Below are 288,358 nucleotides of genomic sequence, written 5' to 3'. Positions count from 1 at the left end.
GGATAAGTGGGAGGACCTAGAGCTTTGACTAAGAAAAGGGCTGTGGTTAGGCAATGTCATATCCTCCTTCATTAGTAGTGGCTCTCATTGGTGAAGGAAAGTTGAGCAGGAGATGATTTCTAGATGATGATGGTGTATAGATTGTGGTGAGGATGGTTTAGTTGTACCTTCTGCAGATGGAACCAGGAGAGCCATGCTGGGAGGATGCCTCTAATCCAGTAGTTCTTAACTTGGGGACTATTAATTTATATTTGGGAGAGTTAGGGTTTCTCCCCTTATGAGTGGCAGGGTGTAATGTCAGTGGCTCCCACAAGCTTGGAATTTTGCTTTGGAATTCTAGTTACATATAAATGAAAGCATTATAATTTATATTAAAAAAGAATGGAGAAACTGAGTCACATAGGGGCAAATGACTTCCTTAAACACAGCATACACACTACAGTATGTAACACACATATGTAACATACAGTATGTAACACAAAGATGCTACCATAACTATTCTTTAAAAATCACTTAAATAGTATATGTTTTCCTTGAATTTTTATCCTTGTGAATAGCCTGGCAAAAATGAGATTGAATTCTTATTGAAATGAGCAAATAATTTTGCTCCTCTGTTCTTTTGGTCAATGTTAAAAACTATGACCTATAAAATTTCAACCCAAATTTCCTTTTTTTGGGGGGGGAAGCAAATCTATTCAAATTATCCTCCTTTTTTGAGACATACAAGATTTTGTTATAAATTTACTTGGAGGAAATAAGGGGCAATACATTTAGTTTTAAGAGAAAAGTTTTTTGATGGTTTTATTAGAAATTGCCACTAGGTGGCGGAGATTATTCTTAGGAAAGAGAAAATTCTGGTTATCTGGAATTTTTGTTTTCTTTGTGTGATAGAATATAGACATATAGCTAAGGAAGCTTTGTGGGAATATGGCACTTGAGTGTTTTTGTGAGCTCGAGGCCCTTTATTTGACAAGTTGATGGAGAGAGAATCATTAAATAGCACTCTTGTCTGAACAAAGAGAAAAAATGAACCATGGAATAAATATTGTTGCACATTTCTCTCCCCTCTTCCCCATCCCTTTCTCTCTCTCTCTCTCTCTCTCTCTCTCTCTCTCTCTCTCTCTCTCTCTCTCTCTCTCTCTCTCTCACACACACACACACACACACACACTCACAAAACCTTTCCTCCCTTTCTTTCTCCCTCCTCTAATTATAAACTGGATGTAATGATAAATCATAGGTCATTTTATTTTTCTAAACTCGTGTGACTTGGGAAGATTTCAGGAATCCAAAAAGATGTTATTGTCTCCTCTCCCTCTGCATTTAAGAGGTAAACATGAACAATATAAATGGGAGTGAACTAATTCTCATGTAAAGAATTATGTTGTGTACTTCTTACGTGTTATATCATATCATATCATGTTATGTCTTTATATATCATCTTGTGATATATTTGCATTTACTGGTTTACTTTCTATACTCTTTTGTGGTGGGGGAATGGAATGATAATTCTTTTCTGCTCAAGGAATAATTTTAGTGAGGGCAAAGCAATTGATGAATATTTTGAACAGAGATTTTGAAAGTAATAATGTTGTTCCTTCACTCATTGGATGTTCTCAAAGCATAGTTCTTTCCTCAGTGTATAAGCTATTTCCTTCTTCTTGGCTGTCAAAATGAAAAGATGCATTATGGAGATTTTTTTTAAACCACGGTTGTATTCCTCTCTGGCCGAGCTCCAGCCCAGCTGCCTGTCGTTCAGGGAGAAGCTGTGTTCTTGGTGCCTGCCTATACCCCCATGTTTTCTTCTATGTTGAATGACACATTGATGGGTCACTGCCTGGCACAGCAGAGCAGAGCTTGTTGTGTGTCCACGCGTGAAGACAGCTTGTTTACCATTCTCTGGGAGCCATCTGGCAGCAGCAGGTTCTAATCTTCACTTTTTTTGGGGAGGGGGAGATGTCTTTATCATGATTTTTGACGGATTAATCATTGAAGCATGTGTTGAGTAAAGGGTGGGTTCCAGAACTCAATGACCTTTGAGAAGATCCCATCCTATGAATTCAGTTGTATTTTACTTGGCATCTGATATTCTACCACCTGTTGATACACCAAGCCTGACTTTACTCCATTCTTGATATCATAAATTAAGGTTAAGATTTTGTATTAATTTGAAAATCAGGGGGAAACACTCTCTGCCTATTCACCTGCCCCATAGTGCCGAGCATCTCTGTGTCCCTAGGACCTCACAGACCTAAAAGAAGGAGGTTTAGAGTCAGCTTGGTGCAGTGGAAAGGTCCCTAGATTTAGAATTAGAGGACCTAATTAATAATATTATGTGTGAGATTGGGATTTAAATTATTGGATCATGACAAAAGATATAGGAATGTTAGACTTCTGACCACCCATAGATTACACATTATAAAGCCATGTATAAATAAATGTGTGAATACTCTTGTTCTTTTGCAAGACCAATCCAAAGGATTATATGAAAATGAAAAGGAAGCATAAGAGAAACAATTTAAATATATCTACATCAAGGTAGATACTGTAGAGAGTTGCTACTGTATAGGAAGAAGAGACACCCAGAAATTCACTGGGAACAAAATACAAGAAAAACCCTACTAATAAAGCCTTCGACTAAATAAACAAAGTCATAAAGCTTAAATAAGAAACAAAATAAATCAGAGATCCTAAAGCAAAGAGGAAAATTTGACTTGATGTCATTGAGAATTAATGGGATGAGAGGCTGTGTATGAATATGACTGTGATAATTAAATACAGTTCATTCTAAAGGATGAAAATAGATAAAGGAGGTTGGGATATGTAGCATTATATAAAAAGAAGAAACATCCATGTTTTGAAATGCAGGGACTAGAGGGCAAAAATATGGTGGAAACTATTTTGCAAAGATCAGAGGAGATGGGTACAGAGCCACACTTCAACTGGATTTTACTATAGACATGTGATATCAGACTCAGAGAGAAACAGTGCCAAATGTGTGTGTGTGTGTGTGTGTGTGTGTGTGTGTGTGTGTATATATATATATATATACACAAGCCATATATTGACTTTGAAAACCACCTATTAACATTATCCCTTTTTTCTATTATATTTTTATCTATTTCATCAAATATTTCTCTGTTACATTATTTTCCTAGTTCAGGTTATATTTGGAAGTATTATGGCCCAGGGACTTCATGTTTGACACCTCTGCTATAGACTACCTTTATGCAAAGAGGATATTAATATGTTATTTGGAAAAGAGCTTACTAAAGCTTGGCACTGAAGCATGGGAAATTTCAGTTAGCCAATTAGCTACTGGAGCTTGCCATCTGACTAAAGAAGAATAGTTAATAATTTCTTACTTTAATCTTATTCTGATTTTCACTAATGAGAAGGAACTGATTGCTGGGGTGAAAATGATAAGAACCTTGAGGGAAAGTGATGATTCCATTGTAGAATTTACAGTAGATAAGAGAATAGTCAGGTATCATCTAAAATGCAACCCAGCTTTTGGGGAAACAGATTTCTAAACCTTCAGGGAAAGACTAATTAGGACTATTAAATGATCTAGATTTCCATAGTGAAGATGAGAACTGTCTAGGAAGAAATACCACAAACTTAAAGAAATAATTTTGATGATGAAGAAAACAGGAAATATCTAAAAATCCTAATGAGAATGTATAAGGAACTCATCAATCAATATATATTTTAAAATGATACATATGGAAAATAGAAACAAAGGCAAGAAAGGGAGGATGATATAAGGTGTAGCATGATCCTGTAAGAATGATATCAGTGTGCAAAAAGTTCAGAATTCATATTCACAGAAAAGAAAGCATAGAATGCAAAGGAAAAGAGAGGAGGGAGGGAGGGAGAGAGAGAGAGAGAGAGAGAGAGAGAGAGAGAGAGAGAGAGAGAGAGAGAGAGAGAGAATGAGAGAGAATATTTTAAAACTATATAGTGTTGGAAAGAAGAGGATAAATTAAGGATTATTGCTTAGGATGGATGGACTGATCAAAAGGAAGATTTGTGAGAAGGCTGAGCTCTTTAACTCTTTTCATCTGGTAGGATAGAACTGATGACTGATAGGGAGTCAAAGCAAAAGATAAATGGGGATAAAGTAGAAGGCACACAGTTGTTTTTGATAAGTTCATGTCAACAGGACCAGATGAATAACATGCCAGAATATGGATTAATGAATAATGAGAAAGAATTTTTAGGCATTTATTTTGTGCTTTGCATTGTGCTTATCAGTAGGGATGCACAACCAGCTCTCTAGGTTACATTCAAATAGGAAAAGACAATATTAAATGATATGATGGCCAAGAGGGGTGCTTTGGTTTGAAAAGTTACAAATATGATAAGTGGAACCTAAGGACAATTAATTGATTCTTATGCTTTTTATGGAAATGGTAGTGTTGATTTTATCTCTATTATTAAAGGCAGAGCTAGAAAGTGTGTGTTGTGGTTGTGGGGAGTGGAGTGGGGGGTAAGGTTTAGGGCTAGCTAGCATGGCAAAAATCTGGCCAGAATGCAGAATGGTAGGTAGAGCCATGCTAGATTTTGAGAACTCTCATCAATCAAGTGAGCATAGTCACAGGGTGGAATCTAAAGGACCTGGGCAGTATGTCTAGATATGGTTAATATTCACCAGTCAGTAGAACATGACCCAAGATAGTAACTACTCAGTTTGGAAGAGAAGAAACAGAGTGAAGTAACATGGCAGAAAGATGATCAGAGTGGAAGAATGAGGGTAAATGAGATTGCTATGCCACTGTCAATGATCTCTCAAAAATTATGGAAAATAGGAAAGGTACTTTAGTATTCAAATGGCAAATGTTATCCTGATTTTCAAAAAAGGGAAGAAGATGGAGTCATTTAAATATAAATCAGTTAATTTGCCCTATTTCTGAATTTTCAGAACATGTTAGTGGACATTTAGAAAATGGAACAAACAAAGATAACAAAAATTCATCATGGCTTCATCAAGAACATGTCATACTGTATTAGTTCTATCTTCTTTTTTGACAGGGTTACTACATTAGTGGGTAGGAGGAATATGCAAAAGTATACTAAGATTTTGGCAGAGCATTTGATAAAAATGTCTCATGCTAATATTGTGAAAAAGTTGGAGAGATGTTGAGTAGATGATACAGGTTGAATGATGACATTAAAGTAGTCATTAATGATTTGATGTCTACCTAGAAGGAGATCTGTAATGGAAAGTTTATCTGCTTGGTCCTGTGCTGTTTATGATTTTGTAATTCATTTACTTGGATAAAGACATAGATAACATGACCATCACATTTGCAGATGATATAATTCTGGAAAAGATTGTTAACACAGAGGATGATGATACAGAATAGAATATGATCAATAGAGATATATTAAATATTATGTAAAGCCAGAAGAAGAAAGGATCATTTCTGAATGGAGGCCTTATGAATAAGGTAGCATTTGTGCTTAACTTTGAAAAATGGGTAATATTTTAAAAAGTTGAAATATGAGACATAAGAGGAGGTTGTATCATGAGAAGGAAATAGATTGAGGAACCACATAGAAGTCTTAGGATATACTTATAAGAGATGACAAGCAATTGATTATGGGGGAGAATATCACATGTGGAGGAGTATTATCTGATGTAAGTCTAGAAAGATAGTAAGGTGTTAGCTTTACATTCAAATCCTTCCATAATCTAAGTAGTTTATATTATTTGGTAACTTATGTGTCAACATATATTTGTCAACACTTACATGTAAGTCATATGAAACCTATAATTGTATATGTATTTTTTGATGGCTACAAGACCTGTACTATCATTAATGTATAAAGCCTCTGGTGAGAAACTTCTTCAATCAATATCAATTAATTCTTTTCTGCCATTTAGATTTAGATTATTGCCTCAGCCACTGAATGGTAAAGAAAATCATCCAGGATCACACAGCTAACATATGTTAAAGTCAAGACTTGAACTTAGATCTGATTCCAACATCAGTTATCTACTCACTACACTATGCTGCTTCTTATGAAGCAAGATAGATGTGAAGCAACATAGATGTTGCAACAACTTTTTGCTGCCTTAAGCAACCTTTTAAGACAGCAAATTAATGGATAAGTTTTGGCTTTCAATAGTAGATGGATTTTTAACACCAGAAATTTTCCACATCAATGAAATCATAGGTTTGGACCAGAAAAAATGTACAATCTCAGCATTGTTTTTTTTTATCTGTCCTTTATATACCCTCTGTTTTTTTCTATGATTCTTTTCAAGGCTTTATCTAAACTTATGAAAGACTGAATGCCATATCATAGGTAAACTTCTTATCCAACTTAGTTAAGAACACTGTTTTAAGGGAAATGTAGGAGCAAACTGAACTTTTCCACTCAGTCCCGTAACTGAGCCTTTTCACTGCAATAATACTAAACTTAGAGGGTAAAGGTTTTGTAATCTTAAAGATTAATGTGTTTTATTGGTTCATAATCTGCAAACAGAGGCTTAACGTCTCCAAAAAGCAGAGTTAACACAAGGATATATAGGTCAGAAGTCCACTTGCTTCTCACAAAGGCTCATGAATGTAGATTACTCTAAGATGAAGAAACGTTTATACTCATTGGTGATAAGACAGGCAGACCAATAGTAGCACCATTCATAAATTTTGCCTGGTTCTGCCTCAATTCATAATTATTCTACCGATAGATATCTGAGTTACAATCATTAGCCTTGAACTTTTCAACCTTGGATCCTGAAAAATCAGTGTTGCTTTATTCAGCAGTGACTATATGAATGGGCTATAAACCAAGGACTTGCATGCAAAATAATTTTTTTTGGTCAAAGAGAAACACAGCTATTTTTTCCATTAATATGAATTTTTTCTTTTGTCTTTATATTTCCAAATTGCTTGTTGATTTGTTTCTTTGACCAATCAGAATATAAGATTTTTGAGATACCTATAGAAATTAATGTATGAACCTGTATAATATTTTCAGTTTTTTTTGTCCTTCATTTTCCAAGAAGACCGTGACATCAGGGAGGTGATGCCATGACAAGCACATGAATTGGATTTGAGTGAAGAGAGGACTGTGTGAAGTCACCAGCCTCACTTTCTCCTCCAAAGTCATCTGGGTCCAGTAGTCAGATATGAATCAGGGTGACTGGAGATGGCCCTGGATGCAAGGCAATCAGGTTTAAGTAACTTTCCCAAGGTCACAGAGCTAGTAAATGTCAGAGGCTGGATTCAAACTCCTAATTACAAAGTCAGTGCTCTATCCACCATGCCATCTAGCTGCCCTATAATGTATAATATAAAATCAAACTGAAAGACAACATGCTGTTTTAGAAAACTACTTTTGGGTTAGGAATGTTTGATTTCAAATCTTGCCCTTGACACATGCTGACCTTGGGACTCCAGGCATATCAATTAATTTCTCAGTATCCAGGCAAGTCTTTAAGATTATAGATTGCAGAAAAGTTACTGATCAACACTAAAAAGTGGAATTTCTTCACAGGGAGCTCCTGAACCTGATGAAATAACAGGTCTCTAGTGGAAAAAAATTAGCACCATATTATTGTATATTATGTAGATATTATCAGCATTATAACTTTGAGTGGGAGAAGTTTCTGGCTTCACTTTCTTTTACACTGACCAATTAGAAGGTGATACATTGGTTTTGCTTTCTGGACAACATAAGCTTGTCTTCTTATATTTGAAATGCATGAGATCAGTCCCAAGTTCATGACTTTAGAGTAAGGATTAGAGGGAGGTCAAAATTTGACATTATTGTGTTCATATCTCTTTACATTAGAATTGCTAGTAGGCATAAAATTGTTATTACATAGCATACCTGTCAGTTGCTATTGATGGAATGCCATGAAAAACTGATGGTTTTGGTGACTTCACTATTTGTATTGTCTGGAACTATATTTTGCAATACAAAAATATTAGATCTCGTGAAGTTGATAATGAGACTTCTTTCCTGAAACTTTTCTCTCTGATCACAGTCTTTTTTCCTATACCTCTCTCACTCTCTTACTTCTACTGAATCTGCTTTTTGCCCTCATTGAGGCTTGTATTCCATTTATCTTCCTCCTATCGTGGTCCTTCGGTTCCCTTTGGGTTTCGTTTGCTTCCTGAGCCAGCCTGAATTCCATCATCAGTTCATTCAAAGCTGTTGTTACCTCCTTAGGTTATCTTCCTCCCTTGACCTTTTCCCTCTAGTTGCCTTGTCATCACCTAACCCTAAGTAACTCCCACTATCTCTTCACTCTACTTTCAGACTGCAGGTGATTGCTAAAGAAAGTCACAAGACGGCTAATTGCATTAAGCCTGGGTTTATGCTGTGTGACTTGACCTTGCTGCTTCTCTCCATGTCTTTTTTTAATCTTTTATGAATCTCTATCTCATTTTTCATGGTGACTTTTCCAATCATTTTCTTTATTCTCAAATGCCTATCTTTATACCTCAATAATAGCAGTGAATGATTGTAGCATCTTTATGTACTGAGTTTGCGCTAGCCCAACTTTCTTAGGGTCAGACAGGTTACATCTACCCTTTAGAGTTCTAAGGTTGGAAGTCCCTTTTCTTTGCTGCCATTGGTTTTCTCTGCCCCTTTGTTAGAGGCTCTTAACTAGCAGCCAAATTCCCTTTAACCACTTAACATTAGTTAGCTTTTACAGAGGGATATTTATTTTACAAACATAGCAAGAATATACCAACATACCCTTCAGCATCATGGAGAGCACAATTCCCCTTTTGTCCTCTTGTCACCTTAATTTGGGGAGAAGAAGCTTAGGTTAAAAACTTAGCTCAGTTCCTACATAACATTGACCTGATTAAGGTCATAGTCAGTGTGGAATGGCTTCTCAATGAGTCTGTCTTAGCTGCCCCTGGTTAGCAACCCCCAAATCCCTCCTAGATGTTGTTCTTCCACCACAGGGCATTAATACTCTACTAGCAACCTAGGACACTATTCTATTTAAACTGTTCTCACGAAGGTCATCAATAACCATGAAGCACCAAGTCCTGTGACTTTTTTTTCACAGACTTTATTTTTTTGAATTCTATTTAGTATTTGATATCATATAATATTTGCTTCCATATATTAAGACCTTTAACATCTCATCTATACACTGCTCTATTTCTTTCTCTGACTCAACTTCCTTTTCACTTTCCTTTAATCTTAGGTATTTCTTAACTTTTGGTCCTTACTATTTTTTTCCTTTGGACATTTTTCATTTGTAATCTCATTCACCATCTTGATTTCTGCCACTTCTTTATGTGACTTGTTAACCAATTTGTATCTTTGGTCCCCTTGCTTCTTCTGAGCTGTTATACCTTAATCTCCATATGCCTTCCTCCTGTGAAATATGTTTTGAATGTCTTGTTGGGCAGTTCCAACATTGTGTAATGGAAAAAGTACTGACTTTAGAGCCAAGATACCCAGCTGTATCAAGTCCCAGGTCTACTATTTGCTAATTTAATGGATATATATGAGTCACTTACCCTTTATTAACCTCATGTGTCTTATTTTTAAAGTTGGAGTTAACAATGGCATTTACATTATCTATTTCAGTATTGTGAAAAAATTACTTTGGTAACCCTTATATGCTAAATGAATGTTAGTTATATTTTAGCATTATCTTCCTCAAACCAATCCTCTTTTTCTCCTTTTTTATTTCTGATAATGGAACCATAATTTCCCCAACTATCCCTTTCTAAAATGTTGGGGTCATCTTATTCTTCTTGCTTTCCATTCAGGAACCAATCAATTACCAAGTGTTCTCTATTATGCCTCTCCAATATCTCTTATATCAATCTTCTCCTTTCCATTTCCACCACCATTACCCTAGTTCAATTGCTTATTCTATTTAATTTAAATTATTGATCTAAGAGATGAACTGAATGACTATGTTCATGTGCACTTTAATACTTATATTATATATGTATATACACTATATATATATATATTTTTTCCTCTAGATTTTTATAGTTGTATTTTATTTTTAAGTTAACATATTTTCTTTCCTGCCTCCTATCTTTGCAAAAAAGGTGGAAGAGAAAAAGAATACACTTTAACAAATATATATAGTTAAGCAAAAATTTCATACCTTGGCCATGTTAAAAAAAAAAGCAGATCATTCTGCATAATTTGATCCACAGCTTCTTTGTCAGGAAATGGGTGGGATACTTCATGACTGATCCTCTGGAAACATGATTGATCATTTATTGTGATAAGATTTCTTACATTTTGTCTTATAGAGGTACCATGCCATACTCATTTTTATGTCTTTGAGTACCCAACATAGTGCCCCATATATAGCAAACACTTTATAAACATTTGTTTTATTGAAAAGTTCAATGACATTTTACATATTTCACTGCATATATTGCCTGAACTCACAGGCATACTGTTATGTGTGAATTTGGAAATAAACATAATACTACATGATAGTACATGACAAATGATATCTAAATAATGTAGCTCTGATAAGTAGGAGAGATAGTGTAGTATGAGTGGAAAGTGATCTAGTTTCTGAGTCAGAAAGACCTAGATCTGGGTTCAAATTATGCCTGTAACAAGTTCTCACTGCATAACCCTAAGTAAGTTACTTAATCTCTCAGTGACCCCAGACTTTAAGACTCTAAGTTGAAAAACAATTGCTAGTCTCTGGAGAGAGAGAGAGAGAGAGAGAGAGAGAGAGAGAGAGAGAGAGAGAGAGAGAGAGAGAGCGAGCACATGGAAGCATTAACATGGACCACTATCTAGAATGTAGTCACTTATCATTTCAGAATCTCTATTTCCTCATCTGTTTAATTAAAGACTTAGAATGGTGATCTCTAGGGTTCCTTATAGTTTTAAAATTAATCAATAAGAATTTATTAAGCACTTAGCTATATAAGGAGCTATGTTAGACACCATAGTTACAAAGGCAAAAACAAGAGTTACTGTCCTCCAGGGATTATCATTTTATTCACTTATATGATTTTTATCATTATTTGCTTGAATCACTCATTATTTGAGCAAAATAATGTCACTCAAAATAAACAATCTCAAAAACGTCCTGGCCTGTTTTGCTAAATATTTCTAGAAGCATCACTAAGAATTAGTTATAAACACTGGTCATTTTAAATCTTCACATTTTAAAAAATCAAGAGTACTGGTTGCATTTTCATGAATATTTGCTCTCAGCTTTAGTTGCTATAGTTGATACTTCCTCTGGAATCTTCTTTACCTTCTGCCATTTTAGTCATTAGCTAATCAATGATCAATTGCGACAATGAGAAGTTGGCAAATAATCTATAAAGTGGGTTTAAATGAAGTTTTGCTATATGAAAGATGGAAAATGGATAGATTGGGAAATTAATTAGTAAGAAGTTGTAGAAAATCCCAATAGGAGAATTCTTTGAAGTTCAAATAATGGAAAATGAATACTATAGTATGTTTAGAATTCATAGTATGATGGGCAGAAAACTTTAGTGCAATTTTTTTTTTTTGACAAGGCAATGAGAAGCGATTTGCCCAAGGTCATCACACAGTTAGGTAATTATCGAGTGTCTGAAGCTGATTTTGAATGCAGGTCCTCCAGACTCCAGGGCTGGTGCTCTATCCACTGCACTACCTAGCTGCCCCTTTTAGTGAAATTCTTAATCAGTTCTTGAGGTTGACCCCTTTTGTCCTGACATACAATCTTGCAGTGAAATGTTAACATAAGATTTCTCTTTTTCCATTGAACAGCAGTCTTCAGATAGACTAGCAGGAACTAAGGTCATTGGTACAGAAATAGATAAGTAATGTGGTGAACAACTCATAGATAGATAGATTATGGAATTATTCCACCATGGAAGGATTCCAAAGATAATTCACTGCACACCTGCGCAAACATAAAAAGAATAGATTACTGGTTTTGATAATCTTGGAGACATATCATTGCCACAGCCTAGTAATTAAGTCCTGTTAGAGAAGATGCTGTGTTGTCCAACAGGAACTGACCAATTAGGTTCCCAGTGGGGCAGTCCCAGGGAGATAGCAGGTCCTTGAAGAAAACCATGACATCACTAAGATGATGCAAGTGATTATGATTATTGCAAGTGAATTGTATTTAAGTGAGAGAGAACTGTGCACCAATCTCACTCTCTCCTTGGGAGTCATCTGAATTCAGTGGTAAGATATAGATCAGGATGACTGGCAATGGCCCCATATGCAGTGGGGTAGTAGACTCAGTAGGACCACCTGAGTACCACTACTATAGTTAACCCTCAAATCCCTTGCTCTCTTGGGTTGGGCAATTAACGTTATCCATTTTTAGGGATTGGGAAGAAAGGAATGTAGTCAAGAAAAAGGGAAAAGAGACCAAAAACTCCAACCAAAACCAGGGAGAGAGGAATAAGAAGTAGAAAATAATTCATGTTGAGCAGAAGAGTTCTGTTAATTACTTTTTTTAAAAAAAGGTTTTATAGTGCCTTCAGGTTCTTTGATTATCCCATGTGTGTTCCCTATAATATAAATTAATTTTAAAATTCTATTTAAATTGTCGGAGGCAGAATGGCATTGTGGAGTCTTCTGAATAAATTCTAAAATTATAGATTTCACAGTAATTCTAATATATATATTACATAGAAAGCTCCTGACTGGAAACTTCTGACACCAATAACATCATTGTTCTGATATAACAAATAAGACAAAAGAAAACAATGAACTCAACAACAGTAACCATTAAATCTTTTATTGTGAGCAGTGATTCACCTTAATATTTAGTAAATAGGGTCAGCAAACATTGGGATCAAGTCCATTCTTTGACATATATTGCTTGTGTAACTTCTCTGCAAGTAGCTAAAGCTCTCAGTAGTCTAGGACACCTACCTTAAGCTAATTTGCAGAACAGTTGAGGGTGTGAAGTCTGTGTTGGTTGAGGGAGTTTCCTTACTAAATGATAAAGTGGACAGAGAACCAATCCTGGAGTCAAGGGATCCCAAAATAAGAAAAAAAATTCTTCTTATATCTGACACTTATTAGCTGTGTGACCTTGGGGCAAGTCACTAAATCCTGATTGCCTCACATGCAGGGCCATCTCCAGTTATCCTAATCCATATCTGGCAATATTTGGACTTAGATGACTCAAGAGGAGAAAGTGAGGCTTGACTTAGTTTAGCACCCCCTCAAATCCAATTTACTTGCATGTCATGATATCAACTCCCTGATGTCATGTCTTCTTTGAGAATGAAGAACAAACAACAATGCACTTATAAAATCACAAGTCAGAAAAAAATGTTAGCAGGACTTTTCTTAGGATGTTATAAAAAAAGTTATTATTCTTAAATTTGTACTGATCAATAGTTTTTCCTACTTAGCAAAAAGTTTACTGTTTACATTTTATAATAATCATGAATCATAAAATGAAGAAATTCCATAGAAAAGATAAAAAAGATATATAGTTTCCATTTGTATTTTTAAAATCACTAAGAAAAGATATCTTGTCAGTATTAGCACATGCCCTTGGAGAAGATTTGCCTTCATATACTTTACAGTACCTCTGTATTGGTCAACAGTAAACCAAAGTCTTTCTTGTTTTGGTGAGTGAAAAGACTTTTTCATTCTTAGCTTCTTTACCTTCTGCCTCTGTATTGGTCAACAGTAAATCAGTCTCTCTTGATTTGGTTAGTGAAAAGACTACAAACAAGGCATTTCTTTCATTGAGACATTAAATGCCTTCTATCGATCTAACTTCTATTCTAACCCTCCTTGAAATTGATTGTCTTTTATTCAAGGAAGGATGATTAGCTTTTCAATTCAAGAGAGAAAGAAGACTGAAGTAAAGCAGAACATTTATCTTATAGGACAAAATTGTATTTTTTATAACACAAGTGGAATCTCACTGCTATATGCTCCCACAAAGTTAAGTAATATTATGTTTCTTATTGTTGAGGGAATAGCCCTAAGACTGCAGTAATACAGTGTTGTCTCATTTTCCCAGCTTTATTAGGGAATAAGGTGTTGTATATTAGGGAACTTTTCAACTAACTGAAGCCCTTATGAGTTAAGCCTTGCTTTAAATTTTAACTTTTTCAATGGAAATCTTACTAAACTGTATCGCACACCTCCTATCTCAATAAACAAAGTACCCAAAACATAATTTAAACTTTTCTGGATGACTCAGGGTTATTATGAAGAATAATAAATACTATGTTTTTCTAAAATAGTTATTCTGTAATACACTTAGTGTGCTCAGGGGTTGTTGAGATTGTCGGGGTTTGCTCCTAATCTAAATGCTTACACTCTCATGTGATTTTCTAATCAGTCTTAGATCTGTCTTCTTTCCCACTGTTAGGAGTCCCTTTGACGGTTTTTAGCAACATTCTTCCATGTCCCAATGAAGCCAGGAGAATGAACTTTAAGGGATGGGGGTTAAGGATCTATGTGGGTTCATTATGGGTAAAGAAATCACCAGATTATGTGACTCAGGAGGGTTAGAAAAGGCATAGACTTTAATTCTCAAATTGCTGCAAAAGTTCAGAAGTTACTACAAAAATTTTACGAATTATTTTTTCATTAATATTAGGGACAAAAAGGTTTACTTAAGTATTGCTGTGAGCAAAAGATTAAGAGAGACTAAAGGACAGGAAATCATTGATTCCCAAACAGCCTAAATGACCAAAAATATCCAAATCCACCATGAAAAGTTGAGCACTAAGGAAGCAAGCAGAGGAGAAGAGCATAAGGGATTGAGAGGTTATTTGGGGATGATGTTCCCTAAGAAAAGTCAGCAGGGGATAAATAGTAGTGGAGAGCAAAGGGGTAGGGGGATCATGTTCCCCTAGAGTGGGCTAACTTCAAAGGAAGAAGAACTGATCATACTATATACATATACATGCACACACACATAAACACAAATGTTCTTTTCAGTGTTCATTATATTCAGAATTAAAAATATGAAATTTAAAAAAATACTCTAGAGAACTTTAACACAATGAATATATTTACAATGAGTAACTTCTTTGGCAGTCATGTAGAGTCTAGTTCCATAGTTTTGCTCTAGGCCACATGCCCAGATTTTGCTTAAAGGTGTTGTCCTTTCGTAGTTCCTTAATGAGAGGCTCCTCCTGCAGTTTTGGACAATTTTCAACAGGTGACATTGGCATTCCTTCCTCGTTCTATACTTCAATGTAATTTCTAGCAAGTTGCATTGATATCACTCCTTTTGGTCACTTTGGAAAGTGGTTGCTCTCCAAGTGTCATTAGACGTTTGACTTAACCACCCGACCCCCAATTCTGTAATGGACACTCTATTATTACTGCAGAGAGACAGAGAGAAACAACGACAGACAGAGGGACAGAAAAAGAAGTTCAGAAGTTTTCAAGGAAGGAGACATGGTTTTCCCTTCTTCACAACTCTGTAGCTGTGCCAGAGGAAGAATCTTTGCTAGGCATTTTACTGCTGGTGCTTTGGGTCCTAGTGTCTGGTCTTTCAGAAGTTTGTCCAAGGAATAGGAACACTGACAATAGGCCTGGCTGGGTAACTCCTCACTTACAGAGACATCTCAGCCTTCATCTCCTTGTTATCAGCATCTTAAACTATTTATCATATTGGGAATAATGATGATAGATAATCATTTATGTAGTGCTTTCAGAAATATAAAATTTTTATTTCTGAAACCTGGTAAGATGTCTTGGGCTTTACAGATCTCAAATCACTCCGGCACTCATTGATTGGCCAATAGTAGGTCCCAGGTCAATTCTCACTTACTCTTCATTTGGGTCCTGATTGGCTCAGAGTGAATATAAATAGAAATTGTTTTTCTTTTGACCAGAAATGCTGAGGGTCTTCCCTTTTCAGATGGAAAATTTTTTTTTCCTTTTGGACTTGGTTAAAGAGGCCATTCTTTTCCACAGTTCTTTCTTAACTATCCTTAATCATTGAATGAGAGAAAGATCCTAGTTTAAATAGGCCAAGGTCTCTCACTGTGTCTAGGATCATCAACAGAGGATTGAGGTTGATGACTTTGCACAGTCATTCCTCATTTAAATCCAATTCACTTGTATGTCATGGCATCATATTGCTGATTTCTTGGTTCTCTTCAAAAAACAATAACTATTTAATAATGAACCCTTAAATTTATTTTCATTTTTCCTATAGTTGAGTCTCCTTGGGTATAATAGGGGGTAGTTATTTAAATTACCTAGACTCCTACTAGCCACATTTCTGGAAGAATAGCTGTAGGGAGTCAGAGGAAAGCTATGTAGACCCTCTCATAAAAAGAGGGAGAAATTTTTTTTATCATAATAAATATTCAAAGTCTATGTGAACATGATATCAGACTTCTCCTAAGGAATAAGGTTCATGGGCTGTGTGTCAACTCTTTCCCTCCCTGCTTAAAGTCCTGTTCAATTTTCCATATTCACAGCTATGGACCAGTTAGTTGAAGTTCTCAGCATTTTGTTTGAGAATCAAAATGGGCCAGCCAGTCTTTTTGACTTGCTCTTGACTCTTCTTTTGTCTCTGTCTTTCTTTACCTACCATTTTCTTATGTGTTATAACTTCTCTTAATACATTTTTGTTTTATTTCCACCATTATAAAAAGAATAATCAAGATGGTATTTTAATAATTTTTTTGTAAATTTCATCCTGACACCTTGAAAAATATTCACATGTAACTGCTTCATTCAATTTATGCTTATTTATTGGATGAAATTAAGAAAAGAGAATATGACCAATTGGAAATAATAGAAAATATCTCCTAATTATATTCTAAAATTCCCATTTTTAATAAAAATAATTCAAGAAAATATGAACCCATCTTTGTAACTTTATTATATCTTCCTGAAATTCCAACATCTAGTTTAGTTAGAATTCAAATCTGTAAAATGGAAATAAGGCATTTCTTCTCTTTTCCATTTAGCCATGATTATTCCTCAGTTCTTGCTGGCTGACTTTGTCAATGCCAAGCAGGGGGTGCTATTCACTCAGCTATGACAGAGTTTCCTTGGCTGGATGGTTGAAGTTATTTTGCTCAAAAAAGCCTAACAGATTTTGTTGGATATCAGCTGTTCCTTCTTGAGTCTATCAGACTTCATCCGATTTTCTTTGTTGCCAGTGCAAACACCAGAAGGAGATGGCATGTTATCCTGTTAGTCAAAGCAATGAATTAGAAGGGAATACCAGATTCTACATTTTCTGGTGATAAACCAATGTAGCACAGATTCTCCATCCCCATGAAAAGTTAAATAGAGGGGGAGATATAACTCTCATCCTGGAAAAGAGTAAGGCAGCATTAATAAAGAGAAATTAACCCCCCCAGTGGAAAAGACCAGATAGCATTTCATCTATGATGAAATCTATGTGTGAATAACTTAGGTTTTTACTTGCTTAGATCTTGGATTCTCAGAACATTGGTGTCTTGAAATGTAGAGCTTTCATGCCTCCCCTCCCCTCCCTCCAGGCAATAGTTCTTATATAGGACTTTGTGTCCTTCTCTTTGTGTTGGGCTAGGGCAGAAAGACCCTCTCTACAAGTGTGCTCTTACACAGGGTCCAGTGCATTTCTGAAGAGGATGGTGGTATTGCATGAATGTGCCTCAGGACACTGGATACAATGGCTGTACCCTCAGCGAATACTTTCCAAAGTAGGTCTGGGACAGAGAACAGAGTTTTCCTGGTCTTATGTCCAGTGGATTTTGTCCTTTGCTCTTGTTGGGGATAACACTGTACAAACAGACTGTGTGTGAAGTAGAAACTACCTTATGATAGTCAGAATTGTGAATAGAAATTCCCTGTTTTCTTTAACAAGCCATTTCCCTTTTTGTATGCTTTTCTTCCATTTGGTGCCCCAATCTCATCCTTTTTCAGAGGTCCTTTAAGCTGCCTTTCTGGGCAGCTCCTATTCTCTGGAGAGTTCTTGAATTTTCTTTTTGATCACCTGAGGAGGGTGATAAAGTAAATCCCTAACCAGCTCAAAGTGTCATTGTCAGTTGTTGTGAAGGAAGCTCAAAAGAAAAATCAGCCCACATTCATGTATTGGCAATTGGAATTGGTACGTGGAGCAAAGGGACTAATAATACATGGGAAGGAACTGACTGCCAGGAAGTGAGTCTTTCAGGACTCTGGAGACCTTAGTAGATAAAGAAATCACATTTAAGCAAGTATTAGTGAGTCAACCATTTAAATCACTCTGAGTCACCACATTTTAACTTCTATTGTAGACACATGTATTATTATTATGATTTTCATTTTTTGCAAGGCAATGGGATTAAGTGACCTGCCTAAGGTCACATAACTATATAAGAATTAAGTGTCTGAGATTGGATTTGAACTCAGGTCCTCCTGACTCCAGAACTGGTACATTATCCACCCAGCTTGTCCCTAGATAAATATATTATTAACAACCCTAAGTCACTGTTGTGCCCCAGAAGTCATTGATTAGAATTCATTTTCCTTTTGCCTACTTTTTTCATTAAAACTTCATTGTGTTGTGGCCTCTTCTCTTATGGACTTTTTAGGAAGCTAGAAAAGGCACGTGTTCACCTGATTCACTCATGGACCAGGCATAGTCAATATTGAACTGGAATTTGGGTAGCTAGGTTGGTGCAGTGGATGGAGCCCTGGCCCTGGAGTCAGGAGGACCTGAGTTCAAATCTGGCTTCAAACACTTAATATTTGCCTAGGTGTGTGACCTTGGGCAAGTCACTTAACCCCATTGCCTTAAAAAATTTAGAAACAATGTTGAAGTGGAATTTGAGTGAAACCAAAGAGTCACACAGAAATAAAAAAAAATGTTTTCCATCTAGGATATTGCTTCTTTCATATCTGAGCATTTTATTTTTTAGAAAGGGGAAGAAAATGACATTTATGTGTGGGACTAAGATAATATAATGGGAAAAAATGGACAAGGTTTTTTTTACTCATTTCTCACCATCATAGACCTGGCTATCATATCTAGGCATGAGACCAAAGAAAATGACTCTCTTAGCCCTTCTTTTTGTCTGGGTATTATACAAATTGAAAAGATATGCCTGGGAATGTCTATTTACAAACAGAGGAACTAAGACCATTAATTCTAATTATACCTTCTCTAGGAAATCTCAGTAGTTTTCACAAATCTCCATTCAATTCTTCTGGGTTCTATAGGTATTCTCATTCCTGTTAATAGATAAAAAAATCCTTAAGCAAATATATTTTGAAGAATATTTATGATCAAGTTTTGTAATTGCTGTTGAGTTAATTGTGTCTGACTCCTTCATGACCCCTTTTGAGTTTTTGGGTTTTTTTTTTTTGGTAAAGAGATGTTTTGCTGTTTCCTTCTTTAGCTCGTTTTACAGAAGAGAGAACTGAAGTAAATAGATTAAGTGACTTATCCAGGGTCACATAGCTAGTCAGTGAATGAGATGGGGTTTAAATTCATGAAGATGAGTCTTTCTGATTCTAAGCTTAGTGGCTTATCCATGGGACTCCTGGCCCTCAAATATTTAGCTACCAAAAACTTTACTTTTTAAAGTCCAAAGCTAAAATAACCCTCCCCTCCCCCCCCCAAATTTCCTGCTGACTGCCCCATCTCCCTGTCTGTTGTTTCTCCTACCTCCAGTTTTATCTTTTCTGGTTTCTGAAGAGAGCCACTTTAAAGTTGGGACCTGAAAGAGTACTGACAGCATTTCCATTCTTTTAATAGGCAGAAGCAACTGAGTTTAGCTCTTTCTTTCTTTCTTTCTTTCTTTCTTTCTTTCTTTCTTTCTTTCTTCCTTCTTCCTTCTTCTTTCTTCTTCTACTTTCTTCTTCTTTTCTTCTTAATTTTGTGGAAACTCAGTTTTACTGACACTGGATCTTTCTATAGGAAGAGCAAGTACTTAAAATAGCAAGCTGTCTTGGTATTCTTCCTTTCCTGGGGCACTTCAGGTGAATTCCTTGGACCATCACCATTTAGAATTGCTACATATTTTAGCAGCTTCTTGCTCAGGAGTGAGCTTGAAGTTTCCTGAAGGGTATTTTAGTCTTCCCCTGAGAGGTTTTGGGGTGTTTCCCTGAATGGGATCTTATATTTCTGTCCATCCTCCCCAACATTATTCTTAGACAAAAGAATATCATATCCAACATGTCTTTTGTGGAATATAATTCAAGTATTGAAATTATTGGTGATAGCTTGGGCGCATCCAGTCTATATTTCACAGTATTGTATCAGTCCATAATACAGGTTAGGTTGGGAAATTCTGCCCTGGATGGTTTACAATTAAAAAAAAGTCTCATGTTGTAATATTTTACAGTAAAGGTTATATGGGGAAAATTGCCTATGTTATTATTTCACTGTACCTTTGCTCTCTATAGCCAAATGGTTTGTCAGGTAAATTCTTAGATAGTTACTCTTTCTGTGAAACCTTAATGACTTTTAAATATAGTGGAATAGTCACCATTATCTATTGGTTCACTGTTTTATTCAGAATGTCTATAGCTTTCGGTACTTAGGTCTAACATACAAGTGACACAAAAACTGAAGATATTTAGAGGATACCATTTTCAGGACAGGTTATATATCACTAATATCAAATGACTGTTTCCCATGCAGTCCATCAGCTGGTGTTTATTGAGTGGTTGTTGTGTGTCCCATTTCCTCTCAAACCTTGATCATCAATCATTCTCTCTGACAGAGGTCGAAGATTCTGGGAGGAAAGGAATAGCTGTCTAGTCAAGTCTATGAGGACACAGAGCTGCCAGCTATTCCCCAGGCCTATTTTACCAGGTTAGGAAGTAGCCTCACAGGGCTAGTGTCCTGTGGTGAAAGAAGAAATTCCAGATGGAAAGTAGGCATCATGGTCAAAGAGTTTGAATGGTTGAGAGAACATTTGTGCATTTGTGTTTAGTTCTTCAGAATTCATGATCCATGATTTATGTGAAGAGGGAGGGAGGGAGGGAGGGAGGGAGAGAGAGAGAGAGAGAGAGAGAGAGAGAGAGAGAGAGAGAGAAAGAGAGAGAGAGAGAAACTAAGAAGACATGGGCTCATTAAACATCTTCGGTGAACACTTTCCATTAATTCCTTTCTATCTTCCTACAAATAATAACTTTCTTTTCTGAAGTTTTTACATTCAAATGATAGTGATGAAGATGCCATTAGTACTATGTAGCTTACCACTTGTGAAAGGATATCGAAATGAGAAATGGAATGTTGTGCATGAGGAACAGATATATCAGCTATTTTGACTGAAAATGGAAAGTATAAGAAGGGAAGTAATGTGAAATGATTGGAAAGGCAGATGGTGTCAGATCATATGAAGAATTTTTTTTATTTCATCCTAAAAGATCATCAGGTACCATGGAAGATGTTTGAGTATGTGGAAGGGTCAGATTTTTATTTAGTCTTATTAGTTTGGCAGTTGTATAGAGGATAGATTGATGAGGGTCTGGGAGATTTTGTATATAAGGAGACCAATTAGGATGCTATTGTAATAAATCAGTGAGAAGTAAAGAGGACCTGAACTAAGTTGGTTGCTGTCTAAGTGAAGAGGAGACAGATGTGAGAATTACTTCAAATGTAGGATAGATAAGATCACTCAACACAATATGGGTGTATGTATGGGGCAGGGCAGGAGTTTGTGACGAAAAATGGAATTGAGGAGGATTCCAAAGTTTTTACCTGGAACAATAATGGAAGGAAGTCTGGCAAAAATATGAAGTTATGAAGAAGGTTGGTTTTCCAATTTGATTCTGTTGAGTTTGAGTTGCCTAAGGGGCATCCAGATAGAGAAATTCAATGACTGTTGATATCTGATCACATTTTCAAAATCCTGAAATTTCTGAGTTATGATTAAATTTAAAGGCCCTAAGCTTTATACATACGCTTTTATTGGTCTTAAAATATTTCCCATTAAACTTGGAGGAAGACCATGAAAAATCAATATATACACATGCTCAAGAGACAATACAAGAATACCAACAATAACTTCCAAACAGATCATAGTGATCTATGATTCGTGTGATAATATATCACTAGAAGATCACCATTAAATGGATTTTCACAACAGTAAGCAATTTGACATCATTGAAAGTGCTGCATATTGGATATGAAGGCAGAATTAGCATGATGATGATCATATCTGTAACAGGACAGTAGAAAATTAAAGGGAACCTAATAGGAATACCACATTCAGGTATAGGCTGGTTGAAATTAACCTTTCAAATGTGATATTCTGTGAACCACTTAGAGGTTAGTTATCTACGTATCTTTGTATACCCTTATTTAAACTATAAGTTTCTTGTAAACAGAGATTACATGTTATTCATCATTATATATTCTATACCACCTAACAGTGCACGATGCATATTGTGGATATTCAAAAATATTTGTTAAACAAATGAAAGGACAACTGAATAAAATGTTAAGTAAATGAAAGAATGTTATTGCAGGAGAATACTGAAATCAAGAAGATTAGTTAAGAATTTGTACCAATAGTGACCCAAGGTAATAAAAGTCTAGACTTATTTCTTAAACCATACAACTTGGGTTGGAAAGGACTTCAGAGGTTCCTCATTTTACAAATGAGAAAGTTGAGACCCAGAGAGATTACCTGACTTGTCCATGGTCTCATACACAGGGTAGTGGCAGTGATAATGAAGAGAAAATTATAGACTGTTTACACAAGACATTTTGTAGGGAAAATTGATAAGACTTGGTGGTTGACTGGAAATGGGAAATGGAGAGGGATCAGAGATAACTAAATTTTCTAATCTGGTTGATGGAAAAAATAGTGGCACTCTAGATAGAAATATTGGGAGAAGGAACTGATTTTGGGATGAAGGACACAAATTTGACTTTGAATGTGTTTGATTTTGAGAAGACAGTGAACATCTAAGTGAAGGAATACTGAAGCAGCCCCTTGAGATTCAGGTTTATTTAGGAGGATAGGACCAGAGATATAATTTAAAATTCATTACCTCAAAGATGGTCATTTGAAACAATGTGAATATATAATTGTAGAACAGGAAATGAAGGCCTGATTTACATTCTTCTCTGGATCTAGTTCAGTTTAATTTAGTAAATATTTATAAAAATCATTTATTTTTTGGTTACTATGCTAGCAACTGTGAATATAAAGATAACATAATACCAAGTGTATGTGGAAATGAAACGATGAGGATACAGTGGGATGAGAATAGAGATCCATTATATTCTTTGGAAATTTGGAGGGAAAAAGATTAGAAAAGGATATATGAAAAAGTTATCAACTGAGTTTAGCTTAAAAGGAAAACAATCCTTTTGAAAGGTTAGTTTGAGGAGGGAGTAGGATTTCAGCCCTGGGGAATGGGCTTATCCAATGCATGGAAGCAGAAGATGGTGAGCAGAGTTTGGAGAATATCTGGGGGTAGAATTTGGATAAAACCTACAGGATAGGAAGGACAAGATTTGAAAAATACTCTTCCAGACTATATCTAGAGAATAACCTACCTATTTCAGTAAACTTCCATTTTCTATATCATTAACAGCCAAAGGGCCCATCTGTACCATCCTTTTTTTTCAGTTAGACTGATAACAGTTTAGTCACATTCTTTTGGTTGTCAAAATCACTGTTTTTGAAGATCTGCCTCATTTCTAGGATTGTCATCAGTTAAAAAATAGTAGACTCCCAAATTTAACTCATCACCATCACCCTTATAAAAGCAAAGGAGATGTGAAAATATAATTTCATGAAATATTTTATATTTCTCCATTAATATTTACAATAAATAAAGAAATGCATTTTCCTTTATAATGGTAACAGAAACTAGGTTAGAATTATAGAGAGAGATAGGTAAAATATGAATTTATTGGCTTCATTTTAACTGATTTTTTCTATCCTCATTTTACTGAATATTTATTGCTTTCTGTCAGTTCCGTTCTCTTGTATTTCAACTGTGAGATATGCCTATCATATAATTCTAGACATTTTTAGTCAAAAATATTTTAAAGACCTTGCCATTTCCTAAATCTTCTATTGCTGAAATCTCCAAGATTCCAATACTAGATTCCAGAGATTACAAAAACATACCTTCCTATAAGGTATGCATTTAAAAATGTCTTAGATAAAATTAAAAATTTTCCATGATTTAATAAAAGTTATCTATGAATCTGTCATAGATTTCTGAGTACATATACTCTTAAACTTTTAATTTATTTTGTTCCAAACTGGATGAACCTCATAAAAGATCATATGGAGTAAAACATAAATAGAAGATTACATGTAAAATTGAATTTTCTTTACATGCAACTTTTTAAAAGGCATATAATAATAAATTTTACAGTAGCTTTCTAAGCTGTCCACATTTTCTCTACTTCCTTTTGAATTTACTTCTATTTTCTTCTGCATATTAAAATGTTTCAAAGACCATCTTTTTTCTTATTTTGGCATCAGTATTGCTAGCCCATCTCTTTCCCTCTAAATCCGCTTACCCAAATTATAAATAAAAGGGAAAAAGCCTTTTTAAACTAATAAGTATAGTAAAAGCAAAAAAAAAGTCTATACAATGTTCATATTCTGAAATGTATGCCTCTTTCTGAACCTCAAGTATACCTTATCTCTCTCATGAGGTATCATGCTTCATGATAGTTCTTCTAGAGCTGCTGTTAATCATTGCTATCATCTTCATAGATCTTAAGTCTTTCAAAATGCTTTTTATTTATAATGTGATCTTCAAAATCAAGGTTAATATATTTTTTGTATCAAGGACCTCTTTGGTATTCTGCTTTCTTAGGAAAAAAATGTCTTTGAAAGCATAAAGTAAAATACATAGGATTACAGAGGAAACCAATTATCAAATTACAGAGGAAACCATTTATCAAAAGAAAAATAAATAAAAGTTTACAGACCTTAGGAAACAAATCCCTGGTCTATTTTTTTCTTCTTGTTTTCTTTACTTCACTCAATTTATGGAAAAATTTCTATTTTATCTAAAACTATTCCTTTATCTTTCTTTCTTTCTTTCTTTCTTTCTTTCTTTCTTTCTTTCTTTCTTTCTTTCTTCCTTCCTTCCTTCCTTCCTTCCTTTCTTTCTTTCTTTCTTTCTTTCTTTCTTTCTTTCTTTCTTTCTTTCTTTCTTTCTTTCTTTCTTTCTTTCTTTCTTTCTTTCTTTCTTTCTTTCTTTCTTTTTGTTTTGCAAAGCAATTTGCAAGGCAATTAATGACTTGCCCAGGGTCACACAGCTAAATAATTATTAAGTGTCTGATACTGGATTTGAGCTCAGGTTCTCCTGACTCCAGACTGGTTTTCTATCCATTGCACCATCTAACTCTCCCTTATGTTTCTTCTAGTGTAGTAAAAATCATATATCATAATTTGTTTAACTATTACTTAATAGATGAGCATGCCATTAGTTTCAAGTTTCTTTTTTTTTTAAATCCTTAAAATTCTTTCAAAATCTACCCTTTGAAGTTGAAGAGTGTTTTGTTATTGATTATACTATTCTTGGTATTTATACTTTTTCTTAACTTTACTTATCCTTTTCCTGATCTCTTTCTCTGTCGAGTTTGATGTATTTCTATGATAAACTCTGAGTCTGTGTGTGTGTGTGTGTGTGTGTGTGTGTGTGTGTGTGTCCCAATCCTTATTCCATGGGCATATAATTTTCTTCTGATACATCCCAATTATGAGCAATAGCAAATTATATCTCCTTTTTCCTCTTTTTTATATTAATATCTTTCCTCTGCCCTCCCTTTTTCCTTTCTTAAAAACTCCCATAAAATCCATCTCCAGGTCATTTGTTTTTCTTATTCAACTCCAATATCTTTTGAAAACATTAAAGATCTTGAAAGCTAGGGATAAAAAAAGAAAAGAAAAATCCCTGAAGCTAAGGACATGTCTTTCTATTGGCTGAAGAAATTATGGCATATAAATACAATTCATTATTGCACTGTAATAAATATAAAAGAGATGGTTTTAGAAAAACTAGGAAGTCTTACATAACTGATATAAAGTGAAGTGAGCAGAACAAGAAGAAAAAGGAAGCAAAAGGTTAGACTGTCAAAACAAATTATAATATAGTCCCCATTCAATTGCTCAAATAAATTCACCTTCAAGATTCTCTTGACTCTTGGGTTTGCATTTCATAGTTTCAATTCAGTTGTGGTGTTATCAGGAGTGCTTGAATGTTTCTTCTGTTTCATTAAAGGTACATTTCCCTCTTCTACCTCTCCAATGTTATTCACTAAACTTTACAGATTGTTATTCTTTATTGTAAGCTTAGAACTTTGACTTTTGAAATATTGATTTATAAGATGTATTCTTATATATAGTAAACACAATCCTGTCTTGTGTGATCCTGTGGTTTCTTTTCACTGGACTTTTTTTGAGGCATGAACTGTCATTTGCCTCTGTTGATCTTCCTAGTGCTTTAGACAGTGCAAAGGACATAGTAGACACTTAATAAATGGTTACTGAATGATTGATTGCAGTATTTTTTTATGTGTAAACTCTGGATTATAGCTATGATGTTCTTAGGACCTTTCCCCACTAGATTCTTTCTAGTATATTTTCTATTCTTTCTAGTCTATACTTTGCCCTCTGGTTCTAATAGATATTTACAGTTTTCATTTTTGACATTTTGAAATATAGTGTACATGAATTTTGTTATCATTTTTAGAAGGCCTAGTAACTATTACATTAATTCTCCTTAATTTCTTTTCTAATTCAGTTGTTTATCTTTTGATCAAGATATTCAATACTTTCTTCTATTAAAAAAATCTGATATTTCAAGTGGCATAGTGGATAGAGCACTTGTCCTGGACGCAGGAGGACCTGAGTTCACATGTGACCTCAGACACTTAATAATTACCTAGCTGTGTGACCCCATTGCCTTGTAAATACCAAAAACCAAAAACCAAAATCTGATATTTCTTGTAGTCTCATTGAGTCATTGATTTCACTTTGACTGATTCTAATTTTTAGGAGCCTGTTAGATGAGGCTTATAACTTGTTCTTCTAATTTATTTATTCTTCCACTTATTTTGTTTCTCATAACCCTTATTTCATAGTATCTCTGAATCTATAAAAATTCTTTATGGCAGTTGGTGTCTTCCTGAATTGATGTTTTTTGCCAGGTCCAGGCTCCACTCCCTGCTATCATTTGGTTGGGGTAATTTCTCACCAATCTTATTCAATCTTTGATCTCACTTGTATGAATTCTTCTACCATCAGTACAATTTTTCAATGACTTTTTAATTGGCACGATTATTTTCATGTTTTTCTGTAACCTCTTCATAGATGATCTTAGTTCCCTAGAGGAGTTCCTGGGTTTTGAGACCTCTTTTTGGTCTTTCCCTTTATTTTTCCCCTTCCTTTAATTTTTCCTCTTTAAGGTTTTCATTATCCTTCCATTCACTTTGGTTTGCAACCTAGACATGAGCCTCCCACATTCACTCTTCCTTAACCCCAGTTCCCAATCCCAATATTCAAACAGTTGTCAGATCTTGTCTATTCTAACCTCTTCAACATTTTCAATATCCACCTCAGTTCATTTCTTATCCTTTTAATTTTTAAATACACTTGATAAACTATCAAAGATTCTTTCCTGAACACTTTTCATTAGCCTGATAGAACAAAGTTTTCCCTTTAGAGATTAGATTTAGTAGGTAGCCAACAGTGGCAATGAAAAGCCCACGGTGTTGTTGATTAGGTGGAAATGATAACCTAGTTTGGCATTAGGAAAAATACTGACAGAAGCACAAATAAAAGCAAATTATAAAAAGGATTATGGCTGGAAATTCTTGAGTCATAAAGGATTAAAGCATGAGAAAAAAAGAGAGAAATTCTGTAAAATAGATAATTCTGGATATAATTTTTAGCAGAATTTTTTTGCCTGCAATTGAAGTTGCCAGTTAGCATTGTATAATGGTTCCCCAAGTGTCAAATGATTTAAGTGGTTATTTTAGAATTTCTATTTTGCCAGTGCTTATCATTCTATGCCTGCTGAAAAAACAAACAAAAAGAGTAATCAATTGAGAACATTTTAATGAGACAAACCAGTCAGTAGCTGTTGGTGACTTGCATCCAAGTATTTGTTCAAATTCAGGAAGGTTATACATAGGTTTCTGAAGGAGAGGGTGGTGGGGTGGTGGGGGGCTAATGACTGAGGAAAGCAAAAAAACATAGAGATTTTATGGTAACTTTTCAGCTATAGAAAAAGGTCACTTTTGGGGAGGGTTTAATCTAGAATGTACTTTGAACAGATGGCTTGCATAACTTGTTTTCAATCCCCAACCAAAAAGGATTTGGGAACAAAATGATAATTCAGCTATTACATTAGTTGGAACTTCTGATATGTTGTGGATGATCTGAATGTTAAGATATAGTCACAGATGCATATTAAACTGTGGTAGTCATGTTCTATCTTTACCTCAAGCATTGTGCCACTCTATAGAATATTGTATTTGCTTGCATTAGCAGGTGCAGTATAAATTTCCTCACTTTTCAAGTGAGGAAAGAAACATAGTTAAATCATCAATCTGAAATTACTTAGGTCAGAAGTATAAGGGGACCTCTTAGTGATTTCTTTTAGGATCTTTAAAAACAGGCTCAGAATTGACAAGTCATTTTCATTCCTATTTATCACCCAATTTTAAGGAATTCTTATCTAGTTAGATTTCAGATTAAAACTATGTCATAGTCATCATTTTCATCTTCTGAGTTTAAAAGTGTCAATATTCTACAAGTTACTGCTAGATAAAAATTATATATGGAAATCCTAATTAAATCTTTTCCTTTATATCATAATATGATTTCAGTGTTTTATCATTGGAAGGGATATAATCTGTCATATTGCCAGATTTAAGGAGAAAAAGTTGATTTGTCTATAACCTTGGCATTTGTCTAGAGAGACTGTGATAGTGGTCACCTAAAAAAGGAATAGATATTAAAATTAGATGGAGAGTCTTATGATACAGAAAATGAATGGTCTTTTATTTAGAAAACTCTGCTTTAATTAACTATGGGACAGTGCACTAATATTCTTGTTTTGAAACAAAGCTAAAATTTAAATTGATTCTTTGCTTCATCTCACTGTTCCTATCCAGGTTTATAGGAGTATAATAGTTGTCAAAGGGAGGGGTTGGTTAGGGATGACTTGTGAGGGAAACTGTAAAATAAGTATTCATTGCTTTATAAAATTGAAGATATTTAAGCTTTCCAGGAAAGAGAACAAAAACCCTTTAGGTTTTCAGGTCATTGGTAACTACCTTTTGGATTTTTATGCTTAGAATGCTTTTTTGGGGGGGAGGTGAAGTGGGAACAGGTAGGTGTTGGGGTAATAAAGTATTATGCAAGAACCAGTTGCTTCGAGTTACAAGATGGACTTTTAAAAATGTGGTTAATGTTCTGCCATTCAGAACACTTCAAAATAATCTCTAGAGTGGGTTTCCCTGTATGGAGCATATATTCTACCTTGTCTGCCCAGAATTTAAATCCTAGGGACAAGTGTGGGAATTTCTGTCTATAGGATGCAGTATTCAAACTGTCATTTAAGTCATTCTACACTCTTGATGTCTCACTGGTTGGCTCACTTGATGGCTCACTGGTATGTTGCCAAGTGTCTACCTATGATTTTAAGGCACTGCTTGGAGTAGTCTCAGTCAACATTGAGTTAAATTGGTCACCTTGGTGGGAGGGGAAGGAGCTAATTATGTTAGTAAGACAAATGCACAAGGAAAATGACCAGAGGGCAAGAAAATACCTATTTTTAATTTCTGAGGTTTCAGCCATATAATGATGGGGGACCACATAAGGACAGAAGAATAATAGGTCTTCTAGGAAGGGAAAGAATTCACACAGAAGGAATCTTGAGAATTCAGAGAAGGCTCTAATATATGAAACTGGTGCTTGGTATTTCTAAGTTTTGAATTTAGGTCATAAATTAAAAAAAAACTCATTTTGAATTGAGGATGAGTATTTAGCTCAACTGGATTTGAGATTTATGTGTGAGGCCCCTTTACAGTAATAAAATTAGATTAATTTCGAATTGATTTGATATATAGAAGGGTATGTCCTAAGAAGGACAATCATGGTCTTATTGTGATCTTTGGATGGAATTCTCACATTATTGACATCAACAATCTTTGGAATGTTGGCATACATAATTACAGCTGGGATCAATATCAGTCCAAATGCTAGAATGTACTCACTTTCACACAAAGCTCCTTTCAAAAAGGAGACCTTTTGCCCTCAACTGTTCATAAAATAGATAATAAGGTATAAACAGAGAGACCCCCTTCCTTTTTAATGTTCTTCAGCCCTGAGAGATCACCTTATAGAGTCTAGGTCATTATGAATAGCTCTTGAATATTTTTTTTTTGGATTGGATTTGTGATTTTATTGGTTTAGGGAGCATTTACATCATCAAACTCCTGCCAGTGAAAATCTCCAACTGCTCTGCAATTTATTCTTGCCGAGTTGCCTGGAACCCTGAGAGCTTGCTATTTGTCCAGAGTTTTTCTGCTTTCAAGGTCAACTCATTATTCACTACATCATATTGTCTAATTAGCCCACTTTTAAAGAAGAAGTCAGTATTATTATTCTCAGTTAGCTGAAGGACAGCTAGGTGATAGAATGGATATAAAGGCAGGAAGATCTGAATTTAAAACCTTCCTCAGACATTTACTAACTGTGTTACCTAGGCAAGTCACTTAGTTTGCTTCAACCTCAGTTTCCTCATCCATAAAATGAGGATAATAGAATTCAAAGGGATTTTGTGAAGATCAAAGAATATATGTCAAGTGCTTTGCAAATTTGAAAGTGTTATATAAATATTAACATAATTATTATTGTTGTTCACTTACTAATATCTATATATCTATATCTATATCTCTCTCTATATATATCTGTTGAGACTATTAAGAAGTTTCTCTTTTTTCCTCTAAAGGGAATACTTTTTGGGGGGAGGAGAAAAAAGGTTATTATCAATAGTGCCCATTTAACCAGATGGTGAAATGCTGAAATGAGTTAGTGACCTCAGTTGTCCTGTGTTGGCTGCACCTTGTATCAGTTCCAGCGTCATTTTAATGATACAGTCATGATAGACAAGTGGACTTAGCCCCTATGTTCTGCCACTGAGGTCATATAGTTTCTCTGAAGACGTGTACAAATTTTTAAAGTTTTAATGTTTTGCAATGTCCCAATGGCAAGCAGCATGCATGTAAAGAAGCTCTCCATGTGTACACACATGTTGTTTGGGCACATTGCCAGCCCTGGTGTGATTGATTAAAACAGACTTCCTTTTCAGTCATATTTCCAACCATGCTGGGAAAGGGAGGAAGGGCACCTTTGAAGGAGGTGGGGCTGGGCATAATTATATCATCCTTCTTCTGCTAAAAGAAAACTTATTTTAGAAAGATAAATGACTGCCTGCTCTGTAATGACTCTCAAAATCATCCTTAAAATACATTTGTATTTTTACTCTGAAGATTTCTGAAACTAGAAGACTGTCCATTAGTGGAACTTACTAACTTCCCCAGATATAGGAGTGGTTTCTTTTTCTTTTTCTTTTTTTTTTTTCTCTAAAATTGCTAAGGATCTTGGACCAGGGATAACCATTCTCACAACCAAGTCATCAAATAAAATAATATTTGTAAAATGGTTATCATAATTACTCATTCATCATAGATACTTATTAAATTCTTGTTCCCTTCACTCTTCTGCCCCCTTAAAGAGATCTCTTTGGACATAATTTACAAGTATTTATAATTGCTAGTAAAAACAATATTAATAATTCAGAATTCAGGTTTCACTTGAATTGTGAAAAATAATAATTTGGTAGTGTAGAAAAGGCTTTATTCATGGACTATGTGATAATATTGGGAAAAGTCTCTTATCCTTCCATTGAAATATAAAATTTATGGAATTCAGATCTATTTAAATTTACTCAAGGACACATCAGTGGCTTTTTAATCAAGGTAAAACAGATTGCTCAAATACTGATTGGCCACGACAGCAGAATTACAAACAGGACTCTAAGTTGTGAATTTGCTAAATGTTTTTTCCAGTAGTCATTATTTGGTATTCTGGTGATATATGAGAAAGTCCATACTTGGTAAAACCACTGCCTTTCCAATATTTCTGTTTTGGAGAATGATTCCAAGGGATGTTTCATGGGAAAGCAAATAAAACATGAGATATTTCCTAATTAAATCGAGGTCTTTCTAGAATCTGTCCTATAATCCCCAAGTCACAAAATAAAATTGGTATTGTTTCTTTCATAATCCTAACATGTGTATATGTATTAGGCCTATTCTGCCTAATGTTTTTAAACTAGATCCACAAAAACCAGAATGCTAGGCATTTCAGGACTATTAATTCTAAAGGAACTATGTTGTGAAATACTTGGGTGCTCAGTTCAGTTATATTACAGTGTTAATTGGTTATAATGTAATAATGACATTATATTTAAATAACTTTGGATGAGGAACTATTAAGTAATATGTGCCTATATATGTGTAGGTATTTAATTGTATTTTGTGTATATTTTATATGCACTTGTTGTTTTCCATGATAGAGCATAAACTTTATGAGAGAATATTTCATTTTGCTTTTGCATTTTTAGCATGTGGTATAGTTCTTGCCATAGGCATTTAATAAATATATATTGATTACTTTTACACAATAATATATGTCCACAATTACAAAAAATACCCATATGTTAGAGAGTTGTAATTTCTTCAGGGTGAGTACCCACTCCATGATATAATTTATAGCCCCTCTACATCTTAGTAGATGCGTCTTCACAAATTGAAAAATTCATTATCCTCAGCAAATTTAGTGATAGGATCTTTATATGTACAATACATCTACATAATGTACACATATTTATAGGATATGTACTATGGGGGAAAATCTTTATAAATATCAATCTGACCCCACACAATTAGAATGTTTTACTGCCTCTGGTTATTGTAAGTTACAGATTTGTACAAACATTATGAAGTTTTTTTTTAAATTATGTTACTATTTAGATATCAAAAGTGTACAGAGTTCCTCATGGACATGATCCCTGTGGACTGACAATTCCTACTGAGCCATGACATCTTTGAAGAAATCTTGATATGTTTTTTTTATTGCTGACAGCTTTACAATAAAGTGTTCCTATTTTCCCTGGTGTCTGATAAATACTCAAACTTTGCAACCTTGAGTGACTGCTATAGGTAACTCTTGTCATAAAATTTTTGAAAAAGAAAAGATTTATTTTTTTCTGATAGTTTTGAAACTCTCTACAAAAGAAGAGTATGGTATGTGGTCTGGAAATTTTTCAAAACTTTTTACCTGACAAATCTAATCAGAATATAAAATAATAAAGTTTATAATTTCAAGAAAAATAAAGCAATGGGAACGTTACTATTTATTTTAGGTAAAGGAGAAAAATAGTATGAGAAGATGTCATAAAATGTAAGCACATATCACAAGAACAGAGTGGGATAGAAAATTCAGTGTTCATCTCTTAAAGGAGGACATATTTATATGAATGGGAATTACTTAAACTTATGTACTTGAAATAATGATAAGCTAGGGAGGCATCAGATCTGGTTTTAGTATTTAAAGATAAGTTATGGGACTGGAATTTGTGACTGTTAATTGTCAAACAATTTTTAAAAAATGTAATGAATAAAGGAAGCAAGTACATTAATTGGGAGAATGCTTAGACTACAGTTTTTAAATTTATTTTAAACTTTTGTATGTAATTGAGGGCTTGATTCTTGCCTGTCTCAATCTTGAGCACTATGTAATAGAGACTTTGCAGCTTTTCTGTATACAGGATTATTAGCTTGCTCTAGAACTAACTTGCTATCTTTTTCATCTGCCACCTCTAAATGGTACCTGTCAAAAATTCCTTTTGAAATATTGAATGTAATACCTTACTGACACTCCTAATCTTCTCTAGTATATGTTGGGGAGTAGATATCAACCTCTATTCTATTGTAGCATTAATAATAATATTCAGAATACTGTTTCCAAGATGGAAATCATATAATAGACTCTATCTACTCTTTTCCTCTATATTTACTGATGGGAAAACTGAAACAAAGACTATATCCTAAAATGGACAATAATGTAAATGACCTGAAATGGTTCCATACAGTGCTATTGTGTGAAAGTTAGACTTTAATGCATGTAAAGATGGTAATGTGACTTAGTGCATAGAAAACCTCAGTCAGAAAAATTTGGGTTCATGACCTACCTCTGATACACTATCTGACACAAGTGACCTGGCACGAGTCACTCAACTTTTCAGTATCCCAAGAAACTCTCTCACCTTAAATTATAGAACAGTTCCTGATCTGCATTGATAAAAATTTATTTACTAGAAGTTCCTTATAACACTTAAATCACAGAACCATTTTTAAAAACATTTTCCTTTTCAAAGTGATGTATATGTGATGATCATCTACTCCTGTACCTATTGTTACTATTTGGAAGGAGGGGGGTTAAGCTATGAAAATCAGAAGGTGGCAAGTTTTGCCAGTAGACGTAGATAAGGAATTCCCTCTCTGTAACAGTGAGGATGCCTGGAGATAAAATTGGCTTTTAGGCCAATGTTCCTTACACCTTGGCTTTGGAGTTATTTGTGTGATTGTATCGGAAGGAGAAAATCAGGTGAGCCTCTTCATAATAGTAATGCAGCTCTGGGATTTTGATTTTAATGGAAGTTTGTGTCCTTCTGTATTGGTGTTCCCATTCATTGCATGTTCCCAGGAAAATCTTGTGGATTCAGCTGCATTGCAAGCTGTCTGAGGTCTCAGGACCCACAATATACCAAAAGGATGACTCATGTGGTCAATGATATTTATAAGTGTTGATTTGTATGGAAGATCATGAATAGCTGTAACCTTACCAATATTTTCTGAGCTCTAATTTTTTCTGGCATGCTTGGGTAAGAGGAACTTGATAATAAAGGGACTCTGATGATAAATTGAAGAACTATGATAATAGACATATGACTTTCATAAGATTTACATAATTTTTTTATGTAGTTTTAAAAATGTAAAGTATGACTTAACATTTCACACCTAGGTTTTAGGCATAAGCCAAATAATCTTGATTAGTTTCTCCACACAGTTCATATATATTTCATTTTTGCTAGTCATGGGCCCTAGTTAATTTTCTTATTTAGAGTCACCAGTTTTGATTGTTATGGGATCTGAAATAATGCAATTCTGTATAACGAAATATAATTTAACATTTAACAATTGAATTTAGGAAGATCTCTAAAGATTATTTCTGTTGTGACTACAGTTATATTTATTGTGACATAAAATGAGGAAAAAGAGATACTTTAGAGACCTTGTATTTCTAATACTTATACATTTCTTGAAGTATTTGACTATATAAACTGAATTCAGTCCCTGAGTCTGAAAGCCCATGATAATTGACTATTTCATTGTGTTTCATCTGATAGTATACTATGTTGGTACATTGTAAAATGAACCACTTTAACTCAGTATTATTCATCTAGAGTTGAAAAATAATCAGAATAAAAGAGATGCTAACTAGTGTGCTAAATTAAAAGATGTCAGGAAAAATGTCTTTAGGTTTTTGAGTATCTGAAGCCTTATATCAATTTACTTTTTTATATTTATCATAAATATAATGTTCAGCATTGTTTACCTGTTCAACTTTTATTCCCTTAAGTATTTACTATGTATGAGACATTCTTTGGACAGGTTTCTAATAGAGATAAACATACATGAAAAGCAGGCATAGTACCTATCTTCAACTTATAGTATAGCAAGATAAATTATAGTATAGTAAGATAATTATGCAAATTTCTACAAAAGAGAAAATGGAAAAATGTCATAAAATCAATTTAAAATTATCTCAGAAATGAAAATGTGAGCTATCTTATCTTCCTCCTCTTCCCCCTCCCTCTCCTCCTCCTCCTGCACCTAATCCCTAATTTTTCAGTAGTAGTGGATGGGTTGTACAGTGGATTGAGCATCAATCCTGGAGTCAGGAATTCAAATTTGACATCAGAAACTTTGATAATTTACTAGCTATGTGACCTTGTACAAGTCACTTGATCCTGATTGCCTCACACCTAACACTATCTACAGTCTTCTTGATTCATATCTTGTCATTGGACCCAGTTGGCTCTGGAGGAGAAATTGAGGCTGGTGACTTAGCATGGTTTCCCCTCACTCAAATCCAATTTATATGGTTGTCATAGCATCACCTCCCTATGTCAGGGTCTTCTTTGAGAATGAAGGACAAACATCATCAGTTCACCAATAGTAATAAGAGAATTTATCTAATGTGAGGGATGAGGTTAGGGGAAAAAACCCTGTCCCTTTCTGTTATTTAGCATAATGTATTTTATAAGCTAAAATTCAATGCAACAAACATTTATCAAGGATCTACTATATTCAAAGCACTATGCTAGTCATAAGAATAAGCAAAACTAAAATGAGTTTGTTGATCAATTCCCTTCATAGAATTGTAGCCTGATTTTTGTTATAGATGCCCCAAGGTATTCAAGGACATATTTTCTACTGATTTTGTGACAGTCAGCTTATATATGATTTTTACTACTACAACTCAGTAGTATGGTGAGACATAGGGAATCCCTCAAGGGAAATGCATCAACAGATGTAAACTGGAAATTGCCCAGGAACCCCTGTTCCCTTTAGCCATGCTACCCCACTGTGCTTAAGTACTTTCTATTTTTTGAGAGAGATTTCTGTGTACATAGCAGGATCAGAAGTACAGTAATTTCCAAAGACTAGCAAAAGAAAACCTGGTCACCCTGTGAAAGTCTAGTGTTCTTTTTTTCATGGCTATCGACCATAGCTGCTGTCTTACTGCCAGCTTTCCTCCTCCTCACCTGCAGCTCAGTTTCTTGTTATGCCAACAACATTCTCCCTTTAAGATTCATCTTTCTTCTTCCTAGGCCAATGGTAGTGAGAGGGTGAACAGCCTTTCTTGCTGATCCCCATGGAAATGAATAATTCCTGCTAGAATATCCTTCATCCATGTTTCTATATGTAACTGGCACGATGGATGGCATTCTTTGAGGCCCTTTCCGTAAGACTATATTCCATATAATCAAGACTGCTTTTGGTTAGCTATTTTCTTCTAGCTCAACTGTACTATGTAAATTAAGTCATATTATATGATTTAAGGCATTCTTCTATTTACCCCACCCCATTTAATAGTGTTTTATTTTCTCCGCTTATGTATAAATTTAGCATTCATTTATGAGATTTTTGAGTTCCAAATTTTTCTCCCTCTCTATCTTTCTTTCCTCCTCTCCAAGCCAACAAACAATCTGGTATAGATCACACATGTACAATCACAATGAACATGTTCACACGTTTCTCTTATTTTAAAAGAAGAATCAGAACAAAAAGGAAGAATTATGAGAAAGAAAAAATTAAAAAAAAAACAACAAAAAGTAAAAATAGTATGCTTGATGTGCAGTCAGACCCCATGGTTCTTTTTTTATCATGAGTCATTTTGGATTGTCTTGGATTCTTGTACTGCTGAGAAGAGCTAAGTCTATCAAAATTCCTTAATGCACAATGTTGCTAATATTGCGTACAATGTTCTCCTGGTCTGCTCACTTCACTTAGCATCGGGTCATGTATAGTTTTTCAAGTTTTTTCTGAAATCTTCCTGCTCATCATTTCTTACAGCACAATAGTATTATTCTATTATATTCATTTACCTCAATTCATTCATCCATTCCCCATTTGATGGGCATCCTTCAATTTCTATTTCCTTACCATTACAAAAAGAGCTGCAATGAATATTTTTGTCCTTTTCCCTTTTTTATGAGCTCTTCAGGACACAGAGCTAGTAGTGGTATTGCTGGATCACAGTGTATGCACAGTTTGATTGCCCTTTGGTATTAGTTTCAAATTGCTCTCCAGAATTGTTGGATCAGTTCACAACTCCATCAACAATGCATTAGTATTCTTACATTAGTAAGAATTCTTACATTACATTAGTTTTCTTACATCTCCAACATTTATCATTTTCTTTTTCTTTCATATAAGCCAATCTGATAGGTGTGAGGTGATACCTCAGAGTTTTTTAATTTGCATTTCTATAATCAGTAGTGACTTAGAGCATTTTTTCATATGACTATAGATAGCTTTAATTTCTTCATCCGAAAACTTCCTGTTCATACCCTTTGATAATTTATCAATTAGTGAATAATTTGTATCCTAACTCAGTTCTTGATATATTTGAAAATTTTGACCTCTATCTTTCCTTCTAATTTTGGTTACATTGGTTTTGTTTGTATAAAAACTTTATTTTTATTATAATCAAAGTTATTCATTTTTCATTTCATAATGTTTTCTATACTTCGGACACAAATTCTCCCCTTCTCTGTAGATCTAACAGGTAAACTATTACTTATTCTCCTAATTTGCTTATGGTATCACCCTTTATGTATAAATCATATAACCATTTTGACCATGTCTTGGTATACAGTGTGAATTATTGGTCTTTGCTTAGTTTGTCATAATATTTTTCTCTAGCAGTTTTTGTCAAAATAGTGAGTTCTTATTCCAGAAATTGGAATCTTTGGGTTTATCAAACTGTAGATTACTATAATCACTTAGTAAAGAGTCTTGTGTACCTAATCTATTCCATTGATGTGCCATTCTATTTCTTTTTTTCCCCTTTAGATTTTTTGTAAGACAATGGGATTAAGTGACTTGACCTAGGTCACATAGCTAAATAAGTATTAAGTGTCTGAAACTGGATTTGAACTCAGTTCATCCTGACTTCAGTGGCAGTGTTCTATCTACTGTGCCACCTAGCTGCCCATTCTATTTCTTTATGCAGTTTCAAATATTTTTGATGATATCTGCTTTATAGTAGAGTTTTAAATGACTAGGTCATCTTTCTTTGCATTTTGAAATTCTTGACCTTCTGTTTTCCCAGCTGAATTTTGTTTTTATTTTTTCTAGTTCTATAAAATTATTTTTTGGTAGTTTGTTTGGTATGGCACTGAATAAGTAAATTAATTTAGGTAGAATTGTCATTTTTATTATATTAGCTTGGCTTACACATGAGCAATTGATATTTTTCCCATTGTTTAGAATTGACTTTATTTGTGTGAAAAGTGTTTTATAATTATGTTCACATAGTTCCTTGCATTGTCTGGGCAAAGTAGATTCTCAAATTTTTTTTTATTACAGTTATTTCATTTTATTTTATTTTATTTTATTTAGATTATTTTTGCAAGGCAGATGTGGTTAAGTGGCTTGCCCAAGGCCACACAGCTAGGTAATTATTAAGTGTCTGAGACCGGATTTGAACCCAGGTACTCCCCAACTCCAGGGCCGGTGCTTTATCCACTACGCCACCTAGCCGCCCCTATTACAGTTATTTTAAATAGGATTTCTACATCTCTTATTTGGGGGTTTGTTGGTTAAATATAGAAATGATGGTGATTTATGTAGGTTTATTTTATATCAGGCAATTTTGCTAAAGTTGTTAGTTGTTTAAAGTAGTTTTTTAGTTGATTTTCTAGATTCTACAGTTCTACTAGGATATCATCATATCATTTACAAAGAGTAAGTTTTGTTTCCTCATTGCCTATTCTAATTCTTTCAATTTCTTTTTCTTTTTTTAATTGCTAAAGCTAATATCTCTTATCTTATTGGGAAGGCTTCTAGCTTATCCCATTGTATATCTAAAATGCTTACTGATGGTTTTAGACAGATACTACTTATCATTTTTAAGGAAATCTCCATTTATTCATATGTTTTCTATTATTTATAATAGGACATAGGTACCATCTTTTGCCAAAAACTTTTCATGTGATTTTTGTTAGTTTTGTTATTGATATGGTCAGTTATGCTGACAGGTTTCTTAATATTGAACCAGTCCTGCACTAATAGTATAAATCCCACCTAGTCATAGTGAAAATTGGCGTAATCTCTTTCCTAATATTTTATTTAACATTTTGCTTCAATATTCATTAGGGAACCTGGTCTACAATTTTCTTTCTCTGTGTTGGCTCTTCCTGGTATAGGTATCAACACCACATTTTTGTTAAAGAAGAATTTGATACCACTCTTTCTTTGCATATTTTTCTGAATAGTCTATAGTAGTTATGTAGTATTGTAATTATTTGTTCTTTAAATATTTTGTAGAATTCACTTGTAAATCCATCAGGCAATAAAGATATTTTTTTAGGGAGTTCATTGATGACTTGTTCAATTTCTTCTTCTAAAATGGGCTTAAGTATTTTGTTTCATCTTCTCTTAATCTGGCCAGTTTATATTTTTTAAATATTCATCCATTTCAATTAGATTTATTAGCATACAGTTGGATAAAATAGCCCTGAATTATTACATTAATTTTTTTGTTCTTGGTGGTGAATTCTCCTCTTTGTTTTCTTCTTTTTTAAAAAAAATCAAATTAATCAAAGTTTTATCTATTTTATTAGTTTTTCATAAAACCTCTTAGTTTTATTCATTTTCTTACCTTCAATTTGATTAATTTTTCCTTTGATTTTCAGAATTTCTAATTTGGTATTTCATTTTGAGTTTGAAATTTGTTTTTCCTAGGTTTTTAAAATTGCATGTCCAATTCATTGTCCTCTTCTTTCTCTTTTTTTATTCATTTAAGCATTTAGAGCTATAAAATTTCCCCTGTATACTTCTTTGGCTGCATTCTATAAATTTTGGTATGGAGACATTATTTTTATGCTCTTTGATGAAATTAATGATTGTTTATATGATTTGTTGTTTGACCCACTCATTTTTTTAGGATTAAATTATTTAGTTTTCAGTGGATTTTTTAGTCTTTTTTATTTCATGTAATTATTAGTGTGGTATTATCTTAAAAGAATGCATTTAGAGGGCAGCTAGGTAACACAGTGGCTAGAGCACTAGTCCTGGAGTCAGGAGGACCTGAGTTCAAATCTGACCTCAGACACATAATAATTACCTAGCTGTGTGACCTTGGGCAAGTCACTTAACCCCATTGCTTTGCAAAAACCAAGACCAACACAAAACAAAAAGAATGCATTTAATATTACTGCTTTTTTGCATTTGTTTTTGAAGTTTTTATGCCCTAACACATGATTGTTTTTTGTGTAGGTGCTATTACCACCGAGAAAAAAAGTATATTGCTTTCTATACCAATTCAATTTTCTCTAGAGTTTATCATATCTAACTTGTCTAGAATTCTATTCACTTTCTTTATTTCTTATTTATTTTGTGGTTAGATATATCTAGTTCTGATAGGGGGAGGTTGAAGTCCTCCCACTAGTATAGTTTTGCTGTCGTATTACCCTTTAACTTCTCTAAGAATTTGGGTGCTACGCCACTTGTTAAGTATATATTTAGCATTGATACTACATTGTGGTATCTTTCAATAATATGTATTTTCATTTCTCAATTCTTTTAATTAGGTTTATTGTTGCTTTTTCTAATTGCAGCTGGAACAAATAAATTCTGCTTCAGTTTTTTACTTGTGTGTATGTGTCCATTACATACTGTATGTATGTCTCCATTTTAAATATGTTTCTCATAAGAAACATATTGTAGTATTATGCTTTTTGATCTGTCCTTCTATCAACTTCTGTTTTATTGGAGAAATTATCATATTCACATTCATAGTATTGATAACTAACTGTATTTCCCTCCATCCCCTTACCCCCAATTTATACATTTCTTTCTTCTTTCACCCTGTCTCTCTTCACCAATATTTTGCTTCTGAATACTTTCCTCAACCTGTTCTCTTTTCTTTCTGCTCCCCCTCCTTTTACTTTCCTCTATCACTTCCTAGTTCTGCCCTTCCTTTTATTAGCCCTCTTATTCTTATTTTTAATTCTCCTTTCCCCTTCTTCTTCTTTATAAGGTAAGATGAATGTCTATATTCAACTGAATGTATTTGTTATTTCCTCTTTGAGTGAAATTTGATGAGAGTAAGGTTCAAAAAATGTTCACCTCCCCCACTTCCTTCCTTCTACTGTAATAGGTCTTTATACCTCTTCATGTGGCAATTTATCCTATGCTGCTTCTACCTTTCCAATTCTCCCAGTACAACACTTTTATTTTTTTTAGGTTTTTGGAAGCCAAATGGGGTTAAGTAGCTTTCCCAAGGCCACACAGCTAGGTAATTTATTAAGTGTCTGAGACAGGATTGGAACTCAGATACTCCTGATTCTAGGTGCTTTATCTGCTGTGCCATCTACCCCCCCACAATACTTTTTATAAAATATTCTCACATCAAAGTCAATTGATAACCACAGCTTTTGTGTATATATATATATATATATATATATATATATATATATATATATATATATATATATATATATATAAACACACATACACATGTGCTTCCTCTAATTGCTCTAATAGTGATACATTTCTCATGAATTATAAGTATCATCTTTTTGTATATAATTTAACCATAATGAAGAACTTCTGGAATGTCATATTCTAAGTCTCTGATCCTTTAATGTTTAATGTTTAACAGATTTCTATATTAGTCATATTGTCAAAAAAGAATCAGACCGAAAGAGAGAAAAGACTTCTTGGTGTCTGCATTGTTTCTTTCTTTCTGCTAGAAGTATTTTCTCCTTGATCTGAGAATTTTGAATTTGGCTACAAAATCCTCATTTTGGGATCTCTTTCAAGACATGTTTGGTGACTTCTTTTAGTGACTATTTTATCATCTGATTCTAGGATATATGGGCAGTTTTCCTTGATAATTCCTTTAAAGATGCTCTCCAGGCTCTTTTGTTTTTGAATGTGGCTTTCAGATAGTCCAATAATTCTTAAATGATCTCTTCTGGATCTATTTTTATTTTTTCAATGAGATACTTTTCAGTCTTTGGTATTTTTTTCATTCTTTTGATTTTTGTATGACAGACTCTTGATGCTTCACAGAGTTGTTTGTTTCTCCTTGTTCAATTCTATTTTTGAAAGAATTATTTGCTTCAGTTAGCTTTTGAGCCTCTTTTCCATTTGACCAAATCTACTTTTGAAGGGGTTATTTTCTTCAGTGAATTTCCCACCTCAATTGACCAATTGCATTTTTAAGGAATTGTTTTCTTCAATCAATTTTTGTCCTTCCTTTTTCAAACTGTTGACTCTGTCTTGCATAACTCTCATTTTTTTCCTTCTAATTCTCTTTGATTTTTAAAATCATTTTTGAGCTCTTCCAAAAAAGACTTTTTGGATTTGAGAACAATTCATATTCCATTTTGAGATTTCAATGTAGGTATTTTAACATTGTTATCTCTTCTGAGTTTATGATTAAATCTTCCCTCTTGCTGTAGCTTTCAATGGTTGAAACTCTTTTCTGAGTTTTTGTTCCTTTTTCAGCTTATTTTATGACTTTTGAAATTGAGCTTGACTCTCTCTGGGTCATAGGAGCCACTGTTCCAAGTTTCTTGCACTAGGGACCAGGCACTTGGTCACTAGCTTTATATGAGGCTTCCAGGGCTCATGGGTTGCCCACTGCATTCTGCTGACCTGACCTAGTTTCATCTGTTATTGGGGTCCTGGGACTGGCAGTTTGTCTTCTGCACTGGGACTGGACTCTGAAGGGCCTCTGTTACTGAGCTGTGCTGTGGTTACAATTCTCTCATTGACTTTTCCCAGATACCATCTGTATTAGGATATACTCCTTTTTTTAATCAAGAAAGACTTATTGCTCCTAAAGTTCTATCTTATCTTAAGTTGTAAAAATATTTCACTCCATCACTCCAGAATCTGTTTAGAGGCTTGATTTAACATTTTTTCTAGTGAAATGGGAGATCTCAAACATCTTCCTGGATTCTTCCCACTATCTTGTCTCGTCCTTAGCTCCAAAGCATTCTTTTTTTTGTTTGCAAGGCAGTGGGGTTAAGTGGCTTGCCCAAGGCCACACAGCTAGGCAATTATTAAGTGACTGAGGTTAGATTTGAACTCAAGTACTCCTGATTCCAGGGCTGGTACTCTGTGCCACCAAGCCGCCCCAGCTCAAAGCATTCTTAATCTTTCCTGTCTTAGAATTTTTCCTGCTGTTCCTCTTGGAATGTTGAGCAGAAACTAAAGGCCATATCGTTATCCAGAGAAAAATTATGGATTCTGAATGTAGGTCAAAATGAACTATTTTCACTTTTCAAAACTTTTTATGTTTTTTCTTTCTCATGTTTTTTCCCTCTTTTGATCTGATTCTTTCTGACAACATGACTAATATGGAAATGTGTTAAAACATGATTGTACATATATAACCTATATCAGATCAGTTACTGTCATGGGGAGGGTGGAGAGAAGGCAAGAATGCAGAAAAATGTGAACTCAAATGCCCATAAAAAGTTGAATGTTGAAAACAATCTTTGCATGTAATTGTAAAAACTAAAATGAAATAAAAAAATTCAAAAAATCCCCAAACAACTAATGACCATTCCAACATCTGTCTTCATAATTTTTGCATATATATGTAAGGTTCTGCCCTCAGTGGAGTTTATAATGGTCAAAAATTGGAGCACAGCCTAAATCAGGGATTCTTCACCTTTTTTTTGTATATGTCATTGACCTATTTGGCAATTTGATCAAACCTATACATCCCTTTTATTAATCATATATATTTTTCTTTTTTTATTAAGGATATTATTTGAGTTTTACAATTTTCTCCCAGTCTTGCTTCCCTCCCCCCACCCCCACCCCACAGATAGCACTCCGTTAGTCTTTACTTTGTTTCCATGTTGTACCTTGCTCCAAATTGGGTGTGATGAGTGAGAAATCATATGCTTAAAGAGAACAGAATTCTCAGAGCTAACCAGAACAGACAATACGATATCTGTTTTTCTCAAATTAAAGGGAATAGTCCTTGCACTTTGTTCAAACTCCACAGCTCCTTATCTGGATACAGATGGTACTCTCCTTTGCAGACAGCCCCAAATTGTTCCCGATTGTTGCACTGATGGAATGAGCAAGTCCTTCAAGGTTGAACATCACTCCCATGTTGCTGTTGGGGTGTACAGTGTTTTTCTGGTTCTCCTCATCTCACTCAGCATCAGTTCATGCAAATCCCTCCAGGTTTCCCTGAAATCCCATCCCTCCTGGTTTTGTAATAGAACAATAGTGTTCCATGACATACATATACCACAGTTTGCCAAAACATTCCCCAATTGAAGGACATTTACTGGATTTCCAATTCTTTGCCACCACAAACAGGGGGCTGCTATAAATATTTTTGTACAAGTAATGTTTTTACCCTTTTTCCTCATCTCTTCAGGGTATAGACCCAGTAGTGGTATTGCTGGGTCAAAGGGTATGCACATTCTTGTTGCCCTTTGGGCATAGTTCCAAATAGCTCTCCAGAAGGGTTGGATGAGTTCACAGCTCCACCAACAGTGTAATAGTGTCCCAGATTTCCCACATCCCTTCCCACAATGATCATTATCCTTCCTGGTCATACTGGCCAATCTGAGAGGTGTGAGGTGGTACCTCAGAGAAGCTTTAATTTGCATTTCTCTAATAATTAATGATTTAGAGCATTTTTTCCATATGGCTATGGATTGCTTTGATCTCCTCATCTGTAAATTGCCTTTGCATATCCTTTGACCATTTGTCAATTGGGCAATGGCTTTTTGTTTTAAAAATATGACTCAGTTCTCTGTATATTTTAGAAATGAGTCCTTTGTCAGAATCATTAATTGTAAAGATCGTTTCCCAATTTACTACTTTTCTTTTGATCTTGATTAGATTGGTTTTATCTGTGCAAAAGCTTTTTAATTTAATGTAGTCGAAATCATCTAATTGGTTTTTAGTGATGTTCTCCAACTCTTCCTTAGTCATAAACTGTTCCCCTTTCCATAGATCTGACAGGTAGACTAGTCCTTGATCTTCTAATTATCTTATATTATTGTTTTTTATGTCTATGTCCTGTAACCATTTGGATATTATCTTGGTAAAGGGTGTGAGGTGTTGGTCTAATCTAAGTTTCTTCCATACTAACTTCCATTTATCCCAGCAGTTTTTATCAAAGAGGGAGTTCTTATTCCAGTGGCCAGACTTTTTGGGTTTATCAGACAGCAGGTTACTATACTCCATTCCTGCTTTTACACCTAGTCTATTCCACTGGTCCACCACTCTATTTCTTAGCCAATACCAAACAGTTTTGATGACTGATGCTTTTAATATAATTTTAGATCGGGTAGTGCTAAGCCACCTTCATTTGCATTTTTTTCATTAAACTCCTGGCAATTCTTGACTTTTTATTTTTCCATATGAATTTACTTACAATTTTTTCTAACTCATTAAAGTAATTTTTTGGAATTTTGATTGGTAGGGCACTAAACAGATAGTTTAGTTTTGGTAGAATTGTCATTTTTATTATATTAGCTCTCCCTATCCATGAGCAGTTGATATTTGCCCAGTTATTTAAATCTGATTTAATTTGTGTGAGAAGTGTTTTATAATTGTTTTCAAAAAGATTCTGAGTCTGTCTTGGCAAATAGACTCCCAAATATTTTACACTGTCTGAGGTTACTTTGAATGGGATTTCTCTTTCTAGCTCTTCCTGCTGTTTCTTGCTAGACATATATAGAAAAGTTGAGGATTTATGGGGGTTTATTTTATAAGCTGCAACTTTGCTAAAATTGCTAATTGTTTCCAGTAGTTTTTTGGATGATTTCTTGGGATTCTCTAGGTAGACCATCATATCATCTGCAAAGAGTGAGAGTTTTGTCTCTTCCTTCCCAACTCTAATTCCTTCAATTTCTTTTTCTTCTCTAATTGCTGATGATAACATTTCTAATACAATATTGAATAGTAGTGGTGATAATGGGCACCCTTGTTTGACCCCTGATCTTATTGGGAATGCCTCTAGCCTTTCCCCATTGAATTTAATGCTTGTTGATGGTTTCAGATAGATTCTACTAATTATTTTAAGGAACAGTCCATTTATTCCTATACTCTCTAGTGTTTTTAATAGGAATGGATGCTGTATTTTGTCAAAAGCCTTTTCAGCATCTATTGATATGATCATATGGTTTCTGATAGGTTTGTTATTGATATAATTGAGTATACTAACAGTTTTCCTAATATTGAACCAACCCTGCATTACTGGAATAAATCCTACTTGATCATAATGTATTATCCTAGTGATGACTTGTTGTAGTCGTTTTGCTAAGATTTTATTTAGGATTTTTGCATCTATATTCATCAGGGAAATAGGTCTATAATTTTCTTTCTCTGTTTTAACTCTTCCTGGTTTAGGTAACAGTACCATAATGGTTTCATAGAAAGAGTTAGGCAGAATTCCATCTTTCCCTATTTTTCCAAAGAGTTTATATAGGATTGGAACCAAATGTTCCTTAAATGTTTGGTAGAATTCACTTTTGAATCCATCAGGCCCTGGAGATTTCTTTTTAGGAAGTTCAATAATGGCTTGTTGAATTTCTTTTTTCTGAGATAGGGTTGTTTAGGTATTTAATCTCTTCTTCATTTAACCTGGGCAACTTATATTTTTGTAAATATTCATCCATTTCACTTAGATTATCAAATGTATTGGCATAGAGTTGGGCAAAATAATTTTGAATTATTACTTTAATTTCCTCCTCATTGGTGGTGAGTTCACCTTTTTCGTTTATAATACTAGCAATTTGGTTTTCTTTCTTTTTTTTAATCAAATTGACCAGAGGTTTATCAATTTTATTGGTTTTTTCATAATACCAACTTTTGCTGTTATTTATTAATTCAATAGTTTTTTTGCTTTCAATTTTGTTAATTTCTCCTTTAATTTTTAAAATTTCTAATTTGGTATTTGACTGGGGATTTTTGATTTGTTCTTTCTCTAATTTTTTTAGTTGCATGTTTAGTTCATTGATTTCCTCTTTCTCCAATTTATTCATATAAGCATTTAGAGCTATAATATATCCCCTGAGAGTTGCTTTGAATGAATCCCATAGGTTTTGGTATGTTGTTTCATTATTATCATTATCTAGGATAAAATGGTTAATTCTTTCTATAATTTGTTTTTTGGCCCACTCATTTTTTAAAATGAGGTTATTCAGTTTCCAATTTGCTCTGGGTCTATATCTCCTTGGCCCCATATTGCATATGACTTTTATTGCATTGTGATCTGAGAAAGATGTATTCACTATTTCTGCCTTTCTGCAGTTGATCATTAGGTTTTTATGTCCTAGTACATGGTCAATTTTTCTATAAGTTCCATGTACTGCAGAGAAAAAGGTACATTCCTTTCTATCCCCATTCAGTTTCCTCTATAAGTCTACCATATCTAATTTTTCTAACAATCTATTTACCTCCCTAATTTCTTTCTTGTTTGTTTTATGATTTGATTTATCTAGATCTGCTAGCGGGAGGTTGAGGTCTCCTACTAGTAGAGTTTTGCTTTCTATGTCTTCCTGTAATTCTTTCAGCTTCTCCTCTAAGAATTTGGGTGCTGTCCCACTGGGTGCATATACATTCAATATTGAAATGACTTTATTGTCTATGATACCTTTTAGGAGGATAAAGTTTCCTTCCTTATCTCTTTTAATGCTATCTATTTTTGCTGCTGCTTTGTCTGAGATAAGGATTACTACCCCTGCTTTTTTTACTTCAGCTGAAGCAAAATATATTTTGCTCCAACCTTTATTAATCATATTTTTAAATGAATAAAGTAAAATATATAAGATTGCAAAGGGAATCAAATATTTTGAAATAAAGTATTAGTGATTTTTTTTAGTTAACAGACATCATCTAATGGAATGACAACATCCCCTATAAAACTGAGAGTACTCTCTATCTTCTCTTGAGAGTTCCATTTTTTCCTCAGGGCTCTAAATAGTCTTCCCTAAACTCTCTCCTCCCTCTCTCCCAATTCATAGTGAAACACTGTGGTTTACTTTATTTCTATGGCAATGTAAATGAATTCAGGCATGAATAGCATTCATCTGTCATTCTGTATTCACCACAAGAACCTGTAAAGGTCTGCTCTCCTACAGCACAGCCCTAAGGGCTTGGAATCACTTGATAAGGAAATAAAAATATAATCTCCTAACATTTTGTGGAGATCTATTTTCATTCTAGAGACTCACATAGACTTGGTACATTTTGGTGTTACTCTGTGATCCTTGACATCCCCCAATGGGAGAATCAGCTCCAGGTTTCTAGAAGGCAATCCCTTAAATATTATACTTTGGCTTTTGGAATAAATCACGCTAATAGTGGAGTGCAACTTCCAGATATTTTGTCTCTTTCTATCCTGCTTCATCCCTTGATCATCTACCAATGGTTGAGGGTGGATATATACATTCTCCTCCTCAATCTAAGAGACTACTGCTTCCTAGGAACTCTTCCTTCTCTTTGTCTGCATCCTCAAACTCTCTTTAGAGTTTTTAGACAACCTTAAAGCTGACATTTTCTCAAAGACTTTCCCTTCCCTCATTAGAAGCCAATATTCCAGAGGTTGAAACTCAGGAACTATCCTTTAAGACAATGTGGATAAAGCATATGTAAATGACATTGATCTTGGACAGTTAGAAAGAATAACACCTGCACAGTGCTCTCCTTTCACAAGTTTCACAGACAGGTTACTGTCTATTTTGTCCTCTGAAAAGTGAAAGAGGCCTAAAAGGGTCATTCTGTATCTGAAGTGTAATTATTTGTCAACAAGAGCCAAATAATTTATCCTTATTAAATCTACAATGGCTAAAAGTAATCAATTTCACCTTAATTTATGAGCTACAAACAAACTCTCGAACAAAGGCCTGTGAATTTATTAATTTTATTAGGAAATTCTTGTCAGACTCATACTCATTGCCTCTTTTAAAAATAATTTCAGGGAAGACTGCTTCTTCCAAGACCAAAGTGATATTGAATTGACCAAAATCCATTCCATACTCCTTTGGTTTACTCCCCTTGAGGTCTATTAATCAGAGTAGGAACAGCATTATATCTGTCTTGGGGATATCTGAAAAGCATCTAAAATTTTTCTTCACACATACAGATAGATTTCTGAATAGTGGGTTTCTTTCCTCTTTTAGCAGATGTTACAAATCTAGAGGGTCTTCCATAAATTTGCCTATAATGTAAGAGTAACTTTACCTAGACTGCAATTTTATTTGATTGGGTTTTGAATGTTAGCTACAGTGACCTGTGCATATTCCCGTAATCATCAGAATGTGAATTAGTTATTATTAAGATGGTAGATTAATTTTGAACCAAATCTTTACCACTATAGTTGCCTCAGAAGCATGCATTGGATATGCTATTGTATCTGTAGCCAAGCAGAATCCTTCATCCCTACCTCTCCTTCCCAATTGCTATTTAAAACCTGGATCAGATCTTATCAGGTTATGGATGGAAGTGGAAATAATTTTCATAATGCCAGTGTTTTGTAAGTATTCCATGTCTTCTAACTACCAGGATCCTCTCACCTATGACGCAACATACCCTAAATGAAAGGGAATGTTTCAGATTTTATTGAAAAGAAAATATTTTCCATTTATCTTTTTTAATCTTAAAAAAATATGTAAAAGTGTGCACAAAATAAATGAAGTGAATAAAATGAGAGAACAATATATACAGTAACAGCAATATTGTTTTAAGAATGACTTTTGCTGAATAAGTCATTTTGATTATTATAAATATCCAAATTAGCTGTAAAGTATTTATGAAGAAAGGCACTGTGTACATGTGGTTGTGTCTAATGGTAGCCATCTCTAAGGCAAGCAATGGGGTAGGAATAAAAAAAATTTACATGATAGCTTTATTATATATTTATAAGGAATAGCAAGTTTTTATAATAAATGTGCAGTTTCATGTGGATTCATCTTTTTTATAATACTATGGAAATGCTAGTTTTGTTCCATAAAATAAATTAGAAAAAACTCATTTCCTACTTGTCTTGTGGTATATAGGCACTATAAGTGCTAAGTGCTGGGGATGCAAAAACAAAATATATCCTTGCCCTCAAGGAGCTTGAAATTTAATGGGAGACAGCAAGTAAACAAATATGAACAAACAGGTTTTATATATATATATATATATATATATATATATATATTAATAAAGAGAAAGCATTATAATTTAGAGGCTTCCTGCAGAAGATAGCAGTTTAGATAAGTCTTGAAAGAAATTAGGGAAGCCAGTAGATGAAGATGAGGAGGGAGAACATTCCAGACATGAGGGACAGTCAGAGAAAAATGCCTGGAGTTCAGAAATGAAATGTCTTGTTCAAAGAGGCCAGTGTCACTGGATCAAAGAGTACCTGTCAGGAAATAAGGTATAAGAAGATTGAAAAGGGGAAGGAAAAGATAAGATTATGAAGGGTTTCAAAACTCAAAAAAGAGCATTTTGTATTTGCTCCCAGAGGGAACAGTTAGCCACTGGAGTTAGTGATGTGGTCAGACTTTCATTTTGGAAAAATTGCTTTGATGGCTGAATGGAGAATGAATTAAAGGATGAATAAGATTGGATTGGAGATGAATTGAAGACTTGAGTCTCCAATAAACTATTGCAGTGATTTAAGGATGAGTTAATGAAGGCAGTATCAGAGGAGAAAAGGAGATATGTTTGTCACCCACTGAATTGATTCATCAGCACGTCTATCTTGGACAGGCATCATCAATGGACAATGAACTATACCCAAAGGAAGGAAATAAGCCTTCATTAAACATTTACTGTATATATCAGGTGCCATTCTAGGAACTGGAATATAAATGCAAGAAGAAAGAAAGACAGTTCCTACCTTTAAGGGGCTTACATTTTAATGGGGTGGGAGGGGGAAAGGCAATTGCACAAAAGTGAGCAGAAAAATGGGAACGGAGAGTGATTGGGAGATGGAGGTACCTGACTAGGATATGTTTTTGAAGTTCAAAAGTTGGAAGGAAGACTGGAAAGAGAATGAGGGGTTAATTAGGGCTGTCATCAAAATGGAGTCCTTAGGAGGAACTCAACAAGGGAGAGAGGGGCAGGTCATGCAAGATGAGAAGGCTGTTTTAGATATGAAGCTGTTTTAGAGCAAGCAAGTCTCAGGTGCAAAGGGAAATTCTAGGATGATTTGATAGCATAGCAATATTTTCTGAAGTCTGGAAGTCAGAAACAGGTCTGGAAAGAGGAAAATGGATAATAAAAAGGGAAAAAACTGGATTACATTTGGTAAATTATAGGATATATTCAGGTATCCCAAACTGTGGAAAAGCCAGGATCCTCTCAGTAATTCTAAATGATGTTGAATCAAAGATTCCTACAATTGCAGAAGAATCAGAGTTTCAAGTAGTGAAAAGGACTATGTGGCAGGTATAGGTAGGTTATAGAATAATGACTTTGGTGTGTTTTATACGTGCATATATATATATATATATATATATATTGTTTTGTATTATTATATGGTAGGAATTGGTGTGCAGTTATATGACAAGTACTCAATTCAGTACACATTGATTAGGTGCCTGCTAGATGCTAGCTTGGTGTTCAGCATGGGATTATAGAAACAAAAAGGAACTTTCCTTATCCTGGGAGTGTCGGGTGGGGAACACATGTATACAGATGTCAAGAATGCATAAAATTCTATAAAGTTACAATTAAAGGAAGTAATAACTGGGAAAATTAGGAAGGTATTTATGTGGGAAATAGTACTTGAGCTGTGTCTTGAGGGAACCTAATCATTTCATAGGCAGAGCTGAGAAAATAGTACATTCCTCATGTGGTTTACTGCTAGTACAAAGATGAAATGTGATAATATGATAAGCTAGATAGCTGACATATTTGGTACTGATTTGATGGTAATTTTTTTTAGGCTAAAATGCAAGGGAGTTGTCCCAAGGTTTAACTGGCCTATAAGACTGGTTCAATACCCATTGTTCCTAGAATATAGTTTTCTCATGGGTTCTTAGCTAAAGACATTAAAAAATACACCCACAATTTGGTGGATATCTCATAGCCCAAGTTACCACCCTATTGTCTTGTAGATCAGACTTATTTTTGTATGAAGGCAAAGGGATCACATCTATGGAAGCTAGCTGTCATATTATGCTATGGGTAAGTAAGACCCCTTTTGTTAACTGGTGAATGACATACAAATGCCTCATTTTATTCTGTTATTATACTTAAGCTAACAGGGGATTGACTTTCATCAGGCCCATTTTACAATGGGAAGCTAGATGACAGTTTGAGGGTACCATGGAAAGTGGTAAGGGAGAGAGATAAATAGGGACTAGATAGTGGAGAGCCTTAGTTACCAGCTTGAGGAGTTTGTATTTTATGCTAGAGGCAAGAGAAAGCCAGACTGGGGTGACATAGATTATTGTTTTAGGAAAGTTGTAAGACATTCTGTGGGAATTTGGGACATGGGAATAAGCTATTTTACTAACTGGCATTTTGTGACCTTGAGCATCAGAAAATCTTTAGTATACTACAGGATATAGTGTGAGAGCAGAAAGCATTAAAAGGTGATTTTTTTTCTGTTTTGAAAATCTGAATCTTCTGAAGTAGAAATACATTCTTTACCCCATGACAGTTTCTCATGTGTGTTGGTAATAGGTACTGGCATAGGTACTTGCCTCGCTGAGATGTCTTAGGTCTAGTAGTTTCAACTATATTCATTTTGTATATATAGATATTTATATGCATATACATATATTTATGCATTTGAGGTAGCATTGTTTAGGAGCTGAGGAGCCAGCCTCAGAAGCATGAAGCCAGCATTCAAAGTCCCATCTTTCACACATCTCACATACTTTGTTAGTATGACCCTAAGTAAGTCACTTAAATCATCAGTGCTCCCAGAAAACTCTTAAAGACTAAAGTCCAAGAATAGTTGCTAATCTGCCTTAGAAGAGGGAATTTCCTTGCTTGAATCTCTCTCTACCAGTGAAATCTCATGTTCAGATTAATAAACAAAAAGCTATATGTATGTATATATATATGCCTATCTATGTATATGTGTGTTTACATCTTTAGTTTTCCAGAATAAATTTGTTATTTTATTTTTCTTTTCAGAAAATAAGCTGTTTTAAATGGAATATTTTAAAACAAAATGGTATTTTCTGTCTTTCAAGGTTTGCCTCAATGATTCTGAGTAAAACAGATTTATGGGAATGATCCCTCACTTCTGCTTATCGCAGCTTCAAATTTATATTGAAGGGATTAAGACAAAAATTTTTGCTTTATATCCATTTGATATAGAACTAAGTACAAGTACCCCTACCTCCCATACTAAAAAATCATTTTATCGTAAAGGAAAAATTAAATACAAGTATGGAACCTGATGAAGGGTTGGGGTTGTAGGAAGCCCTTTAACCAGTTGGAATTGTGAGCCCTCCAGCATAGCTGTAAACCTTGAATCCCCTTGGGATGATGGTGCCATCAGGGGCTTCTTCTGCTAGATTAGAAAAATCCTTACTGAGATGGACAGAGGTGAATTCCTCAGGTTAGAAGGCTGAGTAACTATTTCAGCTGAGTTATGAGATTTTAATCTCTTTCCCTTAGAGATTTTTTGCTGGCCAATCAAATTGTTCTCTTAGCACACAAGGCTGTATAATGATATGCATGCGCTGGAGCAGAATTTGCGGTCCAGTTTACAGAGCAGAGTTGTCTTCAGCCCCAGGCAGATCCCTGGCTGCTGTGCATCTCTCTCCAAGTTCAACCAATGGCCTGCCTTCTCAAGCTGTACATAGTGTACAGCAGCTGCAACTCGTTATCAACTGTGTCCAGAATAACAAACAAAGAAAACGCATTTTGCAAGGATTTTCTCCTACCCCTCTGTAGAGTCAGAGGAAATTTAGCAATCATTGAAATGCTGATTGACTGACTATATTGACTTAGAGGAGTTCAAGGCCACATAAGAAGTATTAACCCTTGAAAAACAGCAAGTTCTTAGGATTGTCCCATTTCTGTGTGAAAATGTGCAAGTATCATCATGAGGGAGTGCCATTTTAGAGAGGATGATCTTGTGGTAGGCTAGAAAATCCTGGAATTTGTTTGTATTTATCACTGCATTCAAATTGTTTTACTCATAATGGGGTTTTTATTTTATTTTTGACTACTTAAAAAAAGAGAACTTCTTGAGTTTGACAATTATTGTTTCACCACATTGATTTGACATAAAATAGATGGTATAGACAAAACCAAAATTATGAATTATATATAGTTATTGGGATCATAGTTGTAGAGGGGAAGGGAATGCAAGGGATCATCTAATCTAATCTTTTTATAGATGAGGGAACTGAGGCCTAGGGAAGTTAAACGATGTGTCCACTATCACAAAGTGAATAAGAATCAAAGGCAAAATTTTAACACAGATCTGCCTCAAGCGTCAGCATTCTTATCACTCTACCATGTACAAAAACTATTGGAGGCAAAGCACTACAGAGGATAGGGCAATACAGCTCAGACCAGTCCCACAAGGAAGGTAGGAGGGCAGTGAAAAGTAAAGGATGAGCCAGGTTATAGTCAAAAGGGGGTGAGGTGCAGCCTTGTCTGCATAATGTGGCTCAAAGGCTGGGGGAGGACTTCCAGGTTGGTGCCAGCAAATGAATACTCACTCACCATGGAGGATTGAACCTACCCACTCAGGGTAAAGATCTATTCACTGCAAGTTGGTTCTATTTCTTGAGACAGAATAATTTTAGGAAGTGTTTCCACTACCATACTAAAACTATTGAGAGAAACATACATACACACACACACACACACACACACACACACACACATATTTCAGAGGTCAAATGATATGTGACTACCTAACCTTAGTTTTTTTTTTTTTGATGTTTTTGGTGAGACTATCAACAGAGAATACTAATTTGTAAAATATTTAATTTTTCTTGAAGTTTTTTTGGCATTCCTTTCTTACTGGCTCAAAATTTTTGACAGATTAGTATTATCTCTCTGTACCATTAATCTTTACACATATGTGAATTAGGTAGTAGTAAGGGTTAGCCCAGTTTTTCAAGAATCTGGGGCACAAGGGCATTAATTGATTTAGTTAAGGACTGTGGCAGAGCCAAGAATCCAGTTCACATCTCCTGACTCCACCCTCAAATTCTCAAGTTCACAGCCAAAAGGAATTCCAAATTAAATGAAACTAAGATATTATAAGAGGGAGAGTGTATAGATTGTATTTGAAGTGCTTTTGAAATGTTTTGGCTGAGTCCTTTCCATGTTTGATGCAGTAGAGCTCACAGCCAAGATTCTGTCTTTCTGTAAACATTAATTTTTCACAATTTCCTTAGGGAAAAAGATACCTAGAAAAGTTAAGTGACTTATCCAGAGTAATACCATGAATTCATGTCAAAGCTGTGACTAGGACTTCATACTTCTGGGAGCACATAGCTACTCTCTCCATCATTATTTTTAAAAATGGCTTCATCAATTGCTTGGTAAGAAAAAAAAGTTAACAGTGAAGATGTATGTTTGAAGAAGATGAAATGCTGCCTTCAGTATACTCTTCAGAAGTAAAAATATTACATAATTAATAATTATGTATTACACAAATAAATTCTCATGTAAATAAATGTTACTTTTATTTTTGCTAGATAATAATAGACTATTAAAAATAAACTGCATGATTTAATTTATAGAGAGTTGACCCTGGAATCAGAAGACCTGGTTCCAAGTCTTATTTCTGACGCAGATTGGTTTTGTTGCTATGGATGATTTAACTCTCAGTGTCTCCAAAAAAATTCTCTAAAAATATATGTCACTCAGGGGCAGCTAATTGGACCAGTGGGCCCTGCAATTAAGAGGGTTGAATTCAAATCCAGCCTCACACCTTTGACACGTACTAGTTGTGTGACCATGAGTAAGTCACTTAACCCCAATTGCCTTATAAAACAAACAAACAAAAAGGACACATGTCCAGAGAAGGTGCCAAGCTGTATTAGTAGAAGAAATTTCTTTGCTAGCGCTTTCCTGTATTAATGAAATTGCAAGTTTCTGCCCCATTTAAAATATTTATTTGAATTTTTTCCCCTATAATAAATGAATTAGTGAAGTTAGAGACAAATCAAATGCATACAGGAATTGAAAACTTGAAAGTTAATTACTGAAAAACCAGATAAAATTTATTCACTGAATCTGGTTTAGGTTGGCAGTACTTCAATGAAAGTAAGTTACACTTTACATTTTTATCAGATTGAATTAGTTTTGTGAAGCAGTATAGTTAGGTGAAAAGAGTATAGGGTTGGGGAAAGAGAAAATTCCAGCTTTGTTCCCCAAATAATATATATATATATATATATATATATATATATATATATATATATATATATATACATATATATATACATATATATATGTATATATATATGTGTGTGTGTGTGTCTGTGTGTGTGTGTGTGTGTGTCTGTGTGTCTGTGTGTATTAGTATTAGCTGTGTGATCTTAGTAAAAAAACTCCTTTCTTCTTTGAACCTTGACTTCCTCACCTGGAAAATGATGCTCAAGGCCTAGATCATCTCTAAAGTCCCATTAATATTTTAAAATTCAACCCTGATTTTGGAATTTATTGAACTTTTTGTATGTGTTTGGTTCTGGGAAGAAATATTTTTATTTGGAAACTTGTGATTTAGCAAAATAACTTGTAAATGTAGTAATCCCCCCCTTCCCCCAATAATCTTTCTAAGTCAGCTGATATAGGGAGGTCTCTAATCTTATTGGTATTAGAATATGACCCGACACTTGGACTTTGAAACCATTTCTTTTCTTCTATTCGAGATAAGGAAAAGTGTCTTATGTTAAGTCTGGAAGAAACACGGAATCCAGTTTCAAGGTAGTGGAGTTGTTATTTTTCCAGACATAGTCAAGGGTATTCCAGACTGAAGAAAAGAGTAATCTCCTTTAAAAAGAACTTTGCTAACTTGGGACTGGACATGGCTATCCTGTTTCCAGCCAAACTGTGTATAAGCGTTAACAGTGAAAAGTCTATTTGCTTTGATTTTGATGTGCTTCATCTTTTCTTAGCTGCTCCTATGCAAGATTTGGAAAAGAAGGAACGGTGGTGAGCAGAGTAATTCATTGGCTTCTGATGATGAGTTCTTGAGAAATTTTATTATTCCTGATTGATAGTGCCTTATAACCTTAATATCATTTGGGTATGAGCCTTTATTTTTCTCTTTAGTTGGGAATTTTTGGTAGTGTTGATGAGAAAAAATAGAAAATATATATTGCCTAAAAGTTATGTATTATACTCTATATCTATTTATAAGTTTATTTTAGAGTTTATATATGAAATCTCTTGTTCTATATAACCTTTATAAATACAATTTCATATTTATCTTCACTTTAAAATCATATTTTTTATCACGAATTATTTCCTGTCTATGAATTTTCTTTAGAATTTTGTCCTATAGACAAATAGAAGAGGAGAAATCAAGGAAAACATTGGAACGGTTTATATGAAATGTTTAGATTGAGTTCCCCTTCCTGAAGTCGGGAAGACGTGAGTTCAGATCTACACTCAGACACTTACTAGTTGTGTGACCCTAGGTGAGTCACTTAACTTCTATTTACTTCAGTTTCCTCATCTGTAAAAGGAGAATAATAATATTGCCAGCCTCATAGGTTTGTTTGAGTAACAGATGGAATATTTACAACATGCTTAGCACAGTGCCTGGAAGGTGGTAAACATTATTTAAATGTTAGTTATTATTAAAATGATTTTATTGTCTGAAGGTTTATAGCAACTCTATGAGGTAGATAGAACAGGTATTTATTACCTCATTTTACAGTTTATAGACAATGGAGAAGATTAAGTGACTTGCTCAAGGTGATAGTTAAAAAGTGGCAAAGTTGATTTTCAAAATGAAATATTTTGTCTTTTTCCTGTTCACCACAGCTGCTTTTCAAAATGGGTAAGAAGCTTCTCTTATTATCCACATATTTCTGATGTGAATAATTTCATATTGGAAATAAAAATAATTCAAGAACATAGAGCAGGTCAATAGTGGGGCTAGGATTTTAGCTATCCTGTAACCTAACCTGATGCTTTCTCTAGTAGAATGGAACTCAGAGTAAATTTAATCCAAAAAATACATTGTAATATGCCTGAGTATGTTATATACTACCTCCCAGAGGAGTCACTTTGAGCTCTAGATTTATCATCCTGTGATCTTCTAAGTAAAAAGGAGGTAAAGATTTATATATATTTATTCAGATGAAATTTTAATTAATTCTTTATTTTGAAAGTTTATCACTAATCTCATACTATATATATGCAGTATATATATTGCATATAATGCATATATTCTAAAGATCTATACTTCAAAATTTTCTTACGCATATTAGTTAAGCTTTCTTGTCTTCAGTTTTCTTAGACATAAAAAATGAGGAGAGTAGATCTGGGAGATCTCTTCAGCTCTATGATTTTATAATTAATCCCTGTAGACTGTAAATAGTAAAGATCCAAATCCAATTCTTTTCCCCCTTTCCTTAGAAAAGGTGTCATAAAGACATAATATTACAAGTTGAAAGAGATTTAGATCATTTAATCCATTTCCTTTCTTTTTTTAAATGTGGTAACTGAAACCCAGAGAGGATACTGCTGGTTAGGAGCAGAGGTGAAGCTAATTCATGGATCTTTACATTTTCCATCTGTCCCATTTTACATACACCAGGCTATAGGGAAGACAGGTGAAACAATTCTACCTATACTCTTTCTTTCTGCAGTTAACCCAGGGTTATAGAATATTGGAATTGAAAGGAATCTTAGAGGTCCCTTGAAAATAGACTTTCAAACTCTGAATGCTGGTATCCCTGCTCATAATGCTTTAAAAGTACCCTTAGTGTAGCAATACAATGCAGAATGTTCCCATATGAACAGTATCTGCTTGTATGCAGGACCAGTTATGGTTTTGCCCAAATTGAAATATATCCAGGGCTCGAAGTGGGGGTCAGGGTAAAACTAAATGTCACCTCACTTCTTTCCAGGAGGGCCTGAAATGACCTTGTTACTTAAGTCATGCCAGTTTTTTATTTTACTAATTGAATTAATATTATCATTCATATTACTTCCTTTTCTCCCATTGCTTCTCTTCTATACTTCAAGATCTTGTGGGTCTGTGACATAATTACAGCAAAATCATTAGAGAATCTCTATGTATTTTCTCTTTCCTCCATTCTCTTGTTTGGCAGATTATTATTATTATTATTATTATTATTATTATTATTATTGATAGGTTAAGGCATTATGTCTGGCTAAGTAACTTGTTGAGTAACATGGAAAGCCTGTGGCATTGATCAAGAAAAATTCTCAAATAAGATCCATATAAAAATTATCATAACTTTGACAAGCAATGGAATCTATAAAAGTATTCAGTTAACTAAATACTATGTAATTATCTGGGGCAATTTTTTAAGGTTGTCATCTTTGTCCAATTGAATTAATTGCTTATTCAGTCAACTCCCCATTTTATGTGATCATGTTGTTTTTTCATTCAATGTGCCCTTTCTTTGATGTTTCTGTAGTTACCGAATTGCCTAGCTTCATAGTTTATTTGCTGGGCCATTTACCTAAGTCAGTTAAGACAGTAACTGATAAATGGAACAATCATGTTCCCACATCTCTTCCACCCAACCCATGTTACTATGAGGTTCAAAGAAGTATTTTTTTTTATTTCCTGCCATCTAAGAAGAATGGCACTGTTATGGACATTAATAAATTGATTGCTTTATTTTTCAAACCTTATTCTTTGATTTGCACATATATTTCAACCATATAGCAAATCAAAATTATTAAAGATCTGCCATACATTGCAAGTATGAGCAAAATCATGCAAGATACTTTGAACATTATCAGTCCTATATAGTAATAATTACTCTAAAATGAATGAGATTTTTTAAACCAGCAATATTAGAGGCAAATTAATTCAATTCTGGGTATTCATTGTATTTGGAAAATCATCAGGTAGGATAAAGTTATTCATGTTGTTATGTTATCCTTTGATTTTCTCTCAAGTTAAGGGAAAATTGAATTCATCACCAGAATCTGCTTATAAGGAAACCAAATGTAATGGCAGAGAAATATTCTTATTAATCTAAACCAAAGTCCTAAACTTTTCATTTTTTAAAATAAAAATATTTCTGATTTCTAATTTTTTAAAAAGTTAGTTTCTACTTTGTGAACAAACTAATTCTTACTGAGATTAATTTTTCAAAATAATTTTAATTCTGTCAAGCCTCCTTAAAAAAAATCTACTGATTGTGAAAGACAACTGTTACCATATTGGTCAAAAAGAAAGGTGGCTCTGAATGCTATATACTCTTAACCCTTAAAGTGAGATCACTCTGGATAATGGGGGTTGGGGTAAGGAAGTAAAGGTAGGAAAAAAAAAAAACCTGATGAGGAGCTACACTCAGGTTTTATTCAAGTCACATTTGGGGAAAAGTGAAGCATCTGTAGTTGACCAATATAATACTATTCTCATTTTATAAATGGAGAGATTGAAGGAGATATTATACGACTTGATTAAGGTCACTAAGTGAGGCAGTTTTTCAGCCAAGAATAGGAATATAGGAGTTTTTCTTGTGAATATGCTAAACAGATGCCTAAGATATGTTTTCCTAAAATTTTGACTTGTTTGAAGTTTAATTATATCACAGGTCATAGATTTAGAGCTGGGAACTTAGAGGTTATTAAGTCCAACCCCTTCATTTTACTGATAAGAGACTAGCCACGAGTCACGCCTTTATTTATTGTCACAGGTATTATTCAATCTCACATTTTCTGGACTCTGTGTGAAGTGTCCCATTTCTTGCACCACTGAGCTGCCTATATCACTTATAGCTTCAACTAGAATTAAGGAAAGAAGGCTAATGTGGAATATCTATCTATCTATCTATCTATCTATCTAGTTAGTTAAGAGGTTTATTTGTTTAATTATTCAATTGAAAAATGGAGTACCTACTGTGCTAAGTGTAGGGAGCTACAGTATAGAATACAAAAATCAAGGACATATAGCCTACCCTTAAAGCTTACTCTTTAGATAGGGAAAGTCTTGAAAAACATAGCAGGGGAGGGGAAAAGTCATTATTTTAAATTACATTATGTACTTTGATAACAATTATAATTTGTGCAGGAAAGAATAGAAACAATTTTAAGGTGCTGATTTGTAAAAGTAATAAATAAAGAATTGTGTGGAAAGTAAAGTAAAAGAAATTTGGGGGAAGATCACTGGACTACTGGAAACAAGGAAGGCTCCATGAGAAGAAGGGATGCTAGAATATAAATTAGGAGAGAGTATTCATATAAAAATATAAACATGATGATACATTTCTCATTAAATTTGTGAATTTATGTTAGCCAAATGTTTCACAGTTTTTGGCAACTATTTCTCATAACTGTCCATTATAAACTTTATATATATATATATATATATATTTTATATATGCATAATTTTAATATGTACACAAAGGTTGAGAGAATTGTGTAAAAGCAAAGCCAGTTAGTAACATATTAAACCATAAGCAGACTTAAGGCCACATGAGGAACATCCTTCTTCCATTCTTCTGCCTGCATTTTATCCAGTCTCTTTTTCTTTGTACTCCTTCTTTTATACTTTTATGACTTATTAGGACACCTGGGAAAAACTCTGGGGCACAGATGAGAAAAAAAGCCAAGGGAGGAAGTGGTAGGGAAGAAGCAGTCGGGTAGTTGGGTGTCCCAGGCAAATACTGAGGTTCTGAAAGCAGTGATGGTGAAAGGGAGTCACAAAGGAGCTTGTTCCCTCCCTTTGTATTGCTGGGACCTTTCGGATTTGTCAGGTTCTCCTTCTGTGTATTGGATAAGCAAGAAAGCAAGAATGACCACGTGTAAACCAAGCCTGAGCTCTTAGGCTGTTATACTGGAGCTCAACTTGTCTCTCTAGAGTGTTAACTTTTGACAGTTTGTATCAGAAACTTAATGTTTCTTTTAAGATTTTAATAGAAACACCATTAAGGAAAATAAAAATCTTTTCTTAAAGAAAAGGCAACTGATCTTCATTGAAAATGATTCTGGCCTCAGAGGAGAGTGTAGTTGGAAAGGCAATTTAAAAAAAATGAACCATTTAAGACCTTTATTTTACTTCATTAGAAATGGCTTTCCTATGTTTTAAATCAGTGTTTATGAGTTCCACTGCAATATTTCAATTTGCCTTTTAATATGATCAAGGTTAGTACTGAGAATCCTGTATACAACAGTAGACATTTTCATTTATCCTAATCTTAGAATTTAAAGGACATCATTATACAGTACTGTAGAAAGCAATTTCTTTCCTTGCAATATAATCCAAATGAACATAATACTGGGGGGCTGTTGGGGCTCTTATTTGATTTACATTTGAGAGAAATAATTGTGTTCATTTTCTCTCCTAAGATTACTTATACTGTATTATAAACTAAATTCTAAGGTGAAGATTCATATCCATGGATTTATATATGTAGCATATTTATATAAATACATACACTCAGACACACTTATATAAATAAATTTTATATATATATATATAAATTGATAGACATATATACAAAATTTTTGTGTATATGCAGTATATTTTTGGGATTCAGACTGTAATGGACTCATGGAAGAATTCCTTTTACCAGTGTAGATAAACAACTCATCTTTAGTATAAAGAATTATCTGAAGCATTGTGGCATTGAAACTCTGACCCATAGAAATATATATGTATTGGAGACAGGATTTCTAATGTCTTAATGGTTTCAACGTTGGCCTTTTGTCCATTACCTTATTCTGCCTTTTAAAGGTAAGAATCTCTGTGCTGACGATACTCATTAAATTTTGATATCTCTATATTCCTCTTAAAAGCTATTTCCTTCATGTTATAGCATGAAAACAGAAAACAAAGTCTCTGAAGGCAAGCCTTTTTTTTAAGATTTAAAAATCAAAGTTCACTTTTCACTGATTGTGGCATTTCTGCATATTTGGAAATCAATTCTGCTAGGATGACAGGATTACTTTAAACTAAAGTGTTTCTAAGAGTCACAGTGTAGATTATTGAAAACCACAAATCTTTATTTTTAATTAATGGAATCTATGATTTAGGGAACTGTTGTTGAATATGAAAAAATTGTAAGGTGATGAATAAAGAGATTATTAAGTATCTCTGAAAAACAGAGCACTTCTTTAGACATGAATTTTTCTTTGAAAGAGCCTTTAATAATTCTAGGAATATAGCTATTATCTGGGAGAGAGATCCTTTAGACCTGGAAGTTCTATCTGTTTTCCATATATTATTTTTCATTACAGTGCCTATAGGGACATAATATCTCCTCTTTGACCCTCCATAGTTTTATTTCTCTAATTGCCTTACATTTGCAGCATAACTTTTCATTTTAAGACATTTGCAATGTCTACTGAAATTGAATTTTATTTCCAGCTTGCAAACTTTTAAAAGTTAAGTTTACAAATCACAAGAGGGCTTTTCATTCTTTTATTATTTGTTCAGTTCCTAACTTTCGTGTAAATTTAAAAAAAAATTTCAAGAAAATATTCTCTGAATATTAACTGAAATAATCTGTCCCGCAATGACAAGTTTAGCCTACAAATATCATTCCATTCTCTCCCCTCCATTTCTGTCATCTCAGGATGACCATTGTTGGATCATATATACTAAGTATATGAAGCAAAGTATAATAGACAGACAGTACCTCAATTCCTTAAAATCATGTTGGTCCTTTCTACCCATTGTTCCTAATTTCAGAGTACAAGACTAAGCAAAAAATATGTTGACTTCATTTTCTTCTTCTTTCCTTCCAGTATATCAGATTTCTTTTGAAATAATTAGCCTCTGAAATGGAAAATTTCAAATGCAAATGTCTTGCATTGATCTAAACTTTACTTTTCTTGGGCTTCTGACCTTCTGCTTTTGGTTAACCCTGCTTCAGGACAGAAATTTATAAATCTGAAACAATGATGAACTACACGATCTGTTCAAAGGAGTTTATAATTTAAATGACTTTAAAAACAATAAAAAAAGTATTTTGAGGTCAAATGGATCCTTAGGGTAGGAGATGAGCTGATCTGCTTCTTTTTATGCCAGGTCCACTGTACAATAGTTGACCGTGGCAGATAATCAGATGTGTTATGACAAGGATTGTCATAAAACTGAGTGGAGGAGTCCTGGTTTACGCTAGACGTTTTTTCAACAATGTCATTCCCATGTAACTTGTTGTCCCTTATCTTCATGAAGTCGGGATCTTCAAAGGACATTTCTTACACAACCTGTGAACTTGCTGTATTTAATTTAGAGATATTCCAATATTTTCCTCTTATGTCACATGACCTGACGATTATCATCAGATAACCCCTCCTTCTGGTCAATGGCCACATACAAAACCTTGCCTAATTATTTGTGTTTGCACTTTGTAAAAATGAAGAAAACAAGTCCACCAGGGCTATTTGTTCTGTTCTTTTCATTGGACTGAAAGAAGGAATTGATGATCACTGAGCACAAAAAAAGCTGAGGTTGAATTTTAAAATCCTATTTAGAAACCATTTTTTTTTGTTTTGGGAATGAGCAATTTCCTAACATTATGGTCATTTTATTTGATAAGCTAAATTAACAAAATGTACTTAATATTAAAGTGATTAGTTTGACTTCTGTAATTATTGATTCCTTGCACTCTCTAATCAATTCATATTTCTCAAAATTATTTTGTTTTGGAATCAAGTAACTGGTTGTCTTTTATTTCTGTCATCTTTCAAAAAAGCCTTAAGTCACAAGATTATTTATCTCTATTTAAATTAATATTCAGTCTGTAACTTCTATTATTTTTTGTTTATGTGGAAATAATTTAGAAAATAAAACTAAAACCCTTCAGTTGTTTTCCAGTAGTAAAATAGGTACTTCATAATGAAAATATATTTTTCTTTCTTATACTTGTTTTCCTGTTGTTTTAATGATCACCATCTGAGGTAGAAGTAGATTTAATTAGTAAAATGGACCAATGAGCACTGATTTGGTTGATCAGAACCAAATTATTAGTCAAAAGGATAATATAGTCTATCAATAAAATTGATAGTTCTATCCAAAAATTGCTGAAAAAACACTTTGCCCTACTTATTTTCTTACATTTATTTTTTTCCCTTTAGAACACAGAATCAATATCATAAGTGCAATGGACCCCTCACCCCAATTTTGACAGTTTCATTGACTTTAACTTTGACTCATTCTCTGTTAATCCCAAATATGCCTTAAAGTTGAAAAAAATTACATTCACTGAATTTATAAAATCTTTCACCCCAAAGGTCATGGGGGGCGGGGGGGACAGTTAAAAGATTTCTTCTACCCAATTCTCTCCCACTTATGGGCAAAATCTTAATTCAATTTAATTTTAATGTAATCAATTTGATCTATTTGATCAAAAAGCAGTGCTTCAAGACTTCTTTGCATGATGGATACTCTATTAACTACACTAGAAGGAGAATTTTAGATACAGAAAACCTGCTTGTTTGCATCTGATAGTCTAAAAGAAAGATTTCTCTTATTTTTTTTCAACAAAACTGTAAATTTTAGTCTTTCTTGTTGACCTAATCCAAAGTTCTGATTTTTAACTATATAATGTCTTCCTTTCTAATGCAAATTTCTCTCCTTCCTTTTTTGTTGTCCCCAGCACAGTTTAGAGACATCTGGACACTATCCTTTGATTAAGAGCCCTTCATATACATGAAGATTTATTTTATTAAATCATCCTTCAGTGTCCTTCACAATGAATAGTTCCACTTTCCTTCATCATACGTCATTTTTCTAACATTTAATCATCTTTAATTTTTTGTCCTTAATACCTTACAATATTATACACTATATTACTGTTGCTCATCCCAATAATGCATTTACTTTTAATTATCTAGAGCTGCTGATTCTGGTCAGTTTAATTCCTAGAAATTATTTCATTTGCATGTAGTTCATCTTTTTTTCACCATGAATTTATGCAATATTTTTCTTTCCCATGTATTCAAACCCTAATTCCAACTCATTTGTCTTTATTGAGCTTATAATGCTTCGTCATCTTCTATTTACTGAGGTCATTTTAAAATTCTGATATAACTTCCTGAGACATTATTTCTTTTTCCCCTCTTCATGCCACAAATATATCCCAAACTTAGTGTCTTTTGAAAACTTAATGAATGACATTTAGGTCATTTATGAAACTAATTCCAAGACTTAGTGCTGATGAACATCATTTAATATTCCCTTCTAGATTTACATCAATCTATTTGTAAATAATCCCTGGCAATTGGGTTTGAAAGTCACATTTTCTATTTAGTTCTGGTCTTTTTGTTAGAAATATTTATGCAGTAAATATCCACTTTTTCCCTTGAAGGAATATACTCAATTTCCCCAGGTAGGTTTTTCTTGATTATAAGAACCTAGCTTTGTTGTCTTACAGAATATCATATTCCAAGCCTCCTGCTCCTTTAATGTTATAGCTGCTAAATCTTGTGTAATTCTGACTATGGTTCCATGGTATTTGAATGGTTTTTTCCCTTGCTGCTTGAAGAATTTTTGCATTGACTTGGGAGCACTGGAATTTCTGAGGAATTTTCATTTTGGGCTCATTTTTGCATGGTAATCAGTAGATTCTTTCAATTTGTATTTTATCCTTTAGTTCTAGAATATCAAATCATTAGGTAATTATTTCTTGAACTATGATATCTAAGCTCTTTATTTGATCATGTCTGTCAGGTAATCCAATAATTCTTAACTCTTCTCTTCTCAAATCTCTTTTCCAGATCTGTTTTTTTCCCAATGAAATATTATTACATAGTTTCTTCTATTTTTCTTTTTTTACTTTAATTTATTGTTTCTTAATGTCTCATGTAGTCATTAACTTCCAGTTATCCATTTCTAATTTTTCACTGAACTTTTGTAACTTTTTCTATATGACAATTTTATTTGTAAAGTATTATTTTTTTCAAATTTGGGTATGTACTTGTTATCAAACTGTTAATTGCCTTTTCATAATATTCTTTCTTTGCTTTTACTTATTTACCTAAATTTTCCTCTACTATTCTAATTTGATTTTGGAAATAACTTTTTTTTAGCTCTTTTAGGATTTATTTTTTTGGTGCTTGTGTGCAAATATCATTTTTCTCTGAGGCTTTGCTTCTGACTGTTTTGACTTCATTGTCTTCTTTTGAGCTTGTTTCTTCTTCCTTATCACCATAGTAGCTTTTATAGTTATATAGTTTTATAGTTTATAGTTGCCTTTTGCTCATTTTTCCATACTATTTTTTTAATTGGAATTTTTTATTAACATTTGGCTTTGTTCCTAGAATGGGGGGTAGGTTAGACTCTATGTCAGGCTTCAATTTTTTTTTACAGCCCTGTACTGAGAGCTACTTCTAGGGGTTTAGAATTTTTTGATGTTATCATCTCTGATTTGGGACCTTTCAAAACTACCGTTTAGTCCCACTATTGGTGTTTCAACTATGTTGGGCTCTAGAACTGTTTCCTTCTTGGTATCACAGATCTTTCTATCTAATCCCCTATACTGTCTTGGGTTGGAGGAATATTTCACTCTGACATTTTGTTGGCTCTACCATACTGGCAATATGTATACTGCTTTCATTTGATCTAGGTAGAACATTTACTTAATTCTATTGGATTAGGATCAATTATATTTGTCACTTCTTCTTAACCAATTAGGTTTCTCATTTTTTATTATAAATTTAGACTACTTAGAAATTTCAATAAATCGTAGAATATCAGAGTTAGAAAGCACCATAGAAGTCACCTTCTTCCTAACTCTGTAACTTTGAACAAGTTTTTTAACCTCCCTGTGCCCACTTCTCTCATTTGTAAAATGTGGCATTGAACTTGACAACCTCTGAGGCTTTTCCAATTCTAAATCTGGTCTAGTCCCTGTAATTTACAGATAACAAAAATGAATTTTGAAAATGGTTCAACCAGATAGAATAAATGGTGGGGGCAGAATTAAAATTCAGGGCTTTTGGCTTTTGGTTTTAGAGCTCTTCTACTCCACCCTAACATTTTATTTAGCAATACATTCTAATTTCAGCCAGTAACCCATTTCTTTCTTTTGTATTTTCAAATTGATAGCAATGATCATTTCCCTCTTTCTCAGGCACTCTCCTAGGTTTGTTTGTCTTTTGAGATTACTGGTGTCCAATCTCCTCATTTTGTATATGGAAAATACTGGAATCCAGAGTGATGAAGTGACTTTTATGCAATATAGCAAATGTCAGATAGAGGATTTCAACTTCTTTTGTATGACTGCAAAACTATTAATTTATTGGACTCTCTTTCTAGTTTGCTTTTCTGAATTCCCAGTATTTCCTTCATGTTAACTAGAAAAATCTTTATCTTAGTTGGTTCCTTGGCTTTTTTTGCATTTCAAAATTGTCACTGATCCTTTCACATCTGCTATTTGACTTAATTTATTGATTTCCCAAAGTTGTTAGGTAAAGTCTCAAGCTACCCAATAATCTAATTTGCCTTTATTGCAAAAGTATAGCTTTTCTTTCCTTTGTAGTATTGGTATTATGGTTAAAGGTCATGGAAGTCTTCTCTTGATTGTAATGCCTATGACAGCTCTATTATCCTTCTTTCTGTGAAATAAATGTTTATTCTTGATAGATGTCTAAAGCCATCCACCTCCCTTTTCTTCTGCCTATCCTTTCCAGATAAATAGTATCAATCTCAATCAACATTTTCATTGTGATAACTTTTTGATGTTATAAATCAGTCAGAAACATTTACAGTATTTCTATTTCTTGACTAGTTTGTAAGATGTTTAGGGTCAGTGACTATTTCTCATTTTTTTATATCGCCTTATCTTATTTGATCTTCACAACAGTCCTTTGAAGTAGAGATTATTATTATCCCTATTTTACTATTGAGGAAACTGTAGTAGACAGAAGTTGTGTGTCACACAGCTAGTAAGGTTTTGAAGCTGGATTTTTAGTCTGACTCCAGACCAACTGCAATGAATGACAAGTCCATCTATAGCATCACAGGTTAATAGCTAGATTTTTATAGATGTTAGAGGTCATTGATTCCTGGAAATTTAACCTAGGAAATTAAATGACTTACTCAAGGTCATACAGTTAGTGTTTGAGGTAGGATTTGGAACCCAGGTCTTCATGATTCCAAGTTCAACCTTCTACTGCTACATTTAATGCAGTGCCATGTGGAATATTTTGAGTAAAGGTTTTTCCTTGTTGTTCACTTCTGAAGTGTGTTTGTGTTGATGCTTTACCATGTGTTCTTAAATTGCACAAACTTGGTCTTTTAATACGTCTTTTTTTTTCCTGGCCTAACATTTCTCCTTTATTGACCTAACAATATAATTTGTTTTGTCTGTTATGTGAGCAGAAGCTATGGTGCCCAATGACTTTTAGTTATTTCCTCCTGATATTTTAAATTTAGAATCTGGCAAGTTAAACACCTACTAGATTTTCAATCTTCTTAAAGAGGTAGGCATTTGCTACCTTAAATTTAATCTTGGTCCTAGAAGCTATGGTTACTGATTTCCTTTTATCTATGTTGAGTTTGTCCCTTTCTTCCCATTCGCTATCACATATCTTTTTTTGCTTCCATTTCTATATATTTGAGATGAAATATGGTATAATCAGAATTCTTTGAAATAAGTTTTTGCACTGTCAGTCAGAAGGGATTTTTACCTATTTTCCTTTGAAAATATGTGTTCCTTCTTCAATATTAATAGAATTTTTAAACTCTTTGTGACTTAGAATTATCCTTTATTAACTCAAGATATTCCCATGAGGTGGATTTATGATTTAGAAAACTTCCTATTTGATAGATGAAGAAATGAAGCAGAGAAAGGATAAAGATAGAGGAATTAAGTGACTTGCTCAAGGTAACATAAAATAAACATATAAATCACAAGTGTGTCCATAGGTAGCAATCCTTAGATTTTAGAATCTTATTTTAGCAATCCTTAGAAAAATTATTGCCTGGTGGTGAACACATAAATCTAGATGACAATTTTATTAAATTGTTATCCTATATATTTAGAAAATAAAAGATTATATTTGTCATGCAAGTATCGCTTTTCATTTTTCATATTTTTCTTATTTTATAATATGTAATCAAAGGAATTTCATATTGACTTCTGCGTTTCCAACATTAAAGAGCAGGGAAGTAGGATATTTCTAACTCTAGCAGTCTTTAACTCTTAATTCAATTTCTAGTATTCCATAGAGGAAAACAGCCTACTGCAATAAAGAGTAATAACTAAGATAAATGTTCCTTAATCTAAAAGAATGGCTGAATCCATAAAAAATCATTTACAAGTAATTTTTTTGGTGAGTTTCTTGTGGGAGTGGAGACCTCTAATGACCTATTTAATATAGAGTACACTTTTCAAATTCATCGATTTCCTGAATATCTTTTTTATTTTTGATTACTATTTGTGCTTATGTTGCTACCACCAATATCCTTGGGAGGAAAAAGTGGGAATTGAGCTATGTTAATGCAGACCAATATTAGAGAGGCATTAATCATTCCTATTGATGGTGGAGGCGAATATCTCCTAAAGAGTTTGTAACATCTCTACTAAATACTCAGCTTGCCTAATATTAACATACATAGAATCTGAGCCTTAGAGGGAATCTTGTTCAATCTTGGTCAAAATCTTTTCTACAGCAAATTTGAAATAGCCAACCAACATTCAATTCACAACTTCTTGTGATGAGGAACTCATTAACTATTGAGTTAGTAATATCCTTCACTTTTGGAATCTTTCATTTATTAGAAAATTTCTTTCTTTCTTTCTTTCTTTCTTTCTTTCTTTCTTTCTTTCTTTCTTTCTTTCTTTCTTTCTTTATTAAACTGATATCTTTTTGCAGGAACTTTCATCCATTACTCCTTTTATTATCCTAAAACAGTCTAAACAAAACAAACAAAAATCCTTCTTATACATGAAAAACCTTCAAATACTTTATCTATAATATTCCCTGTCAATGTTCTTTTCTCCATTCTAAACAATTCAGTGGTCTGGCATAATTTTAAATCCTTTGACCATTCTGGTTTCCTTTTTTTTAAATGCAATCAAGTATTTCACAGTCATGCCTAAATTATGATCTTTGATTATAGTACTCCCTAACCTCCTTCATTGTTAACAAGTTGCTAGGATCAGATTAGCTTTTTGGACTACTACCTTGTTACACCATTGATTCCCAATGAAGCTTGCAGGTCACTAAAACTCCCAGAACTTTTTTTTCCTCACTGGAACTATTGGGCCCTTCACATCTTACCCATCCTTAAATTTAGGCAATTTATTTTGTCAGTTTCTGTGTAGGATCTTATACTAATTGATCTTAATTTTTAAAAATTTGATACACCTTCCACTCATGCTTTCAAATCAATGACAAAAATGTTGGAGAAAAGAGAGTCAAGGATAAATTTGTTTTATAATTCCCTAGATATTTTCCTCCAGATTGACATTGACCCACTAGTCATCTTTTATTGTTACATGCCTTCATCTACCATTTGGCATAGTTCCTCCCCATGGCTTTTTTTAATCTTCAATTTTTGGTTGTAATTCTTGTCTTATATTATTTACCTCTGAAGCTATCCATGATATTGTTTTTATGTTTTTACCTTGAAAACCATGGCACTGTTGTGAAGAAAGAACTGGCTCAAACCTTGTCACTGATACATGTTGTCTAAGTATCCCTGGATGATTCACTTAGCCTCTCAGTCATCTAGGTGACTCTCTAAGGCTAAATTAACTGTACTGAGAATCAGAATTTTATTACTGAGAAATCTCTATACCATTGATATCATGGATCTGATCAATTTTTAAAAATCTTTTTCTAAGTTTCATACCCTAATTATTGCCCATCTTCTGAAGACATTATTATTATTATTTTTAAGTTTTGCTGCCTATTATTTTCTGTCCTATAGATCATTCACTAAATTAGAACCTCATTATCATACCAAATTTTTTTTAGGTTTTTGCAAGGCAAATGGGGTTAAGTGGCTTGCCCAAGGCCACACAACTATGTAATTATTAAGTGTCTGAGGCTGCATTTGAACTCAGGTCCTCCTGACTCCAGGACTGGTGCTCTATCTACTGTGCCACCTAGCTGGCCCTTATCATACTAAATTTCCTGGTCTTAGATACAGGTTTTGGGTCATTAAAAAAAGTTCATTTACATTTTTTCACTACAATAAAGTTTTTGCTATTATTATTCCCATTTTACAGATGAAGGAATTAAGGTCCAGAGAGGTTTAATGACAACTGGTCATATTTGTGGCAAAATTTGAATCATATTCTTCCTAATTCTAAGTCTAACGTTCCATCTACTAAGCCACTTAGCTGTCTTAGGCTATAGTATTCAATCCACAACTTTTTGTGGTGAGAAATTCACTACCTATTAATTTAGTATTTTCCACATTTGTAAGGTTCACCATGGAATCATGTCTAAATTTCTGTTTGCAGTTTAAAGCCACGGAATTAGATTAAGTTCCAAGTAGATTGGACCTGATATTTCTGTCTCTGAACCAAATCTGGATCATCAGTCTGTCTGATCATCTTCTAGGAGTAGGGTTAGACACATACTTAACTAATGTTCTTATTCCAATTCAGAGTTCTGTCATCAGTTTAAGAAAAAGACAAAGAATGAAGCCAAGGCCTATGATGGGACTCACCTCTTCTCCTTCAATTGGTCTGCACTGATGCTGGCTTCTAGTCTGTGAAAGCTTGCATGTCACAGACAGCCAGGATTAGGAAGATACCCATAATGCAGCAGTGGCTCCAAATTCCAGACTTGACCTACCTAACTCAAAAAGTTTGCTAAGATATTTGAGATACATTTTAAGTCCTGAATTTAACCCAGATTGTGGTAATTATCCTCTACCAAATTTCTGTCAGCTGGATAATAGAAGTAAGTTTTTTATTGCTCTGCATCATATATTGAAATATACCCATCTCAGATTGCTATTTCACACTGATTTGGAGACTTCTCAGATATCACATCTTAGGGATTTGCTTATTTGACTGACAAGATCTCTAAAATTTACCTAGTTTCCTGATAATGAATCATTCTTACACCAAGTCAAACCAGAACTTTCCCTTCTGCATTCTCCCTCAATTCTTTCCACACCTCCAATCCACACAGAACTGAAAGAGAAAGACATTGGGTGGGATGTACAGTGCTTAGTCCTTGTACATTTTAAAAAGATTCTTGTCTTAGCTGTTCCCCTAGGTATTACCAAATCTATTATTCTAATTCACTTTGAAATCAGTGACATTAGAGAAACATATCAGAACTTTCAAATTTCTAAGACATTTTGTAGATGACATTGAATGTTTACTGAGTAGCAGAATGAGGAAAATTGTTAGGAAGTTAATGGGATAGCATATCAGAAAAGCTTGCTTAAAATTACAAATATTGCATTACTTATTGAAAAATTATTTTCCAAACTACATTGGATAAGCGTTGACTATTCATACCACAGTAGAATTTTAAATAGGATTCTTACATTTCCTTTTATATTTAAGGTTTCTATATGTAAATAACATGCTAAGGATGCTTTTAATTTGTATTGATGATGGGAGTTTCCATACCAGAAATCCCTCATGCTGATAAAATCACAAGGCCAGACCCTCTCCCTTACCCTTCTCCAACTTCATGCCTTTAAAAAAAGCAGAAATTCTAAAAATTCCCTCTGCAATATCTAATTATTTTTTTAAATCTCAGAATCGTTCCTTGCTCTTGTGCCTACCCCAATTAGGCTACTTTTTGATAGAATGTAAGCCCCTTCTGGGCAACATCTGATGTTCCTTTGTCTCTTATCTCCCCCAGCAGCTAGCACAGAGACCTTCTCTTTTATGCCATAATCATCTGTTTACCTTTTATATTCACACAAAGAGATTGTAGAGAGATAACTTTTATTCATTGTAATCCTTTTGCACATAAATGTTTAACACCTTTAATTGAATGATTAAATGAATGCTTTTGAATTTAGAATTTTGTAGTCCTATAAGCAAATAGTATTAGAGATCCTCTTTGTTAAGACTACATCCCCCAAAATGACTGAAAATAGTAGCCATCCCAATAAATGTATTTTAAGACTTGTGAAAATAATAATGACAAATCTTACACCTCCTATATTTTTTTCCAAACCTCCATTCTACATTGGAGATACTTTAATGTTTGCAAAGTGCTTTTACATACTTTATCTCATTTAAACCTCAGAACTCCCTGTTTCAAAGAAATTGAGGGCGATGCAGAGTAGTTTGTCCAGGGTTACATACATAGTGACTTAAGAATGATTTAAACTGGGGCTTTTTGACTCCAAGACTAACATTCTATTATGCCTCTAATATGACATGAACTAGGTCCAATTTGGGTGAAAACATGAATCATCAAAGATGGAGAGTTTTCTAGGTAATTATAAGTTAATAGCCAACAGAATCTTGATTATGGAACAGCAGTCAATACATCCTTTGCTTATAATTTTTACATTATTAAGGGACTTATGGTACTATCTAACTAGGAAGACGCATATACTTTGGAGGTGACTCTACACTCTTAAAGGCTATCCCAGTATATCTCAAACTCTGGAATGGTTTCAAGTAGGTATCTGGCCTAGTTAAGACTGGAGTAGCTCCTTACCAGAAGATTTTCCATCAGGCATTGACTTTTGTGGTCAGAACTTCTCTTGAGGAACATTTACTAATAGAGGATCATTACTTAATACTGAGGAAATCACACTTTGAAAGCATAAGCAGCTCAGAGGAAAGAAAGAAGAAGATAACTCTTCCATTTGTTTCGGCTCATTTTTTGGGCTTGTTTATTACTTGTATCTTTTAAGTAAATATGATTTAAGTAGATATCATGAATATAGGATTATATGAGGTGCAGCAACAAATAAAATCTGTTGCTTATTATCAATCTCACATATAAACATGTATCATACATTGATGTATCATACATATAAGTCTATATTATATATATAAATGTATGTATATGTGTGCATATACCTGTATGTACATGTTCTTTGAAAATGAAACATTGCTTTTCCTTTAATATGAAATTGTCAAATGATACTATATTTGATTCCCAATTTCTTATACTCATATCATCATTAGACTTCAGGTTTCTTCAGATATTCAAAATTTAATCAGTGGGCAACTAGACAACATTCCTCTGTACTCTTCTTAACCTTTTAACATCATCTAGACGTTCCTAACATCTAGGTTAAATGTTGTTCCTAAGACTTTCCTTTGTGTTTAGGTCATTCTTATTAGGATGCATAAGCAGTTTCTGTGGTAGGTGACTTGTTTCCTACAGTGCTTGCATATTTTCAGTAGGAGAAGTTGATATTTGAAGTGATGCAATTTGTGTTACATGTCATGGAACATCTCAGAAAGTTACCTTGAGAGGAGGGGTTGGAGAGAAGGAGGAGCTTTGGCTAAAGACATTTAATGGCAGAATGAAAGGGAATTCAACAGTCTGTATGTGCAGTCAGGCTTAACCATAAGACTGTACCTCCCTACCCCTACATTTTGTTTCACCTTAATTGAAAATTTTCATATTTATATTCCTAAACAATCCATCTGATTCTGTTCAGTTTTAGTGGCAATCTTCACTTTCAAAATGACGAGGATTTTGACAGCTTACAAAGTGGTAAAGGCGCTGAAAACTGGGTTTTGCAATGGAACTGCTCAGCGACAATGGAAAGTATCAAGAACTGGCATCAGGCTGATGAGTGTTAAGGTAATGTTTCCTTATTTGTTCTTTCCAGTGCGATACACTTTAGTGCTTGTAGCAGGGAGCAAAGACTCACTGACAAGAGATAGCAGATCTGAATTGAGCATCTAAGTACTAATTTATTATTTACTTGACTAAAGAACTTCAAAAGGCAACAAATCCTCATTAGAATTTGCAATGAGTTTGAAAATTCCAGTGTGTATTTCAGAGAAGGTTTAATAATTCCTGGTGGATACATAAGACATAGGCATAATTTTACAGTGACCATTTCTCAAGGGTTTTGTAGCTGACCAAACTTCTTTTTGAACTCATAAACCACTGCTAATGATTTAAGGGACTAGAAAAGCAATATGATGTGATGAATGGAGAACTCATATTAGAGTTAGATATTAAAAGAATAAGTCCTTCTGCTTGCACACTGATTGGATAACTCTGGGCAACTGATTAAATCTGTTATGGTCTGTCCTAGGTACCTCTTTATGGCTATAAATGGCAGTATAGGACTTTATCTGCACTGGTAGATGGATTTTCCACCTTGTGTGTTTCCTATACCAATGAAATCACAGGTCTAGTTAAAAAAAAGTTTTGGTTGTAGCCTGGGAAGATTGCTTGCTGACCAATGAAAATGCCCCAAATCTGAATATGTTCATTGTATGCCCCCCAGGCTCATTTTAAATTAGTTATCCAACTTGGAGTAATTATCTAGCACCTCTCCAAGTATATCAAATAAATAATTTTCATTTTAGAGACTAAGAAATTGAGGCGAAGAGCAGTTTAGATTGTTCTAGTAATATAGTATAATTGAGATAATAAAATATGTAATATTAAATGGATACTGGACTTGCAAAGAAACCTGTCATGTATTTCTTGCCTCAGACATATACTAGCTATGTTATTTTAGAGAATTCATTTAACCTCTCTGTTTCTCAATTTCCTTTTTTTGGTAAAATGAAGGGACTGAACTCAGTGACCTCTAAAGTATTTTCCAACTCATTCTGTGATTAGTCACAAAATGTCCATATCATCACTTGACTTTCTTTTTTGCTTTTGTATTAATGTATGAGGAGACATCACCAAATTGTTGTGAAATGAATGTGCTAATTGCCAATTAAAATTATTAACAGTGAATGCAAAATTTAAGTAGACAAAGGAACATTAAAAAAATCCTACCTAAATAATACAAATTCTCAGTGGTAAAGTAGCTGTATCACAAAAATTGCCTGTGTCTGTTATGAACTTAAAAGCAGTATATACTAATTTCTATTTATATTATTTTATCTGTAATAGGAACAATAATTATTTTTAAAAATTACCAGCTAATTCTTCAGCCTCTACAGTTTCAAGTTTATCAGGCCTGGGGAATAAGGGTGGGTCAGTGTCAGTAAATTTTCTCACCTTGAATAACATGAATACCACAGAGTTGGCTAAGTAAGCATTGAAGGTAGATGCTGCTAGATCTAAGACACATGAGCAAGGGTGAAAGGATGGAAATGAAACAAGGAGGGGAGAAAGAGAGAGGAGAAAAATGAGGCACACTTGAGCCTACCATTTGCAGCTACCATTAGCTAAGTCATTTTGTTATGCCTACTGTTTGGGAATTCCATTTAGGGGATTAACAGCCCCAGCAGCAAAAGCATGGAAGACCTCACCTGAAGAGGCTCTTGGGAATCTAAGTTCCAAGAGAAGTTGTAACAATGGCTTTAGAAACAATGGAGTAATTAATCTTTTGGAATTCTATTTCTGTGAAAAGGAGAAATTATCAGGAAATTATTTCACCAACTATAGGAGAGATATGTGTATTGGAATAAAGAATGGGGTACATTATACATAAATATGCTTCTCAGGAGCTCCCAGAAGACAAGAACTTTTTCTCTATTCCAAATGATGATGATGATAATGATGATCCCTATCCCTTAACACAATGCCTTGCACTTAATAAATACTTATTGACTGTCTGAATATCCATATCAGGGAAGGGAGTTCATTGAAAGTAATAATATCCTGTATTTTTACTCTTTTGAGCAGAATATATAATTCTAAGGATGCATTTCAGATGCAATAACTTTATTGACCTCACAATATTGCCTATTAAGAAAAAAAGAAATAGAAATTTGATAGCATCCTAACCTCCTTGAGGTCAGAGACTATTTCATTTTTGTCTTTGTATCCCTAGTGGTAACTGGTACACAGCTGGTGCCTAATCAATGCTATTGATTAATTCAATACAGAGGACCATATAAATGGAATTGAGACCAGAATTCACATATCTTGGGCCCCAATTGTAGCTATATATACTCAGATCAATAGAAAAAAATAAGCTTTAGAAGGCATTTATAACATTTCTGCAGATGAACTTTGGGAGAAAGCAGTTCTTTTTCCTCCCATTGGCAGATGCGTTAAATGGATGCCACAGTTCATGGCTAAGAATGACAAATTTGTAGGAGAAATAAGGCATCATTGCTGACTGTAAAAGTCATTACTCACACTCAATCAAGGCTGGCTTGAATTTCTGTGGGAAATCCAGGCATGAAAAATAGGAGTTCTTGAACTTCAGAAATAGTTTATTAAAATTTTTGACTGGTGCCCAAGGGGACCCCTGCTATTATGGATTCATTTTGCTGCAGAATTCTACCCACCTTCATTTCTAACCTTTCATCCTTAGAAGTCAAAACCTTGCCACTTTTCCCTGTTTTGAACCCTCCTAGAATTTTGAGAGATGCTATACCTTGGAGATTCCAGTGGTGCAAATGTTGGTTAATAAAGGGCAGTGAGAGCTGTAGTCAGAGTTGTTTGTCCTACAGCTAGCAAGGTATTGAACAGAGTGTGAAATGTATAATGGGATTTAAGTCTGTGAGGCTTGTCTTGCTAATCAGCTATCATTGGGTATTTCCTCTGTGTCTTCTGAGGTCAACTATACTCCCCCTTTTGGCATAAAGGGTCCAAGGGTGGGTTTTGACGACAGCAATCTATGCCCTTGTTCTTTCATGCTTTTTTTTATTTGTATATTCTTCACTAATGTTTATAGATTGGGGTTCTGCCAAGTAAGCCTGCCATATTTCACTTGTAGTGAGGTGAGAGGAAAGAATGTCAAGGGGCTGTATACCTAAAATGAAGGTGACATCAAAGATAAGATTGACCAAAAGTCACAAAATAGAGAGGAATGCTAGATACGTGAGATTTTCCAGTATTGCATGAGTTGTACTATCATGGGGGCAGAGTAGAAAGATCTGGGAGTATTAGTCAGAAGACTGGATTGGCTGATTTCTTAACCATGTGACTTTGAACAAATCACTTAATCTCTTTGAATCTTAACTTTTTCCCTTGTGAAATGAGAATAAAGAGAGACCTGTCCTTGTCCACTTTGCTTAACAGGGCTAAAGGAAAGGTCAAATGAGATAATGCATGTAAAAGTACTTTGAAGCAATCTCAAAGTATTTTGTACAAATACTCAAATGGGTCAATCTCACACACGTCATCCATCTAGGTATTGCCTCTAATAATGCAGATCATAACCTATCTAAGCCTGCCCAGTCTCTTCATGTCCTTCCATAAGTTTACCACTGAAGTCCACCCAATGTGCTAGAGTCTTTGGTCAGTTACTAAACCATGAGAACTCATTAATATCATCAAAAATTAAAAATTAAAATTTAAGAATAATATATTTTCTGATTTTTGGAAGAAACTGGTCAGTACTGTACTTTCTTCTTTTTATTGTAGGTTCCTTTAATAGTATAATGTTTATACATTTAGTAACAATTATCTTTCTTAATCATATAATTTCCTGGAATTTTAAAGGGATCTTCTGAAAACTCAGATTATTTACAAAGTCTTGATGCTTCTTGATTGTAATAAAGTTTTCATTCTGAAAACATAACGCCATATTGACTCAGATCCATATGTTTAGCTAAATCATCTTTCAAAGTCATGTTAGGGAACTATATCATGATGGAAAGACTTGATTATTTTCCTTGATATTAAGCTCTAAAGTTAAGATTGTACCCCTTAACAATCAACTTTTGCCTTACTAACCCTGAGGTGAAAAGCCTTTGTAATATCCCCAAAAGTTAATAATCAAAATTTCATGTTATTTTGAAAAGGACAGAACAAACTGAGAATTTTAATTCTATGGGAAATGAGTAAGTCATTCCCCCAAATCTTCTTCCCCCACATAAAAACACCCTTGACCACTATAATTCAATTCCCCTCACATTTTTATAATTGTTGACTAGTATCATTATCAAACTATGAAACTTTTGAGGCAAAAATATTTGGTATCCCCTAAACTTCTCCTTTCCCAGCTGAGTCTTGTATTATTATGCTCAGATAATTTTTTCATTTTTTAGATTTTTTTATTCTTAGAGATCCTCAGGTAAATGTATCTGTTATTTAAAACTGAGGCAAAATAATAATAATAAAAATAATGATAACTAAATTTCATATAATATGTTAAAATTTGCAAAGTCCTTTATATGCCATACAGGTAATATGTTATTTTATACACACACACACACACACACACACACACACACACACACACACACATATATATATTTATGTATATATCTGAAATATCTGAAAATTTTCATCTGATCCTCCCAACAAACATTAAGTATTTTGCCTGGGTTACACAATTAGTAAGTGTCTGAGTCAGAATTTGAACTCAAGTTAGATCCTGAGTACTATTCACACAGTTGTTATGACATTTGTTGATCACTTCACAAGTACTTTAGCTATGGAGTAGACAACTTTAATAAATATTTCCAATTGTTTTTATTCAATTAGATTGTGGTAACTTTGTAAGCAGTCCTTTGGTGCATCTTTTGTTCCATCCATGTGTGGGTAGCTCCTCTATTGATTAAGATCACTCTTATCTTTGTACCTAACAGTATGGCATTATTGAGAATGTTTTCTCATAGCTTGTATATGCAGGATCTAATTTATGTTCCAAGGTCTTCTCTTTGATTATTTTTTAAATACCCTGGATCAACATATTTGTAATCTGGAAGGAACATTTCAGGAATTCTAATGCAATATTTGTACTATCTATATTTCTCATTCTTGTTACATTCTAAGACACACAAATAAAAAACAATGAATGATACCTGTTTATAATATTGGTATTGAGGCATATGATTCAAATTCACATTGTTATCTTAGAATCTTATATAGTTGTGTTTTACAGATCATGATACCCGCATTGTATCCAGAGTCATGTAAAACGAAATATGTTACAATCCCAAATAAGGTAACAAATGATGATAATAAAAAAGGAAGTGGTAATGACATATAGCTACATCGTGTTTCATGCTTTGCAAAGCCTAACAACCATGTCAAGCAATAATAATTAAAATAATTGATGTTTGTAGAATTAGAGATAGTATGTGAATAGTGACATATAGTGAATAGAGCTGGACTCATAACAGGAAGACATGCTTCTGATAGACAAACTTTGTGACCTGGGACAAATTCTTAGATTCTCAGTTTTCTGATCAGTTCTCAAAGATTATAAATTGCAGAGAAAATGCAAACCTTCATAGATTGTAATCTCATCTGAAAGTTTTCTATATCGATGAAACCATAGATCTTAAAATAGCATTTTAAGGTCCACTAAATTCTTTGCATGTGGATAAGGCAATGAGAAACCACTCCAGTGAGTCTGACAAGAAAAGCCTAAATAGGATCACAAAGAGTCCGATGACTGAAATGACAACTGAACTGCAACAAAAATTGCTTTTGATGTATTATCTGATTTGATCCATAATGCAGTATGATTTGTGAGGTAGTTAACTGTTGTAAATCATATAAATTTAGATGGACAAGTGCAAGTTCTGTTTTGAGGAAGTTTGTGTTATTCTTCAAAATTTTCTTTCATTTTTGGGTAGGGCATGAGAGAAGTTTTCTTTCATCCTATAGACCACCTTTTAAGACGGATCTACCATAATTTTCCACTATGATGTTTAAAGACTGATGAAATTCTATGTGATAGTCTTATAAGTTGATGGCCATACAAAAGTTTGAACAAGTTAGATTGGAGTAGTTTGGAAATCCTATCTACTCTTTCCTTCTACTAAGAACTCAAGAGGACAGTCTTTTGCACCCACATATCTTTAAATCTATTTGTCAAATCTAGTAGCCTTAAAAGTTTCTAGACAAAGTGGCTTGAGAATAGTGTATTGAAGAGGCCAACAACGGGAGGATGCAACACTAAGTCTGGTATTCATGAGATTGTTTTTTTGAGTTCTCCAACTTTGCTCTGCTGTTCTCATAACTCCCCCCCCCATTCCTTTTTGCTATAACCACCAAATCTTAGCCTTTTTATCCCTATTATGAATATGCTGGCAAAGGTCTAAGATCTTTCAAATGAGTGAGCATAAAGGCTATGCCTTCCTGACGAATTTTAATGGCACCCTTTTAATTAGTTTACAAAACTGAAAACATCTGTGTCTGTTTAAAGTATAAGTAACATTTATATTTCATCTTTTCTTAAGGCAGTCTAAGGAGAATGAACAGAATACAACAGGGCTCTCCTCTGTTTATTCCTGGAAACCTTTTGGCTAAACTATCCCACTACTGATTCAAATAGAGCTTGCTCTCTTCTCAAACTCACAGTTACCTTAATTTAGTAATATGATCATATCAAATTTTTTTCCAATTTCCTAGTCTGTAAAGAACTTTTCAAACCCTTTTATATATGATTTGGCTAGGCTTTTGCATCAGTTGTGTTCTTCTTGTCCAAGCCTGATTAAAAAAAAATCCTTTGTTTTTCTCTCTCTCAGACTTTAAAAGTGAAAAGGTCTATCAAGGTGAATTGCCAGTTTAACCAACTGAAAATCTATGATGATCTTTGTTCTATAATTTATAATCTATATATATAGCATACTATTTGCAATATTCTTGTAAATGATGTAATTTATGAACCTGAAATAAAAAGCACCTATGAATCCTATTCAGTTAAACCTCTGAATACAGACACAGACTTCAAAATTTATCACATATTTGTATTCAGGTTTAAATTTAACTAATAATGAGTTAATATTAACTTAGGATGTTGTAAGGTTTAATTGATTACTGCTATTAGGTACTTTGAAATCCTTTAGTGGAAAGCATTATATCTAAAATGAAGCATCATTAAATATTCTTAAGCTATAAAAATGGGCTTAGGTTTTAGAGAATCTAAACTGTCTATGTTTTGATAGCTTAACTTAGAGAGTGAAAATAAGATTTTACTTACCAATAAAAACATGTCATAAATTGAATTTATTGCCATACTAGCTATGGAATCATTATTTAAAATGCATTCTATCTTGAAGCCACCTACATTTAAAGACTGGTTTAGACTTATTTGATTTCATAGAGGATGAATATTGAAGTGAACTTATAGGTCAGGAACATCAGGCAGGCCTGAAATCAAATGTATCTGTAGCTTTAGGCATTGATAGAAATGGAAGGGAACACTGGGGACTTATAGTTTTTCTGGTATGTAAATAATTTGCATAGATAAATGATTCAATAGTAATGTAGTCAGAGTTCCCAGAGTAAATCATTTTCATTTCCACAACTAGCTTAAGGGGCTTATTGTAAAAGTGGGTTTTTTTATCTTTGATTCTTATGTAGAATTTATTGCTATAGCTGGCTAGCAGCTTTACATTATAAAGGGAATCATCATGATTTTATTGGCTAATTTTCACACCCTTTAAGTGGTGATAGTCCCATTATTCCCATTTTACAGATGTGTAAAATGGATATAGTAACTTGCCCAAGGGCATTAGTCCTAAATACCTCCCCACTGCTTTGGTTTTTCTTTCAGAGGGGGATGTATTAATTTTTTAAGGGTATTCCTGAACACAATGGATTAGTTATTTTGACAACCCAATTAGTATGTTAAAATTGTCAGTGAAAGTAAATTGACAATTTTCACTATAGTGGAGGGGAATGTGACTATGAGAGAGTGTCTGGTGTGTGTGTGTGTGTGTGTGTGTGTGTGTGTGTGTGTGTGTGTGTGTGTGTTTGTTCTTCACATAACTATAGCAAGCCTTGTATTGAGTAGAATTCTATGTCTACAGTATCTCTTGAACCCTATTAGAGAACTAGTCATTCATGCCCTTCATTAGATCTTTAATAGATTAGGGTTTTTGTTGTTGCTGTCTTTTTTTTTAATCTTAAGAAAGTGCTTATAGACTAAGGCACCAGGAGGGGCTAACAAATTTGAATATCTTAAGTTCTGTAAATATGATCCCCATACTCCAAGTTTAGCTTTTATTTTAAAAAGACAATAAAATAAAAAAAGCTCTGTTTATCTTTTAAGGATATGAATGCCTGAATTCTGGTAGTTTGGGTCAGAAGGTCAAAATATCTACATTCATCTGAGGACTGTGTTTCCTAATCAAATCTTCATAATTTTTGTCTTCCAATTACATATAAAGATAGTTTTAAACATTTAAATATGTAAGAATTTTAGTTTCAAATTTTTCCCTCCCTCCCCTTCTCTCTCCCCTTCCCAAGACGGTAAACAATCTAATAGAGGTAATATATGTACAATATTGTCTAAAACACCTTTATATTAGGCATGTAGTGAAAGAAAAATAAGAACAAAAGGGGAAAACTACAAGAAATTTAAAAACAATTAAAAAAAGTAAAAATAGTATGCTATGATCTGCATTCCAATTTCATAGTTCATTTTTTTGAAATGTGAAGGCGTTTTATATCTCAAGTCCTTTAGAATTGTCTTTGATCACTGTTTTGCTAAGAAGAGCAAAGTCTATCATAGTGGATCATCATACAGCATTACTGTTACTTTTTTACATTGCTCTAAGTCTTTCTAGGTTTTTCTGAAATTTGCCTGCCCTTCATTTCTTTTAGCATAATAGCATCTGTTACATTCATATAGCACAACTTGTCCAACTAGTCCCCCATTCTTGGACTTCCCATCAATTTCCAAATTTTTACCACCACAAAGAGAGCTGTCATAAATATTTTTGTCCAAATGGGTCCTTTCCCCCTTTTTTATTATCTCTTTTGGATACAGGTCTAGTAGGGCATTGCTGGATCAAAGCATTATGCATAGTTTTATAGCCCTTTGGACATAGTTCCAAATTTGTAAATATGATCTTACAGAGATATTTGAAGTCTCCAAAGTTCCTTGAACTGTGAAGCAGTCACATGGCATCTACTTGTAACAAGATGTGACATGTTGCTTCAATTTTATGTAATTCTGAGCAGTCACATGTGTGCAAAAACCTAGCTTAAGTAGATACAAATTCACTATGATCGGTTTTAGCTTTCACTAACAGTTTTAATTTTGACTTTACCTCCTCCCAGACTTTTGAAGCAAACGGTTCAAAGGACAGAAAGAGAGTTCAAAGAGAACTATTAATACCCTCAATTTAAGAGCAGACTGATGATTAGATGAGTCAAGATAAATGAATGTCTAGCTAATGATTATTAAACATGGATCAGACATACTAGTAAAAGCTTACCTAACAATAGAATGCAGTCTAAACAGTTTCAAAATGCTTCATAATTGCTCGACTTCTAGAACCTGCATTCTCTCTATGAGGTTAGTCTAGAACTAGGGATGCATTTGTAAAGTTCCTGAAGAAGGACTTAACCATGAATCCCAGTCATAGTTGTTGCATTTTTCCTATGCTGTAAAATGCTTTGAAAAGATACAACTTCAACCTGATCTCAAACTAAGCATGCTTCTGTTGACAATTCTGACCTGATTACTCTGTTTCCATAGTTCTAAACAATGATTTTATTGGGGATAAAAATCAATCAATGATGTTTTTGCTTGGCATTTTAACTTTATTTTGCAAAAATAAAAGTGCATCACTTGGATGGAAGAAATGCCCTATGGAAATATAGTACTATCTTTTTCTGACATCTTAGAGGAAAAAAGATATCTTCTTAATGGCTAACATTTGAAACATTCTAAATCAATCTAAAACCAACTTACAAACTATGTTGGAATTATTTTTAGATAAAAAATTCAGGAAAGTTATTCTTGGAACAAAAATTATTCTAAATCCACAAGAGTCCCCAATTTTACTGATATTTACAAGCATGGAATGTAGGGATATGCCAATGAGTAAAATTTTCACTAGAGAATAAGTGAAAAGAAATTTCTTCCACTCTCATCTATCCAGGAGATTAAAGTGGGAGATTTCTGAGACAGAAGAAACAATAGCAACAATAATATTATCAATTATATAGAATTTAATTTTTTCAAATATATATATACACATATACATACATATGTTATTTTACTTCATCTTTATGACAAGCTTGTAAAGTAGAAACTCATCTCTATTTTATTTTTTTATCATTTTTTTTAGGTTTTTGCAAGACAAATGGGGTTAAGTGGCTTGTCCAAGGCCACACAGCTAGGTAATTATTAAGTGTCTGAGATTGGTTTTGAACCCAGGTACTCCTAACTCCAGGGCCGGTGCTCTATCCACTACGCCACCTAGGCGCCCCTCATCTCTATTTTACAAGGAAAGAAACTGAGGTTAAGAGTGGTTGTCCAGGGTCACAGACTACTAAGAAGCTGAGAGGATCTGAACTCAGGTCTTTCTGACTTTAAGTTCAATTTTCTCTGTTTACTATGTAGTTGAAAGTACAAAGTAAAACAAAAAGTAAAAGAAAGTAATCAGATATACTTAGAAGAGCAGATTTTAATACTTTGTAGTATATTTTACAGAAATTATAAGGTATATAAAATCTTCATCCTGATGAATGACTCTACCCTAAATCCCCAGATGAAAGTGAGCATCAGTTAGTATTAATAGCCCCTGCAGGCAACTCATTTCTTTCTCTAATACTTAGAATCAGTTAAATACTTGTGTATAATTAGCTAATATCATGACTACTAATTACCCAATCTATCTTGTTCATCTTATTTTTATTTATTTTTAGTTTTTTAAATTTTTTTGCAAGGCATTGGGGGTTAAGTGGTTTCACACAGCTAGGTAATTATTAAGTGTCTGAGGCTGTATTTGAATTCAGGTACTCCTGACTCCAGGGCTGGTGCTCTATCCACTGCACCACCTAGCCATCCCTATCTTGTTTATCTGCACCACCTAGCCATCCCTATCTTGTTTATCAATTCTAAAATTCCTTTCCTTCTCCTTTTTTCCTCTACTTAAGTCCCATCTCTTGGAAGAACTCTTACCTGATGCTCTCAGTTGAAGGCAATTCTCACAGCTCACATTATTGCTTTTACTCTGGATCCATACCATATAATATCATGTATTGTTATTATAATAATAATAACAATAATAATAATAATAATAAACTAGCATTCCTATAGAACTTAAAATTTGGCAAAGTACTTTACATGTATTCTCTCATTTGAGCCTCACAATAACCTTATGAGGTAAGTGTTATTGTTACCCCCTTCTTACAGATGAGGGGACTGAAACTGAGAGAGTTAAATGACTTATTCAGGATCCTACAGCTACTATCTGAGTCATACTTATCCACTGAACGACCTTGTTTTGTATAGTAGGTTCTGTATTAATATCTCATCCCTCTTCTAAATGTTTTGAAGTCAGAGACACTCTCTTAGATAAATGCTCTCTAATTAATGGTACTTGTCATATATTTGTCCAATTTATATTAGTTATATTTTACATTACTTATCTCACAGGGTTTTAATGGAAACTACTTTGTAAACTATAAAAAAAGCCCTAGGGCGGCTAGGTGGTACAGTGGATAGAGCACAGGCCTTGGAGTCAGGAGTACCTGAGTTCAAATCCAGCCTCAGACACTTAATAATTACCTAGCTGTGTGGCCTTGGGCAAGCCACTTAACCCCATTTGCCTTGCCAAAAAAACCCCTAAAAAAGCCCTATCAATAATATATAAATACAGGCTGTCATTATTATTACTATTTCCATTGTAATTATTACCCCATTACCCCCACGAAGTGGTTGTATACTCCAGAATATGTTCTTGGAGTGTGTCTGCAGGTTTTCTGGATCTTATTCTCTGTTAGAAAATTTGACCCGGATCAGTCTGAAATTCTGAAGGAAGACAATTCTAATTGTCTTCATCAGAGATTTTGCTCATATTCATATGAAACTAACACTATGGATAGCAAAATTGATATTCAAATTCCTCAGGAACTGACCCACAGGGACCCTGAGGGCCCTCTGGAATCCCATTTATCTGGGCCAAACCTGAACAAATCTCACATTATCCCCTAGAGTTTTGAAGTCTGGGTTGTGTTTAGTTTGTGTGGTTCTTAAAGCATGAGGGCCAGGTAGATCAAATCATGGAGAACCTCTACTAACCTGACCTTTCAATCTTATGTACATTGACTCTGGATTTTCAGAATCTATAACCAACTCTTGCCTCCCTGTGGATGGGTTATCTGAACTGAAGTTCTGATTTAATTCAGGGATTCTTGCATGGGGTCCATGAACTTATTAAAAAAATTTTTGAAAGCCATATTTCTATATAATTGGTTTCCTTTGTAATCCTATATATTTTATCTTACATATTAAAGCACTGTTCTATGAAGCAGTCTGTAGAACTCACCGGATTTCTGTCAAAGAAATTCATGATACTAAAAAGTGAAAAATCTTTAATCAGTAATAAGAGCTAAGTTCAAATTTGTATACATGCAACCAAACAGAATTCATAACAAAGTTATTTGTTTATATAATCCATTATGATTTAATTAATTTACTTATTCATGCAGGCTGAATTCATCTAGGACTCTTTGAAACCAAAATTTTTAGTTACATCCCTCAAAAGAAGATAAGACCCAAAATACTTAAAGGAAATAATTTACAAAGAAAGAGACTGGCTTATTTTAGATTGGTAATTTGTACCTGTTAATGATATGATATTATTATTTATCTTGGCTATTGGGTAGATCCTAGGTATAAATTCTGAATAGAAGAGCAGGATGCAAAAAACCACAAAAATCTAAAGCTTTTCTTCAATTGAATTAATCCATCAACAAGAATGCAATTGTTGAATGCTGTCTTCTAGGCACTTTGCTAGATATTAGAGATACAAATGATCACCATTAATCAATCGATCAATCAACCAAATTTTATTAATTGCTGGCAATAGATCGTAACCACTAGAGATAAAGAAGTATCACCACAATAACAAGCATTTATGGAGCTCTTTAAAGTTTTCAAAGCACTTTACAGCTATTACTTCATTTTGTCCTCACAACTACCTTGGGATTTTACAGATGAAAAAGTAGGCTTAGAGAGTTTAGGTAATTTACCCAGAGTTACAGGGCTTGTAAATAACTGAGGCTGTATTTGAACTTGGATCTTTCTGACTCCAGAGTCAGTGCTCTTTCCATGGGACCACCTAGCTGCAAAATTGAAATGGTCTTTGCCTTAGACAATTTAAAATAGTGCTAACATCCCTTTTATTTGATATATTTTTTTACATCTAGAATGACCAAAATCTCATTTTAAAACCTAAATAAAAATACATTGTATAAGCAAATATAATTTTTGAAATTTTCTTTTCTCCTGAGTCCTTTCATTAATAGTTTTTTACATTCTTTTTTCTTACTTTTAAAAGACTTTATTTATTTTGAGTTTTACAGTTTTCCCCCTAATTTTGTTTCCCTCCCCTACTCCCCCACCAAAGGCAATTTGCCAGTCTTTACATTGTTTCCATGGTATACATTGATCCAAATTGAATAAGATGTGAGAGAAATAATATCCTTAAGGAAGAAAAATAAAGTATAAGAAATAGCAAGATTACAAAATAGGATATTAGTTTTTTATGAATTAAAGGTACTAGTCCTTGATCTTTGTTCAAACTCCACAATTCTTTCTTTGGATACAGATGGTATTCTCCATTGCAGATAGCCCCAAATTGTCCCTGATTGTTGCACTGATGGAATGAGCAAGTACATCAAGGTTGAACATCACTGCCATGTTGCTGTTAGGATATACAGTGTTTTTCTGATTCTGCCCATCTTGCTCAGCATTAGTTCTTGCAAATCCCTCCAGGCTTCCCTGAATTCCTAACCCTCCTGGTTTCTAATAGAACAGTAGTGTTCCATGACATACATATAGTACAGTTTGCTAAGCCATTCCCCAAATGAAGGGCATTTATTTGATTTCTAATTCTTTGCCACCACAAACAGGGCTTCTATAAATACTTTTGCATAAGTGATGTTTTTACCCTTTTTCATCATCTCTTCAGGGTATAGACCCAGTAGTGGTATTGCTGGATCAAAGGGTATGTACATTTTTGTTGCCCTTTGGGTGTAACATTATAAAATTTCATCAATGATTAATCACATATGTACCATGTTTATTTTTTAACACATTAACACAATGCCCTGTTGTTTATGCAGGGAAATAGAAAAGGACTGATTTCTAACAAATGATATTTTTAAATATTATTTTCTATTTTAATAACTGTAAGCCTCTCCCTCATGTTATAAAATGATAAGGAGGAGGTTCTACTGCTTTGTCTTGAAATTGAGTAAAAAATAAAATAAAGCAAATTTCTTGTGACAGTTATTTTACAATGTGAAAAAATTAAAATTGATGTATCAACATAATATGGCAATTGATAGGCTGCATTAACAAAAGAGAAGAAACAAATTCTTGAAAAAGTATTGCTTGGCATGCATTTTAGATCAAGGGTAAAGAAAAAAGGGTGAGAATGTATAATGTAGAATCTGAACTCAACTATCTTCCTTCTCTCTCCCAAAAGAAAGGGTTAATATGCACTTATTAGTAGTATTAATAATGGAACTCAATTAATAGTATTAGCCTGAAAAGTTTCAAATAATATAAAGGAATGAAAAAGATAAAACATTATATAGATCTTTTAGAATCATTTTATTGAAATTTTAGGTAAAGAATATTTTCATTTTTGTTTTGAATGATAGTTCTTGGAATATCTGGTAGACAACACTTGCCAAGTAGCCCCATCTCAAGTCTATATTCATAGGGCAGCTAAACAGATCTAACCTTTGCTTGGTCTAGATGTGGGGAGGGGTTATAATAAACCAGTTGATCCATCCCCACAAAGAGATAGTTTAATAATAAAGGAGACAATAGAGTATTTTGACCCAGTGACCCAAATCACACCATTTGAGTGAAAAGCTATAAATGACATAAAGCAACATCAACTTTAGACCATCAGGGAAATAAGAGAAAGGAGGTCATTAAATGTTAGTGCTCAGAAGTAGTACTGGTTGATTTGATTTCTGATTTGTTGTCAGTAATCTTTGAAAGTTTGTGGAGAAAAGGAAGGTTCAATTCAACTGAAGTATCAAAGAAGGACAATTTTTCTAATTTTCATAAGAGAAGAGACATCAAATTATGAGTTAACGAACTTAACCTGACAAAAACCTAACATTAATTCCTAGTAGATATTATTAAAGATATATTTATTAAACTTCTAAAATTAAAGAAGTAACCACACAAATGAAATATCATTTCATCAAAAATTCATGAATTAAAAGATTCATCCTCATTTTGGGGTGATAGGGTTTTTAGACTTTTTGATCATGAGAATGTTTAAGATAGAATTTAGCTACATTTTAATAAGCAATTGACAAAAGATTTTATGTTATTCCTATGGAGAAATTGATAAATCTAGGGTAAACCAAAGAAGTATATTTATATATATTTGAGATAAGTTGAGTGTCTGAATTCAAACAGTAACCATTAATGTCTCTTTGGATGAAGGTTTCTAATAAAGTACCAAGGCATTTATGATGTGTAACATTTTAATTGATGAGGCCTATATTGGATACTTGTAAGGATAGATAGCTAATATATTTTATGACTGAGTCAAAGAATGATTAACTTAATCTATGAAATTGAAACTTAATAGAGATAAATTTCCTCATATATATGTATATATTAATTTATTACCTGTGTAGTCATGGGCAAATCACTTAACATTTTAGTGTACCTAGGCAACTTTCTAAGATTATATATGTTGCATAAGAGTAACTGATACTTACATCTAGGGCATTTCCATATCAAGAGATATGTTCTGTTAAAATAATAGTTCCAGGTCAAAGAAAACCAAACCAAACAACATTTCATAGTTCAATTTAGTTAGTCAACTTCCATGTGTAAGACTGGAGAGATTTGTGTAACAGTTCATATGAAAAAAAAGATAAGAGGAATTTAGTAACCTAAAAAGGTGGTATGAATCAACAATGTGATTCTACAACTTGAAAAAAGGTAATTTGAGCCTTGGCTGCATCAAACATGATATAGGATTTGTTATTGTTGGTTTTTTTTTATTACTAAGGAGGTCATAATTCTGCTTTGGTCAGACTGGATCGGATTATTGTGTTCAGTTTTGGACACCATAATTCTAGAAAGACATTAATAATGAAGACAATCAAGATATGAGGGATCTTAAGATAAAGTCACTTGAGGATGGTTTGAAGGAACCAGATAAGATAAAAATACTTGGTGGAGGGGAGGATTTTAGTTTTCTGCAAGTTATGTGGAGGAGGGGGTGAATTTATTCTTTATGGTCTTAGAAGACAAGGGTAGGAGCAATGGGTCAAAGTAATAAATATCTTTAGGCTTCATATAAGGGGAAAAAATTCCCAACAATTAGAACTGTCCAAAAATAGAATGAATTGGTTGAAATATGACACTTCAAGAAATGACTAGAGGACAACTTGGTGGTATTGTTGAACACTTTCTGTTCATGAATGGGTTGGATTTTGAAACCTCTTTCCAGCTCAGAGATCAATTAATTAAAGGTAGGAAATCATGATGCTAACATGTATTTCCTATCATACAAGGTCAGAGTAGAGAAGGACTTTAGTGGTCGTCCAATCCAACTCTCATTTTATGGATATGAAGACTTAGACCAGAAAACAGAGGTCAAGTGACTTGCCTACAGTCATTCTGGGAGTAGCAAATAGCAGAACTGGAATTTGAACTAAGGTCCTCTGTATACTAATCCAATACCTTTAGTTTACTTGGCTTTGGTTTGTTTGCTGATTTTGATAAAAGTTTTTTTTAAGAATTAGAAAAAGGTCACAAGATACCCTATGATGGATTTTTTTTTAAAAAATTGCTGCTTGAGATGGAGGAAAACTAAAACTTTCTAGCTGCCTCGTAATATGTAGAGGTGTTACAAGGTGGAAGGTGAGCACCAAAGTGCTCTCCATATCAAAATTTAAAACAAAAATAATTATCTCTAAAACCAAATAATAAGATTTAAATTAGATATAAAATTACTACTTGCTAGTGATAAATGGTACAATTTTCCAATAGCCAGCTTTATACATTTGAGGTCCTGATCCCTCAAATTTCAGCATATCTAGAATAAATGGTAAAAACTCATTTTTAGTACTTAAGTATGTATTAACTTTCCAGGACCTTTGGATTCCATTCAAGGTCGTAGTACTTAAATTTATTTTGTTGTCTTTCTCATGAGCTTTAACTTACCTATTTAGTGCAGTATATGCCCTTCTATCCATAGTGATTACCTTTATATTTTAGCTTTTAAGGCACCAAAGTACTTAGCACTGAACACTTGGAAAATAACTTAATGCTATGATCTAGTTTCTGTGATGAAGACTTCTTTTATTAGGAAATATTATTACCAAGGCTGCAAAAGTGTCTTATGATGATAACAAGGTGATTTGGGGTGGGGAATCACTTTGGAGGGAAATGGCATTTTGGGACTGTTAGCTAGAAGAAGGAATTCCATGTAATAGTTCATTGTGCAGAGTTCCTCCATCAATCCTTAGACAGCCCAATTGACACTCATCATTTCAAAGTCATTGGAGGCCAATGCATTTAAGAGGAATGTAAAGAGTAGTATAGGCAATAAACAGAAGGCTTATAAAAATAGAATGTGTAGTAGGGAGGAGACTTGGGAGATCTATAAAACCCCCAGAAACGAGAAAAATATAATTAGAGGATCCAAAAGACATATTGAACACAATCTCCAAGACTATTTCAGGCAACAGTAAATGTCTCCTCAAATATATCTTCAGTAGATAGAAAGTAAGAAACCAGTCCACTGGAGAGAGGAGGATATGCAGGGCCATAGAAGGGCCAACAAAAATCAGCTTCATTCAACACATAATTTTCATCTTCTTTATAAGACTCATTGGTGCTTAAAATAAGGATTTTTAATGCTGAATTTTGTATATTGGGGGTGCATAAAGGAAGAGAAAAGATGAATTATAAATTAAAATAGTACATGAGGTAGGCTGTACTCAGAATAAACTGGGTAAACTGGCATAAGTTCTCTTACATTTTCTTTTCCAGTATATTATTGGTTAAACAGCTTTTCCCCCCCCCCCCAGGTTCTACCAAAGTTAGGTTCTATAATGATTAGGAAATATTTTATTTTCTTTTGTTTTCTAAAAAAACAGACTATCTAAAGTAAGAAATATCCAGTTTTTCAGTACAAAGGAAGAATATCATAGAAGAAAGGGTGCTGGACTTGGAGGCTGTCAAAATCTGGGTTCCAATTGTCATTGACTTTTCTGACAGTTTCTCTGAGGTGGTTTTTGCATCAGTAAAAGGAATAAAATACCTGTAATATGCATCTTGTCAGTGTTTATTGAGACTTGAATGATGTAATGCTTGTAAAACAGTGCAGAAAAACCAATTCCCATATTTAGAAGGAAGTAATGTTTTAGCACCTTAATTTTCAAAACCACAAGCATTGATCACTGATGTGTGTGTATGTGTGTGTGTGTATGTGTGTGTGAATGATACTGTTCACCCTACAAATGGGATGAGCTTTGGATTCAGATTTTTCATTTCTTCATAAAATCAGTAGTCATTGTTTCGAATCAGAAAAGGGGAAGATTATGTTTAAATAAGAGTAAGCACATCATGATTTTGGAAGAAGCAATCAAAGAAAAGACAGTGTCCTTGAAGACAACTTTGAACGGGATTAAAAAGGTAGTTAATTTGTTAGTGAATCTTTCCTTTGTGTCCCAATTTATGTACAAGTAGTCAATTGATGATTTTACCCCTTTTTTGAATCAACTAAAGTCCCTTTGGAACAGGTGGCTTAAAAAGTGAAACAGTAGAAGGTAAAGGACCAAATCTGATGTTTTTGAATACTTGTCAAAAGCCAGCAGATAGATGAAATTTCACCTCAGAGATAAAAAATGCTAAAACAAACAAGATGTCAAGTTCTCACAGCTAATTCTCTGGTGCCAGAATATGCAAAGCATTCCACTAAAAGACAGGAACTTGCTGCTCCTGTGTTGAGCATCAACATGATGTAATAAATGGGAAGAGCACTGACTGAATTGGACTCCTGGCTCTGCCAATATTAATCTGACAAAATATTCAGCTTCTCTGTTCTTCACTTTGCTCATTAGGGAAATGAGGAGGGTTGGGTCAGATGATCTCTCATGTCTCTTCTAGCTGTAAGTCTATGATAATATCATCTGACAGAGAAGTGACTGTGTCAGGTGGCTATTTTTTCATCATTTTGAAGGTTATTGAACCCAGAAGGATCTCAACTTTTCTAATTAGTTTTCTAGGAGAAAAGTAAGATAGTAAATTTGAGAGAATAAAACGAAAGGTTAATAATTTGAGTTCTAACTGTGCTCTTGGCACCAGGAGCAAATTCATTTGGGGTGAGGTGGGTGTTCCTTGACCCTGGTCAGATGTGAATGTTCTAGGTAAAAGGGTTACTTCTCATGGAGAGATTCTGACCTAAATCCCTAGAGGCTTGCTAATTTTTACCTATGATGCTCCAACTTCCAGGAAGAGGGAGTTGGTTATGAGTGGGAAGTGATGGTGAGGAAAAGGGGGCCAGGAGAGGGGAAGAACTGATAGGACTGTTAGCTTGGGATAGGAGAAGGAAAACACTGATTATTGTAAGACATGGAACTGGCACAGAACCAAAACGCATAGAGATAATAGAACACTGTGAGGACACATAGTCCAATGATATTGCCTTGGATTCACAGACCCTAGATAATTTTATATAACTATTCAAATCTTTCCCATTCACTGAAGTTCATGAAATTTTGTAATCAAGGGATGGGAGAGGCTTATCTAGAACCAGGTTCTGTCTTGCTATTGGAGTAATGCTGGATGTAGAACTGGTTTTCTGTTTTATAGAAGAAGTTTATTGGTAAACATTATCTTAATACATTTGATTTCTTGATTAATTCAAAATAGAGGTTCTTACCTAATGAAGATATCCTGACTAGAGTATCTTGTTAATCACTTTAATAATGGAGGTGGATGATTGATTAACTTAATAAAACCACACTTTCGATAATGTTGAGAATTTCATTTGTGTTTCAGGATGTGGGATGTGGGATGTGAGTACAGTTCTACATCTTTCATTGCTTTTAAAAAATTTTATTTAGGGTAATGGGGTTAAGTTAAGGTTATACAAATAGATAATTATTGTCTGATTTCGGATTTGAACTCAGATCCTCCTGACTCCAGGGTTGGTATTCTACGCACTGCACCACCTAACTGCCCCGCTTTCATTAACTTTTAACAAACTAGATTGGTTAGACCCTTAATGTGCTTTTAACTCTCATTTCCAAACATTTCAATTCAGTACAATTCAGTACCATTATAGTAACTCATATATTGAAGGTACTCAATAAATACTTGAATTGAAAAACTTCTAAAAACTTGATACTCTTTGCTTTTTGGTGTGTAATTCTTTTTTTGGTGAGGCTACATAGTAGCAGAGAAGTTGTAGGGGGAAGTTCAGAATATATATATATATGTATGCATATACATATATATAATATACTTATGAGCCTATGAATAAGCAGTTCAGAATATATATATATATTTATGTATATATGTGTATATATATATATATATATTTATATGAATATACTTATGAGCCTATGAATGAGTAGGTCCTAAAACTGTCCTGGAAGAAAATGAAGAGTAGTAAAAATAATACCTGATGTCACTTAATTAAAGCATTTCAGACTTATCAGTATCCATTATGAACAGTCCTTATACAGATGATTCATCAACATTCTTTATGACTGAACACCTCTCTACATTAAAAGTCAATCATTTGAGAAGAGTAAGAAGAAGCAGAAAAAGATCCACAGAAGTGAATAGTTGAGTGACCATACATTGAGCAGTGCCATATTCTTTAATCTTTTAGTATGTTTAGGCTTCTAATTGCCTGCCATTATATAATTTTTTTTCTATATGCCAAGATTCATGTAGTTTGCTTTTCTAGGCTCAGACAGCACACATTGTGCTGGAAGATGGAACCAAGATGAAAGGTTACTCCTTTGGCCATCCGTCATCTGTGGCTGGTGAAGTTGTTTTCAACACTGGACTGGGGGGGTGAGTAATGCTTAAGCCCTTTTCTTCTTCCATTAATAGTTAAGGGTACTGGGATGATCTTAGACAGAATGAGAGGGAAGATTATCCTCTAATTTAGGATACGGATCCATTTGATTTTGTTCTGATACCAAGCCTCCTGCGTAAATCATTAAGCAAGAACCCACTAAGGCATAGTAATGGTAGTTTGCTAACTGCTCTTTCTACTTCCAGGTAGCTTGTCCAAAGGTAAACAACTCTGACAACCTAATTTGTCACAATAGAGCATGTGTCTCTGTTAGATCACCCATTTCTGATTATGTGTGAATCTGATTAGAGTAGAAAATAATGAAGTTATTAAGTACATCAGAATACCTAACTCTTTGGTTTCCAAGAGAACATTTTTGCTAGTGTAATTCAGAAGGATCATAGCATCATAGGCTTTAGAAGAGGAAGGAACCTTGAGTCATCTCATCTAGGGATTTGATTTTGCAGATGAGGAAACTGAAGTCCAAAGAAGTTAGGAAATTTTTCACAAGGTCACATAGACAATGGATAGCAGAACCAAGCTTAGAACCATGACCTATAACTTAAAATTCAGTGTTCTTTCCACTATATTTTGTAACTTCTTTATTTATGAACAGGATTTTTAAAACCACAATCAATTTTTTTGTGCTCAACACCAAACACTGAAGAAATAATTGATTTCCTGGTTCTTTTTTATAATCTTGTAATTTTATAGGGTAGGTGAAATAACACAGAGAATTTCATGTTCTTCACATTATTAGTTGTCATTGAGAGAGGAAATGTCTAATGTTGATGCCTTTTAAAAGACATAGTGCTAATTTAAATGAAAGAATCACCATATTTTTCATCCAGGTTGTTTTTTTAATATGAGTTTTAATATGAGTTTTGGATTTCAGTATTTATAAAATCTATTCAACATCTGAGATTTTATCAGTAACTTAATAGTCCAGGACAGAGGCACTAGAGAAACAACACAGCCAGTCCTTTCCTATAGTGTCTGGGAGTTAGGCATTCTGGGTCTGGAACAACTATTTCCAAAGCGTTTTTCTGTCAAAACACTTGCTAAGTTCCTTAGGGAGCTTCTAGTTGAGCCCAACTGATGTCCAAACTATTGACTGAGATTTCATTATTTTATTAATGCACACTCTCCCCTAAACTCTTAACTGCTTGTGAAATAAAGAGCACTAGATGGGTTTTTAAATAGTTCCACTGGTGAGAATGTTAAATTACAGTGTATGAAATCTGTTTGCAAAGTTTTGCTTCACAAGGCAATTATTTAAGCTTTTCGACAGCACTAATTACTAGCTGTGTTAATATACCTGCCAACAAACAACTGTTTAATATAGATCAGAATGATGGAGGGCACTAGAGTTTTCTTCCCTGTGATAGATTATAGGTAATAAATCTTGTCACATCACAAAAGTCAAACAGGACCTGATGGATTAATTTCCTTTCAACACAGCAGTTCCCTAGCACAAGCTATATTTATTCATTTACGGATCAGAGTTAAGAGTTTGTTCAGAAGGAATGGCTAGTTCTGTTAAGGAGAACTGGAGGAGAAAGGAAGGGAGTAAGATTTATTTGTTAAAGACATCTCCATTTGATGTTGAAGTCTGGAGGTGTTTTAAAAATTGTTCCAAGGACCTCATCTTCTATTGAAAGGACTATACTGAATGGCATTCAGATAGATTCTTATTATCATTGACTAAGAGTAAGAAGGGACTTTAGAGATTATTCATTCTGTTTCTCATTTTATAGATGATGTTACTGAAACTCATAAAAGTTAAGTGACTTGCCCCAAATCATTTAATGGCAGAGCTGGGACAAGAAACCAGCTTAGGGTCATATTGAATCTTTTATCTTTTAGTAATAAAAGTGTATCTTAAGCAGGACGAGTTGGCTGAGAGATCTGTGATGCCTGCGCAACCCAATGCATTTCTTGGCTTTTAGTCTTTAGGATGAAACCATGGAGAAGAAGAGAGTACAACAGAAAACAGTAAATTCTGCTCTTCCCCCATCACTGTTATCACCGTATGTAAAACAAAAATTGAGTAGGATACTAGGAAAATTCTGTAAGGAGAGAGATAGGCTCTCTTACTTGACACCATCCTTTCATCATCTAAGTCCTGGACAATCCATAAACAGAGTTATTTTTCTGACATAGCATAAGACCAAAAGTCAGAACATTTGAGTTTTGCCTCTGTGACCCTGGGCAAACTATGTGACATTTCTGGTTCTCAGTTTCTTCATCTGAAAAATAAAGTGATTGGAATAGGTGTCCTTGAAAGAATATCTTGGCATTTTAATTATATAATTCTGTTCTTAGATATGAAAATTATTATACTTGAGAATGATATAGAGCATGAGTCAAATGATTTGAGGAAGAAATCTTTAGCAGAAACTTGGGTAGTCTTCAATCTTGGGCAACTGATCTTAGGGAAAAACTACAAAAAAAATAGAAACCTGGAGCAAATTAGAGCTAAAAATGAAACATTATATTGAATAAAATACTTCCTGCAGGGATTCTTTCCAAAAGAGTTGAGGAATTTGGGAATAAATTTGATAATAAACTTTCTTTTGTGGTTTCTCAGTTATTGACTCTCACTCTAAGAACAAAATTCATTTTATATCAGTTAAAAGAGGCAGTAGAATTGAGAGAAAACCACATTGAATGAAGAAATAGAGAAACAAGATGCAAAACCAAACTGCCACTGAAATCACTATGAAATAAGACAAACATTTTACATGTTTGGACTCGAGTCTTTTCATCTCTAAGAGTTGGATCATTGTCCTCTTAGTTTATCTCTTACATAGAGACTAGACCAGAGATTTTCTTGATAGAGGGAATTGCCTCATAAGGAAACTTCCTTGAATTCAGACTGGCCCCTTCTCTGTAACTTAGAGAGTGAGTAGCACAGTTAAAAGAGGTTGGCAATTCCCCAAGATTATAGATCCAATATGTGTTAAAGGTATGTGAACCCAGGTCTTTCTGACTCCAAGGCTATCTATCAAATACTTCATCATTTTGCTGTTTGTGCATTTCAGCAATGTGTGCACTTATCCTCTGATTCTGCCATAGCATAGACTTGTTTCAGAGATTAAACCATAAAGGGTCCATAAAGTAAAATAGCAAATGGATCTTTAAATTGGTTATGGTTCCTTTGGTCACTTGTTTTTTAATAGAAAATGAAAACAGGAGAAAAGCTACATGAATGAAATAGATCATGTATGTAGAGGGATAAAATTCAATATTAATTTTGAATGTATACATATATACTTATAGGTATATGTATATATTTTATTGATATAATTAAATATAATTAAAATTATATGTATATGTATTTTTTAATTTTATATATTTATTTATTCTGGGAACTCAAATTCAAATTAAAATATGTATTTCCAAATTAGCTTCCATTAGTTATCTCTAGCATTATTTTGATAGAATAGCTCATTCTCAAGAAAAGAGAAAAAAGATAAATCAAAAGTATTTCTATAACTTAGTGATTTCTAAAGATAAAAAACTTTCCAACTTTGTGACAAATAATATTTTGATAAGAATATCAAATTTAAAACCAAAGCATCAATTTGGACTTTTTATATGTGGTAAGATGTGCAAAATATAGGTCTTTTTTATTTTTTAAGCAAAACAGATAAGTAGAGAAAGGCTTTTTTTAAAGAAGGAAATTCAAACAAAAGTTTTAATAATGTTTTAAAACAAAAATATTTTAATAATGGCTTATATTAACAAAGTAGCATTTTCAAAATACTTTCACCAACATTATCTTATTAATCATTCTATCTTTTTAAAGAACCCTATCAGGCAAGCAGGACAAAAATTCTGTGTCCCATTTTCATTTAAGAAAATGAGTTTTAGAATGGTTAACTCTTAAGAAAAATAACAGGGGAGGGACAGCTAGGTGGCACAGTGGATAGAGCCCTGACCCTAGAGTCAGGAGGAACTGAGATTAAATTCATCCTCAAATACTTAATAATTACCTAGTTGTTTGACTTTGGGCAAGCCACTTAGCCCCATTGCCTTGCAAAACCTAAAAAAAATAAAAAAAGGAGAATAACAAGGTCTAGAACTTGCCCCTTCTCTCTTGACTCATTTTTTCTATTATAGCATGAAATTTGTATGTTTGGTTCAAAAATATTTTATGCATTATCATATATTAAAACAAAAAAGCTTCAATTTGCAATACTTTTAGTAATTCAAAACTATTGGAAATAAACTTCTTTCTGTTGATAACTTCTTTATGTATTTACCTAGGTACCCTGAAGCTATTACAGACCCTGCCTACCGAGGACAGATTCTTACAATGGCCAATCCAATAGTGGGAAATGGTGGTGCTCCAGACACTGCTGCCCTGGATGAAATGGGACTAAGCAAATATTTAGAGTCTGATGGCATTAAGGTAATGATTGTCAATTTGATAGAAACTTTCTCAGGCAAAGGGAAGCATGAATTTACTAAGTTTCTCAACTCAGCTAATCTGAGTAATTTGGGGTTTCCAATTTTTTTTTCTACAAATAGAAAGCAAATTACTTTCCTACATGAGAATAATTTAGATATCAATTATTTAGAATATTGTCTACATAGCCCAAACTCATTCTTTTTTTTCATTCTGGATATGAATAACTTGTTTAGATGAAAAAAAATCACAGATTTTTCATAATGTAACCTAAAATATATATCTTGCATTCAATTTACATTCAATTCTATTCAATTAATTTGGTAAACATTTGTTAAATATCTTTTCTATTGGATAGAAAATTGTGCTAGTTCCGGGAGGAGAATACCTACAGGATCAAGCAAAGACCAGCTATCAGATAATAGCAAAGCATAAATTTTAATCAGAGTCACTCAATACCAGAAACCTAGTTAGGACATTATAATTTAAGAACAGAAATGTAGTTACTAGAAGGCAAGGGTTATGGCACACCAGAATAGAAAGTCAGTTCCTGGAATTATTCCAGAAAACTAGAGCTTTTGGCAACTTAGTGATGAACATACTTGCTATTTGATTTACTGTTAAAGTTTGCCATGTCCATTAATTCTTTATAAATAGTTGTGCTTGCAAGACACGATTGTATCTCGAAGAGTTATTCTCTTAAATGTTCTTATTTTTAGAAGGGTATATGGAATTATAGAATTCTCAAAATTAATGCAAAATAATTATTATGATTTGGGCTCGTAGATGAAGTCATTCCTATGGAAACTAATTCATATGAGGGAAACACAAAATAGATTATTGTAATAACAATTATAAATCAATTCAAACTTTTTTTTTTAAAGGTGGCAGGTCTGCTGGTACTGAATTATAGTGATGAATATAATCATTGGCTGGCTTCTAAAAGTCTAGGCCAGTGGCTACAAGAAGAAAAGGTAAGAATTTTTATATGGAACTCTCCATTGGTTTAAGGCCAATGACTGGCCAATGTGCATAGTGAAAGAAATTATACACTGATTCAGAACAGTCAGATCCTTGAGACAAATTATTCATTTCCAATTATTACAGTCTACTCATTGAGATATGAGCATGAGAATTTTTCAGATGAATTGGATCTGCTGGGACTTGTGTTTCCCTGGCATAACCTTTAAGAACCTAAAGTCATTTCCATGGAATGAAAATCAGGGTAGGACTTTAGTTGAAGATTATACATATACACACATGAATGTGTGATATATAATGTGTGAATACTTATATATGCACTAATATATTTCTACATTTTATCTTATGGCATATATATAATATAAAGTTATATGTCATATGTTATAGGTATGTATGAACATACATTTATCTTTTATATGTTTATATATCTGGAATAAATGGAATTATTAGGTGTGTGCATCTATCTATCTCTATATCTCTATCTCCACCTCCGTCTCCACCTCCACCTCCACCTCCACCTCCACCTCCACCTCCACCTCCACCTCCACCTCCACCTCCACCTCCACCTCCACCTCCACCTCCACCTCCACCTCCACCTCCACCTCCACCTCCACCTCCACCTCCATCATCTCCATCTCTATCTCTATCATCTCTCTATCTATCTCTATCTATATCTCTATAACTTTATATGCAGATGCCTAGTAATTCCATTAGCATGGTGACTTCACAGTTTTAGCAAATTCTTTTCTCTCTATTCCTTATAGAATATACATTTTATAACTACATATATACCTCAGTTCTGAGAGTTTTTATTTCTATTGAGAAAAATTTTAAACTGAAATGTCACAAGACAGTAAATAAAACAATACTTTACTCATTCCTTTCAACATTGTTTTAGTAATGTTATGAATATAATAGTGAATGCAGATCTCTGAATATTGCTCTGTGGACCTTATTAGGAGACAGTAGCATGGTTGCTAAAGTGGTCTTGGAATCAGGAAGACTTACTTGGGTTCCAGTCTTATCATTTACTAGCTGTGTGGCCCTGGGCAATTCCCTTGCCCTTTTCTCAGCTTTAATTTCTTTATCTATAAAATGGGGTAGCATGTAACATTCATGATTATTTGAGGATCAAATAATATTTCCTAAGTTCTTTACAAATCTCATAGATTATAAAAAAGTTAATTATTAGCTATTATTCCATTTGTCTCTGTTCTTCTACCACTATTCAATTCTATCTAAGATACAAAAAAGACATTTTGATACAGTGAAGTGAATTATAGAATGAATGATAAAGCATTTATTAAAAATGGATTGTTGGATAGTGTAGTAAGAGAAATACAAATGAGCAAGACAATTGCTGCCTTCAAGGACCTTCCATTCTAATTGGGGAAGATAATGCACAGAGGGGAAGGAAAAAGATGGTGGAGTCGTACATGGGGCATGATTTTTAAATGATCGTTAAGCTAGGTAGCGGCCTAATTCTGGGCAAGATGAAATGAAAGGTCATTCATCAGAGACTAGAATTCCAAGGTGAAGTGCAAGGTTCCAGTGGGAGGCAGAATAGGAGAGTGAGAAGAAGGAGTTAGTGACTGAAGTACACATGGAGTGCTTTTGAAATGTCCCATATAATAGATTCCCAGGGCTTGTGGTACAAAGGATAAACTTGTGTCTTTCATAAATTTACACGCAAAATTCTTGAGTCCCAAGATTTCAGGTATGAGTTTTAAGCAAGTTCTTGAAGGTAGAATTGAAACCAAAAATCTATTCATTCTTGCCTATTGTATAATAAGATAGAGATCTGGGTAAAAAGAATTCAGTATAATGCTAGAGGACCAACCTCCTGTGGTAACTCTTGGCCAGAATAAAGTAAAGGACTGGAGGGCAATTTAATGGAGAAGGAAAATAGATGCACTTAAGTTGGCAGAGGAATGTGATACATTCTATGTCATAGCACTTTATTTTCACTGTAATTTTCTGCTTCTTCCAGGTCCCAGCACTTTATGGAGTGGATACAAGAATGCTTACTAAAATAATTCGGGACAAGGTATAACTCTCACTCCTTTCTCCCTGCTCCATGAATCATCCTCCCCAAATCTGCTTGCTTACTTTTTCTTCTAATGCCTGAGAAAACCATAGACACTTATTTTATTATGTAAAGACATGAATCTGGTCAATCTTAGCTTTTTCTTTAGACACAATTTTTATTCTCTTATTGACTCTTGCTTAGTTCATAAGGTTGAATACTTGGAGAGCATGCTCATTACTGAATGTACTTGAGGTTAATTCATTCAACAACTTTGTATTGAATGTCCAGTCTATGCATATTGCAAAAGGAGATACGAGGCCAGTCAAACACATGATCCTTGCTCCCAAAGAGTGCATGAATAATCCTATTAGGTGATATGGCATACATAAAACCAATGGAGAATATCAGTTAAGGCAAGATAATGCTGTATAATTAGAATCTGGATATTGTTTGGAAGGAAGGGAGTATATGGCATGGGAATGCTGAAAGATGAGAAAGTTTCCCTGGAAGAAGTCAGTTGAATTTGTTGAAATTTCATTTTTTTGTAAAATGAGCAGTGATCAAGAAGCGCCAAATAAATGACTTTATTGAAAACAATCCTGGCAACCAGCATACCCTCGGATTGTTATGATTCAGGATTCCTCTTAAAGAAAAGCCTGTCTTGAAAGCTAAATGACCTACAAGGCATTCCTTAGCCTCTGCCTTTTATTGTCTAACCTCATACCCTTGCTTTCAGAATACCTATTTTCAATAATTTATTTCCTACTTGTGAAATCAGATGAATCCATGAAATTTTTTGTTGTTCGTATCCCATTCAAAGCAAAATAGGAGGCATTTATCAAAATGCACTTTACTTCAACAACCACATTTGTAGTGATGGATAAATTCACCTAATGAATTAATAGTTGATATAAATGACACATTTTGAAATGGAAATGGAAATAATTGATCAAAGAAAATGATCAAAGAAATCTTTTCAGAGTGTTGGGAGTTACAGTAGAGATAGAGACTGGGTTCCAGTCTCAATTATGATACTTAGTAACTATATAATAGAAAAATCTCAATTTTATTCTCTGGGACTCATTTTCTTTATCTATAAAATAAGGGGGCTGGATCAGATGATCTCTGAGGTCCACTTTCGTTCTTTAACTTTCTATTATTGTGGTACTGCAATATTACTGCTGATAGAAATAGAAACCAACCAAGAAAACAAATGATCTTAAATCAATTTATCTTTTACTCACTTCATTTTCAATTTGGGGTTTTAATGTGAATTAAAATTCAGGAAGAAATTCAAATATTTGTGATTTAAGGATGCTTCCAGTCTCAGTCTAATGACAGGACTAGAAAGGTAGGAGTGTTCACTGGCAAAAAAAATCTGTTTAACTATTGGATTTTAGTGGTTAAATAGAATTGAGAAAAATTTAATGATCTTGGGAAAACAATACACAATGCCATGTTTTGAGATAAATTCTTCACTCTTCAAAACATATGTTTTTAGTACTTAGTCAATATTCAGGACGTGAAAAATGGCAGAAATACAAATTATATTGGAACTTTAGTGATCTTGGTTTATATAAAAATGCATATTGCAACCCTTTCTTCCATTCACCTTAGGTTGAAAAATTAGATTATTATTTCATTCTCTGTGCTTTTAGGAACAAAGGAGGAGACCTGCTTTTCAAAATTAGGAATGCATAAATAAACATTTACTCTGTAAATTGGACTCTAAAGGTAAACACAGTGTACAATGTTATTTAGTAATCCAGTGTAGAGGTGAAAGGTAGTTTGTAATCAGTTTTGCCATAGCTAGGAGCTAGAGCAGGGAGACAGCTCTTCTTAGGACTGAAGTAACCCAATATTTTTGGATATTCATTTGAAAACCACTAGCATGCCGATGTTTCTAGCTCTAGTCATTTAATCCCAAGTGACTTTTTTTTCCTTTAAGTGACTATTTCAGAGAGGGAAAAATACTTTTTTTTCTATTTCTTTCCATGCAATAATTTCCTAGGAGAAAGGAAAATCACGTAATATAATTAACTTTCCTCCCTAAGTAAAATCTTTGGAACTAAGATTAGCATGACATTTTCATGAAAAGGTTTCTTAGGCAGATCCAAATTGACTTTTAACAGCAGCAAATAAACCAATCCAAAAGAAGAATAAGAATAGCAGTACTTGAAAGGAAGGGAAAAACCCTCTCTATTGGATAAAGAGGAAAAAGGTATGAAGAACTTCAAAGTCAAACATATTCTGAAAAAAAAATTTCCCAAGTATTGACTATAGTGAACATTTCTAATCTTGGGATTTAGGAATTACATAGTATTTAATTTTTGCTATTAATTGGGTTCACTCTGACATTATATAATGATAGCACTATTTTGTCTATTCTAATTTTATCACTGCCTTTTCATCTCAATTGGCAGTTTAGTAGCACTTGAATTAAAAAAAAAGTAACCATTTTTTTCCCTGAGAATCAAAGACAACAAATAGTGTTCTCAGCTTTACCAGTTTGGCATTTTAAGACTTAAGTTCGGGTTCCTTATGTAGGGAATCATTTGGGTATTCCCAGAAAATTCTAAATCAACCAACTATATTTTCCATAGGTTTTCAAAGAAAATGTGGTAAGTAAACTTTCTATTTTCCAAGTTTGTGAAGGTGAATAAGCTTCTTTAGACAAATTGAGCAGTTATGAAGATGTCTATATCTTGGAGCAGCTGTTCATATCCCTATGAGTTTAGCCTGTCAGCACCTTCTTTGTTGCTCACATTTAGCTGTCTAATTCTTTAATTTGACAGGGCACCATGCTTGGAAAGATTGAATTTGAAGGTCAGCCTGTGGAGTTTGTGGATCCAAATAAGCAAAACTTGATTGCTGAAGTTTCAACCAAGGTGAGAGACTTTCCCCTCGGTATTTTGAAAAATTAGCTCCTTCCCTTTAGTTTTCCCTTGCTTGGTACAGTAGCACCTCATTTATTTATCAGGCTGTCTTGGTTTTCTACAACATAACAAAGAATCTAGGAATTAGCAAAATGGACTTTCAGAGTAAAAATAACCCACTAAATATATGGCTATTTATAAAAGTTTTTGAGATTTTTAAAAAATGTTTTTTGTTGAATTGAATAAATAAGAACAAAAGTACATACTTTTGTTTCAACAAATGATACTGAAATGTTAGGTTCTATTTCTTTTTCTCTCCTTTCACATCCCTCAGTTTTCTCTTTTTTGCTTCTCACCTTTCGCCAGGTGCTGAAATGAAAGAATCAAAACAGCTTAAGATGAGCAAACACTATTCGTAGCAGAGTTTTTTACAATTTTACTTTAAAACCTTAACTTAGACACAATTAAGATTAACTTAATAATCTTGGTTATTTGCTCTCCTTGCTTACATTTTAGAAATAACAAATTAGAATACTGTTAGAATTAGGCTTTTTGACATCTGCAAGAAATGGCAATTGACAATTTGTCAGTAAACAAGACAAAAAAAGAAGAAAAATGAAAAGTAAGAAAACAAATGATTCATTTTTATTGATTATTATCCTACAGCAGGGATGAACAATAGGATAACCTAATCTTAAGTTATTATTCAGTATTACAGCCCCTTTCCCCCTGTTACACTCTGAATATTTTAAAGATAAGCCCCTAATTAAATTCTTGAAATGCTTACAAGACAGACATTTTATCTCTTATTCAATGATTGAGAAGCTCAACTACAGAGAAGTTCTTGCATTTTCTGACTCAGTACTTGAAATTCCAAATCACCAAAATCTGTTTTCAAAAGCATAATATAAATTCCATGAAGGCAGGGACTTTGTCATTTTTTACTTTTATATTCTTAAAATCTAGCCTTAGATCTGGTACTATTTATAAATGTTTTTTGAGATTTTTTTAAATAATATTTTTGATGAATTGAATAAATAACCAAAGGATGTAATTTTGTTTCAATGAATGATACTGAAATATTAGGTTCTAGTTATTTTCCCTTTTCATACCCCTCAGTTTTCTCTTCTTGCTTCTCACCTTTTACCAGGTCTGGAAATGAAAGAATCAAAACAACTTAAGATGAGTAGTTATCTTACCCTGAATCCTCTCATGATCGGGACTCAGGCAGAATTACTTAGCATTCTCAAGGTCTGTTCTCCAGTACTAAGCACAGCAGTACATGATAAAATATAACCCTAGCCCTTGCCCTTACAACAAACTTGGAATCTAATAGAAATTTCCATTTCCATTTTTTAATTAAAGAAGATGAACTCCTGAACTTCTCTGCTTATCTGATCTTCCAAGTCTGGTGATAGCCTACCTTTATGCTGATAGCAAAATGATCAAGAACATTTTGATATGCTGCTAAAGAGAGATAGAGTTTGATACAAGCTCTGTTATCACAGGCTAAAGTAGACTGAATATAAGACACAATTTGAGAAAGTAAGCTGATAATGTACAACAAACAGGAGATAAACACCAAGATTAATACCAAACTCTTAAGCATATGACAAACATAAAGGCATGTTCATTGTTCACTAATAGAAACATGAAACAAATATTTAAAAAATACTATTGCCCAGAAAAATATTCTTTTTCAGATTGTTAGGGCTAATTTACATCACTTCTCTTTAATATTTCCTCTTTTATGAAATTGCCATCCTTGACCCTGAATATTAAAAGTGCTTTGTGTCATATTAGGTGGAATCTAAAACTTCCAAAGTCATAAAGCGTGGAAGAATTTCAATGCCATAAAACACCCCTAAGAAGAATAGTACTTTTTTTTTTCTGGGAATGTACATAGGAATCAAAATAAGTAAAGTAGAATTTGCAACTTAGAGCTTTGGAGAGAGAGTTCTTATCCTCTTTGTGTGCCATGAATCCTTTTGGCAGGTTGGTAAAGACCCCATCTCTGAAGGGTGTTTTTAAATGCATAAAATATATAGAATACTAAGAAAAATCAATTATATTGAAATATAGTTATTAAAAACAAGTGTAAGTACTCTAGGTTAAGAAACTTTGTTGAGACCAGAATAGGGAATAAAGAAGTTAATTAATTTGCCTTCAGGCTTGCAACTGAAAGTTGAAGTTCTTAGTTGCAAACACCAAGAGATATTTAGTCATGGACCAGTTTTTACTGAGAGTATCCAGGAGAAATAATTGCAAAACTGGCACTCCCCTTATCCCAGACCCCTGAAAAGTACAATGACCTTGGTTGTTAAGGTATTAAGAGTGAGTTGGTGGTCTTCTTATGTTTTCAGCTTTATTTTAGCCATGTCAAAAGCAGTTTTATACATAAATCTGATGTTTCACTCTGCTCCTCAGTGGTGATAATTATCACTCTGGATAATCTGTCTACTAACAGTGATTTCATGTAAATTAGATTGCTTTGAGATCAAGACATTTCCTTATTGGTACAGTTAGAGTTTATTTATTTGGGAGCTTGGGTCTAAGGCTCACTTCAAATAGCTTTCGTTGAATTCAGGTAATAGGATTTAACGGTCTTTTAGAATTTTGCTATTAAGAAGGTGATTTGCTTCTTTTTTTAAAAAAATATTCAAGACAGTGGGGTTGTGACTTGCCCAAGTTCACACAGCTAAGTGAGTAAGTGTTTGAGGCTGGATTTAAACTCAAGTCCTCCTGACTCCAGGGTTGGTGCTCTATGCACTGTATCACCTAGCTGCCTATGCCAAAGAGATAGCTGTGATTTAGTAGAGAGATGACCTGAAAATTAGAAGAACTTGGGCTCAAATCTAACCTTTGACCTGAATTGACTATGTGACCCTGGGCAGGTTGCTCAACTTTTCCATGCCTTTGGCAGATTACTCAAGGATTTCCTAACCTAGGGTCTTTAAAAATACCTATTTTGTTAGCTATATCTCAATATAATTACTGTTTTCATAAGCTATATGTTTTGTGCTTCTAAAAACACTATTTGGGATAGGACCTATAGACTGTATCAAACTGTCAAAGGGATGCTGTACATAGTCATTTTATATTTTCACTTAACCTACTATCTCTTAGACATTAATAAATTATAGTGTCCTTTTAGCTATCTTCACAGTTCAAGTGGCTTACTTTTTAGCCAGATCTAGTGAACTCTGAACAGTGAATTAGATACTGCAGTTTCAAGAGGAATTTGGGATTCTGACTCTGATGATGAAAGGATTTTAAAGTTCAGATTTCCTTGCATTAGTTTATACATCAAATAGCCTATAGCTTTTCCATGTTAAATTTAGAGGGGAATAAGTAGTGCTGAAGGGATTTTAAGCAAATGATCACTTAGAGGGGAATCTCTGTGACCTTAAAAGAGTAGACCCAGGGCGTCTAGGTGGAGCAGTGGATAGAGCACCAGCCCTGGAGTCAGGAGTACCTGGGTTCAAATCTGACCTCAAACACTTATTAATTACCTAGCTGTGTGGCCTTGGACAAGCCACTTAACCCCACTTGCCTTGGAGGAAAAAAACCCAACTAAAAACAAAAGAGTAGACCGAATTTAGATGCATGGAAATACTGATGGATGTTTAATCACTTAGTCTTCCCTAAAGAACTAATAAAAACCATTTCTAGTCTATCCCTTCAGATAGTTAGCTGCCAAAATAAACTCTCTAAAATATAGGCCTGATCATATCATTCTTTGTCTGAAAAATCTTTAATAGATCCCTCTTGCCTCAGGTTGGCACGTAGAACATTCCAGTTTTTTCTCTAATCTACCTTTCCAGCTACATTCCACATTACTCCTGTTCATATACTTCAAGTTCCATCCAAAATATAGCTCTAGTTGTTTTCTCATTTTGACATTTCATCTCCCTCTACTCTGGTTTTGCACAAGGTCCCTCTATCAGCCTTCATTCCTGGAATGCACACTTTCCTAATTCCTACTTTTAGAATCTTCATGTTCTTTCAAAATATTTAGGAACCCATTCCTCTCAAATGAGTCTATGACTCCACATATGTTTTATCTCTTTAATAATGTTATTGAGTATAAGAATTGTTTTATTCTATTTTTGTTTTTATATTCCCATTAAATAATCCATAGTAGGAATGTAAAAATTATTTTTTAGAATTGAATTAGAAAGTATACTTTAAATAGTCATATTAGAAGAAAACCAGTCACTTGAAAAAAATAATTCCATGATATCCCATTGTTCTTTTGTTAGCTGGAATGGGATATTCTGCTTGCCTGTTGAAATTAGATTCATTTAAAGAAATTTGTGAGGTAATTATGTGGGTCAGTACCATTTTAGAAAGTAAACTTTGGGCATTAGATTAGATTAACTTCATTTAATTGAGTTCCATTTGATAACTATCGGGGCAACTGGCAGGAAATAGGAAGAAAAAGACATTGGAGAACTAAAAAGGTATAGTGGAGAAAACACTAAATTTGGTGACACTGTGTGACCTTAAAGAAACCACTTAGTTTTTTCCTCTTTCTCATAGGTAAAATGAAGGTATTAGACTAGATGGCCATTGAGGTCCTTATCTATCCTCTAGTATTCCTATGAGTCCTATCAGATCTTCATTTCCTCAGATCATTTTTAATAGGGAAATTAATTTTGAGGATTTTTCCTGTGAAAAATAAAAAAATTCACTAAAATCTATGTAGGGTTCTTGCTAGTAAGTCCACAGAGACCCTGTCACCTCATACCCAAAATGTATTTTTACATATTGTATACAATTCTCTTTGTTCTCTTTTAATGTTGATCAGTTCCTATACCAAACATAAAAAGATACCTTTTATGTCCTGGCTCATCTAGTTCTAAAAATATTAATCCAGTGTCTGGGCCTAAGTTTCTTAGAGAATTTTAGACTGGATAATCTCAAAGGAACTTTCTAACGTTACTATAACAATGATTACATGATTCAATGCATGACCTTAACAAATTTGCACCAATGGGCTTTGTGCTCTGGGGGAACTAGTAGGGAGACCCTGATTCCTTGGTTGACTTTGATTATCTTCTCACTTTTAAGCACTCACACCAGGCTCTAGACAAACTTCCTCCCTTTCTTCTCTTGCTCAGTCTTCTTTTTCCTTTCCATCTTTTCTTTATTGCATATAAGCTATTTCCTTTTTACAATTCAGCTGCCAGACTGATCATTAGTAGTTAGGGTGAGTTGAAAAGAAGAGCTTCTGTTTCCTTTTCCTGACTCATTTCAAGATCTGATTATGTCTAATTTTGTGGGTGAGGGATTTGTTTAACATTGCAGCCAGTACAATTGTTCCTTCATCAATATAAAAGCATTATGACCCTGGGTCTTAGTTTTCTTATTTGGGGTGGTGGAAGGTAAGGTGAGCTCTGAGGTTCCTTCTGCCTCTGGCTTTGTGATCCTATGATCTTAATAATAATTAGAAATGATATTATTACAGATAATGAGCAGCAATAACATTCTGATGAGAATAGATTCGCATATACATGAACATTTGTCTCAAATTGTAAAATTATGATTTATTTACACTTAAATTTATTTGAAAGCTTTTATTTCTTAAAGTTTTAGGCTTCTCTATTCAGAAGCTAAAAATGTGAAATGAAGTTCATATAGGATAAAATTCATTCTGATTGCATTGGATCTCACACTGCCTACGTAGCTTAGACAGCACCTCCTCCATAGGGTATTTGGAAAGGATGATTTTCCCCTCACTGCTAAGAATTCACCTGTGAAATGATTAAGTTTGTCACCCAGCGTCAACTAGAATTATTATGGAGAACAACATCTTATCATTAAGGTTCCAACTATGAAATATTCTGTTGCTTCAGGAGGCCTATTTCTAAGGGGGTTATTATCAAAGTAAAAATAGCCCAATCAGATTTGTGGCAGCACAGAAGGAACCCAAATTGGACAGACAGTTGAGCTTTGTCCTATCATCAGGGAGCAGAGAACTTTGCCTTTGGGGATGAGAAATGCAACCAACCCTACATCCTGACTCTATTGATGGGTAAAGATGAGTATTTTTTTTAACATAGAGAAGCATTCTGCTGAGTTGAGAAGATAAGTTGTGCAACAAACAGGTTGTTGTAAATTCAGTTAGCATCCTTCATCATTTATGGATTATGCATCTTACATTTTCAATGCTAGATAACATCATAAAGAAAACTATGGTACCATTTCCAATCTAATTGAACAAATGGTACTGTGCTGAGTCACTCCTTAGCAAAAAAAGGGAGATTATGGTCTAATGGAGTGAAAGGGAAGAAAATGGTTAAAGTAGTAAGAATGGATATAACTAATTGAGTCAGATTGCTTTATGAATTGGGAGTGGAGAGCTCACTTTCAGTCTGGGAGTTTGGGTCAGTTTTCTATAGGAAATGGGCTAAGCTAGGTCTCGCAATTTTTTTGTGACACAGAGATTTGGAGGTAGAGTACATCCTAATTATGGGATAAGGGATGTATAATGTGAATGTATGCAGGAAGGAGAGGGGACTATGAGGTTGAGAAACGTAATAACAGTATTACTAGAACAAATGCTTTAAAGGAAGAAGAGTATGTAAAGTTTTAAAGGTCAGGTTAAGAAACATGTGAGGTATCATGGTGCAATGGAAGGAAGGCTGCTTATGAAGTCTGACAGTCTGAGCTCAAATGTTGACTTTACCACTTTGTGACATTGGGCAGTGACTGAACCTCATTGTTCTCAGTTTCCTTATTTATAAAATAAGGCAGTTGGCCATGATTTCCTTAAAGTTCCCTTCTAGCTTTACTTGAAACATATATATATATATATATATATATATATATATATATATATATATATATATATAATTCTATGCTTTTATCATCCTGAAGGCAATAGGAAAGTTTTGAAGGTTTTAGAGTTGGAAAATTAAATGATCAGATCTGTTCATTATTTAGACTGGCAAGTTATATGAAGAATGGAATCCAGGACAGTGCCATTTGTTACTGCAATGACATTACACAAGTCACCCTACTTTACTCATACTCTTCTAGAACTAAAATTTTCCTTCTACATTATTTTCATTTGGTAATTTCAGAAACTCCCATATTTTCATTTATTATGGATGACTCTCAGATTTTCTTGGCCAGCTCAAATCTCTCTCCTGACCACCTGTCTTCTATTTCCAAATGCCCATTGACATCTTATACTTTTTCCCACTAACCTCCCAGTCACATAGGCTCACAATCTAGGTATCACCCTCAGCTTCTCACTCTCTCTCATCCCTCCATATCCTCAAACAAATCCTGTTGTTTTTTTTTTTTACCTTTATGATATCTCTTAATATTATCCCTTCTCTCTAACATTGTCACCATCTTGGTGCAGACCTTTGTCAGTCCACACTTAGACTATTGTGATAACCTGTCTCAATTATCTCCATATTCTAGTCCATCCTCCTTTCAGCTGCCAACTTGATTTTTTTCTAAGGGAAGATTATGACCACGTCACCCCTTCTTCATTCAGTAAACTCCAGTGGCTTCCTATTGCCTCTAGGATCATCTCTAAAACCTGTGTGTCTTTTAAAGTTCTTCATAAATTGGCGCTTGTCTTCCTTTCTTGTTCTCTTCGCTCTTCCTCACACCTACCAATTGTGAGTCTTTTTCCTGATTCCTTTTCTTGCCTGAAAGGCATTCCCTCTTCATTTCTGCCACCTACCTTTGCTGAATCCCTTCAGGTCTCAGCTAAAATCCCACCTTCTTTGAGCCTTTTCTAGACCTCCATTCTTAATATGATTCTCTCTGAGACTACTTCCAATATCCTTTATATATCTTATTTTTTCCATAGTTGTTGGCATATTATCTTCTCCAGTTAGACTATGAGATCCTGGAGGATAAAGACTTTTTTTTACCTTTGCTATATCTCCACAATGACTGGCACCTAGTAGGTCTTTAATAAATTCTTATTGATCGAATGACTGACCTATTGTTCTAGTACAAACTAAGTATGACATGGTCCTGGTAGCAATATGGGTAGGAAAACAAAACAGATTTGAGAAATGCTGTGTGGATAAAATAGGACACAAGTGGCAACTGATTATATTATATAGGGGAGAAGATAGAAGGGAAGAGACGACTCATTTGAGTTGAGTTTGGACTGTCTTGCTGAAAGATTCCAGGGCTTGAGATTGCTAAACTTAAAGCCTGCCACTAGACAGTCCTTTAGGTTTATTTCCTGTGTCACTTCATTCAACCTCTGGAATTTTCTTACTTGAGAGATTCTTAAGGACCCATTGTGAACTGGAGTTAATTTATCCTGAGAAGAAAGATCTGGCATCTCTTTTCTATTAGACTTTATTTCAGAAGAGTTGGAAGGAAAAATTCTTAGAGACTTCAAATATATGCAACTTGTTTGGTTTGAAGATTTACCCACTGACTCAGATTCACAACTCCCTCATAACACGCACCCTCTTTCAGAATTATTGTGGCCAAAAAATCATTATTCCATCCCCAGTCATGTGAGAAAAGGCAGCCTGCTGAAGTGGGGAGGCATTTGATTTCAGTTCCTCATCTAATACTACCTGTGAGACCTGAGCAAGTCACAGCTTCCCTGGGCTTCAGATTTCTCATCTGTAAAATGAGATGGACAGCATGTCCTTGAATGTCCCTTCCAACGCCAAATCTTTTGATCTATGAGAAGCTTCTGTGACTGAACTGAAGAATAATCCTTCCTCATATAGCAGACATCCTGTCTGTCAGTATTCTTGTTCTTAAAGCCTTGCCAACTTTTATTCCCTTGGTATAACTTTTAAGATACCAGGGTGACCTATGGTCAAAAGTGAGCACTGGGAGAAGGGTATAGTGGAGAGAATGAAATACTATTTAAGATATGTGTCTTTTGCTCCAGTGAAATGCAATATTCTCAACTAATAATTCTTAGTATATTAGGACCAGAGAGGCATCAAACCTTTCATTTTATAGTTAAGGAAATGGAGATTCCAAAAGGATAGTTTTCTTGACTAGGGTCATATAAGTATAGCAGAACATGAGTTGAAACCTATATTCTGTGACTGTATCCAGAATTTATAAATTATAACCATCTTTTAGGATGAAGGCTGAAAAAGATTTTCTACCTTTAGAGAAAATTTTAAAATTTAAGATATTTTTATGAAATCACAGATATTGGATATTGGAACTGAACAGGATAACTAATTACAGTTTAATAGAGCTATAATTTGGGCAGCTATGTGGCACAGTGCATAGACTCCTGATCCTGAAGTCAGAAAGACTCATCATGTATCATTTAGAAAGTTCTGAAAAAATCCCAGGAATGACATAAGAAGTTTAATGCTGATATTAAGAATTAAAATGAAAAGTTCATACCATTATGTTCTTCCATTTCTGTTGTTTTGTGACTTTGGGGAAAATGCTTGTTTTCCCCTAACTTCGAAGTAGACTTAAAATTGAGTTAATGACTATGATGTGCTTCAAGATCTCAATCTGAAATCTGACCTCAAAACACAATTTTTGTTTTCTTCTATTTAAAATTTTATTTTATTTTTCCAATTACATGTAAAGATAGTTTTCAACATAATTTTTGCAAGGTTTTGAGTTTCATTTTTTTCCCTCCCTCCTCTCTATGAGAGAGTAATCTTATATGGGTTGTTAAATTATGCTCAGCACATTTCCATATTAGTCATGTTATGAAAGAAGAATCAGAACAAAAGGGAAAATATGGAAAGAAAAAAATATAAAAATATTTAAAAAGTGAAAATGGTATTCTTTGATTTTCATTCAGATGCCATAGTTTTTTCTCTGGATATGGATGGTGTTTTCCTTCACAATTCTTTTAGAATAGTTTTTGTTTATTGTATTGCAGAGAAGAACTAAGTCTATCATAGTTGATCATCCCAAAATATTACATTGATGTGTATAATGTTCTTTTATAAACAGAGTTTCTCGAACAACCTGAGGGAATCACTGATCTACAGCAGGCTAGTCATCTCCAGTTCATTTTTATTCTTCAGAATCTTTGCATAAACTTATTACACAGACACACATCTCTACTGCATCCTATCTTTATTGCAAACTGAGGATCAAGTGGTGTTTAAGGCGTGATATATCTATTACCACATCTGTCTAGTGCTGAAGCAAGCAATAATACTTGAAAATTCCATTGCTTCTAGCTGTTAATGAGGCAAAACACAGGAAAGATGGTCATTAACTATGGAAACAACCAATTTCTTAGGGATCATTGTTATTACTGTAATCAATGGTATATATAAAACAGAAAAGTACATTTTAAAAAATTTCATAAAAAAGATTCAGTCTGTAGAACTTACTGAACCTTTCTTGCAAATTGATTGTTAACTACCAATCACTCCCCAGTAGTTAGCAATCAATCTGCCACCAGTCTAAGTGCAAAACATTCCCAAATGTGTTTATGATATTGATGTGTCACTCACAATTGTAGCTTCTTTCTAACATTTTTGATTTCAAAATGCAGGATGTCAAGGTGTATGGTAAAGGAAATTCTATTAGAGTGGTTGCTGTGGACTGTGGAATAAAGCAAAATGTAATCCGTTTACTAGTGAAGGTAAGTCATTCCCATCTTTCCTTTTTTTCCTTTGGAGTAAAGATTTCTCACACTTTGTGGTTGTTGTTGTTTGTTTTGTTTTGTTTTGGTGCTTTGATAACTGCTTAAAGATAACTGCAGAATTGTTGCTTTGGTCATTAAGGCATGCTTCTGGGGATGGTAGGTTTCCTCGTGGCTTCGGTTCACTAAGTGAAAAAACATCATTTTAAATGTACGGGAGACAGAATAGAAAGAGTCCTGGATTAGGAGTCAAAGGATGTGAGGGAATTTGAATCCTAACTATTTTACTCATTGTCTGTGTGAACTTTGGCAAGTCACTTTTCCTCTCTTGACTCAGTCTCCTCATCAGTAAAATGAAGGGATTGAATTAGGTATGATCCTATATTCTCCTCCTCCTCCTCCTCTGTTCTTTGATGCATAAGAATTCTATAGCTCTCAGCACTGAACAAGCAGTTGAATATCAGAATTTCTTTTCCTGAGAAGAGAATGAATTCTTTCTGTCTCATTTCTTGACATTATGGAATATGCCAGGTGGGCACCAAAGAACTGAAGAAAGCCCTTATTTACATTTTATGTGCTTTGTCTTTGTATATTCTAACCTTATGCTTCTACTGTTACTGTACCTTATGATAGCATAAATTTAATAAGAGTTCTTCATATTAATTTTGACTTACCAAATTCAGGCAATCTTTGCAAATTCTTTAGAGGGTTGTATTTTTTTCCTTTGTAGGCATTCTGCAGTTATTATTTTTCCCTAAGGAAACAATTTACTTTGAGGATAGAAGATTTCTCCTTCCCCTTTCTTTTCTTGAGATTAGTGTTGTCTAAAGACTAATTCTACAGCATCTCAAATTATTGGCAGCCCATTATTAACCTTGGGATATACTTACATTGAATATGTACTTTGTATCTATTTTGATATAAAAGAGTTTATATTCTCATATCCAAAATTAGTCTGATAAAATTAATCATCGTTTCATAGAAAATGTGGTCAGACACTGGGGAAGAAAGCTGATTAACAGATAATGAAGAAAAGGTACCCACAGGGTAATGTTAAGGAAGGTCAGAGGCAGGCCAGCATGAACTATACAGAAAATAAATTTTTCGTTTTTTAACCTTCTCCTTCTTTGATTCTGGATATTTTATATATATATATGTATATATATATATATATATATATATATGCATATCTCCTATGTATACTATGATCTTAATTATGGAGTCTTTATATATATATATATATATAATATCACCTTTTTTATAAATATACATTATATATACTTTTTATATATACCACTCCTTAAATCTGCAAGAAGATATATTAGTGCCTTCTTAAGATCCAACTTGAATGGGGTATATTCTTAATTTTCTGTTATCTAAATGGTACCATTTGAATCACATAAAACACAATTAGTTACTGAAAGAATTTTTTATTTGGCAAAAGACTCCTCTTTCTTATTTGAATTGTGGAATTGATTTTTTTCAAGAGAGTGGATGGGTAACAATAATAATAATAACATAATGCTTTAAGGTTTGTAAAGTGCTTTACATTTATCCCATTTGATCCCACAATAATCCTCTGAAGTAAGTTCTAGATTTATTCCCAATTTCCAAATGAGGAAACTGAACCTGTGAAAAGATTTGTCTAGGGTTATACAGCTATTTCAATGTTTTTTGTGAGGCAATGGGGTTTAGTGACTTACCCAAGATCACACAGCTAGGTATTTATTGTGCCTGAGGTTGGATTTGAACTCAGTTCTTCCTGACACCGGGGCTACTGCTCTATCCACTGTGCCACCTAACTGCCCCATCTCAATTTTTAAAAGAAAAAAAATATAAATGTAGATGTATATATTTAAATATACAAATATATATTTAAATAAATTTATTGCATATATTTATATAAATATAAATGTATGTATAGTTAGATAGCTCTCTATATATATTTCAAGTAACCCTTATTCATTATTTATCTCATGTTTATTTTTCTAGAGAGGAGCAGAAGTTCATTTAGTTCCTTGGAATCATGATTTCACCAAGATGGAATATGATGGACTTTTAATTGCTGGTGGGCCTGGAAACCCAGCTCTTGCTCACCCTCTAATTCAGAATGTCAAGAAGGTACAGTGTTCTTGGAGTCTGTGGGTAGGTTGGCAGATAGAAGGTCATAGATGATGAGAGTGCTATAAAGAATTTCCTTTAACTTTGGATAGGTTTTATAAAAAAAGTTTATTTCAAAGTAAATATTTTTTGTGTCTCTCAGAAGCAGCCAAGATAAATTATTCTACTGGGAACCAAGTAGGAGAGTGCCAGAGAAAATGGAACCTTTTCCTCAGGCCAGAAAGCAACTTTCAGGTCATTCCATAGGATCAGGACAGATGATACCCAGTCTTCCTCTACCCAGTCTTCATCTACTCTCTATAGCTGCAGTGTTATAATAGAATCATTCACATTTGTGAAGATGACCTCATTCTTTAGAAAGCTATGAGATACTTTCAGAAGCAGGAAAGGAAATCTAATGCTTAATATAGGAAGTTAGTTTGTAAACTCAGGCCTTTGTGTCTTCTTTCTAGCATATTCATTCTTCATTTTGTTTCTTTGGGAAAATGATTCTTGTTGGAAAGTGCCTGTTGCTGGCGTTTTCTTTGCAGGCATTTTCCTTTACTCTCAATAGTGTAAGATCTTAAAGTATCATCCAAGAAAAATTCAATTCCATATATTTTAGTTATAGTGTCCAGGATATTTTACTGCCTTCTAAAAAATTGTCATTACTTAAGGGCATTTTCTGTCCTTCAGTTAAGCAGAGGTATTGACTAATGAAGTTAAATGCCATTCTCCATCACTGGGTAAATCCCATACTGAGGAAAAAAGCTATATATTAATCATGTCTTTTCTGAGTTATCAGTACATGCAACTAATAACATTCTCTCCTTAACAGATCCTGGAGAGTGATCGCAAAGAGCCTGTGTTTGGAATCAGTACAGGGAATTTAATAACAGGATTAGCAGCTGGAGGCAAAACCTACAAAATGCCCATGGCCAACAGGTAGGCAAGAACTGACTTGAAACAAAGAAAAGACTGGAAACAATTTCTTTTCAATTTTTTGCTTTAGTCATTAACTGAAGTCCTATGGAAAACCAAGTAAGATATCCTCAGAAACTTGTAACATAAGACTTTGGGTATTTTACATAGATGACCATAATGTTCCATGTTGCATCCTTTTGGAATGCACACTGATACACATTGCCAAGGGAAAAACAGCTAGGACATCTGCTGCCATTCTACATTACCTGAGACCATGTATTCTGTACATCTGAAAGCTGTACATCTCAAAGATGGCTTTGCTATGTATTCATCCATTGTGATTAAAATTAAACAAGTTCTTAACAGTTGGAGAGAACTTCAAAGTAATTTTGTTTTTCCAGAGCTCAAAACTATTCCCTATAAACTGAAGAAAAGGTGGTACCTTGTTGTAGTAGAAGGAATTTAACTCATTTGGGAATTTTCTTTACAAATGAAATATTAGCTCTAGTCCCTATCCCCATGTACTAGTTTTTATGTTGTATGAGGGCTTTGCAAAGCAAGACAAAAATCATAAAAATGACCTTTAATACTTGCATATTAATGGGGGGGAGTGATAGAGACTCAAATGAGGTCTTCTAAGGCTTTTCCATCTGTTTCCTCACAGGTAAAGTGAGGTACTAATAGTTGTAGTACCTAATTCAAATGAGATAATACATATGCATAACATATAATAAAAGCAGTAATTCATTGTACTTATAGTAACAGTTATGAATAGTAATAACAGTAATAGTATTGTCATTGTAATTAATGCTAGTCCTATGATATTCTTTGCAAAATTTGCTTAAATTCAGAACACTGACTACATTTTGAAAATAAAAATCGCATGTGAGACTTGAGTTGGTAGATCCTGATATACTTGTGTTTTTGCTCCCAAACTATATTATCTTAATCAACAGTAGCATGGTACAATGGACAGATCTTGGGGTTTGCATCAGAGGATCTCAGTTCAAACCTAACCTTGGTTACTTTTTACTTACTCTGGAAAGTTATTTAAGGGCCATGGACCTCAATCTCTCTCATATGTAAATTGAGGGTATTGACCTAAAGTCCCTTCCAGATCTAAGTCTATGATCCTAAATTCCCTCCTGTCCCTTCCCCCTCCCTCTTTGTCTCCCTTCCTTTCTCCCTTCTTTCCTTCCTTCCTTCCTTCCTTCCTTCCTTCCTTCCTTCCTTCCTTCCTTCCTTTTTGAACTTGCTTTGTGAATTTTTAAACTGTCTTTGAGTAAATAGCTTAACATGTTTGCCAGTTCCTGTAACATCAGAGAATAATTTTAAACCACATCATCTGAAATGCAATTTCTCCCTTATCCAAGTCCAACCAAAGAAGTTAGGCATAATACTAGATGCCCAGTATTGGATTTTTGTTTTTGCTAAAGTGCTTGGATGGGATTAACAATTTGTGACTCTTCTTGAATGCAAATTTCACTGAGTAAGGGAAACCAGAAATGTATTGGTTACTTCCTGTTGACCACCTTATTGACTGAGGCATTTCTATGCTTTCTTCATCTTTGACTCATTTATTCCTCTCCTTTACTTTTCAGAGGGCAGAACCAGCCAGTACTGAATGTCACAAATAGGCAAGCCTTCATTACTGCTCAGAACCATGGATATGCATTGGACAATAATACCCTCCCTGCTGGCTGGAAACCACTGTTTGTGAATATCAATGACCAGACAAATGAGGTAAGTGCTTTCAAAAAACCTTTTCTGGAAGTGATGAGAAGCAGCAGTGAATGGGGGCTCATATTACCCTGTTAATCCATTTACATAAACCCTTCTTGTACAAAGGTGTTCTCTTTTTAGGAACAATTTTATAGATCATTTATCATAGCTAGCTTCTCTTTAAAAGGTTATTTTCTTTTTTTACTTTTTATCATTAGTTGATGGTTTTCACTTCTCTATATCTGAGATCTCACTGTGATTACAGCATTTATTACCTTGTACCATGGTATTCAGTATATAATAGTAGGCCAGTCAAGTTCTGACCCAAAACTAAGGGTTGAAGATGTAGAATGACCTGATCACATATACAAGACCCACTTTGGACTCAAGAAAACCTTGGGTTTTTGTTCTTCTACTGGATCATTTGATAAAAACTTAGAGCTGAGTTGGTAAAATGACAGATCAAAATATATTCTTTAAGATGACCAAATACTATCAGAATCAGAATGCTTCTGAAGGTTGACTACTATTTGTCACCTATCAGGATCAATGTTTTCTATATTCCAGTTCCTAAGATTTCTAGATGTTAAATAATATTATCTATTAATTTGAAAAGGCCTCTTGAACAGTGTTCCTCTCAGTTTCCTTTATGAACTTTCTTTTATACCAGGAAAAGCCATTACTGAAGCTTCTTTTTTCCTTCTTGTTATTTCAGGGAATTATGCATGAGAGTAAACCAATCTTCACTGTCCAGTTCCACCCAGAGGTTAGTCCAGGGCCAACAGATACAGAGGTATGTCAGAAAGATAATTTCTGCTAACTAAAATATATTTTTATTATTGAATGTTTATAAGAAATGTAAAAAAATCAAAACAACCATCAAGGTCATTGTGTAGATAGTGTGGTAGTGTTTGGTTAACCAATTTAGTATAAAAAAATCTCTCAGTGAATTTCATAGAGGAAGTTTTCTATTTTGAAAAAAAATTGGGAAAGTCCTTAGGAAACCAGATGCTATTTTTGTATAAATCCATTATCATTCTAATACATTTCAGTTCTCAAGTTTACAATTGTTGAGCTATGCAAATGAATTCCCCCTTGCTCTCTCTTGTTCTCATAACTGAAATGAAATTTTAATCCCCCATCTGTGACTTCACAAAAATCCCTATGGCAACTGGTTGTGTAGCCACTAAGGATGAATAAGCAGCAGCAGAAGAAGTTAGAGTATCGAGGGTGTTGGGAAGTAGAGAGGGCATGTGTGCACATAAATATTATTCAGTCATTTTAAGAAAAGAACCATAAGGAATGCTTAGAGGAGATTTGTTTTTAATTTAAATGTTATTACTTTTGTATGTTGTTAGTTAAATGCACAAGTAAAACTTTTTGCTTGATAGAAGTCCTCTATACATTATTGAGAGATATCTGAGAAATTAGACAATGCCCTATATCATGATTTTTTTTTTGTTTGTTTCACTGACCATTCTTCTTCAAGGTCAACTGGAATATTTTGTTTAGAAGACACTGTTTAGGAAATGAGGAAGACCTGAAAAATATATCCCTTACTTTCTTCTGTCCTCTTCATGAACCAAATATTTTACATTGCCTTTTGTGGCATAGGCATCAGTTTTTTGCCTCAGTGTTTACTGGAAGTGCATGTGACATGTGGAAAGTAAACTCCTTAAGGATGGTGACAATTTTTTTTTTTTTGTTCTTTGTAACCCTATTGATTTGGACATAGTAGATGCTTGTTGAATTAAATTGAATCATACTACCTGCCTAACTTATACCTAAACAAAATTATTTTTTCATATATAATCCAACATGGATTATATGAAACCATAAATATGAAAATATCCTTTTGGTAGATTTGTCTCACATTAATAATTAGGAGCATTGTATTTAAGATACATACCAACATTCTTTATCCATCTACATTTTAGTTCTTCCAAATGTTTAGTGAATTAAGTCCTGGGATTGAAACTTCTGTCTACTAAAAGGTCAGAAGTTTTCTTTTTAGTTTGAGAAAGAAAATTATCTTTGAGTTGATAAAAATAAAAATGCAAAAAAATTTCCCTCACCCCTCATACACATTTTAGTCATCACTCACTTTAAAGTGGGCAATGCAAAGAACTTAAATCTTTGGTCAAAAATTTGAATTTGAAGGAGTACCAAAAAACTGAACAAATTAAGAACTGTATGTTCCGAAAGCATTATCTTGAGTGTTCATAGATTGAATTCAATTTAGTGGATTCATAGAGGTATGTTTTTAGTATTATTAGTTGAAAAAATCATAAAACTGATACAATTTTGAAATTTCTTAACTATTTTCCTATTTTATTTCACAGTACCTATTTGATTCTTTTTTGGCACTGATAAAGAAGGGGAAAGGGACCACTGTTACATCAGTTCTACCCAAACCTGCACTAGTGGCATCTAGAGTTGAGGTCAGTATATACATATTTATTTGTAGTTATTATTATGTAGATTTTCCTTACAGAATGATTTTGAAAAGAATATTATGAAGAGTAATGGCAGAATCATAATAAATAGAACTCTTCTGTTGAAACCTGTAAGTAAATATTGGGATTCTCTTATTTCATGTTAAACATTAAAAGTATTTTTTAATCCCAACCCAAGTAGTTGAGTTTATTGTAGGAAAAAACTTTTTAATGTAGAGTAGGATTTTTATTTCATTTAGAGTTTTTACATTCCCACACTACTTAATAAGAAACAGAAATAAAGATATTTGAGAGAGTTTAATTGAGACATTGTGAAGAATGGTAAGGGAAAGTTGTGCTAAAAAAATCTTGTTTTCAACACAAATTTAATGATATCTTTAGATCTAAAAATAAACATATATATATATATATATATATATATATAATGCAATACTTGTATCCTATGTATTTAAATATCTAGTTTCTCATTTTAAGCTGAATTTTTGTTAAGAAAATATCTTAAACTTATCTACAATAAATTGAAGCATTTATATATTTTAAATTTTGTTCTCTGTTTGATAACCTTTGTTTACCCCCTTTCAAATTCATCTAAATGCTAACAGTAATTATCTTTTTTAAAAAAAAAGGTTTCCAAAGTTCTTATCCTGGGATCTGGGGGTCTGTCCATTGGCCAGGCTGGAGAATTTGATTACTCAGGATCTCAAGCTGTAAAAGCCATGAAGGTAAGATAATATTGTGCTTTATCAACACTAATATATATCCTTGAATGAGTCTAATTAGTGCTTCATTATTTAAAATTTAAGATAACATAACAATTGCAGTGCAACAATTGTTTTCTTAGTTATTTCTCCCATGTTTTATATTTCGGAGAGTTAGAGCCTATTTCAAAACCATAATAACTTGTAGCTCTTTTTTTGGAACTTTTAAATTTAGAAAAAAATGTTGATTTTATATGAGAACTAGATATTTTGCATTATTCTTTAACTTGTCTTATATAGTAAGCTCCTTAAATTGAATAACTTCAAGAAGAAGACATTTTAATAGAATTGTAATGGTTTTTCCCCCACTCATTATTTCATTTACTTAATTTTATTATGACCCCTAAATCTTTCAAGATGCATTGAGGGAGAAAGTGTTCTGAAGATAGGGTTTTCCTTGAGGAATTTTGGCCCTCTGAAAGATGGTCAGACCCAAACCTAACTTAGTTCCTGCTACATTTGAATCTGGCTTATCAAGGCAAAAAAAAAATAGCTATAGGTCTATCTTCTATTTGGTGTTCACAATGAGTTTGCATTGTCCTTAAGGAAAAATTCCAGTTTTTATTATTCATTAAAGAACCAGCTCCTTTTATCCTTTCCTTTCCTCTTTCTTGGTAGGATAAGGTAGAGAACATAGATAGACATCTGAGAGTAGGAAAAAAGAAACTTTGCTGGGTTTCTGAGACAAATGAATCAGGGTTAAGCTTCATAATGGAAGGTGCATCACTTTAGGTCAAGTTGCTATTTGAACCATTATCTGATACATTCTGACTCCCAGCAACTCTTTAGACATGGTTGCTCCTTGCCATAGAAATGAAGAAGCCAAGTCATCTGTCTAGTTTCGGTCTAGTTTCTCTTTCCTAGTTTGATCCTAGTTGATCCTAAAAATTGCTTGGGTTGGCTGTATGATAGTAACAGCAATTATAGTCATTCATATGAACTTCTTGCCATTTATGCCTGATTACCATGCAGCACAATCACAATTATGCATATCATTAACAGAGGAAAGGTCACAGAGAGCAAGTACTCCCTCTGGATGGACTGATTAACACCAAGATCAAAACTAGCAAGGGGAGTAAAGATACCAGAGGAAGGCCAAATGAGTTGAGCAGTTTCTAAAAGTTTACTATGCAGCAAAATTTGATTTTTTTCGTAAGTTCTAAAGAATTAAGAGGGAAAAAAAAACACAGAAGTAAGAGGACAGCATCTCCCAACTATTCACTTGTAAATGCAGTTGTATGGCCCTTGTTCCCAAATAAGCATGTGCATGTAAAGTTATCTTTCTTGTAATTTTTATTTGATTGCAGTACCAAATTTCAATCTATACTACTAAATATATTTAGTCCTTGTAGCTTTTCAGACACATAATATTGTCATGTGTTTATAATTTTTATTTATCAAAGGGAATATAAATTTTTCTCTTTTTTGTCTTGGTGTTAGTTGGATAGTTCCCATGCATGAATGTATACATACACACACACACACACACACACACACACACTGTACATATACATCCACAGATATGCATATTTCTTCATTTTCTATACACATGTCTCAGTTATTTTTAGCCCTAGCTGGGGAGTAGGACTCACTGACTGCCCCTCTGAGTCACTTCATTACCCAGTAAGATGACAATCCTAAGACCAGGGAAGTTATTATATTTTTGCTCTCCAAAAGATTGTTTTTCGATAATCTGATTTCTGTCCACCCAATATGGAAATATAGCATGTTCCTTGAGGATGCAGAGGCAGAGTAGACCCTTCCTGTTCTGGAGGCAGGTGCCCAACTCCATAAAGCAGTTAGTTCCTTAGATTGTTCATGAGGGTAGTCACATATAATCTTTGAAAGTTTTCTTTGAGGAACTGTACTTGTCAAGAGGATGACTTGAAGACCAAGAAAATGGTATGTTATTAACAAGAGGTCAATTGAATTTTGGATGACCCCGGGATACTCTTTTTCTGCATCTTCCTTGTCCATGGACAATACTGGCATGCCATGGTTCACAAAGTAACAAAGAGTTGGACAAAATTGGACCACTAAACAATAACAAATTCCTGACTCCAAACCCAGTGCTCTATCCATTATATCATCCAGTTGCCTATATGTGAATCAGAAGAAACTTTGAAAAGATAAATTCAGTCCTGCATGAGGGGTGTATTCTACTACTTTTTAAGGGAAGTTCTTGTATAAAATCAGCAAAAATCTGTAGATAAAAATTGTAATCCATTGCTATATCATATTTGACAATTGCTAACCTACTTCATTCCACATTCTCTGGTCTACTCATCACTATTTTCTATAAACTACTATTATTATTCACATTTTTTACATTTGTTTTCTGAATTATGTTTTAAGTCTATTGAAAGTCTTCCAGTAGTTAGATATTTAAAGATAAAGTTAGCAAACTAGGGAGGATGATGAAAGATTATCTCCTCTTTTACAATAAAAATCAGAATATAATATTATAGTATTCAGTGGCTACAGGATGAGTTAATATTCTTGTTGTATCTTCTACACAGTGTTTTTCTGAGTGAAGCTTCATATCTTAATTGAGGAGTTATAACCCACCTTCATCTTGCTCATTAGAGAGATGACATTCTAGTCAGCAAATTCAATGATCAAGTATTAGAAACCTATTGTGATCAGATAATTTTGCTAACCAGAGTCATATATAATGATTAGCTAAGACCTAATTCCTGCTTTCATGATTTTTGCATGTCTAAATGCAGGTCTTAAACATAAATAACTGAAGAACTGAATAACAAAAGATGTGAGAGTTACAAGCAAAATGCTATATGTTTTCATGGGGGGGGTAAAAATCATCATGCATGGGGAAAAATCATGAGAAATGACTTGGAATTGGCATGTGAGCTGAACTTTCAAAGATTAATAGGAATTTTGTAGGCAGAGGGTTATGGGAGTAGGAATTGTCTTTTGCCTTTCTTTGTATCCTGGGGAGGAGGATATCAGGGAAGAGTGACAGGATATAGTAAGCACTTAATGGTTGTGGACTGACTGAAGATATGAAGAACTAGGAAGCAGTCAGTGTATGCAGTGGAATGAACCTTGGACTTGGTGGCATAGGACTTGAGTTCCAATTCTGATTTTATTACTTTCTAATTTGTAGTGGCAGGGGAGTCAAGTTTGTTTATGAAGAAGCCTTAGCTTCCTTATCTATAAAATAAGCAGGTGAATGGGATTACCTCTAAATTCCATTATAGTTCTATGTCTATGATCCTTTGACTATACATAGTCCTTCCTTTCAACACATTACATATTTTGAAATCGCAATTAAAAAAAAATCAGAATTTAGTTGCAATGGGTGAGAGAAAGACAACCACATGCTTGTTTTGCTAAGTGATCCCTTTCTTTGGTATAGAAGGATGTTATCCTGTAGTTTCTCTGTGAAGGATTCTCTTGAGGGTCTTTCCAGATGCTATGGATGAGATAGTGAATATGGATATCTTTATGTAACTATATGCTCTTACGGTCATTCTCCTTCTGGATAATGTGTACAGACAGTTGTATAATGTCCTTTCTTATATCCCTACCACCTAGGATGAAAGCCTAGGAAAAAATGGCCAAATAGAAATAGATTCCTAGAGCCTCAGGCAAAAGGAGAGCACATCAGCTTTCATTTAAAATCTATGCATTGTTGTTTTGTTTACCAAACAGTGGCAGGGCAAGAAGACTAGCTGTTGGGCATAGTGCCATTATGCTTTTTCTTGGACTCTGGTCATTTTGGAGTTGAAATATGAAAGGAAGAAATAATGTTCAGAGTTATAATTTAGTTTTTTTATTATTATTTTTCAGGAAGAAAATGTGAAAACTGTCTTGATGAATCCCAACATTGCTTCAGTCCAGACAAATGAAGTAGGCTTAAAGCAAGCTGATACTGTCTACTTCCTTCCTATCACTCCTCAGTTCGTTACAGAGGTTATAAAAGCTGAAAGGCCAGATGGATTGATTCTGGGTATGGGTGGCCAGACAGCTCTCAACTGTGGTGAGTTCTTTGTAGCTATTATTTTTAAACCAGTCGAGTTTTGTCTGCTACATCAATGTGGATTTTCTTAGAGGTTGAACCACCAGCAACTGTACTTAATATTTTCATAATATCTTTCTTATAGAAAGTAAAAAGTATAACTTTTATGAATAATAATAACTGTTATTGGACCCTTTCATAAAGAAATTGAGCAAATATGGGATGTTTAGTATTTCCCACTAAATGCTTGGAATCTTCTCTAGGTCAAGTTCCAAGCCCCCTGCTTCCTTCTTTCTATAAAGGAGGAAAGTATTTTACTTGACTTTCTTTTTGTTCTTCACAGCTGCCACTGGGAACTTTAGGATAGGAATAAAAAAAATAATCTGAGAATTGGACCAGGAATCCTTTGGGCATCCTCTAGACTCATAGGAGTACAGCCCCTTCATTTTACGGCTGCTGAAACTGAAACCAGGAGAGGCTCAGATTGGTCAGATTATACAGGATGCAAATGAATAACTGGCACTTTAATCTAACCCAAATCAGTTCAATATCCAATTATTAAGCATCTAATATATTTAAATTATCTTGCCCTAACTAAACTAACGAACTAAAATAATCTTTGCACTCAAGGAGTTTACATTCTAGTATAGGGGACTTGAAACAAGCACAGATAAATAAATACAACATGGGCCAACCCCATGCTTAACTATTTTAGAATAAAAATTTAGAAAAAAATTGAAATAAATATTCCTTAGTAGTTGAGATTGATTAATGCATTTATATCTGCAAGGCCTAGAACAGTATCTGGTGAATAGTAGGTACTTAATAAATGCTTTTTGATTGATTTGGTTTTATTGTCTCCAGGCAGGCCTAAATTATCTAGCAAAGCTTATATGGTAGGTATGTGGAAAATTACAAACCAAGATAATTGACTATCTTTAAGCAATGTAGACATTTATTGAGGATTACTCAATGGGTAAGAATGTAGCAGTGATAAAGACAGTGGGAAGGTAGAATAGGCAATTTGTTTTGAAATCTGGGAATGGGCTAGTGAAATCTCAAGATCTTATACAAGTATAGAATATGACTACAGACTCCATCCTATTCAAACTGCATGTGATCATTTACTAATTTTGATTATAGTACAGAATTCAATTTTCTAATTATGTGGTATCAAATGTAGTACCTATAAAATATCTATATCATCTATATCTATATCATCTATATCTATATCTATATCTATATCTATATCTATATCTATCTATATCATGTATATGTATATGTATATGTATATGTATATGTATATGTATATGTATATGTATATGTATATCTATATCATCTCTCTCTCCATCTCTATCTCTATCTCTATCTCTATCTCTATCTCTATCTCTATCTCTATCTCTATCTCTATCTCTATCTCTATCTCTATCTCTATATATCTCTATCTCTATCTCTATCTCTATATATCTCTATCTCTATATATCTCTATCTCTATCTCTATATATCTCTATCTCTATATATCTCTATCTCTATCTCTATCTCTATATATCTCTATCTCTGTCTCTATCTCTATCTCTATCTCTACCTATCTATCTAAGTATAAGTAATTTATAAACTGTATCTAAAGGATGAAGATATACTTTTTATATAGAATTTTTCTAGGAGTTGAACAGTAAAAGAACCATTTTTCTTTAAAGACAAATAGTTATTGTGTAGGTATTTATAAGCCCATCCTCAGCATTGCTATAAGTGCATTCTAGTACCTCTAGACAAAAAAATATAAAAAGGCCCCTTTTCCATAGGCTGACTGCAAAAGGAACAACTCCAATGGGGTGGCAACCCTTTCTTTTGTTAGGTCTCCCTATATGATAAGATAATAAGTTCATGAGTCAAGCCGGAGAGACAGTTGGGAATAAGAGTTATAATATTTGACCCTTTAGGAGAAATTTATTCTTACATCTAAAAATTGAATACTTAAAAATGTCCCTCTTATGAAAAACAATATTATTATTCCCCTTTAAAGAAATCTATTTGTGTAGATGATGCTGATGGTTGTCACATATTCTGTTAGAATATATACCCAAGATATTTATATCAGTGATGCTTTCTTTAGCCAATCACATTAGAAGTCATTATTACTTCTTGAGATTAAGTTTTAGATAAAAAGCACTGTGTAGCTGGGTTTGCTAAAGAAGAGGTCAGAAGCCAATCTGAAACTCCCCAAACAGTACTTTGTGTTTGACCCTTCTGCAGGAGTGGAACTGTTCAGAAGAGGAGTGCTGAAAGAATATGGTGTAAAAGTCCTGGGAACTTCAGTTGAATGTATCATGGCTACCGAGGACAGGCAACTCTTCTCGGACAAACTGAATGAGATTAATGAAAAGATTGCTCCCAGCTTTGCAGTTGAAACGGTGAGAAAATGGTACCATTATTTGTTTTGGGGGTGTGGGGATATTACTCACTCTATACAATAATCATGGTTAAACTTGTATGTGAGTACATGCATAATGCATATATGCATATAATTTAGGCACACATTTTATGTTTGTATATTCAGTCTCCAAGAAAAATATATTTTTAGCTGCATTCATGTCAGAAATGTTGGGGACAGGTATTATCTTAATTTTACAGGTGAAGAAGCATAAGTGCAGGGATTAATTGATAGACTACAGGTCATCCTATAGATCATCATTACAAATCTCATTAGAACTCAAGTTCTTTGGGCTGAAAATTAGTATGGTGTTGGCTTGCCAGCTAGCAGGTAGCAATCATTTATTTGTGTTGCTTGTGTGAATTCACAACAGATTTCACAAGGTCAGAGAAATTTAAATGATTATTTTGAAATGAAACTGATCTTGGAAATAAGTCATTATATGCAATTAAAGAAGCTTTGTTTAGTGAGTTATCCAGGAATTAGATATTTAAAGTAAACATTATACCATTTGAATGGTAATTTTTGGTCAGTGTTAATTTCTTTCTTGTAAACCTATATGATAGCTTCTGTTTTGTTAATGCCACTTGATCTCTGAGTCTAACCAAATTGCCAGGGAGATAGTTTTTGATTCAACTTCCTTCACCTAAATATAGGAAGTCTCTCACAGTCAGGTTGAGCATCAATATAATTCTACATTGCTAACATTAAATGACCTGAAAAACTGTCAATGAGTATTTCCAGGGTAGGTATTAAATACTTCAGGAAGCTGCTACCATCCACTCTTTATTTTAAACTAGGTTTAATTATATTTCACCCCCTTAAAGTGAAAATCAGGCCATTAGGGTAATTACATTCCCATTTGTGGCACCATGGACTGAAAAAAGCATGGTCATCAAAAGATGAGTATATTAAGTATATTACAGTATGTGTATGTGTGTGATAGTGGACTGAGTTCTAAACCTGGAGTAAGGAAGATTTGAATTAAAATTCTGCTTTAAGACTGAATGTTTGTGATTTTGGGCAAGTCACTTCACTTTTCTCAGCTTCAGTTTCTTCATTTAAAAAGTGGGGATAATAGGGTATTGTATAGATCAAATAAGTGAATATAAGATGCATTTAAAATCTTAAAGTTATCTATTATTAATTATTATTATCCATGACATAAGTGGATACTTAAATTTAATAAGTGATTTTATCAGTATGGGTGCTTCTTTCATTTGGGCAGCTATAGCAGTTCTGTGCCTTTATATTTTGTGATGCTCTAAATCTTCAAGAGAGGAGCTAATCAAGGAAATTTTCCTTTTTATTTCTTTTAATGTCTTGAAAGTACCAATGAAACATTTGGACTGTTCTCTGTTAGAAATCATAAAAAGATCTTCAAGGGAGTACTTATGACCTTTGTTTAAGGAAAATCACTAAGAATTTAAAATTGAATAATCATTTTCAGATGACTCCTCCTTTGACAAGGCACTTTTAATCAGTCTGATCTAGAAATGGTTGTTTTCAGAAGGTAGAAAAAAATAATTTCTTCAGAAGACTGACAAAAAGAATTCTTAATTGAGTCCTTTTAGAAATATAAGATAGTAAGGGGATATTATTGAATCATGTTCAATTTTAGTTCCACCCCCTAAATTTTATTCATGTCAAGTAAACAAACTCTTAGAGTTGTCTTTTCTGTCAAGTTTGGGCAGCATTTAAAACTTTTCTTCCTTATTTCCAGATGGATGATGCTTTGAAGGCAGCAGACAAGATTGGCTACCCAGTGATGATCCGTTCTGCCTATGCCCTTGGTGGATTAGGGTCAGGTATCTGTCCAAACAGAGAAAGCCTAATGGATCTTGGTACAAAGGTGTGTATGTCTAAAAATGAACATGCCATCAACTGCATATATATTATATATCATATGTATTATATATATATACATATATATATATATAGTTATTTCATTCAGAGATAGTTCTGCATTTAGCCCAAATCAACATAGCTTCACATATAGATATATTTTCTTTTTTTTGTTATCTAATTACTTTGATATTTTCTAATGTATTCTGTTAACCTCAGTAATATGAACTTATGATTAATTTCTACCTTATTTTACTTCTAAATTCTGTTCCAAATCATTAATAAGTATATTGGTAAATATACTTTACCATACATTGGTAATATTGGATAGAAGTTAGGGCATAGTTTTCTTTCTGAAAATAATGTGATAGTTTTGACTAAACTTAGTAAATTGAATAAATCCCCTGTTAATTAACATCAATTCTCCAGATAAATGTTTTGTTTAGATGGTATTTCATGATTTACCCCCAGAAAAAGGAAAATAGTGATAATCATTGCTGTTGCTGTTTGTCCTTTGTTCTCAAAGACCATGACATGAATCTGAATTGTATTTGAGTGAGGAGGTTCTGTGCTAAGTCTTTCTCCTCCAGAACCATCTGGGTCCAGTGACCAGATATGAATCAGGATAACTGGAGATGGTCCTTGATATGAGGCACTCTGGATTAAATGACTTTCCCAGGGTCATACAGTTAGTCAGTGTTAAGTGTCTGAGGCTGGATTTGAACTGAAGCCTACTGACTCTAGGGCAGCTAGGTAGCACAATGGATAGAGTGGTGCTGATTAATCAATAGTTCTTGGCTGAATTGTGATGGTGTTCTTTATTAAGAGTTCCAAGCACTAACTTCAGAGTTGTAGCCTAGGGTCAGTGGAACTAAAATTAGATAAGTTTGGAAAGGCCTCTTGTTGGAGGTGATTCTTGAGTTGTTCCTTGAGTTGTTCCTAAAAGGGGTAACTCAGAGCTTCAGGAAGCCGCGTTGACAAGGAACAAACATTCCAGTCATGATGGAGCGAATGAAAAAAGGCATGGAAATGAGAATAATGGTGTCATATATTGTAAACAGCAAATAGGCCAGTTTGGATGAAACATCATATATGAGAGAGGACAATGTATCCTTGTCTTGGAAGGATAGTATGGAAAAAACTTGTGAATGGCTTCAGCTCTTAAACAAAGGAGTTCATATTTTACTTCCTTTATTGTCTTTTCAAGGCAACCAATCTGGAGCTTCTTGAGTAGAGGAATGACATAATCAGACCTCCTATTTAGGTATATCAATTTGACAGATGTGTGGAGAGTGAGAGGGAAGAGACAATAAATGTACATTTGTTAGGGCAGTCCACGTGAGAACTAACTAGGGTCTGATCTTGGAAGTTTTTGATATGAAAGAGAGAAGATGACAGAGACAAATGATCTTGAGGAGAAAGGGGAAGCGTGATTTTGTGGAGATTTATAAAATGGGTATTTTTTTTATCTTGATTGAATGCAGAATTAACAAGACTTGGATTTGTGGGTTGAGATTATGAGAGTAAAAAGTCAAGGATGACTTTAAGATTGGAAACCTGGGGGATCCGACTTTAAGAATGGTGATTCCCTAAAGAGAAATAGAGATTTTTCACCAATTTTATTCTCATAAGTGTAATGGTTATTTGTATATGTCTCTTTCCTACAACCCTAATAATAGATTATAGGTTCCTTAAGAACAGGGACTGTCTTGTGTCTATGTGTATTCCCCTAGCATAATGCTTTGTCCAGTTGAGGCCAAATAATGATTTTTGAATTGAAATAAATTGTCCTTATGGATCATTTAGTCACACAGTTAAACCTAGTTCTATTTGTGATTCAGGTGTGAGGTTCCAGCAGAGCCTAAATATGCCCAAACTTTTTAGAAGCACAAGTTAATGAGCTTATTTGTTCACTGTCAAACACAAAAGTGAGAGAATCAACAGAATCCATTTCTTTGTGAAAATTCATGCCTGTAACACCTTAATGAATATATTTTCCTTTCCCTGTGTGTAGTGGCAGAACCATATGAAAATTAAAATGTATACCAATGAAATGGTGAGCAGGGTGGAGGTTAACTGCCTGATTAAAATAGCAGTAGTTGAGTAAGCATACAGCCTGGGAACCAACATAATTGAGCAGGATTCTGGCTGGCTTACACTCTCTTTCTTGTCATGGAATTGTATCAGTTGGTTATTTTAGGGCTCTGTTATCTTAGTAAAGAGCCCAAACACAAGTCATCCAAGAGCTTCATCGTTACCACCTTTTGAGGTAAGGGATAAGCCAGATGATAGCTTCTAGATTATCCATCATATTTCTAGAGAAAAGATGCCAAGTAAGTTTGTATATGTTCAAATAATCAAACACAGTGACAGACTTATATATCAAGTTAGATTTTATTTTTAAAATGGTAAGAAAAAAAAGAAATATTCTAATATAAATGTTTCATATTTACTTTTTAAAATGTTGAGATTGTGGGTTCCAACCAAAGATGTTGTATGGATTTGTAAGAATTTAAGGCTTTCTGCACTTTAGAAATGTCAACTAATATTAATCAATGATCATTATTAATAATGTGTACTTGCTAGCAATGAAAGTATTTCTCTCTACAAAAGTTATTCAGCAAGTATTTTTAAAGCATTCTATGTAGTAAGTATTGGGATACAAAGACAAAAAAAGCACTGCCCTCAGTGGGAGGAGCTTCCAGTCTGTTGGGGGGAATGAACATGAACACATAAATATTAAGTGAAATATATACAAAGTTCAATGTAAACTTTAATGGGGCAAGAGGAAAGTAACTGTGGACATCAGGAAAGGTCTCATGCGGGATGTAGCATTTGAGTGGGGCCTTGAAGGAAGAGAGATTCTGTGAGACAAAGGTGAGAAGGGAGCAAATTCTAGATATGTGGATCAGTTCATATCTAGGGCCAGAACCTGAAGATGGAATTTTGTTTATGTTGATCAGTACAGAGGCCACTTTGGCTGGAAGATAGTGTATAAAAAGAAAGTAATACACATTTATTCTGGGGAAAATAGGAGTCACTAAGGGCTTTAAATATCAAATGAAGGAGTTTGAATTTTTATACTAGAAAAAGGCAGTTCTTGGACCTTCTTAAGAAAAGAAGTGAGAAAGAACCATAGATACAGAACTGAAAGATACTTCAGAATCTATCCAGTCCAACTCCCTCATTTACAGATGAGGAAACTGAGGTCTGAATTGGCTTGATGAATAGTGTCAGAAGTGACCAGTATTAATGAAAGGATTTGAATCCATCAGTGACTCACCCCAAAGTCATTGTCCATTTTACCATGCTGTGGTATATTGATTTGGCAACTATGTAAAGTATGGATTGACTGAGTAGGGGAAATAATTAGAAAACTGTTACAAAAGTAGAGGTGAGAAGGAATTAGGGCTTGAACTAATGATGTAGGCACTTGAGTGGAAAGAAAGAGATATATAAAAGAAATATCAAGGGGATAGTTTCATAAGAATTGGCAACTGATTAGATCTGAGTGAGAAAGATGGAAGAGTTGAAGACAGCTCCAATATTTCAAACCTTTGTTTTTAGAACAATGCTGGTTCCTTCAACAGAAGCTGGTACGTTAGGAAGAGGGGAAGGTTTGGCAAGGGGTCAGGTTGACTCTTGTTTTTATAAAGAGTGAATTTAAGATGCCTGTATACTACCTGGTAGAGAAATAAAAAAGATACTGGTAATAGAGAAAAAGAGTTCAAGCAGACAGATTAGAGCTGGATGCATAGGTTTATATGTCATCTATTTAGAGATGATAACTGAACCCAAAAGAGCAGATACAATCATAGAAAGAATAAAGAAAGAACAGATGAGAGTCCAGGGTAGACATTTGGGGTGTACCAATGCTTAGGGGTGACATGAATAAATATCTAAATAATATTTAGGAGTGATCAGGCATGAAGAGAGAAGGGTCATAGAATCTTAGAGAGCAGAGAATGTCTAGAAAAAGACAATGGTCATTGGTATTAAAGACAGCAGAAGGGAGAAGGACAAGAACTGAGCAATAACCATGAATTTGATAGTTAAGAGATCAAAACATTGGAGAGAATAGATTCATTTGAATCATGAGCACAGGAAATTTATTACAAGGATTTGAAGATGAGTAGAAAATGAGAAACTCGAGTTAAGTAAACAATGTACAGTTTCCTCCTCCCCCAAGAATTGAACAGTGTAAAGAGAGAGAAATATAGAATCAAAGGGTAAGAGAATTGTAGGGTCAAATAGAAATTACTTAAAGGATGGGGCTGATGTGGCCATGTGTGAAAGCATAAGGGAAGGAGTTAATGTTTTAGGAGAGATTAAAGATGGGGTAGAGAGAAGGAGTGAATGAAGAGGCAAGCTCTTGGAGAGGTATTTAGGGTTGAAGGAGTATATAAGTAGAAGCATTGGCATTGGAAAGGAAAGTCATCTTTTTTTCAGACACTGGAGCAAAGGAGGAGAAAAGAGTTTGGGGAGAGGCAATGTGGAGAGAGGAGAAAGAATCAATCATACAATAAAAGGGCTGGTGTACATAGTTGAGGAATCAGTTAATTTTACACAATATAATTTGCAGCAGATTGAGTCAACACGATTGTGTGACTTCATATGTGCTCTGTAACATAGAAGGAGGAAGAGAAACAGTGGATGGTGAGAATAATCCAGGATTACAGTTTGGAAAGAAATGAGCTGGGATAGAATGAGATACGCTAGAGCTTTAAGGATAGAGGGTAACGTAAAGTTCAAATGGTTAACTATAGAGTCAAGATTTTATAGCATAGAAAAGACAGAGGGTTGTCCTCCTTTCTTTTGCCATGCCCCTAAGTGGGAATCATTCAAAATTTTTTACATGATTGCATGAGGAAGGCAATCCTTTTCCATATAAACCAATAAACTGCTTCCCTGTACAAAGGTACTTGAAATCATGGGTTTGAACTATTAGATTTTATATGAATTCAATAATCACAATGTGCTAGGGCTTCTAGTCTTTGGGGGACATTTAATTTCTGAAAAGAAAACCCAAAAATATTGTTTCAGTTCATTTTTGGTACATTTGAGTTAATTTAATAGAAAATAGGACTGTCTTTATTCAAGATGAAAACATAAAAAGCTACATAAATCATATTTTCTCTTTCTTCTTCTTCTTCTTCTTTCCTTTTTTGCTTTTCCTACACAAATCTTACTCATACTTTAAAATCAAGTTCCTACCTGATAGCTTAAAAGTCTCTTTTCCATTTCAAGTTATTTAGTTGATTAAGAAGCATGTATTAAACCAGTCACTTTCCCAAATACAGACTATATAAATAAGAGGAAAAACATTATCTCTGCCCTCAGGGATGTCTCATTCTCATTAGAGAGACAATATGCAAATAGTAATATAAATACAAGATATATACAATTTAAATGTAAGACAATCTCAGAGGGAAAGTATAAGTTGGGAGATGGGAAAGGTCTCCAAAGGAAAGTGAGGCTTGAAGGGATTCTTGTAGTTAACCATGCGAGTCAAGTAGAGAAGGCCTTTCATTTACTGGGGGCTAGCTGGTGAAAAGCCACGTAGTCAAGAGATGGGAGTATGGTATTGAGGGACTAGTTCAGTGTACCTAGATCATGATGCATGTGGAAGGGAATTGTAAGACTATTAGAAAGGTAGGAAGGGACCTGGTGTTGAAGGGCTTCAGAGACCTAAAATGATATCCTTTGTGCTTAAAGAATATGAAAATTATTTGACAACTAATAAAACATTTTTTAGTGCAATTCATTTACTGTTGTCTTAAACTGTCTTTCATAACCTTGGTTTTTATATAACCTTTCATTGAAAACTCTTTCAAGCCAGGGGGCCATTTTATCCATATTTACATAAAGAAACTAATATGGTATTTGTACTTATTAGGTTCTTTTTTTTCTTTAGTTTTTGCAAAGCAATGGGGTTAAGTGGCTTGCCCAAGGCCACACAGCTAGGTACCAGATTTGAACTCAGGTCCTCCTGACTCCAGGGCTGCTGCTCTCTCCACTGCTCCACCTAACTGCCCCCCTTGATAGGTTTTTAATAAATATTTGTTGAAATAATTTGATTTAATTGATTCTCCATCTGTATATTTTTCAATAAATAGATGAGCTACTTTGACTGAAATCCTATAGTCCAATAGCATAAAGTTTCTATTTCATTACAAAGCATCTTTTGATAAGTTTGCTTTCTTTTCATTACAAGTATTTGCCATTTAAATGAAGAAGTTTTAAGTTAACCTAACTTAAAAAGAAGAAAAGCAGACCAGTGGTAGGACATAGGCATGTGAAGGCATTTAGTTCTTGTGCTTCAGTTAACTTGCAAAATACAGGTGCAGATGAATTTTGAAAAATATATCTGGAAATTCAAACTTCCCCTTTAAAAGACTGATCCTTTCATGTGTCTAATAGCTGCTAGCTAATGCATCTTGGTGGTAGCATCACTCAATCAACAAGCCTATATTAAGTACTTACTGCATGCCAGGCTGTTTGCAAAAGTGCAATATAAATGGAAAATTGCTCAGCGGGTTCAGGAAAAAACAAAACAAAACAAGAAAAAAAAATGCAGCTTAATGCTTCTCTGGGATGAATGATCCCAGGGACTTGCAGGAATAAATGCCATCACCACTGAGGCTTTCATTTCCCTTTCTGACTCCTAATTAAATACATATTTTAAGTAAAGCCTGGACCAAATGACCTTCAAATGACCATGATCGAATATCGTATCTTTTTCTATCACGGACAAAGAGAAATGGTCATTTTGCTTTGTTTTGTATTTGCAGAAGCTAATTGTCTTGATACATTTGTGTTCAGTCTCTTGCTGACTGTGATTACTTAGTAAACTTTAAATAATTAAAACAATTACATTAATTTATATGCCTACTTAAGCTATATAGCCTGATACATCACTGTAAATGCAAAAGTACTGACTTACCAGCACTACAGTCATGTCAAATATTTTCATAGCATTCCCAATTTTTAAAAATGTATTTTTCCTGTTGGTTGAAACATCTTTCTATTTGTGATCACTACTTTCTTCCTCATCTTTTATATAACTGTCACCTAAATTTTGCTAAGGGTTGGACCCTCCCATAGGTAGTGGAACTACTCTTTAGAAAAGTTAGAGTCTCCATATTTCTCTTTCGTCATTTATTTATATTTATCAGAAACCTAACCATTGAAATAATTTCAATTTCCTATGCCTGATTGCTCAATTATTTTCTCCATTTAAAAAATTAGTTTGATTTAATGCCATATCAGCAGTTTGAATGACAGCTCTCAATAATGAAAATCAAGCATATTCATGGCTAGATGTTATTTCAAACATTGCTCTGATTTTTCTCACATCCCCATGCCTTTCTGAGTGTGGGGAATGACAGTTAACTGAGCTGGAGATTCTGATGTTGGCCAAGATTTAATCCAGAACCTCTGCCACATTTCACAAAAACTCTAACTAGTGGATTAGAAAACTACCACTATCATCATCACCACCATCACCAACATCACTACCACCTCAACAACAACAACAAAACTAAACATGTCTTGTCATATTTAAGAAACATTTTGACTTTCTTTTCTTTATTCTTTTTAACATTTTTTTCAAATATTCTTATTTCTAGGCATTTGCAATGACCAACCAAATTCTGGTAGAGAGATCAGTAACAGGCTGGAAAGAGATAGAGTATGAAGTTGTTCGAGATTCAGCAGACAACTGTGTCACAGTCTGTAACATGGAAAATGTTGATGCCATGGGAGTCCATACAGGTAGAGAAATGTATATAATGGGCTTATCATATTTAATATATATATATAAATACGTATTTAATGGCCTTATTATATCATATTAATTTTTCTTCCAGTAGTCTTATTGTACAGATAATGATAATAATAATAATAATAATAATAATAATAATAATAATAATAATAATAATAATAATAAAATTACATTTTCTAGTAGGGCAGGCAGGTATTAATATATCCCCCATTGATGATTGAAGAATCTGAGGCTCAGAGCAATTAAGTGACTGAGCCAGGGTCACCTAGCAAATAAATGGCAGATATCAGACTAGAAATCAATTATTCTGATTTTGCACCCACAATTTCCATTGTATTGCAATGAATATTGAAAGAACAACAAATTAAAGTTATTTTCACTGGACCCTTTTTATGATTGTTTATTTCCACATAGAAATATTTTAAAATCTTTCCAAAGATGCTTCTACATTTTTTTCAGGCATTTAATATGTAGATATTGCCTTGAAATATCTATTTAGGTTTTCCCTGAATGAGCCTTGGAGCCAATGTCTGACTTTGATCATGAAGACTGAAAGATTATGAAGATTATGAAATAAGTTAGGCAGGTTTGTGAAGCCACCCTCATTGAATACATGTTGCTTGACTCTACAGGTGATTCCGTTGTTGTGGCTCCTGCCCAGACCCTCTCAAACGCAGAGTTTCAAATGCTCAGACAGACTTCGATCAATGTTGTCCGACACTTGGGCATTGTTGGTGAATGTAACATTCAATTTGCCTTGCATCCTACCTCGATGGAATACTGCATCATTGAAGTGAATGCCAGACTCTCTCGAAGCTCCGCCTTAGCCTCCAAGGCCACAGGGTAAGTCCAGGACTAATGAGAATGGGTTTATATCAGGGCAGGTACCCAATTTCAAGAATATAAATGTAAAACTCACTGCCAGAGGCAGTCTGTGCTGTATTTACAAACTATATTCTACATTTTTGTATGTTGGCTGCAAATCATCTGTGGAACCCTGAGGACACAGATATTATTAATGAGTCTGAAGCCAGATTGAAGCAAATACCAGAGCCAGCTCATTTTATCTGTCAGCTAATCATAAACTAATCAAAATCTGGGTGGTCAAAGCAGTCTGATCAAAATCTGTTTCTTAATTTTGCCTTACAGATGCTGTTGAAAAGTGCAAATAAATCCTTAATTTTAGAACTTAACCAACTTCTGTAGTTGGAGAAGCCTGTGGCAAGGGGTAGACAAATGGCATCCTAAAATTTCTGCCTTCAATGCCTTTTTGTTTGGGATGGGGAAGCAAATGACCTGGGTATTGCACAAGTCAAAATAGCAAAAAAAAAAAAAATAACCAAACAACTGTATTAATTGCATGGGGTTGACAGGTATCTAAGGTCAACAACTTGTGAAATTATGATTAGAGAGCAAATTAATTCTACCCACGGCTGTTGCTAATATAGATCTCATTAGCATATATATATATATATATATATATATATATATATATAATGCCTGTAAAGAGGAAATCAGAGGTGGGTTCAATCAATTCATCAATCAACATGTACTCTCTTACTTAAGCACTTACATGTGTAAGACCCTGGAGACCTGGCTAATAATTCTGGCTTTGTTACTTATTGGATATGTGACTTTGGGTCACATGCAGATTTTCAAGTTCCTCAACTGGAAATTGAGGGAATCCACGTAGATAATTCCTATGGTTCATTTGGCTCTTAAGGTCTGGGACCTCTATTGGCCATTCCGGCTCTCAGATTATTTGATGCTACTTGTGGTTCTTTTCATCTCCTCAGTACCTTAAGAAAGATAGTTTCTGATATGGCCTAGGAGGCTAAAATGCCTATTGGTTTAGGATTAGCAAGATGCCTGGGGTTGATATGTAGATAGCATTATCTTGGATGTTGATTTTGAGATAGAATAGGCCTCACTCCTCTTCCAGTCTGCTGTTTATCTGACAGCTCTTTCTCATTACCCTGCTTCCCTAAGTATAATCATTTCTACATTTTTTTCAGAGTACCTTGGGAGTTTTTACTTTAGAGTAGATCCCTAAGAAACCTCTAAGTGAGAACCTTGTTTGTCAGAGGAATAGAGCATATTTTTGCTTGGGGTTGAGAAGATGCAGAATGTTAAAATGCACTCTGGTTTATAAGTGGGTGAATATTTGATGTGAACTATGCCTATACACTGTATCATAACTCAAATTCTCTGACATTCTATTTATTCTGAATTGATTTATTAAACTCACTGGTTAAATAAAAGTTTAGCAAAATGTTTCCTGACTTTTCCATTCTAGGTATCCATTGGCATTCATTGCTGCAAAAATTGCTCTAGGAATTCCCTTACCAGAAATCAAGAATGTTGTGTCTGGAAAGACATCAGCCTGTTTTGAGCCTAGCCTGGACTATATGGTCACCAAAATTCCTCGTTGGGATCTTGACCGCTTCCATGGAACCTCCAGCAGAATTGGTAGTTCTATGAAAAGTGTAGGAGAGGTGAGTGTCTTGCTTCCTTCATTTATTCTTTGTTCTCTATTTTACTTATGCGATTCTAGAAAATATCAAACTCTTAGCTTGACTTGACAAGTAAATATTTTAGAAAGAAAATAAAGGATGATAATTTCTTATTCCTCTGAAAACTATCTTCCTTTTAGAAATGAACTTATTTAGGCATTTTATGTGAATTGAGCATCTTTCTGAATGTTATACATAGGAAAATAATAGACACAATCCTCATTTTCAAACAATTTCAAATTTCTTTTAAAATATTTATATATCTATGTATATACATATATAATGTTCAGTAAGTGAAAATTATATTAGTGACATAGTGGAAAGAATATTGTCTCTGAAGTCACTGAAGCTGGGTTCAAATACTACCTCTAATGATAACTATCTATGTGATTTTAGAAAAGTGGCAACCTCCCTGAGCCTCATTTTTCCCATCTGTAAAGTTAGAAGTTGGACTAGATGAGCTTTTTAAGATCCTTCTTTCTCTACATCTATAATTTTAAAACTAATAAAAATATCTGTGAAGCAGCAAGGGAAGATCTAGGAATCAGGAGAATAAGGATAATCTCTCTATTCTGTCACAGGTTAACTTTCTGGATAAGGTTTCCTCACTAAAAAATGGCATATTTGGAGTAGATTATTTCTAAAGTTTTCCTCCAGTTTTAAATGCTCTTAAAGAAACACAGAAATACAGAATTTCACCAGCAAGTTCCTATATCATTGGAATTGCTTAAACATTTCATAACTTTTAATTCAATTTAAAAAATCATATTAGTTCTTCAAAGAGTATTATGTTCGGCGCTTAGGAAAGAACAAAGATTTAAATATTGACTCATGAATCCCTAGTGCCTACTTTCATGGAATAGAAAGATAAGACATTCAGCAAATCTATAGTGAAAAGTTAGGGGAGATGATTTTGGGTGCAAAATAAAGTATTGTGTGAACTTCAAGGGGAAAGAGCATATGAGAGATGATTTTATAGAGAAGGGGGTATTTAAATTGACAGTTTGAGAGGGAGAATGGTCCAGTGTCACTGTATGAGCTAAAGGGGTAGGAAACTATAAGACATATTTATGGGAAGCAGAACATACATTTATTTGTCTAGATCATAGTGTGAGGAGAAAGTGAGATTGGAAGGTCTTAAATTCTAGGAAAATGGGATTTGAGGTTAGAGAACATTGAATTTGGAGTTAGATGACCAGCACTCTATTCTGAACAATACTTATTACCTCTATGACCTTTAAAATGAGAGGTTTGACTTAGTTCTAAATCTAATATCTTGTGAAGCTTATTCAGTAGACGAGAGGAAATCACTGCAAATCTTTATGCAGAGAGGTTATCTGACCATATCTCTGCAATAGGAAGTTTGATATACATATAGAATGAAGTATGGAGTAGAAATAGGAGCTAAGAGAAGTAGGAAAACTTTTCAGGAGGTAATTATATTAATTCAAAAAGGGAGTAAGGAGGACTTATGCTAGATTGGCATCAGTAGGATGAGAAAGATGCAAAAGGATGTAAAACTGGCATGATTTAGCATTGAATTTTTTAACATTAAATTTTTTACATTGTATTTTTAACATTGTAAAGGAGAACCTAAAGGATTCATATAGGGGAAAATAATGGTGACTTAGAAAAAATAATTTTATGAGAGGAAAGCAAAATTTTTTTGGGGGGTGGGGAAATAATCAACTCAGTATGAATTTATTGCATTGAGGTGGAAATGTCCTGCAGGAAGTTGGAAATGGGAATCAGTATCTCAGAAGAGAGGTCAGGAGTTGGGTTTGAAGTACATCTCTGCAGCTTATTAGTTATATGGCTTTAGTCATTTCATCTCTCCAGGGTTAAGTTCCTTCATCTCTAAAATAAGGGTAATAAATGAAGTGATAATTATTTTTTTGATGAAGAGATTTTTAATGTCTTTTTCAATTCTAAATGTTTCAATACTATGTGCACATGGGTGATAGAGATTGAGGAGTCTTTTGTTATAGAGGTGAGACTTATGACTTCAAACATTCTAAATAAGTAAATACGATTTTTGGCCATTCCTGTTTCTAATTGTTGCTTAGAGGAAGGTAAAGGACTGTCAGACTTTTGCCTTTGTGGCTCATAAAGTGATTTTTTTTTCATTTGGTTGCAGATTTTAGCTTAATTTACAGTATTCCTAAGCATAGGTATCCTGAGTTTGAGTACCTTGCTGATGATTATTTATTGGTTAGAGGATATTCCTAATTGCCTTTAAAACCTGTCAGCTGTCATGCAAACACAGTCCTTGGTCACCAAAAGATCTACATGTGAGAATGTTGATGATACATTGTAAAGCCATTTTTGTCACTTGAAAAGCAAGAGAAAAAAAAATCTAGACTGCAGCAACATCAGGTTAATTCATTTTATTTGCAAAGGAGATCTTGATTGCTCTATATGTAGTTATGGGTTTTCTTGGTGTTTATAATACTAATGGAGGATTTTTAAAGCAATGTCAGAGAAGGAGCAATTTGAATTTAAAATGTCTTATGAGTTGTAAATTTTTGTTTGGTTCCTTGAATTTTTTCTTATGGATGGTATCAAATTCTCTGACTCTAATCAACATCAGAACTGCCATGCCATCAAAAAAGACTTGCTGATAAATGTTTTTAACTAGAAATGAAACAATTAGATGGTATAAATTCCAAGAACAGTACATCTTCTTATAAAGCCCACAGCCAAGATTTTTAAACTGAGATATCATAGGGAATTTAAACAAGTGTTCACTTTTGGGATATTATCTGAGGTTTTTACTTTTGCTGACATTATGTATCATTATTTTAGTGTAGAAAAAATTCTTTACTTAACACTTTCAGTGCTTAATCACTTGAAAGCTTTTTATAGGTCAGGAGAAGGACATGGTTCAAGTTTTGCATTTTTGCATAAGGTACTTTCAAAAGCAGATAAATATTTTGAAAAGCTGAAAAAAGCTTAAAAATAAGGGAAGAAACTAGGTCCATAGACCTACTGAGTTTAAGTGTCCATCACTATTAGTAAGAGAACATTTAGTTCTTACTGTGAAACAAGAATTCTTTAATCAGAAGTCACAAACCCAGTGGGATCTCTCCTCAGGATTCATAATTTGGGAAGGAAAAGTGACTCAAAAATGAAAATTTATAGAAATTTATAATTAATATTGACAGCTCCAATTGACTTTCAAGTAGAAAAAAATGAAGTAATAATTTATTATTTGGTCAATTAACCATTTCTCTCTTCAAAATATAAAAGTGATGATAATAGCATTTCAATAGTTCTTTAAGATTTGTATAACACTTTACAAATATTTCTTCATTTAATCCTCCCAGCTCTCTGGGAGCTAGATGCTGTCATTCTCATTTTACAATTAAGAAAACTGAGGCAGGGTCTGAGTGCCTTCCTGAATCCAGATCCAGCACTCTATTCCCTAGCTTCCTTTATGATAATTAACTATAGAGAATATTTTGTTCCCTTTCTCCCTCTCTCATAAACCAATGTAATTTGCAAGGAATTTCAAGACAAACATTAATTTGGCCAAGATCTATATTTATGGTCTATGACTGGGATTCTTCACCTATTGCCTTTAGACAATTTTGTGAAATTTATAATCCTTTCTCAGAATAATGTTTTTAAATACATAAAGTAATTAGTATATAAAGGAAATGAATTATATTAAAATATAGCCATCAAAATATAATTATAAAAACAATTTCAGAAACCATAGATTAAAAATCCCTTGCTCTAATTCATTTAGAAACAACATAGGAATAGGAATAACTATTCACAAATAATTAGGACATATTTTTAATCTCATTGAAAAAATAGTTTTATAAAACTACAGATGTTTTAATTTAATAATTTAATAAACAATAGTTAATAATTTAATTAAATATCCTATTTTGACAGTTGAAGAAATTGAGGAAAAGAGAGTTTAAATGACTGCAAAATCTTAAAGAAGGTTAGTGACAGAACTGTCAGTAGAAACAAAGTCTCCTGACTCCTAGTCCAGTGTTTTTTCTAGAATACCACTATGATTCTTATATTTTCAGGAGTTAAGACTCATAAATTTGGTAGTCATGCTCCTCTCGCAATAAGTAACTAGGTCCTGTGATTCTTGAAAGATGGCAGATATAGTGAATTTATATTCTGAGGACCTGAGTTGGAATCTAAGTTCAATTGCTTAAGTAGTATGACTTAAGATTTGGTGCTCTTTTGGGGACTTCAGTTTCCTCATCTTTAAATAGGATATTGAATTGGATAATCGCTAAGATCCCTCTTGACTCAATGATCCTAGTCAATAACACTTCTTTCTACATTGAACTGATTAAAATGATTATATAAATAGTGATTAAACACTAATTCTGTGTGTGTATATGTATATTAGCATTAGATTATTGCTATTAGGTTTAGATTATTGCTGTTTTGCTATAATTAAAATTATTTCTAATCCCCATTTAGTTTAGTCCTAGGTTTTATTTTTTTCTTTCCCAATTTATAGTGCATTTTAGATAGGTGCTATACACATAGACATTTTATATATACATATATATATATGTATATATATATATATGAAAAAATAAATACATTTCAATGGAATTTTTAATGCAGACCTCTACAATACATCAGTTATGAAAGTAGAATATAATTTATCAAAATTCTATATTAATAGGAATAACCTTGGCAAAATATCCAAAATTGTGTGGTATCATATGATTGCTTACTTGTGATTGTGTTATAAACATATAAGCTCTGTTATAAAGGGCTTCTATGCCCTTATAAACAGAGCAAGGATAAAGTAATCAGACTTAATTTTGTTTGTGGATTCTAGAACCTGTACCATTACTTTGCTCTATAATCATATCTCAGCAATGGAAGATTAAAATTTAGTAAAATTTTTTAGTAAAGGTTATAAAAATGTCTTTATTTTATAGGAACACATAATGTATGAAGTGTTTCATTTCAACCAGACTGCTTCAAGCCCTTTCTCTGATTAGCTAGAAAATCTATGAACACATTGTCTCTTCCTACTTCCTACATATGTGACCACTGTAACAAGTCAAGGGACACTCTGAGTTATACCACTACTGTATTAATCTTATTTTAATTTTTAAAACCAAACAATTTGAAAGCATTCATCTGTGATCTTGGAATTAGTCTGGTGCTATACAATTAAGTTAAGGCATGCCACATCTGAATGAATTACATTTGTTGGACCTGGATGAAACCTTAGAGATCATTTAATGCAAAAATCTCATTTTACAGAAGAGGAAACTGAGGTCCAAAAAAAGGTAAATGTTTTGCCCAAGGTTACATATGTAATCGCAATTCAAAAATAAGACCCTTAACTCTAAATTCTGTGCTTTCTCCTTCTCACTCCATTCCACACTTTCTAGACAGATTGGGGAATGTAATTCGATAGAGTACTATATTTGTGATCAAGAAGATGAAGGTTCAAATTCCTCTTCATTTATTTAACAGCTACATTAATTTGGACTTGAACTTTCTCAGACTCAGTTTCCTTATCTATAAATGGGGATAATTTCAACTGTAGTACTTTACTTAATTGTTCTTAAGGAAATAAGAATGTCTTTACAGTCTTATCTAGGTTATCCCAAAAGTTTTAATGAAGAGTTTAGCTTCAACAGCTTTAGTAGTTTCAAATGACATTAATATTTTTGATATTCCCTATATGAATATCCATTGTTGCAACATAAGAAAACAAACTCATAAGCATTAGGGACTTTTCCATGCTAATTAGTAATGGGATAGAAACTAGAGTCTGGTACTTGATTTTCTTCTAGTAGTCTTTCAAACCATACTATTTTGCTTCCCAATGGATCACAGATACATAGGATATCAAATGTGAAAAAATTGGAAGATTATTCAGAGATTACATAGTACACTCTCTATCTGAGCAATAGTTCTCTGTAAAACATCTCAGAAAACTGACCATTCAACCTTGACTTCACATCCTCCAATGAAAGGGAGCTAAATCATCTCATGAGATAGCCTATTCAATTTTATGGTACCTCTCTAATGGTTAGAAAATCTTTTCTTAGATTTGAACAGAAATATAACTCTTCACATTTCTAGTTCATTCTGACTCCCTCCTTCTATACTTAAATATTAATATTGCATTATATCAACAAATACCGTAATGTTCTTCTGGAGAGATACCAGAGAATACACCTGCCATATTTTACATCTTACTAGATCTAGAGGATCTAGGTCTTCTAATTTGCCTTTGGAAAAAGTGTGAGCAAGAGAAATGTTGGACCAACACACTATCCACCAAGATAAATGCCCCAAATTCCTGACATCTATAAATAATCCATAAGAAAACAAACTGTTTTGTGATATTTTGTGATATTTTGTTTTTCTTAGTAGACCTTACCTTCTTATTCACAGTCATAGTTGTCAACTTGTCTAAATAATTTACACCTTGCTCAAAGATGCAAATCACTGTGAAAGAAAGTATGGAACCTTAATGGAGTCATTGTTTTCTTCATTTTTCCTTAAGTCATAGACCAAGTACTCATAAATAGTTTACTATTTTAAAGTAAAAATTCAAAGATCATGTGATTAAAATGATCACATTGCCATTAGGTCAGTTTATTATTTCTTGATTTCCTGGGGTTTAAAACAGTATCCTTCCTTTCCATCTTCCACAGTTATTCTATCTGAGCAATCCTCAAATGACTGTAAACATGATTGAGGCTACCAGATGACTTTATCATGGGAAATATAGTCTCTGAACACAGTCTCTGATTATTTCAGTAATGGTTGTTTCTAAAAGTTCCACTAGTATGAATTAAAACTCATAAATAAAATCAACCTGTCTACTAGCAGTTCATTGTGTAGAAACAGCTTTGGTTCTTTTCCTCACATATACATACATATATATATATATATATATATATATATATATATATATATATATATATATATTTTCTCTTCAGTTATTCCTATTGAAAAAGACATCAGACATCTTACTGAATAGGGATTTATAGGCTTCCGACACTATGTTACTTTAAAACCATAGACCATAGCAAGCATAGCTGAATTTCTAAAACACTGCAAGATTTTGTTCCTATGTAAATAAATATCATAAAAACATAACCAATTGAAAATACATTCAGAATGGAAGCAAGCTTGTCCTTTGTATTTCACAAATTACACTGTTTTTCATAGTAAAAAAGTTCATAATAGAACCACAGTAGCTAGAACTTTACCCTGATCATCTATAACTACATAATGCAGCTGTGTTACCCATATTGACATATTTTTTTATTCCTTCAAAGTGAACCTTTTGTTCTTTGTTCAAAATCATATTGGTTTAGGGTTCATTTATTCAGTGAGATCTTTTCGTGATCAGATAAAAAACAACCCACTTATCTTTCTCTCCTATAGTCATTCAGATCTTGTTAAATGCCAAGATCAGGTTAGTTTTACCTCCTTTATGCCCCAAATTGCGTGCTACTGAAGACTGCTGTTAAAATATCACATGACCCTGCCAATTGAAATCATTTTTATGGGGTCCAGTATAAAATGGAACTTCACTACTATAGAGGAATTTCAAAATATTTCTGTCTGATTGACTTTCACTTTCCACCGTAGCTGTTCCAAGACTATTCTCTTGAACTTCCTGTACTACTTCCTGCTTTTTCTTGGCAAAGAAGGTATATAACAAATGTATCAGTCATAGAATAGAATGGAAGCTTCTTGAAGACAGAGGTTTTTTCCCCCCTCATCCTTTTTTGCTTAGTGCTTAACTCAACAAGCATTTAATGAATACTTACAGGATTGAATCAAAAATGGAAAAGTATATTAGATCTTTTTATTAATAGGAAATTATTAATCTTGTGTTTGCCACAGGTGATGGCTATTGGTCGTACCTTTGAAGAGAGTTTCCAGAAGGCTCTGAGAATGTGTCATCCATCAGTTGATGGTTTTACTTCCCGTCTGCCAATGAACAAAGAGTGGTCATCTAATCTGGATCTCAGAACAGAGCTTGCGGAACCATCTAGTACACGTATTTATGCCATTGCTAAGGTAATGAAGGGGGGGGTGAAGGTTATTTTTTTCACTGTCATTTTTAATTTTTGTGATTTCTCCAACCAGTATTTAATATTTTAAAACAAGAATTCTGAGAATTAATGGAAAAATTCACTTCTCTTTACTTAGTCTTAAGGATATGTTACCATTGCAAAGAAGGCATGTCCTTTTCTTTTCAGTAAGTAAATCCAAATTAATTAACATGCATATATAGATACTTGTGTATGGTTTTGCAAAGATTGCTTTATTGACTATTCATTTTTTACCAAACTATCCTTTTACTTAAAATTGAAAGCAGTCAGTGTTGCATTTTAGAAAACAGGATCAATTTAAAGGCACTATTTAAAAGGTACTGCCCTCCAACTGACCTTCTATATTATATCCCAATTTCTTAGACTCATTGACAAGTAGGAGATGAGACAAAGAATGGAATCAAGTACCATTCATCTCTGTTCATTGCTCTGTTTCTGGTGTATATCTAGATTTCTGCCCCCCCCACCTTTTTTAAAGAATATATTAGGGTTTTTTCCTACGTGGATAGTTTTATATTGGAGAATTTTCTTCTCGTTTAGGGATCTTCCTAGCCAGAAGAATATTCTTTAAAATAAGTAAAATAAATAAAATTTTGATTCTATTGAAGCAAATAAACAAAAAGTTAATTTTTTTCCATTTCACCCTGTAGTTCCTTTTCATGCAAATCAAGTGCCATATTAATTTTCTTTCATGTTTACAATGCTTGTAGTTTGGAAATTCAGCTCATCTGATTCTCTAAAAGGTGACTTGGGCAGCTGGGATCTGTTTGGTCAGAAATCCCGGAATGGCTTTTTGACATTTAAGAAAGTGAACATTAATCCTCGAAGAGTATCAAGACACATTTGAGCTCTGAAGCCCCCCTTTACCATTGTCTATGCCCATGTGTGCATAGTGCTGAAGTGATGAGAATATGAATTTCCTCTTTAAAGGGAGAGTCAGCCTTTGTAATTTACCTTTGTAGGAATCGAAAGACACTGTAAGTAATTTTGAACCCATGAGCAGTTCTGTGTCTGTTATAAGCCTCGGGGGGAGGGAAGAAAAGGGGAAAAATAGGAAACTTTGTCTTTTTAAAATTACATATAAGTTGTATCTGCCCCTATTATCCTTTAGGTGTCTTAAATGTAAAAATCATTCAATTTTTTAAATGAAGCTAAGAAGGGTTAGTGTCTTTTGCTAAATATATAGATCTGTGTGTGACTGTGCTGATCTTGTGTCAAGGGTTTGCAGAATTAAGATAATGGCAATGGAATAAGAAGTCACTCTTCAAAACCCTCATTTCGTCATCTCTATTTTTTCTTCCTTCTGCCCTCCTCTCACATGATTACCAAATTTGAGAATTAGAAGGGATCAAAATAGTTTTCTAGTCTATGGAAGGAGACCCCACTATATCACCCAACCAACAAATGGTTTTTAAAAACAACTCCCTCAAAGCTATCTCCCAGTAAAATATCTGGCATATTTATACATACATTCCTTCATTCAAAGGGAAGGAAGGGTAGTTTTCCTTAGGCTCAGCAGACTTGTTCCAAGACTATCTTAAGAGAATGGATAAGGCTCCCAAAAGACAGGGAGTTACCAATAATGCCTTTTGGCCCCTTGGCCACAATAATGCCTATGATCAAAATACTCACAATCCTCCTTCTAGAGCTATTTAAGTTAAAGTTGGGAATTTTTCTTTAGCTGAATTTGTATTGGTGGATGGAGGTTTCTTCTTGCACAAAGTATCTGACATTCTATCATGAAGGGAGTATGAAGATGGTATAAATTGTTATCTGCCAGCATACCACAGAAAGGAACTTATTTCTGTTTGTTAGAGGTCATCATTACTGTTTATTTCTACTGCTACCAGGAACTTGGTAATTTTGACAAAGAATTTGATGCCTGGAGAGAGCTGAAGGGAAAAGAAAAACTGAAAGAAAAAAAAAACAGAGTAAAGGGAGTGTATAAATCTTCACTGGCTTTCATGAGTCTCCTTAAAGGGCAACTTGCTTACGGGCTGGTTGTCTGCTACAGTCATATTGCAAGATGACTGCATCAACCATCTTTCCTGGTTTAGGGATGTATGGGACACTATTTCTGATTTTGAAAATAGCTATGCCATTTCAGAATTATATGGGGGTGATAATCACTTACATGCTAGTGGTACATCAGAGCCAAGAGGTAGTGGTACCTGAAGAAGCAGCAGCAAGACCTAGCTAAGATTTGGTTTTCTATCTGAAACAATTGTTGCAACTTATCAAATGAATTATTCTTTCTTGTATTATGGCTGGTGTCACAGTCATTTTTAGGAGTTCTGTACTAACACAAGATTCTATTTACCTTATCCTGTCAAAATTAACAATAAGGAAAGGATAACCTTTTATTTCATTTATTAGAATATAAGCTCCTTGAGGGCAGAGAATATTTTCCTTTTTTATTTATATTCCCAGTACTTAGTACAATCTCCTATTGAATCCTTCTTGATTGTCAGAATACTCAGAAGTAGAACATACTTAATATTACTGACAAAATTCAAAAAGGATAATTTTAATAGACTGATGTAATAATCATAACTAGAACTGAATGCTATTGTTAAATGGTGCTTTTAGTCAAAAGGTTTCTAATTTTCTAATTTCCACTTTTCCTAGTCATTTTTTAGTTTTTGGGGAAGGAAGTCAGAATTAAATGACTAGTAAGCTAGTAAGTGTCTGAGACTGGACTTTCATTCAAGACCTAATCATTCCAGGGCTAATCTGTCTCACCTAGTTGCCTCATAGGTATTTTGATAGTGGAAATAAGCAAATGAATATAGACAGTGATTGATTGGATATTCACATATTTGGATATTGAAAAAGCTTTAAAGAAAAGAAATAACTGCATAGAAAAGAAAATTGCATAATTTACATTGTTATATGTATTTCACTTTCCTTGGGGGATTAACAAAATATTGTATCAAACTGCGATATATTGCATCAGGGATAACATTGGATTTTTCCCCCTACTGAATATGGAAAGATTTATTTTAAAATATTAAAATTGAAACTAAACATCTTTAGAGAGGTTTGAAGACTTCATCTAATCAAGAAGGATTAAACACATGCAGACATTGGATTTCATTTTTCTTATATCACATAAAAGCAATTTTTAAAAATAAATTTAAATAAAAATGATTTATTAAGTACCTACAATATTCTAGGTTTTTCATAGGATAGAAAGACAAAAATGAATCAACTTCTGCCCTCAAAGAGCTTACTTTAAGGAGAGGAGACACATATGCAGATAAATATATGAAATAAATTATATGTATATTACATATAAAATAAATAATAAAAGTAAGTAGAAAAGCAATAGCAATAGAGAGAAAGAAATCAGGAAACCATCTTGGAAGTGGCATTTGAACTGAGCTATATAATTAGGAGATCTGGGTTTAAGTCCTTGCTGTTTATTTATAGTTATATATCCTTGAACAAGTTACCCATCCTTAGTTTCCTCTCTGATAAAATGAAGTTGCCAATACTTGTAGTACCTACCTCACAATATTAGTGAGGAGAAAGTTTATTATAAAATCTTGAAACATTCTTTAACTATATCTTAGTAATTTTCATTGTTTAGTTTAACATAAGATTTTATAAACTACCTTTTCTTTATTCAGTGGTCATATTAATTTGAATAAAATGAGTTTTCTCAATTAATAGTACATCTATCTGAAGGAATAATCCAGGGAAATCTCATCAAAGAATAAACTAAAAGATTATTATTTTGATGCCAGTTTCCATGATAATAGGGGTATATTTTAGCTTTCTTTTTACAATGGGACATTTCTAGACCCTTTATTTTGGATTTAGGAGGAGTGCTTATTTTCATGGAACTTTCCCAGTGTATAAACTTCTAGGATTTACTTAGCCAACTCACTATATTCTACTTGTAATGCAATCTTTGGGCTTATTGGAAAGAACTTCAGTGATGTCTGTTTCATGGTTCATATCTCAGGTTATAGCTCCATAATATGGCTAGTTTTATTTATGAAAAGTTTGTCAATGTATACACTTCTTTTCTATATGGCAGGCTATAGATGACAACATGCCCCTGGATGAGATTGTCAAACTTACATCCATTGACAAATGGTTCCTGTATAAGATGCGTGACATTATAAAAATGGAAAGGAAGCTAAAGGGATTAAAGAGGTAAGAGAGCATTGTTCTTGTCTATCACAGATGCTTTCTACTCTATCTTGGCATGTTACCCAACTACACTGAGCTAAATGGTGCTGAGTCCTTGGAACAGAAGCTGTGACCACAAAATAATTGGGTGTTTTTTTTCTTTAAATTTTTCTTAACATGGCAGAATTGTTTTATCACGTATTAATTTTTTGAACTTCACCTACATAAATAATGACTTTCTTCCATAGCATCATCATCTGTTTTATTGGAAAAATACAAAACTATGTGTATGTGTATGTATGTATGTATACTTATATGTCAAATAAGATATGTATACCCAGTGACAGAGAAACCAATTAGTTTTAATCTATTTAATTATATACTATTAAAATGGTCCTGTTTATGCATCTTTAAGTCCTATTCTTTTATGAGTGAGTAGATCATTTTCTTGCTTTGGAGAAATTGACTTTCCCATCATTAATTCTTCTCTCAGCACTCCTTTAATGACAGTTCATATCTTAGGATATCTTATTGAACAAATACATCCCTTTGTGTCTACTAATATTTCAGAGAATCATGACTGCTCGTGTCAGCTTGTAAATGGGCTACATTCCAGCTTCCATTAATAGACATTTTAAAACTTGCTCTTAGAATTCATTAACATTTTTCTCTACTTCAAGGCCAATTATTTTTAAAATTCCATTTACAGTTCAGGGATGTCCATTAGTACCCTTCTTGTGCCCCTTCAGTAATACCCAGACAATGCCAATCACTACTTAAATAATGAAGTTTGTTTTAAATTTCCTTTTTGCATAGAGAGGCATTTTGGGGGGGAGTACTTCCAACATAAATTCTAATACAGGTTTTAAACAGTTCCCTTGGTCACAGGTGCAGTTTCTTTTTAGTGTCTTCACTTTCTTCCCTCAGACGTTGGCCAGAACTACTGTTTCATTTGATGTGACAGAGTAACTTTTCTACTAACATTCTGGCATTTTTAAACAGAGAAATAATTCTCTCTGGATAAATTGTTCTTGTTGATCTTAGCTGAATTCAGGTTATATAGAAAGTTCACCTAAAAAGTTGTCAAGGGAAAGGTTCCAGAACCCAAATTATTTAGTCATTTGGGAAACAGAACATAATTTTTGAACCCTTGTCTGTCTAGTTAATATAGGTACATGTGTGGTTATGAAAATATTCCCTTTTTGAACAAAACATTGCCTCCTCTCCTTTTTAATTTGGGCAACTATTTAAAAAAAATCTATGTCTTGCTGGAAAGATTTGTGCTTCTTTTTCTTCCAGATTTAGAATAGCAATAATTTTAAAAGCAGTTTTATATATATAATTATATATATATATATATATATATATATATATGTTCTAGTGATCACATAAAATGAACAATAGATAACAATAAATTGAGGATCAAAGCTATAAATTCATCTCTGAGTTTTGCTGACTTGAGGTTTCCTTTCTTGGTTTATGTTGCAGCAGAAGCACCAGGTTGACTTATAGTCAGTCCATTCTACTACTTTCTAGTTTCATGCACCAGATTTTGAATGTTTCAGAAACTACTGCAATTAAACCACATGAGGGTGCTAGAAACTTATAGTATTCAGAATGGGACCAGATAAGGAACTGGAAGAGAGATAATAGATTTTGCTATGAAACAAACCTTCATTTGATACAAATTCTACTTTTTGGGCAAACCACACATTTTTAATTGATGAGCTTGTGTTATTGTCAAAAGGTAGATTGAGATTCTAGAGATCCTAACTAAGCAGAAATAAATGTCTAAAGATAATGAGCAATGTCCTTGGGGATTAAAAGAAAATCCATTGTTATACAGCTTGTATAAATTCTCTCTGACCTCCATACGGTGTTGTGTTTGTTTGCTGGCTATTTAGATTTTTCAGTCTCTATCTTCAGGGACAATCGTTCTTGCAAAAACAGATGGTTTTCTATATCATAATGGGATACATAAATAGTACATTAAAATCTTTTATACATGCATTTCATAGCACTTCAAAATGATGAGTATAATAATATGAAATTTGCATCTTCAATAATTGCTGAAGCTATTAAGTTTATTAAAGCTCAGGGAGAAAAGTTCCAAGTAAACCAAAAAAATACTCCTGATTAGGTTTTCTGAGCTAAGAACCATTCTTTGCATATAGTAGGAACTTAATAAATATTTGCTTAATTGAACTGACGGCCATTGAGTGATTCAGGATATAAAATAGTTTAATAACCACAGAAGTTCCTAGTCTGTGGTATTTTTTAAATCAAAAAGTCCTGAGTACATACCCACCGGTGCTTTGATGCTTGTGATAGAAAGAGAAAATAAAATAATAACTGTACTTTTGGAATTTTCAAGTTTTTCTGCATATATTATTTCATTAGATGTTTACAACAATACTATGAAGAGTCGGTTCTGTTATCATATATATTTGGTAGATGAATACCATAATCAGAACTTAAGTTGTTTCTCAGTGGGCTAATATACACAAATTTCTACTTCTGCAGTCCTTGTTTATACATTATTGAATTCAGTGACTCAAATGGGAATATAGAGAAAGGGCACATGGTGTGATGAATATAGGGTCTGCTTTGAAGTCAGGAGAGATCTGAGTTTGCATACCAATTCACATTTTTGCTATTTCTGACATCCTGGGTAAGTCACTTAGCTGTAGTGTCCTTATCTGTAAAACAAGGGGTTGGAATCAGTGCCCCCTAAGATCCCTTATAGTTATAAATCTATGATCATATGACACTATAGTAATGGCAGGAAACTTCCTTCTGTTATTTTATGGATATAAATAGGCTCTCAGAGGTAGAAACTTGATTTTTACTCACCAATGGAATGTAAGCTTCTTTGGAAAGGCACACATTGGATATGGGATGAGAAAATAAGTAAATATTGGGATGTGTTGAATGTGACAGAGTAAGCAATGAGTATTGTATGCCTATGGGAAATAGTAGAAATAATGGTTTTAAAAAAATCCCTTTTCTTGAAGGACAGATATATGAATCATGCTCATGATGATCTATGAAATCACAGTTCTCTATAGAATTACTAGAAAAGGCAGGCAGGTGTTAGCATAATAGATCAACATTCAGACTAGGCAGTGTTTGCTCCCATTAGATCTCTGTTTATATACATGTCACAAAATGAGCATAGAAATAACATTTGTTTTCAGTCTCACTTCTTGAACAATATCTATTCTGGTAGCCTTAGTTGTCACCATAACTTCAGGCAGCTTCAGGAAGAAAGATCTCTACCCACTTCACACCATTGACTTTCCTCTTTTCCTCTTAACTTGTTTATTGTTGCCCAAAGGCATGATAGAGAAGTCGACCTCTATTGGCAGTTCCCCAAATTTTTAAGGCAATGTAACATTAGCTAATTTTCCTAGGAACATAGCTTTTTCCCCCATTTTCTATTTTAGATTGGATCTCTTCAGCTTTTAAAGAGTTGCTATTGATTCGCAGCCAAGTGATATGAAGGACTGTTAGTAGAATGCATATGCACTGGAATTTATATGCTTGATACAAAACATCCATCAATACTAGTCTATATCAGCCATCCAAAAAATTAAAAGAACTTAGGTCTGCCAGAACTTGTGGCAAGACTGTGAAATGTGCCTATCTCCTTGCTCTCCATATCCAGTTAGGCTGGGTACATTCCAGTTTTTAGCACAATGCTTTGCACCTAGTAAGCCCTCAACAGATGCTTGTTGATTTTTATTACCTATCTCTGGTCCTCATTCACAAATATTCCATTCACGCATTTTACCCACTTCATGCAAGCACTCACTTTCATGCAATATTTCCTTTCTCACAGATATTTCTTAAAATGGCCACAGAATGAAGTATACACAAGGTTAATAGAATTTCTTTTTTAATTAAAAAACTCAACATTGTTACTTAACTCTTTTTCCTTTTGGCCCACAGGCAAATTCTCTTCCAGTCTAGCAAAAACAAAACATCTGGCCACAGGGTTATGGGCAAGTGATGTTTTTTCATGCTCTACTGTAGGTAAAATAAAAAAATATGCTAAATATTTTCATCAATCATTGTCCTTTAAAATTGAAGTAGAACCTTGTTATAACTCAGCTTGGTAGAACATGGAATTGGATAAATGGCTACATTAATCATGCCCTCCCTTATCACCTTTATAACAGTGAACTTGAGGCAAGTTCATAAACTGGTTATTCAACCTGTAGGAAATACATACCATAAAAATTCAACCATATTTGGGAAAATCAAGTCAAAGTCTGGTGAGCAAACTCCTCATTTGACAGATATCTGGATTCTAGTCAGGCAGGAAACCAAATGAAATGCAGTAAAGTGGAGAACTGTTCAAAGATCCTTTTTCAGTTCAGTTCAATTAAAAAAAATAATTGTTTAATTTGTACCTTATGAAGTAAATAAGGGATATAGGCAGCTATATGGCATAACAATGCTGGACTTGAAGTCAGAAAAACCAAATTTTTCCCTCAGACACATATTACCTGCATGACCCTGGGAAAGATTCTTCACTTGTTTGCTTTGGTTTCTTCTATCTATAAAAAGAGATACTAGTATTTACCTTCCCAGGGTCATTACCATGCAGAGACAATATATGTAAAGCATGTCACAAACCTAAAAGTTCTATATAAATACTGATATTATTATTATTATTATTATTATTATTATTACTATTTTTACAAAGAGAAATAAGTTTAGTATATAGTAGTTGAAAGAACACTGGAGTTGAAGTCCATGAAACTGGGCTTAATTTATTTGTAAAATGAGACCATTGTATGAAATTATCTCTATGATTTCTTCCTGCTCTAAATTCTATGGTCCTATATGTTGTGTACATGTGTTGTAGAAGAAGCTAGAACTGGAATTAGGAGAGACTTGAATTCAAATCCCTCCTTTATTGCTAGGTAGTTAGCACTTTACCTGTTGGTTTCTTCTACCTTAAAATGAAGATCGTAATGCTTACCTTTTAGAGTTGTTTGATCATCAAAGAAATGATTCAAGTGAATCCATGTGCAAATTTTGATTCACAATTTTCATATCAACTGTTACTTTTCCTGTCTTTAAGGAAGAAGGTAAATTAGTCAACAAGCATTTATGAGGTGCCTACAATATACTAGCAACTTTGACTGGTTCTGGAGACATAAAGATAAACATGAAATATTCAGTGCTCTCAAAAAATTTAAATTCTTTTGCAAGATTTAATATGTTGATTTAGAAGTATATATATAAACATAAAAAAACTACAAATACATATTTTAGGGGAGATCCTTGTAGTTGAAAGAGTATTATAATAGGTAGTACCTGAGCTATTCATTCAAGACAATAATTTTAAAAGTGAGAAATGTGTTTATTCCAGACATGTACAAAAGCATGTTGCTAGGAGATGGAAAAGGAAGACATTTTGACTGAATAGTGCAAGAAAGGGAGTAATAAATGTATAGTAAGTTTAGAGAGGTTTAGGTAGGTCATGTAGTAAAAGGTTTCAAATACCAATATATTAGATTCTCAGGCAGGTTTTTGGTTCAGAGGATAGAGTGCTGGACCTGGAGTAAGGAAGACTTAGCTTCTTGATTTCTAATCTTCCCTCAGACTCTTACTAGCTGTGTGACACTGAGCAAGTCACTTAACTCTTTTTCCTCTATTTCCTCATTTGTAAAATAAACTGGAGAAGAAAATGGCAAAAACCACTCCAGTATTTTTGTCAAGAAAACCAAACAGGATTGTAAACTGTCAAACACAACTGAAAACAACTGAAAAACAATTTTTGATTCTAGGGGTAATAAGTCATAGGCATTTATTGAGTAGTAGAGCAAGTTAAAATATATACAGAAATAATATAATATAGTATAGAATGTGTAAGATTACAAGGCTAGAAGTGACCCAAGAAGAAGGGGGATTACTACCAACATGACTAGTGAACAAATTCAAAATGACCAATTCTAGTTTAAAAAGGCCAATTTGATGTTTCTAGGAAAGAAACATCTAAATAACTAAGCAAAACCACATGGGTATTTAATACAAGGGTAATTAGTTTACCCTCTTTGCTGCAGCTATTTAAAACCTTCAGTTCTTTTAATTTTCTCACTCTAAAGATTGGATCCTTAGGTCTTTTATTTCAAACTGAAAATCAGGCTTAGTTATTTTCCCGTCAAAGTTTAATTATGAATCAAAGTTTAGCTTTGTTTAGCAATCTCCATTCAAGTAAAAAGTTGCAAAGGAGGCCATAAGCCTCAGGCAGTGGAAGAATACTGAACTATAAGGTATAGAAATTGTCCTCTCTCTTATTATGACTTGTATTTTTAAGAGTGTGTTGCATTTCATTCAATTTGGGAAATTTGTCCTATATATTCCACTTCATATCTGTTATTGATGAGCCATATCATTATTGGCATTTTGATACTGTAGACGGCCTTTAAAAAAACAATTGTCTTCAAAATTAGGAGTAAAATGTGGATTATTTCTATATTTTTAATTCTGGAACATTGTATAAAAACAAAAAAGAATTTAGAGGTATGAATCTATTTAGCTTTTGGTTTCTGCAAATATGAGAAATTTTAATTCAATTCAACAAGCCTTTATTAAGACTGCCCATATGTCAGCCATTTTGGATAGGTATTCTGGAAATAAGGATAAAAGATAAACCATCCTGACCAGAAGAAATTCACATCCTTCTAGAAAGAAATAAAATGTGCATTCTCATAATTAAATAAAAAATATAGACAAAATAAAAACAAAGTAATTTCAGTTTGGGTGGGGCCACCCAGACCTGGAGGAATTTGGAAAACATTTTATAGCAAATGGAATTGAAAATGAACCTTGGAGATAACTGAGGGTTCCAGGAGTGGGAAGGGAGAACTTTCCAGGCATGGAAAATCAGATACGATGGACAAAGGTGCAGCTATATAGAGCTGCAATAATCAAGCATATCTAGCTCTAGGATACTATTCAATTCCTCGATTGCCATTCTCCTTCTATTTAACCAGTAGCAAAAGCAACCTCCATTGTGTCAGACAAGGAAGGGCACAACCTTTCCAGGTATCTCTCTCCTTTGTATATGTTTGCTTGAACTGTGGTAGACCAAGTCTCTGACTGAGGACTAGAAATCAGAAGCAGCATCCATCATTTTAAAAACAAATTGAGGATGAATTTGAGGTTCCACATGAGCGTTCAAGTGCTAAATTGAGCTCAGTAAACAGAGGGCATTTTCTAGAGGCCTCAACCCCCTAGCAGATGCAATAATGTAAATACCACCTTAGAAGAGCCCTCACTTTGAATTAAAGGTCTCTGCTGGCTTTTCTGATTTGTGTTATTTATTTCTCACTGACTTTTCATTTTTTTATGATTCCTTATTACAAACACAAGGCCTTGTATTTGATTAAACTAGGTAACCTCCTGACAGAAGTAAAATTTTTAAAAATAAAATAAAATTAAAATTAAATGATGAAATTAAAATTGACGATGATATAAGAAATGTAAAGGATAAACCTAAATTATACTTTTTCAAAAATTTATTTGAAATTTATGGAATAAAGCAAGCAATTCCATAACATAGTACAATAAAAAAGATAAAAGTTCAATTGTCAAGCTTGTGAGTCACTCCAAGTCAAAACTCCTGAATTGTGACTGAACATGTTTAAAATAAACTTGGGGAATTTTAATAAAATAAGTATAGCTGCAACACAACATAGATAATGTTAATTTGAATTTTTCTAAGTTAGTTTGCACCAGCAAGAATTTTTTTGATTAGAGGAAGCTGGTTTTTTATTTGAGAAAAAAAACACACCAATATTTGATAAGAATGTGATTTGGGAAGAAAATGGTGTGTTTACAATAATTATCTTGTATGTATAACTTTACATCTACAGATGATTTGTACTGATTTATCAAATTAGTTTGCTGATTAGCAGTGTGAAGCAGTGGGCACACTCAGGGAGCACATCATAGGAACTGCTGATCAATGGCTTGAAATGGGGCTTCTGGCAAGGACCAAGGCATAGTCATTCTGTGACCTTAGGTCATTTAACAGCTGAAGCTCACTTTCAATACCTGTAAAATGTTTCTTTCTTATTTCATTGGGATGATGTGAGGCTAAAAGATGCTATAGATAAATTACTTTTTTTCTTTGTTTAAAATAATGTTATAAATATAGTTTTTGATAACTCACTTTTTTTAAAACACTCTCTTATCCTTAAATTCTTTTATATTATCAAGGAAGAGATAGAGATTTAGAGATTATCTTTCAAGGGTTTCTTAATTTGTGTGTGTGTGTGTGTGTGTGTGTGTGTGTGTGTGTGTGTGTGTGTATGTGTGTTTGTGTATGTGTGTGTATCTGTGTAACAGACTCCTTTGGCAATCTGGTGAAGACTGTGGACCCCCTCTCAAGATAGGGTTTTTAAATGTATAAAATAAATATTTACAAAATTTATAAAGATTATAAAGAAAGCCAATTATATTGAAATATAGCTATCAATTTATCCATTAATTCTAGGCCAAGAATCCTTGATCTAGTATAAGCCCTTTACTTTACAGATAAGAAAACTGAGTCCTAAAGGAGATAAACAATGGTTTATGGTCACATTAGCCATTTCTAGTAGTTCCAGGACTAGAGTTAAGGTTTCATGATATCTAATGTAATGTTCTTTCCATAATACCACACTGCCTCCTCAGTAATAGAAGAATGCTCTTGATTAGAGTTTTATACAAAATATCCATTCTTTTCTAATCTAATATTTGAAACAAAGTATTATTCTTAGGATTTCCAAGTTTTGATGAACTGTTCAATGCAAAAAAATACAACTTGATTTTCAATTTGCTTTATTTCCAGATAATGATTAAAATATTTTTAGATGATATATATTTCCAGGTAAACCCAAATGACTAATTTTTGAATTTTTTTAAAACTGTTTAAAATTGTTTAGCAGTGGGAAAATGGGAAATGGCATTTCAAAAACATTACCATTCCTATGTCACTAATTCCTTTTATTTTTCTTTATTTAAGGCAATGGGGTTGAGTGACTTGCCCAAGTCACACAACTAGCAATTGTTAAATATCCGAGGCCAGATGTGAACTCAGGTCCTCCTGCCTCCAGGGCTGGTGCTCTATACACTGAGTCACCTAGCTGACCCCTTCCTTTTATTTTTACATTCAAAATTCTTATATGACTTTGGCAACATTGAAAATAATATCATGACCTTAAGAGTGCGGCAGAGTGTTTAGAATGGTAACATTGATAAAATGAGTAGCATGCTATTTGGTAGCCAAGAAATTCAGAGTGTACCTAGAATGCATGGTTTTTATTCATAAATTTTAATAGCTCTGATTATAAGCACTTTGGTTAACAAGTAATCTTGAGAGTCAGGACTACTTGATATTGTTTTGCCTCTGGCACATACTAACTTGATGACCTTGGAAAGTCACTTAACTTTTGAATGCTGTGGATAACTTCCTAAGACTATAAATGGCAAAGAAGAAGAAAGTCTGACCTGGTTTATGGTTTTTTACCTTGACATTCCCTATACTAATGAAACATGGACATCTTTAATCATCCCTGTTTGATTGTATGAAGTCTATTTAGTTGCTAGGTAGCTATAAATATACAGTATTGTATACATACATGTCTTACTTAATATTCACAAGTAATGAACAGATTATAGCTGTGTTGATGCTTTTATTTCAAAACTAATTGTTTCATTTATTCAACTGATGAGATTTTTTATGGAAAACTACTAGTAAATAAAAATTGATGTTAATTCATTCAACAAATAATTTATTTTTAATTTTAGTTTGTAATACTATGTCAATCACTGTAAGTATTACAAAGATAAATAAAATAAGCTCTTTGATCTTAAGGATGTTACAATCTGGTAATGAAAGCTTGGACAAAAATATGTCATAATACAAGAAAATCTATTTAGGCATTCTTTGTTCTATTCTTCTTCCACTGATCTTCAAGTTCATTGCAAAAATAACACAGGTGACAAATACCATGATTTTATTTTTGCATATGGTAAAATTGAGTCACACAGAGGTTTAATGACATACTTTATGCGTCATAAGGCGGGGAGAGCTGGAAGTATAGCCTGGGGCTTTTTGCTTCAGTTCTATTCTCTAACCAAAATAAAGTGCTACTTCCCCCCCCCTTTTTTTTTGAGAAATAATTTTTAAAGCAAGAAACTGAAAACTAGTTATCCCTTAGCTGTCAAGCCCTAAGTACTATTTTTTGCATGAGTTGTTGACCTCAGTAAAAGCAAAAAATATTGTATATATTATTTTCTAATATTCTTTTGATTGAAGGACATATCTGATTGAAAGTCCTTTACATTTACCTTTAAAGTAAATTTAAATCTAAAAATAAATTCTTAACATTTTCAAGGGGGAATGGAACAAGCATTTATTAAGTGATTTCTATGTTTCAGTCATTGGGATAATTACTTTAAATATATTATCTAATTTGATTCTCACAGCAAACTTTTGCGAGAGGCTCTATTCTTATTCCCCAGTTTTCAATTTAAGAAACTGAGGCAGACAGAGGTTAAGTGATTTCCCCAGGGTCATCCAGCTAGCAAGTGCCTAGGGCAAGAATTGAGCTTGTCTTCTTGACTCTAGATGCATCACTGTCCATTGTGCCACCTAAAGGTAGGGATAGCTATCGTTTTTTTTTTTTTTTTTTCATTTTAAATATTTGCTTTACCAACAACACAATGGTAATTTTCACCAGTTATTTTCTGCATGTTTTAAGTTTTACATTTTTCTCCATCCCTCCCTCTCTTCCCTCTCCCCTCCCCTGACAGAAAGCAATCTAATATAGGCTCTACAAGTGCAATTATGCTAAACATATATCTAGGTTAATCATATTGTGAAAGAAGAATAAATCCAAATGGAAGGAAAAAAATTAAAGAGAAAAATGACATAATACAACTTTTAAAAATTGAAGACAGTAAGCTTTCGTCTGCATTTAATTTCCACAGTTCCTTCCCTGGAAGTTTATGGTATTTTTCAGCACAAGTGTTTTAGCATTTTATTTGTTGAAATGTACTAAGTCCATCATAGTTGATTATTACCCAATGTTGTTATTAATGTGTTTAATGTTCTTCTGTTTCTGCTCATATCACTCACATCAATTCATGCAAGTCTTTTCAAGCTTTTTTGAAGTTCCATCCCTCGTGATTTCTTAAAGAACAGTAGTATTCCGTTATATTTATATACCATAATTTGTTCAGCTATTCCCCAATTGATAGGCCTCCCCTGAATTTCTAATTCTTTGCCACCACAAAAAAGAGCTACTACAAATGTTTTTGTACATGTGAATTTTTTATGCTTTTTTCATTTTTTTTAGGATACAGATCTAGTAATAGCATTGCTGGATCAAAGGTTATGCACATTTTTATTGCCCTTTGGGCATAATTACAAATTGTTCTACAGAAAGGTTGGGTCAGTTCACAACTCCACCATTAGAGCATTAGTGTCCGAGTTTTCCCACATCCTTTCCAACATTAATTATTTTTCTTTTTAATCATATTGCCAATCTGATACATGTGAGGTAGTACCTCAGAGTTGTTTTAATTTGCATTTTAGGGATATTGATCTTAACAATTTCTTTTTTAAAAATGACTTTCTTCAATCAACCATAAAAAAGACTCTTAATTTTCAGTCAAGTAGATATTCTCTCTATAGCTGTTAACACAAACGGGAGTAATTTTAGTTCCTGAGACAATAGTGGTCATACTTATAGGTTGAGTCAGCAATATAATCTCAGTAATCTGAAAAGGGAACATAGCTTCAAATTATTTTTCTATTTCTTTAAGGATTCTGGAAATTTTTTAATATTAGAAAATATTTTTTATTTTACAATTGAGAAAACACTTAAAATAAGTAGATGTAAATGAGATATAAAGCACTAAAACTTCTCACTACAGTGAAAATGACTGATATTGGCTTCCTTACTGAGATCAGGATTAAGGAGAGTACAAAGGCCATGACCATGAGGATAATAAGGACATTATGATGAAGAAGAACATCACTGGAAGAAGTATAGGAGTCTGGAAATGATATCTATTTTATGATATTTTGAAGATTAAATCAGTAAGTCTTAATTAATAATTAGTTGGATAGAACAAATGAGAGTGTGACGATCCAAAGAGGACTCAAGGTTGTGAGCCTTCCCTGCCTTGCATTTGTAATGCAGCTAAACACCAATTCTATGGAATAGCTTGTGAACAGTGATGACCAACAATAGAATTTTCAAAAATATGACCAATGTGCATAAATTAAAAAGTTAAATATAAAAGTGCTATAATAAAGTTGCCACACTTTTTTCATTCATCAATGGGAAATAGGACCAATGATTTCAAATTCCTTCAGAGAACATCTTGGGGAACTCCCTTAGCCATTACCTTTTGTCTTTGAGAGAAAATTTAAAATGTATTGGGATCTTAGGGAAACATGCTTCTGAAGAGAATAACTTAACTTTGTGCCATATTATATTCCCAGGAAAACTATTGCATTTTATTATTGTGGTTTAGTTTCTAATTTTTGACTAAAAATACAGATAAAGAAACTGGGATCCAACAAAAGAAGAACAATACTTTCTTTGCATTTTATATTCTTAGAAAATCGGCTAATCCAGTACTTTGAGAAGTGAGGGTATTTGCTCAAGGTCACGTGCTTAACAGGAACTGGAGCAGGACTTCAGCCCAGGCCACTAGACTTCCTCTTTCACTTAGCCGTATCAATCAATCAAACAATAACTCAATCAATTCATTTATTAATTTATGAGGGCACAGTGCTTTGAGACCCCTTGTTTATAGATCAACTGATACTTACGTCAGTAGTCTGCAGTAGCACTGGGTTCATAGTAGGCATTTTTTTGATGAAGTCACAAAGGAAACTTTTACACTAGGAAATCTAAGGAGTGATTCTCACAATTTGTCCTTTGAAGTATAGCTGATATCACAAAGCAGAAATAATTACTAGTGTTGCTACCAAGTCACTTAACTCTCCCCTGTGCTCTGAAGATCTCCAAATGACTGAGAAAATTAGATTGCCATTCAGATTTTCATCCTTATAGAAACAAACATCAAAATGACATGTCACAAAATATTCATTTCTAATGAATGTTATAGGCTCACTTAGAAATAGCTAAGTGTGTCTTTTGTGACCTACAACATATTATCTTCACCTTTTTCATTCAAGGTCTAGGATACTTTAGGCCTGAGCAGGTTACATTCTGTAGAAAAATGCTATGGACCAGTTATATAGCTGGTTGGTTTCAGCTAAGCAATTTAATAAGATTCTGAGTAATGGCCTCTAGAAGTCAACAGAAAGTTATTTATTGAGAATTCCTTCTCTTGCTAATGTCCTTGGGACTACAAAAGGTAAATTTTGAAAACAGCTTTGTAGGAACATGACTTGATTTAAAAACATGCGGTAGTGAAGCTTCAGAAAAGTATAAAGTTGAAATTAAAGTTGATTTTTAATATTCTGAAGCAGAAACAGTAGAATGTAAAATATCAAAGAATTCTCATTCAATCACAGTTTTATATTAAGGTGCGATAAGGCATTCTACTTTATCTCCTGGGTTCAGATTTGATGTATTAGGTGACCTAGATTATTGTATAGAACTGAGGATTTAATTAATCATGTAGATAAAAAGCAAAAACAAAACAATTCAAACTTTTCCCCAGTTTTGATCTTATTACATCATATAATCAATCAACAGGCATTTATTAAATACTTTCTATATACTATTTATATGAGGATACAAATACAATGAATGAAGCAATCCCTTACTCATAACAGCTTACACTCACTAGTTTGCAGAAACCCCTCTAAGATAGCAAGGTATATGTATCTTAGAAAATGATTTGGAACACTTGAGGCTTTACAGGGTCACAGAGAAAATATATGTTAGAGACAGAATTTGGATAAGGACTTTCATAACATTATACTCTAGTAATTTCCATTGGTGGCTTTCAGTGAATGAAGACTCTTTTTTAACTATTAGGCCTAATATGCAATCACATTCTGTAAATAGTGAGAGAAGGCTTGGCATTTATTATATAGTTTTTTTTAAGGGTCATGGACTCCTTAGATGGGCTTATAAACTGATTAAAGAGTGGAAAGCACAATTGTTTTGGGTTTTTTTTTTTGCAAGGCAATGGAGTTAAGTGGCCTGCCCAAGGCCACACAGCTACGTAATGACTAAGTGTCTGAGGCCGGATTTGAACTCAGGTACTCCTGACTCCAAGGCAGGTGCTGTATCGACTGTGCCACCTAGCCGCCCCAGCACAATTGTTTTGGAGTGAAAAGATACAGAAATTAGCTAGAAGAATATTTTTAACTCCCTGACTACAGAATGACTCACTTGTCTTATTTTCATCTATCCTTTAGTTCAATTTTCAGACTGGTTAGTAGTTGACAAATATCTCATCAGTGGTAGAACAGTTTTGAGAATTGTTGAGTAGGTAGACAGTAATAATTTTTTAATCAATCTGTATTTCTTCATTTACATTTTTGTATTTAGTTTCCATTTGTGTGCAAATAAAATACAATCAATTCAACATTATTAAGTGCCTACTATGACCAAGGTACCACCTGGCTAAAATAAGTACAAAGTGAAATTTTTAATTATGTAGGAGTTTCTGCTCATTTCAGAACTAGTGCTAAGGAAATTCAGTTTTTTTTTTTGAAATAAGCTTCACGTATCTAAGACTGGTGTTTAGCGATCAACTTGATCTACTTGAAGCTTCGACCTGGAGATTTTTCTGATTCCTTCCCTTCCCTCAACCTAGAATTAATGCTAAATGGATATTCTATGTGTATAGATTCAGGAAAAAACAAAACCAAAGCCAAAAACTGATATACTTAATTAAACATTTAGATCTATGAGCAAGCTCAACTGATCTACCCAATAAACTCTAAGATGCCATAACCCCAAGTGGACAGTGAAAAATTCAGATCCCATGATTTTTAAAAAAATATTCTGGGGCGGCTAGGTGGCGTAGTGGATAAAGCACCGGCCCTGGAGTCAGGAGTACCTGGGTTCAAACCCGGTCTCAGACACTTAATAATTACTTAGCTGTGTGGCCTTGGGCAAGCCACTTAACCACATTTGCCTTGCAAAAATCTAAAAAAAAAAAAGAAAAAAAATTCTGATGCGGTATATCATAAACATAATAGAGCAAAATAACTGATTGAATATTGCCCCTGCCCATGGCTTTTTTTGCTGCTATGCAGAGAAATCCGCAGTATCATGAAAAAAGTGGGATAGTGGAAAGGGTGGTATTTACTACAATCAACTAGCTTTCTGTCTCCTGCCTTTCTAAATGTTATTGCTACTTTTGACAGATTTCTTTTGCATTTCCCTGGGGAGAGAAGTAACAATCTGTCTCTTTAAAAGAAAAGACAAGGAGATAAACAACTTTTACACCGATCTCATCGTTGTAATTGCCATTTATTCTAGAGCTCATGAAATGCCAAAAATAATCAGAGAATCTAGTTCAAATCACTTAGAAAAAACTGGTGAGGAGGTATTGAGGTAGGCTATCTATATTTTTATTAAAATATGCCTACTTGTGATATATATCTACACACACACACACACACACACACACACACACACATATATATATGGATATACAGATCTAGCTATCATTTTATGTATATGTTACCTAGTACTCTTTTTAAAATAATATTAAAAAACATCAGGCTAAGGGTTTCCCTCAACTCTTCTTTGGGAGGGAATTTTAAAAAAACAGTATAATCAAATTGTAAACCCATCCAATAATTGTAGGCCAAGTGGAGTGTTCATTTTCACATTAGAGTTGGTGCAATCTGGAGGGAAATTTGTTTAGTATTACTTGTGAGTTGGTGGATCAGATAAAAGCCAGTCAAGTGGAAGAGAGGACTGTGTGAAGTACACCAGCTCCCTTGGTAATTGCGATGCTGCAGGCGTTTCTCAAGTCAGTTAATAGATTTCCCCAGCTCCTCTATGCCAGGTGAAAATTTCCTCATTAAGGGGAATTTATTCCATTTCCTTTTATCATTTATTATTGAAGAAGTGTGAGTGGATGAAATTTCAGAGATGACAGGGTAGAATTTTAAACAACAACAACAAAATCTACATTGGAAACTGAAGAGAGAAAGAGAGGAGAGGCTTGTATTGTTTATAAACTATAGAGCTCACTAGAGATTGAGCTCTGTAGGAGCTGAGCAACCCTGTCTAACCATTAAATGATTATGGCAGAGTGTGTAAAAGTCTGATTGTCTGGTTTTAAAACAATTTTCCCTTCTAAAAATTCAAGCTGTCATTTTGTGTTGGTATGTATTGAGGAAAAGAAGATTTTTGAGGCTAGAATCATAGCTGCTTGTTCTTTTATCATGTTATTGTTTAAATCTAGCGATGCAATGGTGAAAGTGTAAGCTTTGAAGATTTTGCCCTTGAACTATGAAATAAGGAAAACTGCTGAGAGGAAATCAAAGTGGATATATTATCAATATGTAGCAACATTGGTGGTTATGGAACAAGAAAATATACACATATGTGAGCCTTGTTTCTCTGTGATTATATTCAAGGGTCAAGATGAAGATATTGCACTATATAGATAAATGTATTTCAAAAAGCAAGTGAACACATTTTTATGTGTCTTAACGCAATGTATACTTTAGTGACCATATTCTAATCATTTAAGCACATTTCACCTTGGAATAATAGTACTAAAATTTGATTTCTGGTCTGTAACGCTATATGTTTTGCTTTCAAAGCACAATTCAGATTAAGAATATTTATTTATAATTCAATCCTTATGTTTTCATTTTTTATTTCATACTTTGTGTTCTTAAATGATCATTTCATTTAAATTTGAAAAAAAGCCAGCATATTAAATTCATGGTGCCCAATTCAACTTGTACCGAGGTTGTTTTATTTATTCATTGTTTATTTGCTTGTTTTAAAGATCAGATCCTTTGTATAGATGAAGTAGAGGGTTTCCCAATTCAGGCTGGTGATGGAGATTAAAAAGGCATTTGATTCTCTATTTTGGTACATTAGCTTCACACTTATGTAAGATTCTTTGCCCCATGTTTGACTATGAAGAGGCTTAACCTTATTTAAGTCACTGGCCCAAGGCTAATGAATCGTGTCTTCAGACTCTCTCTTCTTTTATTTTTTTATAATGGGATACAAAATAAAATTTCATATCAGAACCAGCTACAAATGAAGCCAATTTTCTTTTTCTATCAGTAATGAAATGACAGCCAGCCCTCTGTTTTTCAGTGGCAGATGAAAGAGTGAAATATATAGAAAAAAACAATTCATTTATTTTCTTGGAGGTTAAGTCCCTTCACTCATAGTTAGGTAGCACTGATTTGGCATGGGGAAATCTAACTTGGCTGTGTCTTCATTAATAGCAGTTGTTGGTTAGCATTAGCATCTCCTTTGTGAGATAGGGGAATGGACATCAAATGCTTTTCTTCATTTTCATGGAAGTTTAGATGTTAAATCATAGAAGAGATGATTGTATAAAAATAGAATGTTGAGAAATATTTTTCACATGGAACTAGTATTCATATTCATGTTGCAACCAGTAACATGGTTGCATATTTTTGTGTCATAATAACTCATTGTATACTTATAGAAAACAACTCTGATAACATCATTTAAAATATGTATTGGGGGAGAATTCAATTAATAAAAAATAATTTCCAATTTATTAAGTGCTCGAAGTATTTACTAAGAGTGTGGTATTGTGCTTAGAGATGGTAAAAGATAAAAAATCCAAACTGTCCTCAAGGAGCTTACATTCTAATTAGAAAACAAGTATACAAATAGCCAAGATACATAAAGAGTAGCCCAGAAGCTGGGGAGTGGGGTCAGGGAAGGACTTCATTTGATGTGAATCTTGAAAGAAGCCAGGAATTCCAAGAGGTAGAGCTGAGAAAGGAGAAAATTCTAGTCATGAAGGACAAGTCTTGTATTTTTGCTTGGACTAAGGCTAGAGACTGGAGAATGAAGCATTGTATTGGAAGAATAGCAAGTAAGACAGCTTGATTAGACCATGGAATATGCTGTCCATCAGTGAATGGAGGAGAGTAATGTGTAAGGAGATTGTAAAGATAGGAAAGTTTCAGTTTGTGAAAGCTTTTAATGCTAAACAGAAGTTTGCATTTGATTCAAAAAGTAATAGCGAATCCTTTTATTGAGTAGGAACACAATATGCTCAGATCTACACTTTAGGAAGTTTACTGTTTTGATAATATCAAGATTTGAAAAAGGACACCAACCAGAAGGCTACAGTTCTTCCTGTATTTTGAAGCAGTCAACACTCATAGCCTCCCACTTTTACAAATAAGAGAGGGAACTGTGTTTACAATTCTTGTCTTTGGGCTCAAATTTGGCTATTGTAAGTACACAGTATTTATGTTTTTGTTGTTTTTTTTTCCAATTCCATTTATAGTCATGGTGTATATTATTTTCCTGGTTCTGCTTACTTCACTTTATAATTGGTTCACATATATTTTCTTACATTTTTTGTATATTCCTCATATTAATAATTTCTTAAGATACAATAATATCCCATTGTATTTATGTAGCACCATTTGCTTAGTGATTTCACAGTTTGTAGGTATCTAATTTGTTTTTAGTTCTTTGCTACTACAAAAAAATGAGATTGTGTGAATAATCAACTATAAATTATGATTTAAGGAACCACCTGGATTAAAAAAAATCTCCGATTGGTACTTAAAATGTCATAACTTGCTATTTATTCCTCTGGTTTATGCCCTTTCTTCAGGAAGTATCTCTTTCATTTGTTTTATTCCTGGTATTACTAGTACACATCAGCGAAAATACTTTTGTCAGATCCCCTTCCTGTCTGACAAGAAAAGGGGCAGAGAGTGGAAAAGCAGAATACTGGGGATGTTGGGATTTAGGAGTGAAATCACTAAATGTGAGGGAAAGTAGAAGAGCTGTATCTTGGACGTATGGTGAGACAATTGAAGCCAATGTTTATTCAGGACAGGGCTTCTTACCCTCTTTTGTATGCCTTATACCTTTTTGGGAGTTTGATAAAGACTCTAGACCCCTTCTCAGAGTTAAGTTGTTAACTTTATAAAATAAAAATATAGGAAACCAATTTTATTAAAATAAAATTAAATATGTTTACATATTAAATATCAAATACATATTTAAATATATTATTTTATCATAGTATATATTGATTATATATTGTCAATTACATAAAATTAAATATGTGTATTTAAACACAAATTTGTATCCTATTTTAGACCCATGATTTGGGGCTATTCCTGACTAACTTTTGTATATTTTTGGTTTTTATTTAAGTATGATAAGAAGTTAAGTTTTGAAAGAAATTAGCATCTTTACTAACAGTATATGTAGTTCTTTTATTTTTTTTCTTTGCTAATGGATTGGAGAACAGCAAAAAAGAGGCATAAATGTTCAAGAAGAGAGTAACTTTGCGTTGTTAAATGAGAGGACAAATACAATTTCTGTGTTTTTTAACCACAACTGATGTTAGATTAATGCTGATTTACAATAATAATTGAAACATTACAAATTCACTCTTATAGACCATAATAAAACCTTTCAGTAATCACAGGCAACTAGCCTCTGAAGATGCAAATCCTCTCAGCTTTCCAATTGGTAGAGATAGGATATATGCTAGCCCTTAGCACTTAAGCAATCTCAGCTTCCTCCTCTTCTCTGAATGACCTAATTTTGTGAGGCTTTTGATCTCCTTTTTTAATGCCTGGGGTTTCCAGGGAAGCTTCTGGGGCTAGTATAGTAGGACTATTATGAAATAGTATCCTCTTATTCCTGTAAAAAAATATATATACATATACATATACATATATATATATATATATATATATATATATATATATATATATATATATATATATATATATATATATATGTATATATGAAATGGTCGGGGAGGAACATTTGCAGTTGGGTAAACTGAGATCCAGAGATGTTAAGTGGCTTTACAGAACTTGGTTATTAGGAAGGGCTCTTGAAGACCATATAATTCAATGTGTACCTGAACAAAATTTCTGCCATAATGTCTTTAATGATTCAGTCTTCCATTGTAAGGAAATTCCCTTTCCTTTTCACCTACATATCTTCAATTTGTATACACTGCTCTTCTGTTCTTTGTTGTAAAAAGAACATTTATCATTATTAATGATAAAATGTACTTGAAGAAAACTATCATGACCTCCATAAAACTTTTTCTTCATCAATCTAATGTCTACAACAGACATTCCCACTTCTTGTCTAGAGTAAATAGAAAAGCAGGAAATTGAACCCACAACAGGGTAGTGCTATTTCAATAGTGTTAGTTCATTCAACATATTGTTTTAACAGGATAAATTAGTGATGTTAGCTGGAGTATACATGGGAGAAAATCAGACTTCTAAACAAATAAGAAAGGTTTGCTTTCAAAAGGAAAGAATTGGTGGAAAGAAGAAACCAAAATAGACAAAATAAAATTGGATTTTCACTTTTGCAGTTTAAGAAATGCCTGTCATAGTCCTTTTCCTATTGATTTTTTTAAACCCTTTTAGACATCATGGTTGCTCACTTTTAAGTCACAAGTTATGTTTTAGCAGATGGTATTATTCTACAGCAAGTTAGAAGTATATCGGGGCTTTACTGGCATATGTTAGTGTTTCAACAACTAGTTTGTTTCTGAGAGCATTAGTTTGAGTACAATTAAAGAATAAAAGCCAACTTTTTTCAAACATTTAAGCTTTAATGGGATTTTTGAGGCACTCAGCAAAACTCAATTTTCAATGCATTTAATAAAAAAAAGTTTTCAAAACTTACAATTTGGGAAAATGCCCTGTTTATTAAGTATTTTCCTTCTCTAGACTAATACTTGCTTACACATTAAAAATTGATTTATTGAAAAGACAAAGGTATCTTGGCAATTAAGGCAGAAAAACAGAAGTACCCATGAAAAATTTTCCTTTTTTATTTCTTTTGCTAAATAAAAAGGAAGTAGAAGCCATGGGATATTTAGAGCTTTACTAATTTTGGCCCAGCACAAGCCAACCTTCCACTTGCAACTACTCTAAACTTGGTTCAAAGGCCAGTTACAAATTGACTTGAGAAGATTTATACCTGAAGTATGGGTGGATGAGATGACTCCTTTTTAATTTATCTTTACAAGTTTCTATTGTTCAGGTTTTAATTCCGATCCCATTTGCCCATTGCCCAACAATGATAGTAGGATCCAGTTACTATTGACCTACAAATTCAAAGTGACAAGTTTAGGTTCCAGTAGATTTTGTTTCCCTCATACCCATATGAAAGGTTTAATATCAATAGTAACTGATATTGGTAACTGTTGTGTCCCTGTTTGGACACCAATGTGTTGAGTCCCTTTCCTGAACTTGCTCAGTCTTTCCCAGTTGAGCACTGGAGGGATGGGAGATAAAGAAGACAAGTTTTCCCTTTACACCAGGGTCTCCTATTCACCAAAACAGAAGTGCTTAAATATCCCTTAGTAAGATAAGGCTCTGGTGCTCAAGGACACCAGGTGAAGATAATTTAGTGTTCCCATACACAACAGTCCCTAACAGGTAACAACAGCCTTAACCCTATCCCAAGAATAATAACCATTTAAATACCTACTGCCTTAGATGCTAGGGAAATAATCACATACTCTTCCCTTTTGTGGTTTATGTCCTATTTTTAAAAGAATAATTTTACATATTTTTCTCAATTTAAAGACTACAAAGTAAACATTTTCTTATATACAGCAGCACATAAAAAGAGGATTACATATGAAACATGAATCTCTATTTCATACAGATTGTTTTTTTTAAAGTATAGAATATCCAAGCCTTGTAACTATTAATTGTGGCCATACAAAATGAATCCACAAAGTAGTTAAATCCAAAAGTGTTTTGTCTTTTGCAATACTTTCCCTATTTTCCTATCGTTACACTCTTTAAAAGTGTGACTCATTTGGCCCTCTCTTTATGAAGCCTTCTGTGATCTCTTTGTTTAGAAATGACTTTGTCCCTGAGACATCACATTTTGTAATTTTGTTATCTATATTTTTGTCCAGTCTCCTACTTAACCAATTGACTTTCGAAGCCATCTCCAGTCACCCCGATTCATATCTGGCCCCTGGAACCAGATGGCTTTGGAGGGGAAAGTGAAGCTGGTGACTTAGCACAGCACCCCCTCACTCAAATCCAATTCATGTGTTTGTCATGGCATCACCTCCCTTGATGTCATGGTCTTCCTTGTGAACAAAGGACAAACAACAGCAATAACAGGTTTCATGAATACGGGAACCATATCCTAACTAAAAGTTCCCAGGAACTAGTTTAGTGCTTTTCATATAGTAGGTACTTAATAAGTGTTTGCTGAATAAATGTCATATAATTTTGCTTTTTTCATAAACTTCTATATATCCTTTTGAGTTGTTATGGAATGTGTTTTAGCTATGCCTTGAAACTCCAATAGGACTCAGTGCTCCTTAGGAAGGGGGTCACTTCTTATTTCTTTAGTATCTTCAAGAGCACATAAAAATTCTAGGCAATTTCTAGGAAATCTCAACTATATACTTGTTGATTGATTAGTCACTTTGTTATTCAGTAAGGAAAAGAACAAGGAGAAATACAGAATTCTTGTTAATATTAGGCATGCAAAATAGGACTTAAAAGAAGAAATTAAATTCTCTGGGCTAACATACAACATTGCTCAGAGAAGCAGCAGGAAATTTAGAGTACTGTAGCATAACAGAGACTGAATTGACAGAAAAGTGTTATAACTCTACAAATAAAACTAGTGTTCACACTAAAAAAAAAGTAGATAGAAATCCTTTATAAAATCTTAATTTATATCTTAGTTCCAAAGGCAAAGCATGAATAAAATAAACAAAGGCCAGAGGATAAGTTAGATAGGCTTAGTTCATTTAAACTTAAGATCACAGAATTATGATGATAAACTAGACTATTATTGAATCTGAAAGCAAAGGATCTGAATTTAAATGTTGATTCTTATACAACATGGAAGATTTTAGACAAATCCCTTAGCTTCTCTTGATCTCAGTTGTCTCACCCTAGGTTTAAATGATTGTGAAGGTATCTTCAGGTTCTAAATACTGTGATTCCATTAGTCTATACTGCAGACTTTAAGAAGGTATTTACTTTTCATTATATTAAATTTAAGTATCTTGAATATTTTGGAAATGCATTTTCCAAACTAAGGTTTGGATTTTTTTGTTATATAATGTTACTCATATTTGGATAGACACACTGAAGCAGGATGAATCAAAGATGGGCTCTATTATTACTTCTCTGGGAAGCTGATGGAAAGAGAGTTGGTTTCCTGAGAGGAAAAAAAAAAGATGGGTTCAGTTTTTAGTACACTGAGTCCAAGGTAATAGTGAAACTTCTAAATCAAGATTTATTTTGGGTAGTTGGAAATTTGAAACTGGAGCTATAGAGAAAACAAGGGTCATTTGGACCTTACCATAATAGTGGTTATAGTTGTAAATATATGTGTGGATAAGATTCCAGGAGAGGCAGAGAGGGACATTCCTGGAGAAATGAGCAGAGGGCTGAGGAAAAACATCTTGGGGAAGAGACTAAAAAAAGACAGGAGAACTGGTAAAGAATCTAATAAAATGGCACAGAAGTTGTAGGAAAATCAGACATAGTCAATGTTATAGAAGTCAAAGGTTGAGTTTTAAGAAATAAAATGTGAGTTCTCTGAGGGTAAAAAACTACTTTCCTTCCTGTCTTTTTTAATCTCTATAACTAAACTTGGTATGTAACATACAATTGGAACTTAATAAATTCTTTTTGAAATGTATTGAATTAAAACAAGAATGCCTGTTTTATACAGTTGAATGTGGACAAGAAGAAGATAATTTTTAAAGTGTCATTGAATTTGGGGAAAAAAAGGAAATATTTGACAGATTGAGTTGAGTAATGAGAAATTGAAGCAAGTTTTCAGGAAGTGAGAAGGGAAATGGCAGTAAAAGATTAAAAACCACTGACTTGATAACGCAAGAAAGATGAGAGATTTAATAGTAGTTCAAAGGGAAGACCAAAGCTATCACAAGTTATTTAACGTATTATGTTCTGAAACATATTTGAAGGTATTAAAGAAGGGTTATTGGAAAGGGGGAAACTGAAAAACACATTAATTTTGGTCTAATTTTGAAAGTTTCTTTGGCATTAAATCCTAGTGACTCCATTCCAGAGGAAACCCTCAAAAAGGCAAAGGAGATAGGATTTTCTGATAAGCAAATTTCAAAATGCCTTGGATTGACTGAGGCCCAGACTCGGGAGCTGAGGATTAAGAAAAACATACACCCTTGGGTTAAACAGGTAAAGAATGCTATTTTCTCTTCATATTCTGGTAGGAAGGTAGGCACCTGTTTAAAGGAGCTTTTGTCAACATGTAAAATGGCTGCTCAGGATAGGAATCTACTTGAAGTCTGAAAAAATATTTGATATATTAGTCTCTCATGGTCATTAGCCATGTTCGACAAAATTTGGTTCCATGCCATCTTTAAAGAGGGAAGAGTTTAAAGCAGCCATTTCCTTCAGCCAAAGAAAGAAAAAAAGGGAAAAATGCTCTCATTGTTTCTACCTGATGTGTGTCTAAATACCATGCCTTTGATGAAATAGAGGTGCCTGAAATCCCTGAAGTAGTTATTGACCTGCTGTGTAGAACCCATGAAAAAATAGCTAACTCACTTGATAGTAACTTTTTACAGGGTAATACTTTATTTTAAGTGTCCCATCATTACAGGTTCATTTAGTATTCATTGTGATAGGGCTGAGCATAATGAGTTCATTTGGTATTCATGATGATCACTCAAGAACTTTCTTAGGTATGTCATTGTAATTTTTTGTCATTAGTTTAAGGTCTACCTTGACTAAAGTGCTACCAGCTGGTTTTTGTCCTTAAAAATCATTGACTGTTCCATTGTGGGCTCAGGGGGCCAATATATACCCTTAGGTCGTAGTCCAGCTGCTGAATATTTTTCACTCAGCATTTATTATCATTCTTGCTCTTTCCTTGGCTCTTACAAACTTGACAAGTTTGCCTCCTATTCTTTTCTACGTGAGGCTGTATGCCTGAGAATTTACCTGTTCTTACATTTCCTCCCATGTTTTATTACTTCAAAGACTACCAACAATTTAGGAGGGCTCTAATTTTCAAATCAAAGACACTTTTTGTATATGAATGTTTTGGCATAAATTGTATAAACTAGCTGGTTTATGTCTCTGGATGGGCAAATCTAACTGATAACCATATAATAATTTGCTATGCATCAGATGGATAATTGTGGTGATTTCATAAAGCAGTGGTGTGGTGTGTGTATATATGTGTGTGTGTGTGTATGCACAAATGCAAGAATGTTCATATATATGGGGGGTGTTGGTATTCTCAGGATATTTATTCTTATATTTGAGAGTATTATCAACAATTTTCTCTACCACCCTCTTAACAGTAAATATTTGAGCTTCAATTGCCATTTGCTACTTTGGAATTAGTAGCAAAGGAAAATAAAGGAATGTGAATGGAAATATTTAAAAAATAAATACTATTGGAGTAAGGATATGTTTATCCAATATATTCTTGTCTCCTTTTCTTTTTTTGCAGATTGACACATTGGCTGCAGAATATCCATCAGTGACAAATTACCTTTATGTTACTTACAATGGTCAAGTAAGTCTTAAACCTTATATTTGACCTATTATATTAGGTTCTGGTTTTGAACTCTGACTTTTAAAATATTATCTGGATAATCTTAAATATTCTATCACTCTGAGTAATAGTTTACTTATCTATATAAAGAGAAAATTGAAACAAATGTCCTTCATGTTTTCTTACATGTCTAAATACTATGGAAATGTACTAATCAAATGTGATCATATATCCCTATGTTTAGCCTTTGACCTTTGAAAACTGAACCCAGTTGATGATAGATCTTGATAGTAGATATGGAAACATAAATGAGACTATTTGGTGAAAAACACTAAAAATTACATTAACACATATCCACTGAATTTCCCAGGCTTTTCTGGTTTGTTAAAAAACAATAAAGTCAAATCAGGTCCAGTATTATAGAAAAGATCAAAGCTGTTCAAACACTGAGTACATTATGGTTCCTAGAAACAGAAGAGTTTGCAATCAAAGAGGTAGTTTGGGATACTGGACGATACCACAACCCCATGCTAAGCTATCTTTCAGTCTTACCATTTCCTACATTATATGATCCAACCAAAGTGCTCTTTTCTCTTTTTGTCTCAAATAGCAATCCATATCTACAAGGGCCTTCTCCTATTCTGGGAATACTTTTGCTCTACATCTCCTTAATCTCCTTCTAGAAGAGTCAGTTCTATATTCTACATGAAGCTTTTCTGATTCTATCAACTCCTAGTGACTTATCTCTCAAACTACCTTCTAGTTAATTGCTTTGTATGTATTTGTATCTTCTGAGTGGTTGCTTTTCAGAACCCAAATTATTTTCCTTATTTAATTAATTCAAATGTTTATGTGCATAGAAATAGCCATAATTAATTGTGTGAGATAGCTGCTGAATACCTTAATCATAATTTTATTTTTTTCATCCTCAGGAACATGATATAAAGTTTGATGATCATGGAATGATGGTGCTAGGTTGTGGACCATATCACATAGGTAAAGTTTATACTTTCCATCATTATCATTAAAATGTGAAAACAATGTATAGAACTGACTTAGACACTAGGTCACCTTGGGGGGAGGTTGACTAAAAATATCAGACTTTTCCTTCTTCTCCAAGAATGCCCTTTGATCCAAATCTATTGGTAGTTGGACTTGACAAATAGTTTGAGAGCAACAAGTGCAAACCAGTCTTTACCCTGGCATAATGTTAAATCTTTAATCCTCAAAGTAGAGGAAACTACTTGATCATTTCTTAAAAAATTGTATCATTTAACAAAAAAAAATGTTTGAGTATTAGGTTTAATTTTTCCTCCATAAGACAGAAATGAATCTCCTCCCCAAGAGTGAATCTGTATCTATGACTAGCATTTATATAGAACTTTCAGATTTGTAAAATGCTTCAAATGTATTCTCTCATTAGGTCTTCACAACAATCTTGTAAGGTAGGTGATATTAGTATTCCAGTTTTGTAGATGAGGAAATGGATCAAGGGACTTTTCTGTGGTCATACTGCAGAATTTGGATTTGAACTTTAATTCCAAACCCAGTATCCTATTCACTTAAAAGAAGTTTGATACTTTAGGAGAAATAGTAGTATTAATCCAAAAATTATCTATTACAGATACCACAAGATATTGTGCTAGGTGTCAGGTTATGAAAATTTTTAGATTAATTATTTTAACTTCTCCTCTTTGTTCAAAAGATATTGAGAAAATATTTGTCATTTAGTATTGAGCATGATTTAAAAGCCTTCAGCACCTTGTCCCAACTTAGTTCCTTTACTTAGTAATCCATCCGAAACAGGGTTTCTGTCTTTCTTGCACAGGCCACTGTCCATCACTCTTTTCTGGAATAAACTTCCTCCTCACTCTTCTTCCATTCCTTTAAGACATATCTCATACTCTATCTTCTACATTATAACTTTCCTCATCCCCTAACTTCAAGCACCAGATTATCTTGTAGTTGACTATTTTACACTTATCTTATTCTTATTCACTTATTCACTTGATTTATTCTAATATACTGATAAAGGTTCTTGTTTCCTATGTCAGAATGGTATCTCCTTGGAGGCAGCTAGGTGGCACAGTGGACAGAGCACTGGGACCAGGAGTCAGGCGAACCCAAGTTCAAATCCAATCTCAGACACTTGATACTTACTAGCTGTATCACTTCCTACATATGGTAGCACTTAATAAATACTTGTTGATGTTTTTATTGATGATTGATGATGTCTGTCCTTCAGTCTTGAAGAAGACCATGATATCAGGGAGGTGATACCATGACAAGCACTTGAATTGCATTTGAGTGTGTGTGGGGGGTAGTGCTAAGCCACCAGCCTCACTCCAGAGTCATCTGAGTTCAGAGGCCAGATACGAATCAGGACAACTAGAGATGGCCCTGGCTGTGAAACAATCAGGGTTAAGTGACTTGCTCAAGTTCACAAAGCTAGTAAGTATCAAGTTCCTGAGGTTGGATTTGAACTTAGGTCCTCCTGACTCCTGAACTGGTACTCTAACCATTGCTCTACCTAGCTTCCCAATTCTTCATTGTTTAAGAGACAAAGCAAAAGGTGAAGTTAAATATACTGCTAATATACAGAAAGTTGGCCATTAATTAATTAATAAGTTAATTAATTTAATAGAAGAGAAAAATGGAATCATTTCCTAAGTGTGCAGAGATTGCTTGTTATCTACATAGGTAAATGGTAGTGCCAAGAAATATTTTCAAGTTTTGAAGAAGTTATTTTCAAATTATGAAGGGGGAATATGATGAAATTATGATTTTGAATATCTACAATGAAATTCATAGATACAGCATATATATCAATAATTGTATGCTATTTAAAACAAAATATATTTGTTATTTATAAAAGGAAATGGGCATGATTGAGCAAAGGAGAAGAGATCATCAGGCATCTCTACCAATTCATCCTAAAGATGCTTAACAGATTATACTTGTTAGTTCTTATAAAAGCAATTTCTGTTCTTTCCCTGTGAACAGCAATTCAGTCAATCCCTTCAAATGTACACCACAGACATTCATTAATAAGATAGAAGTGATCAAGCAGTTCAGGAGATATGAATGACTATTTTGTGATGTCAAGGGATTTTTCAGAAAGAAAAAAAAGGATATTGTGCCTAAATCAATATTTATTCAACAAACCTTTATTGAAAGCTACACCCAATATTACTGTCATGTTCCATGTTTCATTTCAATTTTCTCCTTGTTCTTTACATATCTATGGTTGAAAATTATAAATTGAAAGTGAAAGCATTATGATTAGGACTGATAATCATATGATCATTTCCCTTAATCCTGTATGCATTTTTAAAATATTTTCACTGATTCATAAATAAGATTTGTTGATGACATTAAAAAAAATTTTTTTATAAATTTGGATCAACTGTTTTTCTTAAAACTTGAACTTTTTATTCAGTGATTATCTTTTAGCAGAAAGTAATTTCTTACTAACTTGATAAAATAATAGAACACATCATTTTATTCAGAATTACAGGACAAATAACAATATTTTCAGTGCACTGGAATTTTTACATGTACCAGGATTTACAACCTTAAGTTTTTACTCTTCCTGTCTGTACATTTTTCTTCCAAATTCAGTCAATTCTACCTTCTGAGTGCACTTTCTTATATTTCTCTTTGTCTCTTTGAATTCATGTGTCTACCATTCTAGTTTCAATTTTTCAATTTTTAGTTTGTTATAACCTCCTAATTAACTTCATTTTTTCCCATTCTAGTGTCTCTCTTCTTCTCTCTAATTTGATATGATAAACTTTCAAAATCATTTGATGAATAAAGTGAATGACTCCTTATCATCTCTAGGAAAAACCAACAATCACAATAATTGCTCTTTATTTAGCACTTTAAATTTCTTTCTCCACAAGTTTTATCACAATTGAGTTTCCTAGCAGCCCTACGAATTAGGTACTACAGTTATTATCTGTATTTTATAGAACAGGAAAGTGAGGCACAGAGAGTTTAAGCATCTTTTCTCATGGCCTTACAACTAAGGAATGTTAGAGGCGGGATTCTTCTTCTGTATATTGAAGTAACCATGGGTTAAGTCTTTTTTTAATTTCTCAGTGCCTACCATTTCACATGGTAGGTGATTAATAAATTTTTTAAAATGTCACTCTGGGAATATAAGTGAGAAGTTCACAAAGATTATTGAAAGAAAATTTAGATGATACAATTATAAATTTTTAGAGAAAAGAGAAAGCTTAGAGATTATCTAGACCAGTGTTCTTAACTTAGTGTTTGTGAATTTGGCTTTTTGAAAAATATGTTAACTGTATATCAATATAATTGATTTTCCTTGGAAATACTATTTTTTTATTTTATACATTTAAAAATACCTCTGAAAGAATTCATAGGCTTTACTAGGCTGCCAACGGATATCCCAATACACAAAAATGTTAAGAACTCCTGTTCTAAACCCATTATCTTCTTTTTTTAAAAAATAATATTAAAGAAAAATTTATCTGATATTTTTGATCCATATCTTCTTGATATTATTGAGGAAAGAAGCCCAAGAGTAGCTGCCCTGGATTACAATCTTATATTGAGTGGAGCCCAAGTCATTTAACAGAGCAGATCTAATTTTGGGATTTATGTATTATATAAATTGAATTATGTATTATAAATTACAAAAATTGTGGATTAATATATCACAAAATTATGTTTGAATGTTGCTATATAGCCTAACCCATACACAAAATTCTGATTGTTAAATATCTGACAAATGATTGCTCAACTTTCTTTGAAGATTCTTAGGACTTCTAAGGAAATGCATGATTTTATTTTTCATTGTTGTTATTACTGCTTCATGCTAGATTGTTCTTTCTTTCCTGGGCTGAAAATACAATGATTATTCATTCATGTTCTGATCCCAATAACGAGCTATACTGAAGTTTTAACCTGTTATGTTTTCTGACCTAGCCAATTTATATTCCTATCTGCCTCCTTAGGTAAACTTGCTCTTTGCTTCTAGAGACTTACTATATTGTGGTGGCCTTAGTTTGGATACCTGCTTGGTCTTGTGGTTCAGTATCCCTGAAATCAATGAACAATTTAACCTCAGTTTCTTGCACTAGCTGGGGTTATACTACATGCCACTCCCAATAGGGTTTTGTTATCGTCATCTTCCACTTACTTTTGGATAGTTCAAAATCTGTCCTATTATATCAATCAGTCAATGAATATTTAGTAAGCTTCCACCATGTGCCAACATCATAGTAGAGTCTGGAGATATAAATTTACAAATAGTTCAATTCTTGCCCTCAAGTAGTATACATTCTATTTTAGAAGTTCTTAGTTCAATACTTTTGAAGAATTGGTCTCTGATTACTTTCATGAGTCTCGGTACTTTCATCTGTGAGACTTTTAAAGCCCGTAGGATCCTCTGAGAAATACAGGGTCCAAAACACCATATCATCTTTTGGCCAAGGTCATGATGAGCATTTCCAAATTTATTTAAGCTGATGCTCAGATATACTTACCTCTTTCCAGGGCATATTCCAGGCCCTTCTCATCATCAGAAATATGAATAGGTAGGTCTAGGTGATCTCTGAGTCACCTTAGCTCTTAAATTATCTAATTATAATAATCCTTTATGTAGAATTCTTATGAGTTTGATAGCTCCCTATTTTAAGTTGTTTGCTGTCATAGCTCAACTCTGTTCTGTGATTGCATTAGGAATTCAAGGCAGACTTTTAAAGCGCATAGAACATATACTTGAGCAGTTCTCTTTTGCATGTCTCAAAATTTTATTGTTAAGACAAATAGATTCCTTAGCTTGGACTGACAAATCAATAACTTTTCCTTAACTATGATTTTTTTTTCAATTCTGCTTTCCCTCTCTACCCCTCCCCTCATTTTTGTGACTCTCTTTGTCTTTGTAGGGAGTAGTGTAGAGTTTGATTGGTGTGCTGTCTCAAGTATCCGAACATTGCGTCAACTTGGCAAGAAGACAGTGGTGGTTAATTGTAATCCTGAGACAGTGAGCACAGACTTTGATGAATGTGACAAACTCTACTTTGAAGAGCTTTCTCTGGAGAGGATCCTAGATATCTACCATCAAGAGGTAAAAAAAAAAAGCAAAGGAGAAAAATGTGTACTCTCAGATATGTATATTTCTATCTCTATACCTATCTGTCTGTCTATCTATCTATCTGTCTTCAAATCCAGCCTCAGATACTTCTTACCTGTGTGACCCTGGGCAAGTAATTTAACCTCTGTTTTTATACACTGGAGAAGGAAATGGTAAGCCTCTTTAGTAGTTTTTCCAAGAAAATTCCATTGATCTGCTATGGTCCACAGGGTCAAGAAGAGTTGGACATGACTGAGTAACTGAATAATGACATATGTAAATACATTGCATATATACACATTAAAAAGAAACATGAAACCTCTTCAAAATAATACGTTTAAAAATCATCTAGCCCCAATCCTTAAAAAATCATGAAAAATTAATCCCTCATCAGACTTTCTAGAATAATTGTTCTTAATTTAAGGCTATAAACTTACGGGAAGAAAATTACATTTTTATTTCAACATAATTGACTTCCTTATAATTCCTATTTATTTGATTTTATAATTTAAAATCATTATTCTGGAACAAATCCTTAGGCTTCACTGGATTGCCAGAATAAGGATCCATGACACACAAGAAAAGGTTAAGAACCCCATTCTAGAAGTATTTATCAAGAATGCTCATTTTGAATGATTATACATGTTTTAAATATTGCAGCAACACCTTGAGGATTAATTGGTAGCATATGTCACATGTTAACAATTGTATAAAGATGGCTTCATGCCAAACATTTTGGGAGGATTTAATTGTTCATCCAGATATTTGTTGAACAGACTGCCTTGTCCTTGGGAATTTCCTGTTTAATAAAGAATAGATGTGTTGAACAACTCCCAGAGCTGAGACATGAGGTGGCTATCAGAAAGGGTCTGCTAATTCTTTTTGCCACTAGAGCAGACCATTCACTTATAGTGTAACATTCATAGTACGGAGTCATGATTTAAATTACACTAGCTTTTACTTTTATTTGCCTGACATTTTTTCAGTACATGTTGAATGGATCTTCAGTGTTATCTTCATTGTCAGTAAGGATGTTGAATTCTTAATCATTTATACCATAGCATGAATGAATTGTATGAATTGTTAAATCTTTTCCTGATGATATATATGATTTTTGGAGGAAATTTTTAAGAGATTGTCCATACACAGCATACAAAAAGGTGAATGAGTATGCATGTATATGTATGGCTAGAAGAAGAGATATGTCAAAGGCAAGATGTACTTAGGAAAAGTCCAGGCTGGGTATAACAAACGACATACTGTTTTGTCACAATTTTAACTAGAGTGAGCCATATAAAGGAAAACCTGCCTTCATATTAATTCACTATTGAAAAAATTTAAAAGGTCTATAATGGTACTTATAATATTCATTCAATGACTCCACTTCTCTTTTTTACTATTATCTGGAGCTGAATTGTTTAACATTTTATAAAGTCTACTATCACTGAACTTCAGATTTCATTTTCTATTCCTGGATTAAATGATTTTTAAATACATATTTTCAAAAAGTCTCTTTGTCATTTCTTTCTTTTACCCACCAAAGGACCTACTGGGGCTATAAGTGTAATTGAGATTCTGAACTATTAGCTGTTGTAAATTCTGCTTACTTCCATTCTTCTCGAGAGATTTTTTTCCTAAAATATAGTTGATCTGAGTAACTGAGTAACTTCCATAAAAAACAAATTGCTTGGCAAATACTTTGAGTGGTCTATTTCTTTTCATGTCTGAGATATATGACAAAATATATTTTTGAGGACCAGTAAGGTGCTGTACACACAAAAAAAGATGATAAGTTAATATTTGTTGATTTGGAATTGACATGTGTCCAATGTGTGCTATAAAAAATGCTATTCAAAGGAGACACACACACACACACACACACAGAGAGAGAGAGAGAGAGAGAGAGAGAGAGAGAGATGCAGTAGAATTAAAACTTGATCTGGTATTAATGATGACCATGATATAGATGAGTAGTGAGGAATAGGTGTTGATATATTAAGGGGCATGGATATGAGCAAAAAACACAGAGATTGTGATGTATATATTGAGGAACTAGGAGTTTACTGGAGTCAAGAGCTTGTGTGGAGTATTGGGAAGGAGATAAGGTTGAAGCAGAAGATTGGTAGGTGGACTGTAGTGGGACCCTGAATGGAAGATTGAGTTTTTATTTTATCCTATAAGCCAGGGAACCCCTAATCTGTTGTACATTGACATGCTTTATGGAATTTTTGTAAAGACTTCATAAATAAATCCATATGTGTAACAAAAGTGTCATTTTTAGTGTTACTTAGCTACAACCAAATAACATGGCAGTATAAATAAGCATATATCCTTCTGTAGACTACTGGAAATAAATGTGTCTTGTATATGTATTTATTACTCTTTTTTGAAAATAAATGTTTTGAATTAGGTTAATACAAATTCATTTAAGTATTAACAAATTTATTTCAGTTTCTTGTCACTTTTTTCTCAATAGATACTAATAATATTATTTACTAACATGTGGTATGTCTACATTTTTCAACTTTGAAAGGTTAGAAAAAAAAACTATTTTAGGCCTATAGGACAAATAAGCCATTAATGACTTTTGAGCACTGGAGTGTCATGACAATATTAGTCTTTTAGGAAATTTAATTTGGATGTGATTTAGGGAATGAGAGACAAGGTGCATGGTGACAGAGGAGAAGAATTCAGCAATAAACCAAGTCTGAAGTACAGAATGGACTGAGAAAAATGAAATATAGATTGGTATGATTCCCTGGAGAAGCCAGGTGGTGCAGTGGATAGACTTCTGGGATTGGAGTTAAGAAGACCAATTTACCTGAGTCCCAGTCTCAGATATTTGCTGTGTGGCCTGGGCAAAAACACTTGACACTTTTCCTCAGTTTCCTCATTCAGAAAATTAGCCGGAGAAGGAAATGACAAATCATTCCAGTATTTTTCCCAATGAAGTCACAAGGAGTTAGACATGACTGAAGGGACTGAATGATCTCTGTCCTCAAACCGCTCTTACACATCTGTGAATGATACAAATTATACTTAAGATTAAATTGCATGTCAGTGTTTTATATATAAATGTGTATATATATATATATATATATATATATATATATATATATATATTAGTAAATAGTTTCTTGGAGAGCAGACACTAAATATTTAATTTACTTGGTAGAACAACTGCACATGTGAATACTCACAAATATTCCATGATAGAATAAATGTAAATATCATTATTACTAATTTAGGCATTCCCAGCAAGGAGAATTTAAACAACATTTATACAAGAATAGTTACCCATTCATAATGAAATTCTACTAATGACTTGTTTTGTGAACTTCTTCCTCAGGCATGTAATGGCTGCATCATTTCTGTTGGAGGGCAGATTCCAAATAACTTGGCAGTGCCACTTTACAAGAATGGAGTCAAGATCATGGGGACTAGCCCATTACAGATTGATAGGGCTGAGGATCGCTCCATCTTCTCAGCTGTCCTGGATGAATTGAAGGTGGCTCAGGCACCTTGGAAAGCTGTTAATACTTTGGTAAGAAGAAAAATGAATGGAAATGCCTTTAAAACATTTTCCTTTCAAGAGTGTAGCATGAGGCAGATAGGCTAAATTTTTAGTCAGATGATTATGTGTTGACAAGTGTTCTTTTCCAGATGATGATATCAAAACAATAAAGCAATATGGTTCTTTTTGTTTTATAATGTGTTTTTACATTATCGAATATATGCAAGTTTGTAAACAGAGCATTATATAAAAGTAAGTTACTATTATTCAATTCAAGCTATGTTAATTTAGCTCTATGTGCAAAAAAAAATAGCCTCTGCTCTTAATGAGCTTACTAAGTCATCATTCTACTAGATCAGGATTTATTAACTTTTTACTGTGTTTTTTTAAAAGCATAATTTAAATAAATGATAAATTTCAGTTATAGGACAAAAAAAAAGTAGAAAAAATTTCAGTTATAGATTAATGAAAATATATAATGAGGTATTTTCCTAAGTTCATAACCCCCTGAAATCTTTCCACAAACCCCTGGGTGGGAGAGGAAGGAATATAGTATGTAAAAGAATATATTATACATAATGTTAATATATATTCACAGGCATATGAGTAGTCATGCTTATACATAGTTATGTATATACATACTATCTCTATATGTGCTTATACATATACACATTCATACATATATACATATATAGTATGTATGTATACATATATGCATATGTATATATGTATATATATATATATATATATATATATATACAGATAGATAGATAGATATACATGTATGCAACTAGAATAAATTTCCAGTTCCTTTTCATAGTGGGGAGACATCACTGGCTTCCTGAAGGTTAGTCTTGGTGAACACAAGTTCTGGTAAAGCCTTCAAGAGTCTGTAGCTTTTGAGTTCTGATCCTGTTACAGACTATCTATTGCTGGAGGATCATCAGTCTTTCTGAATGAAAAGAGATTTCTCACAAGAATACTGATTCCTAGGTTCCAGCTTTTTGCCTTTTGTTTTCTTTTTTTTTCCTTTTTTCTTCATAGTGACTCATGAAATTGAATAAGGTACAGAAAATTTGAGCTCTACATCAGGAGGACAGATATGCTTTCAATGTAGAAATTACATGTCTTTAAAAGATTAAAGAAAATATTATGGTTAAGGATTAAGTCTTATGTTTGAAGTCTTATAAGGAGAAATATCAATTTATAACCAACATTTGCCAGAAAGAATGGAAATATTGCAACTTTCCTGTGAAACCTCTATTCATAGCTTAGTTTAACTGATGTGATACTTTTTCTAGAGTAACATGTCAAGAGATGTCTTGAAAAGAAAATTTTAAAAAGACACATACCTTCTCCCTCCCCCTCCCTCTATTCTGGGCAACTTTTAGAGATAGTAAAAATAATGGTGGGATGGTAAGTGTTAAGCTGATATCCCAATTTGTTGATACAGTACTCTTAGGATCTTGTTGACTGACTGGTCAACAAAACTTCCAGAAAACTCAATATTGCTTAAGAATGAGACATATTTAATAGCAACATCCCATATGTTATCAGGAAATTCCTCCTTCAGCACAAACACATCAATGCATAAAAAAGTAATGATTAAGGAAAATAGAAATGATAACAGTAAAGGAATCTAAGAAAGAAATTATTTCTGAAAGAAAGAACAAGGTAATTTAGTCATTGAAATCTGTTCCTAAAGGGCTTACAATAAGGTAACCTTAGAAAGAACCATTGTAAATGAAAGAGACAGAGACTGAGACAGAGAAGAGAGACAGAGACAGAGAGACAGAGACGGAGACAGAGTGACAAAGAGACAGGCAGAGATAGTCAGAGACATAGAGACAGAGTGATGGACATATAGAGAAATAAAGAGACTGACAAAGAAAGGCAGAAAAAGAGACAGAATCAGAGAAAGAGACAGAGTACTTGTTTGCTTCAGTCCTTGAGTGGAAGAGCAAAGTATTCTCCTGGCCTGCCCAGAAAAGAAAAGAAGGATTTGAAGTAGAGGAAAGTTTCTGCTGTCTTATACACCAGAGATAACAAGAATGATTTCTAGAGAAGGGAACTCAGAACACATTGATCTTGACTTACTAGTTCTACTCTAGTGAGCCAGGTTTTATTCCTTAAGCAAAACCATTGCTTCTTACATTTGAAACCAAGCCAGTTCTAAAGATCAGGGGAGAAGGTCATTTTGGAAAGGAGTCAATTTTAAATTGAGGGTGCCCTGCTTCATTCATATTAGAAGACTACCTCCTCAAGCCATGATCTCACTCCTTGGGAATGCTCTTTTCTGAGATCTATTGTTTAGCAATAACTGAGTGAGGAGAGGTGGGATACTCTTCATTTATTTAATAAGTAAACTGTTGACTTACTGACTTTGCCAAGGGTAGTATAGAAGACTGGTTTCTCACACAAGTGACTTGAGTCAGCTCTACATAAAAATTGACTATGTGATTTTAGGAAATCTATGGGTCTCAATTTCCTCATCTATGAAAAGAGAGGGTTATATACTGATAATTCTAAAAATTCTCTTTCAATGTCAAGACCAATACATATTGAATTAGATTTGGTGTTTAAAAGTAAAAACGGTTCTGTAGAGTTGAACCTTTTCTAAATTTTTAATTGTCCTTTTTTGCAGAATGAGTGAGATAAATTTGGTTATGAATTGATCAATCAGCATTGTTCCTGTGTATTAGCTATTAATAGAAAGTTTTACCATTTTTTCCCTTTAGAATGAAGCTCTTGAATTTGCAAAGTCTGTGGGTTACCCCTGCTTGCTGAGACCTTCCTATGTTTTGAGGTAATGTATTACCCATGTGAATTTTGTTTTTGCTGTGCACCTTAAAAAGGGAAGTATCCTAAAAAGCAGCTACAGAAAATGGAAAACAGTGTGAGAAAGCTGTGTTCTATGAACCATGCTAAAGTCATGAAGCTTAATTAATTGTATATTTATGAGACACCTCCCAAATCATCTCAGACAGGTTGAGAATCCACATTTTGTCATTTAGTGTCACACTTTTACCCTGGGAAATGATAACATGAAGCAGTTGGGGGTTTCTGGATCTTACATTTTAACTTGCCTTGAGGTAGGAAAGCTTTACACTAGGGAACAGGAAAAGAAAAATAAAATCTCAACAATATAGGAAATTTCCCTTGTCAGCATCTGTTTTCCAACAGTCAGATATGACAACAAATTTTTGCCTATTTTCAGTATGGTCTTAGGGTGCATCTTGTTTGAAATGATGAATTTTGAAGCTCTGATTCAAAAAAAGATGCAGTGAGAGGGAAGGGAGGGAGATCTTTTATAGTTAAGAAAGTCAGTTGGCTCAACAGTGTAGAAGTTGTGAATTATCACTTGTTCTCCTCAGATGTTAACACTTGTAAAGAACTACTTCAGAGAGCACTGGATAAGAGAAACACAATTTGCTGTGCACAATTTGCAAGTGTAAATGGAATCTGAGACAGGCTTCTTTAAAAATAATGAAAAATTTCAAATGAGGTGGAAAGTGTATTTTTATTTAAATAAGATTTTCTATAAGCTATGGTTTCATAATACTACCCCTTTGAAATATTATTTTAAATAAATTTAAAACTTTTAAAAACTCATGGTAGTAGAACATATAGAATGGAATGGAATCTTTGCTCTTCCTTCTTGGAAAGGGGGTTTGGACATGTGTCCTCCATTTTTTATTTTGCAATCACAGCACATAAATATAATTTCCATTGATACTCCTACCTTGTGAGGAGTTTGGAGCTTAGGCATGGCAAGAGCTGATGGTTTCTTATCTGCTCTTCTGTCCACAATTTATTCCTAGCACTTTTTATGACCTACACCACTCTTCCCTCCCCATGGTCATTGAATGTTTATTCAGAAAATAAGAAGGAATTGTAATCATTTTCTGCAGAAATCTAGAATAAGTTGGGAAAATAGCTGGAGAAAAAGAATTTAAAAGTCCCTTTTACTGTTTTTTAAAAGATGCAGAAAGTAAAGCTGACTTTTTACTAGTATTCATTTGTCCTTTCTTTTTTCTTCCTCATATTTTCTCCCAACTTATTCCTTCAGATTCATTTTTCCCATTACAAACAAGCAAAAAAACCATCACAAAATCCTTTGACTTTACAATAAATTCCTCACTTTTTATATAGTACTCTTTCAGCTACCCAGAAGAAAGGACATAGTTGAACAAATCCCAGTCAAATACTGTATATTTACAAATTTTGTAAAAAAGGTTCAAGTTTGTTAGAAGTAGCACTGTTCACAATATTCTGGTGACTAATGGACCTAAAAAGCTAATAAAATGACCTTTTGGACAGTGTGTTGATATATCGACACAACTTTGGAATAAATTTGAGACCAGTGGTGAACACTGATGAAGCCAAGTTAGGAATACATTAGGTACTGACGAGAATCCTGCTGAAAAATGGTAAAAAGTGTTCATACTTTACCCTTTAAAAAACTGAATCAGAGGGGGCTGCCTTGGGGCTGGTATACACAGAGCCATGGTCCTTGGTTTTTTTTTTATTTTTCAGGTTCTTGAGATTGATTTTCTCAGTAGAATAATGACTCACTTTAGAGACAAGAGCTCTCTTTTGCAGCCCAGGTTGGAACAAGAAATTGGAACTTTAGAGGTTGCTTCAAAATGTTCTGAAATCAAAGTGGTCCTGTCTTACATGCTTTGCTTCTGAAGTCATAAAAGAATCTGACATGTTTAGTTTGTTTGTTTGTTTGTTTTTTCCATTTCACAGTGGGTCTGCCATGAACGTAGTGTTCTCTGAGGATGAGATGAAGAAATTTCTAGCTGAGGCAACTAGGGTCTCACAGGTATCATCTTTTATCTCTTTCTCACCCTCTCACTAATTATAGCTCATTTCCCCCTTTTGTCCTTGCTTTTTCTCAGTTGTTAGGCAGGTTTCTTCTGGCCCTTAGCCTCCTTCATGAACAAATGGTAAGATTCTTATAGTCCTCTCAGGTTAGATGACTAGAGCTTATCACATAAAGAATTAAAGCAGAAATTTGCCTATTTGCAGTTCTAGGTATATGGCTGGTTAAAATTTCTTGATGTTTTTATGGATTAGATGCCAAATAAGAGTCCTGGGGATTCGTGCATTGAGCCATCTCAATCATGGTACACAATAAAAATTAAAGCTTTTATGGTTTTTAATTAAATGTAATTAATTTATTAATTTAATTCAATCCTGTCCAGGAAGTTTTGCTTTTGTCAGCAGTGAGGATTTATACTAAATAGCCTCACTCAGTTTATCGATTTTTTTCTCTTTTGATGCTCTCCTCCATTTGTAAATTAATAAAGTTTTGTACCATTTTCTAGTAACTCAACTGCTTCTCTCTGCAGCCTGCTTGTTTTTCTTTTTCCCACTGGTATTACCTTGGTGCTATCCGCTTAAGATTTACCTAGTGGGGTTATTGATCTGTAGACCTTGTACTGTAGAAGATGAAAGTAGTATTTTCCTTTTAAATGCTTTCAAAAGCTAGTTGGGGTAAAGAAAATTCACAGGGAAGAGTGTGATGTTAGGTGAATGAGATTTGCAGGGAGCTGAAGAGTGAAATTAGAGGCATTTCAAAGAGTAATGAAGAATGTGAATGGTTTTCATACAAATGAAGACAGACACCTCCCCTGTATAGTGGTTATGCTCTTCTATTTAACTTTCTGGTGGTGGAGGGTTCTTGAGGAAAGGGAAGGAATATAAAATAAAATAAAATTTCTGTGTTTTCAATCCAGATCTGATTAGAAGTCAGGTAATTGATAAGTTGAATTTATCACAAAGGTCAGTTTTAGCATGGGGAAAATTTGGGGAAAGAGAAGGTTCATTCTTTTTATCACCTTAAGTTCCTTTCACCCCAAGTTCTTATAATTTTCCATGTTTCAAGAGAAAAGAATGATACAGGTAAGCCTTTTATTTCCAAATACTCTTCAACTATTTATATTTAGATACCTTTCATTTCTCTGAGAACAATAAATTTCATTAGACCTCTATACTGAAGTACTCAAATCTGTGTACTTATATCTAACATACTCATAAACTATGAGAGCTTTCTGTGGGATTAGCATAAATTGCATTGATATAATCCAGAATCCATGTGCTATTATTACCCTCCTTGCTCAAGGCTTATATACCAATCTTGAAGGATCTATAATACCTCAGTTTCCCTTCCAGTGACAACAGACTTCTTTTCAGTCATTTAGGGGCTGTTTTAAATGTTATCTAGGGGTTAGTGAGGTTTTACTATTTCAGAATAATGCTCCTACCATCAAAAGTAAACTTCTTTTTCTAGGGTGATTTCACAAATACAGGACAGATTAGATATGGTTAAATAGTTCATTAAAAAAACTCAACAATTGACTTTGAAGGAATTAGAAATGTTTATCCTGATTAAAAAGAGGACTTAGGAGAAACAAGATATTTATCTTCTAGTATATGTGTTGTCAAATGGAAAAGAATTTAACTTCTTTTAGTCTACAGATGGCAGTACTGAGATCAAATGGGTAGAAGTTAAAAAGACAGAAGATTTAGGCCATTTTTATAGAAAAGTATCTTAAGAGTTAGAGATCCAAAAGTAGAATACGCAACCATGGCAGGTAATTAGTTTCTGCTTGCTAGAGGTATTCAAGTAAAGGCTGGATAATCGCTTACTGAGATTATTATTAAAAACAGAAAAAAAGAAAAAACTGATCCTTATTCAGACTGCACTAAATGGTTGCTGAGGTCCCTTCCCATTCTTAGATTCTTTATTTGAGAGATAGACCCTGAATCAAGAACAATAAACTAAACAATGAAATTTTTGATCAATATGGAAGATGATTTTTCCACATAAAATGTATATTTTTCATATTTTATATGTAATTGTAGAATTTATTTTTAGTTCCCAAACACTTCTAAATTGAAGAAATATCTCTAGTCTAATAACCTACTCTTAAATGTTCATGTTTTTGCAGAAGGCTTTTATTGGGAAATGTTTAAAATGAAGTTCTGCCCAAGAATCTCCCAACTGGCATTCACATAAGATATATCACTTACATGGTACTGTATGTAATTTGAACCACAAATTTTTTTTTTGGACAGGAACATCCAGTTGTGTTAACAAAATTTGTCGAGGGAGCTCGAGAAGTGGAAATGGATGCTGTTGGCAAAGAAGGAAGAGTAAGAACCTGCTCTCAACCTCCTACTTTCTGATCTCAAAATTTTGAAACCAACATTAGAATTCATGGATAGATTTAGAAAAACAAAATTTTAAAACTCAGTAGGAAAGTAGTTTAGTCCAAATTAAAATACTAATTAATTGACATTCCAACTGATGTCACAGATGCCATATTTCCTATTTTTCTTACTTGTTAGAAATTCCTTTGAAAATTTCAGAATTAATTATCATCCTGTTGTTAGAGGTCTTTTAAAATATATTCTCCTTCATTTCCCTTTTCTGTAGTTTTCCTTTCATATTTCAATGGAGGCTGTAAATATACTCAACAGCTCTGATGTTTACAATTGATGTCCCTGCTTTTTTTCTCTCCAACTTTCTCTGATTCTTCCTTTGATTGGCTTAGCAAAGGCAAAGAATGAGTATGGTAGGATGGATAAAGATAATGACATAAAATTACCATATCATATTAGATCTTTGTCTACTCAAGTTTATTGCTAGTTATATCTAACCTCTGGAGAAAAATGAGAATTCTGTGGAATGTATTTATTTATTTTCTAATTCCAAAAAATAGGATGTGTTATTTTACCTAAGAAAAATAAAAATATAGTTGGAAGTTAGATATTTTATTTCCATAAAGGAATCCCTTTCATAGTACCCTCAATAGTTGACCATCCTACCACCTCTGCTTAAACACTTCCAGGGATAAAGAGTGTGCTGACTCATAGCATATCCCATTCAAATTTTGGAGAGTTAGAATTATTTGAAAAATTCATTCCTGTATTAAACTGAAATATTTTTCCCTCTTACTTTTACCCATTAGTTCTTTCTTTTGCCCTTTGGTGCTATACATAAAAAAATTCAAACTTGCTTCCATGATATCCTTCTAAATATTTGAAAACATGGGTATTAGCAGCCCTGGAGTCAAGAGGATCTGTATTCAAAGAATCAGACACTTACTAGCTGTGTGACCATGGGCAAGGCACTTAACACCAATTGCCTCCAAAAATAAACAGATATTGCAACACTACTGAGAAGTGTCCCCTATCCTCATTAAATTTTTCTTAGTCTAAACATAGCCAGTTGCTCAACCTGTTCCCTGTGTTTCATGGTTTCTAGGCCCTTCATCATCTTTGTTTTATTGGTTCTAAATTATCATCACCCTCTTAAAATTTGTCACGAAGAATATTATACTTAATTCTACGTGTGGTTTTACCAGTCCTTGCACACCAGAACTCTGACTTCCATTGTTCCAGATACCACTATAATACCACCACTGCCCTCCAAGATTACATTAGCTTTATTGGGAGGTCCATTATATTGTTGACTTATGCTGAGGCAGCACCAACTAAGTCCTTGCAATCTTTTTGTTTTTATTTTTTGAAAAATCTCTTAACAATATACTACCATAAGGGGCAGCTAGGTGGTGCAGTGGATAGAGCACCAGCCCTAGAGTCAGGAGTACCTGAGTTCCAATGTAGCCTCACACACTTAATGATTACTTAGCTTTGTTGTCTTGGGCAAGCCATTTAGGCCCATTTGCCTTGCAAAAGCCTAAAAAATAGCCCAATATAGCAGCATATAGTAAAGGTTTATGAATTGATTTTCTTACAAAAAGTTGAAGTGTAGCATTTTAAGTACTATCCTATTTTTATGGACAAAGAAATTAAGAGAGGTGAGGGGACTTGCCAGAGGTTGAAAATGAATAGTGCTATCAGCATTCAAGCCCAGGTCTTTTTTGACTTTTCCTTGACCCTTTCCTGTAGTGAAAGTCAAATCTTCTTCATTCTGAAATGTGCCATTTAATTTTTGGAACTTGAAGGCATGATATTTCATTCAATTTCATTTTCGTTCTAGTTAATTGTTCTGGCTTTGGCACATTTTTTTTTCCTAGTCCCATAGGAACATCTCTCTATCATGTCTACTCACTGATCATTTTCTTTGAGTCTATTGAGACTAAGAACCAATTGAAACCGGCTTCAAGTTAAGCCTTTGATCTGTACGGGCTGTATGACCATAGGCAAGTCAAAGATTCTCTAAAGACATTAGGCAGATTTTTTTTAGTATATAACTTGAAGAGATGGAGATGATCTGTATTGAAAGAGATAGCTGAATAAGATTTCCATCAGATGTCCAAATCAATGAAAATTCCCCCTTCATTACAATATTTTTTGCTTCTGGGCCATAGTAGTATTATATTTTAGGAGAATATTATTTTAATATTCTATCTGACTCATCAAATATCCACAATATGCTTCTCTTTCTCTTTTATTATCATTCAAATGTTCTTTAATTCTGCTTCCTCCTTTAAGTGTGACTCTGCTATGTCATTTACTACCTTTCTTTTGAGCATGAAATATAGCATTTCATCTTTTCATTATCATGTGGTACTTTCATCCCTACATACACACACATACACACACACACACACACACACACACACATATGTGTATATATATATGAGAGAGAGAGAGAGAGAGAGAGAGAGAGAGAGAGAGAGAGAGAGAGAGAGAGAGAGAGAATTAATAATTGTGTCAAGGGCACAATTTGATCTCAGGTCTTCCTAACTCCTCTTAGGACAACTTCGTCCATGACTACCAAAAAACCCCCTACCACTCCAATTGTTCAACATTTTCTCCCAGTCATCTTTTCCTTACTTTTCCTCTTTTTCCTTTTGAAAGAAGTGCCTTTACTGAAAAACTGATTGTAAGTATCTCTCAAACCTTTCAATTTATTAACTAGAACTTTAAAGTCAGTCAACTAACAAATATTAAATGCTTACTTATTAAGTGCTATGATTAAAGAGAAAAGAGATTGTTGTGAAAGTTTACATTAAAGAAAGGGAGACAACAATTACATCTATAGGTCCATAAAAATACATTTGAAGCAGGTGAAAGGTTGTTTTTCTTTTTGAGAAAAATGTCTCAAAATAATCTTTGAACTGAATTTTGACAGAAGTCAGAGATTCTAAAAGGTAGAGGTGAGGAAGGAGCAGCCAGAGCAAAGACAGGAAATAGAGTATTGTACATAAGTAGCTGGCCAATATGTCTTGGTTGTAGAATGAAAGAGGGGAAATTCCAGCATTTTTTCATAGTGAAAGTTATTTCCATATTAATTAGCATGAGTACTAAATATTAAGATTTATGGTTCTGTATAACATTCACACTCTAGTGAGAACTATTAATTCTCAATTAGTTAAATCATGAATGTGCAAATCCACCATTGGGCCATTAAGGTAGAAATCATAAAAAATATTGATCCATTGCTTTGGGGCAGATATTCTCTTTATTAGAACTGGTGATTGATCAGTATTATTTCATCTCACTTTCCTCTTTTTCTAGGTTATTTCCCATGCCATCTCTGAACATGTGGAAGATGCAGGAGTCCATTCAGGAGATGCCACTCTGATGCTTCCAACACAGACCATCAGTCAAGGAGCCATTGAAAAGGTTCTAATTATTATAAAATGATACAAAGATTTATACTAAATGTAAAGATATCAAAATATTTTATATAATGTGCAATGATATAATTATGCTTTAATCAATATAGATATTCCTTTTATTTATGATAGTTATAGAACCTCTAACCTTATTCTAGGAAAATTCTTGCCCATCCTTTTTTATAAATACTATAGATGTTCTACATAATTTAATAGAGGACTCCCTCTTTTTAAAAAAAATAACTTACAGATACTGTAAGAAATAAAGACATTTGAATGATAATGAAAGAGAAAGAGAAGTCCTAATATTGTAGATATTTGACTAGCCAGATAGAATATTGGAATGATGTTTTCCTAATATATAAAACTATAAATTTATTCCTCAGGATCATTAAAAAATTTTAAAGAAAAAAACTAGCTCTTTTCCTCCTCTTTTCAAATATTAGATGTCTTAAAACTCTTCCCAAGCATAAATACTCTAATTCAATATGTAATATACAATTATATATATGATATTTTTCAAGCTTTAATTTAGATTTATAAGGAATTTCTCACAGTCAATGTCATGTAGAATTTGCCTTTTGCAATTTCTTGCTTTTCATTATATCCCTAACTTTTAACATAGTATGTGGTACATAGTAGGTACTTGCTAAATACTGATTGACTAGTAGCACAAAGAAAATAAATGTAAGAAATTTGTCCCTGAAGATAAGTTTGTTACATTATATCTACTTTACGTAGTATAGTGTGTTTTAGACAATTCTTCTTTTTCAAAATATTTCATTCTAAAATATTTTTTTACTATGAAAGGCACATGGCTCTTGGAAATATTAGATTGAGGAAATGGTTTGAGGCAACAATGGGACACCAAAATGCACCTTTTTCAAGTATGTCCCAACTTCATGATAATGATGCCAAGAATTCTGAGTAATTTTTCAAATCTCCCAGAGCTCAATCCCTGGACGTGATCCACAGTTCCCCATTTCTTTCATATTCTCATCAAATTGGCACACTTCTCTCGAAAAGGTAACATGTGAAGAGCCCATGCCTCTTTTCATCAGTCTGTTCTCCTGGTCTGGCTACCTCTGATATCTAGCTAGAGTCACACAACATAGATGTGATAGATATTAGGGCCCTCCTACAGAGGAATGCATCTTCCTTCCCACCCACCAATCCTCCCATCTCCGTTTCATTCCAACACAGGAAAGGGCAATTGTCTTTCTCAAGGATGCAACATAAAAGAAAGCTTTCAGTACCATGTAATTTTAGGATCTACACTTCTCAGTGGGTGAAATTTTAGCTTTTGAGAAAGAATTTGGTATATCTTCTGGTAGTGGAGTCACCACCCTGAAAAGTCCTCAGCTAGACATCAAAGTGAATCTAGAAAAATAATAGATAAATTACCTATTCTTTCCAATGTTTATAGTACCTAATATATATAAATAACTAAAAGAATCATAGATAAGTCTTATAAGGAACTTTTCAATTGCAGAAATTAAAAGGTTAAGGAAATGTGATTTATTCATCCTGCTTTATTAATGCTATATACTCTATCAAATGATATCATTATGGCATTATTTTATCTCTTCACGCTAGGTAAAGGATGCCACCAGAAAAATTGCAAAGGCCTTTGCCATCTCTGGACCATTCAATGTACAGTTTCTTGTGAGAGGAAATGATGTCCTGGTAAGAATTGTTACTACTGTTTGAGAAGACACTATTCATAATGGCAGTGTTAGGTCAGCTCAGGTACCACAAATATTCTGTTTCTCTGTGGACACCAATCATAGAGTCACTGAAAATATTACAGTTATTTATCTTGGTATGTGGAATGGTACTGAGCAATAATACCTGCCTTGTTTGATGGCATATCCTCTTTGTACCATTGATATGTAATTCATAGATTTGTTAAGAACTTTGAGTTACATTGTAAGGAGAATATGATCTCTGCCCATACAAATTTGGTAGTTTGAGACTATAACAGTTCTATAAAATTGCTGTCTGTCAGGAAACACATTGATGTGCTACCGAGTTAATGTCATTTAAAGAGAAATATGATATGGGAACTAGATTAGCCTTCATTTATTCAGACTATATTAAAAATTTTGGGAAATTACATGTGACAGTCCTTCATGATCTCAGGGCATTTCAAATTATCTCTTATGTGATAAATGATATGTACTACTATAGAGAGTGATTCTTACCATCATCTTCCTCTTTTCACCACTTTATTCAATATAATCTTTATCTCCAGGTGATAGAATGTAACTTGCGAGCTTCCCGATCATTCCCCTTTGTGTCTAAAACTCTTGGAGTGGACTTCATTGATGTGGCCACGAAAGTGATGATTGGAGAAAACTTTGATGAGACACCTCTTCCTACATTAAATAACCCTATAATTCCAGCTGACTATGTTGCTATTAAGGTAAATTTAAAATACATATTATAATACATGTGTATTTGTGTTTATATACTTATAAAGACATATTAATATTTGTATACACATAAACAGGTATGTATATGTGAATTTATGTGTATATGTGAATATATATGTGTGTGTGTAGTCAATATGTGTGTGTGTGTGTGTGTGTGTGTGTGTGTGTGTGTGTTTATTTCCATATCTCTCAAATTGCAGTCCCTGGAAGGGATCCACAGTTCCTCATTTCTTTCATCTTCTCACTAAATTATTACTTCCATACACACACACATTATATATATATATATATATATATATATTCTCAGCTTCGGTAAGAAATATGTCCTATTCTGCCTTAATCTTATAGCCTTTCCTTAGTGCTTTAGTATACCTCTTCAGGATATAGAATAATTACCCCCCCAATTAATCCTGACTATATTTTGTTTGTACATAGATGTTTGAATGTTCTCTCATTAAATATTATTAATCTAAGTATGTTATATGAAATTTTTAAGGCTAGGGGCAATTTCTTGCTTTTTCATTATATCCTTAACATTTAACATAGTATGTGCTACATAGTAGGTACTTGCCAAATACTGACTGACTAGTAGCACAAGGAAAATGAATGGAAGAAATTTGTCCCTGAAGATAAGTTTAGTCTCCCAATCAATGAAGGGTCAGATTAGGAGTCTGTATTGGACCCTTTTTCATTATAGAATTATTCGAGCTATTTGCTCCTTTTAAAAGTTGGGTAGAATCCTTCACTTTCACAATGACCTAGTTTTCAAGAAAAACTAGATGATAATACTGGTCATTCATAATTTAGGATGGGAATTATCAGTCCATTGTCTCATCCTATAATAAAAAAATTACATATTTGAGTCAAGGAGTTTTAAAGCTTGTCTTTCATGGTAGAAGGTATGTTTGAAAATTAAACACCAAGAAATTGTTAGTGCAAAATCATTAATGGCCCTTAAGGAAAATTAAAATATAATTTTAAGCTAAATAAAATAATTTTAAAAAATTAGTGAGCCAAAATTATAGGAAAAATTGAAAATTTCATAAACCACATACCAAATGACAATATACTAAAACTTTTGGGATTGTAGCTAAAGCAGTTCTGAGGGAGAATTTTATCTCTGCATGCTTATACCAATAAAATAGAGAAAGAACAAATTAATTAATTAGTCAATTAAAACAACAAATCGCAAGATCCTAATCAAATAAGAATGTAGAAATTGTTAAAATTAATGAAGAAATTAATAAATCCCAAAACAAAAGTACAATTGAATTGATAAATAAATAAGAAGAGTTTTAAAAATTCTAAATAAAGTACAGATTTAGGTAAATTGATTAAAAAGAGAAGAGAACCAAAATTTTCATATCAGAACTAAAAAAAGAACTCAGCACAATTTAGGAGAAAATAAAGGCATTTTCCAACAATTTTATCCAATTAGGTACTAACAAAATGGATAATTCAGAGAAAATAGTTTAATAGTTACAAAAATATAACATACTTAGATTAATAATATTTAAATATTCCAATGTCAGAAAAAAGCAATTAAATAAGTCACAGATATATTTTTAAAAAAGCCAGGATCAGACAACTTCACACATAAATAAAATAAAACATTTGAGGGACAATTAATTCCATTAATACATATACTGTCTCCAAAAATAAAAAGAGAAAGCACTCTTTGATATTTTTCTATAGTATAATTAAATCGATATCTAAAACAAGAGACATGTACCTAATGAACATTGATGCAAAATTTTAAATAAATTATTAGCAAATAGGCTATACTTAGACATTAGGAAGAATTTACACTATGACTATATTGTATTTATAGCAGGAATACAGGAATGGTTCAACCTAATATATACATATATATGCATATAAAATCATTCTTATTAAATGATAAAAACCAAATATTTATATCAGAAGTTGCCAACAAAATCCTTTTCTCATTTGTATCAAAATCTCTAGAAACCTTATTTATCTAGGGGGCGGCTAGGTAGAGCAGTGGATAGAGCACCAGCCCTGGAGTCAGGAGTACCTGAGTTCAAATCCAGCCTCAGACACTTAATAATTACCTAAGCTTTAGGATTAAGCAGTTCTATCCATTATTATCACTACTAGTCATAGTGCAAGAAATCCTAAATGTATCAATAAGACAAGAAATAGAGGGAATAAGCATATGCAAAAATGAAATAGAATTATTGGCTATTTTAGATAATGTAATGGTGCACTTAAAATCTTAAAGAATCAACTCAAAAATTAACTGAAATCATTAAAAATTTCAACAAAGTTTCAGGTTCCCTATATGAATACAACCAACAAAACCCAGCAGGAAGCCCTTGAAAAAGAAATTCCACTCAGAATAACTTCAGAAGTTTTAAAATATTTGAGAGTGATAGTCGAAGTCTTTCAGTATTATGTAGAGAAAGACTATCACTATTTTAGTTTTCATATTTCAAGGGAAGATGCATACTCTTAGAAATTATGTTACAGAGCTTCAGTTGTCATGTCTGTCAGCAAGTAGTAATTTGTGAAATATCTTTGGATAGGGAATGAGAATTTAATCCTGAAATTTCTTTTTAATTTGGGAATATGATTTATGAATTTTATAAATTTATATTCTTTCCGAAGTGTATACTATACATGGATTCGGCTCAGATAAATAATGAAATGTGATTTAATACATTGTTATCATCATGGTATCATCTTATCTCTTAGCTTAAGGTGAAGAATGTCATTAGAAAATTTATATATATATATATATATATATATATATATATATATATAGAGAGAGAGAGAGTGTGTGCATATTCACACTCAAATGAATGCTTGCATAAATGTACATAATTTAAACCCAAATATATGTGAATATGCTATATATATGTGAATACATATGCAAACAACTATAAACATATGTATTTATATATATTAAAGCATATAGGCTTTTAGAGCATAAAACTGTTTTAACATATTTAGGACTCTGTCTATACACGTATAATGTAGAAGAACCTTGGCGAGAGGACAAGTAGGATTAAGCTCCTGCTTCTAACAATTACTGTTTATATGAACCTGCATTACTTTTATTATCCCAGGCAACTCTCCAAGATTATAAATTACAGAAGTGCTTTATTGGTCTGGGGAACATCCTTAATAGGTGTTCTCCTATACCATTCAATTAGAGAGCTGGACAAATACATACATACATACATACATACATACATACATGTTTGTGAGTATGTGTTGGTCAACAACTGTATTTGCATCCTTCACCTTTAACAAAAATGACCATTACTTCTGAAAAGAGCACTTCCTTTCCCTTCACTGCTTGAATAATCACCATTTAGCATTTTAGTGATGCATTAATGCAGTTTGTAAACTTTAAAGTGCTCTGGAAATGCAAGTTTTTGTTATTATAGTTATATTCTTAAAATATCTCCTAATGACTCATTGGTGGTTACTATAACAGCAACCTAGTGAGGTGGGTGGATTCTCGCTAGTGGCATTTCCATTCTGAAGTTGAGGTAGCTGAGCTTAAGAAATATTAAATGAGTTCCCTGGGGTATATCCAGTGACCTATAATTGGGATTAGAGTTTATAAAATACATTATTCCTGGATTTTGTGCTTTCTCATGATGAGTTAGATGTTGTGTAGGGTAAAAAATAGGCAATATGAATGTGCATAAATGATTTGATTTCAAAGTAAATTTCACTGTTAAAATAAAAGAGAATCTCTTATCTCAACATATCACATGAAACTTCTTGGCAGAAATATTTGTAAACAGAATGTTTTCCAAAGCTTTTAAAGAGGTGTCAGCAACTGTTTAATGTTTTAGAAGTCAGTTCCCAGACAGCCATTTCTGGCAAGGTTGCCTGTTCCAAGTCCAAATCATCAGAACATGGAGATGAATGTTTAAAAGCCCTACCAAGAAAAAAATAATGTGTTTGAACTCTTTGTCTTGGGAGTTTGATGCCCAGTAGACTTTGTGTTAAATCACTGTTTGGGAGAAATTTCTGTGTAGGCTAGATTAGAAACCTTGGCATGGGCTGGTCACAGGGGCCCTATTACTGAAAGAATTTGTGATCATTTAACCCATATTTTTGGCCAAGAATGCAGGAAATTCTTGGAACTGAATTTTATAGCAATCTTTCAAGACAGTAGCCTTCACCAATGAGATACTGATGTGTCTTCTACATCCTGAATGAATTTTGCGATAGATGACTTGTTGCACTTATTCCTTTTATCTTTCTTATCTTTCTCTTTCCTTATTTTTCATTAGGCTCCAATGTTCTCATGGCCCAGATTGAGAGATGCAGATCCTATTCTGCGTTGTGAGATGGCTTCTACTGGAGAGGTACTTAGTCAATAATCAGTAGACTTACTGTTATCATTATTGTTATTATAAACATATCACTATTATCATCAACATTATTGTTAATAAACCAGATTTAAAAGGCACAGCCTTATGATGTGGTAATGTGTTTAAGAAAGGCAGAAAGAGAAAACAAAAAACTGTTTGCAGTCAGAAGAATTAAACTCCTTTAAAGTTAATATCCATATGTACTTGACCAAGTTATTTTTCTTAACTCTTATTTTTCAATATGTTAATGTAATGTTTCTGATTCACTTCTAGATACTGGAGTGCAATTTTATTTTTCTAAGTATTATATTATAAGCTTTCCAGGAAAGCTCATGGACATTTATTATAAGGTCCTAAAGACTTTTGTTGCCTTTATACTAATAAATTAATCTTAATATTATTAGGAATTTAACAATAGGAATACTCAACTATATTAATTGAGGGTAATAATTTGCTAATTTATACAAAAGCCTAAAACAGATTTAAAAATAATGCATGCACAAACAAGTCCCAGAAGGGTTTATTTGAAAAAAACAAATAGACAACATTGTGATAGGACTGACCACTGGATGTCCCTCTTCACTTGAATTGGGATTCATTTGAAGGTTTTTTTCTCCTTGGTTTTTGTTTTTGTTTTATTTTGGATAGTGGTAGTGGGAATTTTTGTGAGAATAAAATGTCATATTCTGGAAAATTCTCTCCATGTCAGTGTCAGAACATTTTAGGATTCACTTCATTTTTTGACAGACATACTAGCTGCAAACTTTAAATTCTCATTGCTGCACATCAAAATAATAACATCAAACTGTGGAGTCTGGATATTTACCCTTTATGTGAATGAAGCATTTGCTTGGGGAAAAAAAAAGAATTTCATCAAATATATGATATTTTTAAAGTTGCATAATGAAAAGTAAGATATGAAGCAGGAAATCAATGAAATAAAGACATTATGGAAAAAATAAATGTTTAGTTTAGTTATTCAGGTAGAGCTGAGGTCATTGCTTTAACCCCTCTGCTAAATTTTATAATCATTTCCACAAATCCAGTCTAATTTTTGCTAAAGACTAAAAGGCTAGGAAAAACTTGACTTTAAAATTAATGATGCCATTCCATGTTTCCATTATGTATAAGAAAGAGCTCTTCAGGTTAAGTTTTGTGTTTGGGATAATACAGAAGCAAGTCTGGGTTTCATCAGTCCAGTTTTCAATGTGTTGAAAGATCTGTTTTCCATTAGTGCTGTTTTCTGTGCAGTGGTCTATCTGTTTTCAGAGTTTAATGGTCAAGGAAAATACCCTCATGTCTTTTCTGCCTCCAGACATACATTTCTGGAGCTGAAGAGAATATGAAAGGGTTAGAAATGGAGCCAATTTTTGCAGATGGAAGTAGAGAATATTTTATTCACAAAAGAGATCATTCTTATAACTTAGAAAGATCTATAATCACAAGTATCATAAAATAAGATGTTGGAAAGTCTGTCTCATAGCTAAAATAAGAATAAATCTTGCTTAGTAAAAGCTCAAAGAGACATTTTCACTGCACACATGTTTTATTTGGGATTGAATCAACCTCTGCCCTTGGTGAAGAAGCTATATTTTACTTTCTTTAGTGATAAGGTGTATATCAGTACTAATCCTTCTGGGAAATATGACCATAGAACTGGGCTTTCTAATTCTGCTTTATTGATAAAGTTCCTTATACGTCTAAGTTTGGAATCTTTTCTCTCCTCAAGCTCTCAACTTCAGTTCTCAATGCACAGATGAGCTCACTTATTAAAACCATATGTTGTAGCTTCCTTTATCTATTCTTCTTTATACTTCAAAACCTCACGTTGCCTGCAACCATCATTCCATCCTTTGCTTTGGTCTCTGAAAATGAGATCTCTTTGCCAAGATTAATCCCTCCATTTTTACCCTTGACTATATAGTCTCACATCTCTGCTAATTTTTTGTTTTACTGACCATTCCTTCCTACTCCTTCTTTCTCCCCTTTCTTTTCTTAAACTTTCTCTCTCCTCTTTTTCTCCTTCCTTCTTTTTCTTACTCTCTCTCTTTCTCACTTCTCTTACTCACCTGCTGTGTCTATCTCGATTTCTGTCTTTGTATGTCTCAATACCAACTCTTGTGAATACTTTCTGGCCATCTCTAATAAAAGTATTCACCTGAATCTCCTGCTTTCTTAGTCTGTACTCCACATCTCCCCTCCTCATCCCTACTAAACTAAAAATAATAGTTTACACTTATCACAGTTATGGCCTCCCCACCTCCTCACTTCTCTATTACCTCTGATATAGATTCTCTCTCCAATACTCTCCCAAAATTATCTTCTCCAAAAGATACTAACCACCTCTTAACTGCCACTTTCAAATGCTTTTTTCCCCCAGTCCTCCATTCTAATTGTCCTTTCTCTGGAAATTTATATTGTTGATCACTCATTTGATATTTCCTCCTCCTTTATGTCTGATAGTTTTAATAATTTAAAAATAATAATAAAATAATTTAGAAAACTATTTTTCACCATTCTCTGTCCTATCTTCTCTTTTCTCTTTATTTTTTTTGATAATCCCATTCACTTGTAATTGAAGAATTATTTCTAAATCTACATATCCAGTTTTGATTTCTTCCCTGAACTCTAACTCTACATTTTCAAATATCTGTTGGACAACCTGTTGGACTTAGATGTCATACTAGCACATCAAATTCACCCTTTTCAAAATTAAATTTATCATCTTCCCTTGTAAACTTTTCCTTCTTCCTCTATTCTCCATCTCTTTTGGTGTTTCTACCATTCTCTCAGTCAGGCAAGCTCAAAACCTCGCAATTATCTTTGACTTCCCTGAAATCCCACCTCTAATCCACTGTGGCAGTTTCTTTTTTATCCATGTCCTATACTTTATGTGCAAAGTCATGCACTCTCATTCAGTCTTCATTACCTCCCACCTAACAGATCTTCCTGCCTTTGGTATCTCTTCTTTCCAATTCATCCTTCACACTGCTGTCAAAATAATTTTCTTATTGTATAAGTTTAACCATATTATTTTCCTGATCAAAAGCCTTAAATGGTTTTCTTACTGTCCCCAAAATGAAATATAGACTCCTTATCTGACTTGTGAGATCCTATCCAATATGACTTCAACCTGCTCTACAATCTCACTTTCTCTATTTCCTTTCATACACTCTATGTAAAGTGAAACTGAGCTACTAGATATTACCTGGTCTTTTCCTTGCCTCTGTGTACTCTTGTGGGCTATTATTCTGGAATCAGATTCATACATATCTCTTCTTTTTATGACCCTCTTCTTCCTTCCAGCCAGCTCCAGCTTCATACTACCTTCTTCAGGAGCTTGGACCTGATCATTCAGTTTCAATGATCTCTTCCTCTTTATACTTAACACATCTTTTTTTACATTCCTCCTTTGATTTATGTGTGTGTGTGTGTGTGTGTGTGTGTGTGTGTATGTGTGTGTGTGTGTGATGCTTTCAATCTTTACATCCAAAGTCTTAAAAGCACAATGTCTTTCAAATAGTAGATAATTTGGAAATATTTGTTCAATTGTTAATTTTGTTGCAGTCACTGGAATCTGACCTATAAAAGCCTCATCTCCTGTTTAGAAAATTTAGTATTACCTAAGCATTTGTTTAGTTAAGATGCTTGATGCTAAGTGGGGATTGGCAAGATTTTAGTTTAGAAGTACCTCATTGGTATTGAGGAATCATTTGCTTAATATTCAAACTTTGATCCCAGGATTCTTTAATAATATTGATAAACCATTGAAAATGATGATGATGGACAAAAATTATCATTTTGTGCAGAATCATGTTTGTTCTTTACAATATTCCTTTTGCTTTGAATTACAACGTAGTATACTTTAGAGGAAGCCTGTATGAAATGTTACCAAAGAAGAGTTTTATGTATTCATGTATACATATATGTTGTATAATTTTATGCTAGTTTGGGTTTAGTTTTTAAAAATTCTGTATTATTTAGGATTGGCAATATGATATTGGACTCATTTTTCTATTAAAAAACTCTAACACACTCAAACTTTTTTCTTCTTCAATGGAATATTCTATAATTGACTTTTTAACTGATGAGTTTTCATAAGTAATATTTAATGTTTACTGGTTAAACAAAAATTATATTGATTCTTTATCTTGTATTATTTCATAGAAGGGATAATAATACTGTTGTTTATATATTATCATATTAATGTTTGGGTCACAGACTACATACTCCCAGAATGAATCAGAGGTTATCATTTTTGACTAAATAAATCACTTATTCAATGCAATTTTTACTTCTTCTATGTTGTTGAGTAGAGAAATAAAGATTATTCATTTATTATTATATAATTAAAATATAAGATACTTTTGTCCTAGTTGTGTCTAGATTTGGATCTCATCACTGTGAGATCATAGGCAGCCTAAGTGAATTAAGTAAAATACATACATACATATATATATGTATGTAATCTAAATGTTATGCTTTCTCATTGATTATTTCTTTTGAGAGGTATGAAATGGGAGGCTCTCTAAATATTGTTTTATATCAAATTATAGTATTTCATATCATAAGTAGCATGGCAAAGAACATATCAAAAAGACATTAGAATAAAAAACAAAACCTCAGTTCATATCCTGTTTTGTTGACAGTGTGACCTGGGCAATTCACTTAACCTCTTGTGTGTCATATAGCTCTCTAATAATGTGTCAAAAAAGTTGCTGATCTACCATGGTAAAAGTAGATTTTTTTAGGTCTTGTCTACACTGGTGGCATCACAGGTCCACTGAAAGATTGATTGGAATTACCTGAGCAAGTCACCTCGTTCTCTGTCTCCTGCTATTGTTGCACATTATCTTAGTTAGGGTGTTGTTATATTAATCATCTCTTCTTTTCCAAACAGGTTGCTTGTTTTGGTGAAAGTATTCATACAGCTTTTTTGAAGGCAATGCTTTCCACAGGATTTAAGTTACCACAAAAAGGCATTCTGATTGGGATCCAGGTAAGTATGCCTATAGGACCATCTGCATATATGTAAGAGAGGTGGCAAGGGGTAAAAAAAGAATTCCATTGATTGCAGAAAGAAAAATGAAGGTTTTATTGTTTAAAATTTGACTTAGACAGTGAGAAATTACAAAAGGAAATGTTTGCTCTCAGTGGAATATCTATCCATTTTTGTTTACTTTTAAGGAAAAGTATAAAGAATTTTTTTTTTACTTTCTTCAAAACAATAGAGAATACAGAGAAAAATCATGGAATGAAAATTTCTTAAAAAAGGGCATTTTTTTGCCAAAATAGTGTCATTCTAGGATGAGAAGTACAAGAGGCTAGGTGTTTGTTACATAAACCACATTTCTATTTACTGGGAAATTTAACTAGACAGAAATAGTATTTTCTCCCCCAGACCCCCAGATGAGGACATTAGACATATGATAAAGTAATACAAATAGAGTTTTACAAAATGAAATATACTTCTCTTGGTTTGAAATTCTGAATATAAAAGAATTTCTTTGGTCAAGATAATCAATACATCTAATATAGATTTTAATTTATGGCCCACTTGCTCCCAAGGAAATTATGAGTAGGTTTTAGACGGTTTGTGAAGTTAAAAATGCATCTTTATTTCAATATAACTGATTTTTAATTGATTAATAAATCAATTATATTGAAATAATGATTAATTTTATTTTATTCTTTAAAATATTATTCTAAAAAGGTATTAAACCTAATCTGACTGCCAAAAGGACTACGTGCAAAAGACAAAGATTCTCTAATGTAAGGATAATTGCTTATGTTAAAAGATACAGTAGTCTGTTTTGCTTATAAATATTTTTGAAGCTTGCTATATATTTCCCAAATGGTCAATTACTTTATTTTGTGATTGGATAATTCTGGGGTCCTATAAAAGCCATTGACATGATAGTCCTGCTGTGCTTTTAATAAGATGATACCCTGAATTGTTACATAAAAATCAATAAAAACAAAATTAAAACAGTACCAGTTATTCTCCAGTTAGTAGTTGATTATTAAGGAAATTGTTTCATTAGGGTATCTTCATATCAGCAAAGTAGAGTTGCGGGCTGACTTGAGTAATGGAGTCTCTGAGATAAATTTCAGAAGAGAATACTTTAGCTCTTATTTTTTAAAAAATGGTTTATTGACCTTTTTTAATATTGTAAACATTTCCAGATTATACCACCACATTAGAGTCCTCTTGTACTAACTACAAATGCAAAACTAACAATTTAACAATAACCTCATTTGAAAGAAAGGGATCAATACACACCTGTAGCCCCACACCTCTCTATTTTTAAATACTTTTTTAACTAATGAAGATCTATTTCCCCCACATACCACACTCCATTGACAAGAATAAATGAAAAACAAATATTTTTAATCTAACAAAATAAATTGTTTTATTGTACACAAAAACTTAAAAGTCTTGTTTTGCAAGGGCAATTCATTACCTGTCAAAAAGGAATTAATATGTTTTATCACCAGTTCTTTATATTCATGGAAAGTCATTTCATTGATCATAGTTCTTAGAACTTTCAAAGTTATCTTTATAAATAGCTATTGTCATGTAAATTGTTCTAGTTCTCATTTCATCACTTTATGCTAATTTTATAATACTGATGTTATAATATAAATCATCATAGTTATGCTTACTTCATTCTGTATCAATACATATGTTTTTCCATGTCTTTATGATACCATATTCATATCGTATAATTTATTCAGTCAAGCCTTATTTGATGGACATTCCTTTAATTTCCAGTTTTTGTTTTGTCATCACAAAAAATCTCTTTATAAATGTTTTTGTACCAATAGGACTTTTTCCCTATTTCTTTGTTATATTTTGGGTATAGACCACTAACAGGGCAATTACTGTTTAGTAATTCTTTATGAATAATTCCAAATTGCTTGTTAGAATGGTTGCTTCTATTCACAGGCCCACTAGCAGTGCACCAACTTGCCTATTTTCCCTCAGCATCTCCAACGTTCATTTTTCTTTCTTTTTTTAGTTAACTTTGCACTTTTTTAGGACATCTTTGAGTGAGGTAGCATCTCAGAATTGTTTTAATTTTCATTTTGCCTTAGACTCTTCCCTTAAGAACTGCCTGTTCATATTCTTAGATCATTTATCAATTGGGGAATGGCTTTTCTTCTTATAAACTTGAATTAATTATTTATATATTTTGGAAATAAAACTTTTATCAGTTTGCCACAAAGTTTTTTTTCTCAGTTAATTATTTCCCTTTTAATTTTAGCATTAAATTTGTTTAGTCAAAAAATTCATTTTGAGTAATCAAAATGATCTGTTTTAATGTTCTGTTAATTCTTTTTCCTTCTTGGTCATGAACTCTCCTATCAATAGATCTGATAAATAGTTTTTCATATTCTCTAATTGCCTTATTACACCACTTTTAATATCAGTCCTATATTCATTTGAGATTTAGCTTTGCATAAAGTGTGAAACATTGATTGAAATCTAATTTCTTTTAAACTGCTGTCAGTATTTAATCTTAAAGGTACCAAAACATGGGAATGAACTGGCAAAACAAGGATAAAAATGTGACTTATAATTTCTCATTTTATTGGGAGTTCAGAGACAATTGAAACTTTATTCTAGATGTTTCACATCACGAATTAGTTTTAAATATTATTCAGTCTCAAGTATGAGAAAATTTGTCCAATATCCAATTATGGTTTAAAGTTTAAAGTGAGACCCATGAGCCTTCAAAGAAGACAAAGCCCCCAGAGTAGTGCTTCACAACTAATAACCTAGCATTTTAACATATTAGCATAAAACGTTAGCAATTCCCCCCATTTGGTTCTAGTGCTACTGAAAATGGGCGGCAATATCAACATTTTTGTGACTCAAATACCAGTTCCCATTTTACAGAGCAGAAGTTTTCTTTGTAGGAAGAAAAAAAAATGTGTTTTCTTAAACTTTAAATAACTCAAAGGGCACTTCCCAAAGAAGGCCTACTTTCCAGTACATTTTATTAACAAATCAATGTGCCAGGAGAAACAAGAGGTATAGCAAGAAACCTCCTCATGCCTCAGTATACTTTGCTAACAGGGCTTTTATCTTTAAATCACAGCATTTGAAAAAATACATAAAGAAATATTGAGAGGTTGAAGCTTGTATTTTATGGCTGAATTGATCCATGGAACTATAAACTAATAGAGAAGTACAAGAATCTTTTTTTCTATGTAATATATGTTATGTTGGAGGAAGGTAATACCAGTCGTCACCAATAGCAGTTGGATGGTGTCTTTTTGACATTATGTGGTTATCTTTCATTTCTAGTGATTTGGATCGATTCATAGTCTTGATTTTTAAACTAGTGTATTCAAAAGACTTTACTAATTAGAATAGATCAAGTCATTGACATTCTATATTTCAGGTTGCAAGTTTAGTAAGACTCTTGACTTCATGTGAAACCATATGAACATATCAAGGATGAGTTTAAAAGAACATAGGATAGGGATGTAACTATTTTAAGGATAATCTTTTAAGGGTTAAGCATATAGTGAAGAGTTTCAAAGAAGATATTTTCATTTCTTCATTCTTTTCTTCCTCCTTTATTCCCTCTTTTTTCTTTTCCACCTCCCTCCCTTTTCCTTTCCCCTTCCTTCCCTCCTTCCCTCCTCCCTACAAATGGTCACACAACTGTAAATTGTCCTTTTGCTATTCACTAGTTCTTTTAGGATTTGAATGCCATATCAAGTATTTTATCCATTGTGCCACCTTGCACCTTTAGAAAGATAATATGAATTATCTAGGGCCAAGATCTTTTTTAAATATAGGGTATTTTGCAAGTTTATATGACAACAAAATTATCCCTGAGTTTCCTTCAACATCATTGATCCTCTAGTATAATATCCTAATTGAAATTAATTGCATTAAGTGGGAAAATTGCTCTTGTTATCAAGTTTCCTGCAATGTCATTTGATAAGAAGTAATTTACCCCACTTCAGACCAAGAGCTCTCTACATTAGTAACCCCCCTCCCCAATCCCCATCATTGGGCTATTCAGTGACATAGCATCATCTTGACTCAGAACCACAAAGCAAGCATTTTATCTGAAAATCCCAAATCCAAGTGATTGTGAGTCATGAATAGCCTTTTGTCCATCATGCAAAATTATTAGGTCAAGTACAGAGCTGCCAGTCCAGAAATCCCCTATATGACTATGGTACAACTACTGGGGTAAGATCACTTAGCTTTCTTAAATGTACAGCAATTATCATTAATGTGAACAATATAATTTGAAGAAATGAAATGATTCCCTTTCAAATGTGTAAAAAAAATCCCAACTCCCAGCAAATAAATCAGTTTGTACTTTTCACCTTTAGTAACTAATGGTTCTTTACACAGGTTCTTTCAATCAGCTTTTAAATCTGAGGCTACTCAGATGCAAGCTGACAGCTGTAATTTCTTTTTGTGCAAAGGCTATTTTATGTGTCACAAGTGTTCAATACATGTTTGATAGAAAATTTTAATGCAGTTGTGAAAGCCAACACCCCTGACCATCCGGCAGAATGATTCTCAGACTGGGAACCTGCCGATACTGTCATGCTGGATATTTATCTTTTCCACTTGGGGTTTCAAAGTGAAACAGCTTCATAATGAGGTTCTGGCTATTGTCTGGAGGTCTCAGAAGATGTACTTGTGTTCCTACAAAATATAGAAAGAGAAAGGGAAAGAAAGCTCCTGTCTTAACTTTACTTCTAGAAGGTTTTCATGATGACCTTTGCCAAGGGCAGAACATCATCTGTGACTTGAAAATGGCAGTCCATTTCTTCCTCAGGGAAGAGATGTGTTAGGTGTGGATTACTTGATTCTAAGTGCAGGCGGCATCACTGTCACCTAGAGATTACAAAAGATGATCAGCTGCCAGCATCTTTATAGCAGAGGAACTCCCAAGAGATTCAATTTAGTATTAATTTAAAAACTCAAAATCAACAAATACTTATTAAGCACCTGTTCCATACTCAGCAGTCTTCTAGGGGATATGGAGGGTATAGAGAACTGTATACTGTTTGTTTACTAAACCTCCACCAAGTGATTTCAGATTCCAAGAGGACTTCAACAGTATTTGTGCAGTGTTTTATTTATACTTGCATTATCTCAGGAATCCTCAAGAAATCATCTACCTAGATCGGGGTAATCAGCTATTTTTGTGCCACAGATATATTTGACAGCTGGTTAGAGTCATGATTCTTCTCATAATAATAATTTTGGGGGGTGGCTAGGTGGCGCAGTGGATAAAGCACCAGCCTTAGAGTCAGGGTTCAAATCCGGTCTCAGACACTTAATTACCTAGCTGTGTGGCCTTGGCCAAGCCACTTAACCCCATTTGCCTTGCAAAAACAACTAAAAAAAAGAATAATAATTTTAAATTTATGAAATATAAAGGATTATGAAGGAAGTAAATGATATTAAAATATCATCATTAAATATTAAAAATTACAAATTCACATATTCCTTTGAGGTCTTCTGACCCCAGTTTTATCTGACCTAAAGTTTTAGAACTAGAAAATACTTTTGATATCATTTAAGCAATTGCCTTTATTTTTATAGATGAGGCCAAGACCAAGTAATTTGCCTAAGCAGAACCAAGATTAGACCCCAAATTTTCAGAATTTAATGTTATTTCTCTTATCCCACACTGCCAGACAAATCTCTTTTCTATTCTTTAAATCTTTCTGGAAAATATTAGTCTACTGTCTCCTTCATTAAATTGCTCTAGTAACTCTAACAAGTTTTTCTCTTAGGAAATTTTTCTTACATCTAACCTAAATCCCTCCTGCTTCAGTTTAATCCCCTTGTGTTCTGCTATACCCTCATTGGAAACAGAAAGCAATCTAGTCACCATCCTCTATAGTATTAATTTATTTTCTGGAAGACCACCTCTTTTAACCTTTACTACAAAACCCAATTTGTCAAGTCTTTCACCACATGAAACAGCACATTAAGGATTGAAAGCGTCCCAGAGTTTGTAAGCTAGCTATATCTAAGGGAGGTGTCATGGAATTCTTTTTATAAGTTTTATTTTCTTTAAAGGACTTTACAAATAAATATCAGGAGGGGTAATTTTTTGGGTAAGATTGATAAACTAGTGAAATATTGAAATATTTTGTTTAAATCATTGTTATATGATTTCTAGCTTTTCAATCTAGCAAAATAGCAGATCTCTCATAATGAGAATATAATTGGAGGTAGGATGGGTCAGACCAGGGATGGTTAGGATTCAGAAATCAGACATACTCCCAGGGAGAGAGCAAGTAATATGAAACACAACAGGTAATATGAAACACAACAGGAATAGACAGGTGTTCATGCAGATGGACAGAAGGTGTTGAGTCTATCCCTAGGCAATAGGTAGATTTCTCAGGTGATAGAGGAAGTATAGAATAAGAGGAGTCAAACATCTTGGTGATTGAGAAAAAATTAACAGAGATCCAGCCACTGGAATTAACTGTTCCAGGGTAGGAATCCAGAACTTATAAAAAGAACAAGGGCAGAGATAGGAAGAGAAGCAGGTAAGAAGTAGAACCTTAGTATGGGAGAAATTAGAGTTCTCAGTAAGGACTTAATTATGAGTTACTTTATCTCTCCCTTGGTCAAGGGAGAAACAAAAGCAAGAGTTTGGTTACCATAAACTGGGTAGAGCAAGACTGAGTTGATACTGAATCTTAGAGCCATTGACCTATGTATTTTAAGATCTTTTTTTAACTAAAGACAAGATAGTCCTTAAGAAATTTGGACCAAGGAATAGCTTAGTTGAGGGGGTTAAATAATTTCAATTGAGAAGATATGAAGCATAATGTAAGAGCAACGATTTAGGTAGATTCATAATATCCATGATCCCTCTATTTTAATTCCAGGTTATTATTTTTTTTTAATTTACGAAAGTGAATAACAATAATTTTAAAATGGAGAGATGGTGAACTATTTATAAAACGATATGAATAAACAGAATCTTATTTAATGAGCCCAATTTTTAAAAATACCTCAAGTGAAATAATGTTTTCCATGGAGGTACTTTTAGATGAACTGTGAAAAATATTTATCCATATTGGAAAACATGTTATTTTGGTTTGCTCATTTGATCAGAGCACATTGCTTCACAGATGAGGTCATGGTTTTGATTCCTATATTTCCTTTCTTCATTTTCTTTGCTACCTATAAAGCCTATCCAGTGAATGTATGCTTTGATCATTCCTATTAGCTTAGACAATGTCAATGAATACTCTCAACTTCTGGAAAACAACCAAAATCATATGTTGTTGAGTCAGTTATATCATATTCATGGATCATAACAGCAATCCTAATGGTTATCCCTCTTCCAAGTTCATCCATGTTCCAACCCATCATTTTTGCAGCTGCTATATTGTTTTTATTTATAAAGCCTATACCTCATATTATTATTCTGTTTCTCAAGAAACTACAGAGAGCTCCCTCTTAACCCAAGGATAAAATACCAGCTGCTTTGTTTGGGCTTTAAACTCTTTATTATCTGATTCCAGTTCATGTTTCTAGGCTTATTCCTTACTTTCTTTCACATATTTTAAATTTCAGTTGAACTGGGCTACTTGTGATTCTTTGGTCATGGCATTCCATTTCTTTTTTTTTTATTTGAGTTTTGAGTTTTACAATTTTTCCTCCCAATCTTGCTCCCCCACATGGAAAGCAATGTCAGTCTTTATTTTGTTTCCATGTTGTACATTGATCCAAATTGAGAGTGATGAGAGAAAAATCATATCCTTAAGAAACAAAAAGTATATAAGAGATAACAAGTTCAGATAATAAGATATCTGTTTTTTTTTTTCTAAATTAAAGGTAATAGTTCTTGAAATTTGTTCAAACCCCACGACTCTTTATTTGGATACAGATGGTATTCTCCATTGCAGACAGCCCAAAATGTCCCTGGTTGTTGCACTGATGGAATGAGCAAGTCCATCAAAGTTGAACATCACCCCCATGTTGCTGTTAGGGTGTACAGTGTTTTTCTGGTTCTGCTCATCTCAGCATCAGTTCATGCAAATCCCTCCAGGCTTCCCTGAATTCCCGTCCCCCCTGGTTTCTAATAGAACAATAGTGTTCCATGATGTACATATACCACAATTTGCTAAGCCACTCCCCAATTGAAGGACATTTACTTGATTTACAATTCTTTGCCACCACAAACAGGGCTGCTATAAATGTTTTTGTACAAGTGATGTTTTTACCCTTTTTCATCATCTCTTCAGGGTATAGAGCCAGTAGTGGTATTACTGGATCAAAGGGTGGAATTCCATTTCTTGCCTTTATGTCTTTCCAGAGGCTGTCTCCCAAGATTGGGATGTACCAGTCCTCATTTGTGTCACTTGTCATTCTTAAATTCTTTGAAAGTCATTTTAAATTCTACTTCCTAAATGATGCCTTTCCTAGTACTCCAAATTGCTTCCCCTCCCATCCAAAATGATGTGAGATGTACATTATATTTACTTAAAATTTGACCATATGCATTTTAAGGTTGTTTCCTATAGATAGAAGGTAAATTTCACGAGGACAGGAATTATTTTGTTTTTGGTCTTTTTAACCCCCATATTCTGAGTTCACAGTCTGACACAAAGATGTTTGTTGAATGATTGAATGAAAAGATAGCACAAAAAATATAGATTTCATGCCACTGACTTTTCTGATAGCAGGATAAGGTCTAGAGATATGATTTGATTGACTTAGAGTATGAAAACTAATTACTCTAACAATAAAGATTAGTACCTTCCCTGAGAATTGTGTTGATCACAGAGAGGTACAAACTGTCCCTTTTTCCCATAGACAAAATGTCTCAGAAACATGATTTGAATCCCTGTCTTTCTGGCTCCAAAGCTGGCTCTGTGTCTACTCTACCACAATACCTTTTATGATATTATGCAGAAACTTAAATTGTAGATAATGAACTAGAGATCTTGGATATGCTATAGGTCACTTATTTAAAAAAATATCTCTTTTCAGCATTCCTTCCGTCCCAGATTCCTCGGTGTTGCCGAACAACTACATAATGAAGGTTTCAAGGTATATTATTTTAATTTATTTTTTTTCTAAGCTACTTTCTTTCACTGTTGAAAACCTGGCCAGGAACCAGAACATTGGCTTCTGCCTGTAATGAGAACCTCAGGGAAAAGCAACAGGGCCAAGCTATTCTCTTTCAAGCTGAGAGAAGAAAGACTTTGGTATCACCATCTTGGTATACCCCAAACTTGAATAAATTCAACTAAATGGCAGGGGCAGTCTTCAGGTACTAAAAATAGTTATCATTAAGTAAATGAGAGTTAGGAGGTTAAAAACTGATAAATTTTGGAAATGTGTATTTAAGCAAGTGAATGTGGTGTAGTAATAAAACTCTAATGCATTTCCATATTTTTCCCCTTCTCATTTCCTTGATTACATAGGGAATAATATTTGTCAGAGCTTACAGGTACAAGCAGAGTCCCATTCTAGTGGGACATCACAAGAAGCAGTTTTTTGGAGTAAAGGCATTTCCATGGCTGGCCCACAGCAATTGTGCTTTGTTGATCTGATTACAATGAATTCTCAATAGCAAATAACAAGAGCATTTTCTGGTCCCTATCCAAAATATCCTCTATTATGAAAGAATCTGATTATGTGCTCTCAGCAGGTGGAAAGAAAGGGACTGGAAAACTGAGTAAAGTTGAATCTGAGCTATTTATTGCTTATTGTCCTGACTATGATGTAACAGTGGTGACTGTTCCATTTATCCTCAGCCTTTACCTTCCTCTAACACTGAAATCACCTAGGCCTATGAAGTCCTAAAAGGCTAAAAGATCCAGTTCACCTTTTCTTTCCCTGCTGGGAACACTTATTTCACTTATTACTTCCGGAGAAAGAGTCAAGAAGTTTGTTTCAATTTCTGCTCCACAGCTGGAGAATGTGTGTTTTTTTTAAATATGATGTATTCATTACAACAAAATCTCACTACAACAAAATAATTAGGCTGGTCTGTGGAGAATGTTATAACAAACTCTTAAGTTAATGAACTGACCTAAGCTACACTATAAGCATCCTGTTTTTAGTATTAGAATATTCTGACAGTTGTTTTGTTCCTTGAAAATATTGACACAGAGGAATAACACTAGTTTCCAAGAGATTAATTAATTTATGGAAATTATTATAAACCAAAAGAGTGAACTCATACAAGTAATTTAGAAGGTATTGCTATCCTACTTAATGTAAGTCCCACAGTCCTTGGAGAATTCAGTACATCTGGCTTACATTAAAGAAACCTAAATTATAAAAGTCCAAATTTGCCAAACAAATACAGGAAGGACTGTCTTTTTTTCCCTTCATTAAATGATGTTTCTTTAGAAAAAAAAGTGCTGATTAAAGAGTCCTGGAATTGAAATCAGAAAATACCTGGATTTTTTTTTTAACCTACCTCAAGCACTTACTCATTGCCATGCAAACACTCCCCTTCTTCTCAGTTTCCACATCTATAAATTGGGCATAACAGAATTACTCTCAGGAATGTTATAAAGTTCAAGTAAGATAACTTAATAGAAAATATTTGTATACCTTAAAAATGCTTTATAAATGTCAACTAGTTTCCTTATCATTGTTAGAGTCAGTTCTCTATGTATTAAACATTTAGAGAAATGTGATTAATACATATAGAAATCAGACTAGAACTGAGTTTGTCAGGAGAGAATTGTAATCATTTGGGGTCCACCTGGTATGCCATCATTTATTTCCCCAGTTTTCAATAACTACATAGGATTTTCCCCTTTGTAGTAAAATTGCTAAAGTTTTAGCACTAAGAGCATGTTGCTATCTAGAACCCTTAATATGTTCATTGATCACTTGTAATGCCCACTCTAAGTTTTTTTTTTTTTTATTTATTTTCAAATGCAGCTCTATGCTACAGAAGCAACTTCAGACTGGCTCAATGCGAACAATGTGCCAGCCACCCCTGTAGCATGGCCATCTCAGGAGGGACAGAACCCCAGCCTTTCTCCTATCAGAAAGTAAGAATTGGGTCAAGTTTGAGTTGCCCGGGAAGGTTTTCTTAAAGCCCTCAACAAGAAGAGGTCAAGCCTAATCATTAGTATTTGGGGTTCCTTATAAAGATTTCTCTTTATGATTGCAGAATGCTCCCTTTCAAATGAGGAAAACTCACTTTTTACTACTTTTAATACATACATATATATATATATATTATATATATATATATATATATATATTTCATGGTAAAATAAAGTTTCATTATAAATCATCCATTAAATGTGGAATTATCAGATTGTGAATCAAATCATATTTGTTGTGCTCATAGTAATATAGAGTCCAACAATATGGCAACAGCTTAGAGCAGGAGTCAGAAGATCTGGATTGAAATCCTGCCTCTGACTCTCCCTGACTACCTGACCAAATCACCTCAGCCCTTTGGTCCTATTTCCTCATACATAAACGAGAACATGCCTAATATTTTCTCATTGGATTTTGATTAGAATCAAAAGAGTTGATATCTTTAAAGTGCTTGCAAACATTCAAATGATATCATCACTAGATTCATGATATTATCAATACAGATACCCCTCTAGTGATGCATGTCATCACCTGGCCACATCTATCTGTTCCGTGAGCACCATGTTAAAGGGATATGAACTTATGTGTCAATGTGAACTCCTCTTTTGTGTTAACCATTTTTTCAGGTTCTGTGATAATGTTATTTGCCATTTGATTATAGGAATTGGTATTCCTTAGGGGAGGTAAGATTTTTATAAGATGTATTGTTTCCCATTCAGTTTGCATGCCTTAGAGGTCCCATATCCATTCATGTTAATGAAATTGTGTGGCAGAGATACAGCACACCTAGTTATGAATATATATTGTCAGAAAATTTTATTACTGTCTAATGACAAGTCGTCATATTATATCTATCTATCTGTATATATATGGATATGCTTTGAGTTGGGGTCCTGGAGAAGTCAACCTGTAAATCATCATTAAACAAAGGCAGCAAAGGATGGCTTTTTATCTGCGCCTTAGTTTCCTTCTCTGTATATGATGCACCACTTGGCTAGGACTTTATCAAACAATAATTAGCACAACTTCATATGATTTGACATTTAAATGTCTCAGTCTGTGGCATCAGGGGAGCAGACAAACAGAGTTTAATTCAGAATCAGGTTACTTGCTTCTTCATGCCATCTGCCAAGAACCACTGGACTAGCAGGCAATGAAACAAAGCTATTGCCAAAAAAGGGGAATGGTGGCCTTTTCTGAGAGAGCAATAATGTCCTTGGGAAACAATGAATTGTCCATCAAGTTATCGATCACCTTCCTGTAGAATATTAGCATATTAAACAAAAAGCAACTCCTGTCAAACTTCCCCTTCTGTATAAGGATAAAAGTATCTACCATTTTCAAAGAAACATAATTCCAACCTTTCGTTGGAATAAAGGAAACTGGATGGAAGTAGGGTCCCTGTGAAATTAATTTAAAAGGTCAATCAACCAATTGTGGAAATTTATTACTAAATGAAAAGTAAACATGGCCCCCTGTATCTTTAGTGGCTTGTAATAGAAAACAACAACATTGAACTAGAATTTGGAATGCTAGGCTTTAGTCCTCCCTGCGACTGGCACTTGGGAAATGTAGCTTGGCTTATTAGCTATGGGGCCCTGGGAAATGATCTCACCTTTCTAAGCCTTTGTTTTCTCATCTATCAAACAAGAGGCTTAGACTAGATGCCTTCTAAGTTCGCTTCCAGCCTAAAAACACTATGTCCCCATGAGTAGGTGATCTGGCTCTAAGGTGCTAACATTCTATGATTCTCATTTTTCTTGTCCCCTCCCTTTCTGTCTTAGGTTGATAAAAGAGGGAAGCATTGACCTGGTCATCAATCTCCCCAACAACAACACCAAATTTGTCCATGATAATTACGTAATCCGCAGAACAGCTGTTGACAGTGGAATTGCTCTCCTGACTAATTTCCAGGTTTGTTTTCCCATTGGAATAAATATGTTACATGCAGAACAGTCATTGTCTTTGACCAAGTACCCATTTTACGATGTTGATCATTTTAAAATGTTTTATTCAAATGTGTCACAAAATATCTCTAAATATATTTCCACTTTTCTCAGTATTCAGGCCAGTGAGGACATTTTAAAATATGACCTTGATGTGATTTTGCAAACAATAAAGGGCTCTGGTCATAACTGGGTGATTATAGATTAACAATTAGAGAAGGCCTCAAAGCCAGCATCTAATCTCCACCTCTGATGGTACATACCAACCCAGTGGCCCTGGCCATTTATTTTAATCTCATAGAGTGAACTTAAGGAGCTCTCTAAGACCAATAACTTGCAGGTAAGATATTGATCTGAATTGGTGAAGGGAATATCCTCACCTGGGAGTTTCCAAAAGTAATGAAAAAAAAACAGGTGTAGTCCAATTTCTTATGACTATCTGCCTGTCAAATTTTAAATAATTCATAAAATACAAAAGGATATGTGTTGAAATAGAGACAAACTTTAGATGCAAAGTACTGTTCAAAAAGTTACATTTTAGTCATAATTGGAACCAAAACTATAGTCCAGTTATAAGGTTCAGTTTGCTGAAAGTTTTACTTGGACATAGACTTCCTAATTTATCAAGACTCATTAACCCATCTACCCACTATATCATATTTTTTTCTGACTCAGTTTGAATCTTTCTGAGGGAGAGGGGAAAAATAGACATTCATAATGAACTCTTGAATATAGAAGAAAATACAAATTAAAAAAATCTGAATAACTTTCACTGCATGTCCCTTTAAAAATTGGAATCAACAACATTGACAGCTTCAGTCTTACTTCAGTAATATTCCCTCTCATGTCATTTGGGTTACTAAAGTGCCTCCCTGTACCTCTCTTTCCAGGTGACTAAACTCTTTGCTGAAGCTGTGCAGAAATCTCGCACTGTGGACTCCAAGAGTCTTTTCCACTACAGACAGTACAATACTGGCAAAACTGCATAAAGGAAAAAGCCACCCTCATGAAATCTCAGAGCCATGTGTCCCTTCATTGACAGATGCACAAAATTCCAGACTTTGATCCCCAGACAGCGAACTATCTTTAGTCCAAATTGTGTTATGTCAGTTTGCTTCATTGTGTCCTTAAAAAGCTTTATCTTTTTAGTTAGATAGTTGTCACTCATTCTGTCAAGTCCTTGGAAAGTAAGCCCTTCTCAATTCCTTCTTGCTTTTCATGAGAGCCTACCCCATGAGTAATGCCTTATTTGAGGTACATACATAATCCAGTCTGTAGCCCTCTTTGGCAGCTGATATTCATTATGTGGCAAACCCAAATCATTGGTAGAATAATGACTGGAAAAAATAATGCTTCTCTCTGGTAGCTCCATCTTCTTAACTCTATTTTTTTCTATTTGAAGATTCTTAGTATCACCATCTTTAAATAGCTTCTGCTACACTCGGGTGTCTTTTAAAAATTGAGTATTCTACCCAAACCTCATTTCCCTGTCATATAGTTTTGTTCTATGTCCCTTTCCATCATTCCTGAATACCAAAGTTGGTATATTTTTTTTCCTTACAGTAATCATTCTCCACCTACCTAGTGCATCTAGTGATATCACAATCTCTTTTCAAGGTATTGGGTTTGATAAGTGTGACAGGAAGTCTTTCAAATATAGATTTCTTTAAAGGACACAAATTTCCAACCCCTTTGTGGCAGTATATGGCAGAAATAAAGCAGCTGGGTTTTTTTTTTGTCCATTTGTTTTTAACCTTGGCCTAGTATATTCTTTTGCAATTGACAGATTTATATGTTTTCCATCTCTCCCTGACCATGATGAGTCTTTGGAATCCCTCTGAAGTTCTGGTTCAGTCCCTAGAGATTAAACCTTCTGTGTTACCCAGTGGAGCCTATGCTGTGTTATTCCTTACACCCATTGTAATTCTAGAGTCTCCTTCTATTCCTCCTACTTTACCTGAAAGAGCAAAAAATATCCCTTCCCACCTGGCACTCTTTTGGGTTTTAAACGTTTTGTATTATTAAAACTGCTTTGATTGTTAACATTGAAATAAAATACTATTGAAGAGAAGTTATGTCTTTGTAATTTTTACCATCTTATACTAAATCAGTTTCTTTGACCAGGATCAAATCACTTATTTATTCTATATGCTAATCAATATACATGATGAGAGCAAAAGATTATTCATAACAATGATCATCAACATTTGTGTCCTCTATTCCAAATAATTTTTCACTTACTCCTCATCCTACTAGTAATCCTTATGATAAAATATTATTGTGCTGAATATTTATATAACACCCTGATTTTCCCTACTATTTTTCTGCTACTGCTATTATTTCTAAGTACACAAGAATATTATAGAAGAAAATTCAAAGGTATGGATGATGTGTGGCAAAAAGAAAAAAAATCATCACCATCAGAGGATGTATTATGCTAAGCTACTGTTTCCACTAGCCAACTTTATAAGATAGCCATTGGCCCTTAATAAGATTATACCATTTAGTCTAAGTTAAATCTGTAAAAATAAATCTAAGGATATAATAATTTAAACTTCACTTATATTTCTCCTAATAGCCTTGTGAAATAGCTAAAAGAGGTATCATTTATAACCATTTGTAGAGAGAGAAAAACTAGAAACCACAAAGAATAACTTACCAAGGACAAGGAAATTGTTAGAGCCCAACTTCTGTTCAGTCAGTGCTCATTAGACCAGCAGTTATAAAAAAAGAATCTCTTTACGTAGAATGCTATCACTTTTGGTATCATTTTGTATAGCAGTATGGTAGATCTTTAGGTAATTTTAAAGTTACACACATGATGGCCTTTGAGTTTGTTTTAAGTCTCTATTTTATTATTTCACTTTCTCTTGATTTTCATAGTATTCCAATTACATGACCACTAGAAGCATTTCTAGTAGAGTATCCAGAGAGCAAAATGAAATGAATGGGATTTGGGAGGGATTGAGTTGAGGAGAATCAGAATAAGGGATTGAGCAATGGCGAGAAGTGCATTGGAGCCAGAGAGACCTAGTATGATAGAATGGCGTTTCTCCTTTTCCCTAGAGAAGCTGGAGATAAGATCAGAGAACTAGTGAGATAGTATAATACTTTCTTTCCTTACCTCAAAAACAAGTGTGTGATGCAGTGACATTTCTTCTCTTCTTATGGGAGACCAAAGATAAGATAGAAGACTTGGCATGATGAAATAAGCAATGGAAGACCAGATAGACTAAAATGGTATTGAACAACTTTAGTTGGAAGGCCACTTGATTTACTGCTTAAAATATGAGAAATTTGATTTACCCCAAATTGCAGAATAGGCTGATGTTCAGGCTTCTGAGCCCTAAGGAATTTTCTTTTAAGGATACAACTCTTCCTAGAATCCTTTAATGAGATAGGCCATTTAAATCTAGATTTAATAATGTATGTAATAGTCGATAAGCCTGGTGCTTACAAAAATTATAAGTGATAAGATGGTTGTCCTTATTCCCCATCTGTGTTTGTCTTGTCATCATCCAATCTGAAACTTTTGATAAATATAATAGTTTTATAGAACTTCTATTCCCTCTTTTCTGTGAGGCACACAATGTTAGACCTTTTTTTGTATTGGAAATTTCTATCAAAATAGATCCTTTAATATGGATAGGATCTGATTTTCTCATAAGGGAAGGCAGGAAAAGTTGAGTAGAGGAGTGTCATTGCTGGTGATACTGGAGCAGCATCATTTCTAAAGAAGACTGACCACGCAGTTCTTCAGTCTTCATATTTTTTAAGATGGAACTTTCTCGAGAATACGAAACACAAGATGGCATGAGTTCTGGTATCCTTGAAGATAGGTATCCACAAGTAAAACTAAAAACTACTTAAAGTAAAAATTACTTAAACATAGGACCCACTGGATCTGAATCTATCTCTGATTGAGTTTCTGGTCAATGTTAAGTGCTTGTTCTGAAGTTTTCATGACTTATTTACATTATAAAAGGACTGATATATAATTACATAGGGAAACTTACTAATTGGGTCAACCCTATCTTATATATTGATACAGCATCCTGTGTTCAACAAAGTCTACATTCGTTATCCTTAATTTTGATGTATTTATTTTGTTGATTATTGCACTTAGTCAAACTTTTAGGGCAATGGAGTCAAAGGAAAGTGACTCTCTTATTCTGATCCTTATCTATACTCCCATTCTTGAGGCTTTACCTGCTCTTACCTAGGGCAACTAGCCTAATTGTAATCCATTTACCTTAAATAAATATGTTATCTTTTCCACAACTGCTTGACCTATTTCACTGGGAATATTCACTAAATTTTTCTTAGTTACATGGGTTCTCCAAGTCAGCCATGGGAGGGCTAGTCAGGGTCAGGGATATACAATAACTGGCCTGGGAATTGGCAAGGTAGGGTCAGAAGGCCAGCTTCACTTTGGAGATTAAATATAATAAGACTGAAGAATGGGCTTGGTACCCCTTTTACTAGTCCATCCATTAAAGCAAGAGTGGATTATTTATAAGATTTGTGGGCCATACAAAATTATCAGCTTAAAAATTATTCTGTTAAATTTGATCAAACATTTAATTGATTCACCCCTTAAAAGCTCCTAGACTTATTGAATTTTGAGTCCCACCTTTGGTTGCCATGGCAGTACCAGATAAATGAATTCACAGACCTTATATGACCAGTGAAATGGATGGTGGACCTGATATTCTCCACCCCTTCACTAAAGGAACCTGATTTGAAGTCTTGTGTTGTTTCACTATCACCCATTGAGGAGCTTTCTCTCTTTTTCTTCCATTGTTAATGGTGTCACCCATTGTAGGCATTGTCTTGACTAAGAGAGTAATAACCAGAGAAAATTTGGCACTGTCATTAGGGAATTGATAGTTTTGGAGTCAGAAGCTTATTTTATCTGGCCCAGGAACACCAATTGGCCAAAAACTCTTTCTGACAGCTGGAACTATTGGGCCTGAGGCTGGGAAATGTGTTCCAATTGCCTTAAGAGCCAGTCTCTTTCTCCTTGAGCGGCTGCCAACTGAGAACAGAGGCTGGTGGCATCTGTTAGGAGTTCTGCCCTTTGGAGTGGTGGTACCTTGGGGAGAGTTTCAAGTCTTCTGTTCAAAGTTTTCTTGAATTTGAGATGACATGGATTAAAATCTTCAGGGAGATTTAATATGCTATAGACCAATGGTGGCAAGACCACCCAAGCTGCTACAAGAGAAGCTCAGAGGGCATTAGTATATCAAGAAACTTCTCTTGTTCTGGGAGGTGCACCTTAACCGAGATCAGAAGGGAGTAGGTCCAGGGGACTTGGGTCTCAGTATCCAAGGAAGGAGAATTTAAGAATGAGAACGAGATTAGGAATTGGAATGGAGTCAAGAATGGCAAGGAGCAATGTGGGTTCTGAAGTAGAAATCAAACTAGCATTTCTCATGTCTGGGGGATTTTGTGTGTCTGAGAGATGCCCAGGATATTTTATAGAACACATATAGAGATAAAGCATGGGGAAACCCATCCTAAAATCAGCTTCTTTAGACAAATTCAGTGGCAAGGCTGGTGATGAGAGATACTAAGATAAAAGTTCTTTATAGCATAGCAAAGTGGGTGCCAAGGTGAAGTAGGGGTGAAAGCTCACTCATCACCTGTACTAAGGCAGCTGTAGGGAGAAGAGGTCATCAGGTAACTGCTAATTTTAATTAATGTTTCTTATTGATGTTACACTCAGCTTTATAGTTTTACGCTATTAAAGTGTTCTCCAGGCTCTCTAAATTTTTGCTTCCTTATATAAAATTCTGATTGGTTTGCCCTAGTCAGAGCTTTACCAATAACAACTTTTTATGAGGAGAGTTTCATAGCCTATGGGTCATACACATATGGAAGGATAGCCTCTTCTTAACTATGCCTTCAATAATTTCCTGCACCTGTGAGCAATGGGTCCTGGACACAGGCTTAGGAACAGATGTTCCCAGAACTCCTGTTTGGCAATGAAATTAATTGCCTAGTCTTCCATCCTACCATACTATAATTCTTTGTCTAGATGAAGTTGAATTTTCTATAGTGCTTTAGGACATTTTAGACATTTTTTTTGTTTTATTCTCATACCAATCCATGAAATCAATAGTATGAACATCGTTATCTTTTGTGTTACAAGATAAAAACAATCTGAAGTTTGTAAAAGTCGTGTTACTTACATGGAATCATCTTTTAAAAAGTGAAGCCAAGCCTCAAATATATCTTCTTATTCCAAATTATTATCACAGAAACATGAAAAATTTAGTTGACAATTTCATTGTAGTATATACATATAAATAATATGAATGTATGTACTAGCCGATACATAAATATATTCCATATTATTTATAACATATCTACATATATGCCATAATACTTTATAATAATATGTAATTATGTTATCATATAATATGTATTTTATATTTATGATTTTAAAAATGGAATAGAGTATTAATTTCATGTCAGTAATATAGAGATAATATAATAATAATACTAGCTATTATATTATTATTATTATTAGTCTTTTTACCAGGAAATTCATAATGATCTATTACAAACTTTGGATTTTAAAATCCAAGTATAATCATTTTAAATATAAAGAACCTCATATTTAATTATATATATATAAAGAATTTTAAATATAGAGAATATTATATTTAATTATATATAAAGAAATTTATATAAAGAAATAAATATAAAGAATTTTAAAGAATAATTATAATAACTTAAGTTCTTATTAATTAATTGATGACTTCACATCTGAGCTGTGAGGGGAGTAGGGAAATGGCAGTCAGAGTGAGGTACAATAAAGATTCATGTCTACAACAGCTGGGTATGTCAAATTGAGTCAGCATCCTTGTTAGGGAGATGGAATTGCCATAAGAACATAAAGAAATACAGCAAAAAGTTGTCTAGCTTTAATGGAAACTGTTCTAATGCTCAGTTTAAGATAGAGGGCAGTAGAGTTAATGGTGCTCCTTCAAGTTCTAACATCACAAGATGGCAAGATACCCCAGAACAAATCAAAAACATTGATACTCTACATCCTGGAAATGTTTCAGTACAGATGTCACTGACCACTAAAGAGGACAAAGCATGAATATGTATGACATGGACTGATGACATGAATATTTTCATTATGAGCCAGCACTAGATCATAATAAAATCACGAGAAAAAAAAAGTTTGGACTGGAACTCCATATTACTTTTTGCCAAGTACCCTCAGCTCCAAGTTATACAACAATATATTGCCAACCAGTGCAGGGTAATTATAATAAATAACTTCATCTCTAAGCTTATATTAGAAGCAATAAGTGTTGTAATTAAGGTCCTAAAAACATTGAAGAGGGAAAGTTGAAGAACCTGAGACCATTAACATTTTTCACTTAATTCATAGTCCAGATATTACACCAAAGAAAATGACTCCAATGTCTCAAATGCCTTTTAAAAAACAACATAGTTATACTTTCACTGGGACTTTGAAAAGTCCTTTTCAAACTCAATGAAATGAATACAAGTAACAAAGCAATTAAACTACAATAAATAATTACAAAAAACAAACCTAGCAACTCTTTCTATTGCTATATATAGCCATTATGAAGAATTCATTCTCCTATTACTTCCAAATTAAAGAGTATAGAACCAAAGCATCTTATTAATCACTTGATATACATGAATGGTATCAAGCTATGTGGTTTTACCAAAACCTCTACATTTAACTAGCTTTTTTTTAATCTTATAGAATCTTTCTCCATTGATGTCAAAATATCATTTTAAGGAGTGTAAAATTCTCCATGTATGCCAAAGAGATAGATTGAAGACCTTGAATTTGAATATGGAGGCAATTTAAAAAATACTGTGGTCTCCAGGCAAGATAGGGAATATAAATATATGAAAAATAAAACAGTTACTGATATATTAAGAGAAACGAACATCCTGAAATGAAAGGTAAATAGAAAGGACATGTTTAAAATAATTAATCTCTATGTAATAGCACTCTTTCTGAACTGTAAAATGAACCTGAATAACTCTGGAAAATATCTTAACAAAACTCATATAATATTAATCAAATATAGGGCTCATCATTCTAAGGCAGCCGTTGAAAGATTAACTTCTTACAAAACAAGGAAGATTGATATACATGACAAACAGGTGAGAAACCTACAGAAATATTTATGATATAAATAGGCCTCATTCCATTGAATAATAATAAAAACCTATATCAGTTAACACACCATTGTTAATAAAACAAGGTAATTGAAAGCAGTTTACCTGCACCAAAGTAATCATTTTTATCCTCTGTTGGATGCTTAAAGATTGAACAAATAAATTTAGGATAATCAGTGACCTAAAGTCAGAAGAAGGACCATAACTTTCATGCAATTATAGCAACCAGAAGGAATCTCAGAGACCATTAACAAAGAGCAAGGGTGGAGAAAATGGTTAGGATTTTATTGTTTGTTTGTTTTTAACAGGACTCTGTTCCAGAGTCATAACCAGCACTTTTGATGTCTGCACCAAGAAGCAAGAAATTAATTAAGTTAATTGTGGAGGAGAGAAAAACTCCAACACAAGCAATGTTATGAGGAAGAAAAGCATTCTGGGCCACTCCTAGGAGGAGGGAGTAGTTGAAAATTCTAATCTGATGTAAATTTGTTTAACCTCTGGTGGGAAGTGGCCTAAAAAACTATCCTAGGAGTCAGAAAGATCTGAATTCCACTTTTGTCTCATATAGACATTGCTTATATGACCCTGAGCAAGTCACTTAAAGCCTCAGTGTTCTCAAGCAGCCAGAAGAGACCTCAGGGATTATGAGGTCTACAGAGTCCCAGAGAAATGGAATGATTTCACACGTTTCCACCTGGATTGATTTTCCTGATTTAAGAATCCCATTTACTGCCCCACACTTCCTCAAGATTATAAATTTCAGAGAAAACGTGGCTGTATTATGATAGAGGGGAGCTTTCCCACTAGGAGTTCCCTATATCAATGGAATCCCAGAAGCAGTTCAATAAAAAAAATGGTGTCCTGCAACAATGCTCATGTTGCTCCATCCCGGTGATAGCTCTGTTCTCTTTGAAACATTTACATTTTTTCAGACAAATAAGTTAAAGCATTTAGGAGTTTGTTATGAATCAGGGAAGAGGGAATAGAGACCATAAACAAAAAGGAAGCCTGGGGAACTTCTTCATGCAGAGTACTTAATAGCAAGCGGGCAAGCCTGGCAGATGGGAGGAAAAGATTAGAGCTTTTGGAGCAAATAAAAATGCTTAACCAATATGATGAAAAAGGAAATCGGGAGTGATCCAGTGGTGGAGTGGGACGTTCCGTGGTTTTAGAAAGAAAGGTAACTAAGACATTTTAACTGCACTTTGTCAACTTTCTCCTTAAACAATGCTTCTACTGGAAACTTAAAAAAATGGAAAAAAAGAATTCCCCAGACCCAGAAAGCCACAACAGTCATTTATCCCCCACAGCTGCAGGTACTTGATCCTCAGCTTCCACAGTGTCTGTAGCCTCTCGAACAATGAAAGTGGAAATTATCAGCGCAACAAACTGGGGCTGAATACAGCTAAATGTTTGATAATTATACACCAGCGTTACCATTTGGCTGCTGGTGCCAAACACCCACAGACACAGGTGCCACAAATGCTCACACACACATAATCAGACCCTCGAAGACCTTTCATTACACACCATTTGAGAGACCCTCAGCTTTAAAAAATGTGCTCAGCTCAATGTCTCTCCTTTCATTCCTTTTCCATGCCTTTTTCCTTTTTTGTTCTTGCTTTACAAAGAAGAAGAAGAAGAAGAAGAAAAGGAAGGGGGAAGAAAGAATCTTTTCCCCTGATGAATCAATCCTAAGGCTTCTCCTAGGAGATGCCAGCTCCTGTCCTGCTGGGGACAATTCAGGTATTGTCTCAGGGGAAGAATCTCTGTCCTGCCCTGGAGTGGCTCCCTGGGATCTATGAAAAATTGGTGCTGATTGTCCCCACAGGCACCATCATGTATAATAGAGAGTGCTGCACTTGAGGAACAGAGTTTAAGTACCTACAGCTGTCGGGATCAATGCAGATGTAGGGGAGAAATTCTCAGGAAGTGACAATTAGTTTTCTTTGTATGGGCCTCTGTTTGTCTTGAGATTCGTTCTTCCCCTTACCCCCATTTTTGAACTCTCATTGAAAGGCAACAACCCAGAAAACTTTGATTCAATAAAGAAAGTTGTTGGTTATTGACTAGAGCTGATGAACATCAACTCACTAATTATTTTGTTTTAGCTGTGCTGTGCCAGACAAGCACACAGACCACATAAAGAGTCTTTGTTCATCAAAGAAAGCAGAGGCGACAGCCTTGAGAAAAAGTCCAAGATTCAGATTGCTAGAAATTTAGCTAGAAATGCTAAACAGTCAGGAAGGAAATAAAACTTCAAAAAGTCAGATAAAAAATGATTTATAAGAGATATGCCACCCTTAAAGAAAGATGCAGAAACATTATGAAAAAGAGTGCATTTCAGGATTCAGAGTCCAAGATAAAACCCTTCATCAACTGGTTTCAATGTGAATATTTTGCTCCGCAAAGGGGACTTTTTGTTTCACCAATCCTGACTCATTTTCTGGTTTTTAACTGAAACTGGAATTATACCCCAAACGTTAATGACTTTGCATAGGGTGGGATACACACCCTTCTCACTCACACTTCTTAGAATCCTTCACTTTCTTTAAAGAGCATCTGGGATTCTATTTCCTGTGAGATATTTTTCTTAATCTTCCTAGTATTTACTGTTCTCTCCATTCTCAAAAGATTATGTAATACTTATAGATTATATCTTGCTCCCCACCCCCCACCCCCAGACTTTCAGCTGTTTGAGGCCAGGGACCTGATTTTTATTTTGTCTTTATTTCTTAGTGCCTAGTAGATAGTAGATGCTTAGCAATGGTTATTTTTAATCCCGTTTATTCCCCTCCAGCAATTGAATTGAAATCTCATGTTAATCCTTCCATTTTACAAAACAAAGCTATTCCAACCAATCCAACTATGTTGATTCTGTAAAGCTCTCTTCATCTTCCTGTATGACATCAGAGAGAGTAATACCACATGACAGATGAAAACACCTGAAGGACATCAGCATCTGCACTGTGACTCAACTAACCTGCCAGGTGCTATTCACTCACTTTATCCATTTAAACATAGGACACTGCCTAATGCAATTTCTATGGAATAATGTAATTAAGACCGTTTCAATCTTCCCATTCAGGAGGCTTTACTTATGAATCCTTCTTAATGTTTTCTAATTAAACTGAGAATATAAAGTTATGTCATTCATTGGGTTTGACAAACTAATTCCAGTGCCTAATTAAAATATATTGAGAGCTGGAAGGGGAAATGTAATGTAGTTTTACAGCAGTTCACAGGCGTTTGCTCAGATTACTAAAAACTTTGGGTGCTAACCGGGTCAAATTTTTTCTGCCTAATAGGCCAGAACAAACCAAAGTCAATTGACCCTTATAAAAAATCAGAAGGTGCCTTGGAAAAAAATTTTTTGTCCTAGTTGAATTCACCCTTACCATGGCTCCTATTTTATTGTGATAACAGAAATTATCTCAAGGATTATCTGATTTGACTCCTGGGGTTCAACAAAGCTGTCATGAGATCTTGGAAAACCACCATAGTTTTGTAAGTGTGTGAAGAGTTTCACATGAATTATCTCAATGGATCCCCACAAAAGGTGAGGCTGCAATTCCCTACATATTATAGATGTAATTATTAACAACAGTTAGCATTTTTGAGGTCGCTTAAAGTTTTTGTAGTACTTTATAAAAGTTATCTTCTTTTATGTTCACAATATTCCTGGGAGGTAGGTGCTATTATTAGTAGTAGTATTTTAACTTTATAGATGAAAAATCTAAAGTAGATGGAATTTAGCAGACTTGCCTAGGACACACAGCTGGCCAAATAAGTTTTTGTGCTTGTTTAGTCATTTTACAGTCATTTCTGACTTCATGACCCCATTTTGGGTTTTTCTTGGCAAAAATTCTGATGTTATTTTCCATTTCCTTTTCCAGTTTATTTTACAGATGAGGAAACTAAGACAAATAGGATTAAATGATTTGTGTATGGTCATAGAGCTAGTAATTGTGGTCAGATATGAAATCATAAAGATGAATTTCCATTACTCGAGGCCTGGCACTCTACCCACTGAGTCATCTGGTTGTCCCCAGCTATTAAGTAGCTAGGGTCATATTTGAATTTAGTTCTTCTTGACTTCAGGTCTAACAATGGATTTACTGTATTATTTAGGAGACTGAGTGACAGTATCATACGGCTGATAAATGTCAGTGGCAACGTGCTCAAGTCACTAAACCATCCTTTGAGAGAGGGGCTAAGAAACTTCATGGAAAGTTGAGTGGCAAAGGAGGTGCTTGGCAATAATTTGTAAATTAAGGCTCTGTCATTAGGAAATCAGTAGTTCCTGGAAATTCTCTTCAAGGATGGGTAGGGGCAGTCATGGTTAAACAACCCAACTGCATATCAATATAGGTTATAGGATGAAAGGATTGATACTGTAAGAGTCATTATGGGTCCTTGAGTCATTAAAAAAACCCAAAAAAACCCCTTAAATTTACAAAGATAACATGATTACAGATAAGGAAACAGAAGTTAGGAAATGTTAAGTGACTTGCCCATTGTCACAAAAGTCTAAAGTATCTGAGGCTCACTTTGAACATGGTTCTTCTTGGTTGCAAGTGCCTAAGCTCATATTCCATGCCCCACCTAGTTACAAACAAAATATTTGATAAATATCTACTATGTACAAAGGACAACTAGATGGCACAATGGATAGAGTCCTAGGCCTGGAGTCAGGGAAACTCATGTTTCTGAGTTCAAATCTAACCTCAGACATGACTAGCTGCTTGATCCTGGGCAAGTCTCATAACCCTGTTTGTTTCAGATTCCTCAATTATAAAATGAACCAGAGAAGGAAACAGCAATCCACTCTAGTAGCTTTTCCAAGAAAATTCCATATGTGGTCATGAAGTGTTGGGCATGACTAAAAAAAATGACTTAACAACAACAAAATACTGTCCTAGGCACTAAAAGAAAGAAAATGTCTATATTAATATATAGTTACTACTATCAAGGAGTTTCTAAACCATTAGTGGAGTTTACAATTTGATGACTAATTTCTTGAGTCTTTACTATATACAACTATTTTAGTTACAATACAAAGATGAATAAAATGTGTCCCATTTCCTGAATGTGTATATTGTCTAGTTGGGCATAGGTACAAAAATAGTGTAATATTTTTAGGAATGTGTTATGCCAAAGAGAAGCACAAAGTATAGTAGGAAGGAGGAGGGAGGGAGAAAATGTTTAAATTTATCTTTGAAGGATTGATAGAATTAAAACAAAACAAAACAAAACTGGACACTGGGAGATGATAGGTACATAAAAAGAATTATAGAAAGCCCAGTAGGAGAGAGGGCTGAAAAGTTAGGTTGGACACAAATCAAGCAAGGAATTGAATCCTGGATTCTGGAATTTGGAATTTGGACTTAATTTAATACCTTTCTTAAGGACCAGAAGAATTTCTTGTGGAAGGTAGGGCAGAGCATTCCTATAGAATAGGAATGGACAATTCTCTGCAAATTCTGACATATTAACTTCACATAGGATTCAGTTCTTCCTTCCTTCTTTCCTTCCTTTCTCTTTGTTTCTTTTTCCTTTGTTTCTCTTTTTTCATTCTTCTTTTATTTTCTCTCTCTCTCTCTCTCTCTCTCTCTCTCTCTCTCTCTCTCCTTTCTTTCTGGAGTTTTGTACTCAAATTGAAAATTCATACAGTTTGACATTTTGATAACCAAGGGGTATAACAGAGAAGGCTCATGGGCACTCAGTGTGTACTCATATGGGTATAGGATGTTTTCCTTTCAAGGGAGAAAATTAGAGAGTCTTCAGAGAAATCCTATTTCTACTATCTCTATACCTTCCAATGATCCTTAGCATACATCTAGTATGAATTCAATAGCCATACAAACCCTGACAGGGACATAGTATCTCTTCAAAATACTAATGATAAATGACCCAAAAAACTATAGATGAACAGCACTTAACTTTCTGAGGACAGGAGGGATCACTGGAAACTTATCCTTTAAATTCCCAGAAACACTAATCTACCATCCTGGGGGTGTGTAACAACTCATACAGAGTTTATTTTTCCAGAGGCTCTCACAAAATGAGAATAACTTTTGAGGTGTTTTAGGCTATTTCTATTTACATGCATCAACATACTTACAATCCATGTAGAGACAGGCACCCTGTAGTTAAGAGATGAGAGGGATAGATTTCTGTGAACTATTAATAAAGATCTAAGCCCTCAAATGAGCAAGGGACACCAATTATATTAATGTATGTCCACAAATTTGGTTTTTAACTGATTATATTCTTATCCTAAGGGATCTAAAGCTAGGGCAGAAAACTTATCGCCTATGTTCCTACAAGGCAATGTTCAACCAAAGCACCCTTAACTAAAAATAAAGTGAGAGTTTTTAAATTAACTGCTGGGAAAATAGCCTCAACAAATTCGGCTCACTATCTATGATCAGGAAAGAAGCCTATTAACAATAATTGGTAGGTTTTTAGTTTTCTAAGAACCCATAATTAAATTTTATTGTCTTATAAGTGATTAGGATTAATTGCTTCCACAATAGCTCTGGTGCTCATTACCCACTTTAAGGATATCTCCCCAGTCCGAGGAATTCAACGATTTACCACAATCCCTTAACATCATGCTTCCTGCCAAGGCAAATCCACCCCAAAGCCCTGCTCTCCTCAGGATTTGTGAAAAAGTGACAGGCCTTGATCCAACATATCTTTCTCAACAATTCAGAATTAACTAAACAAAATGACTTCTCTCCCTAGCTGGGCAGAGAAATAAATTGGGACAAGGGCAACGGGGGAATGCCGAGCAGTGCGGATCACAGCATCCCATGCTGCTTGCATCTGGAATCAAAGAGGAATCATGCAGACAGTTGCTCATGTTTATTGCTGAACATGAAATTAGAAAGATGCTTCCTCCTCCCCACAGGTGCAAGCACATATAGTTATTAATTACAGCAAAACACATTTATTGACAACTGCAGGCCTGCAAAAATCCCACATTCAGCAAATGGCTTTCAAGTTCATCCAGGAAGCTCTTTGGAATCAATACAAAAATATCTTAGAGCTGACAGATCCATGTATTGTTAAGTTGCACACCCTCAGAAGGACTGAATGGAATATACTTTAATATCCATGAAACTGAACCTCTCCAATGGTGTCATTGCTCCTGTGGCAGCGGTACTGATTAGGAAGAACCCTAATCTTCAACTTATTCACTGTGTTAGGAGACTTGAGTTGATTTTCTTCTATTTTAGCATCCTTTATGTTTCTTCCCTTAAAGAAATAAATCACATATTTACCAAGTACACATCTTCTGATTTCTCTCAATGTGTCTTATCAAGAGTCAGGTCCCATAAGAAGGTAATGAAAAATTTATAAATGTCTTAAATTTGCCTTAAAATCTCATGAAAGAAAGAACAGGAGGGGAAATCTGGGCTTAGTGTATGTGCACCCAAGATTTGGAAGAACAGATTTCACATAAATCAGTCAATCAGCAAGAACATATTAAATTTTTATTATGCGCTACCCATTATTCTTTCCTTTTCTAAGGATATTTAAAAAATCCTGCAAACTTAGCCTTTGCCTTCAAGATGCTTACCTGCTAAAGGGTTCAGGGGAAGGAAGGTTCTATAGGGTAAGTGGATCCATAGGGGATAATATATTATCAAAGAAGTTTTGTTGAGAAAGATATTATATGTAAGAAAGAGAAATGGAAAATGGTTGCCTAACGATATGAGTGAATAGAGAACTCACTGAACAACTTGGATTTTAATAGGTAAAGCTGAGAAAGAGCTAAAGCTTGTGATGAATATTAGGGAAAAAAATTAAAAGTATTTTTGTCCTGTTTTGACTAATGCTGGGGGTAGGAGGAAGGATTGGCATGGAAGTTCATGGCTGAGGAAATTTCCAGTACTAATGCAAGTCAAGAGTTTTCTGCAATTTGTAGTCTTGAAAGAGTTACCTAGAGCCCTAAAGGGTTAAGTGAACAGTTTGTATCAATGGTGAGACATGGACCTAGGTTTCCTTGGTTCAAGGGCAAACTCTCTATACACCATTGCACTTTACCTTCTCTCCTACCCCCTTCAGAGGGTATTTTAGAAAAAAGTACAGATATGCTCTGTCTACTTCCTGTCTTCCATGATGATTCAAATAATTGGATACTGAACAAATCCCTAGATATATTAATTGGGCAACTACAAGCCTTTATGCTTTCCTAGAAGTTATAAGGATGACTCTCTAAGACTCTCTAAGAAAGTCCTAGTAGGTTATGAGCTGTGAGCTCTTTTCTTCCCAGGTGAATCTCTCAAGGATTAGGTGGCACAGTGGATAGAGCACCGGCCCTGGAGTCAGGAGGACCTGAGTTCTAATTTGACCTCAGACACTTAATAATTACCTAGCTGTGTGACCTTGGGCAAGTCACTTAACCCCATTGCAATCAATCAATCAGTCAATAAAAGAATCTGTCAAGCATTGGTCTACCATCTCTTTGTGTCATTTTCCCTTTGGTAGAGGGCCTTTTGAAATCTTGAAAGACAAACTGATGAATGGATGGTGGACTTCCAGAGCCAACATGAGGATGATTATATAAACAGGTCATTTTATCTATGTTCTACCAAATCTTGGAAAATATAGTCTAAGCCTTTTCAGATCACAGGGTAAATATATAAATCGTCCCTTGGGACTATTATGCAGGGTACAGGAACTGATGATAGTGAGTATGTAGAGGAGAAACAACCACACAAATCTCATTTTACTAATGTTTTTCTTGCTGAAAGAGAATTATCTTTGAATTGAGAAGACTTAAGTTGGGAAAAATATGAGAATCAATATTTAAAATGTTACTAATAGCGGCTTTAAAGTTTGCAAAGCCATTTGCCCTCATTTTCTATTTCTATCCCAATAATAAGTGAGGAGATTGATGATAAAAGAAAGCCTCAAAGAATCCAAGAATTGTAGAATTTCCTAGTTGGAAGTGAATCATCTCATTGTTATCTAAATAGGAATCTTTTCTACCATAACCTTAATAAAGTGATCTTTAGTCTCCATGTGAAAATATCTAGTAATAAAGCACTCATGACTACCTGTTGACACATGATACAGTCTGCTGACACGCTCTCTGCTGTTTCCTTTGCTTGTTGCTAATGGAAATTTTACTTTTAATTATAATTATCATTCTGAGATAATGATGCTATAAGATTCACAATCAAATGGAATCACTGGAAAAGATGATTTTCCATATCCAAATGAGAAATTTTACTGTCAAAAGCATGGAGGGTCCCAAAGAAGTAGCTTCCTGTGGCTCTCTTATTTCATTCACAAACTGCTCTCCTCATTAGGGATTTTTTCCCTTATACCAATGCTGAATCATTCTCTGCACAACTCTATTACCAAGAATAGAACAAATTACTGCAGAGACTTGCACATTATAGTCACTTAATAAATTCGTGTTGAATTGAATTGAATCTTCTGGTTTTGTGGGTGTTTGGCTTTGGTTGCTATTCTTACAACTTTTTCCTTCTTTAAAAATAAACAAATCAACAATTAATGTCAGATACCTGGATTATGAAATTTTGTGAAAAAAAAGAAACCCATAGGTTATCAACCAATCAGTAGTCAAAAATCAATTGTTAAATGACTGGCAAGCTATTAATCAATCAATAAACATTTGTTAAGGACTTACTATGTGCTAAACGCTATGCTAAACACTAGGACTATAAAAAAGAGACAAAAAAATCCTGGCCCTCAGGAAACTTACAATCTAACAACTTATAGGTAGGAAAGATAGGAAATAATTAAAAGAGAAGACACTTGAATTGAGGGACTGATAAAAAGTTTCCTGTAGAAAACGGGAAGAAGACTGAAGTATTTTTTCCCCTAGTCTTTTTTTCCCCCTCATTATCAATGGAAGTTTAAACTTGTAGAAGCCTAATGCTTTGTTCTTTCTCTACAGGAGTTGGGAATATATATGTCCAAAGAGGATTTAGTATTGATTTTAGTGATGATCTAGTCCGAGATAGTTAGGTGGTGCAGTGGATAGGGGACATGACCTGGGAGGAGAAGACCTGATTTATATAATCTGGTCTCAGACACTTACTAGCTGTGGGACCCTGGGGAAGTCATTTAACCATTTTTGCCTCAGTTTCTCCATCTGCAAAATGAACTGGAGAAGGGAATGGCCAATAACTCCAATATTTTGCCACTAAAATCCCAAATAGGGACACAAAGAGTTGGACACAACTGAATAACAACAATTTTAGCTTCTTTGTTTTACATATGAGAAAACTGAGGCTAAGGGAGATAAAATAACTTATGCAAAGTCCCTCAGACCTTGGTAAAAAAGCAGTCAGACTTCAACTTTACAACCCCATCTCCTGTTTGATGTATGTAAGCTCACTTTCCATGCATGGCCAAGTCTATAAATAATTGTTATCAGACTTGGGGATCATACTCTGCAATGCTAAGAAAGGAGGAAAACTGCAAATCTTTTGATTCAAGCATTGTTTTCATCCAGCAAATAGGTGCTGGCATGCCTGAAGGCAAAACTATTTTGACAAATAAAGATGTTAAGCTTGATTCAATGCAAATTTAATGTGAATTCAAATGTGAAACCTCGGATGTGGAAAATTTGAGAAGTTAATTCATATTTGGTAGAATTGTGAACTGATCCAACCATTTGGAAAGCAATCTGAAATTGTTTCAAAAGAGTTATGAAACTACACAGCAAAATCACTACTAGGTCCATTTCCAAAGACGATTAGGGGTAAAAGGAGAAGAATCTTTATGTCCTAAAATGTTTAGAGCAATCAATCCTCTTTGTGGTGTCAAAGAACTGGAAATATCCATCAACTGGGAATTGACTGAGCAAGTTGTGGTATATAATTGTGATGGAATATTACTGTGCTATAAGAAATGATGAACTCAATGATCTTATAATGGAGTAAAATGAGCAGAACCAAGAGAACTGCACATAATAATAATATTATTATGTTAAGAACTTGGAGTGAATAAGTATAGTATTTATGTTATAAATACTTATTACAAATATGCAAATTAACTATAAAGGGCATATAAAGAAAGATGCTAACTGCATCCTGAGAAAGAACTGATAAATAGAAGCATGCACAGGATAATTTTACATATATATGTATAAATGTGTATGTGTGTGCTTGTTTGTGCCTAATGATGATCATCTGGTGGGGGGAGTAGAGAAGAAAACAAAAGGGAAAAAAGAAATGATAACCGTTGTATATTTAGAAGGAATGTGTTATGCCTAGTAGATTTGCAGTTTCATGTGCAATCATCTTTTTAATATACTATGTTATAAAAATGCTTGTTCTATTCCATAATACAAATACATGTGACTTGGAAAAGATGTTAATCATGCATTTCAGCAGCTAATTCATCTTCAAGGAGTGGATAACTAAAAAAGAGTAAGAGTGGAGAAACCTAAGTTAAATTACAAGTTTTCTTCAAAAATTCAAAAATTTGAGAAATAAATTAAATAAGAATTTTTTAAAAAGGAGTTCATTGAAGAGATCAAAGTCAATAAACACAAATCAGAGTTTAAGAGTACTGGTTAAAAGAAATCACAGTCCCAACACCTAGAAATTTTATGCTACTCATTCACTGCACAGGATCTTATCTAAGAGATGCTGGAAAAGAAGGGTCAGATTTGTTTTCCTATTGATATTCAACTGGATGTGAAAGTCATGCATAATTTAAAGGAAGAATAATAAAGTCATTCAGAAGGGCTACATCAAATTCATGGAGACATACATTATTCTTCCAGAACTTTATCAATTTTGAAGACTGGAAGAGACCCCCAAATGTCAAGTAGTTCGTTACACTTTAGCTATCAAAAAAAGAGAGCTCTCTTTCCTCTCCTTAAAGCTCCATGGGCAGCTATAATGTACTTTCTCATCTTATTCCTCCAAACAATTTTCTAGTCTAAGGATTAGGGATCTGGGCTACTTAGAGTGGTATAGGAGGAATGGGTAGTGATGGAGGCAAAGGATGCTCATGGAACTCCTCTGTGATATTGAGATATTTATTGATGGCAGAAGCTTTTTTCCAGTTGTATGAGCCCTGTCACAATGGGCTCTCATGATTTTAATAGACACTGATTGATCCCCCTCTAAACTTTTCTTCCACTCTAAGAGATTACTGAAATATTATTTTGCATTGACAAACCATTGGAGCACCTTGATTGGCAGAACTCTTGTAATACTCCCTTAGACAAGCTTTTAATCTCACAAGACCTGGACACCATGTTTCCTTTGGCTTTTAATTTATCATTCTGCTCTAGCTACATTTTCTTCCCATCACAATTTTGACTCTTAATCAGTTTGTCTGTTCCTTTGACCTCTGTTCTCAAGTCCTTTATCCACTTACCCCAATTTTCTTTTGCCTTTTCAAGCCCCAACCCTGTGGTTTACACCAACCATCCAACTCCTCTGCTCCTACTTGCATGATACTGAACAAGAAGAGAAGTTATATTAATGTAACATCTAAGTGAACTACACTTCCCAACCCCCAGGAGATAGGTGATTTCAAGAATTCTTGATGAAAAAATTCCTTCTACTTCTACTTACTTGCATATGCTGAGAGAGATGTGGGGGGGGGCAGTAGTGAGAGAGAGTGATTTACACAGTTAAATGGCCAATGTGTGTTAGCAACAGGAACTGATTCCAGGTCTTCCAGAGCAAGGTTGCTTCTTTATCTACTATACTATCTTGCTTATTGATTATGTCATTTTACATGGCCCCACAGCTTACATACTAAACCTTTTATTTCCTGATTGGGTTCAAATACTGAATTGGACACACATTCTGTTTTGTTTGAACCTGGACAAGTCATGGAAGTTCTCAGAAATCTCTCTAAATGGTGCCGAATGCCTGTCTTCATTGGAAGAGGGAGTTTCCTTGCTGGAGATTCCCTAAACCAATAAAAAAACAGGTCTAGACCCAAATAAAAATGAATCTTTTATAGAAAAAATCCAGAAGCTTCTCCAAAATTCCTAACTCATTACTTTAAACTTCATCTCTTTATCAATCTCTTCTCTATCTCATCCGGAAAAAAACTCACTTCCTACTCTTTTTGAGAAAAAAAGAGACCATTCATTATAAGCAGAATCAGTATGAGCAGAATCAGGAAAGCACTGTACACAGTAACAGCAACATTTTGTGATGATCAACTATGAATGATAGCTCTTCTTAATAATACAATTATCTAAAACAATTTCAAAGGACTCTTGAAGGAAAATGTAATGCATAGCCAGAAAAAGAAATGATGAACTTTGAATGCAGATCAAAGCATACTCACTTCACTTTCTCATTTCTTTTCAAGTATTTTTTTCTTTTGCTCTGTTACTTGTTTCATAACTATGATGAATAAGGAAATAGTTTGACATGATTGCACATAAATAACCTGTATCAAATTGCTTACCATTTTAGAAAGTGAGGAGGGGGAAAATTTGACAACCAAAATTTTGTAAAAATAAATACTAAATTTTTTTCTTTATAGATAATTGTAAAAATTGCTATTGAAAAAAGAATTATGTGTTAGTCATGAATAACATATATCAGATTACCCACTGTCTTAGGAAGGGGGAGAAAAGAGAAGGAAGGATAGAATTTGGAGCTCAATTTTTAAAAAATTGTTAAAAATGTTTTTTTACATATAATTGGGGGGAAATAAAATATTTAAAAAGAATTATGTATTAATGACATTATTCTTATCATTACTATCTCTACTTTCCACTTCTTATAGAGTTCAGATAAAAAAAGATCAAAGATAAATCATTATCTTGCTCTTTAATATTTATCATAGTACATAACTAAATACAAGTATTGCTCTTATATTTGCATTACAATAATGGAAGGGGTGCCCATCTTCTTCCCCAGGTTGCTGGGGGAAAGGGAGAAAATACCCAGTAGGGAAGCATAATGAAAATCTGGTTAAAGATTAAGTGCTGCACTGGGCTATCTCCTTAATGGAGGATGTGGGAAGAACTTTCCAATGACCACCCGTCAATCGTCCTAATCAGGAAGAGGAAGAAGTCTCTGGATCAGGGAGTTTTGAGGAGGTGTGATTTCCAGAGATAACCTCAGAGGGAAGACACCAAGATTAAGGGGCAAAACCTTTTCCCAAAAATTAGTCTTTAAGGAAGCTAGGAAATGGAGAAGAAAAAAGAGAGAATTCCAGACACGGGCAACAAACAGTTGGTGAAAATGTTCAGAATTGGAAGATGGAGTATTGTTACTGAACTAGGGAGGCCAGTGTCACTGGAATACAAGGAAGGATGTAGGGTGTAAGAAAACTGTAAAGATAAGAAGGAATCAGTTTATGAAGAACTTTAAAAGCTAAACAGAAGATTTTCTATTTGGTCAAGGAGGTAAAAGGCAACCACCAGAGTTTATTGAGTAGGGGTTGGGTTATGCCTTGGTCAGACCTACAGATTAGAAAGATTATTTTGGTAGCCATGTGGAAGATGGATTGGAGTAGAGAGGAACAGCTAGGTGGTGCAGTGAATAGTGCACTGACTTTGGAGTCAGGAGGATCTGAATTCAAATCCAATCTCAGATACTTAACTTGTGACTTTGGCCAAGTCACTTAATGCCATTGCCTTGTCAAAAAAAATTAATAAACTGGTAGGTATCAATCAGAGGGAGTTACAATTGCCCATGTGTCAGATTGGATCCTGACTTACTATTATATGCCCTCCTTATGTATGTACAAATTAGCACAATCGTTACTTGTTTGACACTTCTTTGTCAATATATTGTTAGATGAGTTCATATGATACAGTTTTTAATTCTATTTCATGGGCTAAATCTTGAGGTAAATCTCTTTTAGTTAGCTTGATAAATCCATTGTTAATGTATTATTATTATTTTGCTTCTTATTTAATTTTATATATTTTTGTTGCTCTTTTCCATTCTTTCCTAGGTATGTTCAGACTAGATGTGGCACCTTTCTTTGTTGACCCCAATCTCTTAATGCTCAAAGACAGAAAGCAATCTATTATAGAATAGAGTCACTATTTTCAAACTTTCCAAATGATATTTGTGGATTACATGAATGCTGCATTGCTGAAAGTTCTTAATAACATATTAATTAACAGGTTAGTGGCTCACATGGCAACTATTATCTTTATTAAAATAAACAAATGTATTTCATGATTGAAAATTTCATTGTGATAAACTACTGTGCCATCATTACATAGTAATAATATATTTTCTCCCTGTTTAATCAAGTTGAAAAGGAGGTTGAGTAAGGTGTCACAATTTGACATCTACTATAGATGAAATTGAGAAAAGAGTTCCAGGTCAATGCTCTCCTTTTGATATGACACTTTCCTTCAAATCTACAATTTGTAGAGCCAAGGATCACAGAAGATTGAAGCTCATGTAGAATCATCAGATGAGACACTCCTCATCAATTAAATAGCTCAACATTAAATTTTTCTTTAAAAAAAGGGGTGGGAAAAATAATTGGAGCATGAATTTGCAGGGAATTATTTAACTTGACAGCTTTTTTACTATTCTCCAAATCATAACTATTTTCCTTTTCACTGTTTATAATATATAGTCAATTTTATGGACTAGTTGGATCAAAAGGTAGGCTTTAAAAATGCATTTTCCAAGGTTGTAAAAAGATTTAATGAGACCAAGTATGGTGACCCACACCTGTAATTCCTGCTACCTGGGGAGACCAGGACTGATGGATTGCTTACCTTGGCATCTCTGAGCTGCTATAGGATAAAACTGATCACATAGCCATGCTAAGTCCAGTACTGATACAGTAAGCCTCCCAGAGTGCAGGGTAATCAGATTGTCTAAGGAAGGATCATTATTCTAATTAAGGCCCTCTTTCCCTCTCATCATCCTCTCCTAAGTGGTCTCTTGGACTCCAATTTTTCTGCTCTCTAATCCATCCTTCAGAACCTGCCAAAATAATTTTCCTACTAATGACAGCTCACATTTGTTATTACTTTAATGTTTGCAAAGACCTTTTCTCACAGTTCTAAGGCCAATAACACAAGTGTCATGACCTTTCAATTTTATACAAAGGAAATGACCATTAATTAAGCTTGTACCACTAATTGTTTTAAGGATGAGGGTACTCACTGGAACTTTGCCACGACCCTGGGAAATGGGTACAACTATTAACCCCATTTTAGGATTGAGGCAGAAAGAGGCTAATGACTAGCTTAGGATTCATAAGTAGTGAACTCCTTAGATCTGATTTGAATTCACATCTTCTTGATTCTAAGCCAGGGCTCTTACCACTGTGTTGCCTAGCTGCCTCATCTTGTGGATGAACATACTGAAGTTAAGTGACCTGACCATGATCACTTACTAAGTGTCTGAGGCAAGATTGCAAGCCAAATCCAATACTTTATCCACTAGACTATGCTTCCTGTTATTCTCCAATTGTTTCAGTCATATCTAAGTTCGTCCTGGCTCCATTTGAAGTTTTCTGGGCAAAGATACTAAAGTTATTTGCCATTTCTTTTTTCAGCTCATTTTACAGAAGAGGAAACTGAGTCAAACAGGATTAAATGATTTATCCAGGGTTTCACAACTAATAAGTGTCTGAAACTAGATTTGAATTCATCTCTTCCTTGCTTGACACTATCCATTGTAACACCTAGCTACTTGATAATATCTTAGCACAAAATCATTGAGGGTTCATTGGATCATAAATTTATTGGTGGAAGAGAACCTTTGTTCCAATCCCCTCATTATACAAATAAGGAAATTGAGACCCAGAGAGGTTTAACAATGAACCTGAGAAAATATGAGCAACAAAGCATAGAATGGAAATTTGAACCCAGGTCCTCTAAGTTAAAATCTAGTCTTCATTTTGCTATTTTCTTCTGGCACTTTAATGCCAAAGGACAAAATTAAAATTCCTTAATCTGGCACTTAAGACCTTCTATATTCTGTCTCCCAAAATCCTTTCAGATCTTATTTTACATTAATCTTTTTCACAAAAACTATCTTCCAGCCAAAATGAACTATTATCTATTCCCCAATTCCCTCTTTCCATCTTCTGCTTCTGCATATTTTTCTAGATAATTCCTATATATTGAATGACTTCCCTCCACATCTATAATTGATGAAATTTATATCTGATTTCATGATTAGGTTTAACTTCCTTCCTACTGTAATCTCTATTTCTTCTGCTTCTGTATAACCATTTTATTTGAACCTTTTCTTTGCCTTTATCACATTCTAACCTTAATCACACCTATATATTAGCTAATTCCTCCAATAATCAATCATTCATTAGACCATAACTTCTATGACATTTTTCATTTATACTTTCATTGCACCTGGGATTAGTGCACTTGCACATAGTAGGTACTTATCATTAAGAACCTGAAATAAGTTTTCTGAATTTATTGTAAATAGAAATAGCCTTAGCATCAACAGTTACACAATTTTCATGATGCTGCTGTGGAGAATGATGCACAGTTCTGTCAGCATTAGAACCCTGAAAAGTTTTGGCATCTATATTTTTGATGGTAGATGATGGTGGTTTCTTGGAGAACATCTTCTGCCTTCTACAAAGTCATACTTTTTCCCTTGCTGGTTTATCAAATGTACCAAGAGACATAAAACACACGTTTCCTGGATTTGAGAATAGAGGGTGTTACTTGAAAATAGTTATGATAGTCTGCATATATTGTGGCGTAATTATATATTTACCTTTGATCTGAAAAGACTTAATATATATATGTATATATATATATATACATATATATATATGTATATATATATATACATATATATATATATATATATATATATATCTCAAGACATGGTAGAACACAGGCCAAATGGCCTGATTTTATGCTAATACTGGTCATATTGGTCTGGAAGGCCACCATCCAGCCATCAGCATCAACCCCAGGTACCTTTTTGATCTCATGGTAGCCCAGTCCTTGACAGATTTACCTGGGAAGCCAAGAACTCCGAGCTTGAATCTACTGGGACTTTCTGGATCTCAGAGAATCATTGTTATTCTTCTAGGTGATCCTGAAGGGCTATAGTTGACCATTTATTCTATCCATGGAATTTGTTCATTAACCATTTAGTTGAATCTTCATGGAGGGCAGGAAGTAATGATAGCATATCTATGCTTTCTTTGAAGAGGGTGGAAGGGAATGATAGTGTACTGTGATGGATAAGGAATTTTTCCTGGAGCCAAGGAACACTGGGACCATGTCTTACTACTGACATAATCTGTTCACTTAACTCCTTTATGTCTTAGGTAACTCTCTTCTAAGATTATAAATTGCAGAGAATGCTTGACTGCATTAGTCCTGGAAATTTCCTTGGCCACAAATTTCTATACCAATGAAATTACAACTCCAGTCACTTTCTTACAAAGAAAGATTGGATTTCTATTTTAAAAATTGTACTCTTTTTAAGAATCCTTCCAAGACTGTATATTTAAAAGAAAAATAGATTTCTAATAAAAATTTTATAAGTATTTAAGTTATTACAATTGAAAGTTTGGCAAGTCTTTTTTCTCATCATTAATGTAAAAAATCTGAGCTAGGTCTCCACTTTTAGAGTTTTATAACTCATACTATCACTGGAATAAACATCTATTGTCCGGTTAAATTTAACAAGATTTCCTTAGTGTGTGAGGTGTGGGAATTAAAAAAACAAAACAAAACAAAAAAAGATCTTCCTTATGGGAGAATTAATAAAGAAAAAATTATTTAATACTTTATATGACCTGAGGGATAAAGATTGAAAGACAAGAGCAATACTGTCTTTGCCTTCAAGCAGTTTACATTTTAGAAAAGGGAAATACTTCTAAGGAAGTGGTACCCAGGGATATTGTTTTGGTTTGGCAAATACTAGCAAGATGTTAAATGGAGCCATAGAATGATGTATGCTTTCAGTTATAATATAAGTTCTGGGAACTACATTCCTTTACAAACATTAAAAAAGGATCATTGAAGTGAGGGATTGTTTTTTGCCTTTCTTTGACTGGCATAGTAAGAATTTAATTCATGTGGGGGCGGCTAGGTGGCGTAGTGGATAAAGCACCGGCCTTGGAGTCAGGAGTACCTGGGTTCAAATCTGGTCTCAGACACTTAATAATTACCTAGCTGTGTGGCCTTGGGCAAGCCACTTAACCCCATTTGCCTTGCAAAAAAACCTAAAAAAAAAGAATTTAATTCATGCTGATACTGTATTATTTTGATCATTGTTCCAAAATTGGAAAGGGGTATATTTGAGTGGGTGGAGAAAAGGTGGTTGGTTGGTTAGTAGATGTTTGGGTTGTTGAGTAAAGCATCGCTCTTTCTGACTTCATATTAGGTTCATCAATCAGGCCCACACCAGCCCCATCAGCTCTAGAGTGAATTGGAGTTGAAAGTGTTAAATCCTTTAGGTCACAGTTTCTGATACGAGGGTAATGATACCTAATATATAGATAAATACATGTAAGTTTAATGGAGAGAGGAAAAGGAAAAGGGAAAGCAGAGGAAAAGCTAGAGAAAAGTTAAGACAGAAGAGAGGTAAAGAGAGGGGAAAGGTAAAAGAAAGAGAAGAGACAGTGGACTTGGGCTTCAGAATAGGCTTCACAGGTAGCATTTGAGATGATACATTTTAGGAATGGAGGAGTCAACATGTGAGAATTCACAGATGGGGAAAATAAAATGTCAAAAACAAGAAATAGCTGCTATTCTAGTGAGACAGGAATGGGAATTGAATAAGGGAAATGATATGAAATAAAATCGGAAGTATAGCTCCTATTCAATGAAAGACCTGAAGGATCTATATTTTGTACTAGAGCTGAAGTTCTTAGTCTGGAGCCTGTTGAGTTGGTGCTTTCCCCCTATTTTTTTACATATTTTAAAAATAACTTTAAAATTTTATTTTCATGAATTTGAGAGAATTATTCTGAGACAGGCTCCATGTGCTTTAGCAGACTGACACAAAGATGTCCAAAACACAAACAAAAGTTTATAGATGTCTGTCCTGGAAACAATAGGGAGCCACAAAGAGTTTTTGAGCAGGTAGACTTACATCATCAAGAGAAAATAATTATTTCTCTCATATTAATAATCAATTGTTGAACTAGGACCAGAATTTTCTCAGAAAACTATTGGTTACTAAACTAAAGGACATTGTTGGCTATGATACTGCCACTGCACAAAGCTGAAGGACATTGTTAATGGGTGAGATTGCCCAAATCCCTGAGGAACACACATTTTTATCCTGGATAAGATATGCTTATCCAACTAGAGACCCTTACAAAGAATTTATTCTAAGCTGAATTACAGCCTATTGTGGTTTGGGCAGGGGTAAATCTTTGTTTAAAATGTTGGAGACTGGGGGTGGTCTGAGAGGGAGAATAATAGGGAGGGAGAATAATCAAAGCCTTGTCCTGTCCCCCTATAGCTCTCATTATAATATAGCTCTCATTATAATATTTATTCTTCTCATTAATTGCCAATCAGTCAGAATTGATTGCCACCCTCAGGAACACTCACTCTTCCAAGGATGTATGCAGTAAATGAATACATGATGGGTCTTTGGCATTAGAGAGACTCACTGACTCCTTTTATTAATTATCTGTTAGTGATAATTAACAAAATGATTACCTAGAAACCATGTGTCTTTAACTTTTTATATATCACACATAATTGTGCTTTATGAAGATTATTTTAGAATATATATATATATATATATATATATATATATGTATGTATAAGGAATAGATCAAAGAAGTAAGAGACTAGAAAGAGGGACAATTTAACTCACAGAATTGAAGGGGTATGACAGTTGAGGACCTCAAGCAACTTGAGAGGAGGAGCCCTACCTTCTATGGTACTCCATTCCCCTTTTGGACATACCTAATTGTTAATAAGTTTCTATTTATATAAACCCTAAATTTGCCTCTAGGCAGCTTCCCATGCAATTCTGCTCTCTATTGTTGAGAAGATCCAATTACTCTATTATAGTTCTTCAAACATTTGGAGACTTCTATATGGCCCCCTTTAGTTTTCTGTTTTTTGTACTAAATACTTCAGTTAATGCACATTTAACATGAAGTACCATTTATAGGATCATAGAGTTGGAACAGAGAACATTAGAGATCATTTCATCTAACGTCTTCCCAGTTGAGTCCCCCCAAAAAAGTTTAGTTACTTCTCTGGGGTACCACAGTTAGTGAGTATCTGGGTGGAATTTAAATCTAAGCCTTCCTGCTATTGTGTGCACTTCACCATATTGCTTTTCATTTTTGTCCTGTCCCAGCTTATTCATGTAATTCCTAAAATGTGTTCAAAATGGACCATAATACCTGAGTGTTTTGTTTTCTTTCTTATCTCAGGATTATGAGCAATAACTCATGGCAACGCAAACCACCACCTGCTGAATAACTTCTTCTTGTACTCTGCTGATGCTGACAGTCTTCCCTTCTGGCATGGCCCTGGCCCATCTTGTTTGCTTTGATGGAGACATCACAGGATAAAATTCCAAAATATGTTATTTATTTTCTATTTCCATTCCACATTTCTATAATGCCTTTTCTCCAAGGAGTTTGGGGTGAATCCATCAAAACATGCCAAATCAACTTTCAAAAATTAGTGAGTAGGGTTAGATTTAAGAGACCTTTTGAAAGACATCAAGAAAGAGAATGTATTGAGGAGAGAGAAAGACATATAAATAAAAAATTGGGTAGACTGAGACTGGAAAGAAGGAAAGGGAAGGTGAGGCTATTCATATTCCTGCTTACATTTTAGGAGTAAGCCAATGTAGTAGCAAATGATATTTTTAATTCTCTCATATGCAGAGTTTTTAGTCATTTAGAAACTCCAGATAATAGTTAGTGAAAGTTGAAACAGAAAAAAAAATTAACAGGCAAGAAAGTTGCAAACTAATGATTACTCAGGATCAACACAATGACTTTCATTCTGTGCTTTGTAGTAGGCCCCAACCAAAACTTATTAGAACTATCAGTGACTTATCAACTTGATACTAGAACGTTATTTTCTCTCTGTAGCTGTATCTTCCCCAATCCCTTTTAATAAAACAAAACAAAACAAAAAATCTTATTCTATCAGTCTTTCCACATGGCTCTAGCATTCTTTGCATTACAAGTATATGTCAGCTTAGGGGATGGGGTTGGCTTTGATTTGCAGACGCTGATTGATGATGGCTTTCCCAAAGTAAGCAGAAGTTACCAATAAAATTGACTCTAATGGGTGCTTTGGGTGTTGTTATAACACAGCTGCAGACAATAAGCCAAAAGAGGAACAGCTGATGTGCAGTCTTGAGAACAAGATAAGAGGTAGAGCTAGTGGCTATAGTTAGTGGGAGGAAGTAAAAATTGCAAAATATCTATAATGTTGGGAGATATTTCTGATAAATTGGGTTAGTTAGTGAGAACAGAGTATTAAGGATGCTTGAATTTGTAGAAAATTTAAAGATAATCGTGTCCAATAAATAATTTAGTTAAAGGAAAATAATTAGCTATTGACAGAGAAAGGACTGGAACCAGTTCTTCAGATTCAGTCTAGTGTTTACATTTTACCATGTTGCATCCATGTCAAGGACTTGCCAACTCTAAGAGCCAGATTGCTTTCCTCTGTCCATGGTGGTGGAATCTATCCTATCCCTAAACAGTTGCCACTCAAATGTTTGTTATCTCTTGCAGGGACAACCAGACAAGGGAGCATAGGTGAGCTAATGTAATCTATCACCACTATCAAACAAGGAATAAAAAAAATGACACCCTTTTATAAAAGAGTGACTAAATGGAAAAAAAGCATCAAGCATTTACTAACATGTCAAACATAGCACTTAATGCTGAGCATACTAAAATAACTTGTAATTGTAACATTTTTGGTTCAATAGGCAAACTTGCTTTCGTCATCTAATCAGTGCAGCTAATTTTCTATTTGGATTCTGGCAAGAATTCTTTCCTGTTATATATTTGAGATCTTATTTTGAGAAACTGAATGCTTTTTCAGAAAATCTAATTCAACCAAAAATCCATCTGTCAGAAGAAAGTCACATTTTGTTTATGGTGGGGGTCAAAGAAGAAATATGACCTTTGATTTCATTGATAATAGAGAATTGTCAATGAAGAAACTTCATCTACCAAGGCAGATCAGCACCTAAAAATCAGTGGATTTGAGTTTTTGAGAGTTGTCTGATTGCATTGGAAGATGGAGTGATTTCCCCTCAAACTACACAAGTGTCAAAGGTAAAATTTGAACCCAGGTCTTACTGATTCTGAAATTGGAATAAAATCCTGAAATATCTCACTAAAACTTTAATATTTCAAGAACATATGATTTCAATACTCCCTCTACCAATACCAATTGCATGCACCACAATGAACAAATGAGGTGGTTCAGGGTTCCTTGAAGCATAGTTTGAGAAGCACTGATCTACACCAGTCCCTTCACTTTATAAATGAGAATTTTGAGGCTCAGAAAGGTAAAGTTGCATTCTTAAGGTCTTTAAGGCAGTAAGAGGCAAAGCTGACTTTTAATGCACTGACCTTTCTGGGACCTAGGCTGCCTCACTTGTTCTATATGAGAATCAAGATATCTATATACATAGACCTAAAGAATCAAGATAAGCATGACTACACCTAATGCTCTCTCCACTGGCCAGAAAAGCTTATTTTTCTGAATGATCCTAATAATTGCTTCAGTTCTTCATTGTCAAGGAATTATCAGATTAGTACGAGCCGCTCTTTTAGCAGTTGAGGATGATATACCCCCCATTGGTTTGAACTCCTAATGCTCAAACTCCTGCCTTATTTCTCCATAAAAATTTGCCTGTTTTCCAGTCAGTCAGAAATATAGCACCTGTCCCTTCTTGAGGCATTGCTCTGCCAGGTTTCACCTGGAAGATCTAAGATCAAGTTCCCCTGAGGCCAATCAAAGCAGGATAATTAGTCTACCCTGGCCGATTCAATTAGATTTAATTAGTTGTTTCTCTTATCTCCAAATTTTCCTAGTCAGGTGGATTTTTCCTTTTTTTTTTTTAATAAATAACCTAGAAAAGTTATGGTTTTTGTATAGGTCCTCCTTCCAGACATCTTAAAGACCTTATGAGTCATCCTTCCCCATCCCAAAGATTTTTTTTAAAGGTCTCAAAAAGGTAAATGTGACTCAGGTTACTATGTGGATTTTAATGACTTATGATTTATATGTTTTCTTTAATATCAGTGTTTATGATATTTCTTTCATCTTTATTATTAAGTAAATGATTATTTATATGTAATGATATCAATCTTCTTAGTGACTGGTTAAAAGAAATTCATGGGGGCTCAAGAGCCAAAATTATGTATAAGAAAAATGTAATTGCCATTAATGGGGCAGCTTGCTGGTGCAGGAGATAAAGCAGAGCACCTGTGTTTAAATTTAACCTCAGACACTGGCTTTATGACCCTGGGCAAATTATTTAATAATTTCCTCATCTGTAGAATGAGAAGAAAATAGCAGATCATTCTAGTTTCTTTGCCAAGAAAACACCAAATGGGGTAATGGATAATCAGAGATGACTGAAATGACCGAATAACAGCAATATATGGTTTTCTAAGTCAATGTATGGCCCATAGGTATCCTTATGTATAATGTGGCTACTCCTGTTACTTCTGAGATTGATTCCTTTGACCTAGAGGATGGACAATTTTGGATGTTAAAAAAGGAAATGGAATAGGGAAGACTAATTGATGAAAATTGCTGTAGATGTGAGCTTCAGGATAAGTAGTGATTCTGGGCAGCTAGAAGAGCTGTGGAATGGAGTAATAATATAAAGTAGCAAATCCTTGGAGTACTCAAAAGTACCAAATTTGAATATACTATCCTACTAGAGAGTCTTCTAAGTTCTAATAAGGTACTCTTGTTAGGTCCTCTATGCGCACTTAGTTAATGGTTGGAACTTTAAATGTATCATCTTTGTTCTGTCCCCCCCAGCACATTATCACATTAATGAAGGAATAGAACCACATTTGTATTGACATTCTCACCATAAATCTAATCAGCAGACATAAAGAAATTGCTACTAAAATAAAAGTCGTTCATTGATTTCCTTTGAGGTAAATAAATGATTTGGTATATTTTATTTATTATGTGCTCAAAGGCAATAAGGAACATCAATTCATAGGCGTTTTCAAAGATTGTGATGGCTCAGTATGACCACTTGCAAAGAGACTACCAGGAAAATGGCAGTTATTATTCCGATGTCAACTTAAAGGGACAAAGAAAAGAAACAGAAATTCTGTGAAGAGCTTAGCAAGATATTACTATTCTCATGGCATGCTTGTTTAACCAACTAAAATCCTGCCTAACCATAATAGAATTTAACCTACATTTTCCAACTTGTTTGCAAGTATATCAAGAAAGATTTCTTGATGAAAGTAAGATGTGCAATGTCTGTCATACCCTCAGGGACTGAAGTTAATTTGGTTTGATTTGTTTTTAATGAGACCAAGCTAGTTTTTAATGTTCACAATTTATATCCCTAAGTGCTCATAATCCATTCATTTAATAATGGATCATAAAATAATGTCAGGTCAAAGAAAGAAAAGTCCATAATACATCAATTTGCTCAAAACAGTCCTTTTTTTGAAGTAGTAAAGATTACTAAACATGTTTGGTACACAATACTGAAAAATTATCATGGTAAACGATTATAATTTCAGAAAAAATATTTGAAGAGTTACATTGAGGTCAAGTGAGCTAAGCAGAAGCAGGAAAATAATATATGCAATGACTATAATAACACAAATGAAAAATAGAAAACTTTAATTTTGATAATTAAAATGACCAAGAATTGTTTCAAAGAAGATAACAAAGTACACTTCATTCCGTGCTTTTCAGAGGTCTATGGATATGGAACATTGCAAATATCATCAGACATGATTTATGTTGGTTAGCTTTCTTGGACTTTTTTTTCTTTATTTTTCATTTTTGTTTCAATGGTTAGCTCTCTGGGCATAGTCTAGGGGACAGATGTTGGCAAATTAAGGCAAAAGATAACATTAAAAATGTCAGGCTTTGACAATAATGTTTTTTTATGTAATTTCTTCTTTTTTTGAAAAAATAGAGTATTATCTATCTGTTTCAAATCAAATTATTTTCTTCACCATTTCTCAAAGACTCAAATCCTAGAATATTATTTTAATAGGTATGAACTTTAATGATAACTTAGCCCAAGTATATCCTATGTACATGGAAACTGATTCACAGAAGGATTATCTGGATAATATTAAAACTATGATCAATTTATATTTCCTAATATCCAGAGCAGGTCTTTTTCTAATATACAATGTCATTTTTATTTTCCATCACTCTAAAATGTATTTAGAGTAAATGAGGGAACTTTAATTTATCTAAAGCATCTAGATGCTTTCTTACTATCTTTTTATTTAGTTGGGACTTCAGTTTCCTCTTAACCATGATCCATTTTCACAGGTTTTAGACCATTCTAATTAAGAGATAAAATGGAAATCAATTGGGAGTTAAATTTTTTGCTTCTCTCTGTTTATTAACATTATGTTATCTGCCACATCAGTACGTTATTTTTTTCTAATCTTCCTGACACAATTCTTGGTGGCTCATGCAGAATTTTCATAGTTGTCTTTAGTTATGTGTTTCTCCTTCCATCTTTTGCAACTGTTCTTTAGGCATCAGAACCTATCAGGGAGTTCCCTGCATAACTATTTGTATTCTTCCTTTCATCCTCTTGACATCATTTGAGATTTTATTGTCAGAATTTTCTTTTTCATAACCTCCTTATTCTCTTGGATCATGTTCCCTCCAATAGACAATCAATTAACAAGCATTTATTAAGACCTACTATGTGCTAGTCACCATGGATACAAAAGCAAAAATGACAGTCCCTGTTCTTAAAGAACTTACATTTTATAGGTGGAGGCAAGAGTTCATATAAAAATATATACAAAATAAATTTGAGATAATTTTGGAGGGGAGACCACTAGCACCTGAGGAAATCAAGAAAGACTTCAGAAGGAGGCAAAACCAAGATGGGGAGTAAAGCCAGGTACTTTCTGATTTCTCCCCAGAAATCCCTTTTAATAATAAATTTAAACAAATTTCGGAGTGGCAGAATCCACAAAAAGACAGGGTAAACAATTTTCTGGTCCAAGATAACTTAGGATGTTGGCAGGATAGGTGAGAGAGGAACTCAGCTGAGGAAGACCATGCCAATTCAGACCTGGTTCCAGCAAATCAGAAACAGGCCTTGGGAGCCACTGAATCATCTGAAGCATCTGCTTCTGGAGCTCTCAGCATAAAAGGTAAAGAGTTAAACAAGGAGATGACAGGAGATAGCACTGAGGCAGGACTCTCTGACGCTTTCTCCATACTCAGATCCAAGTTGCAGTTCTGGCAATCCCACAGTGTGGAGGAGCACTAACACATTTGAGCTTGTGGCCACAATAGGTCAGAGACCCTCCCCACAGTTCCAGGGCAGAAAAGAGTGATTAACTGGGCAGCTAGGATAGAGTACGGGAGTTCAAATCCGACCTCAGACACTTAATAATTACCTAGCTGTGTGGCCTTGCGCAAGCCACTTAACCCCATTGCCTTGCAAAAACTAAGAAAAGAAAAAGAAAAAGAAAAAGAAAAAGAAAAAAGGAGTGATTACTCACAGCCTAGAATACAAGCCAGGAGAGGAGGAAACACATCTCTCCTTAGATCATACCATCTTGGAAGAACTGAACATTTGCCGGTGCCTAGAAGTATCTCTGAAAAAAGAGTCCTACATTAACAGAGTTAAAAGTCAAAGAATAGATTAGGAAAATGAACAAACATAAGAAAAATACCTGGCCATGAAAAGTTACTATGGAAGATGAAAACATACACTCAGAAGAAGATCCAAAGCGTATAAGAAAAGTAGGAATTGATCTCAGGTCATGAAAGAATTCAAAAAGTATTTTGAAAATCAAACCAGAGAGGGAGATGAAAAATTGGGAAGAGAAATGAAAGCAATGCAAGAAAATCATTAAAAATGAGTCATTAGGTTTGGAAAGGAGAAACAAAATGCTGAAGAACACTTTAAAAAAAAAGACTAGGTCACAAGGAAAAGGGATATAAAAAGCTAATTAGAAGAAAGCATTGAAAAATCGAATTGACCACATGAAAAAAAGAGTTATAAAAGCTCATTGAATAAAATAATTACTTAAAAAATAGAATTTAACAAATGGAAGCAAATGACTTTATAAGAAATAAAAAACCCCAACAACAACAGCAAAAAACAAAACCAAAAGAATGAAATAATAGAAGATAATATTCTAGAGCGGTAATTCAAATATTATTGGATCTCCTGAGAGCCATTATGAAAAAAAAAAAGCCTAGACATCATCTTTGATTTTTTAAGGTTAATGGGATTCAGTGACTTGACAGCTAGGTAATTATTATATGTCTGAGTCTGCATTTGCACACAGGTCCTCTTGACTACAGGGCCAGTGCTCTATCCAATTGTTCCACCTAGTTGCCCTGACATCATTTTTTCAAGGAATTAAACTGCTTTGATATTCTAGAACCAGAGGGCAAAATAGAAATTGAAAGAATCCACTAAACACCTCCAAAAGTGATTCCCAAATGAAAATTCCCAGGAATATTATAGACATATTTCTGAGCTTCTATATCAAGGAGAAAATATTGTGTGTAGTCAGAAACAAATAATTAAAATTTCATAGAGTCACAGTAAGGAAATATAATATTTAGCAGCTTCTACAACATAGGATCATAGGGCATAGAATATAATAATCTGGGGGGCAAAAGAGCTTGGACTAAAATCAAGAATCCTCTACTTAGAAAAATTGAACATTTTCATTCTCTCTTCAATGAAATAAAAGATTCTCAAACTTTACTGATGAAAAGACCAGAGCTAAACAGAAAATTTTATTTTCAAATAAAAGACTCAAGAGAAGCATAGAAAGGTAAATAGGAAAGTCATAAGGGACTTAATAAGGTTAAACTATTTACTTTTCCACTTAGGAAGATGATATTGGCAATTCACAGGAACTTTCTCATTATTATGGCAGTTAGGAGTGTGTGTGTGTGTGTGTGTGTGTGTGTGTGTGTGTGTGTGTGTGTGTGTGTGTGTATAGAGAGAGAGATAACAATTTGGAACTATGTTCAAAGAACTAAAAAGCCAAACATTCCCTTTGACCAAGCAAAATCACTACTAGGTCTGTATCCCAGAAGAATTAAAAACCAAAACAGAAAAGGACCTATATGTACAAAAAATATTTTAACAGCTCTTTTCTGGTGGCAAAGAATTTGAAATTAAGGGATGCTTATCAGATAGGAATGGCTGAACAATTTATGGTATATGGTTATGATGAAATACTATTCTTCTATAAGAAATGCTTATCAGGTAGCTCTCAGAAAAACCTGTAAAGACTTATAAGAGCTGATGCAAAATGAAATGTACTACGCACAAAGTAATAGCAATATTATGAGATAATTAGCTATTCTCAGCAGCACAAAATCCAAGACAACTGCCATCTTTGCTCTGTCTCTCCAATTTCAATGCTGAAGGATTTAGGTTGAAAAATACTATCTATCCATAGAGAAAGAACTGATAGTGTCTAAATACAAACTGAAGCATACTTTTTAAATTTTATTTTTCTTGAGAGTTTTTTTTGGTGGGGGTCTAGTTTCACAATATAACTATTATGGAAATGTTTTGTATATCTGCACATGTATAACCTAAATTGAATTGCTGGCCTTCTCCATGAAGGCTTGTAGGGAGGGAGGAAGAGACTTTGGACCTCAAAGAATTTGGGACTTAAATTATTTTACATGTAACTGAGGAAGAATGAAATAATAAACTTTAAAAGAGGAAAAAATAATAGACCAGATAGAAGCTGAAATTTAAGCTTATTATTTAAAAAAATGTTTTTACACCATCTACATCCAAAAACAAGCCTCAACATTTGCTCCCCAAACCTTGAGTTCCAAATGTCCCCCCTTCTTCCTATGTCACCCTCCCTGTTGAGAAAGCCAGTTACTAGATGTAGGCTAAAAATGTGTGGTCATGAATTACATTATTGCAATAGTAGTTATGTTATAAAAGTAAACATAACCGCCCCACAGAAAGCAGGAAAAACCTCAAGAAAAATAAAGTGGGGGAAAAAAGAATGTGCTTCAGTCTATATTCAGACACCATCAGTTCTTTCTTTGAGGTAGATAGCTTTCTTTATCATATGTCCATCTGAGAAATTGCTTCTTCAATAATTTTTCCCACAATTGCCGTTGCTAGCTGAATTTTCCTCCATCCTATTCCCCCCACCCTCATTTATTCTATTATCTCTCTCTCCTTCTACCCTGCCCCTCTTCAACATGGTGTTGTGTCTGATTACTCTTTCCCACAATCTTCTCTCTCTATCACTTGCACCTTTCCTTCTCTCTCCCTGTCCCCCTTTCCTCCTACCTTTCCTTTCCTGTTTTCTTTTAGGATAAAATAGATTTTTATACTCAATTGAGTTTGTATGCTATTTCCTCTCTGAGCCACTTCTGATGAGATTAAAATCTCAATCATTCCTGCTCACCTTCCCCTCTTTCATTCCATTGCAAAAGTTTTTTCTTGCCTCTTTTATATGGACTAACTTATGCCATTCTACCTCCCCTTTCCCTGTCTTTCAGTATATTCCTTTCTCTTCCATTAATGCCATCTTTTTAATATATTATACCTTTTAATTCAGTTCCCTCCTGTACCTCATCTATAGATGTTCCTTCCAACTGCCCTAATAACTAAGAAGGTTCATATGAATATTATCAGTATTTCCATGCAGAAATCCAAGCATTTCAATATCATTAATTCCCTCATAATTTGCCTTTCCTGTTCACCCTCTCTATGCTTCACCTGAGTCTTGTAATTGTGAAGATGAAACTTTTTGTTCAGCTCTGGTCATTTCATCAGAAAAGTCTGAAAATCCTCTATGTCATTGAATGTCCATCTTTTCCCCTGAAAGAGGATGTACAGTTTTTCTGGACAGTCGATTCTTGACTCTTTTGCCTTTTGGAATATCATATTCCAAATGCTTGATATAGAAGCAGCTAAATCTTATGTTATCTTGACTGTAGCTCCATGATATTTGAACTGCTTTCTTCTGATTGCTTGTAATGTTTTTCTCTTTGACTTGGGTGTTCTGAAATTTGACTTATAATATTCCTGGCACTTTTTAATTTGGGATCTCACTCAGGGGGTAATTGGTAGATTCTTTAAATTTCTATTTTAACCTCAGCTTCTAGAATATCAGGGTAATTTTCCTGAATTATTTCTTGAAAAATGAAATCTAGACTGTTTTTTTTTTTTGGTCCTGACTTGCAGATAGTCCAAAATTTTTTCATGTATCTCTCATAGATCTGTTTTCCAAATCAGTTGTTTTTCCAATCAGATATTTCAAATTTTCTTTTAGTTTTTCATTCTTTTGGTTTTGTTTTATTGTTTTTTGATTTCTCACAAAGTCATTAGTTTCCCTTAGCTCTATTCTACATTTGAAGGAATTACTTTCTTCTGAGAGCTTTTGTATCTCCTTTTCCATATGCCAAATTCTGCTTTTTAAGTCATTATTCTCCTCACTGGCCTTTAAGACTGCTTTTTTCCATTGACCCAAACTGATTTTTAAGATGTTATATTCATCAGTATTTTTTGGTAATTCCTTCACCAAGCTACTGATTTGGTTTTCATGATTTTCCTGAACCGCTCTCATTTCTCTTACCAAGTTTTCCTTTACTTCCCTTACTTTATTTTCAAAATCTTTTTTTGAGTCTGAGACAAATTTATATTTTTCTTGTAGACTTTGGATTTAGAAGCTTTGATGCTGTTATCTTCTGAGTGTGAATTTTGATCTTCTACAGGACCAAAGTAATTGTCTTTGGTTGGATATATGGTTTGCTCATTTCCCCAACCTATGGTTTTATTTTAATTCTTTGTTAAGGTAGGCTCTGCTTCCAGCATGGAGAAGGTTTCCCAAGCTTTTGAGGGGTTTTTGTAGCTGTCTACAGGGACATCCCCCCCCCAGGGACCTCAATTCCTCCAAGGTCTTAGGAGAGGCTCTGACTGCTCTCCTGGTCTATGGATGAACACACATACTCCCCTCTAGCCTGGAACTTTGAGGAGGGACCCTGATCTGTTGCAGAGTAGGAGCTCTGTTATGTTTCTGTTCCTTTGCCTGAGATTGAGTCCCCAGATTGGGACCAGACCTGAGTATGGTCCCAGCCAAAGAATCCTGCCTCAGGGATAGCCAAGAGACCCTTGCAACCTTCCCCTACCCCCTTATTATCTGTGCACTGAACTTTCTGGCAGCCTCAGAGGAGGGACCAGGGACAGAAGCCTGTCCTGGACTGGGCTCCACTCTCACTCTGGTATAGCAGAGTTTTCCTGATGACCTTCCCAGTTGTCCTTGGCAATCCATGGTTTGAGAGGTCTGTAAACTGCAGCAGCTGCCATGGCCCAGGTGCTCCCAGGGACTCAGTGGTCTGTTCCTAGATGGTTGGAACTGGTTGGCTCCCTGGGTGGTCTGGGCTGTGCTGAGGACCTTTCTAACCCTGGTGCAAGACCCTTGGATCTTCCAAGTTGTCTTTGGTTGGAAAATTGTTTCTCTCAGTCTTTCTTTGGGTTCTGCCACTCTAGAATTTGGTTAGAGTCATTATTTAAAATTATTTGAGAGCTTGTGGGAGTTTCTACCTTCACTCCACCATCTTGACTCCAACAATTTCAATTTATTCTTGAAGGAAACAAAGGATTCTATGAGGTAGAGGCTGAATCAAGTCAAGGCAGTGAGCATTTTTCTAGCATATTCTATCTGTTAGCATTGTGCTAAGCATTACAGATACAAGGAAAGGGAGATGGGAGGAGGGAGTGCATATGAAGAATGGGAAACAGCCACCTATGGGTAAAAAAAAAATTCTTTTATATCTGACCTAAAATCCTAGATCCATGTAAAATAAACAAGTCAAGAAATATTTATTAAATGCTTGATTTATTTTAGACACTATGCTAAATGCTGGGAATACAAAGAAAATAAGAAAAAAACAAACAATATTACCTGCCCTTAAAGTGCTCATGTACTCACAACATGTAAACAGCAATGTATGAACAAGAAAAATGCAGGATAAATTAGAGTTAATCATCAGTTTTAAGGGGGATTTTAAAAGACTTTTTGCAGAAAGGTGGGATTTTAGTTGAGACATGAAAGAAGCCAGGGCAGTCAGGAGATGGAGATATGGAAGGAGAAAATTCGGAAATCCAGTTAAAAATGTTTAGCATCAGGAGATAGATTTAATGTGCTAGGAACAGCAAGATGATTAGTGTCACTGAATTGCAGAAGATGCAAAATAGGATAAAGAACATACCTTTCTTTGACTAAATCTTAATTTTAAAATGATTCAAGCATGATCTTCCAATGTAACTTTCAGTGTAACTTCTACTTTACCAAACAATTTTCTTAGGATCATATATTTAGAGCTTAAATATGACTTATAAATCAAGTTCAATCTTTTCATTTTATGATGAAGAAATTAAGGTCCATGAATTTTCTGTGGTTACAAAAGAAGTAAATGGTGGCCAGGATGTGAATCAGGGTATAGCATTTCAAAAACATGGAATGGCATTCTTAAGTTTGAAGATGATCCAAATCATTTTGTCTAAACAAGATCTTGGTGGGGGGACGTGCCTCTGAATTTGGCAGCCAAGAAAGCTAATATAGTCTTGGATTGACAAAAACATGGCTTCTAAGAAAATGGGGGAATAGTCTACATCCATCATCTCTTTATAATTACTCTCAGTTCAGGGCCCCATCAATTAGGAATAATATTGATAAGTTGAATAATATTCAAAGGAAGACAATTATCAGGTGAAGGACTTTGAGTCTATTGTCATATGGGACCCAGCTGAAAAAAATGGTGATGATTAACTTGAAGAAAATTCATGGAGGATATTATAGTTCTTGCTAGGTATTTTAAGGACTGACATGTGGGAAAGAATTTAGAATTATATGTTCCACATGAAATAACTAAATACAATTGTTTATTTTTCAAAAAGGCAACTTTATGTTTAATATCGGGATAAAGTTTCCAGTTAATGAAATGTAAAAAATTGAATGGGTTGCCTAGAAATAGCAGCTTATGCCTCAATATAAGTCTTCAAGCAAAGGTTGGAAGATGCTTTGTTAGGTGAGCTGCAGAGAGCTTTCTTTTGTGGAAGTGGTCTGGACTAGATAACCACCTTAGGACTCTCCCCTATGTTGTGATTTTGTTTTTGTGACTCCAAATTCAGGACTCTTTTCCCCTGCATTTCAACACTTCTTTGATGGGAAATAAAATTATTAGCAAAGCAAGTCAAGAATTTATCAGAAGATCTGGCTTTAATCTAATTTGACTTCCAGCTGATGTCTGTGTAGTAAGTACAAATAAGAAGTCAAATAATGAGGGTTTCATTTGAGATTTTAAATAATTTCTCCTTGATTAGTATGGGTACATGCTTTATATTTGAAAAGATAAAATATCTACCACCGCTACACTTCACATTTATACCAATGTTGTAAGCTGTTTTTGGAAAGAATTCATCTATGTTTCCTTCAGAGTGATCCAGATTATATTTACATAAAATTGTGTTTATTTTCCTTTTCTTTTATCTTCAACTTGTTTTTTCTACTTCATAATTAAATTACTAACTTTACATTAAAGCGTATATTTTCTTAATATACAATGCCATTCTTATAGCACTTTTAATAAGCCTTTTTCTTCAAAACAAGTACAGCCTTGTATGAGCATGTTATAGGCATAGTCCTATCCCATCAAGTTTCAATGGTACCTATTATATCCTTTGGTTAGAAATAATCTGAGTAGTCTCCTAAAATGTGTGTTGGCTCCGGATGAATATCTAGATGATTGTCTATGAGAATATATTGTTGTATTGCTATAGTGGTGTATAATTCTTTCTTTAGCTAATAGAAAAATGTGGTGAAACTTGACTTAGTTTTGATTTTCATCTTAGGATGAAATGGATTTTGGTTAAATCTCTTCATTGCTTCTAAAAATCTGAAACGTCTTAGACTTTCCTGATGTCCTTTTGTCTTCTCACCAAGTGGTGAGAAAAAGTCATTATTGTTTTAATAATAGGCTATTTCTACTGTGGGAAAGAAAAATATAGCAGACACCATTAAAATTTCTGGGAAAATTCCAGTATCTTTATCACATGGTTCTTGAGTTGAAGCACAAATTTTTGTCCTTTCCTCAGTAATCTTTTAAATTGTCATGACAAAATCCTTGCTTCCTGTTTGACTTCTGGTCATGACACATTAACTAAAAATTAGAAGATCAATGTTGAGAGGAACTAAGTCAAACTTTGTGCATGTGTAACAGTGATCTCTAAGAATCTTAGCATTTGTCTCTTACAGTCGTTATATTTTTCATTCTTATATTGAAATTTCTACTGTTGAAAGCATCATTTGAATAAAACTCTATAAAATATAGTGGGTAGATGGTGCAGGTGTAGAGGTCTGAAGTTAGGAAAACTTGAGTTCAAATCTAGGCTCAGAAACTTATTAGCAGTAATACCTTGGGCAAATTATTTAACTCTATTTGCCTCAGTTTCCCCTTTTATAAAATGAGTTGAAGAATTTGAAGACCAATCAAGAAAACTAAAAATGAAGAGTCAGACACAACTGAAATGGCTGAATAACAACAACAACTACATATTATTTGTAAATGGACAATCTTTCTTAAGAATACACCCTGATCAGTCTAGATAAGAAATATAAGATACTGAAAACAAATATGGTTCCCTAAAACCCTAAGAAGAGCCATCCTCTCTCTGCGGCTACTTCCACAACTGACTGGCTTTGTAGACAATGTAGTCTTTGAACAATTGCCTTACAAGCTGAGAGGCATTCAAGGATTAAAAATCAGCACTGATTTTGCCATGATGATGATTGCTGATTTATGTAGATTAGTCAGGGGAGGAAGCAATCATCTATAGCTAGAGAGAAGAATTTTCTTTTTCTTCTTTTATGACCGTGAGAAATACAATTTGACTCTTGGTTACTTGGACAAAGTGATCTCTTTTTCAACAACTCAGTCTTTCTTATTGATTGAGCCTGGGGGTGAACTTAGCATAGAGAATATAGGGACGGGGGAAAAATGATGAGGCATCTTCTTGTGAATCAGAAGTGGTTTTCTCTTTAACACAGTCTGTTGGATGTTTTTGCATAATTTTTAATGAAAGAATAGCTTGAGGCTTAGGACGTCCACAGTCCTTGACATGTTCTAAGTTTGAAAAAAATAATTTTTGCTGAGAAAGAAATTACAATTGATTATAAATAATGTATTGTGCCAGCACAGCATGTGATTTTTCTGTATTGATTTAAGCATGTACTCAGGGAAGTTATGTGCGCTATATGGTGGTGATTATTAATACTAATTGTCAGCATATTTATGAAACCTTTCACCTGAGCCTAACAGAAACTCTACTGAATTTTCTTATTAATTAAAGACCAAGAGATGTAGGTAATTAGTATACTTCACAAGGAAATAGGCACTAACAAGTGTAATGTCTTTGTTTATTTTTAATGCACTTATTTCTTTAAATGTGTTTCCAAAAAAAAATGTAATTTGAGAAACTTTGGGACCTGATGTCCACAATGACAAAACTTCTAAGCAATAAATGAGTTTCTTTGCTGATCCAGCACTAGAAAAGAAACTCATAAAACACATGAATCTTTTAGAAGCAGAATAATTTATAGAGTTAAGCCAACCTTGGGGAGATCCAAAGTGTCCAAAGTTTTTTGTATTGGTCTTTTTTCATTTTCATAATCTGGATTTATAGATCCCATTAAGCTATAGAATTATAAAATTACTCTGAAAAAGACTTAACCAGGGATCTCATATTAGAAAAAATTGCTAAGTAACTCAAATTTGCAGATTTCTGTCTTTTCAGCAAAGCAAGTAAGCATTTATAGCTAACTCATGGGGCTTAATTAGGTGATGGACAAGCCATGTTATTTTTGAAAGACACATGTTAATTATGATGTAAACTTCCTTTAATCAACTCATCAACCAGCAAATATATATTTAGTGACTATATTTTAATGTATCACTGAGTTTCATATTTTGTAAGCATTTTGCAATCAGCTATATTTGGTACATTCTGATTCCAGATAAATTGTAGTCAATCAACTGTGTGGCAAACTGCTAATAATATTCTTGCTTCCTGAAATGTCTTTCTCTTTTCCTTTCTCTTCTATGGTAGATTGTGGTTGTATTCTTTACCTGTGGATATGGAAGGAACAGATTTTATACAAAATTTATCAATTTGTATGATAGTCCTATTCATAGTTTGAGTTTTACTTTCCTGCTCCTAGTCAGGAACGATCTCTATCATCTCTTGACTTTACCATCAAGATAGGGCAAGTAGGTATAGTTTCCCTCTTCTCTTTTGGCATATTTAGAGCAGCTACTTTATACAGGAACAATTGGGTAGAATTTAATCTAGAAATAGTTTTAAAGACCCAAATCTAGGCTTATAAACTGGACTTGTAAACTTAGATATGTATACTTTGACCCAATGGGAATTATCATAGAGAAGAAAAAACACTATTTAGTCAGTACTTTTTTTCCACTTAGCCTCTGGAAAGTATAAAAATTCCTGTCCTAGGTGGAGTGTGATTGAGCTAAGAATAATAAAAGTGATATATGTACATTTACCACTTATTCTGGGCAGTTAACAGGTGCAGTGAGTAGAAGACTAGACATAGATTCAAGAAGATTTGAGTTCTAATTTGGCTTCCATCACTTACTAGCTCAATAAATTGCCTCAATTTCTTCATATATAAAATGGAGAAAATAACAGTTGTGTGATTTAAAAAGGAGCTAACATTTGTAAAACACTTTCCAAACCTGTAAGCTCTATTATTATTGGACAGTTGCATAGTACAGCAGATAGTAGACTGAGTCTGAGACAAGAAAAGCTGAATTTAAATTTTGTTTTTGAGCTTTTATTAACAATTTGAGGGGTGGCTAGGTGATGCAGTAGATAAAGTACCAGCCTTGGAGTCAGGAGTACTTGAGTTCAAATCTGGCCTCAGACACATAATAATTACCTAGCTATTGTGGCCTTGAGCAAGCCACTTAACCCTGTTGCCTTGCAAAATAAAAAAAATGAAAAAAACAATTTGACCCTGGGAGGGATACTTTTAAAAAAAACTCCATTTCCCTCAGTTTCTCCAACTGTAAAATGAAGGCAAGAATGGCACTTGATTTATAGGGCTGTTGTGAGAATCACATGAGTTAAGAATTGAAAAGAATAATACCTGGAATATTTGTTGATCACCTTCCCTTTTTTTAGGATTTCTTACTATGGGGAAGTAGAGATCTAATTAGAATAGTTCTTTTTGTAGGAGGCCAAGTCTTTTCTCCGGTACTCACAAATTACCTCTCATCCAATTTAACTCCATTCCCTCTTGTGGGTCTAAAATTTGAGGAAACACCTGTGATTCTAAGATTAGCATTAGTCCTTTTAATTTGTTTCCTAAGTGAGACTGGAAGGAAAGTCAAGACTATAGAAACAGAGGTGGCTTCATTCTCAGAATTCTCTACAGAGAGAATGGAAGACTCCAATATAGAAAATCTTGATTTAATACTAGCCAGTGGCAAGCATATAAATTATTGACAGTAGGAAAGAGTGTGTAACAGCAAGAGAGAGGGCACCACATCAAAAACAGGGGACCAGTTATTCTCTGATACACTCCCCTATCAGAATATAGCCATATCAGCTTTTGTGACATTTGAGGAACTGCTTAAAAGATCTGTGAATCTTTATCCAAGAACAGAAGCAGAAATCTGGGGAGAATCATGCTCTGGAGGATGTTTTACTTACTTTGATGTGCAGCTTTGACTTTGGTGAGGTTAATGGTAATGTTGGTCTTGCCATAAGAGTAGGCCCTTTGGTTTCCTGATATCAGTGGTAGTAACAAACAGGGCACTGCTATGGGTTATTAATATTATCATTTTGAAATGAATTTTACCATCCAGACTCAATGACTTTCCAAGGTTCACAGGCCGGCTGAATAGAGTTTTCAGTGGATTGGTTACTATGATAATAGAATGAATTAGTATGACAGAATAAAGGAAAGGAAGGAGCAGAAACTTAACTAGTAGCTCCCAGGCACTGACAAAATTTGTCTTTACATTAAAAATAAAGAATGGTTTGGCAGTAAGATATTTAACCATTGGTTCTGTGATGATATTAGATACAATTCGATGCGTATTGCTCCTTCAAACCAGCTTGGTGATTTCTGATTCACAACTATTTTTAACTATGGCAAAAAAAATTATCTAGAATCTTTTGTGTTATTATTCTTCTTGGAATATATTGAGCCTATCATGGTCTTTCTATGTGAATTAGAAACACAAATTAATAAGTTAGCATTATTACTATTGCACACTGTATTTTACTTGGGTAATCAGATCTGGGAAGGCAATGTTGTGTGGTAGAACTGGAAATTGGGAAACCCTGGTGCTCTGCTTCAAATGCTAGCCCTCACTAGATGTGTGACCTTGGACTAGTTATACTGCCTTGGAACTGTTTTTTCATCCGGAAAATCAAAGAAGTAGACTAGCTGACCTCTAGAGTCCTTTACATTTCTAACACTTTATTATCCACTTTCTAGCCTGGTGCCAAACAAATGAGATAATTTCCACAATGGCTGGCCTTTTATATTGTGGTTGTTCAGTCGTGTCCTACTCTCTTTAACTCTGTTTTGGGTTTTTTTGGCAAGTATATTAGAGTTTCCAATTCTGCTTCATTTTTCAGAAGAGATAACTGAGGTAAACAGGGTAAAATTGCTTGCCTGGGATCACACAGCTATTAAATGTCTGAGATCAGATTTGAACTCATGAAGATGAATCATCCTGACTCCAACAATAGCTCTTTTTCTAGCTGTCCATCCATACTAGTGGAGGAGCAAGTAAGAGAGGTTTAAAAAATAGGATAAAACTTAATCCCTGTCTTCAAGAATATTTTATCTAGTTTCAAGAATATATTATCTAACAGGATTATCATTCAAGAATATGAGTCTTCCTCATTCCAGTTCCAAGACTCTATCCATTGTGCCATCTAGCTGTACAGGAGTCACTTAATACACACTTGTTCATCTCCTCTGGCCCTGCTCCTAAACCTAAAATACAAAAACTTCCTGATATTAAGATGTTTGAGAGCTGGTATACTGGAATATTAATTATTTTGTTCAATTGGTATTTTGTTTGCTGATATAGGTATACAAATATACCTATTTATCATCTTTTAAGAGCTTGGGAGTTTTTTCCCCCTAAGAATCAAAAGTCATGGAGTAAATTTCATTACTATATCAACAGAGGAAAGAGAAAGTATAGTATTTTATAAATCCAAACTTGGCCACACACAGTGGAGTATTTTGAGTTTAACCTGAGAAAAAAAGTTTAGAGATATGAATGAAATGATGGAGCATTAAAATAACTGAACCCAGGTGAAACAGAAAGAAGGAACACAAACACATGAAGACTTCTCATTCAAGTTTCTAATCATAATTTTAATAAAACTTTGGCAATTGGTTACATTTATCAATGTACAACTTCAATGCATATAGCCAACTTGTGGCACAATGGAAAGTACTTTGAGCCTGAAATCAGGAAGATTTGAGTTTGAATTTTACTTCAACATTTGTTAGATGTGTGATTCTTGGCAAAGCATTTAACTTCATCTCTCCTTAGCTTCATCATATATAAAATAGTTATAATAACATTGTGAAGGGAAAATAGATTGGTAATTGTAAGGTGCTTTGTTAACATTAATATAAATGCAGCAGAGCCAAGATGGTGACATGAAGGGATGGAGTCTTAGGAGCTCTGTGATAAAAACTCATAAACTAAGGACTCTAACTAAACTTTTGAGAGACAGAACCCACAGAGGGACCCAGTGAGGCAGTTCTCCTACTCAAGGTAACCTGGAAAAGAACAGAAAGGTTCTGCTCCCCGGGCCGGAGGAGCGGCCTGCTAGAGGGGTGGCCCACCAGAGCCAAAGAACTTCAGCCTCCCGGAGGGAGCCCCAGGGCGCTGGGAGCCTCAGCTCACAGCAGCAGGGGAGTCTTCTGAGCTGCACCCTGGGGAGCACCGGCACAAAGTGGGGGAACAGCGGGGGACCTCTGCCAGTGCCCTCAGGGCACACAGGGAGCAGCTTGGTCTTTTGCAGCCTAGATACGGAAACAGAAGCAGGTGGAGCCAGTAAGCAGGAGTCCCCAGGGCATGAGCCCATTTTGCTGAGGGAGGGGAGTGAAGAGAGACTGCAGAGCTCTGTCCTCTGCCCCTGGAACAAGACTCTGGAGCTCTGACCACATTCAGATCCTGATCACAGTCTAGGCCCCCCATAGAACAGCAGGGACCCCCCACCTCAGCCCCGTGAGAGAGGGGGGCGCTTATGGTCATTCACAGACCAGGAGGGAGGACAGAGCCTCACACACTAAGACCCTTGTGGGAGTGCCCCAAAAGCTCAGGAAGCACCCCCCAAAAAACAGGCTTAGGCTGGGAAAATGAACAAAGAAACAAGAGGAAGACCATTGAGAAATATTTTGCAAATGAGCCCAAGAAGGATCAAAATACTCAGTCTGAAGATGAGGAAGCACAAGTGCCTGCATCTAAAGACTCCAAGAAAAACAGAAATTGGACTCAGGCTATGATAGAGCTCAAAAAAGACTGAAAATCAAATGAGGGAGTTAGAAGAAAAACTGGGAAAGGAAAGGAGAGAGATGCAGGAAAAACATGAAAATGAAGTCAGCAGCTTAGTCAAGGAAATCTAAAAAAATGCTAAAGAAAATAGCATGCTAAAAAACAGCTTAGGTCAAATGGATAAAACAGTTCAAAAAGTTATTGAGGAGAAGAATGCTTTAAAAAGCAAAACTGGACAGATGGAAAAAGAGATAAGAAAACTCTCTGAGGAGAATAAATCTTTCAGACAAAGAATAGAATTCAGGGAGATTGATGAATTTACCAGAAATAAGGAATCAATACTTCAAAACCAAAAAAATGAAAAATTAGAAGAAAATGTGAAATATCTCATTGAAAAAACAACTGATATGGAAAACAGACTTAGGAAAGATAATTTGAAAATTATTGGAATACCTGAAAGTCATGATCAGGAAAAGAGCCTTGACATCATTTTCAAAGAATTACTACAGCAAAATTGCCCTGATATTCTAGAAGCAGAGGGCAAAATAGAAATGGAGAGAATCCACCAATCCCCCCTGAGAAAGAGATCTCAAAAAAACAAGCCCTAGGAATATTATACCCAAGTTCCAGAACTCCCAAGTCAAAGAGAAAATATTACAAGCAGGCAGAAGGACACAGTTCAAATATCATGGAGCTGCAGTCAGGATCACACAGGACTTAGCAACAGCTACATTGGAAGCTTGTAGGGCTTGGAATACAATATACCAGAAGGCAAAAGAGCTTAGAATGCAGCCAAAATTGAACTACCCAGCAAGGCTGAATGTCCTCTTCCAGGGAAAAAGATGGACTTTCAATGAACCAGGGGAATTTCAAAGGTTCCTTTTGGAATGGCCAGAACCAAACAGAAGGTTTGATCTTCAGATACAGGACTCAGGTGAAGCATGGAGATTGGAGGAGAGGGGGGAAATATGAGGGACTTAATGAGGATGAACTGCATGTATAGAAAAATGATACTGATAATATTCATATTAACCATCTCAGTTAATAGAGCAGGTAGAGGGAGCTTTTATAGTTGAAGCACAGGAGAAAGCTGAATTCGAAGATAAAATATGGTGTAAAAATGGAGTCAATAAGAAAAAAAGGGAAATGGAATGGGAGAAAAAGGAGAGGGGGAATAGTCCAAGCTATTTCACATAATAAGATTTTTTTTATTACAATGAGCTATTGCAATGATATGGAAGGGGGGAGGCAAGGGGGAATGAGGGAACCTTTGCTCTCATCAGAGATGGCTAGGAGAGGAAACAGCAAATATACTCAATGGGGTATAGACAACTGGAGTAAGAAGGAAGGGGGAGCAGGGGGAAGGGGGAGGGATGTGAATAAAGGAGGAGAGGATGGACCATGGGGGCCAGTGGTCAGATATAACACATTTTCTTTTTTACTTCTTGCAAGGGGCTGGGATTGGATGGCCTGCCCAGGACCATAGGGCCAGGTGGATGCTGGGCCTAAGGGGTGGTGTGAGGGCTCAGGGCTTCTTGGCCCCAGGACCAGGGATCTGTCTGCTGTACCACTCAGCAACCCTACAGCAGAGTCAGAGTGAAAGAAGAGAGATAATATAGTACATGGTAGTGGAGGAATAAGAAAGGAGGGAGTTGCGATCAGCAATGGCAACGTTGGAAAAATATGGAAGTAACTTTTGTGATGGACTTATCATAAAGAATGTGATCCACTCACGACAGAGTTGATGGTGTTGGAACAAAGACTGAAGCACATTTTTTTGTTATTATTATTTGGGGGAGGGTGCAGGGCAAGTGGGGCTGGTTGGCCTGCCTGGGGCCATGTAGTAGGGTGATCATTGGGTGTCTGGGGCCGGATTCGGACCCAGGTGCTCCTGGCTCAAGGGCCAATGCTCTGTCTGCCACCCAGCCACCCCTACTATTATTACTATTTTTTTTTTATTTTGGGTCTTTTTTTTTCTTTTCTTCTTTTTTGGTTTTTGCAGAGCAGTGGGGATTGGGTGGGTGGCTTGCATGTCACATGGCTGGGTGATTATTGGGTTTACAAGGCTGGATGTGGACTCGGGTGCTCGTGACTCCAGGGCTGGTGCTTCATCCATTGCACCACCTGGCTATACCTACAATTATTACTATTATTTTTTTTGGTTTTAATTTTTTTTCCTCCCCCCTTTACTTTTTTACCCAAGCAAGTCTATCTATATTCATGGGGGGAGGGGTATTTTGTTTGCTTGTAAACAAGTATATTTTATTAATGTAAAGAAAAGCATTTGTACAAAATGAGAATAAAAAACATGAATTTAAAAAACATTAATATAAATGATATCTGTTGAAACATTTATTAATCCAAATATAAACATCCTATTCATTTTTCAAAAACTCATATATCCAAATGTAATTTCTTAGTTCTTTTTAATGTTGGATGTAGAGTTAGTTATAATAAAAATGTGAAAATGTACATAATCAAATGACAACTTTGCTCCTAAAACAAAAAGTTTCAGGATGTTTGTATGGTTAGGAAAATAACTATAAAAGAAGTTTTAAATATGTGTGTGTGTGTGTGTGTGTGTGTGTGTGTGTGTGTGTGTGTATGTGTGCATACATACACATATCAGCAAATGAATCAATTGAGCAAAATAAATTGTATTCTAATATAATAGTTCTCAAACATTTTGGACTCAGTAACTTTTTGTATTCTTTTTAAAAACAATTATTTTATTTTCAATTCAAGAAATTAAAAATAATATGCATTTCCATAGCACAGTACAATAAAAAAATTGCAAGTGAAATTGCAAGTCTACCATGAACTACTTGCTCTTACCTCCAAATATACAACTTATCATATACATTTATTTTTCTTTTGCCTTTTTTCTTCTTTCTTCCATTTCCCCCATTGAGAGATGACTGCTAATAGATATAATAGTTACATAAGCACACACACACAAACAAAATTATTTTATACATCTACCTATCACTTTTTTCTCTGGATACTGATAGCATCTTTTATGTTAGAGCTAAATGGAGACTTATAGTTATTTATTTTTTCCAGCACACTTTCTCATTTTTAAAGTTTAAGAAATTTATGCCATTTTGAAAATTAGATGTCCACAAGTTGAAGCAGGAAATATATGAAATATAAGTAAACATCACTTAGTTATGGTTCATTATGAAATGAAATTTTTCTATTTATAATAGTCAAAATGACTTAGGCACTAAAAGTTATTCTTAAAACAACTTTGCTATTAACTCTATTCAATATTCCTTTGGTTCTGCTAATTTTGCTCTTCATCTTTTTATGCAAATATTTTTCAGCCGTTCTAACATCATTAAGCTCATCAATTCTCATGGCATAGTAGAATTCCATCACAATCTTGACACAATTAGCCACTCCCCAAATGATGGAAATCCCTTGAATTTCCAGTTCCTTACTACCACAAAGAAAGCTACTATAAACATCCCATTCATATTCAAAGTTATAATTGCTATTTGTGAACTTCCCTTCATATTATTTTTATTCACTATTTTCTCTCAATCTTTCTTTTTTGTCCTGTTGCTGTTACATAATCTTCTCCCCCAACCACCTCACCCATCTACTTCAACCACCCCTCCAAGAGTCCCCATTTTGCACTCTTAAAAATTATTTAAGTTAGCATAAAGAAATTTATGTGCATTATTTACTGGGTTAGATATTTAAAATCTCAGTATTAATATTTTCAAAAAAAGTTTTGTTCTTATGAACCCCCTAGAAAAGGTCTCAGTCTCAGAGAGTCACGTCCTTTGAGAACTGCTGCTCTAAAAAAAATGTAGGTCTTATTCCATTTGTATACTGATTTTGAAATTATAGGTGACTCCCATGGCAAGACAAAGGGACATGTGGTATAAATACAAGTGAAAAGTGGATTTTTTCTAGTTTTTTTAACAACGGATAATGGAGAAGGAAAAGAAAATTTGAAATGAGACCAATAATCACATTCCTATAGCTCTATTGATTTTCCATTAAGTAATTCATATATTTATCTGTGATTTGTTTTTAATTTATATATATAATCTTTCCAAGATCCCAAATTTCCATTGGTTTATCTCCAAGTCTTATAAGCTAGCAATTACATGTTTGCCAATATGTAATTACTTTTGTGGTGAAGTATATTATTGATTGCACAGCAATTTAATGTTCACTTGGTAGAGATAAAGATCTCAGTGGTGTCTTCACATGACTCAATTACCCTTTTATTTTTTGTTATATAACAAGATGGATTGCTCTAATTGTTTAAAAAAATTCTAGTTAGAAAAAACACAGTTTATATTATTAGAGAGATAAGGAGAAATTTAATAAAAAAAACCCAAGACATCGATTTTTATGTTGCATTTACAGAAGACAAGAAATGATGATTTTTGCAGTATTGTAATATGTTAGAGCTAAAGGGAGACTTATAGCTAATTCTTCCAGCACACTTTCTCATTTTTAAAGTTTAAGAAATTTAGGCCATTTTGAAAATTAGATGTCCAAGCCACTCAAGTTGAAGCTGGAAATGTATGAAATATAAATAAACATCACTTAGTTATGGTTCATTATTATCATGAATTAACTTATGGACTGATTGAATTTCCTTCATCTCCTCTTCAATATGTATTCATAGAACATGAATACATGATCCTGAGATTTCCATTTTTCTTCCACACATTTGCTTCTTCTATTATTTGAGACTCAAAGATTGCCTCTCTGTCTCTTTCTTCATATACATTCTCCTTCCTGATACTCCTCTACCCCAATAATGTTTTTAAAAAAATTTACTTATTTTTTATTTTGATTTTTTGTCCAAATTATATTTTCTATACATTACTAAAATATTCTTGCTTAAGAGTAAACATAATAACCCCTCCCCCCCAAATATAGATTCTCATAAGAAATAAAGGAAAGGAAAGGAAAGGAAAGGAAAGGAAAGGAAAGGAAAGGAAAGGAAAGGAAAGGAAAGGAAAGGAAAGGAAAGGAAAGGAAAGGAAAGGAAAGGAAAGGAAAGGAAAGGAAAGGAAAGGAAAGGAAAGGAAAGGAAAGGAAAGGAAAGGAAAGGAAAGAGAAAAAAATGTGGTTCAGTCTGTTTTCCAACACCACCAGCTCTGACTCAGGTGGATCACATTTTTTATGATTAGTCCATCACAAAAGCCACTTCCATTTTTTTCCATATTTTTCCACCATGGCTGTTGCTGTTGCTGATTGCAACTCCTTCCATTCATACCTCCCCACTTCCATATGTTATATTTTCTTTCTCCTTTCACTCTGTCCCTCTTATAAAATGTACTGTAGGGTAGCTGAGTGGCATAGTGGACTGATCACTGTCCCTAGGGCCAAGAGGCCCCATGCCTACATACTATCCCTGAGAGCCAGCAACAACCCGGCCTGTGGTCCTGGACAGGCCAGCCAATCCCAGCCCCTTGCAAGAAGTAAAAAAGAAAATGTTATATCTGACCATTCTCACCCATGATCCACCCTATCCTCCATCACTCACATCCCCCCCTTCTCCCTGTGCCCCCTTTCTCCTTTTTACTCTAGATGTCTATACCCCATTGAAGGTTCCCTCATTCCCCCTCACCTTCCCCCCTTTCATATCATTGCAATAGCTCATTGTATATATATATATATATATATATATATATATATATATATATATATATATATACATATATATATATATATGTATATATATATATATATATATGTATATATTTTATAGGAAATATCTTAGCCTATTCCACCTTTCCTTTCTCTTACTCCCAGTACATTTGCCTTTTAACTATTGACTCCATTTTTACAATATATTGTATCTTCAAATTCAACTCTTTCCTGTGCTTCATCTATAAAAGCTCCTTCTATCTGCTCTATTAAATGAGAAGCTCTATATAAATATTATTAGTATCATTTTTCTATGCAGGGATACATGCAGTTCATCATCATTAAGACCCTCATATTTTACCCTTCTCCTCCACTCTATGCTTCACCTGAGTCCTGTATTTGAAGGCCAAACTTTCTGTTCAGCTCTGGTTTTTTCAACAGGAACAATTGAAATTCCCCTGGTATATTGAAAGTCCATCTTTTCCCCTAGAAGAGGATGTTCAGTTTTGCTGGGTACTTGATTCTCGGTTGCATTTACAAGCTCTTTTATGTTCTGGAATATTATTTTCCTAGCCCTATGAGCTCTTAATGTAGTTGGGGCTAAGACCTGCATGATCCCGACTGCAGCTACATTATATTTGAATTGTGTCCTTCTGGCTGCTTGTAATATTGTAATATTTTCTCTTTGACTTGGGAGTTCTGAAACTTGGCTATAATATTCCTGGGGGATGTCTTTTATTTGGATCTCTTTCTGGGGGAGATCAGTGGATTCTCTCAAATTCTATTTTGCCCTCTGCTTCTAGGATATCTGGATAATTTTCCTGTAGGAATTCTTTTAAAATGAGGTCAAGGCTCTTTTCCTGATCACAGCTTTCATGTATCTCAATAATTTTTAAATTATCTTTCCTGAATTTGTTTTCCAGATGAGTTGTTTTTTCAATGAGATGTTTCACATTTTCTTCTAATTTTTCATTCTTTTGGTGTTGAAGTATTGTATCTTGATTTCTTGTAAAGTCATCAACGTCCTTTAGCTCCATTCTATAGCTGAAGGATTTGTTTTCTTCAGAAAGCTTTCTTATCTTTTTCCATCTGGCCAATTCTGCTTTTTTAAGGTATTCTTCTCCTCAATAACTTTTAGAACTGTTTTATCCCTTTGACCTATGCTGGTTTTTAATATGCTATTTTCTACAGCATGTTTTGGATCTCCTTGACTAAGCTGCTGACTACTTTTTCATCTTTTTTCCTGCATCTCTCTCATTTCTTTTCCCAATTTTTTTTCTATCTCCCTTACTTGATTTTTCAAAATCTTTTTTGAGCTCTGTCATAGCCTGAGACCAATTTCCATTTTTCTTGGAGTCTTTAGATGCAGGAGCTTGTATTTCTTCATCTTCAGATTGAGTATTTTGATCTTTCTTGGGATCACAGACAATGTACTTCTCAATGGTGTTCATTTTTTTCTCTGTTTACTCAATTCTCCAGCCTGTGTCTGGTTTGGGGTGCTTTCTGAGTTTTTGAGTATTATTGAGACACCCTCCCTCAAGGATCTCAGACTGCTCTTCTGGTCTTTGAATGACCACAAGCTCACTCCTCTGCCACAGGGCTGAGGTTGGGGGGGGGGGCTATACTGCAATCAGGATCTGAATGTGGTCAGAGCCCCGGAGTTCTGTTCAAGGTACAGAGGACAGACCTCTAAAGTTTCTTTCCATCCCCCTACCTTTGGTGGGCTGAATACTCAAGGCTCAGTTGCCTGGGGGCTCCTGCTTACCTGTTTCTCTCCTGCTTACTGGCTCCATGCCTGCTTTCGTTTCCTGGATCTGGGCTGCTGTGCTGCTGCAGCTGCTGTCATTGCTGAGCTGACTGTGCTGACTGCTGCAACTGCCCTGAGGGCCTGGGCTTCCAGCCCTTGCTCTGGCAGAGGTCCCCTCCACTGATCCTCTAATTTGTGCCCAATGCTCCCCAGGGTGAAGGTCAAGAAACTGCCCCCACTGCTGTGAGTCATGGCTCCCAGGTGCCCTGGGGTTGCTGCCAGGAGGCTGAAGTTTTTTTACTCTGGCTGGCCACCCCTCTAACCCCATGGAGTGGATCCTTTCCACTCTTTTCCAGGTCACCTTGGTCTGGAGAATTGCCTCACTGGATCTTTCTGTGAGTTTTGTCTCTTAAAAATTTAGTTAGAGTCATAATTTTAAGTTTTTTGAAATATTATGGAGAGAGTAACTAAGAGAGGTTCTTCTCCTATCACCATTTTCCCTAATCAACTTTTATAAGAATTTCATAGATTTCATTTACCCATTGCTCTTTGTACAATGATAATAAGAAAAATAACTAATAATGACTCTAATTAGTACTGTTGTAAAGTAATAATAGGTACCAATTTTATTCAGTTCAATAAACATTTAATAAACATGTTCAAGATAAAAAGACAAATTAAAAATTTAGTCCATGCCCTAAAGGCTCTTTTATTCTATTCTTCCTCTGAGAGTCCTTGCTTAATTATGCAACTCTGGACTGATTTTTCACTGAACTGTTAGAAAGCCATGACTAGAGGAAGATGTTAATGGAAAATTATACTGGGGACTTTGAAGAGAGAAAGAAAAGGTCATGAAGGTCATACCTGGATTTTGGGGGAAGAGAAGCATGTGGAGACTAACCACTGAGACATACAAATCACTCTAGAAAACCAACTGCTTCCTGTAGCCTATCATGGAAAGTTAATGGAAAAGGGGGTCCTTCAAGAGGGAAAATGGGAAAAAGGTCTACGTTTTGTTGCTACTGGTAGTTATTCTATATATCCACTTGAAGGAAAAAATGAAATGATATGGAGGTTGGGGATCAGGGGCAGGGATGGCCCCACAATATTATGGCCAGCGGCTATTTGGGGCTTCGAACTTCTTTGACTTTTCAAAAATAAATTATCTACCCAGTGATGCTTTTTAAAAATGTTTTGTTTGATCTCCCTAACTATATTATATCTTCTTGAAGATAGGGATTATGTTTTAGCCTGTTTATTCACTCCTCTTGTTAACCCCTCCACCATTATGGTGGAGCTAGGTGGCATAGTTTGAAGGGCCTGGAATCCTACAGATTTATTATTTTGAGTTCACTACTAGCTTCAGATGCTAGTTGTGTGACCTTGGACAAATCATTTAACTTTTTTTTATAATTTTTTTTTGCAAGGCAATGGGGTTAAGTGGCTTGCCCAAAGCCACACAGCTAGTTAATTATTAAGTGTCTGAAGCTGGATTTGAACTCAGGTACTCCTGACTCCAGGGTCGGTGCTCTATCCACTGTGCAACCTAGCCACCCCATTTAACATTTTTTTGCCTCAGTTTCCTTGTCAATAAAATGAACTGGAGAAGGAAATGGCAAACTACTCCAGTATTTTTGCCAATAAAAAACCCCAAATGGGGTCACAAAGAATTGGACACAACTGAAAATAACTAAATAATGAATACTGGTATGATTCTCAACAGTACCAGCTCAATAAATATTTGATTTGTTTGGGACTTTTAATCATATACACCTTGTTTTGAAAGCACTAACTCTTTCCTTAGTGTATGCCTTATCTTTCTAAGGATATCAAATGAAGAAAGTGTTTTGCACAGTTTCTTAGCACAGTAGGTACTAGATGTGCTTTCATCATCATCATCATTATCATCATTATCATCATCATCACCATCATCATGACCATTATTATTATTATTATTATTATATTGTAAAAATCCAAGGACTTTGAGTTTAGAGATGGAAGAGACCTTAGAAATTACTCATCCCAGGGCAGTTAGGTATGCAGTGGTTAGAGCACTAGCCCTGGAGTCAGGAGGACCTGATGACCTTAGGCAGGTCACTTAACCCCTTTGCTTTGTAAAAACAACAAAAAAGAAACTACTCAACCTAACCTCCCAATCTTCATTGATGAGTAACCTGAGGCAGAAAGAAGTTAAGAGGCTTGCCAAGGGACATCCAGATGGTAAATAAAGGACTGAGGTAGAATTTGATTTCAGATCAAGTACCTTATTTATACTGTGCTATGCTAAACCCTGGGAGGACAGGGACCATTCCTTCAGTTTCTTTTGTAAATTTATCAGTGCCATTCATGTAGGAGGGGTTCAATAGATATTGATTTATTAAATGAATGAATGAGAGAATTAATATAGTTTTACTATATAATCTTTTTGCCAGTTACATCCAGAGATGTTCCTGTCTAGTGGTATTATTTTTTATATCTACTTTGTTATATGATTAATGGATTCCTAAAAAGTTACATACAGCAATTCATAAATCAAGAATTTGCTCTTGAAAGGAATCCAAATTGAATAATTTTTGGTCAAGTGAATAATCTCTAAACTGCAACCAGTCAACATAATCAAAATAGAAATCATCCTTCATCTCCAAATCCATTCCTTTCCTCATTCCCTTTTTTCTTTTGAGGACAAAACCGTTTTTCTAGCTCCTTTGTTTACAAACTAAGCCATTCTGGTCTCCTCCCTTGCTTTCACCCTACAAAACCAATCAATTGCCAAACTGTTGA

The 288,358-nt window shown here is 34.1% G+C and overlaps 1 protein-coding gene and 1 long non-coding RNA gene across 2 annotated transcripts; one reads left to right on the top strand and one right to left on the bottom strand.

Annotated features, from left to right (window-relative positions):
* Positions 1-65,265: 65,265 nt before the first annotated feature.
* Positions 65,266-230,379, top strand: CPS1 (carbamoyl-phosphate synthase 1). The gene is made up of 39 exons (XM_074191459.1): positions 65,266-65,353; positions 76,458-76,603; positions 97,783-97,892; positions 102,169-102,313; positions 103,195-103,284; positions 105,282-105,338; positions 108,116-108,208; positions 118,689-118,778; positions 120,771-120,899; positions 121,717-121,823; positions 123,404-123,545; positions 124,240-124,317; positions 125,867-125,965; positions 126,607-126,702; positions 130,552-130,741; positions 132,974-133,131; positions 134,875-135,003; positions 142,625-142,769; positions 143,412-143,622; positions 145,076-145,274; positions 153,165-153,341; positions 157,422-157,540; positions 181,778-181,919; positions 183,205-183,270; positions 184,182-184,245; positions 189,171-189,352; positions 192,708-192,902; positions 195,611-195,678; positions 197,625-197,700; positions 199,959-200,036; positions 203,373-203,480; positions 205,070-205,159; positions 205,728-205,898; positions 210,186-210,260; positions 215,167-215,265; positions 224,278-224,337; positions 226,192-226,304; positions 228,147-228,276; positions 229,199-230,379. The coding sequence occupies exons 2-39, from the start codon at positions 76,484-76,486 to the stop codon at positions 229,295-229,297; spliced, it is 4,500 nt and encodes a 1,499-aa protein (XP_074047560.1). The 5' UTR covers positions 65,266-65,353; positions 76,458-76,483; the 3' UTR covers positions 229,298-230,379.
* A 43,154-nt stretch (positions 230,380-273,533) lies between these two features.
* Positions 273,534-275,583, bottom strand: LOC141491710 (uncharacterized). Its single transcript, XR_012469726.1, has 2 exons — positions 275,387-275,583; positions 273,534-273,780 (listed from the first exon to the last, which is right to left on the bottom strand). It is a non-coding gene; the product is annotated as an uncharacterized LOC141491710 (long non-coding RNA).
* Between the last annotated feature and the right edge of the window lie 12,775 nt (positions 275,584-288,358).

The sequence above is a fragment of the Macrotis lagotis genome, chromosome 6 (assembly GCF_037893015.1).
Source record: "Macrotis lagotis isolate mMagLag1 chromosome 6, bilby.v1.9.chrom.fasta, whole genome shotgun sequence".
In the NCBI taxonomy this organism is placed as follows: Eukaryota; Metazoa; Chordata; class Mammalia; order Peramelemorphia; family Peramelidae; genus Macrotis; species Macrotis lagotis.
This window is presented reverse-complemented; position numbering and strand designations above follow the sequence as displayed.

What these genes read in the sequence shown, in the direction of transcription:
- CPS1 (XM_074191459.1), top strand. Translation starts at nt 76,484, where the DNA reads ATGACGAGGATTTTGACAGCTTACAAAGTGGTAAAGGCGCTGAAAACT. An exon ending in TTGCTGAAGTTTCAACCAAG is followed by an intron (nt 108,209 to 118,688) that starts GTGAGAGACTTT and finishes TTCAAAATGCAG; the next exon opens with GATGTCAAGGTGTATGGTAA. An exon ending in AAGCTGTAAAAGCCATGAAG is followed by an intron (nt 126,703 to 130,551) that starts GTAAGATAATAT and finishes ATTATTTTTCAG; the next exon opens with GAAGAAAATGTGAAAACTGT.